The sequence below is a fragment of the Elgaria multicarinata genome, chromosome 4, assembly GCF_023053635.1.
Source record: "Elgaria multicarinata webbii isolate HBS135686 ecotype San Diego chromosome 4, rElgMul1.1.pri, whole genome shotgun sequence".
In the NCBI taxonomy this organism is placed as follows: Eukaryota; Metazoa; Chordata; class Lepidosauria; order Squamata; family Anguidae; genus Elgaria; species Elgaria multicarinata.
Window position 1 is genome coordinate 91,954,796 of NC_086174.1, and position 224,997 is coordinate 92,179,792.

The 224,997-nt window shown below is 40.6% G+C and overlaps 2 protein-coding genes across 7 annotated transcripts; both read left to right on the forward strand.

Annotated features, from left to right (window-relative positions):
• The first annotated feature begins 12,073 nt into the window (after window positions 1-12,073).
• FYN (FYN proto-oncogene, Src family tyrosine kinase) lies at window positions 12,074-151,869 on the forward strand. 6 transcript variants are annotated; one of them, XM_063124771.1, is made up of 13 exons: window positions 12,074-12,658; window positions 72,762-72,833; window positions 111,021-111,278; window positions 113,462-113,558; window positions 115,824-115,922; window positions 117,648-117,751; window positions 119,796-119,945; window positions 127,860-128,024; window positions 131,557-131,736; window positions 136,431-136,507; window positions 136,607-136,760; window positions 148,924-149,055; window positions 150,280-151,869. In XM_063124771.1, exons 3-13 carry the CDS (start codon window positions 111,032-111,034, stop codon window positions 150,486-150,488), a joined length of 1,614 nt encoding a protein of 537 aa, XP_062980841.1. In that variant the 5' UTR covers window positions 12,074-12,658; window positions 72,762-72,833; window positions 111,021-111,031; the 3' UTR covers window positions 150,489-151,869. The 6 variants fall into 6 exon arrangements, with proteins under 6 accessions (XP_062980841.1, XP_062980842.1, XP_062980843.1 ...); XM_063124773.1 differs by lacking the exon at window positions 12,074-12,658 and adding an exon at window positions 53,521-53,583; XM_063124774.1 differs by lacking the exons at window positions 12,074-12,658; window positions 72,762-72,833; window positions 127,860-128,024 and adding exons at window positions 89,462-89,525; window positions 101,207-101,585; window positions 128,443-128,598.
• An 18,190-nt stretch (window positions 151,870-170,059) lies between these two features.
• Window positions 170,060-199,268, forward strand: TRAF3IP2 (TRAF3 interacting protein 2). Its single transcript, XM_063124776.1, has 10 exons — window positions 170,060-170,168; window positions 181,191-181,258; window positions 181,726-182,487; window positions 186,883-187,072; window positions 187,858-188,054; window positions 189,309-189,397; window positions 190,890-190,958; window positions 194,161-194,277; window positions 196,562-196,636; window positions 198,572-199,268. The coding sequence occupies exons 2-10, from the start codon at window positions 181,243-181,245 to the stop codon at window positions 198,716-198,718; spliced, it is 1,662 nt and encodes a 553-aa protein (XP_062980846.1). The 5' UTR covers window positions 170,060-170,168; window positions 181,191-181,242; the 3' UTR covers window positions 198,719-199,268.
• The last annotated feature ends 25,729 nt before the right edge of the window (window positions 199,269-224,997 follow it).

Here is a 224,997-nt window from a genome sequence, read left to right on the forward strand (position 1 = left end):
CTACCATCTTGTTTAATCATTGAACTAAGATAGATGAAAATATTTTTTTGATCCTGATTAAGTAATGTGATTGGGTGATAGGACCCCACTTTTGTGTTGTCTTTTCCAGGTTTTGGTATTACTCTTATCCTGGACATTTTCCAGGTGTTAGGAGGATCCTTGCACTGCCAGATCTTAGAAAAAGGCTGAGCAAGCATAGGAGTCAATACATCCTTGATTTTTTTTATATAAAAAGAGCTTCCAAATCCATCTGGGCCAGGAGCTTTCCTATATTTCAAATGTTTAATGGCTTGCTCAACCTCCTCCACCAGTATATCTCATAGAATCATGGAATAGTAGTGTTGGAAGGGGCCTATAAGGCCATCGAGTCCAACCCCCTGCTCAATGCAGGAATCCACGCTAAAACATACTTGACAGATGGTTGTCTCCATTCAACATGTTTAGCTACAAATTGAAAATGACTTCATTTGGACCTCCTGTAAAATTCTGTCACTGAGGCAGTACAATTGCACAGTAAAAACTTCATATTGAAGCACCCTAACATGGCTAGTCCTTCAAAGTCCTTCATCAGCATGTACAGCATCTGTCACTAGAAAATGGGCCACTTAGGATTAAGTGATGGGGGAATCTTCCCTTGACTTAAATGTCTAAACCAGGGGTGGGGAACATATGACTTTCCTGGTGTTGTTGCACTGCTACTCCCATCTGCCCTCACTATTAGCTATGCTAGCTAGGGCTCATAGGAGTCCGACAGCATCTGAAGGGCCATACGTTCTCCAACCCTGGTCTAAGGCCAAGGCATGTAGCAGCTGCCCACGTCTAATCACCCTGCACAGTCATGGACATCCAAATCTTAAAGGCCCCATTCTCACATATAGGCATGTACATCTGTCTCTCACATATTTTGTTTGGCCTTTCTTTTGGAGTCAAGCACTGAGCCTAAGGCATGAAAGAACTACTGTGCTACAAATTCAGAAGTGTGCTAGCCTTGCTAAGCAACAGCCGTCTTTCTCATCCAAATGGATTGGTGCAGCAGGTTGTTGTACATTGCTTCCCTTCTATACTGCCAGATATTGCATCTCTCTTTGAGCTTCTCCAAATGAGTGATTTATTGCATGCTCCTGATTGGTCACTGACAGATGTCTGTGGGTCCTTTTCATGATGTCAGCAACTTCTGATGCCTCTCCTGCTGTTTTCAAGAGGAAAATTCACCATTTTATAAAACCTGAAAATGCTATAATAAATGGAAGACATGCTATAAAACAGTGCCATCTGCTGGTAGTACAATTGAAACATATGGGAAGGAAATGGCAAAACCAAGGGTAGGGAGTGTGTGTATTTTGCCAATCATTAAGCCCGCAAAGACTCCAGAAGACAAAGCCCCGGTAAAGCTGCAGGATTTTTGCTGAATGGGAAGAAGCTCTGAAATGCCAAGCTTATCCCTTCCATATTCTTCTGATCCCACCCTCCACCATCAGTCATCAGGCAACGCAGTTTAGGAAATCCTGACCTAAACAAATAAAACCCAGTCAATCAGGCTTATTATTTCTGATACGAAGGCAAAGAAAAATATTATTTTTCGACATAATCAAACCTAACATGCTCTCTCAAATCCTAGCCTCTTAATTCATTTTCGTTTATTTATAGATAGATGGAGGAGCTTTAAAGATTACTGGGGAAGGATGAAAGCCGATTTAACCGCAACTTCTTTCTGAAAGTTTTCATTTTTAAAATGTCAGTTTCATTTTAGAACTTTGCACTTCTCATCATCCAGATCAACTGTAAAGTAAAAAGGTGCCCCCTCTCCTCCCAAGTTATGGAAAAAACTAATCCATGTTTTAAAATGTTCCAATTAATTGAAAACCTTGCACTGAGCTGTCATGTACAACCTGTGGCTGCAGTGAGGAAATCCGTCCTATTTTTAGATTCACAGCTTCCCAAATGAAGAAATGCTGCTGAAATTGTTGTTCATAAAAGTTCCTCATATGTCTACCTATATTTAAAAGAGATGTTTTGTATTCATTAAGAATGCATTACAACATGACAATCAAATTATGAATGGTTTGGAGTGTACCATTATCCAAAAGTATCCACATGTCAGTTACATTTATTATTATTATTATTATTATTATTATTATTATTATTATTATTATTTTCAGCCATTGGACTGCATCTGACTACCATGAACCTATGCAACATTCATTCACATTTCTAGTATTAGTTAAGCAAGAAGTCTTGATTCTGCCTTCATACTCTCCACTAGTATACTAAACAATATCTCATAGCTGTAAGATATATCCTGCAGAAAAAATATTGGGTACTTTCAACATTAATTAGTCAGGATTCAGCCAGTCTCACAACAAAAGGCCCTCAAGACCATTGAAATGAAACAAATATAAGACTGCAGCAGCAGACCCAAATTGAAAAGAAAGAGCTATTCTTTCATTAAACAATATTTATTTTAGGGCAAAATCCAATGCATGTTTAGCCAGAGGTGAACAGCAGAGTCCTATGCATATCTACTCAGAATTAAGCCCCATTGAACTCATTGGGATTGCCTGCTGAATAAACATGTGTACTACATTGTATATAGGATTAGGTTCCAGACCAAATTCTCATATATATTTCGAAATGAGGTAATAATCCAGAGCAAATTATTGGGAATCCTAAACAAACTACAGAATGCAGAGTTGGCCATCAGTTCTCTTTCTGCCCTGCATGAAAACAAAAATGCAAATGATTACTTATACAAATTTGTATAAGTGGATTGCCCCATGAGAATGCATAAAATAAATCCCTGCTAACGATTGCAGTCTTAAAGGTCCTATTTCCCTCTGGTGGGTAGGCTGCTGTTCCTTACTTTTGACCCAGGGTTGCACAAAAATTGCATATGCTAATTTAGGTGCAAATTTCAAAGAAATTACTATAATTTAAATGCATCTCATACTGTGGAAGACTATGACCAGGTGGCTTGTGTGCCTACTCAGTCTGCTGTCCAGTTGCTAATTGATGCACGGTCTTGTGGTTCTTTTATCTTTAAATCAGACCTGGACTGGGGAGTATTCTCTGACAGATATTCAGAAAGATGACTGTCCTCTGTAAAGAAAAAAAATTTGGCCACTGTATGAAGCTCTGTTGTTACTCTTCCCTCTCTCCTTTTCTTTCCTTTTTCTTTTTGCTTCATATATTACAAGGCTCATTAATCCAACCCTGCCAGGCCTAAGGGACCACTGGATTCTGTTAGTCCTAGAGCATTCATGATGGAATAAAATGGATGACAGCAGTGGGAAAATCCAGCCTCTGTGAAACCTCTGAGGGAGGCAGAGAAGCTGCTTGTGGGTCAAAGTGACTTTTCCCTGAAGCAAAGAGACTGCCTCAGTCCCTGTTGATAACAAGAATATTTTTATAAGAGATTGAGGAGCAATGGAGCAAAGCAGATCCTGAATCCTTAACACCCTCAGCAATCTCAACCATTTTCTTAGAAAAAGACATGTTTGGATGTCATGGTGGTACATTGTGGATTATTTAACTCATGATTTGTGGGGACATGTTTTGGGATAAAATCAGCCAGCGTAAAGGGCCCATAACTGAAGGTGGAGCAGAAATAGTGGTACAGCTCCAGGAAGAAAACTCTCATGTGGAAATCTCTTACTCAAATCACTTTTATTATTAGTGGATTTGTCAATTTCCTTACATTATTATTATTATTATTATTATTATTATTATTATTATTATTCCTTTCATTTCATTGTACTCTCTTGGTTACATAGGCCTTAGCTAGACGTACCTGTTGTTTCGGGGGAGAGGAGGGGAGACCTCGCGTTATTCATAACGTGAGATCTCACCCTTGTTTACACGTAAGGCGTGACGACCTCAAGAAGAGAGGCATCGCACCCGTCATTTTTTTAATTTTTAAAGGAACCGGCAGCGCACGAGCGCTCGAGTGACTCCAGGTAGGTGTTTAAAAAAAAAAAAGAGGTTCAGTACCCCTGTTCCAAGAAATGATGGCCATACATCACACTCCTATTCATTACTGGAAGAAATACTTATTGTGTTCAGAGAGGCTTGGTCCCAATTAAGTGTTCATAGAATTGCAGAACACTCAAGACATTTGCTACTGAAGACACTTGCATTAGGGCATTGAAATTCCTACTTGTTAGTGGGATCTTGAATTAGTGGGATTTGGAATATATCAGGAACAGTATTGAGTCCTGCAATAGCACTGCCACTTTCAGAAAAAGGAAAACCTCCCTAATGTCAAAAGTAACACACTACTGGATGATGGAGTAGTGGGAGTGGGGGACAGTACAGAGGGAAGGTGCGATTTTTGTTTGTGACATGATCTGTAAGGGTAGAAATTTCTGCAAGGAAAATAATGTGTGCATGAGCATCAGTGAACCAAGAACAAGATATTTCACTGAAGCACCCATCCGAATATTTTGATTGTGGAGAAGGTTCAGATATACAATTTTCCATCCAGCTCCAGCTGGGAGATTAATGCATGAGGTACCAGTGTGATCATAGCTATCTATCTACAGGAGGTCATCCTGTAGGAGATGTAGACTAGAAGAAAGTGGGGAGGAGACTGGAAGCCAGATGAGGTCATTATTCTACACTTCAGTTGTAGTTACAACTGTCCAATTCTTGCTCCATACCTAGGGTCAAGGGTAGCCTACTACAGATAGCCATCCCTGCAGTTGACTTCTATTACACTGACAACTGAGGAAATGTATGAATGGAAATAGATTCTCAGCAGGACTTTCATCTGCTTCCTTTTCCATAGTTGGAAGCTTTTGTTCTGCTGAAATTTCCATTTCATTACTCTAGATTCACATCCATAGACGTCATTTATGATGTGATAATCTTGTTTTAAATCATAACCAAATCTCCAAAGGTGTTGAGAGTAATTTGTTATGCAAGGTGTAGTTTAAAGTGGTAACTCTTTGAACGCTTACCTGGGAGTAAGTCCCTATGAGCACAATATGGTTTGTTTCTAAGTAACCGTGAATAGAAGTAGGCTGCACAGTGGCTCTGATATCCGTGAGGTGGTAAATCTGCTCCAGATTTCAGTTAGAACTTCCCTTAAGAGTTTCCCTTAAGAGTTCTGACTTAAACCTGGAGCAGATTCACCACCCCAATGACATCAGAGCCACCAGCCTCGACTGGTGCTGCATGTCACTAACTTGCTATTACTATATTCTCTCATTTTGTTGTCCCTCAGATTTAATTTTGCAATTAAATTTCAAGATCAGTATTGCCATCTTCATCAATGCTGCAAACTCATCTACCATCAGCTCTGACTCTGCCTACCATCAGCTGTGCCCCCGCCCCACTTACTTTTCCCATTGTTCATCCTAGGAAGAATGTTCCCCACCCCTGTTATATACTAGTTGCAAGTTGGGATCTTTATGTAGCCAAAATACCACCTCCAGGCACAAGAGAGGGCATAGTAGGCTTGGGACAAATACAAAAAACCTTTAGAAAAGTAACTCCAAAAGAGCCCAATGAGGACTGAGCAGGCTCAGTGGACAAGAGGTGTTGCCCATTGGGGTTGGAAAACAGAACATTGGTGGGAAGGGGGAATAGAATGTAGCTGAGTGTTTTGGAAAGGGGCATGGCCGGCACCCTGAACAGGAGCACTCCACACTGCAACATTTTGTTGCCGCTTTGTTTTTTACCTGTGCCTGCTGTCTTCATGTTGCTCTTATGAAAGTCAAAGGAACCTTGATACATGGTTCTGAAAGCTCATGAAAACTGTCAAAACAGCGCATTTCGAATGATGTGTGATCAAAGGGTAAGCATACGTTGCTCAGATGTTAGAGAGAAGGAACTAGGAATGTGCTGAAATGTTTGGATATTTTAATTAATTCTGAGATAAAAGGAATAGTGATAGGAAATTAACAGTCCTATCCTTTGTATAAATACCTGGGAATAAGTGCCATTGAACTTGATCTGACATACTTCTGAGTACTTATGAGACTGCACTCAGTTAGGTGCTCAGAGCCTTTATAAAATCAAGGCAAAAGAGGGATAGAGAAAGGAAGTGTAAAGAAGTTGAGTTTAGAGTCTCAGAGCCTGTGCACTAGATCAACTTTATCTGGCTCTTTAAGATGATGATGATGATGATGATGATGAAAATCATGATAAGCTTTTGTCTCACTTGTTCATTGATGAGGGGAAAACGAAACAATTCACTATATTTATTTCATATAGCTATCTCATGCACATTCTGGAAAAACAAAGGACGACTGCCAAGTCAATCTACCACTTCAAATTATTTTTTTGAATGCACATCTATTCTTCAAACTCAAATCAGTGCTATTACATCACGGGGTAGGAAACCTTTTTGAGTTCTGGGCACATTTGGCAATGTGAGATACTCTCCTGGGCACCACCACAAAATGGCTGCCATGAGAGGTGAGGCAAACTAACCTGCCCAACAGACAAAGTACGAGGGAGCTGTGGGAATTGAGCCTCAACACAGTAAATAACTCCTTTGAAACCACAATTTTTAGCATCAACAGCACTTATTTCATAGCAATCCCAGATGCCATTAAGAAAATGAGTAAAAAAAAATTAAAAAGTGAGAGGGGGTAGGGCACCTTGGCAGACACCAGAACAGGTGTCTGGGATTGCACTGGTGGCCTTGGCAACATGTTGCTTTCTGTCTTACATCATGTATACGGGTGTGGTGGGGAACATTGTTCTGTGATTTCAGTGTTACTACAAAGCTTGCCCATCTCAGTGGGGGGTGGGGGCGGGGACAGTGAGGCGTCTGATTGTTTTGGCCCCTCCTATCTGCTCCCTCCCCTGCCATCTCACATTTACCGCAGACAGAACTGCGCTGTCTGATTCTGGAAAGTTGCAAAGCAAGCTTGGAGAGGAGATAAAGGGGGCTTTTCAGTGGGCAAGGAGGGGGGACTGGAGGGGCTAGCTTACACGGTATCCTGAGGCCTCCCCAACCTCCATCCCTCCCGCTCCGAGATGCCCCAGCTAGACAGCAAAAAAGCCCATCTAACTCAAATGCAGAGTAGGAAACACAGCAGAGACTGTGGCTCCCATTCTGCACTGGATACTCATAAGCATTCAGGTTCAGAAGCTTACAAGCATCGAGGGCACAATCTCTAAGAGAAATAAAAAGACTTGAGCTGGTTTATTGTTGTATGAGCTCTTGATGAGAGCCGAATGTAAGCCTATGCGGCAGGGTTTTACTATTTTATTGTTTTACTCTGTACAGCACCATGTACATTGATGGTGCTATATAAATAAATAAATAAATAAATAATAATAATAATAATAATAATAATAATAATAATAATAACTTCAGCAAATGCATGAAATAAACTAAAAGGTGTGTGTTGGGGGAACGGGGAATGTGTGTTTCTTTATACCCAGGGACAGCCTTGAGGGTGAAGGAACATGTGTTCTCCCAGGTCACCAAGCTGAAGGGGGAGCCGAGCTGAGCTTGGTGACTCTGTGGCCAGATCTACACCAAGCAGGATATAACACTTTGAAAGTGGTTTGGAAACAGTATATGGAATGTGTCATGGTCCCCAAGATTTGTCAATACCATTATATACTGTTATAAAGCAGTAGTGTAGATCCTGCCTGTGTTTAATGAGAGAGCTGTCTGCAGTATACATCACTTTAACCCTTTCTCCCAAAGCTCTGCAAGTTGTTTGGGAACTAACTATAAAAACAAACTTCTATCAATTAGCTTTAAATTACATTCCTTTTCCAGTAGACTGTTCTGGATAAAAGTCATTTGTTCTGGGCAAAAATCAGCAGAACACAGCTTTACTTTGAGACAACATTACCAAATGCTATAAGAACCACAAATATTATAAATGATTATAGATATCAATAGAAGAAAGTGCAGGCTGACCAGAGATTGGGTGCCAAAGGCTGCACTTCCCCAGGGCACTACTTATCCTAGGGTTGGCCCTGGGTATAATACACACACACACACACAAAACTTGGATTGTATGTGGATGAAAGAAGACTAATGTTGTGCCTGTTATCATCAGCACCCAGACATTATTGCAAAATACATTACCACTATACTCTTGCAAAATACATTACCACTATACTCTTGCAAAATACATAAGTGGCTGGGATTCATAGAATTTCATAATTCTGTGGTCATGGTATCTTTCTGTTGCCCCAGAGTGCAACACTTTAATGAATTCTGATTTTCTGAGGAGTATGAAACAGATGCTTTATGCCAGGGAAGATACAGCCAGGAAAATAATAATAAGGGCCAGCCTATTATTATTATTATTATTATTATTATTATTATTATTATTATTATTATTATATAATGACCATTTTATTACCACTGTGATAGCCACTTGATGGCATTTTCAAGTTCAAAAATGAAAGATTCCACTGCAAGAAGAGAATCTTAGAAAAACTGAAATAAGGGCAACAGTGGTAATAAAATCCTTTGAGTAAAGAACTGAGAACAAAGCAAACTTTATTGAATTTTGCTGGTTTAATAAATCATTACTAGAAACTCCTAGTTCAGGAACTTGCTAGTTCATTCAAAGAAATATCTGCAATGTAGTATACCATGCTGCAATAATAGCAAATGCTATAATTAGAAGAATTACCCATCTTTGAAAGCCAAAAAGTTACAGGAGCTCCATCAGAGTCTAAACTCTACACCTAGCAATGTTATACCCCCTTGCTTGTGTGGCCTACAGCCTTCCTCCTTATAATTCTTTCCTTGCCTGCCCTGTTCTTCCATCTATGCCACAAAGAACACATGTCCCTATTCCTAGCCCCTATGTAGGGTTTCACTCGGTTGTTTCAAAGTTGGTGTACTGCACCCCACATACTCATTCAGATTCTGCCTTTTAAACAAACCTAAGTTGTATTTTTCTACTGGGTTCTGTCAGACAGTGGCCTCTCTCTCCTCAGGCCAGAAGCAGTGAGTGTTGCCCTTAATTGTTTGCTGGTTCCTTCCAGGAAGCACAACCCACTCAGGCCACAGCTAGACCTAAGGTTTATCCTGGGATCATCCAGGGTTCGCCCCTGCCTGAGCACTGGATCCCCTGTGTGTCACCTAGATGAACAGGTTTGACCCCTGGACAATCCAGGGATAAACCTTAGGTCTAGCTATGGCCTCAGACCAAATCCAGTACTTCTGTCATATTGTTACAGCACTGCTATTTCTTCTTGTCTTCAGTTCCATCCAGTGTTTCTTCAAGTTTCTATTTTTCAGCCCACTGCCTGCTTTGTCCCATTTCCTTTAGTCTCTCATGTCTCTAGACCAGCCTCCCCAATACCTCTGTCCCCACATCACAGCATGCAGACTTTTCTAATTTTAAACCCCTCTTAACTTTAAGCTCTATGAAGTCTGGCAATTCCCTCTTCCATCACAGAAGCTGGCCTGCAAACGTTGTGTTCCCTAAGTTGGAATGTTCATGAATATTCTGTTTTATCACATGAGCTCATCCATTCAATGTCAGACAGTTCCAAAATGCCACAATATAGATGAGAAGGTATTTAAAAACCTAGCATCTTACTAAAATATGAAAAACTATCCACTCACTTAAAAGCAAAAATAATATAAATTGCTGTTAGTGATTTATTATTTGATACAGCAAAACATTAACAATTCTGCTATCTGGCTTGTTGTAACTGAGCTGCTTTAATAGCAAACAGAAATTTGGCTTACATTATTATCCAAATTCCATTCTGAGCCACTTGTGGTCCTTAGCCTAATTCGTCCAAGTGCCTTGACTTTCCTTGCTGTCAGCAGGATCCTAACGATGTTTACTTGCAAATTAAATTCTACGGAACTTTATACAAGCTGTAGTAATGGTTACCAACTTGGATGGCTTTGAAAGGAATTTAGAGAAATTCATGGATGATAAGGCTATCAGTGGCTGCTTGTCATGATGGCTATACATTACCTCCAGTTATCAGAGGCGGTGTGCCTCTGTATACCAGTTGCTGGGGAACATGAACAGGAGGGTGCTGTTGCGCTCATATCCTGCATGTGGACTACCCATGGACATTTGACTGGTCACTATGGGAATGCTGGACTAGATAGGCCTTTGATCTGATCCAGTACGGATCTTCTTACTTCTTAACTTTACTTCTTAACTTTACAGTAAGCATGCTTGCCCTAAACAACTTGGGAACAGATGACCTATCTGACCACCTTCCCCTATATATATCCAATAACCCCGTGAATTCTTCCAAGGAGGCCGTTTTGGCTGTCCTGATACCAGCGGAATGTTGCCAGGCACACAAATGAGCCTTCTTGGTAGTGCCACCTCCCCTCTGGAACAGTCTTCCATGCATTATTTGAAATGCAGAAACTGTGCTGAGTTGTAAATACCTCTTGAAGACCTATTTGTTTACACAGGCTTTCCCAGAGTTGCAATGGACTATGACATTGCTCTATTTTTTATTATTGTCTTTGTTGTAATGTTTTTAATCATTAATTATTTTATATTGTTCTTACATTGCTTTTTTAAAATATATATATATATATATATTGTATTTCATATGTATTGTATTGTGAATCACTTAGAGATTTTAGGATATTAAGCAGTCTAATAGTAGTATAAATAAATAATAAATAATAATAAATGTTTAGGATGCAGCCCCAATGAATTGTAGCTGTGAGGTCTAGTGAGACTCAAATCCCACATGTTAAGGACATATTATCAAGCGTATGCTTGTTTGCCATGCTGGAAATCAGACCTTGCAGTCAAACCTTCATGCTATTGTGTTCCGCCTTCCCTAATCAGTCGAAAGGTCAGGAAAACCTTGGCATGATCAGTTATCTTTTGGAGAAAAGAGCCCTTTAGAGTTACACTGTCTTAGTAAAAATTACATGTGTTTTTACAGGTTGAAAAGAAATGCTATGGGGTGGGGGCAACAACACAGTGAGCACTTCACTTTTGTGACCACAAATGTTAAAACCTTTGACCCACTCAGGGTAGCTTCCTCTTTCCAGCATTTTGCTCAACCCAAACTTCTGCCTGTGAGATCTGCCTATGACTTTTGTGTCAAATTCAGCCTTTCCCAACTTGGTGCCTAGTGGTGCTGGACCTTGGGGCCAAAGTCCTGGGCTCTGCAGCCCACCCCATCACCCCCATGTGACCCCCAAGAGAACAACATTAGGGCAAACAGAAGCAAACTCCATTCTATACCTGTAATGACGGGCACTCTGATTTAAGTGAGTTTAAAATGCAGAACTGCATATGCTCAGAGTATATATTTTTAAAACTAGGTTTGGCAGTTTTTCTCTCTCATTTTCCTATCAGGAATGTAGAAGCATGGAATGGCAGTTAGAGGGGGAAAGAGAAATTTTCCTTGTGCACTTCGCAACTGAAGTAATACACACACACACACACACACACACACACACACACACACACCACATAAGACCAAGTCTAGGATCTAGCTGCCCGCTGCTTGGGCCCTCCAGCATTCCCAGCAAGCTGTAGTCCAACACAATTGGAGGCCACCAGCAAAAATCGTCTACATTTCGTGTGGCTGGACAAACACTGTTTCGATGTCACCTAATAAAATTAACACCCAGAAACCTCCCCCCTCCCTTAATCATGTTTACTTGGATTGCATAGGCTGATTTACAGAGATGTCGATGTGTGCGGGGATGGTCACTGGAAGCAGTGGGGTAGAAAAGAACGGGGAGGGAGGCTGGATTAAATGACACACTGGATCTTTCCAAATCCGTGATTCACTCTCATTACACTGATACAAAGCAAATGCCAAGCATGAAAAGGAAGAAGCTCCTCCTCTGTCACAGCTGCCTTTCCATTTAATTGGACGGCTGGAAGAGCCCTTTTCCAGCGAAACGCTATGTCAGATGGCTGTCCACACCCCATCCCACAGAGTTGCCCGCTGCTGCTGTTGCAGCTGATGCGCTGTGCGAAACGAAAAATCCCATTGCCCCCGCCTTCCCGTTTGGCGCGCCTGCCCACAAGGACTGGAGTGTCTCCCGCCCCCATCCCGCCGCTCCAGAGGCTGTTCGCCATAGGCCGGTTAGGGGTGTCAGTCTTGAGCCGCCGCCCCCCCCCCGCGCCCCCGCCTTGGGAACTGACGCAGGGCGAGGAAGCCAGGCAACACACGGCAAAGCAGGAGCGGAGTGAAGGCTCCATCCGCGCGAGCTGGCCAGGCGGAGCGCCAGAGCAGCGATGCTGCGGTTGCGCCATCTGTCAGGAGCCTGGGTGGCGCTGGTGGTGGGAGGGGAGGAGACAGACTGAGGCGGCTTTCGCTTGAGTCTTGGGTTGAAAAAAAGAGAGGGAGGAACCGGAGCCTCGAAGCGCGAGCCCGTCTTCTCCCGGACAAGCGTTGCAGGCAGCCCACGCGCCAGACAAAGCTGCTGCCGCCGCCGCTGCCCCTCCTCCTCGGGCTTCTGGCGCCCCTCAGCTGCTGAGGCAGGGACTCTGCCGTCCACCCATCCTCTCCTGCCGTTGTTATTTCGGTCCTTACGTTAATAACAGGCTTTGGGGGTTGGAGCAGGCTAAGCGAGAGCGAGCGAAGTCACCCTGGAGAGCTTTCTCGGGAGAAGGCACGCCGGCCGCCGACGCCCTCAGGACCCTGCAGAGAGCGCGAGGGGGCGTTGGCGTTGGTGTGAAGGTGGCTCTGCAGACCCAGTCCTGCTGTGTTCCAGGTAAGGACAAAAACGAGCCACCCTGCCTCATGGAAGGAGATGGAGGCATGCGCCGGCTTTTGTGTGGCTGCCCTGGGAGTCGTCGTCGTCGTCGCCCCCCACTCCACCTTTGTGTGTGCGCACTTCTCTTTCTGAACTGGTTCTGGTAGTAATTGTCTTGCTGCGTGTCTTTTATCATTGAGAACTCCCCTCTTTTTAGGCCTTGTGTGGTGTGTGTGTGTGAGAGAGAGAGAGAGTGTGTGTGTGAGAGAGAGAGAAAGACCGACCAACCAAAAGGGAGATGGAATCTAGAAAGGGTGGTGGTGGTAGTAGAAACACGAGTGCGTTAATCATTCGGGGTGGGCCCAAGCAACATTTGGAAGGAGGAAACATAGCCGGCTCCACCAACAGAAATTGCTTGCATTTTCAGTACAACAAGGGTTAAGTGTGTCGTTCATTGAACATGGTAGGGAGGCGAACCGGAGAGCAAGAGTAATGCAAATCGCAAAGAATGGCAGGATCTGTTAAATACGCGCAACATATTTACTAGATTTGTAAAGAAATCTAGTAGCATGCTCTTTCCATAGGCTGGGTTGAGTGCAGCTCTTGTTGGAGAAGGGTGCTGAGTGTTCGCTTTCTGGGAAGAAAGACGTTGGGATTAGAAGTTTTTCATTTCATTAAAAAAAAAGATTTATAGGATGTTTTGTATGGGTAGAAGTAGCTTAACTCATAAAAGCAGAGATCGGGTAATTGATGTGAGATGCTGACCGCTGGGTAGGGTTGGCCCTTGTGACCCTGTTCATGACGGTGATAGTGACCAATGTTTGCCATATGACAGAATTTTCAAAACAGAAGCAGTGTGGAGCTGGGACTTTTCGAAACAGGAGCTACTGCAGTGCTGAGCTGTTCTGGTATATAAAATGCCCCTTTTAACAGAAGGGAATGCCCCTTAATATAATGCCCCTGGTGTAAATGCATTGTGTTGTGAAAGGGATCAATGGGATAATGTTCTGTAGCATGTTGAATGTGCAAAAAGGTGATAATGACTGTGATGATGTAATCTTTTAATAATTGATATTCCTATACAACTGGGTTTTCCACATGCACATGCAGCTTTTTTCTTACTTTTGAGTCTTTTTGCAAAAAAAGAAAGAAATTTGTCCAGGACTCCAGCTCTTCAACAGACTGAGGTTGTTTTTTTACTAGTTTAGTGAATCCACTGAGATTTACCCGAAGGCTTTATGTACTGCAACTCAACTGCAAAAAGGGGGAGTGGAAGAAATAATAAATAAAATGACTCCTCCCTCTCTTACAAATAAATCTTGCAAGGTGTGTGTGTGTGTGTGACAAAGAAGGCTTTGAGGGAAGAAGAGAGAGCCACAAAATGCTGAAGGGTAGTGAAATTTGAAAGAGACTCCCTTCCCCCCTTCTTCCTTTTGATTCTTGTCTCTCTTTTCTGGGGCTACTTTTTTCTCTTTTACTCAGGAGAGATCACTGATCTGTTCCCAGTCTCTTTCCAAACACATTTAGACTAGTGAAGGATTGTGAACACTACACTATGGATGCCAGCATTTTGCTGTGCCTGCAGAGTGACAACGTACATTTAAACCATCTCTCTCTCTCTCTTAAAAGAGTATATCTGGTTTCTGCTGCATTAAGAGCTGGACAATGCGCTATGCCATGTGGTTGTTAACAGCTGAAATAGGGATTTTCTTTCTATTTAAAAATGAGAGAATGAGTCAGGAGTGTGATTCATTTCACTCAGGAGACATTGAATAGCTAAAATAATGAGAATATTAAGAGCACAGTCCTTCCTATGTATGTCTATTCAGAAGCAAGTCTCATTAAATTCATTGAATCTTAATCTCAGGTGTATAGGATTGCAGTCTAAAAGGCAGATTTGGTGAAATGCAAGGATGTGCATTCTCTCTCTCTCTCTTTCATTCTTTCTCTCCCCCTCAATTACTATGATGATGAAGATGATGATGATGATGATGATGATGATGATGATGATAATTCTATTTGTTTCCCGCCTCTCCCTCTGGATCGGATTCTCAGAAGAGGGGGACAGGATGTGTTTGTAAGGCATACATACAGTCTGAACACTCTGCCACTTTCTGTCCTCGGTGGCACATCCTCCTTTGTACCACCTAAGCAACTGTGGCATACTTTGTAATTCTTTTAAACAAAAGGCATGAGAGCACTGTTAGCATTAAAACAATTGTTGGGTATATTTGCCCATATTTGCAGGGGATCTGGTTTACCAGGATTTAGACTACAAGCCTAAAGCCACTTACCTGGGAGTAATTCCCACTGAATTCAATGGGACTTATTTCTGAGAAGACATATGATCACATTGTTAGACTGTCTTTGAGACTAGAATGAATGGGTCTTGTTTTTGCAGTTTTAGATGACAGTAAAATTTATTATTATTGTATTATTTTTTAGTCTCTGGCATTTTATTTCATGTATAATTATTAGACGAAATGCAAGCCAAATAAGCACAACTAACTGCTTGGGACAGAATTAGGCATATGGTAATTCTTCTATTAAGCAACTTGCTCACTTTCATTCACTGAAATCAAAGAGGCTAAGGCCCAAACTACACATGCCAGCAATAGACAGCATTTGAGCGAGGGTTGGGGGAGTGTCCAATTTTCAGAACAGAACTGGCATGAGAATGGGCATGCTAACTCTCCCCTGCACCTGTAATTTATCTCACCATAGTTTCCCCCATCCCCTCCATTTCACATTTCCCTCAGCTGGGCTCTCATAGTTGGGAGTGTGCCTGTTTGGGATTAGAGGAGCTGTGGAGTGATAATAGGGTCAAGCAGGGGATTTTGCACTCTTCACCCACACTCTCCTTTTCTTTATACATGATTGGGAGTAGGTCTTGTGTTAAAGACATGGGTCTGCCAACATCACAAGTAGATTGTACTTCTAAATGTACTTCTATTTGTGGCTGGATTGAAACCATTCATTTTATCATTATATTGTTATAACAAGCTGTTGATACTAATATTTGTGGTTTGAAAATATAAATCAACTACTGGTAAGATTTATAAACACTGAGCAAGTGAAACCGTAATTTTATTTGAATTGTGTAGTGGTTACAATTCTGGATGCAAATGCTGGATGCAAGCTTTAGAGTCACACTGAATTGTTTCTCAGGCTTTCTGTTCAAGAACTAAGTAGGAAAGAAAGAAAAGTTGCAGTTGTCCCTGGCATTTATTCAAATCTATTGTATCTGCAGACTTTTCAGTATCAGGCCAGAGGAAATGCTATCATTGTCTGGCCTCTGGAAATGTACCACACTGTTCTGACTTTTTCAGAGGATACAAATGCTTTGAAAATTTTGGTTTGCAGAGTTTGCCAACAAAGAAGATAAATGCTAAAACAATTGCTTTGTGGTCATAGTATTCTTTAATAGGCAACAATTCTACTGCCCGAGGAGCCTGGGTGACGTTATCCAAGTATATATGGGTGGAGTAGTATGAGAAGGGACCCTTGAGGCCAGCAGTCCTACGAGGTTCATTACAATGAACACTGTAATCTTAGACATGATATTATTTGCAGTGGATTTATGGTCAAATAAAAATGTGATTGGACAAGTTGAAGCTGCCCACTGTTTCTAGGAGTGGGCCTCCCATTACAATATTTTTAGTTGTTATGGTTAGATTAAAAATGCTAACTTTTTGGAATGCTACTTTTTTGTTTTGTTTTTATTTAACATGCAGTATGTTTGCAAGTGTAAATATTTTATTCTACCACTTGTCAAACTACTATAATAAACATTGTAAAATTGCATACAGATGTAATTACTTCTTATACCATTGTTTATATGATCATGCCTAAGTGCCCTGTCTCTCTGTAGAGCTTATACAGTGCCTTGGTATACATCTGAGCTGAGGGCAATGAAGCAAGTGGGACAGTGGCTAGAACGCAAGTGGACGAAGACTCACACTGAATCCGATCAAACACATCATTGGCCCTATTCTATGGCAGTGAGGGTGGTAAAGAAGGATTTATTTTCCACCTCTGTTGCATCTTCACGGTGATGTCCAGTGGAGCTTTTCCAAGTGGTGAGGGGCCTGTTACAATCTGGTCCAGAGGAAACTTGGTTGTACCCTCAATGGCATGCTGTGACAAGTTTGTGAGAAACTTTGAAGATAAAGTCACTCACATCTGCCACAACCTAGATTCCATAGTTAGTGCAATTCCAACTGGACCTGTCTGGTCCAGTTATGTTGGATGCAAGATACATTGATAAGTTTGGTTAACAACCTGTGTGTTCAACTCTTGCCCATCTTGGCTTATCATATCTAATAGAGAATGGATGTCCAGCTGAGTCCAGAAGAATGCAAATTTCTCTTAAGAGAGGAGATGATACCAACCTTTTAAAAAGAGGTTGTGACCAAGCTTCTCCTGAAGAAACATAAATTGGACGCAGAAGATGAAAACAACTAAAAGCCTTCCTGGGCAAGGTGCTTGAGTGAGGGGTTGCTGGTCAACTCCAGATACTCTTGGATGAAGCTAAATTTCTGGATCCATTAATTCTGGTTTCAGGCCTGGTTTTGGAACTGAAATTGCCTTAGTGGCTCTGTGAGGTGATCCATGATGGGACAGGAACATGGGGAATGTGACTGTTGTTTCTGTTGCACTTAGCTGCTTTCCATCTGGATAGACTGAGTTGGGATGTGGGGCACTGTGTTACAGTGGATGGCCAATTCTAGAAGGTGGTGCTTGTTTGGATTATAGCAATGCATTATATGTTGTGCTGACTTTGAAAATGGCCTGGAAATGGCTAGTCCAAAACAGGGGTGGCAAGATTGTTAATATAGACTGGTCGATAAAATCATATTATGCCAGTACACTGCTAGCTGCACTTACTGCCAGTTCATTTCTGATTTTACCAATTCTAGATACTAGTTTTAACTTTTAAAAGCTTAATTACCTGACGGAGCATCTTCTCCCATATTTACTTACCTAGATTGTAAGTTCCTCATCTGAGGGTTTTCTCCAAGTGCCCCCACCAAATGAGATGAGGCGTGTGGCTACAAGAGAGCTTTCAGTGGTGACGCCCCATCTGTGCCATTTCTAGAGAGGTTCGCCTGGCACTTTACATTAGTGTCTTTTTGGCATCAGGTGAAGAATGTTTTATTTTCTCAGGCATTTTAGGCATTGTTCTTAATGCTTCAGATCTTTGCACTGTCTACCCCTGTAGCTGGTTTTATTTTTGGTTTTGATATGTTTTGCTGCTGTTTTTATCTGTCTTCTTTTATTATTACTTCATATTTTATGTTTTATTTGTACACCACATAGAGAACTTCAGTTATTGGGTGGTTTAAAAATATAACACAAATAAATAAATATCAACAAGAAGTATCTCTTACCGTGTGTGTGTGTGTGTGTGTGTGTGATGCTTGTGGAAACATTGGCATGTATAGTTGCTGTCCTTAAGGAAGTATTAAGGGTGGGCCACAGGTTCTTTCAATAAATAGAAAGGTGACAACTCTTCTCCTGTCCCTCAGTACCAGACACCATGTCCCTTTAAAAGTCCTAGGAATAATTGTTATTCTTTGGAATGAAAATAGGTCACTAAAGATATTTATAGCCCCAATGGATCTCTGGCAAGCAGGGTCTATTTTTGTGAGACATGAGTATAACAGTGCAATTTAACTAGGAACCAAAAATTTCAGACAGGATCAGTGCATGTCCTGAACTACCATCAATGGAGCTGCAGGCCTGAAAAGTTCTTTGTTCTACCAGGGTTTGTATTTTTTTATTATTTGTATTTTAGAAGATAAATATCAAGCACAAAAAGAACCATCAAATTAGGAACAAAAAGAGCCCTCCAGCATTCCCCATAATCCTCCATCCTGTTTCCTAGAGTAGCCAGCCAAATACAGTCAGAAGTTCACAAACAGGCCATAAAAACAGCAGCCCATCTTTGAGATTTGTTCCCAAAATGTGGGATTCAGAGATATACTGCCTTCATACATGGAGTTTCCATTTGGCATCATGGCTAATAGCTGTAGGCATAGCTACCCTCCATGAATTTGTCTAGTTCTTTTTAAAAGACATCTGGAAGCTCTTACCTGGTAATTTTCTACATGGTTATTATCCAGTCCATATAGGGCAACTAAATGTTTTATTGTGTGATAAATACACATGTGCTTGTTTTACTACATGTACACATGACTAGAAGTTGGATAGGATGATGATTTTTTTTTAAAGAAAATGAAAATAATCAATCAGACTTTTTGCCCATAGGAGACTAGTGAGAAACCTGGAGGACAGCAAAACAAGTAATACACTGGTGTTATATTCAACAGTTTTTAATGTTATTTCACTAAACTTTTGTTAGCCTAAGGGAGCTATTATTTTATAGTCTAGGACATCTTTCCCCATCTTGCTGCATTCAGGTGTTTTGGATCACAACTCCCAGCTTATCTGACCATTGGTTGGAGCTGATGGGAGTTGAAGTCCAAAATATCTGGAGGCCACCAGGTTGCTGGTCGAATAAAACAATGTGAAAGATAGAAAGAACGTATTTGTTATTGGTCAGAGGGAACATTAACAGTAACAAAAGAAGCCAATCGTTTGGTTTTGTTCAAGTTAGATAAAACAATTGCTACTTGCCTATAGTGAATAAAAATTGCCATTGGAGATTTTTATTCGTTTGAAGAGCAGCAGTTCTCTTCTTTGACTGCTGATGTATTACAAATGACTTAAGGAGCGAGCAGACTAGTAAATAACTTGTAGACTTATTTTACATTGTTGGTTGGTTTTAAATCAACATAGGTAAGGTTTGCTTGCTTTATTTTAGGTAATTCACAATGGATACATCCTAAATAGAATTTGTTTGCCCCTTAATGCTCCTTTGAAAATATTGTTTTATAGCTAATGTTTAGTAGTTCTACTGGTACTAAAACCACAAAACAAAAGAGAAGAGAAGACTAATAGAAGCAATATTAACAAGGCATAATTTTGTGTGAAAATATACTCATGAAGATAATTGAATACAGATGAGGGAGAGGAGTGTAGTGGATTTTGTGTTGGATGAACTGCACATTAAATTATGATTTGAGAATGAGTGCTCATATAAGACAATTGCTCTTTAAGGGGTTCTTTTTCCTCAATTCCTGGGTAGGGAGAGAAACCACTGCACCTAATCATTGGATATGCAGCACACTTACTCTTAATCAAAAGGTATTTTTGTTGGAGTCTTTTGACTTATTTATCTGACATAAGCTTTTCCCCCAGAATTTTTTATCTATATAAACAAAAATTTTGATAGAACCTGTTTAAAATAATGTAAAATAATGTAATGCCTTTCTCTCCATTTTTTTCTATTTCAGAAATAATTGGTTTACTCAAATTGTTATTCTTTTGTATACTTCTACAAAATTAGGTCATAGTTTGTGTTTACTTCTTTTGTATCAATGAGTTAGGTGGCCCAGCATACTCACAGGTCTTTAACAGTATAATCCTAACACCCCAGATCTGCCGTGTGGAGGGGATTAGGATGCCATGGAGATATCTTCCCACTGGTAAAGAGGAGCTCCACTGATGGGGATAGCCCCTGTTTCACGTACAGAAAGCTCGGCAGGCATAAAGCTATTTCCAGTGGTAGGCAGTGGAAAGCCTTGAAATGGGACGTTCCGGAGGTGGGAAGGGGTTGGATTTCAATTTTTCTGGTTCCAAAGAACCTCCATTCTCCAGTGAGGTATCAGGATTAGGCCTCTAATCTGCACTGGCCCCTGGTTAGTGTAGATATTTCCTCTCCCATTGAAAGTAAAAGGAGCAGGGAGAAGGACCAAGATATCCCAGAAGAAAAACTTGTGAAAAACTGCCCTCCTGACCCGGTGGCTTGTGTTCTTGCAAGGCTCTGGGTGTAGCAGTGGTTCCATGAGCAAGTATTTTCCTTCAAGTATCTTGGTGTGGTCTTTCAGTGGACAGGTACATGGTCTTCACAGGTTCAAAGAAGCACCTTGTTAGCTGGTAGAACTCTAGAATTGTACAAGATCAGGGTTCTTTCAAAATTGCTATATGGAGGACCACTGTGGGCTCTAGCCAACTTAAATCCATTAGAAAAAGCTGAAAATATTTTTTTGCATAGACTCCTGGCAGTTCCCATTTCTACAGAATTAGAATTGGTCCATGCAGAACTCGGTGTGATGACAATCAAAGCTGAAGCTCTTAGGCTAGCTCTGCTTTTCTGGTTAAAAATAATTTTTAAGCAGATATCAGAATTTCTTCCGATGATTTTGGAGGAGATGGGCTCAAACTCATGGAATCATAAAATACAGTTGATTGCCATGAATTGGGGATTCTCCATCTCTTTTCTTTTAACTCAAGGTTGTGATAGAGCTAAAGTATTACTGCTCCAAAGGCTCAAGGATACTGAGATGCAATCTCAGGTGGCTGAGATCAAGACTTGCTAATCCAATAACTTCTATGCCTCCTTTATTCCTTTGAATTTATCTTTTCCAAAATACCTGGTAGACTTACCAAATATTAAAATAAAGGTAGCCTTCACTCGGGCAAGATTAAATGTTCTCCCGGTGGCAGATTAGATGGGTTGGCATAAGGAGGTTCCTAAGAAGAATAGAGTATACGGTTGCAATTCTTTGTCAATTGAAGATACTATTCATTTTTATTGCTAGAATGTTCTATTTATAATTATCTTAGAACCAAATATATCCATCCGCTGTTAAGATTGTTGAAGGAAAGACAACCCCTTATTAAGGCTTGTTTCCTGTTGTCTGATGCTGAGAAGTATGTATCTTTTAGAATGTTTAAATTTCTTGTTAATGCTCTACAAATACATGCCATAAAGTCTAAAGGCTGTATGGAAAATTATTTAACTCTTAATAGTCTATTAGTAGAGTTCTAAATTGCAGGGTTACTTTTCTTTTCTTTTTGCTGTATTTGTGTATGATGGCTATTTGCTAAAACACAATAAACTATGGTTTGGTTTATTATATTTTTAAATAAAATACTATATATCTTCATTTAAATGGTTTTGGTTGGTTCCATGGTGGATCTTCCATCGGGCCAGATTAGTATTGCTCTGTAAGGTATGACAGGATATTTGCAGTACTCCTACATATCAATTATATTTTTAGTATAGATTTTACTTTTCTGAAAAAGTACTGTAAAATGTCCCGAGTTTTAGGAAAAAGATAACACTAAGTGCACATAGCACACTGGCTTGTAAATGAGCTCCTATATGGGGCATGAGCTTGCTTGTTAGTGATGTAGTTCTTTCAATCCAAAACGATGATGTTTTACAACATAAACATTTGAATTTGAGGAATTCTGTTTCTGTCCACAAAAACCAAAATATTTACATCAGAAATGATAGTCTTTGCCTGAGGAACAAAACCTGTCTTGGTTAAATAAAAAAAATCAGAGTAGCAAAAGGGTTGAAAAACATTAGGCAGTTTTTTCTGAGACTGTCAGAATTACTGAGGAGCCCCTGTGTTTAATGAGTGCAACTCCAGAGCGAACTATTCTTCTTTTAGGGCTTCCATGCATATTATATTTTGGAAGTACTTACTCAGTGGAAAGGTCTTGTATAGTAGTATGTCAGGCTATCAACACTCTGGCCAAGACCTAAGAAAATAAGAGGAAAGCCAAGCATGATCACAGGAAAAGAATCTTGTGGTTATGTTTTCAGAAAACATTGAAAATTTTATCCTTTCCCCTTGAGCTTCATATGTTCTCTGTGCAGGAAATGTTTCTTCAAATGGAGTCTGAAATAGGAAAGCTAAATAAGCTCATCCACCCTTACTCTTCTTTAGACCGCCTACCTGAAGACCAGACTAAAATTATATTATTTAGGCTTAATGTTACCACGTATGAATCGGCAAAAAAGTGAGGAAATGCATCATCAAAAATAGAGGATAAAGATTGCATAAAATTTACATATGCTAACTCACAAATTTAGAAGTAATTATTAAGATTTTAAAAAATACAGTAAACCTCACTATAATGCAGAAGACTGTGACCAAGGCCTAATTTACACCAAGCAGGATATTGTACTATGAACACGGTATATAAAAGGCAGGAGACACCCCAAGCAGGATATAGCAGTATGAAAGCGGTATATGTCAATGGGCCCCAACAGTTGTCAGTGCACTTCAGTACCACTATAAAGCAGTAGTGTGGCTCCTGCCTGTTATATTCCGCTTTCATAGTGCAATATCGTGCTTGGTGTAGATTAGGCCCAAGAGACCTGTATGCCTCCTTGTTCAGTCTGCTGTCCATGTTGATGGACAGCAGTTCTTACAGTTCTTTAGCTTTAAAGGACAACAAATAGAGAACACCTTCAAATAGAGTTTGGTTCTTTGTATGACCACACTATGGCCTGAGGATTGCACTTAGATTGAGGACTACTTCTTGTTTACTGTACTCAGATACATTTTCCTTGGAATAAAATGCAGGCTCATTTATTTGTGAGTGGTACATGTGTGTTTCAAATCCTTGCTTTTTTCTCATGAAATATACAGAAGTAGCATGAGAAAAGAATTGGGCCCTGCCTCTGTACATTTCATGTAGAAAAGTAGCAATTTGAATATGTGTGAGCTATTCTTAACTAATAAAATGTTTACCTATTTGTATTTGAAGAAACTATCGTTACAATATGTAAAGTGAGAAAATATTTTGGTTGGTCCCCTATTCCAGAGAACCTGCTGCAAACTGCTGGGTTCTTGTGATATCCAAGACATTCCGGAGTGAGCGAGCAAACACGCTGGTGTACATTGCTTGGTCGTCCTAGTGGAAGTGATTAAACCCTGGGTTTAACCAGGCTTTGTTTAAACCCTGGGTTCCAGTTTGGTATTGTCTCTCCCTCAACAAGCCAGTGTTCCCAGTTTGCACACAGCACTGAATAGCCCGGAGATGGAATGTCTCTGAGTTGTTTAATTACTCCCACTTCCAGTGTGCATGATCAGGCAGTGTGCATCAATTATTTTTTTAATGGAAATTGTTTTATGCTTTATTGTAAAGCGCCACAATGCCAGAAATGGCGAGGTGGCACTATAAAAATGTTTTTAAATAAAAAAATAACATATGATTGCTCACTTGCCCACTCACCTGGTTTGAGGGAGAAGCCTGAGTTGTGATGTCCAATCAGGACCACTGTCAGCAGAATTCACTGCTCACATGCTCTTTTCTAGAATTTCAGGGACTAAAATTCTGCTTCCAAAATCAAATCCAGCTCACTTTTCCAGTCTTCCAATTCTTTTTTCATGGTCTCCTCTTGGACATAGAGATGTAGACTGCAGAGAAAGTAAAGAGAGGCAGTTTTTCTATAGGTGAGGGCTGATGGGGGCAACATGTCTACAGGACTGAGCAAAATAATTCTGACTTAAATTAGGATTTCCTTTCTGGAGTATCAGGAATGGGCTAGGTTCTAAAGTGCATTATGCATGGTGTTCCACATGCATGTGAAGGCTTCTCAACTCTCTCCTAGGGTGACAGACCTCTGTGCTCTCCTTAACATCCACCTCCCTGGAAGTTGAGTACTTCTGGAGCATGAGGTTTCCACCCTTCTTGAAAAGATTTTAAAAAAAATAAATAAATAATAAAAGTAAGTAAATGATGCTTCAAGGGATGAGAAACTGCTGAGAAGGAAATGCTTTGTTCCTCTGGATCCAGCATGTGGGGTGTTAGATGATGCAATGCTGTGCCCAATAAAGTGTGTAGTTTGCAATGACTCAGTTAATGGGATTTGTTCATGGAACCCATTTAGTGCAAAGTGTTATGTCTTCTGTGTATTCCCCCACCTTGTCCCTCATAGCACAATGTGGCCTCTAACCATGAAGGTTGATCACCTGCATAGTCCTGGCATTGGAACAGGTAAATAAATGTTGGTCCCTTCCAGCTCTAAAATTCTGCAATAATCCTTGTGAACCCATTGGTGGACGGTCAGTGTGTGAAAACTGGATAGAATGGGGCTTAGCTTTTCCAGTTAAATGCCGGGTTCAAAGGATTTCCTTTCTGCTTTGTGAGCAGTGTCCCCCACCCCACCCCAGGTTAACTGTTCTAAAACACTTGGGAGAACTACTGATGTCAATACCACTCTGCCCTTCCAGCTCAGGGTGAACTAAAAGCCATTCCTTTGCTAATATTCTGGGCAATGAAACAAGCCAGGAGCAAACCAAAAGAACCCTGTTATCTCTTAACTCTCCCCAGCCAAAACTTTTAGCTCTCTAGAAAGGTTTATTTCTCTACTTTTTGTGGCTAATTACTTTAGGGAGACTTGGGTGTATTAATATGGCTTCAAGATAGAGCCCATCATTCTGTTTAGCAGCCATTATTCTGATAAAAGACCTCACACACCTTCTACCTGCTTCAGAATAAGCAATACAAAGCACTAACTTCATATTGAGCCTTAATTTTGCCTGAACGCATTTAGCCCATGTGTGTTACATTTCAAGTACATAAATCTACTCATTTCTTAATGAGCTTGTATATCTTCCATACATGACGTATGTGCAGCTGTGGCATCTGAGTTTAAGGGTGGCGATATTCATGCGCAAATTCTTGCAAAATCAGCATATCTATTTTCCCCACTAGTCTTTATTTTCCGCAAGTTACCATACTAATTCATTTATTTAAGATATTTTAACTTGTTTTTGAATTTGTAAGCACAGTCCTGAACTGGGTAACAAAAATCCCAACATTTTCAACTAATAATTAAAAACACAAAGAACATCAAATCAGCAGATATGTATAAAACAATCAGGATTTTAAAAACCATTTAATATATAAAACTTATTTATATATAACACAAGTTAAAATGCTTGGAGAATAGGATATCTTGATTAGGTGTCTAAAGAGTGAAGGTGTCAGGCGAGTGAGTCTCCCATAAGTTGCATCCAATAAGTTGAAGATCATCACAAAAAGGCACTTTCCCCATTACCACCTGCCACAATTCTGAAGTCCTGTAATGCCAGTCTCAGTTCTTGGGAACTTCATATGTTGGTCCTTCAGGTATCCTGTCCCCTTTAAGGTTTAAAACACAAACTGCTTGAAATGTTGCCTGGCAACAAATATAAGCCAGTTTCTGGTGAACTGTGCCTGTTGGCCAGTACCATTCAATAATTTAGCCACTGCATTCTGCAGTGTTGCTGTTTCCAAATAGTCTTCAAAGGCAGTTTCACCTGGTTAGACTGAATTTTCTGGTTTAGATAACTTCAGTTTGCTAGCATTCAACCAATACAATACTGATTCTAGACACCTGTTCACAACTTCCACCACTTCATGTGAATTATATGAAAAGGAGAAAGTGTCATCAGCATATCAATTGCTGAATGACCTCCCCTAGCAGTTTCAGACATCCCCTAAATAGCATGGTAGAGCAACAAGTCCCCTTCTCAAGCTGAGCTATTAGTTAAGATCACCAGAACCACTGGTGAGTTATGTTCCCAATGCCAGTCAAGACAGGATGTTCCATTTTGGCAACAATACAAAAGAGACCATACAAAATCAGGAAGTATTGGACAAAGAATGGAGAACTTGGCCTAGAAGGACTGAGATCTATGAATTGCTAGTTCTGCCTGTTCTTGCAGGAGTAGATTTCTTTCTACATGCAGCTGCTTAAGGATTTGGATAAAGATCTGTATATAGGTCTGGGAAGAAGCTGCTGTTCAGGATAAATGAGGAATGAAGGAATGGAACCAAAGCTGCTGGGTCATCTATTTGTCCAGAAATACAGTGTCTATAAACCTAAAAATTATTCACAGCCCTGATGACTATAACATCACTTAATGAACCCTTGTCATAGAAGCCAGCATGTGTAATACTAAAATGTCACTAAGAGCTCTATTTAATAGAAGAACCGTTTGGCAACCTTTGCATATCTTACCTTAAGATTTTCTCCAGCTTTGAAAGTAGAAAATGACTAAATGTCAATCTAGCAAGCATACTGTTTGTTGATGTTGATTTATGTGAGTTACGTTTTACACATAGATTGTAGTTTATCACTATAGCGGGAGTGAAGAAGGCATTTCCTCCAGTTCACAATTTATTTATTTTTGAGTTCCTTTAAGACTTTGTTATTTCATTTCTTCACACACACACACACACACATACACACACACCTCCTCCACAATCCTATGCATGCATATATGGCAGTAAATCCCATTAAATTTCAAGGAGACATCCCCAGGTAAGTGTGTCTTTTCATTCTTATTTACAAATATGAAAAACAAAACAAAAATCCCTTTGAGTTTTGTTTGTTCACACTGTTGGTGAATCTCTACAAATCCTGTCCACCCTGCCCTAGGCCTTTGCTAATATTATTGAGGTAGAGTTGGTTTGTGGACAGCAGCCAAGTAGAAACTAAGCTGAAATTCCTGTAGTCTTTCCCATAGGAGAGACCAAGGAGCCAACATATGGTAACAACTTGTAGTTGCCACCATCATAGGCTGAGTGATCTTAAGCTAGTGACCCGAAAGGATCTAGATGTTACATATCTTGGAGTTGTCTGAGTTGCTCAGCTGCATGTTGATTTTTAAATACTTGTCCTGTCTGGATTGCATCATTTTAAATTAATAAAATATGAGACTGCAAAATCCTATCAGTAACTTTAAGAGCTTGACCTAAATCCTTGCAGCAAGAAGAAACTTAATTAAGTTAGACAGCTGGACTCTTGTCCCCAATGCTGTTGCCAAATATTGAAAATTCTGCAAATATTATCTCATCTTGAATTATATGTTGTAATATAGATGTAACATTTAAAAAGTTATTATCATGTGTTTGGCATCAAATACATGCCAAACACATTGTAATGTGATTAATATTGATTACTTATGTGTTTGTGTAAAAAAAATGTGTGTGTGTTTATGTGTATAGAGAGATATAAATGAAAATTGTTTAGCATCTTTTGAGAATAAGACATACCAACCTCAAAAGTCTTATTCCTAGTTTTATAAGCTGCTGGGATCTTTTAATGATAATTAAAAGCAAAACAACATTAACATGAATACAAAATGCTTGAATTCTGGGTGTGGGTGTCTTACCATTTTCTGCTTGGAAGGTAGATACAAAGAGATTCCTTTGGAAAGGGGTCTTATGTGAAGGAAGAGGAGTTTTTCTTTGATTTGCACTTCAGTGAGGTTCATGAATGAGAGAAGCTACAGAACAAGTACTCAGTAGTTGCCAGCTTTGTTCACTTAATCCCTCCTTACTGGCAAGCTGAAATCTGGAGCGGAATTCCTTGTCCTAACATCTGAACATGAATGCCAAAACGAACAAAAGAAATTATATAGGCTAAGAGAACATGAGGGAAACGTACTTCATCATCACATTTAAATCACCACATGCTGACTTGTATAAATGGCAGTTAATAAGAGGATTTATTGCTGAGATTATTTTGGAATGGCTGCTGCAAAATTCAAATAAGGGACAGAACATGTAGCAGTGAATTTATGCATAGTGACATATGATCACTATGGTATATTTTTAAAACTGGTTTATGTTGTGGAAAATTTGAGAAAGAAAACAGAATCTTTCTGTCCTACAATTGTGCAGTGGTTTGGCTTATAAACATTAAGTTGGTAAAGTTAGACAAGAGCTACTGCCAGGGATAGCCCAAAACATTTTGCTGCTTGTGGTGAAGGACAAGATGGCACCCCCCACACCCACATATGGAAGCTGACCAGACTGATCTTCAACATTAGCAATGGGATAGTGTCCTCCACCACCTCAGGGCAGAAGGCTAGCTTAGAGGGTACAGGGCAAGTTGAGTGGCATATACAGCTCTGTCCACCAAGAGCAAAACAGCTGGGGTGCTCAGAAAGAATAGCTCCCCGGGGGGGGGGGGTACTGCTCTTTCTCCACACAACAGCATCTGCCACCTGAAGTGGACATCTCAATCTGGCTACAGATAAGGCTGAGTCTGGCCACTGGTGTATGATTTTATGGAATATGCTTATAAATATGCTACTAGGCATACTTTTCCTAATTCACTGGAATCAACAGAGAGTGTCTTTAGAGTTCACATGTAACAACATTCCAGAGTATGAGCTGAATCGTGGGTTGTCATTATGTGCAAACCCTGCACTATGGTTTAACAATAGGTTGCTATTGTTCTAACCACGAACAATACAAAGTTCAAAACCTAACAACAAACCATGGGTTTTCTTCCTGGGTTGTTTGTGGTTAACAACTTATAGTTAAACTATAATGCATTGTTCATGCATAATGACAGCCCTTGATTCAACAGCAACCCCTACTTAACCCATACTCTGGATTCTTTTTATGTGTGAACCAAGTCTTCTAGTTGACCTGATTGAAGCATTTTGGAGCCTGGGTACTGAATACAAACTAGCCAATTAAAACTGAAACATTTTGCATTTGTGATCCTCAAGTTGTTTTATTCGTCTTCTTTTCTAGTCTTTACTAAATTAAATTGAATTAAACACAGCAAGAAAGTGGGAAGAATATAGTACATTCTTTTTAGCTTCTTCTAGTAAAAAATGTGAGTGACCCCAGCAACCTCCCCCCCCCCCCAGTCCATGTCTGGCATATATCTCCAGATTATTTTGCTATTCTCGTAGTAATTTATCAATGGCAATGTAATCCATTCTAGTTCTCCCAATGGCCAAAGTGTTATCTAATAAAATAAGTTGTAAACTTTTCAAGAAATAATCAGAGTATTTTGGGGGAAAGTGTTTGAAGGACAGGATAACTACAAATCCACAGACAACCAAAGTCCCCTGTTAATGTAGTTTCTGCAGCCTGCCTGGCAATAACATCTGAACCTGGGTGGGAGAGGAATCCAGATTCCTATGAATCTGACCTGCAGAATCTTCTGCAGCGCAGACATCTAGATTTGTGGATGTCTAGATTTTTTTTAATGCAAATTCATTTGCTGGAAAATATGCATATTTCCAGACATATGCCGTGCTGGAAAATATAAAGTCAGGGAAAAGTCAAATGGCATGGCGGACAATACACGAACTGCTGCGTACTAACATAAATTGTGCAAACTTTCTTATGGAATTATTTGCATCTTTTTCTGCATAATGGGAAAAAAATCAAATCTCTCTGTGAACAGACACTGGAACCAACAGCATAGCACAATCCATGAAACACATGCAGCACAGATTTCACAAAATCTGGACATCCCTAAACGGGAGACAGGGAAGCCTTACCCTTCCACTCCCTAACCTCCTTGTTTTGACAGGGAAGGTCTGAAAACAGGCTGTAACTGCATTCTGCTGATTGCTCAGGAGCCAAATGTGGTTGCACTTTCTTTTCAGACCTTCCCTGTCACATGCTTAGATTTCTGAATGCCTTTAAAGGAGTTTCTGGGTGTGTTTAGACAACACAATAGTCAACCGCATGTTAATAGTCAACTCCATGTTTGACTATTTAGGGGTACTCCCTACACAGCATGATAACACTCATTGATAAATTGACTATTAACTAACTGCATTGACTATCTCATCTCTCTCCCCTCCCCCCCACCGGTCCTTCCACCGAATAGTGGTGCTGGTTTCCCCTTGCGATCTCTGTCTCTGCACACTGACAGCTCTCAAAAGCATGGCGGAAAGAGGGATCCCTACGGGAAACTGGGGAAGCACCCTGTTTCTTCTGGGGTGCGTGGGAGGAAAGAGAATCCCCCTTTGTGCTGGGGTGTTGGGACACTCTCAGGAGTCCCCCCACTGGGGCACCTTTTCCACCCCTGCTCCACACCTCCCTACTTCCAAGTAAGCCATTTCCCCATAGATTGAGGGGAAAGGATTTCTCCCTGGCTTGACTTTTAAACATCCCTGTGTGGGGTGCCACAATCAGCAGCTGTCCTCGCCGAGCCATCCAGGAAATTATAATCCAGGGAAGGCTTGTCTAAAAAGATGTGTCTTCAGGAGGCATTTGAAAGATATTATATTTTCCGCCTCCCGAACTGCGCGAGGGATGGTTTTCCAGAGGGTGGGTACCACTGCAGAGAAGGCCCGCAATCGAGATTCTTCGTGACGGCATTCTGTTCATCTTGGAATGACAAGCATTTACTCCTCTGATGATCGTAAATGTCGTCTGGGCATGCTCAAGGGAAGGCAGTCTGCTAGGTGTCCTGGTCCCAAGTTATTTAGGGCTTTATAGGATAATAACATAACCTTGTATATTGCATACAGCTAATGGTTCAAAAGCTTTTCCACCAGTAATTAAACAAAACCAAAACAACAGCCCTTCATTATTCCTACAAAAGCATCACTAAATTAATTATCAGAATTTAGTCTTGGTACATTTGAGTTTTTCAACAGAACAAAATTGCTTTGCTTATTTTTAAAAAATATATAATAGGAGGAGTTGGGTTTTTGTTTTGTTTTTAATATTGCATTTTACATTTCTTTTCCTAGTCTTCTTCTGGAAATGCTGTTTGGCTGACACTTACATATTTGTAACTCTGAATGATTTTTGACCTTCATAAAATTTGAGGGCATTGTACACGTTGCAGGTTCAGAACTGGAGGGGATAAAAGGAAGAACATGTATCATTTTAGATGCAGACACCTGTGAACTTTAATTGTGCAAATCGTAATTTGTAATCTTTCTGCTTTCAAGGGGGAAAGGGAGGGGAGTCAGAAGAGGGATTCTAGCCACCCCCCCAACACACACAAACACACACAAACACACATTTCTTGCACAGAGGATAAAGGGACCTGGAGAGATCAGTGCTGCATCCAGAAAGCTCATTAGACATCACACTATTTTATTTATTTAGAATATTTATATACCGCTCCCCATTGAAAAATTTCGGAACGGTGTACAAGGTAAAATGAAAATAAAAACAGAATGAAAACAGTTAAAACAAAATTTAAAAGAAGCAATAACAGTAATCCAAGGCTGCATGTTAGAGAAAGGCTTCTTGGAATAAAGATGTTTTCAGGAGGCGCCGAAAGGATCTACATTGGAACCCCTTTCATTTGTAAGTCAGTGTTGTGCCAGTATTTCTCAAAGGTAATTGCTGCTCTAGTGGAGCTCAAGAATACAGTGGAGCAACTGTTTTGTGGACTGTCAGCAGTGCACAAGAGGAGCCATCCTCACATGCTCTCTTCCTGAGTACAGTTGTGGCAGCAGCAGTTGCGGAGAAGTGAGAACAATTCAGCCATAGGGCTGGGCAACCCATGGTGCACCGCAGGAAAGGCTTTCAAGGCCACAGTTTGCCCGTATATGATTTTTTAAAAAACCATTTTACGCTATTGCAATCAATGAGAGCTTGCAAGGAACTGGATTTGTAAGGAAAAACAGAGAAATGGTGGTGGTGATGCTGGTAAAAGACCCACCTCGGGTCAGGGCATATAACCCAATTGTGGCTCATGACCCACAGTTGTAAACTAATCTGTTAGGCTATCCAAAAAGTAAATCAAAACATACAAAATTGGAGGAGGGGGAAATCCCTCAGTATAGTGTTGTGCATCACTGCAGCACTAATTCTGTCCTTTTCTTTGTGTGCATTTTTTATTTTATTTTTTGCTTTATAAATAGATTCAATCTTTTTTTATTATTCTTATTCTTTGGGCCTTCATGATCCTCAACTGTAACTGTTAATACTGATTACAAGCTTCCCACCGACTTGCACTGATTTTTTTTTTAAAAAAATATGGGAATATGAACATGGTTATTTTTTACTTGCATTTATACTCTGGAAAAATTCCCAAGGGAAAAGATAAAAATAAATGGGGTTCACCCCATGGGGTTCATAGATGTCTTCTACTATAAACAAATAAGATCTCAAGCTATATATCTCAGATGTAGTGAAATTACTAAGTAGCCTATTTTTAAATAATAAAAAAGACTTTTATTTAAACTAGAATTAATATGTAATATGCTTCTCTCCTGCCCTGCCCCCCTAATTAGGCAAAAAAGACACATTCTGATTGTGACATTATCATCCAGTTGGTATGATTAGAAATGTTCAAAAAAAAAAAAAAAAAAAGAATCAAGACAGAAGCCTTATAGCTTACTGAGCTGCCTATTTATTCTTTCTTCCAACCACATTTTCTAGTGTTCAGCTGCTTTCTTGCTAGTTTTGCTAGTTTGGCATGGAAGAGCAAAAAAGATGAAACGCTTTAATGTAGTTACTGAATGGGAAAGTGTGTAGCTATTTTTGTTGTGCTGAAAGTATCTGTGGAATTTAGTTCTGTTTAATGTTTTATTGAGGTACAGATATTTATTGACTTTATATTGTCAGATGTGTTTAGAATGTCTCCTCTGTCTATTTTTTTTTTACTTCCAAGCTTAAACATCTTTAGGATTCTAAAACCTCTTGAGGTTCACACAATATACAGTGAAAAGAAGGAAAGCATGTCTTCACCTTAACTATTTAACATTTTATTAATGAAAAGGAACACCTATATGTTTTCAAGAGCTCACATCAACTAGCATGTGAGCTCTTGAAAACAGAGCTCAATAGTATTCTGCTCTGGAAGGTTATCTTTTGATTGAGCTTCAGATTGCTTATTGATATTACGTCAGTTTCATTGATTTGTTATCTTAATCCCTATCAGTGAAGCAAAATTCCAGTTCCAAAAGTAGTTAAGCAACAGTTTTATAGGATTGACATCTGCCTGGTCTTGTAAATTGGCCCAAGTAGACTAACAGTAAAGGTGTTCATTTTTAAGGGGCCATAAGGTCCTTCACTCATATTTGGTTTCAACTCTTTTGGCCAGCAGCTGGGATATCATCATTGGTCACACATTGCTCTTGGGAATATATAAAATCCTCTGCTCTTTTAGCAGGGCCTCCTTGTGTAAATATATAAAATATACATGTGACCATAGTATGCTTGTGTGGATTATCACCTGCATGTTGTGTGAACATGTGGAGAAGTTCAACCACATGGGTAGAAGTTTCCATATACTAAAATGAATTAACATGAAACATATTATTAGGGTACAATCCTATGTATGTTTAGAGAGAAATAAGTCCTACAATTCCCAGCATGCTGTCACATGAATGGGATTGAGCCCTAAATATTTTATTCATTTGCCCCATTCAGTACATTCTTATCCCTTTCATCATTTTTTTTATTGGGGGAAAATCAAAGTAAAAATGTGGGCAATGACAATATCCAACAACATGTCAGTAGAAGTCTGCTTGCATGACAAGATTTTCTCCTCGTCCCTGGAATCGCTCTCTCATCCACTGAAAATCTGCTCCAGTGAGGACTGCAACCTCCAGAGCAGATTTTGAGGATACACAGAGGGAAGGTTTTGAGGGTACACTGTTCCACTGATGGAAGCAGTTCCATCCGCAGGAGAACATGCATGCATCAACGAGCATACTTTAATTTTGTGATTTGCAATGTAACATGCATAATGCTTTGGTGATGTTTGTGTGTTTTTCTATAAGGATCCAAAAACTGTATGACATTAAAAAGTAGATGGTTAACATGAAACATATGTTCAATAGGTAATGAAATAACCAGGAATAAGCACATCCAGCTAATCTAACTAGACTGTATCCCTATTTTATCCAGGTCCTTTATCCAAACAATATCTTACTGTCATTAGTCCAGCTCTCTCAATCAGTTCTCCAGTTCCAGCAGCTTTGATTCTTTCCTTTAGGACTCTGAGCTCCTTCCTTCATTTCCTGCCTTCCTACTCCTCTGCTTCTTCTCTCTACTTCTCTGCCTTTTTGCCGTAGACCTTTATTTCTTAAAATTAGTTTTTGCTCTTTCCAAATCCTACCGATCTGGAGGGTAGTTTCTTATTCATTTCTACATACTTTTTTCTTCTTCTGTTCCTCTGAGTTTTTGTTGAACTCCTGGCTTTCTGAACAAACGTCCTGGCCATTTACATTCTAAGTCAACTTTGGACCTCTGAACTATTAACATTTGGCTTAAACTCCCTCCCTCCCTCTCTCGCTCGCTCTCACACACACACGCGCACACACGCACAGAGATTGATTTAATCTCAGACTCTCCTGAAACCAAACTAAATACAAATAGAGGACAGTTCTGGTCCTTCACAATCCCTGATTATTATGTCATTGTAAGAACAACCATATTTGTTTCCTTGGCCAACCCCTTTCTTCCAACATATCTCTCTTGCTGCTCCAGCAAGAGCAGTGAAATGGAGGGAATTCTCTTTCCCCCATTCCCCCTCTGGAAACTGACCTGTTACTAAAGGCACACTTAAAATGTATTTCTTCCCAGCACAAATTAGAATGAAAGGGATGATTTAAGTTCTTTTTTTTTAGCTCGAATTTTAATCTAAGCTAGAGAAGCGTCTTTGATGCTTGCCTCATATTTGGGGTGATTATTATGAGCCACTAAAAGTAATATTTTTGTGAACCGCCCAGAGAGCTTCGGCTATTGGGCGGTATAAAAATGTAATAAATAAATAAATATTTTTGAGCCTGGAAGTTCACATCTTGGCAACATCACTACTCATTTGAATCTATCTCCATGTTCAGCTTTTCTCTTTAGTTTCAGACCCACTTAATAAATGTGGGAGGGATACAAATGTTAATCTGCCATTGAAGTTTAAGTAAGCTACCAATTAAATCAAGTAAAGATTGCAGCCTTAGAGAGAGTGAATTCAGAAGTTTATTATTACTAATGGGCAAAAGGCCAAAGCAGAATTAATAATGCAAACTTATCATCAAAATATGGTTGCTTAGTACATATTAACAATTGAACAAATACTACTACTAATAATAATAGTAATAATAATAATAATAATAATAATAATAATAATTTAAAGGCACGTTTTAAAAGGGTCTTACACAGATTAGAAAACATTTTACATAGTCTCATACAAATTTATGGATAAAATCCTCAAACACACTTGAAAGATTGACTGAAGGCACATTATAAGCTAGTTAGTGCATAGGAGTATCATTTTGCTCTGTATTAGGGCAGATTCACACTCCTGCAGATTAGCTCCCTCCCCACCCTACCCTTCAAAACTGGCACATGACATGCTCCTTAGCTAGACCGGGCTTTATCACGGGACAAACCCCGGGATCATCCCTGTGCGTCCACATGATGCACGGGGGATCCCGGGATGAGGGAGGGATCATCCCTCCCTTGCCCCAGGATAGAGCCCTCCACTTTGAGCCCGCTTTTTCTGCGGTCTCGGGCTGAGCCCGAGACCGTGGAACATGTGGCCGCCCGTTGCCGTGGTTTGACCCAGCTCCTCGCAATTTCTCACGCGGAGCCGGGAGCCGCGCATGGGACGCAGTGCTCCTCAGGAATGCTGCACCCATTGGGGTTAGGGTGAGGGGAGCGGGGAAATTAAGTTAATTTTTTAAAAAAGACCTACCCTAAGCACACAAGCGTTTGTGTGCTACTTCTCCTTTAAAAATAAAAAGGCGGGTGCAACGCCTCTCTTCCTGAGGTCGTCACACCTCACGTGTAAACGGAGGAAGGATCTTGCATTAATTGCAACACAAGATCTTCCCTCCTCCATCCTGGATTATCAGGTAGGTCTAGCTAAGGCCATGGGCTGCATGTGTGCATTGCCTCCGAATGTCTGTGCATCCTGCAGTCTTAATCTCTACTCTCGTCATTTAATGCATGGATAACAAACTAGTCTCCCCCAGATGTTTTGGACTACATCTCCCAGAACCCCTGACCATTAGCCATGCTAGCTGGGGCTTATGGCAGTTATAGTCCAAAACATCTGGAAAGCACCAAATTGCCTACTCCTGCTTTAAACTGTGAGGCATAATGCTCCCTTGTAGTTAAAAAGACCAAGGGAGAGGAGAGTGTTTCTTTTTAGGAGTTGAAAAGTTAGCATAGAAATTCCTCAAATAAATTGTATTAAATAATATCATGAGAAATCATCCATATATTCCAACTTCCCACAAGAAGCCAACTATTAAATGTAGAAAAGGATGATATTCTCCCTTTCCGTATAAACTAATCATTCTGTCTTTTTCTTAAACCAGGGTGTGTCAGGGTTCGAGGGAGGTAGAGGATGCCCCCATAACAGTTGTCATGGGTAAGGGACGATATGGTGTGATGGGGAGGAAATGTCATCGGAGTTTTGGAGGACTTAGATGTGTGCAAGCCATTTCCTTCTCTGATCCCCATCCCATCCTGCAGATTCCTGGTGGACTGGCTACTGCACCCTCTGGCCTGGTTGTGGGATTGTTGAATGCTAGGTCGGTTCGTAACAGGACCTCACATATCTATGATATGATGTGGATGAGGGAAAGGACCTGGTGTGCATCATAGAGATCTGGATGGGGGAGAGGGGCAGTGTAGACATGACCCAACTCTGCCCACTTGGTTATTCAGTGCAGCACCAGTCCAGGCTGGAGGGCTGGGCAGAGGAGCCATAACCATAAAAGCTCAATCTCATTTACCAGGAAATCCCTCTGCCTTGGGACAGGCTCTGAGGGCTTGTACTTTGTGTTGGGCCAAAGAGATAGATGGGCTACTGTTGTTGTACTGCTCACCCTGCTGCCGGGTGGATTCTGTGAACGAGCTGACTGAGGCAGTCTTGGATGTAGTGTTAAGGAATCGAAGGATTCTGGCCTTGGGAGATTTCAAAATCCATGCTGAAGCTACCTTAAGAGAACCAGCTGGGGACTTCAAGTCCTCAATGACAACCACGGTGCTGGCTCAGTTTTTCAATGGCCCAACACATAGGGCAGGACATACTCTTGATGTGGCCTTTGTCTCTGGTATTTCAGTGTTCAAAATTGACATGAAGAATTACACCTAGCATAGACTTTCTAGTTCATCTTTTGGACTACAGGCAATGCAACAGAATATAGGGGATTTCCAAACTTGATCCCATTGATCACTAAGAAAAATGCCTTCATTTGAGACCCATCTCCTGTTCTAAATTTAATCTTTGTTTAATGCTGCAGAGAATACAGGAGGGCATGACTTCTAATTAAAGGGCATAAAGTTAGAAAACAAACAAACAAAACAGAGGAAAGAGGACAGGATTTGATAAAGGTCCTATGGGGATAAAGGTCCTGTGCCTATTAGTTTCTGAGTGATGTTCCAGATTATGTTACTGTCATACAAACTCCTAAATAAATTGTGACCAGTATAACTAGTAGACCGCCTTCCCTTATGTATACCCAGCCGACCTTTAAGATCATTAGAGGACATTTTGATCGCTATTCCTGATCGCTATTCTTGATCGCTAATGTACATTGATGGTGCTATATAAATAAATAATAATAATAATATTCCAAAACTAACAAAATATCGCTACATAATACCTCGATGGTGAGCCTTCTCAGTAGCAGCACCCACCCTCTGGAAAACCCTCCTCCATGTAGTTGAGGAAGCAGAAAATGTGGCATCTTTCAAACGCCTCCTGAAAATGCACTTGTTCACCCAGGGTTTCCCGAGCTTGTAATTACATTAATAATGCTCACTGCTGATTAATCTTACTGCTAATTGTATTGCTCTTATTGTTACTTGAATTGATGTTAATCCTGTATTATTCTCAAAAGTGTGTTTTGTTTTGAGAACCAATCCGTAGGTAGAATAATGTGCTTGCTTGCTTGATACAGAGGATAAACTGTTGCAAACATAACAGGAAATATTGGCAAGAGACATTAAAGAAGAGGTAGAAGAGACAAAGGCAAATTTCACATATGTGCAAAATGCTTTTAAGGTCTCTCCCCCACTGTTGGTGTGCATTTGTGAAGGACAAAATAAACTTTTAATCGTGCTTGTATTGGGTAGGAAGATGAATTTACAGGCACATTTCATTCCGCATTTTTTGTATAACATGAGTGAGCAGATATTTTCTGTCAGAAGTACGGTTTTAGTTTTCCATCTACTATTTTCCCTAGGGTTGCACACATTTGGGAATGACTTTTTAGATATTTTAATCTCTCCTTCATATACAGAAATATCATCTCTTTAATCACTATTAAGAAGTCTATCTTCTTTAGCAATTTCATTTCCTTCTTCATGACTTTTCATACCTGCCACACACTCATTTCTTTCACACCTCCCTCTCCCACTTTACTCTCTAATCAAACTGACAAGGTCAGGGGAAATTCTTATACATTTTACCAGAATAGGCTGAAGGTGTTGCTTTTCCTGTTTCCAAGGAGCACCTCAACTGGTACACATTGTAATTTTTTTTAAAAAAAGCTATCTAATGAGACTTTGGTGAAACTGGCAAGGGTTTCCCTGGCTTTGTTAGTTTCACCAGAGTGTGGGGATAGTGAAGAAAATGGCAGATGGATGAGCAGGAACTAACACAGAAGGGGGGTTAGTTACACATCTTACTGTTACATATCGTGTCATGATGGGTAGATCTAATTGCAGGGCAGTTTGGGCCAGCAACCATATCAGCAAGCAGGAGGACTGAGACAAAAGGGGGCAATAATAGAGATGTGAAGGCCTGGTAAAAACCCAGAAAAACTCGGGGAGAAACTTTTTTTTGTTTTTTTCCAAAGCCTTTTTTGGTTTCGGACAATAGTGATCATAATATGGCAAATAGAGATGGCTTTAGCACACCCATTCTCAACGTATATGGAATGAGTGAAGGTAATCAAAGAATGAAGTTATATGATAGGCTAGGCAAAAAATGACAAAGCTTGGCAAAACATACACACTAGAATGAGATGGTAGCCTGGATGAGCACTGGAGAAGCAGAGTGTGCCGTTGGATCATTGTTCACCTTGTGTTCCAGTGCTGAGCGAACCAAACAATGGATGAAAGTGAACCAGACTATTTTTTCCTTGTTGCAAAAGATGGCAAATTCTGCAATGAAGTATTTTTATTGAAAAAAAAATGTATTCACAGTGGACTAATCAGTATATACACACAGTAACTTTTTTCAACACTTTCTAAATTTAGTTACAACTTAAAGTAAAAAAAACAAACTTCCTAAGGATTTTTTAAGATAAGCATTTTCAAAATGTGGTTGGCATATTCATTGCTCTGTATTAAATGGGGCTTGTGGCATCCATCTCACAAAAACGTGATGGCCAGAGTTTACATCAATAGGATCACTTGTTGTCCCGCTCAGCTGAGATGCTAAAGGGTGAATAGTCATGGAAACTGAATAAGCTTTTCTTCTCCCATTTCCTAATGAAGCCAAATACTTAAGCAATGTTGGAGGAGCTGCCTACACCACAACTGTTCAGTTGATAAAGATGTTAATTCTGCAAGGATAGTTCTCTTTGGCATCTGTCAAGTGCAATAAAATATTAGGTGCATACTCCCTCTTTTTAAAAGAGCCTCGTGTGGCGCAGAGTGGTAAGCGGCAGTTACTACAACCGAAACTCTCCCCACGGCCTGAGTTCGATCCCAGCGGAAGCTGGTTCTCAGGCAGCCGGCTCAGGTGGACTCAGCCTTCCATCCTTCCGAGGTCGGTAAAATGAGTACCCAGCTAGCTGGGGGAAAGGTAACTGCGACTGGGGAAGGCAATGGCAAACCACCCTGCTACAAAGTCTGCCAAGAAAACATCAGCAAAAGCAGGCGTCCCTCTAGGAGTCAGTAATGACTCAAGTGCTTGAACAAGAAGTTCCTTTCCTTTCCTTTTCCCTCTTTTTAAACTAGCTATGAGCTAATGTGTTTTTGGTGATCTATGTCTGCATACTGGAGGTTAATGGAATTATCAGGGATTGGACATCATTGCCCGATGTCCCTTTATGCTTGCCTCTGTCCCATGCTAACCTCTTACATAGCTGGTGCTCATTACTACACGTCAAGGCTAGCATCAAGCGTTGGCACCATTGGGCAGTTGTTGAAGCCTCAGTGTCCTGGGAGGGCCAAGGAGGGTCAACCCCAACCAGCCAATGCTGTGAAACCACAACCACTGTCATTGAATAGAGGAGAGGGGTGGAGAGAGGCCCCATGTGATGGCATGCTGCTGAAGGTCTCCCAAACTGGAAACCAGCTATGCTGCCCACTACCAGTTCCAAAGTATCCCCAGAACCTACATTGTTACTACTGCAGCCAAATTCTCTGTGTTGTTAATTTGTTTTTATTTATTTATTTAAATAAACACTCTTCCTTTGTCATTGACATAATGCTTTAACACAGTGCAAAAAGTCACTACCCTTACTTTCCCATTATTCTGATGTATTAAGGGTCCCAGTCTAGTAGAGAACTCCACAGTGAGATAAATACCCTATTTCTTCGATTCTAAGACACACTTTTTTCCCCATATAAACATCTCTAAAAATGGGGTGCATCTTAGAATCGCGGGTGTGTCTTAGGGTTGTTTTTTTCTGCTGGTGGTACTGAAATTAATGTGCGTCTTACAATCAATGGCATCTTACAATCGAAGAAATACGGTAATTCCTTCCATTGAACTGTAATGATGATCCTTTAGAGGTATGGAGGAGGGAGATCCTCTTGTAGCCTTTTATAGTGTCAAACTGAGAGCACATCTCCCATAATCTCCTTTGCTTCCATGATATGGAGCAGATCTTGAAGATGGCTTCTTGTTTTATTTGAAGATTCCCCAACACCTGGAAAACTGTTAATCTTTTGAGAGGTCTGCTGAGTGGGCATGCAACAGTTTAGTAGCTGCCACTAGTGTAAAATTCCCATTTGGGAATTTATTGCGTTAGCTTTGTACGTATTCAAAGATCTTTGCCATCTTTTAGTTTGGAATTGTTTTCTGCTAGGCCACTGGCTTTACCTAATTTCTGTTCACTACTTGTAGATTACAGGCTTCCACTCCAAAGAATTTGTGATACTTTAAAACTTTCTCTTCATATCTGTACATTTTTTTAAAGAACTGGCCTCAGCCCTCAACACTTATGTGAGTTTATTAAACAAAATTCATTGTTTGGCAACCTTCTGATTCTTCTGACATCAGTCAGAACTTTAAGTTAAAATCATGCAAATTGATGAAATATGAAGGAAGTAGTAACAGGTGTGTTGGTTAGTGATGTTACTAATGCATGAAGCCCAAATACCCAGTTAGTCAGTCGTCTTGTGGTTTCTTCACCTATAGTTCTTGGGGCGCAGGTTTTTCTTGGAGTGGAAAGTTACAGAAGACTGCAACTAGCCTATTAGTTTCCCTTCCCTGTGAATATTTCTGATGGCATTTCCCAAGCCAAGGTGAACAAAGCTGTTCAAGAAGAGGAAGCTGTTCAGGAGACTCATGCAGAAGGTGTTGTTTTTACAGATACAGAGTCTTGTCAGCCCTGGGAAGCTGGCCAGCAGCAACGCTCCTAGTTGCCAGGAGTAACAGGCAGAGATAAGCAAGCTCCCAGGACAGTGCACTGAGTCCCAGCAGCAGAGACACAGAGTCCAAGTCCGGAGTCCAAGTCCAAAGTCCAAGTCCCAATAAAGCCCAAGGTCAAGAATGCAGGAAACACAGCACAGACAGTGGAACCAGCAATGTCACAACGGTTCTTGCCATTGCTGTGTGCTTCTTCGAAGCTTCCTTTTATACAGAGCCTTAGCTCCAGCTGTGGCTTATTAAGGAACCTTCTATCTCAACCAGCTATATTAGGGCGGCGTTTACAGAGTTAAGTTTCTAGCCTGCAGTCAAGGACTTTTCCTCTCAGGCTGGACTTGCTCTCTGCACTTCAATTGCTGTCTTTCCTGGGAGCTGGCTGGATGACTGGCTTTTGGCTAAGAATCTGTGCCATTGGAGACTGGAGGAGGTGGAAGATGATGGCCTTTACGGGGCTCTCCCGAGGGGGCTGCATACTCTTAAGCTGCATGTCCCTTCTCACGCTGTAATACTGCCCCTGGAATATCCTCGAGGGAAGCAGAGTCTACAACCACAGGTAAATCTGGTTCCTCCTCAGAAGAAGACTCCTCAGGAGGGGCCATGACATAAGGTCACTTGTCCATAGATATGTAGAACTTTGTATAGGAGGATAGTAGTTTTGAAGGCTGTAATATCTGGATTAAAATCTTTTAGCCAGTGATGGAAACTGTACATTGAACATGGTAGAACACAGTAGTGTTTGGGGGGGACTCTGTAAAAGAGAAAATGGCTATCATATTTTAGTACAAGCATTTGTTGTTTTCTCTCTGGCTTTTCTCAGTAATTAGGCACTGATGCCTCTAAAATCCTGGGTTTCATACAGAATAAAGGATTAAAAATAAAAATGGAGTTGAAATGTTTTGAATTCAAGCAGCACTACTTGGAAATGCAATCAGGAAAATGGAAATGGACAGAACTATGGAGAGGGTTTATGGGCACAGTGTAGAACTGAATTGGGAGTGAGTGGGTGGTTCACAACAGTGTGTTGTGAATGCATCCACCAATTTAAATAAGCTGCCTGGGGTGGGGTCAGATGACCTGAGAGAGAGCAACAGAATGAGCTTCTGGATGTCAAATTAAGGCAGAGACACATCTAAAGCACATAAAAAGCTGAGGAAAGCCAATCAGTAAGGGATTATCAATTCCTGTCCCCTCAAGCTGCTCATAAGACATGAATATGTCAAAAGCCATACTCTGAAATGGGAGATCAGTTTACTGAAGGAGTTTGCAGGACTTGCAGTGTTCTCTTAAAATATTTTGGTAGCAAAGGTAAAGGCACACAAAACTACATTTCTTAATGTCTCCTGTGAAGTCCCTCAGCCTTTTTTCTTGCTTTTTTTAATACTGGACATCAGAAACATGGAATGACCTTATCCACACACGGTTTCTTTCCACAATGGACTGATCATGTTAGCATGCTACCAGCATACCTCCCAGGCCACTGATGCCTGGCATGCTAAATTTACAAATGATGTGGTGGGTGTTCTTAAGTGTGACTCAGTTTTCATGGGAAGTTTATGTGAATAAATACTTTCCCCCTGTCCCATCCTGTATAAATCAGACCACAGTTAATTTTCAGAAGCTCTGATTTTCTCAGTTTCCTGCATACGTTTGAAGGAATTCTCCGATCACCAAGTGGTAGATCCTAGACTAAGGTGTTTTCCCCTCACTTATTTTGGCTTGGTGAAGCTGCTCATCCCGAATCAGAATGTACCGTTCTGCATCAATAAAGCTCTGTCCTCAGTGGCAGACACCTCTGAAGTATCTGCATTGCTTTTTTTTAAATAGCCTTTTTTAAAATAGCATGTTAAGGGATATAAGCTAACATGTGAATGCTTCCTCTATCCACTCTTTCTAGATGAAAAGAAGGAACTTGTCTGGCTATGTAGGTAGGGTTTGATTGATTGCTTCTAAGAGTTTTTGAGCAGAAAAGTGCAATTTTGACTAAATGGGAAAAGTTACAATTTGATTATCCCTGTGGTGGTATGTTCTAGAGTCATGGAATGATAAGGCTGCACAGTAAAAGTTAACACTGTAGACATTTTTTTGTGCTGGACCAACAGGTGAGCTGCCCATAGAACTCCATATTTAGACAGTCTTTTGGTATTCTATTCATACATGGCATTGTTTTGAGCATTGGCTTGTCCTTGGTTGGCCAGCAGTTTGGTTCTCAATCTGGATCTAATTTATTTATTTATTTTATTGCATTTATATCCCAGCTTTTTTTCTCCAAGGAACCCAAGGCAGTGTACATAATCCCCCTCCTCTCCATTATATCCTCACAACAACAACCCTGTGAGGTAGGTTGGGCTGAGAGTCTGTGAGGTAGGTTGGGCTAAGAGTCTGACTGGCTTCATGGCCGAATGGAGACAAAGCCGGATCTCCGAACTCCCAGTTCAACACTTTAGCCACTATATCTCACTATACCTCACTGGTGGTTGGGAAGGAATTTTTCCTCAAAGTTTCCTTTCCCCCCTCTTCAACCAGCTTTGAGGGTTTATTTAAAAAATAGAAAGGTGTTATAAATATGTTAATAAATTAATTAAAAGATTTCCTTATGTTTTATGACAGCATATTTAACAGAAATCTTTAGATGCATATCTGTATGTCAGATTGGTTTAATACTCATTTCCTTTCTTTAGATAACCTTGGGAACTGTAATTCTTTGAGGGAGGCTTGGGCTAAAAATGCTTATTAGAGAGTAAGCCCCATTTAATACATTGACACATTTAATTCATTGAACACATGCTTACCTCTGAGGGAAAATGTATAGGATTGCACTGTTAGGATCCCAAACAGTGAATTTTTTAAATTATTCTTGAGAGAAAGCCCTGGCCATTAAACTGGTTTTCAAAACATCTGTAAAATGCTGTAATAGAGATAGGCTTGATATTCTTTTCTAAGGCCCTTTCTACACCTAAGGATTATCCCAGGAAAATGGAGGGATTGTCCCTGCCTGCTTCCAGGATCCCCTGGGTGTCATCTGGATGCACAGGATGATCTCGGGATGATCCCAGGTATTGTGATCCCGGCTAGGGACCACAATACCTGATGGAACACCTCTCCCGACATGAACCTACCCGTACACTATGCTCAACATTTAAGGTCCTCCCCCGGGTGCCTACCCCAAGGGAAGCTCGGAGAATGGCAACCAGGGAGAGGGCCTTTTCGGTGGTGGCCCCTCAGTTATGGAATGATCTCCCTGACGAGGCTTGCCTGGCGCCAACATCGTTATCTTTTTGGCACCAGGTCAAGACTTTTCTCCCAGGCATTTAACAGCATTTAAGAGCATATGCGGAGTTTTTTAACTGACCCCAGAATAGTTTTTAAATGGATATTGTCTGTTTTTGTTTGTATTTTATGCTTTTTATGGTTTTAAATTTTGTATATTTCTTTTTAATGTTCAATGTTTTTAACTTTTGTAATCCGCCCAGAGAGCTTCGGCTATGGTGCGGTCTATAAATGTTAATAATAAATAAATAAATAAATAAATAAATAAATAAATAAATGGCTGGTGTAGACATGCCCTGAATCTCTTCTTTGTCCTTTGCCCCTCTTCTCAGGCATGAAGCAGACGGCTTGCCTGTATACTTTGCTTGTGGTTCATGGTGAACTTGTGTGATGGCTAGCTAGCAACTTAAACCCATCAGGAAACCACAAAACTGACGGAAATAAATTGAGCTAGAACATGATTATGATGTGAGCTAGGAAGGTGCATGATAAATCAATCACACAATCTTTTCACATGTCTGCTAACTCTTTGAAAATTGCATTCAATTCATATTTGTAATTTATCAGTAAATTGGCTCTTGCTGTAATTAGTATGATTACCCAAACATTCTTGGAGGAGGCAAGGTATAAATTAAACGAATTAACAAAAATTAATCATATGCTTATTTGATAGGGATTTTGGATATCAAATATTCTGACCTTGGTATGGTTGTTTGATTCTGTCTGGAACTATGGGAAGCCACTGAAGGCATTTCTAAAATTTTAATTTCTAAAGTTATAAAACTGCTTTTAAAAGTGAAGTACTGCATGTGGCACTAGCAAACTATTCAGAGACCCTGGCTGCTGGAGTAGTAAGCTGTATTCTCTTCCTGGCTAGATCAGTGCACCTACTTATATATTAAAATGCTCCATCTGTTCTGCTTAGCATTTTTTTCCTGTGAAATGAGCACATGTGATCAGTAAACTGCTACCAAATGGAAGTTAGATTTACCAGCAAACCAAATGATATAGTTAAAGTTTTTGATGCTTCTATAAATATAAAAAAGAATGACTTTAAAAAAGTAAGAGCTTCAAAACTCAGACTTATACTTTTCAGAAGTGACTTTTTAGCTTTGGACCAAAAAATAAAATATGAAAGGACTCTAAAATTGTAATTGTACGGATGAAGTTAAAAATATCCTTGGTGGTTAGAAAGTTGTTAACATGACAGCTGCATTTATGTTACAAATCTGTCCCTAGACCCTATAATCATACCAAATGTTACTATAGACCTATATGACTTTTCCTTTTAACTTAATCTTCAAAAGTAGGATAAATTTGCATGACTCCTATATTAGCAAATGTGGTGAATTAGTTTTCAGTGGAGGAATCTCTAGTTCTAATTTTTATGTTTGTTTTTTGGGGTTGGGAAGTTGGGGCTGCTAACTGGTGCAAAAGAGTCACTAGGATCTTGTTCCCTGAATAATGTGCCTCTGTAGCAATTGTGCCCTCAACAGAACTTTCTCTGCAAACCTTAATAACTGTGCAAATTCATAACAAAATAGGTGGGCCCTTAGTTAGCCAGGTCCTAAGCCATTTAGGGCTTTAAAGGTTAAAACCACCTTGAATTAAGCAATTGACAACCAGTGCAAATCTTTCAAGCCAGATCTTTCTAATATGGTCCTGATAATCGTTCATGGATTAATAGTGTAGCTGCTACATTTTGCACCAACCTAAGCTTCAGGAAATTCTTCAGGGCTAACCCTATGCAGAGTGCCAGTGCAGTATTCTGTTGTGATCAAAGCACAGATAAGTGTTGCCAGGTCAGACTGACTCAGAAATTGTCACAGCTGGGCATGAAGTGTAATTGTGCAAATGCACTCCTTGCCACTCTTGCCACACTGTAGAATCAAAGCACACTGGAGTAGTGTTAAAAATCTTAGTCTTAGAAATGAATTGCACAAATGAAATTTTATCTTATTTGGAACTTAATCCATGGTATTTGGCATCCTTGAAAAAGAAGGGGAGGAATGCCTGTGGCAATGGAGACAATGTACAGGTGCTCATGGATCACTTAATAAAGCTACAGAATAGATGTGTTCATTCATTTATTCATTTGATTTGGACCCCGCCTTTCTGCTATGAAAAATGGCACTAAAATCAGCTTTCAATCACAAATAAAATGTGATCAAAACAATAAGAAAAACGAATGCATTAAAAAATAACAGAATAAAAACTGCTGTAGTAAGGGAAAGTGTTAATGCATCTTTGGTGCCTGTTTTCTTGTCACTAGATGAAGCAGTATTAATACTTGAAGTCTGAACAGAGTGAGAGGCACTGCAATGCAGATTTCAAGAACAGGACACAGAATGAGAGAAGCTGTCCATGCATTTTGTTTTGTTGTGTGAATTGTGTGTGAAAGTAAAGACTTTATAGGTCAGGAAATGGTTTAGTGCATTATCTTCATGGTTGATTATTTTGTTATGAGTTATAGATATATGACACATAATGGAAAACACGTAGATACAGAGTGTGTGTGGCCACCTTTCTCCATCAGCACACACAAAGCAATGTATTTAAAAAAGTATCTCCCACAGCAGTAGGAAGTTACAAATACACACAAATAAAATCAGAGAGAAGTATGAATAAAGTTCCACCTACCCTTCACTCAAGTGATTCAAAGCTCCATAAATGTTCTCCCTTCCAGCTAAGATTCCCTAGATTCCTTTCTTTTCCTCAAGCACTGTTGGCAGCTTCCTGCCTAATTTCTCTTCTCCTTTTTGGTACCTTAATTTGTGATATCCCTTTCTCGCCATGTGAAACCCAAACCTCCAGGATTGCCGGGCACATCGAAAATGCATTGCAGAAATGGTCATTTTCTAATCAACCAAATCACAAATCAGATTTTGCTGAGCATACTGTTAACTGAGGTCTTAAGATTAAAGTCAAAAAATGACTTGGGCCAAGTTTATACGTTTCTTACTACGTACTTACATGGAAGTTATTTCTACAACTCTTAAGTACTCTGAAATTTCATGCAGTACTGGAGCAGAGAGCTCAGAGGCACCTCGCTGAGATTAGCTAAATACTTCTGAATGTGTGGCTACCCTCCCCACCCACCCCACACATTCCACTGTGCTGTCTTATGGGTTCTTTGCTTAGGCAGTTGTTTAGAATATCTTTCCAGACTTCGAATGTCAAAGAAAAGTAGAACAAGGCTGACATTTGAAGCACATGGTGGCATTTTCTCTCCTCCTGTGGTGCGATACAGCTATCTTTTGCTGAAGTGCAAAAAAGAGAAATCAGCTTATCTGAAATGGGTTCGTATAGGAGATAAAAAGAGCTGTTTTAAAATATGGCTTATTTTTTAAGTGCAGTTAATAAAAAGGGATAACTCAAATCAAATGTTGCCTTATAACAAATAGTGTTTCAGGAGAATACGCTTATTTTTACCCCAGGCTTGCATTTACATTGTTCTGCAGCAACCCTGTCTGGTTAGAACTTTCTGTTTCATTATATGTAGTTAGGTATTGGCATTGTTTATTACAGTAATCCCCTGGGCATCTTTCTTGGCACCCACCAAGGTGCCCTATTATTCCCACCTTTTTATTAATCAACCTATTTTCTTACTTGCAGCTGGGATTACAGTGAAATAGGTTTCTGTTGGTGCTGAAAATTGTGGGTTCAAAGGAGTTGTTTAGTGTGTTGGAGCTCAAACCCCAACTCTGCCTTGTATTCGTTTTTTTGGAGGAGCAGGTTACTTATCCTTTGATCTCCTCCTTGCCTGTTTAACTTACTTCTCTCCTCCTACCTCCTTTTTTGCCACCACGGTCAACTCCCTTGAATAATTTCTGCATCTTCCACTTGTTCTTCCTTCCTGGTCATCTGGGGTACCTGCTTCTCCTGTTGTTTCAACCTGATCATTGCCAGTCTTACCTAAGCTTTGTAATATGTGCTTATGCAGTTTTACTGAAGATACTGGAAAAACTGCATCTGAGGATTACAGCTGGTCTATAAACTTGCAGGAACAGACCATCTGATCCATTTGTTGTTCCATATAATGCTGATTTGTAATATTCCAAAAGAATTTTGTGCTTTGTGGATTCCTCAAGCATCCCTGTGGACAACAAGATATTAATTTATGGTCATTCACAGCTGCCCATGAAGCCTGGCACATGATGGAACAACAGCTGTGGCTTTCTCTGATCTCTTCCTTTCAGCCATGTTTATAGTAGAAATGGGTGACAAACTCCTTGGTGTCAAATTCATTAAATGCTCTCCAAAGATGAAGCATTTAGTCCCCCCACACTTTATAAGTCCTTAAATCTCACTTTATAAGTCCCCCCACACTTTATTTATTTATAAAAATGTAATAAATAAATAAATAAATAGATAGATATGTGCAGCCATTGCCATGCCTTGGCTTGTGCAGCTTTGACTCACATACCGTATTTCTTCCATTCTAAGACGCCATTGATTGTAAGACGCACACTAATTTCAGTACCACCAACAGAAAAAAAAGCTTTGATTCTAAGAAATAATAAACGCACCCGCGATTCTAAGATTCACCCCGTTTTAGAGATGTTTATATGGGGGGAAAAGTGTGTCTTAGAATCGAAGAAATACGGTATATAAAAAACCTGTAAAAGCCACCTAGGTTAATGCCTCACATCATTCATTGGTTCCTCTGTATCTGAAGCCAACTCTTACACACAGTTTGCATGAAGAAACAACCCATCGTTAACAAATCCTGGGGTTTTTTTTCCAGTGAGTGTGCTAGCTCCTTCCCACTCACCCACTTCTGCTTTGCTGAACAACCCATGAACATCCCATTCCTAGGTTGTTGTCATGATTTACAAACCTGGCACTCCTTAACCCAACAACAAATCATAGTTTAAAGCTCTTGGTTGTTTGACCCTAAAGAAACCAGTGTGCCAAGTTGGCACTTCATGACAACAACCCTGGAATGGAGTGTTCCTGGATCGCTTACAAAGCAGAGCAGGTGGGAGGTAGGCACATGCTCATTTGTGGCCTATAGGTTGTTTAACCCCTAGTTAGCCATTATGTGCAAACCGGGTGCAAGTGTAGGTTATTGAAACTTCTTCATTGTTTAGATAAAAAAAGATAAAGTGCATACTTATTGGGAAAGCTAAAACAAACATGTTTTTTAAAGATAATAGAACTATTCTTAAAGATTGAAGAATTCTATTGCTATGTAATGGATTGACCTTGAGCTTGATAAAATTAAGAGGGAGCACCAACACATGTCGAGGAACACAATTTCAGGAAAATAGTTGCAGAGATATCAGAAAAAGCTGCCATAATGTCAGCAATTATGGTTTCTGGATTTTTTAAAAAAATATTCCATGGACAGATATCATCTTTCACATACTTTAAAATAATAATCTATTCATTTAATTCATGTTGATATCTTCATTCTGTAAATCTATATTTCTTTTGGTATCTTTCATCAACTGGATTTTTCTGCCACAAGATGTAGCCATAGCCATCAACTATGATAGCTTTAAGAAGGAATTTATTTATTTATTTATTTATTTATTACATTTTTATACCGCCCAATAGCCGAAGCTCTCTGGGCGGTTCACAAAAATTAAAACCACAGTAAAACACCCAACAGGTTAAAACACAATTACGAAATACAGTATAAAAAGCGCAACCAGGATAAAACCACACAGCAAAGTTGATATAAGAATTAAAATACAGAGTTAAAACAGTAAAATTTAAATTTAAGTTAAAATTAAGTGTTAAAATACTGAGTGAATAAAAAGGTCTTCAGCTGGCGACGAAAGCAGTACAGTGTAGGTGCCAGGTGGACCTCTCTGGGGAGCTCGTTCCACAACCAGGGTGCCACAGCGGAGAAAGCCCCCCGGTTGTGGAACGAGCTCCCCAGAGAGGTCCGCCTGGCGCCTACACTGTACTGCTTTCGTCGCCAGCTGAAGACCTTTTTATTCACTCAGTATTTTAACACTTAATTTTAACTTAAATTTAAATTTTACTGTTTTAACTCTGTATTTTAATCTTATATCAACTTTGCTGTGTGGTTTTATCCTGGTTGCGCTTTTTATACTGTATTTCGTAATTGTGTAATTAAGTGCTTACTAGTTATAATGGCTGCATGACCCCTTCTCAGATCAGGAGAACATGTCTGTGAATACGAGTTTCTTGGGAACCAAGTTTACTCCAATCCATGTGGTCCCATTCTGGGTACTCTTTCTTGGCCACACAAAAATGAGATGGATTGAAGGGGAGTTTAACAGAATTTGGTATACTGGCTTTTATATACAAAAGGTTTTGTATAAGGTTTTGCACATGCAAATAAGCTCTGCAGTCCTAGTAGTTATGCTTACATTAACATCCTATGCGAAGCAATTAGTAGCATTTAGATTTTTAAAAACTATACAAAAACAACCTTATTTATTAAGATAGTACTTTGCTATTGCCACCATTTAGAGTTATGCAGCAAAATGATCACAATTAATACATTGTACATAGGGGTGTAAAATCTATATTATAGAGAAGGTCCATAACAGAAACCTATTGAGCATGTTTTTAAAGCACTACAAGTGACAGGAAGTGCCAAAGGATATTTGGGGGGAATCCGCACGTCGTTCTCAGGGCGCTTCCATCCGCCCCCAGTGCACCCCGAAAACGATTGTATAACTCGCCTGTAAAAGAGCCGAGGAAGAAGCGTCCTTGCCGGTGCCGCCACCCAACTCTCTCCTCGCTGGCTGGGACGGAGAGCTAGGGGGAAGAAGGCGGAGTGGAGAGCTTCTTCCGCTCTCCACCCCGCCTTCTTCTGCCGAGCTCTCCGAGCTGGCTGGCGAGGAGGGAGTTGGGTGGCGGCAGCGGCGGCAAGGACGCTTCTTCCTCGGCTCTTTTACAGGCGAGTTACACGATCGTTTTCGGGGTGCACTGGGGGCGGATGGAAGCGCCCTGAGAACAATGTGCGGATTCCCCCCTGGACACACAAAAATACCTCCAGCTGCTTAGAAGAGAAAAAGATCCTGGTAGGATTGTATTTTGTCCATTAGGCTTCTATTGGCAAGTTAACGCTATTGATCCAATATTACTATAACATTTTTTAAAAACCCAGTAAATTTTATAGATTGGATTCACAGAGTTAAGGGTTTTTTGTTTTGCATTGCAGACCTATGCATGTCTAACTGGAATTAAGCCCCACTGAGTTCTCAAGTAACCGTGCAGAGTCTTGCAGCCATAGAGAAGCAATCTCTTTGAGGAAATATTTCTATTCATTCCACTGAGCTCTAGACTAAGAATAGGATTGCTATGAAAAATGAACGGTTTGAACAGCTGGCATTCACAGTTGCTTGCACTGACACTTTTTGAGGGAGTGTGTAGGGGAACAATCTTCAAACATTATGTTGGCGCTAGTTCCCTATAGGGAATATAGCTATTGAAAATCCGCTTTGTGGAACATTTGCTACATGGCAGCATACTGAACTACAGAGTAAATATCGTAACTTCCCAAGGGTTCCCATCCTCTGAAACGAGGTCTGAAAGCAAATTACATTAAAAAAGGAAAACTTTTTCATTTTCTTGTTGCCTAATATACACAAAGAAAATATAACTGTGCACAATCCTATACAGTTGTATGCTCCCAACTTCTTTTCAGATTTGTACATAATTGTTTAATGAGACTAGGCTAAACTATTTAATTTTCAAACTTTAATTTTTTAAAAAAAAAATACTATCACAAAATCACAAAATATGTAGTCACAGAATGTGAGCTTTGAGGAGCCTGTACACAAAAGACAGATACACTGGGGAAGCCCTAGGATTTGTCCATCTGCACAGATGTTCTAAGTGTTCTTTCATGCGCACAAAAGGCTATTCATTGCAGTACCACAAATAAGCCTAAAGTGGATCAGGCAACGACATGCAGAGGGTCTTTTCACACATTATGTGTTTCCTATGTAGAAAGAGTTTCAACGTAGGAAAAATTGTGATATTGTCATATGTGACAATTGCACACATGTCTATTTCAAAATAGCATGCACATGGTATACACAGGAATTGGGAAACTGTATTTCTGCAATAGACAAATATTCAGTCATAGCAAGTGTCTATGTGGGGTTTTATACTTTGGGCCTACACTGAATTGTCGGCAGGAAATATACAATGCTTGAGGGGAGACTGGGGGCTCATCTACACCAAGCAGAATATTCCATTATGAAAGTGGTATGAAAGCGGTATGTAAAAGGCAGGAGCCACACCAAGCCGGATATAGTGGTATGAAAGCAGTATATGCTATGTGTCAATGGACCCCAACAGTTGTCAGTGCACTTCAATACCACAATAAAGCAGCAGTGTGGCTCCTACATTTTATATACCACTTTCATGCCACTTTCATAGTGGATTATCTACTTGGTGTAGATGATCCCTTAGTCACATTGTGACAAAGAATTCATGCAAACCACAAGCAAACATCAGCTTTGCTAGAACACAAGAAACACAGACTATAGGCCAAGGAACTGCATGAATTGTTTCATATCCAAATGTGAATTGGGTAGGTACGCTGTCATTTCTAATCCTGACTTTAACTGTATGAATAGATTGCATTTCTCCCTTAATGAGTACAATGTGGGTTTTTTGTTTTGTTTTTTTGTACTTTGTTAGGTAATATTGAAATAAATGTAGGTTATTTTTGAAAGTAAGGTCAATTTGGAATATGCAACATTTTTCTGTTAGGTTTCCTAAGTACTCTTGTACCTTAAGGAACCGTGGGATGCAGTCAGATCTTGACTAAGGGTCAACTAGCCATTGGGATGACTCACAATAGCATTGCTACAAAAAAATTGAAATGCAATCCTCAAATTTACCCGCCTGTCTCTTCTTGAATTCCCAACTTGCTGTCTTAAAACAAATGACAACATCATGCCAAAATGAAGTTGACCTAAAAAAACAGACGGTGAAACTGAGATTAATGTATCTGTGTGTGACTGATGGAAGGCAACTGAAACAATTCCAAATAACTATTGTGAAGTACAGCTTGGCTGATAAATGTATTCCTATTTTTTCTCTGTTGCTCAGTGTTTTAATCAATATTCTAATTTAATTACATTTTTAACAGCCTGTTAGTTTTTAATATGCTCTTATCTGATTTTATTGTTTGTTTGTTTTGCTTGTGGGTTAGTTGTTTTGGAGTTTTTAGCCACCTTGGGCATTTTTTATGGAAAGATGGAATATAAATGTCATAAACAAATAAGGCTTACTTCATGTACTGGAGTATCTCTTGCTGGGCACACAGCATCTCTCTAGAACTAAAAATGTAGGAAATGAAATAATAAAATAGAACAGAGTGGGCAGCTTGTGACCATGCAGATGTTTGGGCCTATAACTCCCATCATGTCTCAACATTGGCTATTCTGGCTAAGGCTGATGGGAGTTGTAGGCCCAAACATCTGCATGGTCACAAGCTGCCCACAAGTTTCTGAACAATTCTGTTTCAGAGTGCCAGCAACAGATACCAATGTCTGCCTTGTCCCCAAAATTACAGCAATTTTTACAAACATACCACAGGGAAGTCATAAGCAATCAGCTCTGATATGAACAATACGTGATAATACTGTGCAAATATAAGAATAGTGCTGTGTGTTCTAAATATCTGCACAGCTCTGCTAGAGCACAGTGAGATCCTGTGTCTAGTGTATAATGGGAGGTGGTGGGAGATATGTGCAAACACTTGTAACTTGTAAACTCTTTGGGATTCAAAAGAGAGTTTTCAAGCTATGAAATGCAGTTCCTTAAAAAGGACGTCACCAAGTGCAGTTCATGTCTATGGAAATCACTATAAACAACTCACTGTTTAAACATAAGTTCATTCATTGAAAAGATCCCATAAATAGGAGGTTTTGTTCTGATCTACAAAATGCTTTGTATGTGTGCCTGTCACATGATATGTGCTGGTTTCAGTGTGAGGACATGCCTCCTCAACTCTAACCTAGAACCCCAGGAGTGGGGGCAGGGGGAACTATATAGTGAAACTAACATTATTGTTTGTAATACATTTAGCCTAGCTCTTCTGTAACTTGTAAAGTCTTTGGGATTTTGTAACAACTTCATAATTTTCGTGATAAAGCATTCCTATCGGTCACACTATAATTTAAACGAGAGAACAAACAAATGAATCAACATGATCAATGATTTTGGAATAGTTCAGTCCTGGAATTCATTTCAGTTTTCATTTGTTTATTTGTTGTGGGGTGTGGTGGGGGATTAGCAGGTAGACTAATTTAAAAGAAAATTTTAAAAGCTGTAGTGAAAGCAGGACCTCTTGTCACATCTTTGTTGCATCTAGTGGCAATAGATCTTACCTAAAGAATAATGGAGATGTAGAACCTGCAACAAAATGTCTCCAAAACAAATTGGGTGAATATTCAGCACATTCCTAATTCTAACTTACTTTTAAAGTTGTCTCGAGTGGTACTATATGGAATCAATATTTTACCCTCTCATAGGTGGCTGAATACATCTCTTAGAAATATTTACTGATCTATTTTGAAAACTCATTTTCTTTAGAAAGATGTTTGCATTTATTTACAGTTACATTTTTAGATCATCATTTTCACTTTAATATGCACTACTCTATTTAAAGCAAATCATGCTGACTTACACAGGAAGCATTTTTGTCTGCTGTGAAGAATTGATTTCTTTAATAAAACTATATTATGCCAATCATTCAAATATTTTAAGACTTGCTCTGGAGTGTTGCCATATACTTGGGGAGTATCTCAGGAACTGCTGTCTTCAAGTGTCCTGGAGGTAACTATTGGTATCTGTCGCCCTGACACCTCAGTATTTTAGTTGTACTCAAATAAACTAAGTATATTAGTTTATTTGAGTACAACTAAACTACTGTTGTACTCAACAGTAAAACAGTAGTTGTACTGTTTTATGTACTCATTTAAAGTACATAAATAAGTATTTTTATGTACTTTTATGTACATAAAAGTACATAAATGTACTGGCATTTTATGTACTCATGGGCCTTGTCTGGATAATGGGTTTTCTTAGTCCTCTGCAATTGGTCTTTCTCCATAGTAATCTCCCACCATTTTCAGCACTATCACTGTACTCTCACAGCTATGCCTTTTGCTTGTGGTCTTTGTTCATTCCAGCCCTCCTTTCCAAAAAAAGTAAATTCCACTTCTTTTTGTGATAGGAAAATGAAAAAATTACATTATGGCATGAGACACACCCTTTCAGTCTTAGTGAGTAAATGAGCATTTGTGCTGCAGGTCAGTTGTATTATTTCTATATGGAAGAGGTGAGGGAAGGTGCAACTTGCCTAGAGATGTTAAATTTCCAGAAATTTTGAAGGCATGGGGGGGGGGGAACCAATTTTTTTCTGGGGGGTTACGGGGGAAAACAATTTTTTGGAAAAAATGCAATATTAGCACTTTGTTACTTTAGCAACATAAAATGCAATTATGTACAAGTTGGTCCGGCATAAAATTATTACATTTGGTGTTTTAAAAGTACAGTGTATTTAAACAATTATTACAAATTAAATTTACTTTTTTAAATTTTTACCTTTTTTGGTAATAAATGGAGCTACAAACTCCTGAACTGTAAGGAACACCAGAAATGTAAGGAACCTCTTTGGTTTTGCCAGTTAATGAGGAGTAGGCAAAAAACAATTAAAACAAGCAGAAGAAACCATCAACATTAGTAACAAATAAAATGATTTATTTCTCTGCTAGTCCTCCACAGTGTCAAGTGGACAAAAAGCACCCATTCCCATAAAAAGAACTGAGAAAAAGTGGGGACCAAGATTCAATGAATATGCATGAAATTTATCAGACTCATTTTCTGAGCTATAGCTATCACTATCAGTTTCAGTCTCTGCTTCAGTGGCAGTGCCCACTAGAGGCAAAAATGCATCTTACTCTTGTATTTGAGAGTTGTAGTCTCATTTTGCAACCTAGGACTTGCTTGTCACAGTGCACAGAAATTGTAATAATCTGATACTGTACATAGTTTTTAGAAATCATTTGGATAAGTCAATATATGAACACCTTGTCTTAAACATTTTATTCATCATGCTAAAATAAAACATCCCATAATCCATTTTTCTTCATTTTTAATTTTTTTCCCAATTTATCGGGGGGAAACCAAAAAAAGGCTTCAGGAAAAAATGTTTTTTTCTGAATTTTTCTGTTTTTTTTCCAGGCCTTCACATCTCTAGGCTTGCCTATGGTCACCTAGGGAATTTATGGTAGATTTGAACTGGGGCATCGTAGTTCAGTTTCTTAATCCGTATGCCACACCAGCTTTGATATACTTTCAGTATGGGAAACATAAATTCTTTGTGTGATGTATGTGTGTATCTTTAACAGAGGCTTGAGTTTCTTTTCCCTCCTGATCCGGGGTGTCTCCTCCCTCTCTCTGTCGGCCAGGATGTCTCCCTTTCTTTCTCTCTTGAAGCTAAGGCAGAATAACATGTGGCTTCTCAGAAATTAGTGTTTTCTCTAGTATTGTGGTTAAAGAGTATCTGAGTCTCTTGTGTTGAATATACTCTTGACAGCAGCACTTGGGGTGGGCTGCATGCTGAGCAGGTAAACTCACCCACATATTAATCACGGCCAAAGTCTTTGGTCTGGATACTGCATATTTACCTTTTCCTGGACTGTTTACTATTCAGTTCAATCATACAGAATGGATAGAATATGACAAGTACAAATAGGAAGCCGTTCTTTCAATAACCTCCCAGCACCAGTCTGGAACATCTGCTTTCTGTGATATGTTTTGAGGACTATGGGCTCTATTCATGAAAGGCTTGCGGCTTGCTGTATTTTCCTGTACCTTTCTTGTGCTTGTATTTTTGTATCCCAAAAATTATTAAAACTTTCCTTCCCATGAATCATAAATCACTCTTTCTGCCTGGAGGCAGATAATAGTTTAAGAGTGTTGAAAGTGATATGAAAGAATCACCATTTCTCATTGTATACAAGCTCAATTCTTTTATCCTGTTACTTTCTCTGGTGTTGCAGATTTTTTAAACGCCACCCCATCCTCCAAAATAGTAGCATTGCCAGAGACTTTAGTGGGTTTAGTCTATATTTCTCAGGCAGAAATCATATTACAAAATCATATTATTGTCTGCAACCTATACTGCTTTAATAGAACGCAATTTAGAATGCTGTAGAACAGCAATAGGAAATCTCTGGTCTCCTCAAACTCCTGCCCCCACTGGGATTCCCCTGCATGCTGCTCCCAGTCAGAAATAACTGGCGGATTCCCCTTAGCATGCTTTTTTGACCCTGTGTCTTCCTCAGGTTTCTTCTTGCAGAGAGAGGCAGTAGTGATTTCCTATCTCTCTCTGCAGTTGGGAAAATGGGCTTTCAGAAGGTGAGGCTTTGGGGAGGGACTGCCCCCCCATATGACCTGGCCCTTGGGGGTTGAGCTGGGCTGCAGTGAGGCCCCTACTAAACAGCTCCCCACCCCTACTTCCAAATCTAATGGAATGGAAATAACTTATGCAGCCTAAACATAGTGCTTGACTTATAGATATTCTGCATGTATTATTATTATTTCATTTATTTTATTTTATTTTTTTATCAGATTACTGCATTTGATTTTAAAATATCACGAAGCTTTAGAGAGAGGACAAATTGTTCACAATTGCAAGACATAGATGCTAACAATGGCAATTTAGAAAGCTGCTTGAGGCATGCCTAAGGGCTTGTGTGTCCAACAGAACTTGGGAGTTTTCTTGGGAAAGCAATATTCGCAAGAATATTGGGTAATACTAAATTATAGACTGATTTTAAAGCTCTCTTGACTATGTGGGACTGCTGCGTGAAGTACACACACTTTGTGATGGACAATCAACTCCTCACTACCATGTACACACACTTAATTTGGACAAGATTTTATAGACAGGATATAATTTTTCAAGGTCTGTACACTCAGTATTATTAAAAACAACCCTAATGCACAGGGAAATCCTTTGATGTACATGCTAAATTGCAAAGGCAAATAAAGCCACCTTTCCAGTTCTATACCTGTTGCTGTTGGATAATTAAAATTCTTTTGTTGTTCTTCTTTTGCCCTAAAAACAACAATCCAGCATTGATAAGAAGCTGCTTACATGTCTATGTCTTGTTTAATTGTACAGCAGGCAATTCAGCAAATAGTGGGTAGATATTCTATTGAATCATTCCCACAAATAACAACATTGATTGGAATATCTAATAATTATCTAAAACTACAGGGACATCTATTGGAACCATAAAAGGGCCTAAACCCTCCTGATAGGAAAGATACTCATATTCAAGATTAAATTAAAAGAATACCAAGGTCAATTTTAAAGAGATCACTCTGTGCCGATAATCTCTTCGTTCTGTTTTTGAATATCATTTAGCTACTGGAAGTTAACTATCAATAAAATAGGCTTCTGAGAATCCAATATATGACAGCAAAAGCTGACTGTTGTTTTTATACTGTTGTTTTTATGTTTTTAAATTTTCTATACGTTTAATGTTTATTGTTTTAACTTTTGTAAACTGCCCAGAGAGCTTCAGCTATGGGGCGGTATATAAATGTAACAAATAAATAAATAAATGTTATATAGCCAAGAGACTCCTCTCAGACACAGAGAATTATGCTCCTAGCTGGGCAGTCTCTCTGCTTCCACTGAGAGAATTCTAGCGCAATAACTAAAATAAAATAAAATAATAAATGAATAAATAAAAATGCAAGAATGACCTGTCGTTGCCAGCCTGCTTCAGACTCAAAGAGAACTGGCACTAAGCATATTTACTCTTTCTAATTCAAGTTAAGTCAGAGTGACTCAAAATATCACCTGCTTGTGTAATAGACCTTTCTGCTTTTGCAATACATCTATTGCACAAGCAAAGGGGTGCAAGAAGCAGGGGGAGATCTGCTCCACTGGCAGACGTGGTTTTATTAGGAAATGGACACAGCTGGATTTCACTTCAAAGGATTCAGTTTAGCCTGTTTGTGAGTAGGGCCATTTTGTTTTCTCCTCAAAGTGTAGTCAGAGCCTCCCTGGAGAAAAATAGGCAATGACTTCTGAGAATCACATCCAGAGACCCTGTCCAATTTAGATCCAATGGAGAAAGTAAAGTTCTTCTTCGTGGTCTCTGTGCATCACACATATGGGCTTTGCACCTGCGCAGAGCTAGTTCCAGAGACTTCACAAGCTGAGAAACGTTTAGGCGGGAACCCCTTCCCCACCGTCCACTGAACATGCCCAGGGGTTCCCACCCAAACTCCCCAGTTCCTTTTCGACCGCTATGAGTTAGCAGCTCTGTGAGACTTCGCTCCACTTTTTGCTTATCTTTACTTACCTTGCTGAGAACTCGTTCCTACTCCTTCTTCTTTTCCTTTCTTCTCTTCACCTTTTCCTCATATATATATATATATATATATATTCTGCCTACTTTCTATTTCTCTTACTTTGCTTATGGCACAAAATGCCTTATTTAAAAAGTGCTCTAGGTGCTCCCAAAAGATCTCCTCTACCGGCGGACACTCTCTTTGCCTAGTCTGCCTGGGTGAGTCTCATAAAGTTGAATCCTGCGGTTTCTGCCTCAAGTTCTCCAGACAAGCTCGCAAAAACCGAGCAGACCACCTCAGGGCGATACTTTGGGAGAGGGCATTGGCGGCAGTCCACCCTGCTAAAACCGCCTTGACTCCAGCCAGCCAGTGTGCAATGGAGTCCCTGCCCCAGTCATCTCCGGAGATGACCTCCCGGAGCTCTGCCCCAACAGCAATGCCAGCCCCTAGCTGAGCTTTGCCTCCTCTTCCGGCTAAAAAGCCATCTAAGAGGCCAGAGGAGAGCTGCCCTGCAGAGGAGCCAAAAAAGAAAAAGAGTAAATCCAAATATGTGGAAAGGCTATGACTCTTCCTCCACCGTCGCTACCGAGCCCCTCCATACCGACATCTCCAATGCGAACGCCATGAACACCGAGGGCTTCGGTATTGAATACTCCGGTACCGATCTCGCCATCTATCCAAATAATTACCATCCCTATGGATGACCCGGTACCGATTCCCTCTATTTCTGAGTGTGAAATCAGGGACTCCCCATCAGTAACCGTACCGCCGGTTGCGAGTCCTCCTCGACACCGAGAGACGGCACCGCTGTTCAGCGCTATTAGACAGCAACACAACCGACTCTCTCCTCCTCACTCCCGATACCGAGAACTCTCTCCCAATGCTATACATTCAGCAATCTCTCGGTACCAACCATCGATATTGACACGCATAATCGACAGATCGCCTTCCCCTTTAAGGGAATACGATAGAGCTTCTGAATGCTCACTTCTGCCATATCAAATACTCCACTGGGATGATTGGATATATCACAGAGATCTTGAATATTTCTACTCCAGACATGGATATCCTCCATACCCTCGATACCGACAACCTCCCTCAGCATCACTTTCTCGCCCTCCTGTCGACAATGACGCTCCTTCCTCGCACCCGGTCACAACTAGGGATGCCTCCAGGGCGCCTGTCTCAGTACCGAGTCAGCAACCTCTCATTATTTCTGCCACAACTCTCTCCTCGCAAACCATGCAGATCGATTCCGCACTCCAGCAGCATCCCCAATCAGACGATGATTATGACTCTGACTCTGAATCTTCCATTCCACACTCCGTTCCCACTGACTTAGTGTCTCCTCCAGAAAGATCGTCACTGTCTGAGGATATGGCACAGTTTACAGAACAAGTGCAGCGCATGGTATCAAGATGTCACAACCAAAGAAGAAACTGGATGATCCAGTTTTTGACGCAGTCTCCTCTGAGTCTTCTACACCCGTGGCAATCCCATATTTACCTACACTGCTTCAGACCACCCAACAATCTTGGAAGTTGCCATCATCCATGCCACCCACTTCCAGGAGGTATGAATCCATGTACAAAATTCAAGAGTCAGAGGCATCCTTCCTATTCAATCATCCTAAGCCCAATTCCATCATTGTTGAGGCCTCACAAGGATGATCACAGAAAAGACACACTGCTCCTCTAGACAAGGAGGGTCGTAGGGTGGATATTTTTGGACGCAGAATTTACTCTTCCACCGCTCTTTCCCTAAGAGTAGCCAACTACCAGGCCACCATGGCTCGTTATCAGCTATTCTTATGGGAAACGATGTTGTCTCTTTGCAACTACTTACCTGATGAGCAAAGGGATTTAGCCCAAATCTTCTACACAGAAGCCATGAGACTTTCCAGACAGGAAATCAATACAGCACGCCACGCCACTGATTGCGCATCAAAAGCTATGATAGCATCTGTTGCCCTTCGGAGGCACGCATGGCTTCGCTCCGCTGGCCTCTCTCAAGAGACACGCACACGAATCGAGGACCTCCCGTTTGATGGCAACAGCTTGTTTAATTCTACCACCGATGAAGCCATGGACTATATACAAAAGGCTAGAAACACTGCAAAAAAGATGGGTATTGGGCAGCCCCAACAACCCTCCTTCCGCCATAAATGCTCATTTCGCAACCAATCCACTACGTTTTCCCGATCCAATACACAACAGCCCCCTGAGATACCACACTCAAAACCAATATAAGAGACAACAATTTCCAAACCACTTCAGACAAGTTAAGAACAAACCCGACAGCACCACCAAACGGCACCTTTGACTCGCCCATTCATTCTCTCCTCACACCCATATTCGGAAATATTCTCGCCCCTCATCTACACACATGGACTCTCATCACTACAGACACCTGGGTGCTACACATTATTCAAAATGGTTACAAGATCATCTTCTCCTTTCCTCCACCTCTCAGAATCGTGAAAAACACCCAGCCTTCCCCTCCACTGACACAAGAAGCAACATCGCTACTGGAGAAGGGAGCCATCCAACGAGTGCACCCCAACAACATCAAAAAAGGGTTCTACTCTCGATATTTCACATTTCCAAAGAGCAATGGTGGACTAAGCCCCATTCTGGACTTGAGAGACCTCAATTCCTACATCATAACAACAAGGTTTCGCATGACCACCCTCGTAACCGTCCTTCCCCTACTTCAACAAAATTCCTGGTTCATAGCGGTGGACCTCAAGGACGCCTATTTCCACATTTCCATCCACCAAGATCAATGCCACCTACTCCGATTCATGATAGGTCAGCAAATCTTCCAATTCCAGGTACACCCCTTTGGGGTAGCAACAGCTCCCAAAATCTTCACCAAGTGAATGGCACCAGTGTGTGCTTTCTTCAGAACCCTAGGCATCGAAATTTACCCATACCTAGACGACTGGCTCCTGGTAACCAAGTCCCACACAGAAGCAGTAAAAAATACTAGAACCACAGTCAACTTCCTCAGATCCCTAGGGCTCTGCATCAACGAGCAAAAATCCACTTTTCATCCTACCCAACGCATCAAATTCCTAGGAGCAATTTTGGACTCCACAATAAGCAAAGCCTTCCTGCCTCCCGACAGAGCATCTACACTATCCCTTCTTGCTCGATCTCTATGCCAACACAGGACTGTGTCAGCATTCAAAATTCAAAGACTACTAGGTCTTATGGCAGTGATTGTCCATGTAGTCCCCTATGCGCGCCTCCACATGAGGCCCCTTCAGCTATGGCTTCTCCAGAATTTCTACAATACTACCGATGCCCATCGTTGCAGACTCTCTATACCGCCTCATATCCGCCAGTCCATCCGCTAGTGGACAGCCATAGACAACATCACAAGGGGCATGGACTTTGCACCACCAATCCCCTCAAGAACGGTAATCACAGTTGCCTCACAGCTCGGGTGGGGTGCCCACTGCAAACATTTCAAGACCCAAGGAATCTAGAGTCCCATAGACAGACAGAAGCACATCAATGTACTAGAACTACTAGCTGTCAAAAAGGCACTCATATCTTTCCAGCACATTGTATCCAGCCACAATGTTCTCATACTCACAGACAATATGTCCGTAGTATGGTACATAAACAAACAAGGCGGAACACGCTCCACAGACCTCATCAAGTTGACATTGGAAATTTTTCAATGGGCCATTGCACGAAACATCTCCCTCTCTGCACTACACATCGCAGGACAAGACAATGCTTTGGCCGACAACCTCAGCCGCCATTTTGTTGATGACCACGACTGGCAGCTATCCCAGAAGATCCGATCCATGATCTTCCGCTGTTGGGGCCAGCCCGTCATAGACCTCTTTGCCTCTCCCCTCAACACTGTCTGCGCTCACTTCTGCACAAGAGCAGGCCTCAGATGCTTCTCCATGGGAGATGCATTCCAATTCCGTTGGTCAGGTCCCCTACTCTACCTGTTCCCACTTATACCTCTCCTGCAAAGAGTTATAGTAAAACTACAAACAGACTACAAACAGACAACTCCAACGCTATCCTCATTGCACCCTGGCGGCCCAGACAACCCTGGTTCATGCCTCTACTCAGACTATCCCTAGAGGAATACATCAGGCTGCCCAGACAACAGAATCTGATCACCAGGGACTCAGGTCACATTCTCCACCCAGATGTTCACACATTACAGCTAACGGCTTGGAGAATCTGACGCCACACCTAGGAACCGATCTTCCACAGGTCATACTTAATGTCCTGGACTCTGCCAGAAAGCCGGCCACACAAAGATCTTACTCCCATAAATGGAAACTTTTCACCGAGTTTGCTCTCACTAAAGCATCCAATCCGGCATCAGCTCCCATTCCGGTCATCCTGCAATTTCTTTACTCCTTATTCGAGAAAGGCCTTAAATTCTCTTTTCATGTCTACCTAGCAGCCATTTCTGCCTCCCACTCCACCATTCGCGGTTTTACTGTCTTCATGCACCCTCTAATCAAATGATTCATGAAAGGCATGAAAAATATGCTCCCACTGGTGCGCTCAATGGTACCTCAGTGGAGCCTCTCAGTCATACTAAAGGCACTCTCATCAAAGCCGTTCAAGCCTCTCGCAATGGCTAACCTACAGCTTCTCACCCTCAAAGTAGCTTTCCTTATTGCCATAACGTCAGCCCGGAGAGCGTCAGAGTTATGCGCTTTAAGGATAGACACACCCCTTACCTGATCTTCTATCATGACAAGGTAGTCCTACGGCTGGACCCTGCGTTCCTTCCAAAGGTAGTCTCTTCCTTCCATCTTAACCAGGACATCACTCTGCCAGCCTTCTTTCCGTCACCTTCTTCCACGTTAGAAAGCACCCTCCACTCTCTAGATGTCAGAAGGGCCCTCTCCTTTTACCTGTCAAGGACAGCACCAACGTCCTTGACAGTTGTAAATCACAACGTCTTTTTGTCTGCTACGGAGGACAACAAAAAGGGCAACAAGTCTACCCAAAGACTTTCTTCCTGGATAACCCAGGCTATCAAACTGCTCTACAAGGTCGCTAACATCCCTCTTGAGGGACATATCCGAGCTCATTCAACCAGAGGAGTGTCCACTTCAGCGGCTTTTGAACGAGGGGTCTCTATTCCTGACATCTGCAAAACAGCTACATGGTCCACTCCACTGACGTTTGTCCGTCACTACCGCTTGGATCTCAGGGCCCGGAAGGACTGCACCTTTGGACATGCCGTCCTCTCCTCCATCCTGTGACATCCCAGCTTGACACCACCCTCCTCCGGTAAGTCTGCTTGTTATTCGCCCATATGTGTGATGCACAGAGACCACAAAGAAGAAAGACAGGTTGCTTACCTGTAACTGTAGTTCTTCGAGTGGTCATCTGTGCATTCACACAACCCGCTCACTATGTGTCAGCCTGGCGCTGAGTGTATATATTTCTCCTCAGTGGGACTCTTGTGGTCTCAGAACTGGGGAGTTTGGGCGGGAACCCCTGGGCATGCTCAGTAGACGGTGGGGGAGGGGTTCCTGCCTAAACGTTTCTCAGCTTGTGAAGTCTCTGGAACTAGCTCTGCGCAGGCGCAAAGCCCATATGTGTGAATGCACACATGACCACTCGAAGAACTACAGTTACAGATAAGCAACCTGTCTTTAACATCCCAAAAATATACTAGGTGTTATTACTAAATAGCTGAGCCACGGGAACAAAGCTGGGAGAAAAGGTGACACAAAAACACAGTGGACAGGCAAAGGTGATAGGAAGAAGGCATTGCAGGCCAAAGTCTCACTTACAGCAGGACTGAGTCATAAGCATAGAATCATAGAATAGTAGAGTTGGAAGGAGCCTATAAGGCCATCGAGTCCAACCCTCTGCTCAATGCAGGAATCCACCCTAAAGCATTCTTGACAGATGGTTGTCCAGCTGCCTCTTGAATGCCTCTAGTGTGGGAGAGCCCACGACCTCCCTAGGTAACTGGTTCCATTGTCGTACTACTCTAACAGTTAGGAGGTTTTTCTTGATGTCCAGCTGGAATCTGGCTTCCTGTAACTTCAGCCCATTATTCCGTGTCCTGCACTCTGGGAGGATCGAGAAGAGATCCTGGCCCTCCTCTGTGTGACAACCTTTTAAGTATTTGAAGAGCATTTCTCAGATATCTAGAAGGAGACAGGAAGAGGCATGGGCCATTATTTCCCAATTCTAACGGCTGATTCAGCTTTCTAAAGACAGTTGTAATCAGTTGTAGAGGCCCTTGCCTGTGTCTCGCCAATGTCAGAAGCACATTTGGCAGGGACTCCAGAGAGGCTCTTCCCGGTGGCTGTGCCAGTGCCACCAAAACTCCAGGAAGCCCATAAAGCCCCCTCTTTGGTGGACGTCTGCCATTGGGAGAATACATTTTTTGTTTTGTCAGGCCTTTGGCTCGTTAAACTTAATATATTTTGCTGTTACTGCTGATGGTTCTTAAAAATTTAGTTGATGCTGTTTTTTCTACTCTTGGTTTTATCTGCTTGTTTTCTCTAAATTGTTTTAAATTTCATGATTTTATATTACTAGCGGATGAACTCAGCTTTGCACAGTATAGAATAACCCTTAGTGTGATATAGCAAAGTCTTCAAGCAAACTTAAACGTTGTCAGAGTTGGACACAGTGAGCAGTATCTAATGGAGCGCTTATGCGCCTACCAATTCTGTTGCATCCCGCTGATTCCCTTCTGCAAGCAGCGCCCACCATTTATGGAATGGAGATATAGCACTTCCAGGGCAACTAGAAATGAGCGAAAACACTTGTTTCTGGAATGGTCAATGGAGCTCACATAAGGGAGATCCACTGTTTCCTCTCATTTCAGGGCTTCCTTTAGAAACATTAAATCACCGTTTTGCAAATGGTGGGTCCCTCTTGAGCAACGGAATTGGCAGGATGCACCACTTGTGCAGCAGAATCAGCAAGGTGCAACAAAACTGGTGGGGTCATAAATGCCCTGTTGGATATTACCATTGTGCCTTCCCCCATCTGAGCGAAGCAGTACCCTAGGGCACCCTAGGCACAGCTCCTGCCATGGTACCACCATGTAGCCCTGTGAACAAAGAGTCTGTCCATTCCATTTCCCTGAGGCGGGTTTGTTTCTTGACTTGCTAATCTCCCCTGGCTTCCAACTGTATGGACTGCAAACTTTTCTGCTGGCTTGGGAAGTCTGCTTCTTGTGGTTGGAAATGTTACTGCAGGCCTCAACCATATGAATGCATTTAAAATAATTTAAAATACTTAATGTGTTTTAAAAACAAAATAATCCTGAGATGCCTGGCCCTAGGATCCCCTTAGTATGCATGCCAAGTTTCAGGTTCCATGGTCTTGACATAATGGTGCTGGTGGATGAATTATTACATTGTGAACCGCCCAGATTGTGAACCACCCAGAGAGCTTCGGCTATTGGGTGGTATAGAAATGTAATAAATAAATAAATAAATTGTGGCCAGTGTGGATTTATTTACATCATTGTGATGTATTAGGGCTAGGGATGTATTATGTAATGTAGCAAATAAAAATGATAATAAAGACTGCTTTAACATTATTAATGCTGCAATAGTCTTTACACGTATCTGGGAGTAAGTCCCACTGAAATAAATAGAGCTTACTTCAGAGTAGGTATTGTAGGATTGCACTGTTCAAACTTTGTTTCCTACGCTAGAGAATGAAAAGGAAAAGGAAGTGGCCTGAGCAGTTCATTTTGTCAGGGAGACTTGTGGTGAAGTCTCACAAGGGGACTCACAATAGCTTGGTTTGGACATAACATTCCAGGCTTCATAAACCACGGTTTTGCTATCTTGGTTTAATAACATAACTTGGTTATAATTAATTAGCATCAAAAGCAGGATTCACCATTTTGAGGAGAGGAGGTTGGCAGGGAGCAGTGCATGGACCTGATGTCTGGTGTTCATCCTGTTTTCATAAACTGTGAAACGTTACCCTACAATCCAGGCCAATAGGTTCTGAGTTACAATGTTCTTGACCTGCTAACTACCTGTTTGGATACCACCATAGGGGTTGTTCTGTTTCCCTACTACTTATGATGATTTGAATATAGTGTTTCGTAGTTGGCTTTTCCTCCAGTTAGTTACATCTAAAATATGTTCTTGTGGTTTTCTAACCCATTTTCTTAACAGTTACGGTAAATTTAATTTTCTTTTCCTTGTGCAAGAACTGAGCTGTTACTTAGCTAACAGGTTAGTTAGCATAAGCAATTAAATGCTTTACAAAAGTATTAATAGTGTATGAGCAAGCAGGAAAAAAATAAGAGGGAAATTAGAAATTCCTATAATTATTATTGTCTGCTTTGAAGAATGTGCTCTAAATGAAATGAAATAATAAAACATCTCATTTAGTTTTATTGGCTTTCGTTTCACTGTGGGTTGGGGTGGAAATCTTCTCAGCCACGGGAAGGTGAGTGACGAGCACAAACTAAATATTCATCTCAGCAGCTTTTCAAATGTAGCAGACACATCTCATGTAAATTTTGTCTCTTAAGTGTTTACAGCTAGAAGAACAGTAGAAGTAGGCGTGTTCAGAATGTTGCTCACTATAGATGGAAATCTTCTTTTTGCTTTATCAGATTTTTCTGTCTACTTCTAAAGTTTCTTCAGTTCTATCGGTCTATCACAAAATCTACCCTGAAATGGTAATCTAACCTCCAAAGATAAGCAAATCAGCAGCGCTTTGGAAGAAAATGCTACTTCCTGTCTTCCATGTACATACATATACAACTCTCCAGCTTTCATACTAAAATGAGTTCCTTGGAGGGAAAAAAGCAGTATATAAATGCAATAATAATAAAATAAATAAAATGATATGCCAACTCCATATCCTGGTGCAGTATTCTGATATTGTTCTCTTTGTCTTGTTAAACTACTAGTTTTGCTATTTGTAGGTTAGAAAACACAGAGGCTTCATTTCTGTGCATACTTGTGAGCGAGTAAGCACCGCTCAGCTTCTTGCTTATAAAGTTTATCAGAAAGCAACCGTGCATAGCATTGCACTGCATGTCATTCTCTAAATTGCAGTACCAGAGTTTATTAATAACTCTGTATTTAGGTCCTTGAAACAAAACACATTGATGTTTGTTTGTTTGTTTAAAAAATTCTACCCCTCTCTATTGAGCCAAAGCTTCTCATGGAGGCTAAGACATGATTGCTTAAAAATACCAAAATAAAGCAGAACAACAAAAAATTATAGCAAACAGAAGGAAGCCTACAGAAGGGGATTTTCCAACCCCCTCCTTACCCCTGCACCCTTATGTGTTCCCAGAAAAGCTTCCTAAACAGCATGAGTTGAGATGCAGCGGAGCTTCTGTTGGAAGAGGGAATCCACCAAAATCAGATGGAGGCACTTCTTTTGCCTGTTTTCTTCCACCATGGTTCTTACGATCCAAGCTAACGGAAACTAAGTTTAAACACGCTTAAAAACAGCAACTAAAAGTACTAGATCATATCTGATTTAGGGTGCAAAGGAGCTTCATTTAGAAGCCAATATAATCATTTTCTCCTCAACATCTGTCCTTGGTATCCAGCAGCTGTGGCTCTCCTCACACTCTAGATTATGACATGAGTGTTCACTTCACAGAGAGGCCCTTCTGCAGTGTTCTGCACTGATTTCCACCTTCCCAGGCCCTTACAATATAAGCTACTCAAGATTAAAAGTGGACCAAAGTACACATTATTTTAAAGCTGTAGCTAGCAGTTATGTCTCCAAACCCGCTCCGTTTTTTTCCTCTAGAAGTAAGTGCAGGAGTCCCAAATGAGATCCAGTGTGGGGAGTGAGGGGTTTTAAACTCTGTCCTCTCCTACTACAGTCCTGTTCTGGATCATGGCCCCACACCTGCAATTTATATTGCCAGATAGTGATCCGTTAAAACGTAAATCAGTATTTAGTAATATAACTGCTCCGGAATCTGTTTAGATGTGGACCAATGTATAAATGCAATAAATAAATAAATTTTCAGGTGTGGTGCCCCGAATCCACATTGGGAACATGGCAGAGGATAATAGTTAAAGCGATCCTATCTGCAAAATCAATATTGGGGTGCATGTGCTTAGTCTAAAATAAACAAAAAAAACCCATAGCTGCTAGCTATGTCGTCAAAATAACATATAGTTTTGGAACAGGTTGCATGCAGGGGGGAATCATATTGCAGAATTTCTTCAGTGTGCAGCCCAAGAGGGCCTTTCTTTGAAATGATTATTTGGGTTATGATAGGCATATATGAGAACAGTGGCAGGTTGGCATTGATTTGCTATAGGTGATGGAAAGTCCATTCTGGTCTCTAATGGAGCTGAGGCAAACAGGATGATGCCTTTAGTCACATCATAAACTCTATTTTCATCACTATCTTATTATTATTATTATTATTATTATTATTATTATTTATTTATTTATATAGCACCATCAATGTACATGGTGCTGTACAGAGTAAAACAGTAAATAGCAAGACCCTGCCGCATAGGCTTACATTCTAATAAAACCATAATAAAACAATAAGGAGGGGAAGAGAAAGCAAACAGGCACAGGGTAGGGTAAACAGGCACTGGGTAGGGTAAAACTAACAGTATAAAGTCAGAACAAAATCAAGTTTTAAAAGCTTTAGGAAAAAGAAAAGTTTTTAGCTGAGCTTTAAAAGCTGAGGTTGAACTTGTAGTTCTCAAATGTTCTGGTAGAGCGTTCCAGGCATAAGGGGCAGCAGAAGAAAATGGACGAAGCCGAGCAAGGGAAGTAGAGACCCTTGGGCAGGTGAGAAACTATCTTGATGCCAAAGGAAAAGTTTTGAACTAACTGCAGAGAAACCTGTGTCCTTTTCCTATGTCCTTGATTTGTTAGGCCTTAATTGGCATGGTACCTCTTTCTACCTACACTTCCCAAAATCTTGCTTGTTCCCCCAATCATTATACAAGCACAAGGTACAGGCCCTTCTTTCTCCCAATTGTTCTGACAGTGCTGCTTTTCCTACATCATCTATGCATATAGCCTAAAGGAAGCACTGGAGTAGCTGTCATGTGAAATTTTGTTGGCTTTGGGGTGGGGGATGGCATTTGTTCATCCTAACCTTAATTCTCAAACTACCTGAGTTTGTCATGCCTGTTTGTCTAGCTTTCTTTAACTGGCAAATTGTTTCCAATTACATGCTCAATGTGTTGCTTATTTGTGATTCACAATAAACTGGTGGAGAAGTACTGTTGTGTAAAACAGCTTCAACAATTTTTCTAGTTTTGCTGAAAGACACAAAACAACAAGAATTTGTGTGGTGAGGGAGAAGAATGTTCAGACTTTGATTCATACAACTACGTTGCTGAACATGATCACCTCTGGCCACATCTGGAAGATCATATATCAACTTAATAAACTAAGATATGATTGAGCATTTTGACTGAGCACATTGCTCCTTTGCACAAGTGAGTAAAGAGGAAGTATTCCATTAACTATAGCTTCCTGTTTCATCCAAACCACGAAACTATGAATAATAACTTTAGAATAAGTCAGGATATTATTTATTTTATTTATTTATTTATTTATTTATTATATTTTTAATCTGCCCAATAACAAAAGTACTCTGGGCTAAAGTCTAAAATGCAATACAAACAGTTAAAATATAAAATACAATGCAAATATTTAAAAGAATAAAATATACCATGGTTTGTAGTGGCTTAATATCCTGGCTTATTTCAGAGTTATTAACCATAGTTCCCTAGTTCATATGAAACAAGAAACTATAGTTAGTGGAAGAATCCCTGGTTTGTTTGCTAGCTTGTCCAAAGGGGCTGCATATGATATGATTGTCTGAACATGGCCTTTGTGTCTTGTAGTGTGAGAGACTAGCAAGCCTCTAAGTGCTAAACCGTGGTTTAGCGCTACATACATGAGCAGAAAGGCACCTGAGCAAAGTCGTGGGCTTGCACACTTCACCCTTTCCTTTCTTCCCATGTGGCCAGGAGGAAGAATAACACATTATTCAGTTTCACAGTATCAGATTCCTGGCTTGTTGTTAGATGGAATTGTGGTTTCAAATAAATATTAGTCAACTGCTAAACAATTCTAAACCCTGGATTGTTTTGCTGCTTGTTTAACAAACTATAGTGAAGTGAAGGTTACTACAGGTCCGTTTTATTAGCAAAGTAAAGGGACCTTAACAACTGGTGCCAACATTTGAACTTTCATAGATTGATATGAAAGAAATATTCGTGAAGGATAGATGACAGATATGCAACTTCAGTGGTCCCTGATCTCTTTCTCTTCGCATTTTTAAAATGTAGACTGTCAGAATCACCTGAGTACTAGGGCACTCTGTAGTAAATCAAGATGAGCATACATAACTGAGTTAGTCCCTCTTTTATTGCAGGACCAGTCTTAAAGAAGTTCCTGAAAAAATGTGGTGAATAAAAGCTTGCTGATCTACAGGGGGGGAATTCTGGTAAGCAACTCCCCATCTTATAACTTACGTTTTTGCTGTTGTGCCCATTAAATTGTTTCAACTGTTTTACTCTAGTTTAATTTCTACTTTGCTTGAAACCCTATAATTTTATGAAGTTGGTCACTGGCGTGGGCAGTATTTTCTTCCTTTTTGTTTTGTTTCCTTTTATTTTAGCATGAAGACTTTTGGTTTATAATGAGAAATCTTGAAAGAAATCAAGCTGAGCCTTGTGGCAAAGAATGCACTCGACAGTTTAATTTCTCAAATGGCTTCTACTTATTGTGCTGTGGCTTTTATAAAGTACTCAAAAGCCTCGGAGCTAAAATCTAAAGCAAGAATATCATAAAGGTTTGCCTTAAAAAAATGCAATTCATTTTACCAGCATGAAAACCGGCCCTACAATTCAGATGGAAATAGTGACACTTAAATGTGCCACTTAAAAGTACAGGAAAGCTACATAGAAATGATTTTGTAATGGACAGTATGAGAATTGACATTCCTTCTCTGTTTCTTGTCTTGTACTAACCCTAAATTGTTCAGATTCGTCTATGATATTATTCGTTTCTAGAATTAAATGTGGCATATAAAACTCCCTGGAGATGCTCCAGGAGGATATGACCTCCCAGGTAACTTTACTTTTGTCCATCAATTTCCTGGCTTGTTGACTGAAGAGATAAGTAATTCTTGTTTTAGATTAGAGGCTTGGCAAACTCATCCACCTTGGATGTTTGAGTGTTGATTTGAAAGACTTGTTTCATTTTATCTAAATGAATACTGGCTCCAGGGCAGTCCTTCTTGTTTGAGTATACTTACTTTCCTCTCCTAATCCAGTGAGTTATACATGTAGAACATTGGCAGCTGTGGTGGAAAGCAATGATCCATGAGTGAGTACAATTTGCTTAGTAGACTGTTCCAGGTTAAGGTATACATCTGAACAGAATTCATGCTAACATGTAATTATATTTGTGTATAATATATGAACTATACAATTTATAATTTTATGATTAAAATGATAAAATACCCTTATTACAGAATACAAATTTTGATTTTAATGCTTTATTTTATAATATATTAGATTATTCAAATATTGTGCTTTCTGTGATGCAGCAGGTAGGAATAATTATCATAGTAAGTTTAGGCCATTTCATAATGCAATTTACTTGATGTTACTGAAATAAGGAGATTAAAGGATGTGTTCGATGCTACTAAGACATACCAGTGCCTTGACATAGTTGTAGGATTTATTTAGAGACCTTTGAATAAATTCTGAATTCTTGGATGCATAGCCTCGATAGTAAGTATGTGGCATTTGTGGGAAATACATACATTTCATGATAAATATGTTGCTGTCATATTACCTTTCTGGGTTTTGTTTCTTTTCTTCCCCCTTTGTAATCTCTTTCGCAAATTAATTATTAAAACAACATGGAGAATTTGAAGTGAAAAGAAATCTTATAACAAATGACAGCCTATTTTTATAGAGCTGCTTATTAATCAGGTTGTTGAGCTAAAATAAAACAGAAGCCTTGGAAAGCATACAGGCTGACCAGTAAGTTGGGCTAGAATAATGATGATCATATGCTTTTTTTTTTTTTGCCCAATTTTCTTGGAAGGGCCATCAACATAGCAATTTAAAAAATAAACAAATATCTGTCTTAGCACTCAGACACAGGCAGTATTCCTGTTTGCCTCATTTCTCAGGAAAATGGTGGTATTGAAGCTAAGATATAAAATTTCTGGACACTCATTTACATAAATAATAAGAGTGTAAAGCTGGTCTATTATTGATACAAACTGGGTCTGATCAGATGAGACTTCAGGCTCTGTGATTAGTGAAACTGTGGTTCTCTGGGGTTAGCACTAAACACAAGCCGTGCTGTCTCACAACACTTTAAACTATGGTTAGAGCCGCTAAACCTGCTGCAGATGGTTAGTGAGTGAGCAGGGTTTAGCAAAAAGTATCACACAAGACTGCTGCTTTACCAAAAGCCTTAACTAGCAGGGTTTAAGGTGTCTTCTGAACAGGCCCATTATAAAGATTTATAATCCCAACTTTCTAATATGTATATATTATTCAAGGTGGCTTACAATAATTAAATCATAATACTAAAATATAGCAACAATAAAAAATATTACAAAGATAGATATAGCAGACATAATACTGTTTTCAATAAAACTATTTAAATCTAGCAAATTTAAAAGCTATAGGAAAATGTGTTCACAAGCTGATGGAATATAATCAGAGAGGAGGTCCTATGAACGTCGTGGAGCAAGCTGCTGGGCAATATTGGTGCAACCACTGAGAAAGTGTATTGCTTGTACCAACAACCATTATTCTACCATAGATGGGACACAGAGAAAGATCTCCCTCCCCACTTGATCTTAACAAGTAGGAAAGCTGATATAGGAAGTGGCTGTCGTTGAGGTACCTTGGACCCAAGACATTATGAGCTTAAAATTTCGTATTTGTCGTTCATATCTTTTGTGAACTGCCCAAAGAGCTTCAGCTATTGGAAAAAGGAAATGAACCTCTCGTGCAAGTACTGAGTCATTACTGACTCTTGGAGGGGCGCCAGCTTTCACTGACGTTTTCTTGGCAGGCCTTATAGTGGGGTGGTTTGCCGTTGCCTTCCACGGCCGTTATTACCTTTCCCCCAGCTAACTGGGTACTCATTTTACCGACCTCAAGAGGATGGAAGGCTGAGTCGACCCAAGCCGGCTGCCTGAAACCAGCTTCCGCTGGGATCGAACTCAGGCCGTGGGGAGAGTTTCAGCTGCAGAAACTGCTGCTTTATATAAATTAATTAATTAAAAGGTAATTGCCAACACTTTGAATTATGTCTGGAAACCCAATTGGCAAGCATTTTTATAAGATAGATGTAATGCAATCACATAGGTAAGTGCCTACTGCTACCATCATTGCTGCATTCCAGATAAACAAGCTTCTGAAAGCTCTGAAAAGGTAGCTCAATGTAGGGCACATTGCAGTAATCCAATCTAGATATAACTAAGGCATGTGTTACATAGTTATGGCAGATGCTAGGAAAGGATGCACACCAGCCTAAACTGGACAAAGGCATCCCTAATTACAGCAGCATCCTGGGTGCACAGGTGCAAATGTTATTTATTTATTTATTTTATTTATTTTTTATTTATTTAAGGATTTTTATGCTGCCATTCAGCCAAAAAAGGCTCTCACGGCGGCTTACAAAAGTATTTCTTGACAGTCCCTGCCCACAGGCTTACAATCTAAAAGACATGACACAAAAGGAAAGGGGATTGGGAGGGAGGAGGAGGAGGAGGGGGAAAAGGAAAGCAAATTCAGGCACTACAATCTTAGTTGGAAAGTTCAGCATTTACAGTTGACAGCAGGAGGGAGGGGGCTCTCAGCTGGAGCTGGACCCAGGCACGGTGGAGAGGTGCCTGGCTGCTGCTTCCTCCCTCACTGGTGGCCTCTGCAGAGCCAGTTGGTAGCAGGAGGGAGGGGGCTCTCAGCTGGAGCTGGACCCAGGCACGGTGGAGAGGTGCCTGGCTGCTGCTTCCTAAATAATTGGAGTTTTCTGGGCAGTATACAGAAAATTAAAAATGTAAAAACAAAACCAACCATAAAACAATAATAAAGCAGCACATAATGAAACCAACAGCCTAAAAACAATGAGGCACTTAATAAAATCAATGTAAAACTAGCAGTAAAAATAAAGCAATGCAAAGATCTAAAACTGTTCTTAGAATGCCTAGGAAAGTAATGACCATTATGCCACAAGGCAAGTCTCTTTGGCAAAAGCATTCCACAGATGAGGTGCCACAACTGAAAAGGCCCTCTCATAACCACCCTTTGCCTCATTTGGACATCTGGCACTTGGCACAGGGTGTCAGATGATGATCTTAAGGTTTGGGTAGGTAGATATGGGAAAAGATGTTTCTTCAGGTAACCTGTCCCCAAGCCATCCTGAAAGTCTTTTAGGGCTTCACAGTTTAAAACCAGCACTTTGAATTAGGCCTTGCAGATAGCAAAATACTGTCATAATATGATTGTATCAGTTAACAGACTAGCCACTCTGTTTTGGACTAACTAAAGTTTCCTGACCATGTTCACTTGCAGTCCCACATATAACACATTGAAATAATCTAAATGGGAGGTTATGAGAGCATGAATTACTGTCGCATGGCTATCTCTGTCCATTTGGTATATGAGTCTAAACTGATAACAGATGCTCTAAATTCAGGAGTACCCCCAGACTGTGAAGCTATTTCCTGAAGCGGAGTGCTACCACATCTAAAACAGGTTGGATCCTCTTTCTGACCAGGAGTGCCACTGTTTTGCATGGATTAAGTTCATTTGGTTAGCCATCATTAAACCCATTGCTATTTCAAACCGCCAATTGATTGTCTACAATGATAACGTAAGTAGAATTCTAGTATTTAACCAATATTTTAATTATTTAACCAATATTTTAATTAATCTTAATAAAAATAAAACTCACTTATATTTATTGTTGATCCCCTCCGCCCCAGAGAATAAATATTCAATATTTGGTATCCTAAGTGTTCTTCATCAGGAGAGTATCTTCTTCAATGGATAGGGGTAACTCCAGAAAGAAGGATCCTAGCATTGACAGTCAAAAGACATTGTGAAACTCTTCTACCGTTTTTTTCTTAATAGAGTGTTTCTGGCAAGAAAAATGACAGAAAACTGGTGGGAAAACACAGGACTACAAACTGAAATCAACATTGTCTGAACACCCTGTAAAACTCCACGAATGAGGCAGAAAAAGTGAATGATAAAAGCCTCATCTAGAAGCACCCTAGATTACCAAGTAGCCATTTTAAAAACAACATCTCCAATGATAGATTTTATTTATTTATTTATTTATTTATTTATTGGGCAGTGCAAAATTAAAACCATAAAACACAACAAGTATCTGACTAAATTTAACTAAATAGATATCAATAGGCCAGTAGTAGACTACATGGTGTTTCTACTGTTAGGTTCAATTGCTGATATCTTCAGTGAAAAGGATCAGGTACGAGGTAATGTGAAATACCTTTGTCTGAGGGCTAAATTCTTTTTCTAAATAATTGCCATGATGGAGACCGGGATTAGGATGATGTGAGGGGGTGGAGTTAATTTAAAAAATTCTTATGAAAACAACCCTGCCCTGTGAAACTGTCATTAGTCCCAGAAGTTTTCATTCACACAGTAACAAAAGCTAGAGCTCCAGGTTTAAATTACTGACTTCATGCCACACTTGTGATTTTTAATAAATTATTTACACAGCTCCCAGAAAGTTGCAAGTCTTTTAGTCATGCATAGATCTCCTTTCTCCTTTCATGTGAAGAATATTTTGTGTTTCATGCCTCATCTCTAAACATACATAATTCTACAGTGCCAGAGGCATGTGGGCTGCATAGCCAAAGCTTTTGATTTATGCTTTGGTTACATAAAGGCTCTATTTTGCTGAAAATAAATGTAGTTGAAAAATAAATAAATAAATAAATAAATAGTTTGTATAACCAACTCGAAAAAAATATTGCTCAGGAAAAGTATGGATTTAAAATGGGAAACATGGTTTAAATCATGATGTGCAGTGCAATCCTATACATAACTACTCTTTCTGAGATAAGTGTATGTATATCAGATTGCAGCTTAAATCACCTCCATTTAAATCATGATTCCACCCATTTTGAGTGACAGCCCAAAGGCATAGGCTTTGGTAAAAGGCATAGGCTTTGATCTAGTATTGTCACTATTTCCTTGTTCCCAGCTAAGAGTGAAGCAATTTGGGTGTCACTTTGAATAGAGACTTAAGTAAAGTCAGACACAGAGAGCTGAACTCTGTAAACATCTGAAGATCTGGTTGTGGGAGCCGTGGACTTTGGCTGTTTGCTGGAATGTTTAAGCAGTGTGCCTCCAACTATGTCCAGCCTCTATGTTTGTAAATAAGCGCAAATGTTACAAAACACTTATACGCCTGCAGTGACATCCTTCCAAAGATAGACAAACCTGGGTTAAGCGCTGCACCCCTGAAATGTATATCCAGAGAAATTAGTTGAATGTAACAATATTTAATGATAGTGATTTGAGCAATACATATTAGATCACATCATGTGTTGGATGCTGTAAACATATCCTTCTAGTAACCCTTAGAGCTGTTTGCCTTTTATTGTTTTGCCCTATTTCTGGAATTTAAAAGCCCAAATAATGCAATGTTCTTTTCTCACAAGTAGTCATATTTTACATAATTATGTTAAATTCACGCTCACCTGCTGCTAGATGTTGGTCTGTGGCAGACACTGTATGACCAATTAGCCACCATGTGGTCTTTGAGGTATCTTGTATGGTCCTTGTGCTATTTTTAAAAAAACCATTCTTAGGCTTCTAGTTTATAAAGTGGAAGCTTCTAGCTATTCAGTCATTAAATATAAGCTTGAAAAATATGATGACAATGTGTGTTCTGCACATAACAATATAATAGCAGGTTTTAAAGGCCCATAATGTTTTGAGCCATTTCTTACTCCTAGCTTTTAACTTCACACACCCTCTAATTGCATTTCCCTAAATAAATAGCAACAACAATAACAACAACTTACCAGCAATTAGATAACAACATTCTGGACTACACTGCAGTGGTGTCATATACTACTCACCTTCCCGGCAATAAGGGTACCATATAACAACAATGGACTACTTTGCACAGCTGATGTAACCCATGTTCTTCCATCCTACCCTGCCCCCATTCCCACGCACAATATGGGCATAATATCAGGCTTTATTTGCATTGGCAGGTTGATTTTTTCCCCATGAAAGATCATAGGGCTCATCTACACCAAGCAGGATATTCCACTATGAAAGTGGTATATAAAAGGCAGGAGCCACACTACTGCTTTATAGTGATTTTGAAGTGCACTGACAACTGTTGGGGCCCATGACACATCTACGCCAAGCAGGATATAACACTATGAAAGTGGTATGAAAGCAGTATATGGTATGTGTCATGGGTCCCAACAGTAGTCAATGCACTTCAATATCACTATAAAGCAGTAGTGTGGCTCCTGCCTTTTATATACCGCTTTCATACCACTTTCATAGTGGGATATCTGCTTGGTGTAGTTGAGCCCATAGATATGAGCATGAACTTGTAGCATTCCTGCTACTTATTGTTTTAGGCTGGATATGCTACCTGCCACTTATAGTTACACTAAAATTCTGGATTTCTCAATTGTTTTCTGGTTCCCACCCCCACCCCTCTCTCTTAAACTTCTGTTCCAGAGGGGAGAAATTTCACATGCACAGACACACACACACCAGGGCACCTATTAGAACAAAAATAAGTGTGTTATTCACAAAATAATTTATCTTCCCTCCTTCATGGCTGCTATTTGCATTATGAAAGACGCTCCTATTGATGCCAATGGGAGCTTTTCTCTTGAAGCAAAAAGAGTCATATGGGGAATGGATCTTGATAAGGTATGTGGAGCAAAATGTGGTGGAGCAAAAGATTGATAATGTGGTGGAGCAAAAGATTAAAGTATTTCCCCCCCCCCAGCCAGAGCCCTAGTTCATATGGGGCCTCTTTGCAACTGCTATTTTCTTTTTTCTTTTTTTTTAAAAAATATCCTGCAATTAGTAATTGAGTGAATAACGTCACACCAGTTTTAACACTGAGTTTGTGGCTAAAGTGAGATTTATCAATCTCTTTCATTTAGCTATTACACAATGTTGGCTCTGCAGTTGTATTTGTAACCTTGTCTATAATATAAAATATTAATTGATTTCAGTTTCAGAGTATCTACATATGAGAAAAGATAGAAATATATGCAGTTGAAAAAAACGATTTAATTAAATATGGGTTTTCTCATGTAGGGTGACCATATGAAAAGGAGAACAGGGCTCCTGTATCTTTAACAGTTGCATAGAAAAGGGAATTTCAGCAGGTGTCATTTGTATATATGGAGAACCTGGTGAAATTCCCTCTCATCACAACGGTTAAAGTGCAGGAGTTATACTAGAGTGACCAGATTTAAAAGAGGGCAGGGCACCTGCAGCTTTAACTGTTGTGATAAAGAGGAAATTTCACCAGGTTCTCCATATATACAAATGACACCTGCTGAAATTCCCTTTTCAGTACAACTGTTAAAGATACAGGAGCCCTATCCTCCTTTCCATATGGTCACCCTATCTCATGCCTATGTAAATTATCTTGTTTTAGAATTTAGGGTACTTTTAGTTCAGTCTAGATACATAAGTGTATCTAGATACATAAGCACTTCTTTTTTGCAGTACTTGACCAAATATGGGAAGGGTTAATGGAAAATATTTCTAAGCAATATATAATATATTTCTATATATTATCCCTGATCATATGGGGCAAATGCTATGTTTCATTAATCTATTGGTTTAAAACAGAATAGCTATTGCAATCTACAACCTAGATTCTGCAAACACCTATATGTAAAGGTTTCTTTGAATTATTTCAAATTTACAGCAAAGTTACAGAGCTGGCATTATTTTCCTATTAGCAATATAATTTAAAATACCTTCAGAAACAAGGTATTTTTTGCAAAAGTGTCAATGTTTGCTTTGTTTCCATAGCAAATTTATTTCTCACATAGGTATTGAATTTTCAGCTGTATGTAAATAACAGTAATGATGCCTTGTCTGCTGATGTGACAGCTGTGGACATGGCTCTAAGAACACTGTGCTGCAGAAGCTCTGCATTCAAATATCACAGGCTGTCTATATGCAGATATATGTGCCACTCTTGTTTTCTCATCAGTAGTTTGATTGCTTTAAAACCCCATGGGTAATTAGCGTGATTGTTATTTGGTATATGCAGATAATCAATTAAATTAAGTGCCACTGGAATTGGAAAAAGGTCAAACCAGGTTTTCTAGTCTTTTAGCAACCCAAACGGCTTTGTGCATGTATGTGTTTATACGTGTGTGCACAATGTCATTCATTCTCTTTGGTTTAGTTTTGTAGTCTGTTCTACTACCTTGATAATCTTTTCTCACTTCCTAAATATAATATCCAAACGGTTGTAACGATTTTGACCACTCTGCTCTTTTGATAAGAAAAGGCATCACAGCAAGGGCTGCACTACAAAGTTGCACTACAAAAACAGGGAGTGATACTGTGGGGCTTGCAACAAGGCACAATTTGGTGGGTCCAATTTTTTAAAAAAGTTTGAGGGATTATCACTGGTGACAATAGCAGTGCAGCTGTCTTTTTTCTACCTTTCTTTAAAAAAAAAAAAGAACACCATACTTTACTTCAGCACAATTTGCCTGTATGGTAATTGAGCCTTTCTGTGTGATGGCTCTTTGAAGGCTGCCATTTCCCCTCAAAATCTCTCTGAAATTGCCTGCATCCTATGGCTGAAGTCAAAGTGGTTAAGACATGTACAGTGAGAGATAATATAGTGGGATCTGCAGACTGATAACTTAACGCTACCTTAAAATATATCATGTAAGTTTATAGGAGTTTTACTCTAAATTACTTGTCATGGTTGGCTAGTCGAATACAATGCACTTTACAAATCAAACTTTAAATTTGCTGGTACTGCTACATCTTATTTTATTTTATTTTATTGCTTATGTGTTATCTTGTGAACATGGAAGTTGAAGGGATACCTGTTTTAACATAAATTGGAAATTACAGTGTTATGTGTGATTCTATGAATAGACATTATAAAATTGCAAAGTATTAAGTTCACAAAGCAAGGTTATCATGGTGCATGCCAGCATTTATGTGATTAAGCTGTAATTAGTGTGCTAATTGCACAGCTTGGTTCTTATTTTAAAGGTTATGAGGAAAATCAATTTCATGAATACAAATCCTTGAATGATCTGGAAATTGTAGAATGCACTACAGATGTAGTATTCAGCACTTACTGTGTGTTGGTAGTAAGGAGGGTTGGAAGATTATGAGCCTCTCATGGAACACAGCAGGAAATATTTCACAAGCAGATGCACTGCGGCTGATGGATGGGCTGAAGAAGAATGAATGCCTGTCTAGAGTTTTCAGCGGAGATGGGTACTTGCTAGAAATGTGATGCAACTGCATAGCATTCTTCATTAGATGTACTCATACCTTGCTTATCACTTACTACCAATTTTTCCTTTTCTCTCAGCCTCTACTACTGATCCTGTCTGGCCCCCAGTGCTCTTCCAGTTTGCCCAGTCTTTCTTGCCTTTGCTCTGAGTCAAGCTTTGAATTGGGATTTGACAGCTTCTTTCTCTCTTTCCAAGTCCCCAGGCACTTGGTCCTCTTTTATTTGTACTACCTGCACATGCCTTACTACTGTTGAATCGCTTATGATTTATCCATAAGTCTATATCTCCAATACACTTTCTGCCTTGACAATGAAATAAGACTCTCATAGAAGTTGCATAATGGAGTACTTTACAGACTCCGTTCTCTGTAACCATTATGTTTCTATCTTTACATTGTTTTAGCAAATTTCTAAAGTGCATGCTGGAAGTGTCTCTATTTCCCAATTTATGATTGGTTATTCTGGTTGTTATAAATGACTCAAATGTGAGTGGGTGAAATGTTACTTCACTGGTCTGAGTGTTTTCAAAGGCAAAGTAGGGCAATCCTGGTAAATTCCCAGTATTATCTTACTTTATATAAAGTCACATGGTGTGTGTGACTCAAAAGGATGAGCTGCAAAAAAGGAACTAAAACAAATTTAGTACGTGTGGGATTTTGGACTGATTGCTAATTCTATGAGAGGATTTGAAACAGGGTCACCAGTAAGCTGGAAAGTCTGAGGCTGCATTCAGACAAACATATATTAGCTTAATATGCTAAGATATGAACAAAGATTTTTCTTATGCACACAACTCCTTCTCTCCTCCCTTTGCTCAAGCTGTAATTAAACCAAGGAGCTTTCAACTAACCATAAAGTGCATTCATACGTAACACTAAGCCATAGTTTATTAACCACGGTTTGTTGCTTTAGCCATGAATGACTCTTGTTCAGACAACATGCTAAGCTACAGTGGTTAAGCACTGAGCTAAACATTATGGCTTAGAGTGTCATGTGAACCATGACTTAGCATGCCATATGAAACATTACTAACCATGGAGACTACATAATCATCGTTTGAACACGCTCACTAACCATTTGCTGCAAAAGGGTTAGCAGCCTAACCATGGCTTAGCATATTGTCTGAACAGGCCCAATGTCTTGCAGGTGAGTAAACAAAGTGTGGCTTGTTTTCCCTATTTCTGGTTTGTTTCTCTAATGCCAATTTTGCCATCCTTCAGAGCACTTGTTTTCATACTCCTTTTGCTGGGCATCTCTGTTTCAGGGTGGAGAACAGCACAAGCAAGCGAGGGATAAGCCACGATTCTTGGTTTAGTCATCACAACAAGCCATGGTTTAAACAAGCCAGACTTTGTGAGCCAGCAACAAACTATGGTTTCCATTTGTGCTTTGTAGCTGTTTACCAAACCACGGTTTGTTTGTGGGGATGAGTTCAGACACAGCAACTTGGTTCTCACCATATGGTGGGTCCTTGTGAGTTAATTAAACCACAATTAGCTACAGTGGGTGCATGGAGCATGTGGCCACTATTTTGAATATGCAACTTATGATTGGGGCTTGTGGCATAGCACACAAACTCAGCCATTGTGGGTTAATTGAGGATTAAGCAACCCATATCCCTCAATTAGTAATTGGGTTAAGTGTGGATTGTTTAACCCTTGATTAACACACAATATCCGGGTTCATGCAACACACCACAATCTCCCAATCGCCCCAATCAGCGGTCACATATTTAAAATGGCAGATGCATGCTCCCTGCACATGCCGGGACTAACCATGGGTTAATTAACTCATGATAAACAGCCATGTCATGCAAACCAGACCAACAATACGCCATATTTCAACAAACCATACTGTGGCTTAGCTTTATATGTGAACCAGACAGCTTCCCATTTAATCTGAACTGGAAAATCAGCTTCAGAACAATCAGAATATTAAACCAAAGTCAAACCATGGTTTATGGCTAATAACCATAATTTCCTAAATCAGACAAAATGGGTAACCAGTTATTTGAAGGCTTCCTTGTTTGCTTGCTTGTGACATGAAAGGAGGGCGCAAAGGGGCTGCATGCACGGGCAAAAGGCTTGTTAATATATTGGCTTATTCTGAACAGCTGAACTGAGTCAATATAGCAGTGCAGAAATTATATTTTGAGACTTCAGTGCAGTTCCTTTTTGTTCTATCTAATCTCACTGTACTACTTCCTTTAATAATTCTATGTTTGCTTGTTTGTTTTTACTATAAATTGAACTCAATTCCTGGTTAATTACACTGAAGTTACCTAGCTAATTCCGTTTACACTTTTTCCGTAAAAGGCATAAACTGTTCAATGGACTATAATTGAGAAGATCATTGTAACCCTTATCCCTTTGTGGACAGGGACAGGGAAAAGGTTTAGCCTCCCACTAAAAAGTTCCCTGAATGCATCCCTTTATTCTCTCCTATATACGTACATGAACTTAAGAAGAGCCATGCTGGATCAGACCAAAGGTCCAGCATTCTGCTTCTACAGTGCCCTATGGGAAAGTCCACAAGCTTTGCATGCAGCAGCACTCTCTCACTCATGTTCCCCAACAATGTGTACTGAGAGGCATACTGCCGCTGTTACTGTAGGTAATGGCTAGTAGCCATTGATAGACTTTGTGAATGGCTTTGGCAATATTGTCCTCCTACCCCTGATTCTGACTAGCCCAGCCTCACTGACAAAGACCCTTGTTTTATACTTGTGGAGGAAATCTTATATACATTTCCTCCTACATTTAGTAAGTATGGACATTTTATAAGTGCATAATACTAACATCACAATCTTATATATGTTTACTCAGAAGTGTGTTCAGTTGAGCATACTTCCAGGAAGCCTTCACACTTTTTTTTTAACTCTTTGCTGTTGCACACACAAAACTATTAAATCTAGTTACACTAAAAGAAAGGAATATAGAAAGGTCTGGGATACGTTTTCATCTACTTTCTAATATGAGTGAGATTTGCAGTTCTTCATTTTGAATAATATAAAGTCACTTTTAGAATGAACCTCATAAGTTAGTACAATTCATCATCTTAGTTCAGTGGAGAAAAGCAACATGCCTGCCAAATGAAATTGCCAACACTATTTTCAAGTACTGCATCAATTTTTTGAGCAAGTGCAATTCATTCAACCATCACCTTCCTACAATTGCCTTCCTACACACTATCACCTCTGTCATCATTCAACTTGGGTAAATCCACTGGTTGCTGGCACTTTCTCACTTGGACTGCACTGCAAACTGGAATTAGACACAACTTAAGTCCACTAAGATCAATGGCTTAGCATGCATGTTTGCTTTGCTTCCTACCAGCTCTGGTTCCTTTTCCTTTTTCTCTCAGCTTGCTTTCATCTGTTCTGCATTCAGTCTTCATATGCTCCTAATAGTATGCTGTTTACACTTGCTCTCACTGTGACCTTGGTGAATCCTGTGCGCAACATACGCCTTGTTTTCCCTATCCCCATTTTCTTAAATCATTGTCAAAGTTGTTGGCCTATAAATCACATGCTTGAATTTTGTTAAGGCATTTATGAAAAATATGCAAGCAGACATAGAGGCAATTAGAAGGCTCCTGCCTAAAGAGGTGTTTGAAGGGAGATGGATTTAAATTAAGGATTAATTGTCAAGTTACAAGCCCTGGTAACTGCTTCTGCACTTGATTTATTTTTCTCTTATTTGGACAAACTGGAGACAGTTTTTAGCCAGTCTGCATCTGTTCTGTGGCATCCTCAAACTGAGCTTTTTTACGCATTTCTTTTAAGTTACCAGTTGTCATTCTGACTTGCATTTCACACTTAGAAACTTTGGTATTATCTGGGAAACTACCTAAGTTTATTTTATTTTTTTTAACTCAAATGAACTCTAAGGAATTCTGTAGTACCGTCAGTACAACATGCTTATATGTATTCCTGTGCTAACAGATCAGTTACTGTGAGTGTAATGAGCTAATAACATGGAAGCATTGTCAGTATCTAGTGTGAAACTTATGAGTGAACCTACTATATATTGAAATTTTAGGAGGAAAGGATAGATATAATTTTGGAGCAGATAACTGGCCTTGAAAGTTGGTTTGTCTCTAAACTCAGTCATTGTGCCTGGTGTAAAATTAAATTGAACTAGCTAAAAATGAAGTGAATTCCATGTAAAACATAATTAAAATGTTTTACTAGAGCCCAAATGTTGGGTATAAGAATACTATACTTCGATATAGTACATTAGAGTATCAGTAAGCTTCACATAATAAATTCATCAGTATCTAGCAATTGTGGATGAGAAGAGCAACAGTTGTTGTAGCTCCTCAGTGAGTGTCAGTGCTTTTGCATGTACATGATGCATGTTAATGTCTGTCCATCTTCAGGGAGGCAAATTTAGAAAGATCTCTGTCCAAGGCCATGGGACAAACTTGGCAGTTGACATTTATTAAATTGATTAGATTTGTACTCCACCGTTCTACCAAAAATGGCACTCAAGGCAGCTTACAAACACTGATAAAAACAATAATAAGCAAGAATATTAAAACACCATTAAAAACAATTAAAGAGGATGCTCAAGGCAATTGTGCTGGTAACCCGGGCTATTTCTCCATTCCAAAAATTATCCTGGGCTTTGACAGAATTGCCTGGCAAGGTGACAGGAAAATCTCCAAGAGGCATCAGAAAACCATCCAGATCCATCACTCTGCTCGGACCATCTTAATAGGCTTTCCACCCATGCAGAGTCTCTGAGTCCCAGCAAGTCTAAACTTGTCATAAAGTGATCTGTCCATGACAATGGTACTAAAGTTCCTCCCCCCACTACCAGGGCAGGATCTACACTACTGCTTTAAAATGGTTTATAACAATAGTGACAACTGTTGGGACCCAGGACACACTACATATACAGTTTTCTAACATTTTTCAAAGTGTCATATCCTGCTTGGTGTAGATCTGGCCCAGATCACCATCATCCCAACCTATGCTGAAGACCAAATCCAAATTGTGTCCTGTGGTTCCATGGAGGCCTCCTGACAAGGTGGCCTCAGCATGTATGTTGAAGTCCCCCAGCATAACATAGTGGGTGATAACAGATCATTTGTCTGATTTTGTATAATTCATTTATCATGTGTTTGTCCCTGTACTTTGTTGGCTACGCCCGTCCTCATCTTGCTTCGTGCAGTTACAAAACAAGGGTTGAAGTAGAACCACCTGGGTTCACAGCAGGCAAAAATAAAATGTCACTTTGTATCAAAGCAGAGTTGCAGATAGACAAAAACAGAGCAAAGTCTTGGCAATAAGGAAGGGCAGGCACAAGTTTAGCAAAGCTGCATTGGAAAAGGAGGCTGGCTAAGGTTCAAAATAGTAAACCTCCTTTGAGTGTAGCCTGTGAATTCTACAACATCCATTATTTTTTCACCTCAGATGGTAGCTTCTCACACTGAATTAACAGTGTTTGTAAAGTAGTGCATAATGCTGTTATGTTAAATAAGAGAGAGACTTGGAAATCTGGTATATTGCTGGAATTTACCAACAGTCTTCTGGATAATTCCCTAAATAATTTGGGTTATTTGTAGAATTACAGCAGTATGTTCCACTGAGTTCAGTCGGTATTACTCCCTGATAAATGTGTTTAGGATTGCAGACTTTCTCCCTCCCCCATCTCTCTCTTCTAGTCCAAGAATATGCATAACACTTTGTTAGTTCATAATTGATCGTTGAATCAATACTACAAGCAAAGCTATGGCTAAGAAAGCAACAATTGTTTGCACTCTTTAAAAACCTAGACCAGGGATAGGCAAGCTCATGCCCTCCAGATGATTTGGACTATAAGTCCCGAAATCCCTGACCATTGCTGCCTGCTGCTTGTTTGCCTACCCCTGACCTTCACAGTGAAATACTAGCAAAAATCAGATACCCTTTTAATTCATTCTCCCAAATGCTAGACATTTTAAGGGCCATTTCATATTGCCACCAAGTTTACTTTCAACAGGGACCCACTAACAATCTCAACTCTGTAATGAATGCACTTGGGTGATACATATGTGTTCAGAAACCTCTTTGTCACATTCATACTTTTACATATGCATTTTGAATCAGCCCAAATTGCTTCTCAGGCCCCTATCAACACCTGTTTGTTGAATTAATGTAGTGAGTCATCACAATCCTGTGATTCATAATGGGTCAGGAGCTTTAGTACAAATGCAAAAGTCCTCTGCCTACAAAAGTCCACTGCCTGCAATGCTTTCTTATTTGCTTCAGAGGAAGGGGGAAGTCCATGCATGCAAAAGAGTGAATATGATTGCCCACTCACTCAGGCTCTCTTTGTCTGTATCAGAGTCTATGGGCTGTTTCAAGAACAGTGCATTTACATATTTTCCCACCTGAAGATTGAGATTTTCAATGTTGTGCAGTACATGTTAAAAACTCTAGATGTTTTATAAACAGATGAAAAGATAGTTGACTTTATTTGTTCATGTAATCTGGTTTGCATAACTTATTCTTCCCCGTGCTTCTTAGCAATCATTCCTAACACTTTACCTTGGAGAAAAGAAAAGAAAAAAGCACCTGGTTTTTAAATCTGTTTGAGCAAGAAGTCAAAATGAAGTTTGGCAAAGTTGTTAACCTACATAGAATGGTGTGGTGTGTTTTCTTCTTCTTTCTCACGCTTAAATGTAACATAGGCATTAAGTTGTTGTAACCCAATGTAAGGGTAATTTCCTTCATTTGAATCTAAAAAGGAGCCCACATCCTTCCTGTGCCCTTCAAAGAATTCTAAAAGGCTCTACAGAGAAAACAGATGTACCAGTATGTATCAGTTACAATTAGGGATGACATGATTAGGTTCTATGCTGAACAAACTAAAGGACAAAACTACCCATGCAGAAAATAGGCTACTGAGATGAGGAGAGCCGGACCCTTTTCTGTTTACTTCTTTTTGCTGCAGTAACTGGAACCCTTTTCAACAGAATAACTACAAGCAAAGCCATAGAGTAACTGTTGTCATGTTTCAAGAAAACTATTTAGAACATGACAAACTTTTTAGTACTTGGATATTAACAAGGATTGACAACAGTTGAAATTAACTAACCCTACCCCCTTCAGAATATTAAAATCTCAATGCTATAGGAATATTCTGACTTGCTGGGTGTTTCACATTTTGTAATAAGGCAACTCCAGTCTAGAACAGTTTATTTATTTATTTATTGCATTTCTATACCGCCCAATAGCCGGAGCTCTCTGGGCGGTTCACAAAAATTAAAAACATTCAAAGTATAAAATACAGTATAAAAGCTCAACGAGATAAAAACAGCAGCAATGCATAATTACAAATTTAAAACACCAGTTAAAAATTATTTATAGACTGTTAAAATGCTGGGAGAATAAAAAGGTCTTCACCTGGCGTATCTAATAATAATAACAACAATAATAATAATGGCATATAATGTAGGTGCCAAGCGAACCTCTTTAGGGAGCTCATTCCACAGCCGGGGTGCCACAGCAGAGAAGGCCCTCCTCCTAAGGGAAATTTGCATGTGCACTTAACATGGTGAACTGAATTTGTGGTGGGGGGCAGGTGTTGTTAAACTCCACACCATGTGAAAATACACCTGGTTTCAACAAAGATGTTTATATGCCAAAAATAAGCATATTTCACCCATACTATTGTTTTTGTGCACCTGTTTTCCACAGAAAAGGAACTATTCATAGGCCGGCCATCCTGTCCATTCCATCATAATAGATCTGCAATAACTGGTTTATTCTGTCTTCATTAAGGGTCTGTTTATTGCTGTTCACCCCCTTCTGTTTTTGAAAAACATAACTATCTGTAAATGTCTGGATTTCAGTCTATCCATGTGCAACACATTATTTCCCTATCCATTCCTCTCTTGACTGCCCTTGATGTTCCTTGAGTTACATATATCCAAGTGGTGTTAATATAAATCAATTATATATTATTTTATATTTGCTACAAAAAAGCCTCTAGGAGTAGCATTCACTTTTTTTGTTCACATGTTTATTTATGTACTAAAAAGTATTTATATACTAAATCATGTATATAAATCTATAAAACAAAATGAAAACAAATACAGTTTTGAAGGAAATATTTGAAATCTCAAATGATTTCTCAAAATTGCAGAAAAATAACCAAGTAATGCTTGGGCATGTGCCCTGTACAAAAAACATTGTTATTGCATTAAGATAAAAGGATGAGAGAATGAAGTAGCTCCAAACCATTTTTTTTTAAATTATACTAGCAAAGTAATGAAAATCAAATTTAGGCTGTGTTCAGATAACACAATAGTCAATGGTGGGTTAATAGGCCACACCAGTGTCGATTATCGAGGGGGTACTCCCCACACGACATGATTATAATCAACCATGGTGTGGATTAAGGCCAGCATCGAGTTGACTATTAATCAATAGTGTGTTTGATTGACAAATCCCCCCTCTCTCTCCCCGCAGTCCTCCCACTGGTACCCCATCAGCCACTGCAAGTTCTGCTGACTGGCCTAGAGTGGCAGCCACTGCTTTGGTTACTCTGTAGCCACCACAAATAACCAACCTTGTGTGATGAAATGACCAACATACAACACGATAAGCAGCAGTTGTTCAAATAATCAACTCTGCACAACATTGGTTATTTGCATTGGTTATTTCAGCCAAATAACTAACCGTGGTGTGAAAAAGTTCCGACAGATAACACAATAACCAACCATTGACTATTTCACCCACGTTTGACTATTTAACCCACAGTTGGTTATCGGGTCATCCAAATCCAGTTAGTATTTCATTTGTTTAACTTGGAAAAAAATATGTGACATGTGTTACACCAATAGATAGAAGTCTTTTTGTTAAAAATAAGGAATCTAATCAGAGACCTGATGAAGTAGAATTGCTTCTTAGAATTTGGGATCAGCACTATTGTTAGTAAAAACTGACTGCTCTCCAAACCTCTTTATTTAAGAACCATGAAGCAATACATGTTTGTGAACCTCTGATGAGTAAGCTACTGCCATCTAGATCTGAACAAACTTTTATGAACTTCTGTTCAGTGTTTTTCCTTTTCAAATGTCTACATAGTTTATCTTTAAATGTTCATTTCAGTATCACATTTATACACAATTCTTTTCATTTGCATGGATTGTAATAACTTTAAACTTTATAAAGTAAAAATAGTTATTCTTTGGAAGAATCACTCTTCTAGAAAACATGAGCCTGGCTATTCTAATTGTATTAACCAGTGTGGCAATGTTGGCATTCTTAAAAGCCTAAATATCATTAGATCATTGGAAAAGATCCTATTACTTTATAACACGAACCTGCACCCCTGGGTGCCAGCAAGGCCTTTTTTGATAGGAAACCAATGCCCTGATATGGATTGGCATTCCATGTGCCCCCCATTAAGTGTACTCAGTTGCCATATGTCATAGTTGCCAAGTATTGTCTACATTGCAGATAGAGGAGGAAAGAAAGGAATCAGTATGGGGCTAGCACAGTGTACACTACTCTATGAGTGAGGCAAGCATGGGATTTAATTAATGTAATTAAGATAACTCTCAACATACAAATCATTTGTTATTTGAAAAATCTTCTTAAATACAGCAGTGGCAAATCTGATTAGGATCTGCCCAAGACTCCACCTTCTAAATCTAAAAATAATGAATTAATCTACTGAACAATCCTATTAATGCTTTAATCCTAGCTAAGAAGGTAGATTGCTCTTAGGGTCAAACTACACACTGTATTAAATACAGAGCAGGCAGCTCCCATTCTGTTCTTGTTTTATTTGGAAGTAAGTGGGAGGGGGGCGGGTCCCAATCAAACTTGGGACTACAGTATGTGGGGAAGGGAGGTTTTATCTTTTCCTCTTCAGCCATGACTTCTCCCACAAAAAATAACACCTCCCTTTCATGGTGGTTACTAATAGTAAAAACAAAAATTGACACCCAGCCCCCTCTCTGACATCAAAGTAGCCTCCAGCAAACCTAGTTGCTCAGCAGAGTATTGTTTACTTGGGTACATCAATAGAAAATTGTGTATGCTTAATAGTTGATTACCATCGCAACTTAGCTAAGCAATCAAACAAGGGGCTTTCAGATTCTGAAATTAAGTTTGTTTCTGATTAAGCTCAACAAACTATGCATTCCAGACAGTTTCCTGTCTTTTGTGCTGGCTGGCTGTGCTATAACTTAACTTAGTGAATACCATGAATCACATGTTTAATTTTCATGGTGAACAAAGATGAAAACCCATTTGGGTAATTCATGGACATTTTGAGAGTTCTTATACATCATGATGCACAATCTTTTTGGCCCTGAGGGGGCTGTATGCAGTCTTGTCCAGGCCCCCGTCTATACAACAACAGGATTGCTCCTCATTGAATATTAACCTGAATTTTCATAGATTCAAATCTATGCAAAGAGCGTCACACTGCAGCAACAACAGCGATTTATCTCCTGAATTTGGGTGGGTGGGTTGTAGTGCAGTTATTAATGCGAACATGCGCACATACGCGCATACGATGCTATGGAGTAGAGACGAGTGAAGCTATAAATTTTATATCTGGAGCTCCACAGATTCATAGAAGAGGAAAACCGAGGGTGGAAAGGAACAAGGCAGCAGAGGGATGCTAGAGGGGGACTGAACACATATCCTCCCTCTCGCTGCTCGTTCTCCCCTCTTTGTTTTAATTTTAAAGCTCCATCAACATGAAAACGGCAGGAAGGAATGAGGCAGCCAGATGACGCGATAGGAGGGAAGGTGGGAAATTGGCCAATCACTTTGTCCTGCCCTCAAAGCTACACTTACATGTCAAAATGCGATTTAACTCGAATGCGTTGCAAACGTGGACGTTGATCCAAAAGTCACAGTAAATCACAACTATGAATATGCGCATTATTGCGTTAAAAATCCAGCGCTGCGACAAATAGGCAGCTGTGTCATGTGTCCTAAAACGTGAATCTGCGCATTTACATTGGGGTAAAGAAGCCCGGACAGCACACATGCAAATGCTTTCATACGCATCTGCACACACTCTTACACATACTCATTGCTGTGTATAAGTAATCACTAGTGGGTGGTGGAAGTGACTTCCTCTCCCATCTCCCTGCTACCTCCTTGAAGATCGTTGTTTCTCCACTGCCGCTGGTGGTGGAAAAACAGCTTCAAAGAAGCAAGATTGGATTCAGGGATTGCTGAGGCACTCACCTTTCCCATCCCACAGCTATTTCCTCAGAAATTGCTGTTTCTCTGCCATTGCTAGCAGCAGGAAAATGGAAGTGAGACCAGTGGCAGGACTGAGAGAGGCTTTCATCTCTCCAAACCTGCACCAATCTCTACTGACATGGCTGTTTCTACACCACTAGTATAAGCGAAATTGGGGGAGGGGGAATTGGAGGGACGGGAACCATGGAAGCCACACCCTAGGCCTTGGGGAGGCAGCACCTGCAGCACAAGAGCCACAGTTTGTGAAACTCTGATATAGAACTTTTCTACGTGAGGCTATTAATCTACTTTCAATTTTGTCGCAGAATTGAGATCTAAGCCGTACACAAAGAGCTTTTCCTATCCTGCTTTTCCACTATATAGCCTCTAGGTGGTGCTTTGCTATAGTGGAATATCGCAATTACACATAGGAAAATATCTATTTTTTCACATTCAGAAGTAATACTTCATTTTACACACTCTAAAAACACACACCTGGGAAAGCACTCTTAAAAATCAGAAACAAAACTGGAGATCACAACTTCACTTTTAAAGTACCCTATAAATTTGTCATGTAGAAAAGCTCATAGATTTGAAGACTGCTGCATAGGTAACACTCTTGTACTCTCTTGCTGGTTATAAAATGCAGACGTATCTGCTATATTGTAGTCAATAAGAAGAACACTCATGTATAAAACACTGCTTTTTCATTTAAAATACATGCAAGGAGAAAGTGGGAAAGGATTGGGTGCTTGTGTGTATTTCAAAAAGAAAAGTGGCCATTTGTACACATGTGTACACTTCGTATCTGATAGAATGTGCGTGTATTGGCTCTCATATACCAGCTATCATGTACAAAGCAGTACTTAGAAACAGATGTCATAAGGAAAGGCCAGACCACATGAGGAAATGTTATGATCAGTGGAAAAAATAGAGACTAGAACCATTTACTACTTTTGCCAAGTGTTTACACTGCTGTTCTGAAGAAGTCAGCAGAGGCAATACTGCATTGCTTAGTCATTTGAATTTTGTTTAGCTGTGCCATGAGATTTTTCACTAAAATGCTTTTTAAAAATCTAAGAAATATAAACAGATAGGTAGAAGTTGTGTCTTATATATTCATACATATACATCTCTGCCATTTTTAGTTTTCTTTTGTGTACAACTTTGAGTAGACCATTGTTTTCAACAATGATCATTTGAATATGTAGTTAAAAGTATACTAACTGAAAAACAAAGCAACAAGATATGTATTGATAGAACAGTGTTAAAATATATTGGGTTGGATCCAGAAACCTGCCTATGGAAGTGGATGGCCAGAAGTTGACTTTCCTGCTGCTTCCATTCTCTGCCATCCCAGAGAACCCTCAAAATACTCCCGAGGGTTGGAGGGTCCTGATGAATGGAATGGGCTGAGGGAGAAGCAGGAGGACACAAAGAATTGGATGGTGGCACCTTCTCTTAGTAGAGCAGAATATTTCTCTTCCCACTATCTCTCTCTTCCCACACAGTTCCCTGTTCCACAGCCCATTCCATTCAGCAATGGAGCCTGACCTTCAAGAGAACATTTTGGAAGGCTGTAGAGCAGTGGGGTGTAGAGGGATCAGGAAGGTCAGTTTCCACTTGCCCCATTCCACAGGTGGATAGTTATTTAGTCTTTCATTTATTTAATTGATTCATGTAACGCCTTTCCACCAAAAATGGCACTGAAGGTGGTTAACAATAAACAGATTTTAAAACAAAATCTTAATCAAAATATAACATAAAAACAAATACATTGAAAACACAGTAAAAGAAATAAACAGCACCCAAGCAGCAGCCCACCACCCTGAAGCTCCTCTCATTTTGGGGGAATGAAGCTGGCAAGGGGTGAAATGTCCTCACACAAGGTCTGGAGCCACACTCACATTATCTCAGCAGCATGGGAAAGATCAGTGCTTCATCAGCTCTACACCAGCAGCATAATAGAAGAACCATTTCAAAGCTTTTTAAGGGGTATTGGAGTCATTTCGTTTCAGTGCTTCAGAGCATCTGCATTAGAACTGTTTTTATGTGAGCTACTTGGTGGCCCTGTTTAGGTACCAGTAAGTGGCATATTTATTTATAAAATTATTTATAAATCCAAGATATGCTGCATTTTTGCATAGAAACCCAGGTAAATTGGAAGAGCAATAAATATTGGTTGAGAGGGGAAGATTCCATATTATGACTCCTTATTTTATTGGACATTCAGATTAACCATGTTGAAAATTCTCTTAGTAAATAAAGAGCCAATTAGCACATATTTCTTCCCGATAAAGTAGATTTCCACTTATTCAGTTTGTTTTATTGACAGTTTATAGTTGCTGCTGCTTACCATTGTGCTGTCTGGGATTTATTCCAGGAATCAAAATGAGTTAGAGACAGCAGCTGCCATAAGCCAAGTATATCTCCCCTTCTCTCCAGCTCAGCTACTGCCCACCCATACTCATTAATGGGATGGAAGCCCCTGGCTATGGTCTGTCATGAAGAAGGAGGAGGAGCAGTATTTATTTCTTACCCGCCTCTGCATCAAGGCGGGGAACAACACAAACGCTTGCACTGTCCTTGAAACACACCAAATATGCTTCATGAGAGTGAAAATCAGGAATTTAGCAGCAATAAGACAAATTTCTTAGATTATCTGGGTTGTGAAATACATTTTAGCACTACACTAGGTAGAGCTTTTAATGTTCCCTGAAGTTGCCTGAACATGACCATTGTTAGGGAAATAACATAAAATGTTTACAGCATGCTTACCTGAAGCCTGTGGAAAATGTCATTTAGTTGTACCGTTTGTGTTTCCACAGGATGAATTTACATAAGCAATAAACATTATTCAGTCCTTCTTACCCTGTCAGCTATCCTTAGATAACCTCACTGTGATAATTCACTTACATCTCAGATTTGTCTAACAATTCAAAGCAAAGAAGCTGTAATAACAGATTTGGCAAAGGAGTGTTATTGAAATCTGCTTTTGGTGCCCCTGAAAGTGTTGGTGAGCATTGAGAATCTGGTCATGTTTGCACTACCTTACATCACTCATCAATCGCAACTCTCTTCATGCAGAACAGGGTCAGTGCAGATATAATACTCAGATGCTAATGTTGGTTTAGCAATTAGGAACCTGTGTTGCATACTCCATATATGTGTGCACACTTCTCTCATGTCAAATTGCTCCCTGTTCCCCTTAAATCCAATTTGTCATAATAGTAACCATTGTTGTTGTTTATTCATTCAGTCGCTTCCGACTCTTTGTGACTTCATGGACCAGCCCACGCCAGAGCTTTCTGTCGGCCGTTGCCACCCCTAGCTAACCTTAATTAAGAGTTAATGTAGTTTTAAATCTGGTATCAGAATTCGGTTTAGGAGATTTAGGTGTGTCCTTAGCCATTATTAGCAATGGTTCAATTTAATTCCATAAAAGAGATGAGGGGGTGGAAGAGGAAGTGTGTGCCCCCCTGCTGATTTATAAACTTGGATTGTTTGGAAAAGTGGGGGGAGAGAACAAGTAGGTTTGGAAAGACTTCAGTCTAAATCATGAAATAATTCCTTCCAAAGTTTGTGTTTTTAGTTAAAATGGTAGATGAGACAAGTTTGGAACATCTGAACTCCAGAGTTTCTTGGAGGCAAGTAAAAGATAATGAAGGTTTAAATTTAAATCATTAAACGCCAATTTCATGTTTTGGATTTCACATTATAAGATGGCTGGAGGGGAAAATGCAGAAACAGGTTTTGCGGATAGAGGAAGAGGTGAGGAAATAATGACTCAGACTCCAGAGCTTGGGTAAACTAGGGCTGCTTTATTTAAGTTTGGATAATTCACCCACCCCACTGGATGGAGTCTCTATATTGGTGAGACTACTGGTAGCACTTTGAAAGAAAATATTACCACATTTCAGTATGATACGCTGACATTATTTCCCTGTCACTAACATTTATTTAAATGTTTTAGCTATAATACAGTTCTTGCCAAGCCTGTATCTCACATTTTGGATTATTCTGTAGCTGACAGTATGGGAACAAATCGTTTTCCTAATGCCTCTTAAGCTGCAGAATACTGTTGTCTGCAGAATTCAGTCTGTCAAGTCGTATTTTTATGGTAGGTTAACGTGTTGTAGCTGAAAACTTTGGCAGCCAGCCAGATTCTAGGTAATACGTTATGCAGCAGAATTGGACCCATTTCTGTGGAAAATTTAAATTGTATTTAGATCAGTTCAACCATTAATTAATTAATCAATCAATCAATCAATCAATCAATCCAGTTATTAAATAGATTTTGTTCATGGTCATAGGGCAGATTCTAAAAACTACTGACAGTCTAGCAGGTAATTTTGGATAATTTTATCAAATACTGTTAATAGTAGAAATACTATTGCATCAATGAACTGTACAACTAGCAAGTGTTGAAGTACTGAGAATCATGTTCTAAATCTCTCAGATATATAGACCTTGGAAACTGGCTTTTATTGCTGTCCCCATCAGTGTTTTAATTTGGATGGATGTTAGCCTGGACATCTTATTTACATGGTTTCTCTGCTTATCATCCCACTAATAGGGGGATTCCTGCATTGAGCAGGGGGTTGGACTTGATGGCCTTATAGACCCCTTCCAACTCTACTATTCTGTGATTCTAATATTGCCAGCACTGAGATATGTCCTTAGAATAATGTAATTTACCATTGGTATGTTTCGAAGTTTCCCATCAACAGCTGGTTGGCCATTTGTGAACTGGAGAAAACTGTAATTATTTACCATCTCATAAAAGGTTGGAACTAGGATTATCATCACTCAATTAAAGAAATCTCAGTCAGTCAGCGAGTCAATCCCACAAGTTTAAATCAATTATGTTTGAATACATTTGACTAATGTATATGAATAAAACACTAGTTCTTATGTAATCTTATGTAAACCACCCAGAGAGCTTCGGCTATGGGGCGGTATACATATGTTGTTTAATAATAATAATAATAATAATAATAATAATAATAATAATAATAATGTTCTGAAAGAAAAAACATGCTTTATATTTATATGATGCATGCACATGTTGCATCAGGAATCAATTCCTCAGGAAAAGAAAAAAATCCTCTACTAAAATGGCACCTACCGTCTATTTTTTTTTTGTAATTATGCTTGTAATTAAAAACAGTTAAATTAAAAGACCCCACACCTACTGTACAATTAATCAGAGGGAATCTTTTTATCGGTCAAAAGCTTATAGTAGATTAATCTAACTGACTGACCGAATGTTGAAGTTTGAACACATGAATAGAAACCATCCCATTGTCATTTCTATAGAAGTGAATGGGAAAATGCTGGTTGTATAGGTTCAGTGATGGTATAGCACCTTTGCCACCACTAACTGTTCTTCTACTGCTAATGTCGCATCTGCCAACCCCTCTTCTCTATGATTGCATGCAGAGAGCTAAGCAGTAGACAGAGCCCTCCCTAACCGATGCATAACCCAGGGAATTAGCAAAGGCAGTTAGGAGAATAGCTCCTAAATGTCCTCTCCTACATGCCAGAGCTCAGTGTCAAAGTGTGTGTGTGTGCGTGTGTGCGTGTGCCTCTTTCCGTCTTGCAGCCACTGGATGAAACTGGGACTGAAGGGTGCAAGAAAGGAGGTTTAACTCTTTCCCCCATGTCAGCTTCCCAATGAAAATTCCTCTTCCCAGAGTTGCTATTTGCCCCAATGGAAGCTGCTATTGGCCATTTAGAAGGGCAGTTAAAGCTCTTTTATTTTTTACAGTGTTTTGCATTTTTAAAATCTTTTGGTTTTTATATTCTGATACATTCTGGTTTTGCTGCATTCTGTTGTTGAGCTTTCTGAATTTTTGATATATCATTGGTTTGCTTTTATTTTTAATCTGTTGTAAGCCATTTTTCAAACTAAACGTGACATATCAATAGAAATTATTATGGATTAAGAATAAGGACATGTTGAGGAGAACTGTTGCTTCAGGGACAAATAATAAGGCTGCAAAGAAGAGAAACACAGTGGGATTCTTAGTACTAATTCTTAGTACTTTCTTGGAAAAACTTGTGAAAGAAAAATGATCAGTACAAATTCCACCTTAAAACAAACACACACTTCCATTGTGAGGGGAAAAAAAGTAAAGTTTGGATGATAGTACAATTGTTTGAGATCTTCCCTGAGCCCTCACCTACTATACACAAACAGTTGATCAATATGCTGAAGGTCTAGGTGAGTTTCGGAAAAATAAGAGTGGAACTGAGACCGAACAGATGCTTTGCAAGCAGGAGGTCCCAGGTTCAATTCCCAGCATCTCTAGGGGAGTGTCTACATACCCTATTTACCCTGTCATGGCTGCCCAGTGGTGCTGCATTGTTTATATTACACAGCCACCAACTCGCAGCCACATCTGGCTTTTCCCTCTGAAACTGCGCTTTTTGAAAGTGTCCATTTACCGCAACTTTTCCCTTTGCTCTGAGGTCACCAGGTAGGGCTAGGAAAGAAACCTGCCTGAAACCCTGGAGAGCCTCCATCAGTCAGTGTCAACAATACTGAGCTATATTGTGGATTTGAACGAGAAAATAGTAAAACTATTCTACTTCAAAGAAGTCAAATGCTCCTTCGCTTCAGTGTTCTCTTTAAGAATAACATGAACTTGCTGTTTAACTCATACCAACTAATGCCAACACAATATAAAGGTTGTAGTTCTTCCTGTCAAATAAAAATACATTCTGAAAACAACAGATTTCTGGAGCTATGGATTTCACTGGTACCTGCTTACACAAAAATGTAAGTCAGATACTTAACAATCTTTGTCTGCTGAAATTACTCGTATTTCTCATTGGGCACTGCTTTTTCCCCGCAACTGAAACTGGTACAAGCGGAGAGAATAGAAAAAGAATTCACTGTTTCTAAAGAAAAAGAAAAAGAGGAGGCCCTAACACTCATAGAATTATCTGGCCATGAAACTCTGTACAAACTGGAAAGGGTGGCTAAGTGGCCTTTGTCAAGAGCTTGGAGGTGAGCCGCCTCCTCTTTCATTTGCTGCATTGGAGAGTTTTTGATTACGCTTGCTCAAACAGCCACTTTGTGCTAATGTGTTTTCTTGTGAATTTGCCAGGTGACCCCCTGACTCATGGGCACCCAGCCAGTTCCACCACAGCGACTGTTCCTTAAACAAGCACAGCAAGTGAAGTCAGTTTTCGCTACTGCTGTCCAGATGGAACACTGACTTTCCTGTTTCTTTTCAGCTGGTGCTGAATATATCCTAGGGTGGTTGTTATTGTCTTAAAAAAGTAGTACCTTCATGCAAGAATGCGAGAGATGGTTCTCTGAATGCCAAAACTAAGAAGATAACTTTTGATTAACTTCTGCAAGATACTTCCTCCTCTTGATCGATGTGCAACCCTTTATACTACTGTGATTTCATCCTATGGAATGCTATTCTAACAGAGAAGATCATCCTTTATTCCTTCAGCTTTATTCATCTGCTTCTGTCAGTAAGTTTTTTCTGTACATGTAACATGTAGGATAGTTTTATAAGTTACAACATTTGTGTTTGAAATGGGTTGGTTTTTGTGACAATCAGAGACGAAGACTAACAAGCAGGAGGATTTGTTTCTGATATATATTTCCAAAGCAAAGGCAACACAGCCAGGATTGTAGCATCATGAAGAAGAACTTAATTTTAGTTACTGGCTGTAGGTATGACAGAGACGCTCTGGGGCTGAATTTGTGTTGTTCCATACAAGTAAAATATGGAAAGTCATAGTTAGGAGATGCAGAAAGGAAAATAAGTAAGGATGCGTACTTTATGTGGTGCAATACAGTTGTAATATTTGTATGTGTCCCACCTTGACAACTGACTATAAAATGCGTAGCAATTGTCCCTGAATAAGCATGCTACAAGTAGAAACTGTACTGTACTCCAGCAACAATGCTGAGTTATGTGCTTGTAGTTGTCCCAGTAATTCTGCTGGCTGCTTATGTAACTCAAAGGAGAAACTAGGGCATGATCTACACTAGTGCTTTGTAACGGTATTGAAGTGCACTGACAACTGCTTGGACCCATGACACATTCCATATACTGTTTTAAAGCTGCTTTCATAGTGTTATGTCCTGCTTGGCGTAGATCTGGCATAAGACTGATCATCATCCTGTGAGGCAGCACATTTACCTCTCCATTGTCTGTGATGTTTTACTGTTTAATATTAAGAATTGTAGAGTTTAAAAAGTAGTACTTACAGTGTGTATGTTGCATGTTGGTAAGTATGAGTCATGATAGGGTTAATGAGTGCTGGATGAAGGTGAGTGTTGATTGGATGTTGGTGGGGAGTGCCTGGATTGGCTGTGTGTGAGAGGGGGAGGAGTCGGAAGACTGAACTGAATAAAAGAGAACTGCTTCTGAAGTAAAGTGTGGAGAGAAAAAGCTTTGTTAGAGTTAAGAAGGGTCGGCGTGTTTTGGGAGATCAGTGTGGGAAGAGGATAGTGTAGTTAGAGTTGGTAGAGTAGGCAGGAGGACTATTGAAAGTTATATTGTGAAACGTTTAAGTGAATGAACCAAAGAAACCATTACGCTCTGTGCTTGTAACTATATGCTTGTAACTGAAGGAAACCAATACAATCTTGAACAATCTTCTTGTTAAATAAATATCATTTAATTAATCCTGGTGTGGACAGTGAAGTACCTGGGAAAGGGTAGGGGTGAAATCTATGGTGGCAACGGAAGGGAGAATTTTGGGGTAAAGGTGTTGATCTGGGCTGCTGTGGGGCCTAAGCTGAAGCAGGCGTGCCACAGAGACAGACTTGGCATCTATAGCCCTAACTTGTGCAACTGAGCTAGGTCTTCTAGAGTCGCAAAAGTAGTGAAGTGATCCAGGAGGATACCCAGTGGAGGGTGGACGTCTCTCCCGTGGCAACAGGTGGATTAAGAAAAGTCCTACATTCCATATACTGTTTTAAAGCTGCTTTCATAGTGTTATATCCTGCTTGGTGTAGATCTGGCGTAAGACTGATCATCATCTTGTGAAGCAGCACATTTACCTTGCCATTGCCCATTTTTATCTAGGGCTACTAGGCCATTCAGGCAGAAGAAAGTACAAGATAACCAAATGCATTATGGGATCTTCAGTTCCACTTCTCTTATGTTCTTGGGTATCAAGAATGGCTGACCACTACACCATGTGGAAATAACTTTCCAGTTTTTGCCTGGCTCCACCTACCCAGACTGTCCATTGGCTACTCCTGGACTTGAAGGAGCATAAAGGACTTCCTTTTCCAGCTGAGCCTTAAACTGAGCAACAAAGTTTTCCTTAATTCTAGTGTGCCTTGCATTTCTTTCACTTGGTTCCTAGTTGTTTTCCAGTCCTGCCTTCTTGCTTACCCTTTGGTCCTGGCTGCTCTTTGGGGTCTCACTCCTGGCTCATTCTCTAGTCCTGCCTTCTGGTTTGCCCTTAGACACTGAAACCAAGCTAAATGGTCTAGGAATCACACAAAAGTTTAGCTATGTGAGATAGGTTTCCTTGCACTGGTGTAAGCGTGTGCAGCCCTGATCCAAATCAGTATCATGGCAATCCAAGAGTGAGGTTTCAACCTCTTCCCCCTGCCCTCTGTTTCCCCCCCACAAAATTCAATCCAGCCCTTTTGCAGGGAGTTTTTAAAAAGGGGAGAAACCCTTCCATTGAGTCCAAAAGCATGCATCGCTCCACTATCGCCAGGTCTACACCAAGCAGGATATTGCACTATGAAAGTTGTATATAAAAGGCAGGAGCCATACTACTGTTTTATAGTGGTATTGAAGTGCACTGGCAACTGTTGGGGCCCATGACACATACCATATACTGCTTTCATTCTGCTTTCATAGTGCTATATCCTGCTTGGTTTAGACCTGACCTATGTGTGCTTTCCTGAAGGTTTAGTTTGGTCCTTAATGCTGCATGGTGGAAACCTAGCGCAATGCCAAAGGTCACTGTGTCTGAGCCACTTTCCTTCCTGTCTTCTGGCTTTATAGCAAGGGTGGGGAACGTGTGATTCTTCAGGTATTGTCCTGCAACTCTCATCAGCCCTAGCCAAGATGCCCAATGGGTGAGGATGATGGGAGTTGCAGTCCAACAACATCTGGAGGGCCACATGTTCCCCATTCCTACTTTAAAGCGTAAAGGCAGGCTGAGGCCTGCAGGTGGTTGGGAAGAAGAGTGTGGAAGCAAAAGAGCAGTAGTGAGAATAAAACTCATTTAAGTTAACTAGCTGCTGTCTGACAATGCCTCTGAGACTGTTCTACAAAATAAGGAACTGGGTATAATATTCAAAAAGTAGTAATGAACTGAAGACTTTTTCTGGGGAATAAGGAAAGACAGATTAAGGAAATTATTTCTATTGTCAGGGAAGCATTGGACTCGGGACCCAAAGGTATAAGGGGGCTTCTGTACTAATATTATAGGATTTTTTTTAATTAATTGAGAGGTCTTCCTGAGGTAGGTTGCTGATTAAAATATCAATGTTAACTTTAGCATATGACTTAGTTAAAAAAAATAGGTAGTAAAAATATGCAGAATACTCTGCTCCTTCCACTAGGTGGAAGCAAGAGAGCTGGATAAAGGTTATCTAAAAATCAAAATACAGTACTTTCATTTATGATGTACTATACACAAGCTGAAACAGCTGTTTATCCTCAACAAATAGGTCTATTTGCTATAAATTACAGTTGTTATTAGACATATCGTCCAGTTCTTATACCCCCAAAACTGCACTCCATAAAATAATGTGCTGAAGTATGACATTTCTTTGTTCATTCCTTGTAGGTTGATTTCTTTTCTAAATTAGCCAACGTTAGTAGCATTTTGATGCAATTTGAAATGTCTCCAAATTAATAAAACTAAGTTAACTGATTCAAAATACTGAGTTACAAACATTAAAAACAAAAACAATATGAAAAGTGTAGCAGGAAATTTTTGCTTGTAGTTGAACTGTAAGAAAATTAAAGTTTTTGGCAATCGGTTCTAATTACAGCTAGGCCCATCCCTTTCTGGTAAAAAAAAACCCCTAGTATTAGCAACACAGTTGTTGCATTAATGACATAATTAGATACGCATATGTCTCGCTTGACACAAAATACTTATTTCTTGGTTTCAGAGCTCACTCTACACTTGGGCAAGTCACTTTGTTTTAGTCTCATTTCCCCAATCTACATATGGGAGTATAAGTTTTATACAGGGCAACCAGGATAAGCCTTGAGTTTAGTATTGTTTTGTGAAGAACTTCTGAAAAAATATTTTAATTTTTGCTTCCAGGGTTGAAAAAAAGCAGGAAACCATATCAAAATTGCAGGAGATGTTGTTTGCAGTTGTACAAGTCTATGCTTGCCAAATATTGTTGTTTTGGGATGCCTCCTCCCACTGGGCCAGGAATAAAAGACTTTTATTTAAAAAGGGAGAGGAGTCCCTAAGAATAGATAAAGAATTATTGTGACTTTAACTTTCAGTACCATGACACTGGGATGCCTTTCTGCATTCTGGGAAATACAAATACAGAAACAGAAAATGAAATCATATGAATATATATTGAAAGCAGGGTTTGCTTCAAAGGAATGGCGTGGCCTGGGTTACAAGACCAGTAAAAAAAGCTCCCTGTCCCAACAGTGCAACTCTTCTCGCTTTCTGAGCATCTTAGAAGGCCAGAAGCAGCATGGGGGTATTCTCAGCTTGTATTTCTTATTTGTCCGGTGTCTTGTCCATGTGCCCACCAAATCTTGAAAGCCAGCACTGATGGCCTGAATAGTGCGACCCTTGCTGTCCTGCTCCGTCAAAAAGACACAAGCAACAGACTTAAAAGGGACAAATATAGCTTGAAAACAAGCTTAATTAGCCCCTTTTAAGCCTTTGTTGATGTTTGCTGCCAACATTTGGTGGCAAAGCCCTGATTTTTGGCTGCTGCTACTGCCGCTGCCGCTACTATGCCACCACATTTCATTGGAATGGCAGCAGCAAAAGTGTGACCCCTGGGTGGAGGATCCAGAGGTGGAAAGTGGCGCTTGGACACCCCCCTCCCAAATCCCCCCCCGCCTTAGATGAACGAAGTGTTTTATGTGGATTCCTCCATCTGACTACACTGATATCATAATTTGAGCACCACCTCTTTTGAGGTGAGCACCAGAACCCCATGTGAATTGCATATAAGTATGGCTCTCTTTTTTAAAAATTTTGTTCAGTGTTTGCATCACAGCCAGGATCCTGCTTAAGTTTGACTCTGCTTATTTGGCAGCTCTTTTTCTCTTCCATGCAAAACTGATTAGCACTGTGAGTGGGAGGAAAACAAGCTCAAGAGTTTATATAAATTTATTTAACTGGTTCTAGCCCATTTTGAAAGATAAAAAAATCTAGCAAATTACTTTCCCTTTAATGAATCATTTAACTTACATAAAGTTCTAAAATCATAATTGTCTTTTCAGTATTTATACCTACATTATATTTCTGCTGTTAAACACAACAACCTGAGTGTGTGAAAACAAGCAAAATTACCTAAATTAGGAAGTAAATTAAGAAGGAGCTTTTTTTAAAAAAAAATCCAGGCTTTTGTACTAACACAGAGAATATAAATACACTAGTTTGAGTTTACAAAACATAGTGATAACTTGCTTTTTGTAATACAGATATGCTGGAAACAAAAGAAAATAAGCTGAATGGGAGTATTTAGCATCAGAGTGTCCTTGTAATATCAAAATTGACAAATTTCTTAAATTGACTTTTCTTCCATAAGAAAAGTCAGTTTTAAAAAATGTTACTCTTGTGTTGTTAATTGCAGCCATTGTGCGTGTGTGTATGTGTATTTAAACTTTCACTGAACTTTTTTCTCTCCAATTTATACTTACGGGGGTTACTTGCAATGTCAAGCGAGCAGATTTCCAAGACTTTAGTCTCCCAACCCTCTGGAGTAATTTGTGGGATGGGGTAGAATCCATTCCAGCTGCAGTGCCTGTTCTGCTGGCAATCTCTGTATATTCTTGCACAAGGACACAATCTGTCACTTGCTTTTAATTTCTGTACATGTTGACTCAAAATTAAGTCTGACTTCCTTCAATGGGACTTACTCCTATATGCAAAGGATTTCAGCCTTACAATCCAATCCTGCATGTTTCTGCTCAGCTGTAAGCATGCATAAGATTGTAGTCTAGTGTTGTAACTGCAGTAACATGTTGGTGTGCAGATCTTGATTCCATCCAATCAAGAAGAAGTGGAATTACCTATGATGAAATATATATTTCCTTGTGTTTCTCAGTTACATTATTTCTGCAAGATTTAATTTCTTTAGAAACGACTTCATTTCACTTTGGAAAAGTGAACTGAATTTCACAATTTCTCGTAACACTAATGATCAATTTTGAAACTGCTGTATGACCTAGCAAGATCCAAACATTTAAGGAAGAAATACATAATCTATTAGAACCAGGTTAAAATCTTGTTTACTGCTTACAGTGTTGCACATAAATCTCCAGGGGGTCTGACAGTAAATGGTTTCCAGATTTTGTTGAATGATATCATCAGCACTGTCTTCCTTTCTAGCTTTCCGGAATCATGAATGCCTGCATTCAGCCCAGTGAAGATTTGAGATGCTTTGTGATAAGAGCAGAAAATATTCTGTCCCGCTAGTTGTTTAGAGCTCTAGTGCTACTGTTAAATAGAGGATGTACTTAAAATTATCTGTAAAAAGCCTAGAGTCATTTTGAATGAAGTCCAGCAATGTGCCCTGTACTTCCTCTTGAATCTTAATTAGGCAGCCAATGATATCATGCATAGTTAGTGTCCTCAGGAAGGAATGGACAACTTTTCAAAGTCTTGTCTTGAAAAGAAACATGTAGGTTACACCCTCTGTCACATCTTACACAATCCTGCAATCAAGCAGCCTTTATACGTGCACAGCCTGGACACTAGAGCCAAGTTGAAAAAGACAATAGAAGGGGAAGTAAGCTCTCCATCAAACTTTTCCACACACACCGATCTCTCTCACAGAAAACACTTGCCAGAAAAGAAAAAAGAAAAGTAGAAGAAAAAGAAACCAACTAATGTCTATTCATTTAAGATCTATCTTGTTCTTACTGATGTCACTATTACCTCTTTCTAAACTTTGGGGGGGGGGGTTGTTTTTTGTTTTTTGGTTTTTTGGTTTTTTTTACAGCTTGGAGGACCTGTGTACATATTCTTTTCTGGCATAGTTTTCTAAGTTACTTGTTCAGATGGCACGCTTTTCTTGAATAGCTGCTTTCTTCTGTTTTTTGGCAACTTGAAGTTAATAATTCACTTTTGTGTTGGCTCAGCATGTGAATAATACATTCGGGGTCATATCTTCCCCTTCCACCACAATAAAGCATATCTTTGCTAAATTCAGATTCGGGAAGCTTCTCAAATAATTTTAAAGCTCTATTAATAGAGATAATGCCAAACCCAGTGGAAGAATTTCATAGATAGACCAATATGTCCAAATGTGAGTGCTAGGGTTTGTTCGGTTTTTTTGTTTTTGCTGTGTGTGTGTGTGTGTGTGTAATTCTGTGGAAACCAGGTTCTGACCATATCAAAGAGAATTTACAATATCTACAGTTTAAGAGCATGTTGTGTAGCTTCTTTCTAACCTTCAGTAAAATAATTGGCCCTCGAAGTACCTAGAGACACTGCAAAGGCTATGTTTACATGATACAAAATCATTCCACTTCTGTGACGTTTAGAATCATCCATTAGGGCAGCAAGGGTGGAGGGACAACCCCACACCATGCTCACAAAAGCTCTGGATGGATCTGTGCACGGGTGTTACATTCCAACTCGTGCTGTGTGGGGGAAATGGAGCAGTGCAATTCTGAATGCAGTGTGTGTATATATATATGAGCCGTGCATGTATGAAATAAGCAGTTTTCAAGTAAGCAGCTACTGGGGGTGGGGGTGCAGCCACAGTCACATAAATGGCTACCAGCTCCCTGACTGTACTTAGGACAAGGAGCAGCCACCATTGCCATTCCAAAGTCTAGGAGATGGCAGGTGAGTAGTGTAAGGAGGAGGACTGTAGGAGGAATGGAAGGATCTATCTCTACCGATTGAAATATCTGACAATGGTCAAAAACCTGGAGTTGGTGCTTGGTGTATGGCCTTGGTGTGCCCCAATGTCAGGCAGTTGCATTATGAATAAACCTTTGATGAAAATATGCCAGATTCAAATATTTGGTGTTTGATTGTTTTCTTGTAAGCTTGTTCAGTGTGGGTGATATTTTTTTTATGGGGTGGGTGGAAGTTTGGTGTATGCAATGAGTAACAAAAGTCTCTGTGGTTTATGAACAATATTTTCCACAGTGGTAAGGGTTACTTTAAAAAAAACAAGATTGACGGCGTTTTGCTGTCAAAATGTAAAAGTGAGCTATAGCTATAGAAAAAGAACTTCAGGGGAGAATTATTATAAACTGAAACAGCCTAGAGAAAGGCTGAAATCATGTGGAGCAGATACTTCCACTTCCTATGAACAGCTTGTGGAAGACATTATCCTGGGCTGGTCCTTGTGTTATCCACATTCCAGCTAGCAAAGAAATGGAATAGGCCGTGTTGGAATCACACTGTACCAATGCAAAACTGGGGCTTGTCATTTAAAGGAATCTTCTTTGCTGACCTATGTTTCTGATTTGGAGCAGAAATGCCAAATGGTAAGCCCAAGAAGTTGCTTCTGGGCGATGTCCGAGGAAAAAATGTCTTTCACTAATGCATGGTTTATTTAACTCATAGTTAGCCCATGTTTGTTGCCCTGCCCAGAGTTTGTCTGGCAAACAATCAGTCAAACTGTGGTTTATTTTCTCAATCCCTGAGTGGCTTGTTTCCTTCCTCCTTCGCCTGCTCCCTCCATGTATTTCAAATTCCTGTGCAGTGCTTAGTCCTGGCATGTGTAGCCCCGGGTTTGTTGGTTTGTTTTTACCACTCTTGCCCACCACCTCTGCAGCCTGGCAAACCAACCCATGAACAATTTTTGATTCTGGGTTCACACATAATGACAACCCATGTTTTAAACAACCCAGAGTTTACCTGGTTTGCATGTAATGCTAAACCATGCTTTGTTGCCCTACCCAGGGTTTGTCTGGCAGATGATTGAACAAACCATGGTTTGTTTTCTCAGCCACTCAGTTGTTTGTTTCTCTCCTTCTTCATCGTGGTCTCTGTGCATCACACATATGGGCTTTGCGCCTGCGCAGAGACCAGACCGGAATCTCCAATAGCTTAGGGAAACGTTTTTGGGCAGGAACCCCTCCCCCACGCTACCGCGCATGTCCACGGGGTTCCCGCCCATGTGAATGCATAGATGACCACTCGAAGAACTACAGTTACAGGTAAGCAACCTGCATTTCTACACCCTGTGTCCTAGATGCCTTTGTGGTACTGCAGTATAGGCATGTAAAGAGGCTTGGGGTTTTAACCACTTTTGCCTGCTGCCTCTATAGCTTGGCGAAAAAATCCATGGACGACCCAGAATTCTGGGTTCGCATGTACAGTAATGACAACCCATGGTTTTAAAAAAACATAGTTCATAACCCATCAACAAATCATGGGTTCTCTTTGTGGATTGCTCATGGTTAACAATCCATAATTAACTCATAGTTTTGGTTTGCATGTAATGGCAAACCACAATTCAACCAACCACATTAATTAAACCATGGGTTCTCTTTCTGTTTGTTCATGGTTATCAAACCATGATTTGTTAGTGCACCTGGATTCACTCGTCACAACAACCCCGAGTTCAACAATTCATGGATTAAATAAATCATGGGTTAGTGTTATCTGCAGACCAGGTAATACCTGTATATCCCCAAAATAATTCTCACTCTGTAGCTAGCGAGTAGGTCTTACTATTTATATGCCATATCATTTAACTGAGATATGCTACACATCAACATGAACATTTTTTATTTACTGCAGGATTTTAGATAATGGGCTGTGTGCAATGTAAGGATAAAGAAGCAACAAAACTGACAGATGAGAGGGATGGCAGTTTAAACCAGAGTTCAGGTTATCGCTATGGGACAGATCCCACCCCACAGCACTACCCAAGTTTTGGTGTGACTTCAATTCCAAACTACAACAATTTTCCCACGGCCGGAGGACAAGGACTGACCGTTTTTGGTGGTGTCAACTCCTCTTCACATACTGGCACATTGCGTACAAGAGGAGGAACAGGTAAATCATTGATAACAAATGCATCCATTATCTGTTTTTAAAAGAATATTTGGAACTTTCCTCAGTAAGAATATCAGGCTTTTTGTTTTTGAGGGTCCTCTGCATTCTCCTCTCATCCATCTCTAATTTGAATCCAATGAAATGGTTCTTGTTCATAAGGGACTCAAGTCACAACACAGCAGAGCACACAAGTATTATTTAGGGTATATAATACCTTATGTGTCCATTTCTGCTTCACAGTGGAGAAATGCTCCACACAATGCTCCATTCACATACACACAGACACACACACACACACACACACACACACACACACACACACATAGTTGCCCCAGTCACACTACTCATGCTTAGAGATCATGTACATACACTGTTTGCACACTTCAGCTACATAGTTCTCTCATACACACAAAACATTCATATTTGCAGCCTTAACAGTTGACCTTGGGATAATTCTACCTACTCCTATATTTACTGAATTCCTTCCCTCAATATATTGTACCGAGAGTATACTAAAGCTAGAACTCTTACAACTAATAGCTACAGAGGTTTCAAGGTCTGCAGCCTATATTTACCTCAGGTTTTTACATTTTGTATTGTTGACTACATATGAGATCTGGTGTAGCATAAAAGCAAAGAGACTGAGTTATAAAGTCAGGTGGTCTCTCCTATATGAGCCATGAATTCAATGGGCAGGTTTGCACATCATGATAAGCAACCCTGAAATAAGCCTCAGTGGGCTGGTTGTTTGCTCACTAATTCACATTACTCCTGACAGACAGTCAGACACTCTGTGGCTTGTTTCCCCCCTTAGTCCTCTTCCCAGACCTGGCACATATCCCATGGGCATTTGCTGCACAACCATAGCAGCCTACTCTGTTACGCAGCTAACAAGAATTTATTTTGTAGAATTTTCCCCCCACCTTCCGGGAGATTTGCACATATTTAGCATTATTTTTCTTCACATTCAAGGAGATTTGTGCAAATTTAACTTTATTTTGTTTTAATTTTTATTTTTATTTTCACAAATCTCCCCAATTTTTCTTGAAAAAAATAATAATGAAGTTACATTTCACTGAAAGTGAAAAACAAAACAAAAATTAAATATGCACAAATCTCCCCAAAGGTGGTGGTGGGAGAGATGTTGCTATCTAGGGAGCTGACAAAATGGAGGAGTGAATTGACTAGTGTCATTTCTAGACATAATAGAGAGGGGATATCATTAGCAAGATTATGAGGAGTGACCGTGTTTTTTGTTAAACATGCCAGGTGGCTTTGTAGCCTTTGCAAAAAGACATTGGGGCTGGCATTGCACGTCATGACAAACCACTCTTAAAACAAGCTACCCTGAACAACACAACAACAAACCATGGGTTCTCAGGATGGCTTGTGCATGGTTAATGAACTCCACTGAGGAAATCATGTTTAGTTCGGAAGTCACGTCAAGCCCCCCTGAAACAAACAAGGCTGACAACCCACCGTGGGTTCTCGTGTCATATGAAACAGATCAATAGGTGGCCTTAGGCAAGAGCTCAGATAGGACCCACATGAAATGTTTTATTGATTGATTGATTTATAGTATTTTTATCCCATTCCTCAACCAAAAAAGGCTCCCAAAGTGGCTTACAATCAATCAGCAAAAAAGACATTCCTGCTCTCAGGCTGACACACAAGGAAAGGGGGATGTAGAGGGAAGAGGGGGGAAATGAAATAGACTATCAGCAGGGCTGATGGAATGGCCCTGCTCCCCATCTCATCTCCCAAGGGAGGGGCAGTGCAAATAGAGCAGGCCTTGATGTGCCCTTCGCCTGCCCCCATCTCCCTTGCTCTTACCCACAGGGCCATGGATATCAGTCAGCCCTATGAGAGGCAGAGAGATGTTTCCTTTGCCTGCTCTCATCTCCTTCACTCCCTGTATGAGGATAATAACTGTCACCTGTGGCTATTGTTTCAAGGATAACATACGTGAAACACCTGATGCTCAAGAAGAACATTTAGCATTTGTATAGTGCTTTTCTGATTTTGAGGTCATATTGACAAAAACATATTTTATGTTTTACGAAATCTGATGGCAAAGTCTACAGTCCAGCAGTGCTACTCCTTTCCTGGAATTGTGCATTTGTAAAAAATAATAAAATGACAGTTTGAGAAAGTTGTATTCACATTAGTATCTCTTTCCATAGGTGTAACCCTTTTTGTAGCTCTATATGATTATGAGGCAAGAACAGAAGATGACTTAAGTTTTCATAAAGGAGAAAAATTTCAAATACTTAACAGCTCGTAAGTTTTAAATTTTTGGATAACCTTCTTAATTGTAAAGTGACTTGTAATGCACAGAAAGATGTAAAGAACTGTAATAATGAATTTGGAAAAGGCTTGGAGCCATGGCAAATGAAGTTTTGCATGTTGGACATGATCCATACCTTTTGCATATGGAGGGCAGGGTGCATTGGGTGATATCCAATGTTAGTCCTACTTAGAGTAGATCCACTGAAATTAATGGTGCTTGTTAGTCATGACTAACTTCCCATTCATTTCAATCAGTGTACTCTAAGTAGGACTAACATTGGACACTTTTCATTGGCTACACATATGGAAAACCCTGGCAGCAAGCAAGTGGGGGGGACTGATGAGGGGGTGAAACAGGGAGGGGAGGAGTAGGTCAGACTGACTTACTTTCCCTACACCCTTATCCCTTTTTCTCCCTCTTGTCATTCAGCTAACATGCCTAATGGCCCGTTTCTCCCCAGGACATCCAAAAAAGGAGAGTTCCTCAGTCTCCAGGTTACGTCCACTCTGGTGTGAGTAGCTCTCCTCTTTGGACCTGAATCACTAGATGCACCTACAAGAACACATCATCAGGTGCTGAGCAGCAGCAGGAACCGCTCCCCATTTGCCAGCTATTCTTGGCTTGCTGCCATTAACTCCTTCATGTAAGGCACCAATATATTCTGCTTTCTACACAGGGGCTGGATCATAAGCAAGACTAAACACAACATTTTATTTCAGTCCCTAGATCCAAAAGCCAGAATAAAATTATTAGCAATGAAAATATGGTCTTTTAGAACCCAGTACTTATATTTATGCAGTTTCAAACCATCAGTGTGGTCCATTGCTCTGGTTTGGAAATGTTAAAAAAACCCTGACAATTTAAAAATTTGTTCAATATACTAAAGAGCATTATGAGCTTGTGTGCATCTTTGTAGTAGAGTCAAATGGATTTTTGCTGTAACTGCATAAACTATAATCAAATACCACCACAGCGATAACTGGCAGAATGAAAAACTGAAGGAAAAAAGCAGAAGGTAATTTTGAGGAATATTTCATGATTCTCTGTACCTGAACAGCTTTGATGTACATGAAAGCACAGTTGCTTGAATGAAGACTTATAAAAAGAACAGGATTTTAAAATCATTCTTTGCCTTTAAATTTGCAATTGAGAAAAAGCCGACAAAAGAGTTATATTATCTGCTTCCCTTTATGCTTCAAAACGGTTCTGCTGCAGACTTAATGAAGTACTGCTTGAATAATAAAATAATCCACTACAAATTCTTAGCTGCAGTGGAGGATATCAGTGGGCGCATTTCTTGAGGCACACACACACACAAAACAAGAACTTCCACTCATACTGGCATTTTTTCATTAGAATGCATGTTGATATTGTTAGAAATGATTTTTTTTTTAGTCTGCTGCATATATAGGACTTCACTTTGGTCTCAAATCAAGTTCAATGCATCCTGCCCACAATATGCAAAGGGTATGTATCATGTTTTCCACAGGGTGTCAACACATTAACCCACCCTGCAAAAAATGTGCTGCATTCAGACAACATTATAACCCATGGTAAGTTAGCATGTTGTGTGAACCCTGAAACCAAACACTTAGCATTCTCTAAGACTGTGTCAGCCTTTATGGTTTTACAAGGAACTTTGTAGAAAGAAAAGGTCCCCTCCCCTATTGTATAGAAAATGAATCCAAAGATCTCTGTGTTCAAATCTATATTATACAGAATCACTATACACAACATATACTAATTTTAGAGACCACTTTAGAAGGTTTTGCATTATCCTCCTTTCCTTAACAGTGTCATAAGCTCATTGCTTTTGTCATCTACCAGTTAAACAGGAAAAAAATGTCCCTATGCCAGTGAACTTGCATTCATGCAGTGGTACTGTTTCCACAATTTCCCATCCTGGAATCCTCACCACCTACATGCAAAGCAGTTTCAGATTCAGAAGCTTTTAAAGTCTCTCACCATACACTTCGGGGGGCTGCAGTTTCGAAAGTCAGCTAAGTACCCCATTATTATGATTAGACCTGCTGAATCTATCCACACCAACATATTCTTTAGATGGTATGTAGACTGTACAAAATGCAGCAGTCCAATTCATGTTCCATATCTTTTCATTTGGAAAGGCACAGGCCACAATGGATGTGATAAAATATCTCCACCTGGTGGATTTTCTAGGCAATAGTAGCAAAATTAAGAGCAATAAATGGGTCCAAGAGAGGGAATTTCTTACGCTTTTTCCTCTTCTTTTTCAGTGAAGGAGACTGGTGGGAAGCTCGTTCCTTGACTACAGGAGAAACTGGTTACATTCCCAGTAATTATGTGGCTCCAGTTGACTCCATCCAAGCAGAGGAGTATGTTTTTGTTTTTATTTTACTACTTAGTACTGTGCATGAATGAAGTATAAGACGTGTGTGTGAGAGAGATTTTGGTAATTTTCAAAGAATCATATTAGTTTCCTTTTTCATACCTGGGTGGGAAGAGATGAAAAAACTTAAGCCAGTTTACATCAGATCAAAGTAAGATCACTCAGAATTTCCTTACCTGTAATTGGCTAGAGCTAAATGCATAACAATACAAGCTGAGCAACATAATACAAGCTGAGCTAAACTCTTAATGTTAAAATAAATGATAAGAGAAATATTGCTGCATTATCACAATACAGTGTCTGTGCAAGCTCCATTGAAACTGAAATACCAACAGTGTGATGCAAACCATATCTACTGAGAATTAAATCCCATTGAGTTCAGTGCCAATCCCACTGAGTTCAGTGTTACAGATTTTCAGCCTAAATCTTAAATGAACATACAGCCAGTTTTCAGCGGGCCTGTCTATATAAGCTGTTTAGTTTGGAAGTTAATCTGACTGCAGGTTAAACCAGCTGCAAACTTCTGTAATCCATTCAGTTTTTCCAGTATGACCCTGTTCAGACAACATGCTAAGCCATGGTTAGGCCACTAACCCTTTTGCAGCAAATGGTTAGTGAGTGCGTTTAAATCATCATTATGTAACTACCATGGTTAGGAATGGTTCACATGACATGCTAAGCCATCATGTTTAGCTCAAAATACTTAACCACCATGGCTTAGTGTGTCATCTGAAGAGGGTCTATATTTTAGAGCCTATAGCATACCACTCATAGGACATGTTTAGCCACTGGAGATATCTGGCTTATTGTTTATGAGTAGCATGCTCATGCATGCTGCCTTGACCACTTCTGCTGTAAGCAGGAGTGGTTGAACAAACCACAGGTCATCCCCAGCCACATCTGTGTTTTGTTAATCATGACATCCAAACCGGGAACTATAACATAACTGTCTCAAAATAAGCCAGAGTCATCAGCCAACAACAAATCATGACGAATGACTCTGGCTTGCTTGGGAAGAGACAAGCTAGAATTCTTGGTTTGGACATCATGCTAAACAAAACACAGATGGAGCGTCCATAGTTAGTTTAACTGCTCCTGCTTCCAGGAGGATCCAAGAGAGAGTGATAGAGCAGCATGCACCAGCAAACTAGATTCCCCAGAAATCTGACTTATCATGATGCGTGTGAACCAGGCCATTGACTGCTGCTGTTATTGCCCTTTTATACTTCCTTTAATGACCAGAGGAAGTTTTGCACTATCCATAACAGTTATCTAGATAATATTCTCAGGGCACAAGAAGAAATTAGGTGATTTTCACAAATGTTCCTTAAATGATCTACTGCAGATATAGTGAACTTATTTGGTTTGTGGGCACATTTGAGAAACTGTCCTGGACACAACCATGAAATGGCCACCATGGATGGGCATGGCTAATCATAAAATAACCTGCCCAAAGGCATTCATGAGAAATTAAGATGGCAGCAGGTAGAGGCTTTAAAGCATTCCCAGCTTCCAGTAGGGAAAATAGGAACATAACAATTAAGAGGAGGAGGGTGACTCAGTGCGCACCAAGAAAGATGTCTGGGGGCACATTGGTGCCTGTGGCACTTCATTGCCTATCTCTGATCTACTGTATAAACAGCTGTACAAATTAAGCAATACTATTCAGAATCTTGTTAAAAATGCCATTATTTATGATTTTTTCATTTAGATGGTACTTTGGCAAGCTCGGACGAAAGGATGCTGAGAGGCAGCTGCTATCATTTGGAAACCCACGAGGAACCTTCCTGATTCGTGAGAGTGAAACCACCAAAGGTAGTATAGCCATTTTTTAAAATTGTTAAGCAGAGAGAAAAAAAGTTGAAGCTAAACAGAATGATAAGTCAATCTCAAATAGTACTGAAACTGGTGTATGAAGATTGATTTTTTTAAAATTTTGTATACTTTTAATGTTTACCATTTTTAATTGTTGTAAACCGCCCAGAGAGCTTTGGCTATGGGGCGGTATATAAATGTAATAAAATAAATAAATAAATAAATAAATAAATTTTTCATGTAACCTCTGAATGCCAAAGTTAAATCCATCGTGATTTGTTATTGAATAATCTTCATAACTAATTCATTACTTCTTCATTGGGTATAATTGTGCCCGTCCCTACATTATCTTCTTGAGTGGAGAATGGCAGATGCAAAGTTATGGGTTCACTTGTCAAAACAGGAATTCTGCAAAGCTCACAAAAAAGAGGGAGTTCACAAATGAAGACAAAGGAATCCTATTGAGATAGATAGCATTCATATTATGATTTCCCATTAGTTTTTCTGGAGTGATGATGAAGCATTTGCTGGACATGTGTTTTAAAAGGCCCATAAACAAGTAATTCAGAACTATTCTTGAGTTTAAAAGCACTATTCAGATGTTAAAATTGCTACTTTGAGATGATTTTATTCAACACTTGCCTATTCTTACACCAAGCAAGGGTCCCCTTTTACAATCTTGGATAACAACAACAACAACAATAATAAATATTTATTTCTTACCCGCCTCTCCCTCTGGATCGACGCAGGGAACAACATTAAATACAATATAATACATAAAACTAGTTAAAAGAGCATATAAAACCAATACAATATTACAATAACAATCACAACATCTTAAAATTTCTTAGGTTTAAAATTCATCTGGGTAGGCCTGCCGGAAAAGGCTAGTCTTTAAAGCTATTTTAAATTCAGAGAGAGAGTTAAGTTTATGGATTTCCTCCAGCAGGCCATTCCACAGTTTGGGGGCGGCAGAAGAAAAGGTCCTCTGGGTAACAGTTGTCAGCCTAATTGTGGCTGACTGGAGTAAACCCTTCCCAGAGGACCTGAGTGTACGGGGCAGATTGTGTATCTAAAAAAAAAAAAGAAGGAAAGGTTTCCTTTTCATGCTTTAATGATGCTTTTTATATTTACATTGGACAGCCTTGTTTTTGTTTGAACTGTAATATGTTACCATAAAACTTTGAATTTAAATATTCATTTAAAATAGGGGTGCACTAGATTTTCTGCCTTCAGGGTTGCAGTGGGTGGCAGCAGGAGGGTGCACATAGACACACATGCAGGCATGCACACATACAAACACACACAGGCATATGCATACCTGCCTTTGCATATGCACACACTTCCTTGTCCTCCTCTTCCTGATGATTCCAGCTGGCATTGCTGCTTTTGCACAGCCATTGCTGGCATGGAAGCAGCAATACTGGTTGCTTCTTGGATGCTGAGAAAGAAGGAAGCTTTAGCCGTCGCCTCTCTCAACAACCTCATCAGGCATCACTGCTTCCACACCTCAAATGGCCACACAAAACCAGTAATACCAGGGCTAGCCCAAGACATTTTGCTCACTGAGGGAGAGCAGCAAATGGCACCTCTCTCACCCACAAAAGTCAAGGTGCAAAGGACACAAAACCAGGCTCATTGTTTGTGCATATCAGGCAGAAAATCCCACAAGAGCCTTTCCCTCATGTCTATCAGAAAAAATTCAATATTATCAAACCAAATAGCTAACAAATGGCTGCCTGAAGTGGCTACCTCACTTTACCTCATGGTAGGGCCAGCCCTGAGTAATACCCACCTGCTACACCTTAAAGCCTCCTCTTCTCCCCATGACCTTGATGGGCATTGGTGCTTCCATTCCGCCCTTGATGCTGCAGCAGCAATTATGCCAATTGGCAGTGGGGTGAGGAATTTGGTGGCAGTAGCATGGGCAAAGCATGGCAGCCACACAAACCGTGTCTATAGGCCACAGATTGTGCACCCCTGATTTAGAATAAGCCCATTTCCGTTATCAATATGTAGCTTTTCTCTTTTTTATGTTTAATAGGTGCCTATTCTTTATCTATTCGTGACTGGGATGATATGAAAGGAGATCATGTCAAACATTATAAAATTCGCAAACTCGACAATGGAGGATATTACATTACAACGAGGGCACAGTTTGAAACTCTTCAACAGCTTGTTCAGCATTATTCAGGTAATTTTTCAAATAAATATTTGATAAATATCTCAGTTTACATGAAATATAAGTGTTATCTCTAGAACATTTTTTTTAGAAAATATTAAGGAATTCCATCTTATACTTTCTATTTATCTTAATACATATTAGTTAGGAAAGAAATGGTTTTTGAGAATCTTCCGAATGATAAGAACAAAGGCGTTGTTGTATTTTTTAAAAAGACAGAGTTGATTATTTCCAGAAAAATCTTTACACAACTACAAACTATCTTCCAGATATTCTGGGCTATGACTCCCTGCATGCCTGATCTTTGGTCATGCTGACCAGGGCTGATAGTATTTGATGTCCAAAAATCTAGAGGTGACCACATTGGGGAAGACTGATATAAGACCCTGGAAAAGACATTAGGAATGCCATTGACTAGGCAGGTCTTGCTAGCTATTCAGCATTTGGGGGGTTTGAAGATGTTCTGAAATGCTTTAGCTGAAAAGAATAGTTCTTATTTTCCTCTTAATGCAGTGCATTAATTTGTTTATATGTCCAGTATTTCAATTCAGAATTAAGTCTTCACACCCAGGAATTCATTTTGAGTGCCCCCAAATTCATCATCACCTTTGAATCAACATCGTAATTTAAATGTTAGAATCTGCCAAAACATGGAGGCATCGGAATGAGCCAGTTCGCACAATCACCGTAACTTAAATAAGCCGCAGTGGGTTGCAGTGTGTGCCAGGTGGCTTTTGAATAACCCTAAAACAGGTCATGAATTATGCGAAGGTCATTTTAGCCTTGCATAACTCAAACCTCACTGGGTTTGGATCACGTAACAAGCTGTGGTCACAGGTTCAATATTCAAAACGGCTATCTGTACGCGCCACAGCCCACTAAGCCAAGGTGGGCTGTTTGATTGTGCAAACCAGCCCATTATAAACATTTGGGGTGGGTGGTTTTTTTTTTCATGTCCTGAGAAGTTTAAACCTTTCATTGATTTCCTGCATAAGTCTCTCATGTTAATTTTAGGGGAAATAGCAAATTCTACTCTTTCTAAGAAAGCTATTTATGGGGATGCATTCAGCAGATGTAATTTTAAATGACAGCCACAATCTCTTGGATGTGGGTATATTGAGTATTGATACTTTTGGGATTTAAAGTCCTCTGTAGAATTAAGAAAACACTTAGGCTACACATATTTCCCTTAGCTGCCTTACATGGGCTAATAGCTCACTTAGCCTTTGAATTCTATGGGATTATTTGCAAGCTTCTTTTGACAAATATCTGTTCAAACCATGTTATGGAAATCTTCTTTCTAATGAAGAGCTGAGTAAATCATGAGCTCATTTGACAAAGGGCTTCAACAAACTGATAAAACCTCTGACATTTCCTTCATAGATTCTAAACTGAAATGCTTGGAATGAAAAGCACTGTTAAGCTGCAATCTTATGCACACTTACATGGGAGTAAGTCCCCTTTGAGCTCAATGGAGCTTAAGTCTGAGTAGACATGCATAGGATTCCACTGTTAGCCTTAGATAATCTTAAATCCTTCCAAATCTTTAAACATTTGCATTGAGAAGTTTTTTATGGTTATAACCCTAAGTTAGTCTAGAAATAGTGTAGGCCAGAATCTGACAGAAGATAGATTTGGATCTACTGGTAGATTTCCAGATAATGGTTGAGAAAAATATCCAACTTCGAATGCTTTAACAACAGTGAAAATAAAAAGTATTTCCCCACTCCTAAAATAGGCTGCTGAAATCAAGAAAGCTTGGAGGGAAACAAGTAGATTCGTGTATGAAAGGATTTGCATACAGTAAGCATCAGTTGCTGGGTAACATGGGTGGGAGGGTGCTGTTGCACCATGTCCTGCCTTGTTGGTCCCTACCCAATAGCTGGTTGGCCACTGTGTGACAGAGTGCTGGACTAGATGGACCCTTGGCCTGATCCAGCATGGCTCTTCTTATGTTCGTGTAAGCCCAACCCTCATATGCTCAGGCGCATCTTGTCCCCAGTTCTGTGTCTGCCTTCCTGAACCACTCTACCTGGCTCAGGTGGGTGGATCTCCGGGTTCAACTGAAAAATAAATACTAAAGTCTTCCCACCCCTGACCTAGACCATACAGGTGAGAGCAAGCCTAGTGAAAAGATCTTACTTTTCACATACATACCCATGCACGTACATGTGCATGGGAACACATGTACACTCTGGCACATACACAGACTGGAGTGTTTAATGTGGCCAAGACAGTGGCTCCTCTAAATCTTCCCTGGGTAAAGGAAGCTGTCCCTGAAGCTGTCCCTGAAGCTGCCGCCACCACCACTCTTTGGTTGTAGAGTCTACCTTCTACCTACCTTGAACTTTTCTACTAAGGTGTGGTCACAGCTGTCTTGAGTTTACCCTCTCCCCACCTCCTGCCTCTCACAGATCTTCAACCAGCCGTTGCCATAGAAAAGGAGGGATGAAAACAATTGCCACCATCCACTCCTGGCTCTATCTCACAGCACAGTGGCAGTGTCAAACCTGACAAGGTTTGTCAGCTGTATTCTGCCACTATGAGGAAGCCACAGGACTGTCATATCAGGCCCTCCCCCTTTCACTTTACCCTCATGTTTAGTGTAGCACATGCAGATTAGGTACAGCAGCCTTACTCAACCTGATGTCCTATAGATCCCCATCAACTCTGATCTTTGGCCATGTTGGCTGGGGCTGGAGAGTGGTAGTCCACAACTTCTGGTGGGTACAGGAATGCTGGTGTACAGTCTGTACAATTTCTCAGAGGGTTTCCACAAATACCATCCACATTCTTAGCTGAAATTACTTCTAATTGACTTCGACTCTAACCATACCATTCAATGTGCAAATGCTGACACTGACAGCCTTGGTTCTTACCTATTGCTTGCTACAGCTAACTTCTTGTGAAAGAAATCTAGTCCTGTGCAAGTCTTATAGGAAGATCGTACATATGAGACCTGCAGGGCACCCTAGAAATGCATACTTTATTTAAAATAAAATAGTTTACTAAATGTTATATTTTTGTGTGAACAGAAACACTCATAACTAGAAATACTTAGGATTGTAACTAATGTTGTCTATCTGCCAGCAGAATGGACACCACTGGTGGAACGGATTCCCCCTCTCCTCCCCCCATGCACACACATAGCCCACCCAAATCTGCTCTAGAAAGTTGGGGAACCCTTTCAGACAGTTTTAAGGATGTAGAGGGGGAGGAGAGGGAAGGGAAACCTTGTTCTATGAGTGGAAGTTGGCTGGCATGACCTTGGATGGAGCACTTTTTTCTCCTCTAGCACTTGCAATTGCAAGTGTGTTGGAATTATATACAAACAAATATTTTTAGCAATACAAACATCATCTTTATTAGGGGGTGGTGTTTAGAAATCCTTACATTCAAGAAAATTGTGGGAGTATGATTGGTATGAAATATTAATTTTATTTTCCTGCCACAAAGAAATATTGGATGCTTAAACATTTATAAAGTTAAGCAATTATTTTAAAATACATTTATTGAGGCTTTTTAAAGCTGATATTATTATTTTCAGCACATTATAGTTAAGATATAGGTTTGATTACAATGTACAACTATCGATAACCCATACTTTTCATTATACCACTATTTTGGAATAAGCAGAAATGCATCTGTTCAATTTGCTTAGTTCTTTTTTAAAATTAGCTTTTACACATTTTAGATTGTTGCACACACACAGGTGAGCGAAGTGCCTTCAGAAAATGTTCTATAAAACTTTTGTAAAGTTCTTATCTTAAAGATGTTTGTTATCTTTCAATAAACCTTCTTTATAATAAATGTATTTTAATATGCTTGTTCTAGAATATCATAACTGTAACACTACCTAAGATCATTCAATATTTAAAATGTTCCATAAACTATAGTATAAATTTATCGGTTTGGGATTAGTCCTGCATCTTTTTATTTCTGTTTGTAACATTACTTAATGTTTCTCTGTTGCTATATTCAAGAGATGTCTGTAAAACTCTTTTTGCTTGGCCTAAGGTTATGCTAACTAGAGTAGTTCGTAACATTTATGCTCCTGCTATTTTTAGCATTAATTAATACTGCATATGACTCTCCAGCATTGCTTCCCTGTTCTCCATTTTGCTGCTAAGGTCTATTTATTCTATTCACATGTAGCTTTTCATATGCTAATAATCTGCTTCTTCTTGTCTGCACTCTGCTGTTAGTGTAGTGGTCAAATTATCCATGGCAGCTTTTTGCAGCTAGCAGAAAAATCTACTGCTTCAAAGGCACTTCTGCATGGCTGTCAGTCTAGAGGTTTGGCTCAAATCAAGATGTGAACATGATATAGGGAGGAAAGATGCAGAGCAGTAAATAACCAGCACTGAACTGCAAGTGAAGGAAAGAAAGCCCTTCAGACTTAACAGTGGGCCTCTTGAGGGCATCTGAAGCAGAGGGAACCTTGAGTTGCACTGTGCAGGTGTACTTCTGGTGAATAAGAATGGGCGAATTCTCCACGTCCTGTTTGCGCTTTGCTTGCTGGACTCTCACCAGTTGCCCAACCTTGGCATCCATGCAAGGGTGAGCCACCAGATGGTCCATGGGCGCCCAGCAAGAGCTTGTGTCCTTATTTTTTGCCCATAAACCATGATTTGCACAAAATTCCAGCTTTGAATATTTACAGAAATCAGTTTGTGCAAAATTGCAGCCATAAATAGCACAGTTTTGCAGCTATTTACAGCTGCGATTTTGCACAAATCCTGATTTCCGTGAATATTCCCAGTTGTGATTTTGCACATTAGAATTTGCACAAATTTTAAAAAGAAGGAAAGTGTGTGCTTGCTTGACTTGATGCGCACCGAGTCGAGCCAGCTCAGGAATCCGCGAGCTGACAACTGGGGAGCCAAGCTGGCAAAACCTCACCGAGCTCCACCCTCAAACCAGATTCCTCTGACAGCTGTACTGGTGAACGGCCAGCATCTCCTTGTTTGGGTGGGGCCAAGGACAATATCAGCAAGCCATATCTTGCACTGTGCTATATGATCCACTCCCTGTCTCATTTGCCTTCAGCAGATGCCCACTGATAACAAAGAAAGGCTACCTTCCAGGCTGGTGATTTCTTAGTGGCAACCAGTTACTGCCATTTGCCCCACTGCACCAGCGACCATGGGATATGACTTTCAGCTTTCTTCCTCTCTACAGCTTCTAACTATATATACCTCTTCTCTCCCCATATTGTCACTCAGTCTTCCTGCCCCTGGCCTTTTTCTGTAAACACAAAAACAAAACAAAATAAGCTGCCTCAAACTATTTTCTTTTTTATATTTAATATGTTTTGGCCCCAACCTTTCTATTTAAATTTTGTTACATTTGTTTAATTTGCTACATTTATATCCCACCTTTCCTCCAAGGACCCAAGGTGACGTACATAATCCCCCTCCTCTCCATTTTATCTTCACAACAACCCTGTGAGGTAGGTTAGGCTGTGAGTCAGCAGCTGGCCCAAAGTAATCAGTGGGTTTCCATGGCCAAGTGGGGACTAGAACCTGTATCTCCTGAGCCTCAGTCCAACACTCTAGCCACTACTCCCCTGGTTCTCATTCTTATAGTTCATAAAGACATTCTTAGACAGTAAACAAAAATTTGGTGGCAAACCACTATGTTTACAAGCTAAATTTGCCTTTCTAAGGGTCATTAGTGGTTTGTTGTTGAATTTCAGCAGCAGAGCGGCATGTTGTTGTTTTTTGCTACCGCACTGCTGAAATGGCCACCCCTGCAGTAGATACTGCAATCCACTGAGTAGCTATTCTTTTAAGGAACTTAACCATGATTTTAAAATGGCCTCTGTCTGCCTTCTGAAGTATTAAAATCTGTCCAAAACTGTGATCATGTGATCAAAGGAAATCAAAAATATTTGTGAAGGAGTTACTTAGGAGGACATGTTTTACTTTTACACTGCTTCACGTTAGTCCCAGGTTTTAGACCCTGGGTTAAGTGAGAATCCTGGTTAGCTCTAACTGAAGTTAACACTGGTGTTTCCATGCTTAAATCCAATAGGAACAAATCATTCTCCAAAAGGGAGAAGCTGCAGTAGGGAGTGCACAACCCTACAGCTCACTTGCAATTGCTGAACCATGTTTAATGAAGTGGGAATATTTGTCTGCAACCACCCACTGGGGAGTTCTTCTTTGCTTTGCTCTCTATCGAAGTCATTCTTTTCACTCAATGAAGATATACTGGAAAGATCCATAGCAGGCTCTACTATGGGTAATGTTCAGTTGAACAAAGAGTTCAGGATTAGGGGTATGATGCTTCAAAAAGGACCCATTTTTGCCCTCATTTTCTTCTTATGTTAATTCCTTTCTTAAAATTAATTCACACATTTCAATGAAGGCACACAAAAAAGAAAGAAAGAAAGCAGCACGATACCACAAAGAAGCACCTGGAGGAGGTGCACTGGGGAATAACCTCATCCCATGTAATTTTTTAGCAAATATATCACTGGGTTTTATCAAGCAACCTCTTACTGCATATGGAACTACTCTGACCCAAATATGCAATGTATGACAGACAACCATTTGCTGTTTTTCCAAATGTATGCAAGTGTCACTTGATTTGCTTTGGAGAATCACTGAGACAAAGGAGACATGGCCTTCCTCTTATTAATGTGAACGAAGCTCTCTTCTGATAAGGGAATATTTTTGTTACTCTCTGAATAAAATTAAAAAATACTATGGAGAAAAAACATCAAGATCTCTCAGTACATGTGCAGTCAGGTCCTACAGTTGGATATAGAAGACCGGTGTTTATAAGCATGAGCCATTCTGCAGCCCACAGTGAGAAAGTCCTGGCTGTGGTGACCGTACTCATCTGTTGGATCATGGCTTGCCTGTCCTCTGGGAGAAGTGATATATATAAGCTCCATCAGATGAGCATTTTATTGCACACTTGTTAGTGGGCACTCACAGATTTTCATGGTTCCCTCTCACAACATCATCTGCCCCCCATGTGCCTCCTGCCCCTTCTAGCCTCCTTTCTGTGACAAAAAAACACCCCAGTAGGTCTGACTTATTTTTAAAGACAGAAGTTGCCGCTGTCTTCTGCTGTATGCAGGAGAAGCAGCGGGATCGAAACAGCCCACTGAATGGGTCACATGCAAGTTGTTTACTTCCTCTTTCAAAAGAGGAAGTAATGGGACAAATGCATGGGTGGAGAAGCTACAGTAAGCAAATGCTATTTTCCCATGTGATGGCTCTTCTCTCTCTCTCTCTCTCTCTCTCTCTCTCTCTCTCTCTCTCTCTCTCTCTCTCTCTCTCTTTATCTATCTATCTATCTATCTATCTATCTATCTATCTATCTAAATCATATACAGCTACTCCCAACTAGTCTAAAAATCAATGTGACTCTGACAATAATCCGTGGCAACATTAAAATAAGAACACATCCAACACTTATGGCATCTGTCCATGAATGCCCCGGGGAAGAAACTCTTGCAAATCTTCCTAGCTGTGCTGTACTTCTTTTTAATGCAAACCACAATATATAACTTAAAACAATTGTTTGAAATTCAGACTCACGTAAAGGCCATAAAATTAAATTGGGAAAATGAGAACCACTGGAATATTTTAAATGAATATATTGTATAATGTAATACCAACTACATATTCATACAAAATGTTGCAATAAGAAGCAGCAGCTGAGAAATGATTTATCAATGCATTATTCAAAACTAAGAACGGGATTAATAAATGTTGATACGGAGGTCTTGAGGTAGAGTTTCAAAAACAAATGTTTTAAGTGCGCAGTGTGTTTATCTTCAATCTCTTTTTGGATTGCTACTAACAGTTGATGTAACTTGTTTACTACCATGGTTTTTCTTGCTTGCTGTGTTTGTTTCATGTTTGTTACTCTTTTCTTTCCCCCTATGCTTCACTTCTGCTTCATCAGAGAGAGCTGCAGGTCTTTGTTGCCGCTTAGTAGTCCCTTGTCATAAAGGAATGCCAAGGCTTACTGATCTGTCTGTCAAAACCAAAGATGTCTGGGAAATTCCACGAGAATCACTACAGTTGATCAAGAGACTGGGAAATGGGCAGTTTGGGGAAGTATGGATGGGTATGCAGAGAAAACATTTTAATTTTTTTTAATGGCCTCCCCACCTTTTGGAGACAAGTATGAAAGATGGAATGTGGAATCAAAATGAGTTGTGACCAGCAGCAGCAAAGAGCAGATGTCTTCAAAGGATAATGTGCTCCTGGCATTGAAAACTTTTCATTCTAATTTTTAGAGGGGAGAAGGCAATATCATATGTTCCCCTGCCTCTAGTTGTCAGGTTTGACAAACTGCCTTCTGCTTAACTATCAAGCTTCACACATTCTAATCTGTTAGTTATGCAAAGGTTTGTCATGAGCCTGCTATCTAGAAATTAACTGAGCACGGGCACTGAAGGACAAAACCACCTTCCATCTTTCTCTGTGCATGAAATAACTATGTGAATTATAAGTATTTCTTTTATTAATTTCCTTTCCTGTAGAGAAAGCTGATGGTTTATGTTTTAACTTAACTATGGTTGCATCGAATCACACTCCACAAACTGTCGGATTGGCTAAGGATGCATGGGAAGTTGCACGCGGTACATTGTTTCTGGAAAAGAAGCTGGGTCAGGGCTGTTTTGCTGAAGTGTGGAGTGGTAAGGCAGCGAAAAACTTCTCTTTGGGCTGGATACGTAAAGCCATCATGAAGGAAGTCAAAATCAAAATCAGAAAGGCATTATGAAACACAGAAAAATAATCGTGTCACCAAGAGAAATAATGTTGTCACCTAAATCTACATTTTTGATATGATCCATTGATGGAGAGACTTAGGCCTTAGCTAGACCTAAGGTTTATCCCGGGATCGTCCCGGGGTCATCCCTGTTCATGTAAATGACACACAGAATATCCCGGGAGCAGGCAGGGACAACCCCAGGACGATCCCAGGATAAACCTTAGGTCTAGCTAAAGCTTTAGTATGTCAATTTGCTGTATAAGACTGCTTACAACAGACCTAGTTTACATGACATGGTATGGCTTGTCATGAGTTATTTAACCTACGACGAGAGCAGCACCTTGTGGGTGCCCCTTTATATATCCAACCCCCAGCTCTGGATATCAGGCAGTGCAAACCCAGTCAGGGTGGGTTATGCAAGGGTTAAACTATCCTCACATTACCCATGGTCACTGGGTTCAGATGACATGACAACCCCTATGGGGGGGGGGATATGCAAAATGAACACACACCTCGGCCTCACTGTGGGCTTTCGTGTCATGCAAACTGGTCTACTAAGTGTTTCACAGTGTCACAAATAGTTGCAAGAGTATTATTGCAACATTGGAGGAAGATATAAAATGCATATGTTTTGCATTTGGGTGAAGACAGTCCTGCATGGCAGTTCCTAAGTTCCATCATTTTTTAACCAGTCAAAGAAATGGAATCCACTTTCAGGATATGCAAATTTGGGCTATCTCACTTCACAGTAGTTTCTACTGAGGTCTTTTGGACAACGTAATTAGCCTGTAATTTGGGGTATCCAAAACCTGCCCCTACACCAGAATTACTAGGTGAAGGTAGCATTGGTCAGGTTTAGCTCCCAGGGGTTGTTCTCAAGTTCACCCCTTTACTTTTGCCCATACAAGTGAATGGCTTTCACATGTCTATGAGGAAACCAATGCACTAGAAGAGGGAAAATGCTACCTTCATCCTTGATTGTGAGTGGTCTGGTGAAATATATAGGGCCTCCTTCTACACATCTACACATACATATATAACTAAAACATGCCTTTTGCTAGTTACAGTTAAGTAGCTAACAGTGCAATCTTATGCCTGTATACTCAGAAGTAAGTCCCATTGACTTCAGTGAGACTTACTCCCAAGTAAGCATGTTTAGGATTGCAGCTTTAGCAAACTTCTTGTAGCACTATCAGTTATTCAGCATATATGAGAACAAATTAACTATGTGCTTTCACATTGACAACATAGGCTCAGTTCAGACAACACGCTTGTCAACATAGTGTGAAAACTCCACTCAACGGTTGAGTTTTTAAGAGTCACTCCCCACCCAACATGTTCTAACTCCACCATTGTGTGACTCTGGGCTACCATGGAGTTGGGTAAAATCCATCACAATGTTTGATTGACAGCTCCTCTGTCCTCTTTCCTCCCCCGATCCTCCCGATGGTATCCCATCAACCATTGCTGGGGAAAAAATCCCGCAGCTCTCCTAGAGCAGCACTCACTTCCTTTGCCACTTTTGGCAGGGAACTCTGTAGCCCATCACACAACATGCCCTACAATGGTTGTGCGGTAACCCTCCTCTGCACAGCGTGAATATTCTGTAGGGTGTGTTTTCCAAAAAGACTCCACCGTTGCATGGAGTTTTCCCACCAGACAACACATTTCTCAATGGTGGTGTAAAAGCTCCACTGTGGAGTTCTAAAACGACCATGGGGGGGGGGGGGTTGTCCACCTTAAAAATAAGTCTTTTCATTTCAGAACACTACAAAACAAAATCTAGGGATAGTGATTAAGTAAAACAGCCTTTGGGTTGAAAACAGATCAAACATCAGAAGAAATTAGTTTGAACTGATGTATGGCATTACATTGCTTGCAGTTTCTGGTTCAATGCAGAACTAATTTGGACAAAACACCATGAATTCCTTTTCTCTGTGTTTTAATTTTTTTAAAAAATAAAGAATACATTTGGTTTGCTGTTTTGGCCAGTGCTGTACATACTCTGCCATTAGGAAATACGTTTTCTACTGACTTCCTTCAAGTAAATGAAACTAAGTTTAGCACTGAAATATTAATTAGCACAATTTAATCCAATAAATTCTGATTTGTGCAAAGTGCTGAGAAATCCAAGCGTCTTTTAGTAACAGAGACAGGTAAATGTGCTCTAAGGAGCTCATTGCTATGTCTTAGCCATGCAATAACTCTATGAAGTAAATTAGGCTAAGATACAGTGGCTTGTCCTTGGTTATTCAATGAGCTTGATAACTGAAGATTTAAAGCTAGCTTCCTGTATCTCTACTCATCCCTTTAGCTCAGGGGTGTCGAACCTCTTTATGCCCAAGAGCCGAATAACGTTTCAGAGAAGTAATAACAATTCAGAGAAGCTCTCAAGGACCGCATTCTAGCCATGGGTGGGGCTGAAATCAAAAGGGGTGGGACCAAATAAAATGGGGCGGGGCAAAATACCAGCATATTTTTGCTGAAAGCTCTTACTGCCAGAAACTAAGCTTTAGAAGAGGCATGTCAACCTTTAGAATGGGGAAAAGAATATGAAACCCAGGGAACCACCAAAGATTAGTGGTTGGGGAAAGGCCTTCTGGAGAACCCTAGAGGGCCAGATTGAGACTCCAGGTGAGCCAAATTTGGCCCCTGGGCCTGAGGTTCTGCATCCATGCTCTAGCTACTACACTGGATGGCTCTGGACTGAATTAACAGGGTAACTGAAATTCCGCAGCTTCATTAGCATACACTGCCTGTTAAATGTCACAATTATTTTTACTGCTCCTGTTCTTTAATATTTACAATAATGCAAGTGGGGTTCTGTGAGCTCTTCAGGCATGGGATGTTTCCGTTGACAGTATTTGTGGATTTTTTGTAGGTACTTGGAATGGGAATACTAAAGTGGCAATAAAAACACTGAAGCCTGGTACAATGTCCCCAGAATCATTCCTGGAGGAAGCTCAGATCATGAAAAAGCTAAAGCATGACAAACTAGTCCAGCTTTATGCTGTGGTGTCTGAAGAACCTATTTACATTGTCACGGAGTACATGAGTAAAGGTAGGTTAAGAATTGCTCCTTCATTAATAACATGTCTAAACTGCTTGTAGATGTGACAGAAATACTCATTTGTAGAGAGAAGTGCTCATTAGATTGTTTAATGCACATTTATTGCACCAGTAACCATTTGTTAACCCATTATGTTTAAAGCCTAGTTAAATAGGCTAGTGTTCCCACACTTGGTTCTGTACAGCATTTTAAGAATGGACCATACTCAAGACTGCTTAATACAGATTTCTTATACTTTTATCTAGAGCCCTGAATTTCCATGGCAAACTTTTATTCACACAATTGAGTTTAATTTTTCTCCCTCCTTCAAAATACTAGAACCCAGGGTCATCCCATGACACTGTTTGGTGGGAGATTCAAGACAAATAAAAGGAAGTACTTCTTCACACAGCGCATAGTTAAATTATGGTATTCACTACCAAATTAGTGATGGCCACTAATTTGGATGGCTTTAAAAGGGGGTTGGATAAATTCCTGGAAGAGAAGGCTATCAATGGCTACCGGCCCTGATGGTTATGTGCTACCTCCAGTATCCGAGGCAGTAAGCCTGTGTGCACCAGTTGCTAGGGATCATGGGTGGGAGGGTGCTGTTGCACCATGTCCTGCTTTGTTGGTCCCTGCTTGACAGCTGTTTAGCCACTGTGTGAACAGAGTGCTGGGCTAGATGGACCCTCGGTCTGATCCAGCATCAGGGCACTTCTTATGTTCTTATAATGCATCTTTTTAGATCCTTCAAATGTGTTTTGGCATGGGAAACACTGACTCTAAGACCCTGTTCAGAAACCATGCTAAGCCATGGTTAGGCTACGTACTCTTTTGTAGTAAATGGTTAGTGAGCCTGTTTAAACCATGGTTAGGAATGGTTCACAAGACACGCTAAGTCGTGATTCACATGACATGCTAAGCCATAATATTTAACTCAAAATGCTTAACCATGGTGGCTTAGCGCATTGTCTGAACAGGGTCTAAATGTACTTTACCAATTATGAATATAGGACAAGTCTGAACTCAACATTGGTGATTTCTGTTGAATATTTATTTGTTCATTAAACTTGTGTGTGTTCCCAATCCTATCTTGAGCCATCTGATAAGTTTGTTTTAGATTTCTTACCATCTCTATCTGTGGGTTAACACCTGTTTCAATATATTATTATCTCATTTTATCCACAAGTCTACTGTTTGACTTAATTTCCCCACATTTTATCCTCATAACCCTGTGAGGTAGCTCAGGTATCTTGCTGGTTCAAGGTCTCCCAATGAGCTTCATGGCTGAGTGGGGATTTGAACCTGAGACTCTCCAGGTTCTCATTAGACATGAACCAGTATGCCACACTGAAAAATAATGTCTTGCCCAAAGCCTATTCCCTCCAAATAAATTTCATGCCTTGGAGAGAATTTGAAGGTGTGTCTGCTGTGCCCAAACCCAGTGTACCCTTCTCATAAAGTAGCAAGCTCTACTATTTCAGAACACTGTCTTGTGATTGCTGCCGGACGGTGTTATTCTGTACTAGCCCCTGGGCAACTGAAGGAGGATTTGACCCACATGTTTCTGCACTGGTAATTACTTTGCTGTAAGAAGTAGCAGGTGAACAACCCTGAAGCAATATTACTGCCTTTGGAAAATGTAGTTATATTTGCTTTGATTCATTGTACTACATGAACATACCCTACATGCATTGTTTGCATATTGAATTTGTTGATTATTCCCTGTTTAACTTCTAAATAAATTTAAAGTAAAGAAAACAGCCTTTGATTAATTAGACAGTCTAGAGTTGCCATTTGCTTTATCTCAGGATTGGATATTTCTGGGATGACAAGATGAATTGTGATAGAATAAAATATTAGTTCATAACAATCACATAGTGGTCAACAAGTATTGGTAACAATATCCTGGAATTGCCTGTTTGGGTGAACAACAATTGATGGTTCAGTATAACGTCTTGAATCATAACATTTCAGTATCCCTGTTCATAGGAACCCTTAGAGAGCAACATGTCCATATTAATTTAATCAGCTTTAATTAAATCATGTACTTACCCAAGGAATTGAAAGAATAGCATCCCCCACAAGACAATGCAGCATAAAATAAATTATGCAGATACACCCAGGATAAACTCACAGCATTATTTTCTTGGATGGAATTCTGTTGTTTCACAAAAAAATATTCTGGCACCAGAGCATTAAAATTCCCTCTGCCTTCATGCCCCTGTTATTTTTGCTACTCAATGAGGGGCCGCTCATAATTTTATTGCACAGCAACACCCTAGTTCTTTTAAAACCTTTTATAAATTATTTGTATGCATATGTTTCTGTGAGTGAAAATCTAGCAAACAATGAATTATATTTTACTTTACTATTTTAAACTGTTGGAAGGGAAAGATGGATTGGTTATGTTTTTTAATTGTGTTTCTACATGGTTGTCAGATTGTTTTCTTCGTCCCTTGTCAGACTGCTTGGAGCATTTCATAGCAACCATTTTATGGAGTACATCTGCTTTTGTTTGTTGGTTTAGGACAAAACCCATTTTAAGAAGTATTTTGGGAGTTCTATATATTCTATATATTACACTTGTTCTTGAAGACATAGCTGATTCTGTTAGTTATAGCTCAGAGCATGTAAGAAAAGCGAGACTTTGCGTTGCGCCCAAATATACAGGTAACAATCCCCCATCATCATCAAATATTCAAGAGAATATATTGGGGAGGAGGGAATTCTCTCCTTCTGCTTTCTTGAGTGAATCTTTTCCTCAGCTGGCAGGACTACTGATTTTATCCTCTTTGTTGGAAGAGCTTTCTCCCTCCCCATCCTCCTTTTCATAGCCAGTCTTCAGTCTATACTAGGCTCTTCTACCTATCTTGACATTTTTATATATTACTGCATCTTATGCTCCCTTAAATGGAAAGGATTATTGATTTCCACTTCCTAAGACAATTAGATCCCAGCTCCAAATATTTGCTGAGCTCAAGTATTACCGTGTGATCCAACCACTTCCTCTGTCAGGGAATGCTTAACTAAGCATTCTGAACTGACCTTTGAAATACATTATCTGCACGGGAGGTCAGTGCAAAATATTCTTAGGGTGATGGGAAGAACTCCTTTTAATGGTTTAGCCACGCTGGAGCACTGTCATTTACCTTTTTAAAAAAAATCTGCAAAGTGATTGATCCATCTTATTAAAGATTGTTCTTTGTTTGTGTTTCTCCTAATTTTACACAGACTGAAACTGAGTTGTAAAGTCAGACTATCACATTGGATGAGTTCAGACAACACATTTCTCAACGGTGGTTTTAGAACTCCACTGGGGAGTTTTTACACCACAGTTGAGAAATGTGTTGTTTGAAGTAAAAACTCCACCTCACGGTTTTTGTGAACTACCAAGGGAGCTTCAGCTATTGGCAATAAAATTTTTATTGGCATAAAAATGCAATAAATAAATAAAATAAAATAAAACACTCCACCCTGAATATTCACGCTGTGCAGAGAAGAGTTCCTGCACAACTGCTGTGTTGCGTGTTATCTGGAGGGCTCCATGGAGTTTCTTGCTGCATTGAGTGGAGTTTCCCCACTGGCTACAGAGTTCCCTGGCTAGAGCAACCAAAGGAGGAAGTGCCGCTCTGGGAAAGATGCCCGGATTGTTTTTTCACAGCAGTGGCTGATGGGATAGCATCGGGAGGACTGGGAGAGGAGAGAGGGCAGAGGAACTGTCAATCAAATACCGCGTTGAGTTTTACTCTACTCCACGGGAGCCCACAATGATGGAATTGGAACATGTTGTGTGGCGACTATCTTCTAAAAATTCCACTGTTGAATGGAGTTTTCACACTGTGTGGAGAAAAGTATTGTGTGAACTGAGCCATTGTTTCAGTGATATTTTGCTTCAGCTGTGGTATTTTGGATCAGCCTTGTGTTGAGTATTTATCGACGCTGAGTTTATTCACTCATCTATCTCCCTCTCTCCTCCCTCAGTCCTCCCGCTACTATCCCATCAGCCATTGCTGCTGAAAATCTATCCTGCCAGCTGGACTAGAGTGACAGCTACCGCTTTGACCACTCTTGCTTTGCGACTCTGTGGCTGATGAAATAATCAACAGTGGCTGAGGAAATAATCAACGGCCCTCCACATAACACAATAACCAGTGATGGTTCAAATCATAGAATCATAGAATAGCAGAGTTGGAAGGAGCCTACAAGGCCATCAAGTCCAACCCCCTGCTCAATGCAGGAATCCACCCTAAAGCATCCCTGACAGATGGTTGTCCAGCTGCCTCTTGAATGCCTCTAGTGTGGGAGAGCCCAACTACACAAAGCATTGGTTATTTTCTTTGGTTATTTCAGCCAAATAACCAACTATTGGTAAAACAAAAAACAAAACAAAAAACTCCCACCATACAACACGATAACCCATGGTGTGGGTTAAATAACCAATCATCAGCTATTTAAACCACCATTGGTTATCATGTTTCTGAACCCAGTCTATGTCTTTCCTGAACTGTGTAATTTGGAGTGGGGGGAGATTTATCTGTGACCTTTCAGTCAAAGTTTTAAAGTTGTATGTCACTTTGGAAGCAAGAAACTTCCAAATATTTAATAAATATTTATTAATTAAATAACATTGCTGTTCTGTATGTTGTTCAACATAAAGAAGCAGCAAAATGCTTTAAAATCTTTTTTGTGTTGCACTGCAGGAAGCTTGCTAGATTTCCTAAAGGATGGTGAAGGAAGAGCCTTGAAATTACCAAACTTAGTAGACATGGCAGCACAGGTAAAAAATAAATTTAATATGTAATTAATTCAATATATTCATGTCATGGATCTGTGTTATTTATTAAGTAGAGTACATTGTGTATTTTAAATCCAACAGGTCGCTGCAGGAATGGCGTACATTGAGCGCATGAATTATATACACAGAGACCTGCGTTCTGCAAATATCCTGGTGGGAAATGGTCTAATATGCAAGATCGCTGATTTTGGATTAGCAAGATTAATTGAAGATAATGAATACACAGCCAGGCAAGGTAGTATCAGTCTATAGCTTTTGAAAATGACTGACTGATAAACGTTCCAAATCTGCCATGATGATTTTCATTGATGATTTTCTCCATACTAAGTCATTGGTTTAAACAGAATCTGAATCAGTATTTGATTTATGTACAGAGAGGCAATTGCAACTGTTTTTTAGTTCCAGTATAGAAAAGGTATGTGTCATTGTTTGATCTCTCTGCCAGTTTGGACCAGAAGTCTTCAAAATACATTTCAAAACAAACTGTAAACCCATCAACATAAGGTGGTTAATCCATTCAGTTCTTTCTTTTCATGCTACTTAAACTGTGTGACTTCGATTTTTGTGAAATTAGAACTCAGCTCTTGTTAGTTAGTTTGTTTATTTGTGTGTGTGTTTGTTTTAGATATTTCCATGTCATCCTTCAGCGGAATAATTCCATGTGTGATTCACAACAATATATAAAGAATCATAAAATAAACACAATAAAGAAAAGAACCCAGATCACAATACAAGCCAGCAGTTTAAAAGGATTTGATTTAAAACCAGCAATTTAAAAGGATTTAAAACCTCAAAAATTAAAAAGCGCAGAACAAAAGTATTCCATCTGGCACCAAAAAGATAACAGACTGAGTGCCAAGCAACCATTCCTAACGGAGGAGTTCTGTAAAAGGGGCTTCAACACAGAAAATACCCCTTTCCCACCTTAGCTCAGATGGCGGAGGATCCATCTGGAAGAGGGTTTCTGCCTATGAACTCAGCCTTGAAAAAGGCAGAAGGAATCATCAAAAAAAGGAAACCTTTTTTTGCCTGGAACCTTATAGATATTAATAGACCAAATGTGCTAATAGTGGCTTAAACAGAAGTAACATTGGGCTCATCTACACCAAGCAGGATATTGCACTATAAAAGCGTTATGAAAGCAGTATATAAAAGTCAGGAGCCACACAAGCAGGTTATAGTGGTATGAAAGCAGTATATGGCATTTGTCAATGGGCTCCAACAGTTGTCAGTGCACTTCAATGCCACTATAAAGCAGTAGTGTGGCTCCTACCTCTTATATACCGCTTTCATAACGCTTTCACAGTGCAATATCCTGCTTGGGTGTAGATTAGGCCAAAGTTGTGCTTTCCACATATAAATGCAGAGTTTAAAAAGGTATTGATTATAATTCAGAGAATTCAGTAATACACATGCAAAAAAACTAGATTCTTCTTCGTGGTCTCTATGCATCACACATATGGGCTTTGCGCCTGCGCAGAGACCAGACCGGAACCTACTATAGCTGAGTGGAACGTTTTTGGCGGGAACCCCTCCCCCCATGCTACCGCGCATGTCCATGGGGTTCCCGCCCTTACCTCAGTTCTTCGTCGTCCGCCATCGTGCATAGACCATAGAACCAACCTCTTAGCGTTTGTGTCTTAAAAATCTCTCTTTTACTCTAATTCTTTCTCTTCTTTTCTCGCTTCGGCGTTTTTTCTTCTCCTTTATCTATCCTATATAAAAAAAAAAAAAAAAAAAATAATAGTTTTTGTAGTTTAGATTTTCCTCAGCGACTTCGTCGCTTGAGGCCTGTATGGCACTAAAAGCACCGTTTAGAAAGTGCGTAAAGTGCGGGGCTAAGCTCCCTCCATCGGACGGACACTCCCTTTGCATATTGTGCTTAGGTGAAGGGCACGTTGTCGAGACCTGCCATCATTGTATGGCCTTTACAAAACAGACCAGGAAACATCGAGCAGACCGACTCCGCTCGGTTCTTTGGGAGAAGGCTCTCAAGGCCGCTGAGGCCCCGACAATGGAGAAGACTGCGGCTCATAAGTCCGTGACTCATAAGACGGCACTTACTAAGACCGCACCGGTCAAATCATCAGACCAAAGCACTGAAGTGCAGACCAGAGCTCATAGGGCTGAGATACCCCTCACGCCTGGTCGGTCATTCTTGAGTTCAAAGGCTAAAAAGGACTCTAAAAAAGCCAGAACTCCAATTCCTTCTTCTGAGACTGAGAAGAAGAAGAAAAAGAAGAGAAAGAGGGATGCGGAGAGAACCTCCTTAGCATCGCCTCCTCCAGTAGAGCCGGTCAGGAGTCAATCTACTCCTCCCGCTGCTCCCACTGCCTCGGTATCGAAACCGCCCTCGGTATCTGCCGCCTCGATGTCGAGACCACCCTCGGTATCGAGACCACATTCGTTACCAGCGGTACCGACTCGTCCGCCTAGCCTCTCAGAAGGCGAACTGAGGGATTCGATGTCGGCAGCGTCTTCTCACCAGCCCCCTCGACCGCGAGAACTTCCATTGTTGCCATCTCCAAGGCTAACACCACGCCGTGATTGGGAGGCAACCTCTCGCTACTCTGAACCTCAGGCGAGGGGTGACGAATACCAATGGGAGGGATACCGCCCCCAAAGGTATTTTCAGGAACAACAGTATCCGCGGGAGGATTACTATGCTCTTCCCCCGCCTACAACTAGGGTGTGTCGCTTTCCTTTGCCTCCATCACCAGCGCCTCAAAGATCATCGGTATCGACGCCTCGACAACAACCGTCGGCGTCGACTGTGGCGATTCCTGCGGTATCGACGGATGATTTACATTTAGTCACCGTATCATCACCCGAGGAACATTATCCTTCGGACTCGGAATCGGGTGTGTCGGCCGCTCCTTCTTTTCCGTCACCGGAGGATGAGGTCCAAGATAGAGACCCTTCCTCCCCATCAGACGACATGGTTAGGTTCTCGGACCATATTTTGCGAATGTCTAGAGCATTGGGGATAGAGACCCAGGAAGCTAATGAGGCTGTGGTAGATCGTATCTACGATGTGTTCCAGACTACCGCGAACCAGAGGATAGCGATACCTCTCCCTCACGCGCTAAAGCAGGCAGCGCAGTTGACTTGGAAGACACCGACGTCGACGCAGGCAACATCAAAACGCCTAGAGACTCTGTATAAAGTGCAGGAAGAGGGTGCACAATTTTTAGTTCAGCACCCTAAACCGAACTCAATAGTGGTTGAGTCAGCACAGGGCCAGTCCCAGAAAGCACATTCTGCTCCAGTGGATAGAGAGGGGAGAAAGCTAGACATGACGGGCAGAAGAGTCTATTCGTCATCCTCCTTGGGCATCAGGGCATCAGCCTATGAAGCAACTATGGCCCGTTATCAACTTTTTCTTTGGGAGAAGATTGGTAATCTGTGTGATCACCTCCCAGAGGATAAAAGAGAGGTGGCAAGAGTTCTTCAAAATGAAGCAACGGGTATAGCACGGCAGCAGTTGTCCACCGCTCGACACCAGGTGGACTGCCACTCAAAATCGATGATGGGGGCCATATCGTTAAGAAGGCATGCCTGGCTTAGATCCTCAAATCTAACCAACGAGACTAAGGCCAGGATAGAAAATATGCCGTTTGATGGAGAAGGTCTATTTAACAGCAAGACCGATGACACGCTGGACTCCATCTATAAAGCTCGGACGACTGCTAAAAAGATGGGGTTTACTTTTCCCTCGCAACCTCAATACCGTTCTAGAAAATGGAGACCTCCGATGCAGCAGCAACAGCATCGGCCCCAATACCAGCCGCAACCTCGGCAGCAACAACAACAGCTGCAGAGGAAGAGGCCTTACCAGGGCAGATACCAACATGACAAGAGGCAACCCGACTTCAGCAAGAAACAGCGGGTTTGACTCCTTAGATCCAGATCCACTCCCTTTTGCGAACCGCTTAGCACCCCAGTACCATCAATGGGAGTCAATTACAACAGACTCCTGGGTGCTCACTATCATCAACTCGGGCTATGCCATCGAGCTCGATGCCCTCCCTCCTTTTTCCGGCGTGAAAGTAACGACTCCATCCCCTCCTCTGCTGCTCGAGGTACAGACCTTACTATCGAAGGGAGCCATCTCTCCCGTACCGGCAGAGGAACTCAATCAGGGATTTTTCTCTCGTTACTTCACGGTCCCGAAGAAAGATGGAGGTCTTCGACCGATCATGGACTTAAGACAACTGAACAAGTTCATCACCCCGAGGAAGTTCCGTATGACAACGGTTACTTCAATTCTGCAGCTTCTACAGAAAGGAGTGTGGTTTGCAGTGGTGGATCTGAAGGATGCGTACTTCCACATTTCCATCAGGAAGTCGCATCAAGCTTACCTTCGGTTTTCGATCGGAGCGTCCCAGTACCAGTTCACCGTTCTTCCGTTCGGATTGGCCACGGCGCCGAGGGTCTTCACGAAGGTTATGGCGGTGGTATGCGCCCACCTAAGGCAGAAAGGCATTTACGTGTATCCGTACCTGGACGATTGGCTTCTCGTAGCGGACAGCAGCGAGGCGCTCCAGTCGGATATACTAACCACCCTCAACCTGTTGGACTCGTTGGGGCTGTGGGTCAACCACGAAAAGTCCATTTTGACTCCACAGCAGAGATTGGACTTCATAGGGGTAACTCTATCCTCTCGAGACGGGAGGGCATACTTACCGTCAACCAGGGCGAACACCTTACAGCAGTTAGCCATCGATACCGAGAGCCGCCGAAAGGTTTCGGCATGGACAATTCAGAGACTGTTAGGATTGATGGCAGCTACTACGGCAGTCATAAAATTTGCAAGACTCAGAATGAGGATATTGCAGGCCTGGTTTTTGAGGACTTTCGATCTCAGGCACAATGCTCGACGGACTTACCTTTCGATACCGAAGCAAGTCAGGGCATCGCTGAAATGGTGGTTCTCGATGTCGACTCTTCTCGAAGGCGTTCCATTCCAACAAGACGCGCCTTCGGTAACGATCACGACGGATGCATCTTTAGAAGGATGGGGAGCCCATTGCAGCTCTTTAACCTCTCAGGGTCGTTGGCCTCGATCACAGAGAGAACAGCACATCAATCACCTCGAACTCATGGCTGTAGAAAATGCAATAAGAGCATTTGCACAGTTGATCGAGGGCAAGAATGTCTTGATCGCGACGGACAATACTACCGTGGTGGCATACATCAACAGGCAGGGTGGAACAAGATCACACCCTCTGAACCGGTCTGCACTCAGGATATGGAACTGGTGCATAAAGAGAAGGACTTACCTGACGGCGATCCATGTAGCCGGCAAGGACAACGTTATTGCGGACTCCCTCAGCAGGTCCTTCCATGTCGACCACGAGTGGGAACTCGACGCCGAGGTGCGGGAAAGCCTTTTTCGGTACTGGGGCCACCCTGCTGTCGATGTCTTCGCTACCGAAGACAACACAGTTTGCGCCAAGTATTGCAGCAGGGCAGGAAGAGGAGATCAATCTTTAGGAGACGCTTTCACCAGGACTTGGAGAGGAAATCTCCTGTACATGTTTCCTCCCTTCCCACTACTGACAAGGGTGATAGCCAAGATTCAGATGCTAGAACTTTGACTGTGGATCACATTATATTGGCAGCGCTAAAGCCTTCCACTAGGAAAACTTATGCAGCAAAGTGGCAAAGATTTCGGAACTTTGCTTCAGTACAAGATCAAACACCAGAATCTTGCCATTTGCCCTTCATCCTTAATTATTTATTGACACTTTTCCAGCAGGGACTTAAGCTCGCATCCATCAGGGTTCACCTTGCTGCGATTACATCTTTTCACCGGGGTGTGGATGGTTTTACACCTTTTACCCATCCAACAACCAAGAAATTTCTGAAAGGTCTGAAGAACACGATACCGACTGTGAAGACTATCGTGCCGCCTTGGAGCCTGTCAGTTGTGCTGCAAGCATTGACACGCAAGCCCTTCGAGCCCATGGCTTCGACAGACCTTAGGCTGCTTACTTTAAAGACTGTCTTTTTAGTAGCCATCACATCAGCAAGACGTGCAAGTGAGCTTAAAGCTCTTAGGATAGATGTTCCATACACTATCTTTCATAAGGACAAGGTTGTGCTACGCACAGACCCAGCCTTCTTGCCAAAGGTAGTGTCTACTTTTCATCTGTCCCAGCATATTTCTTTACCTGCTTTCTTTCCTAATCCAACTACACCTCTTGAGTCTTCTTTGCATACTCTGGATGTAAGAAGGGCTCTTGCTTTTTACAAAGACAGGACAGAGACATTTAGAAAGACAAAGCAACTGTTTATTTGTTATGGTGAGCCTTCTAAGGGACTCCCTGTCTCCTGCCAACGACTGTCACGCTGGATAGTGGAGACAATAGAATTGGCCTACTCTATTGCTAAATTAGAGTTAGTGAAACCTGTAACAGCTCATTCCACCAGAGCTGTTTCAACGTCGGTGGCTTTCACCAGAGGTGTTCCACTGACTGAAGTCTGTAGAGCCGCAACGTGGTCCACTCCATCCACGTTTGTCAAGCACTACAGTTTGGACACCCGTGCGAGGCAGGACTGCTCATTTGGGAGGACAGTGCTTTCAGAGATCTTCAGATGATGCACCAACCCACCTCCAAAGGTATGTCAGCTCGCTATTCGCCCATATGTGTGATGCATAGAGACCACGAAGAAGAAATGCAGGTTGCTTACCTGTAACTGTAGTTCTTCGAGTGGTCATCTATGCATTCACACAACCCACCCACCATCCCCACTTGGTGGTGTGAGACTTATAAATGACACACTGTTTTTGTGGAATGTACTTTACTTTATTTACACTCATGTTTATGGGGGCACAATGTCGGACTCCTGTAAACTGAGGTAAGGGCGGGAACCCCATGGACATGCGCGGTAGCATGGGGGGAGGGGTTCCCGCCAAAAACGTTCCACTCAGCTATAGTAGGTTCCGGTCTGGTCTCTGCGCAGGCGCAAAGCCCATATGTGTGAATGCATAGATGACCACTCGAAGAACTACAGTTACAGGTAAGCAACCTGCATTTCTTCTGTATATAATAGGAAATCCAAAAGCAGTACATTCTAAAATTATTCCGAGCAACCAGTTATATAGACACATTGGCAATAGTTGGCGATTTTTGTAGGTTTTTCAATATATGTTGTAGAGACTGGATTTAAAGCTGTGGAAATTATAGTCATTTGACTGAAACACACACTTTTATGTTTAAAATAATTATTTTAAGCAAGCTTTTAAGTAGTTTTTAGCTGGAGTCTTGATTAGATTCCCCTGGGGCTGCTGATGGCATAGTAACAGTATGAAGCAGTGGCTGTTTTTTTCCCCATGACCCCATCGTATAGAATTCCCATAGGGATGCAGCTGGGGGACTGCGTTGTTTATCTAGCCAGCTACTGTTCTTGAAAAGTCTCTGGCACACAGGAGCAGAAGACGGGCTGGGAAAGCCTGAAACCCTTGCTTTTGGAGACGGGCAGTGCTCTCACCCCAGTGAAGAGTTGAAGGTTGGCTTTGAAAAGAAACACTGAGGTTTCTTTTTCCTTGCCACTTGATATTTTGTGAAGTTAACATTAATTGGGCTGACTTCCTCCCTTCTCCCTTCTCCAAAAGCTCTGTCTTGAATCCCTAAAGAAATTGCTAAAGGAAACAGATGGTGTTAAGATACTCCTCACCAGTAGTTCTATAGGACATGCTATTATTGAGCCTGTTTTTTCACTGTTTTTCTAACGTTTACACAAAGAGCAAAATAGAGATATAAAGTTTCCTTATTTCCTACAAATCATGAGCAAGCAACAGATGGACATGCATTGACAAATTGCTGTTTCCTGCATTCTCTCTCCACGTTTGCCTTTCTTCTTCTTCTTCTTCTTCTTCTTCTTCTTCTTCTTCTTCTTCTTCTTCTTCTTCTTATTATTATTATTATTTATTTATTTCATTTCTGTACTGCCCAATAGTCAAAGCTCTCTGGACGGTTTACAACAATTCAATCCCTTCCCCAGCATCATACAACAATATTGTGAGTTTGTGTGGTGTCATCACTAGGAATGAGTCAGGTTACTTCACACACACACCGAAAGAAAACAGACCGTGGATGAACACGTGAATGGCTAATTCACCTGCATAAATGGGGAAATTGAAGACTTTTATCTGTGAGAATATTTGGAGGTTTTGGAGTTGTCAGTGAAAGCAGGAAAACGCAGAGGAAGAAAGCAGCATTTCTAGGGGGGATTAACTGAAACTGGGGAGATCTTTCTGGGGATCTGCTGCATGTTTTAGGAGCCTGTTTGTTGCCGTTGGCTCTGCTTGCATATTTGTAGATAAAGCAAACATTATAAAGACACCATAAATCTCTAGAAATTAAACTCTGTAGCACTACCCTAGGAATTCCTCTCTGGTTGGAGAAGTAGGGAGTACATAACAATATAATTTAAGAGCTATTACCAAAAGGAGACTATTAAATCTTAGAAATAAATGAATAAATAAATCAAAATGCAACAATGCATCATTTTCTGTGTTTATTTTTTTCTGTTTTAAGCTGTGTACGGATTGTCATTTCTCTGAAAAAATAGAAGCAATTCCCACCTCCACCCAGATCTAGCCCAAATGCAGCACTAATAACTGTATAATGTAATGGAGGAGAGCATTACATCTGGCTGTGGGTGGAAAAACCTCTTTGCTCTGAGTGGGTTGAGAAAATGGGGGAATAGGTAAATATTTCTTAATAAGATAAAGTCTAATGAAGTAGAAAAAGTTATACAAGTGCTTGCTAATGCTATTTTCCTTCTAAGTGTCCTAGTATAGCTAGGGAAGACATGATTTTTTTGAGTCGTGATATGCCCCGAGCAATTAAAGCTGAAGCCCAGGGAGCACGCAGCACAAAGGAGCTGCCTGTCAAGATTTTGTATAATTCTCTATATACTTTTATATCCTTAACCCTTTGGTTGAAGCCAAAACTGTAATTGCTAAACTAATTGGATCCAATGGAACCAATGGAGTTGGATCCAATGGAACAGAAGCTACTGGCATAACAGATTTCCCCTCACCCCTGTAAGCCCAAATCTACTTGAGGGTTGGGGAACCCTCAAGAATAGATACAGCGGGGAGGAAAGGGGAAGTCCACTTGTACAAGGTTAGATTCCCACAGATACACAAAACATCTAACATGAAACATATGCTTTTAATTGCACTTTTCGTCTCTTAATGGTCCTCTCTAAATAGCCTCAGTGTTACATGCACATTAGATGCTTTTACTGTTGACATTTCTTTATGCTTCACCCAGCCCACTGAAATGAAGGGAAAACAGAGCTGTGGGAGAAGTTTCCAGAGGCAAGGAGTTATGGGCCAGAGGAGGTTGAGACTGGGCTCATCTACACCTAGAGACCTTTCGAGAGGGGGGAGGGATGATCGTGAAGTTTTCTGCTTCAGCAATCATCCCTCATGGGGCACACGCCAGTGCGTTTGCCCACAATTTCACAATTTAAGGAGAACCGTTCCGGGGCAATTATTTATTTTTACGACTCCTGTCTCTTGTGCAAGAGCAGAGTTGCAATCCTGCACGAAGATGAGTTTTTTGAAAATGCACACGCACACACTCGGTGCTGAAAGACTCGAGACACATCCAGAATATCTCGACAATGCTCTCCCCCTCACCCCTGATACCCATGGGCTCGCTCCTTACAGCTGATTGCCTGTTCGCTGAACCCTGCTACTCGCGAGGAACAGCAACAGCTTTGCGAGGGGAGGCCACACCAGCCACGCACCTCGGGATTTTTGCGACAGTGGGGAAAAAACTGGGACAAAAGCTGTCATCAATATCCTGGGAAAACTGAGGGGTTGTCCCTAGATCACTGCGGGATCAGCTGTGCGTCATGTGGGACAACCTCGATACTATTCTGGAATAAATGACTGATGTGGATTAGGCCTGTGTCTTCTGTGCTTCACTGGCAATAGAACTGGGGTCAGAACATGCTGGGGCTTAGCTTGTGTGCGAGTAAACACCATCTCTCTGTAGGCCTTGCGTCTTAATTTTTAAATGTGTAAGGAGGGCGAGACCTCCTTCTTCAGTAGTGAAGAAGTGATACTCTAGATGTGTTCAGTGGTACTCTTTTTCTATTTAAGGATCATCTGCCAGGGGACACACTAACTGTTCCTGGGTTCATCACTTAGTGTTGAGCTTCAGTTTTTCCTCAGCTGCAAAATGGGACTGTTGTTCCAATAGTGTGTGGGTGTGTGCAATATGTATTTGATATGACATGGAATCTGTGACTTGCCTCACTGCTTTTGTCACCTGCTTGTTTGTACCTTTAGTTCCATTTTTTCCACTCATGATACATTTGAATCTATTAAAGAGACCCATTCCTCTCAGGTGCTATTATACTTCCAGTTCATAGAAGCTGTTTACTCTTGAAACCTTTGACAAAAGCTGATTGAACCAGAGCCAGGGCAATAGGAATGATAGATTTTACTCAGATTTCCTTTTAGGCATTTAAGAGAAATTGTAGGTATTTTTAAGGGGATCTAGTTCAATCCAACTACAAACACAAAACAGATTTAATTCCGTTTGTGGAATTATTACAATATGTAAAACAAGGTCAGCTGGGGCGTGGCAGGTAGAATATTCTTATTTTTAATTTTCCTAAAATATTATGTAATTTGTATTTTTTATCAGTCACTATTGTCTCTTGAATTTAGGTAAATTTTTCTGCTCAGACATTCCTGGAAATGATACAGTTGCCTTATCAAAATAAAATGGTTTCCTGCTGACAACATACAGCAGCATTTTTTTAAAAAATGTGGTTTCCCTTTCTATTAATCTGTATTATTTAATATAAAACTAAACTCTCTAGTGCAGATTCATAAATTGACTCAATAAAAGCAAGGTGGTATTAACTGTAATTCTTACGTATAATTTATTTTATGATGTATAATATAACGTCTCATCTGAAAGGCTAAAGATTGGAAACAGGGTATTGCATGTCAAAACCAACTAACAAAAATAATTTTAAAAATAGATAAAATAGCAATCCTTCAAAGCGAGACCAAATCAAGGCCAGTGTGCATAGGAGTGCACTCAAGGAACATTTCAAGATACAGTTGGGTATGGCTTCTTTTTCATATGAGAGCAGTATATTGTATGACAATTTATGAAAATTCCAGCTCTCATATATTTGAAAATACAACTCAGAATCTTCATGGTTGTAGAGATGAAAAGCAAGCGTCACAATGAGTCCTAAAGACTCAGAATCCAGTGTCCAGTGGAAAGATTTGAATTATTTCTCAAATCTCATGGTTTTTGAAAACCTAAGTCAAGGCTGTTCACATTTAAAATTTAGTTAAGCAGTGAATAGATTTTTCTTTATTTGAGTCTCACTCAATAAAATGAGCTCCTATTTGTCAGGATGGGGCCCGGCCTCCCTGGTTTGGTTTCAGACCCCAAGTTAGAGAGAGAACTAGAAGAAGCTCAGCCATGACGTTGCAGGGGAGGAAGTTCCCCAAGGCTAAATCTTACCTACTGTTTATAGTGGCATTGAAGTGCACTGATAATTGTTGGGGCACAATCCACATTCCATATATTGCTTTCATAGTGTTATTTTCTGCTTTTTATTCCATATTCATAATGATTCGACACAAGGTGTAGATCTGGCCCAATACTCTCCAGGGGTCAGGGAGGAATCTTCCCAGGAGCTTATTAAACAGGAGGCCCAGCTCAGATAACCTCTTTCCCCTCCCCTCCACCCCAGGAACTCAGTCTTTGGCCAGATCTACAGCAACCAGGATATTGCACTATGAAAGTGGTATATGGAGGCAGGGGCCACACTACTGCTTTATAACAGTATTGAAGTGCACTGACAACTGTTGGGGCCCATGACACGTAACATATACAACTTTCATACTGCTTTCATAGTGTTATATCCTGCTTGGTGTAGATGTTTCATGGGCCCCAACAGTTGTCAGTGCACTTCAATACCACTATAAAACAATAGTGTAGATCCTGCCTATGTCAGAGATGGTGGGAGCATCAGAATTGACAGATCCCAGAGTCCACCACAGGGTCAAGTGGGCGGAGGTGGGAGGTGGTCTGCCAGACTAGCTGCACGTCAGAAGTTGGGTCAAGAAGACCCTCCCTGAAGGAGAAGTCTGGTAAAAGCCCATCAAGCATAGTGGGAAACCATCCATTTAGTTGGTAGGCAATAGCCTTGCTTTGTTTAGCTGATTAAGCTTAGAAGATAGCTCCTAGTCTTCACCTTCACTTCAAGTGTGAGGAGGTGTTTTTTACTAAATAAAAACCTTATGGATCTCTTTGTCTTGCATTTCAGCAAGAGGGCTTGGAATTACGACACTAATAGCCACTGATGCATGAACAAGTAACATCTTTGTTCTTTCCTAGGTGCAAAATTCCCCATAAAGTGGACTGCCCCAGAAGCTGCATTGTATGGAAGGTTTACAATAAAATCAGATGTCTGGTCCTTTGGTATATTGCTAACAGAACTAGTAACAAAAGGAAGAGTGCCATACCCAGGTAAGAAAAGAAAAAACATGTGAAAACATGCTATTCACAGTTTATATGAATAGGGTAAAATCTACATATTTTAATGCCTGAATCTAAATATGTAATATATTTGCATGACAGAGACCAACTATAAAGCAGCCCCTTGTTTAAGGAAGCTAAAACTGCTGCAGCAAAAGCAAATGAAACTCTGTCTAAACGCACAGATCTCCCCCACAAAAGCACCTCGCCTCTTTGGATCCTTGTCAGAGTCAAGAGAACTTGTTTCTTGTGCCTGTGACTACGGCTTAATCTACACCAAGCAAGATATTGCACTATGAAAGCAGTAAATAAAAGGCAGGAGCCACACTATGGTTTTATAGCCGTATTGAAGTGCACTGACAGCTGTTGGGGCTTGTTGACAAATACCATATACCACTTTCATACCGCTATATCCTGCTTGGTGTAGCTTACTACCTTGTCCATTAGAACCTATATGGAATTTCTAGGAGGTTGAGGCGATCTCCTTCTGAAAAAGTGTGGTGCAATTATAGTCTTGTTCACTTGTTCAGTGTTTTATTCACCTAATTCTCACAGAGTGCTTGAAAAGCAGCAATCTTGCAATGAGCAGCTGGGTCCTTTTAAAAACACTTTTTTTAGCGTTGAGCGAACGCTCTTATTTTGTTATTTGTATTCTTTTTCTTGAGTATCAAAAATGCCAGTTAGGCAATTTTCAGCACATCGTGAATATATTCATTATATTTTAATGATCTTCAAGATGCCTTTTTCCTTCTTTGCCTTCATATCCTCAGCCTTATTTGGCCACAATGCCCTTTAATCCTATTTTTGTTAATGAAATCATATGATGATGATACAGATCAGAACTGGCAATGTGGGCAAATGAGAACTAGAAAAATTAAATAGAGGAGTAGCAACAAAATAAATGCTCAGGAAGGTAAGGGTTTTTGTTAAGGATTTGTTTTGAAATAAGCATATATTTGTAGTTCCACCTTTTGATTTCAAAAAAATAGTATTAAGCATTCTGGTTATTTCAAACGCTCTAGTAGGTAAGAGTAATTCATTTTAAATTAATCCATTTTTTGTATGATAGTGGTACTGGTTAAGGGAAATCTGTCCAGTGATTTCCCACCCATCTCCAAACAAAATTCCCTTTCAGCAAATACTCAGAACTGAGTTTGTTTTGCAACTGTACTGAAATATCAAAAGAATTTCCCTGCCGCTGCTTGTATTTCATAGGTATGAATAATCGTGAAGTCCTGGAACAAGTAGAAAGGGGCTATAGGATGCCATGCCCTCAGGATTGCCCCATCTCTCTACATGAGCTCATGATCCACTGCTGGAAAAAAGACCCAGAAGAGCGCCCAACTTTTGAGTACTTGCAGGGTTTCCTTGAAGACTACTTTACTGCAACTGAACCCCAGTACCAGCCAGGTGACAACCTGTAATTTTTCTGGTTTGTGCAGACTACAGTTATCAGGTGTTCCATTTGCAGCTGACATAGGCTGACTGGCTCCTCCCAAAGCCAGTGTCTTAGAGCGTCAAAATGTGCTGGATCCTGACAAGAACTTCCAGAACTACCTGTCCTAAAGATCTGAATGTCTTCTATGAACAGAAACATGAACACTTGGTTTTGTTCTTAATCAAAGACTCTGAAACTGCATTGTTTTGATGTTATGTAAACTGCAAAATCTTGGTCCCGTGTAAATAGTAATTCAGTGCCAATAACTTATCCTAGTGCTTTCCTTTTTTAAAAAAATAATAATAATGCAAAATTATGTGATTTTAACTAGTCTTCTCCTGATTCAACTAAAGTATTATTTTCCAAAAGTGGCCTCTTTTTGTCTACATTTTTTCATGTTCTAACAAAATAAAATCAGGACCAGTGTTCGGGGATTTTGTTTTGTTTTTGCTTTTATATATAAAAAAAATATGTAAAATATATACATACCTGTATAGTCCGTGGGTGCTATTGCAGAGGAAACTCATTTCAGAAACGGATTAGCCATAATGCTGAAGCACCCAGAAAAAAAAAGACTAATTTCACTGGAGACATGAAACACTGGTGAAGACTCTGAGAGCCAGTGACTGAATCTTTGGCTTTTGCCCAGCATGACGTTTTTTTAATTGGATTGCACTTTTTTTGGTTTGACTCTGTACCTGTAGGTCGTTGTAACTTTCAATCTTTCAGAAATCATATGCAGTGTTTCCAGCAACATTTGCCCTCTGAGAGGTTATATTTTGTGACTAAAATTAAAACAAACTTATTAAAGCAAGAAAATTCACCAAAACCCATTTGAACTGGAAGGTTGAAACTGCAAGTACTTTCCTGTATCAAAATATGTATACTGAAAATTTTCTGATTTTTTAAAAATTTAATAAACATTGCAACCACATGCAATAGTCTCAACCTCATAGCATTTTAGTCCTGTCCACATGCTTACCCGTCATCAGGCTTCAGCTAGAATATCTTTTGCGTGTACCATTTCCCATCGTAAAATAGGTGTTTTAAATGTCCTGTACTGCTAATGAAATTTCTTTCAATATGTCTGCAAGTGTTTCAGTGGAATTACTATGCACTTCTTTCATGGGAAACAGGAGCGGGGAGGAGGGGGGATGCACAAAAGTATTACTTTTTCAGTTGTCTGTATCAGCATTGGATTCCTTCCTTCCTTCCTTCTAACCAAAAAGGAACAAAAAAGCCCCCATCCTTTCTATTTCTCTTAAGTTTTTAAAAATAATGTTACCGTCTTAATTGCATTTTGTTATTGTTTTCTTTGCAAGTTTACATTTTTAAAATGTTTAACTGTCTTAATTTAGTAATTAAAAGAGAGCATTTTACATTTGAATTTTTGTTCTTTCATTTAAATCAAAGAGATGGGATCTGTAGCAGAGAAGGGGCGTCCTTGGCTCTTTGGCTTTGGGGCAGCCTTCCCCAACCCAGTGCCCTCCGTATGTGTTGGCCTACAACTCCCAGCATACTCTAGCATGGTAGTTGGGAGATGATGAAGTTCTAGGCCAACACATCTGGAAAGCCCCAGGTTGGGGAAAGCTGCTCTTGAGCATCATTGTTTTATGAAGCTGGAATGAAACTCCTGGACTCCGCCTAGGAGGGTGGCTGACATTCACATTTTTGCACTCTTGTAATTACTCTAGAATTTCTTTCTTTTAGCATTAGTCTTCCTGTATAGTTAAGTGATAGAAGGAAGGAAGAACTGTTCTATGGAGGGGGGAATATTTTCTGCAATAATCACACTTGGAACTCTATACCAAATGTGTTGATCCAAAGCAAAGATAAAATTCTTTCAAGAAGTATTCTAATGAACAACTATGCAAAGATATTATTTTAAAATATTACATGAAACATCAGAGATAGGTTGCCTCTACGGCACTAGGTTGCTGCTGCCTTAAGCAAAACCCTGTGCTTTTTGTGCAGCGGGGTGGCAGTGGCTAATCCCAACTCAGAGGGAGGACATGGGTTTTCCAGTGGCCAGTGGCCTGCTAGCCCTGCCCTCTGCCTGGGCAGACAGCAACCAATCATGGGTTGTCATCCACCCAAGGATACCTCTGCTGTGACTCTGGAGAAGAATAGATGGCAGATGCACCATACTCACCGTGCTCCAGGGAAAAAGTCAGGGTAAGTCCTCGATGTTCTTAAGTTGCAGCTTCATGGGAAAGCCCCGTGATGGTTGCAAGGTGGCTGCTGCATTGTATAACCAATGCAGTGCCACCATGCACTCACCACGGGGCTTTCAGACCATCTAGGCAGCCCCACAGTTTGCCTCCCAGAGTATCTGTTGAGGGTTGACTGGAAGTTCAAAAATACAAGAGAACTTCCTCCAGCGAATAATGATGCTGTGCACCAGTCTTTACTAAACCCTTACAAATATTCTGCAATTGCACCTGTCAGGTAATGGGCATGGAGCGGGGTGGGGAAGTGGGTGGAAGTCTGGCTCTGTTGGCATTTTGCACAATTCAAAGTGTTCTTGGGTAGTCTTTGTTATAATACTGTATTTTTTCAACAGTGTATCTACTTTCTATGCCACTGCTTTATTTGCACATGAAGAAAATCTTAGGGGTGTTGTCTCATCACGAGAATCTTATAAAGGATATCAAAATATTTTTTAATTTATTTTTTAATTTCGTTTTTATACCGCCCAATAGCTGAAGCTCTCTGGGCATGTTTTATACTGTATACTGTTGTTTTATACTTTGATTGTTTTTAATTTTTGTGAACCGCCCAGAAAGCTCCGGCTATTGGGCGGTATAGAAATGTTGGTTTTTTTTAAAAAAATAAAACCTTGAAAAGCATAATAAAACAACCAACAGTCTAAAAACAGAATTACAAAATACAATATAAAATAAGGACTCTTTGAAACCACATTTATTTATTTATTTATTTATTACATTTCTATACCGTCCAATAGCCGGAGCTCTCTGGGCGGTTCACAAAATACATATATTCATATTTTTCATTTGCCAGTGACAAGAATTTTTAAAGTTCTGTCATCATGAGTTGCCTTTTGTTCTATGGAGCCCTTTGTTCTATTGTTCTATTTAAATGTAGCAGAACTGAAAGCCATTTCCACAGATGGTCTTCTTTTGTTATTACGAAATAACTGCCAGAATAAGTTTATATTGTATATGTTGTCATCTCTATGGAAGAGTAGAATTATCCACTTTAAACATAACTTGCCATCCACTTGCTGCAATTTCTTAGAGTTGCATTAAATGGAGAAGAAAACATTTTCAGGTGCTATTGTGGTACCTGTTTGTTTTGTAATCTGGGTGGTACAAGTTTTACATCTCACAAAATGGAAGAATTGGAATTACTCACTTTAAATGAATGCACCAACCACTGGCTGCAATTTCCAAGAGTTGCACTAAGTGGAGAGAAATGGGGTGCTTCCTGGTGAATGGCTCCTAATACTGCCAATCAAAAGAGATTGCGCAGCTACCTTGATGAATTTTCTGTTATAAGAAAAAAGATGGAAGAAACGGTGGGAAAACAGGAGGGTTACAAATGGAAGATGACGTCGTCTGGACAAACACACAGGTAAAGTTCTGTAAGTGAGGCAGAGCAATTGCACAATTAAAGCCTCAGATAAAAGTGTTCATCATTTCCTTTTTGTGAAATGGGCAGGAATCTGCGTACTTCCTGCAATTTCCAAGAGATGCGTTAAGTGGAGAAAAGTTTCTTTTTAATGAAATGTACTGAATTTTTGCTCAGTTGCTGAACAAAAAATGTCATTATACAAAATGGGTTGACATGAAGTGCATGTAATAGGCAACTCTACTTAAAACCTCTGACCTGTGGGCCAATTTGGCCCACCAGGCTGGCCCTTCCAGCCCACCGGGCCTCATATGAGGCCCTTCCCAAAGCCCTAGCTCCTGAAGTGGGGGTAGGTGGGAATCTCATCTCAGATCAATGATTGAAGATAACGGTGGGGTTTCCTTTACCCACTATCTTTGCCCAAGCCTGTGACCTCTCTATTGGGAAAAAGCTCAGGGCAGCCAAAGCCATCCCAACCAAGATGCCAGCTGGAAGGATGTGCATCCCACTGGTGCTTTGGTCAGGGGCCTGGCTTTGCTCTACATGGGATTTCCCATCCAGGGAAAGCCTGCACACAACGAAGCTGGTGCCCAACCGAGGCATCAGCAGGATGTCTCAATCAGCACTGTTTCGCTATGCATGGACTTTCCCAACTGGGGAAGTTAAGTTGGGTCCCTGGCAGAAGCACCAGCTGCAGAAGCTCCAGCTGGCACCTCATCTGGTGACTGAATTACCTTTGGCATGCCCACTGATGTCTTTGGGTCTGTTGAGGGCTGGGGAGGGGTCATCCACCCCCCACCCCAAATCAGTTCCCTACCCCCAACTCAAAGGCTATGACATATATATACAGTACCATAGCATTACTTCATGTAAGCCAATGTTCTCTGGCTTGCTCTACTTTCTGTGGAGGCTTTTCATATGTCATAAATATTTTTAAAACTCAAAACATAGTGAATACAATACAAGATTCTTCACAAATTATCCTTTTCAGTTTTCTGCCACTTCCAAAGAAAAGGGGACAAAATCTTGCATTGAGAAATATACCACAGTGAATTGCCATCCTTTGTAAAATTGGTGAGGGTACCCATATGTACGTTTAAGCTTTTTGTAGAAGGTATGGAAGACCAGGGCAGGATCTACACTACTGCTTTAAAGAGCTTTATAACAGTTTTGACAACTGTTGGGGCCCAGGACACACTCCATATACAGTTGTCAAAACTATTATAAAGCGCTTTAAAGCAGTAGTGTAGATCTGGCCCTGGCCACAGTTCTGGCTGATAGTGTATTATTCTGCTTCATAATAGTTAAATACTCATGAATGATTCTGGAAGTCCAAAGAATTTCCAAAGTCTGAATGAATGACAATACTGAGGCAATAAGGCTTCATTTCCACACCCATAGTCTGCACTTTCTCTTTCTGCCAGAATTAGTATTCATCTATTTCAAACCAATATACAATCATCTCTCAAGCAATCTTATTTGTGGCTCTCAGATGCAGAATGGAAGTGGGGATCCGGAGGGCCACTTTGCTGTCAACATAGGTTTCTTCCCATACCATATAATGACGGCTTTTCCAGGTAGAATAATTTACCATGTAGTCTGTCCTGCTGGGTCTTGTTCCATCAAAGCAATATCAATGGGAAATATATTCTGTGAAAGTAATGCTAGTTCCTCAATGTATGGGGGAAATCTAAGCACACCATGCTGGCTGGGAATTATGGAAGTTTTAGTCAAACACATCTAGACGGTAAGTCTATTATTAGGGAAAGCTGGTGTATTAGCTAAGGTTTAGCACTTTAGCCACTGTGATTGGGTTCAAATTCCAGTCAGCAAAGCTTTTTGCCTAGTCACTTCCAAGAGGTTTCTTGGGTTTTCTCCATTGATTGTACATAGCAGCCTTCCCCAACCTGGTGCCCTCCAGATGTTTGAACTTTAACTTCTATCAGCCCTAGCCAAAATGGCCAATGGTCAGGAATCTTGGAAACTGTGGTCCAAAACATCTGGAGGCCACCAGATTGGAGAAGGCTTTCATTGTCAGGGATAAGGCCTCAGCTTTGTGATAGTTCATATATATATATATATATATATATATATATATATATATATATATATATATATGCTTTCCCTGTACAACCTCCCAGGTTTATTCCTGGCATCCCCAACTCAGAACTGGGAAAGCGACCCTGAGGAGTTGCCTCCAGACACAGAAGACTGTATAGTATTGTAGAATGGAATCAGTCTAAGGCAGTTCCTTGTAACTTCTTTATTATAACCTCATGCCTTATATGACTTCTCAACTAGTTGAATGAAGCCCATCACCCAATGTTGTATGCTCTTGGCTTGACATGCCAGAAGGCAGCAAAACCAGGAAGTTTATCAAACCTCTAGCTGGCTAAAAAATATGGGGTTAGTGAGTCCCAGTACTGGGAGAAAGGCAGGATATAAATAAATAAATAGTAGTAGTAGTAGTAGTAGTAGTAGTAGTAGTAGTAGTAGTAGTATGTTCGGTGGGTCACAGGTACTGTAGACCTGAGGAAACCTAAACAAAATGAGGAAGATGACCTGCACATTGTCTTACATTCAGCAGTGACAAGCACAGTATTTATAACAGGACTGGGAATCTCTTTCAGGAAAGCTCTCAAGAGCTGCATTCCAGTGGTGGGCGGGGCCGAAGGGGCAGGGCCAAATGTACAACGAATTCCAGCATATTGTAGCTTAAAGTTCTTACTGCCAGAAACTAAGCCTTAGAAGAGGCATTTCAATCTTTTAGTGTGCAATCCTAGGTATGCTTAGACGGAGGGTGGGGAAGTCCCATGGCTCTCAACATGTCCCAGCCAGCCATGCTGGCTCAGGACTGCTGGGAGTTGTAGGACTTTTCTCTGTCTAAATATCCTTAGAGGAGAGAACTACAGAAAAGCTTGGAAAACACCAAGTGATTGATGGTTGGAAAAAATGGGGCAGGGGAAGGCGGCACAGCCAGTTTGGGAAACCTGGCTCCCAGGTGGGCTAGATTTGGCAACTGCACCTGAGGTTCTGCATCCTTCATTTATAACATTGAAATGGGTAAGTAGAAATATGAGTTGGGGGGGGGGTTGTTGTGCCCTACAATTATAGTTGTTTGGAAGCCACTTCAAACAACCGCTCCACAAAGTGTGGGTTTTGGGGGGGAGGGCGTCCCCCATCTGTAAAGCAATGTATGCAGGCCACAATCAATTTGGCTGAAAGAACAGTTTCATTTTCTCAGATCATCTCCAACAATAGCCAGAGTGGGATTTCATAATACTAGAATCCCACAGCATTGCACAGTTGCACCAGAAATCAATTCTAGTTCTGGGTGACCAATGCACACTTGTTGAATTTTATATTGAAAAGATAGGTGTATTTTTAATTGAAATATCATACCATACATTTGTTCAGAATTCTACTGAGAGGATTTCCTAACATGGCATCATTTAAATCCTGGAGAAAGTATTGCTTTTGGTACTGTTCACTTTGTTGCCAATAAGTTATCTTCACAAGCTATGGCCCTTGCTGGACTACAACTCCCAGCATCACTTATTGCTGACTGGGCCTGGTGGGAGTTGGAGACCCAACAACATCTGGAGAGCCATAGGTAGCTAGGCCAGATTATATAATAACTGGGTGGTATGCTATCCATGCCTCCTGGAGTCTTTGTGCCAACAGCACAAAGCCATTTCCCACCCACCCTGCCCACTAGTTCCATAAATAATTACCTTCGTTATCACAGTGTATTCATATGAGCGCTAATGAATTATTTCAGGAAAAGAGGAGGACATTCCGACGGGTTGGTATTTTGTAGGAGTATGATTGGGGTGGTGAAGGTGGTGAGGAAAAGAATTCATTTAAGAAAGCAGAAATGTGGTAACTTGAGCAACAAACTGTCAACAACCAGTCTTTTAAATTCTCCATTTTAAAAAAGAAAGAGCCTGAAGAACTGAACGGTGTGGGCACTAGTCGGGGGCTGTGATAACTATTTTCAGATGCAGTCTTCTGAAACTGTCTGCCATCCACAAGACGGAGTCATGACTATGTTGCTGTTGTAAACCCAGGATACAGTGTCTTGCTAAAGCCATTAACTTCAGATGATTTTGATTTTCACTAGACACCATGCTCTGTTAACACTGTGCCCGGAGCACATTCTCCAAGGAAAAGCAAGTCACTTGTCTAGCAGGCTGCCTTGAAATCCGATCATAACATGGAAGTGATTTAAAGGTTACTGGACCAGTTGTGCTCAGGTCATCTCTGCGTTTGAACATTTGCCAGGGACTCAAGTAATCAGATTTACTACAGTAGTGAGGGATGTGAGCTCCAGATCTCCCTGCCAGTATTCACAAACCTCCTTTGTAGTAGAGTGACAGTAATCTGTTTGAACCAGACATGAAGAGCAGCGGCTGAGTGCTGGTATGAGCAGTGCAACTATGACCAGCCACATTGCTGCATTCATCTCCCCCAAACTAGCCATAAATATTTACATGATGAAAAATATATATAGGACCTGTTAGCTGAGGGAGAGGGCACTCTGGTCTCTGCCACTGCCCTGGTGAAAAAGGACCACTGGGAGGAAGAACATCATGGCAAGAGGAAGACCAGCCTCACCCTGTCTACTGGCCAGAGGAAGAGCAGCTACAGGGACCTTGCTTTCCCTGTCCCTGCCTGAAAGAAAACTTTGCTCCAACAGCCAATAGTTTTGCAGGGACTGCAGAAGTGAAGGAGATTATCCAATAGCCACAGGTCTAAGGGCTGCTGAGTTGTGTGTGTATTTGTGTGCTTAAAGGCAGAGATGCTCACCTGTCCAGATCAGATGATTCTGCTAAGATGATGAAACTTCAAGAATTGGGGCTCAATTGGCTTGCTTTCCTCTTTCCTTTCCATTCATTTTACCTTTTGTATCATCTCTATTAGATTGTGTGCCTGCAGGTAGGGGATATCTTAGCTTTTATTCTTCAGCTGTAATCCTATGCACACTTACCTGACAGTCAGTCCCAATGAACTTAATTGGACTTATTTCCGAATAGGTGTGCATAAGATTGCACTGTTAAGACACTTAAGAAAGATGATGCTCAGAGACGATTCTCCATTAAATTACTCTTGAGTAATTTCGAGGTCACCCCTCTATGTATAATGTCTCATCTTAAATTAAGCACTGCCACTATTTTAAAATGCTCCTTGCACTTCAATGACACACATGTTTTTTCTATGCACTGTATTCTCTTCTGCCTCCTGCCCCATTACTTATCACAATGTCTGCATCTTTCTCTGCTCCTGAAGCATAATTTTCACGTAGCGCTCTCTCTCTTTCTCTCTCTCTCGCTCCCTGTCCTATTGTTTATTCGTGTTCTGTTAATCATCAAGTGTCTGCTGGGTAATGATCAATGAATAGCTAATTGAAAGCAAGTGGGAATAAGGAAAGCATTAGTTTGTTGCTGATCTTAATTAAGGAGATATGTATTGCTGTGGGGAAAACTTTAATAAATAGCAAGAGAGGTTTTTTATCATTGAGAGTTAATTGGAAGTTGCTTATAAATTAACATAGATGCATTGTGTTCACTCTTTTGTTTGTATCTCAGCAGGGTATAATAAACTCTGGGGTGTAAAACCCTAAAAAAGAGAGAGAGAGAGATGATGAGGATTCAGCTGTCCAGAGAACATGAACAGCCAACAATGGCAGGAAAACTCATTACTTCATTAATAGTGAAATTCTACAGAAATGACCATGTACTGCCGCTGTAGTAGTGGGAACAACTGCTAGTGCAATAGGAAAGTAGCACTTGCTAGTGCAACTAAAAACTACCTGAAACAACTGTTTCCAGAATTGTACAAGTCAGTTCAGGTTGTGGAAGGTTGCTCTGCTGCGGGGCCAGCCCAGCCATGAAGCAGGGTGAAGCTCCCGCTTCAGTTGGCAGAGCAGGAAGAGTGGTGAATTGCACTGCTCTTGCCTGCTCCAAGATGGTCATCCGCTGCCAGCCTGCTTCCCCCAGTGGGTGCTCTGGAGAGCCCCTCCTATTGCTTTCCCGCTGTGGCATTTGCTGCGGTGAAAGAGTGGCCTGCAGGGCTCTTTGGAGCACCCACCCACCCACCGTCTGTTTCACTCCGAGGGCTGGCTGGGCTCTCGGAAGAGCCAGACAGTTGCTTCTTCCAGCCGTGTGGCTCGGAAGAGGGAAGGGGTGGGACGCATCCAGTGGCCGCATGCTGAGGCAAGGAGAAGGATGACACATGACAGGGGAAGGGGCTCCCTAATGCAGTGATGGGAAGAAGCAAGATGTGGTGGCAGCAGCACATTTTCTCTCCCACCTCAGGTGGTGAGAGACCTTGCGCCGAGACTGCTCTGCTAACTTGTCCATTTCCAGAACTGGTAGTTCTCTTGGATTGCACTACCAAATGCTACTTTCCCGTTGCACTACCCCATCATTCCTGGTCGTGCTCAGAGCTGGCAGAGAGCCAGCGTTGAATACTGCCCTGTATTTGGAAAAAGCAAACCACCCTAAAGTCTTTTATCAAAAGCACCCCTCTTTGTATTCTATCACCCTGATCCTTAAAATATTTACTTGGACATTAGGAGCTCACTTAAATGAATGGAACATCAAGTATTTCCAATGATTATCTCTGGCCCAATTCAAAGGCAGCATCACTCCACAGATTAGTTTATGCACATGAGCCATTGTGAGTTTCAGGCTCATGCGCTCCTTTTCCCCTTCATTCCTCATTAACACTCAAGGGAAGGAAATTTAAATTTTCTAATCATGGTTTCAGACAAATCACAGGTGCACATTTCACCCAGTGCCACATGCCCTATACCATGCATAGTTTTGTACACCTCTATCATGTCTCCCCTTAGCCTCCTTTTTCCCAAGCTAAACAATCCCAGTTGATGTAACCTTCCCTCATAGGGGAGATGCTCCAGCCCCTTAATCATTTTAGTTGCCCTTTTCTGCACTTTTTCCAGCTCCATAATATCCTTTTTTAGGTGTAGTGACCAGAACTGTGCATAGTATTCTAAGTGTGGTTGCACCCTAGATTTGTATAAGGGCAGTATGATACTGGCCGTTTTATTCTCAATTCCTTTTCTTATAATGCCTAACATGGAGTTTGCCTTCTTTACAGTGGCCGCACACTGGGTGGACATTTTCATCAAGCTGTCCACCACAATCCCAAGATCTCTTTCTTGTTTGGTTACCACCACCTCAGATCCCATTAGGTTATACTTGAAGTTGGGGTTTTTATCCCCTTACACATGCTTACATTTGACCGCATCTACCATTTGGATGCCCACTCTCCCAGCTTGGAGAGATCCCTTTGGAGCTCTTCACAATCCCTTTGTGTTTTAACAATCTTAAAAATCTTGTTTCCTACCATTGTTTCACTCCCCCCCACTTCTGTCCCATAATACTTCCTCTTTCTTCACATGTGGTCTATTCAGTGAGTGTTTTTAGTGTGCTGCTTTTCTTGCAAACAGCAGGAAATGACGGCATGTTTCACTTCAACCCCCAAAAGTCAGATTGTCCGGATCTTTTTTTTGTCACGGAAAAAAGACCAGAAGGAGTGAGAGACGCATGTTATTATTATTATCAAAACGAACATCTACAAGTGACCAGTAATGGGTGTGCTATAAAATACTCAGCTGATGACACTCTAGGATTCTCCACTCTACAAAGGGGTGGAGAGTCTTTAGTCTGACTGACAAGCAAGGAAAGCAGTTGCAAGTCATTTTGTTCCTCTATCATCCTCTGGAAGAGAGGGGCAACTTTTCAATTCAAGCAGTGATTTTTGCTCTCATTGTCTAGAATTCCATTGCTGATCCAAATGCTCAAGAAGAGCATTGTATGAATTCCAAATGTTACATTGCTTTGGCACCTTTACCACCAGTTGAATACAGAAACTACCACCACCCTTTCCCATGCTCAACAGTGAGGGTGGCCACGTTCCCTTTACAGAGAAAAGTCCTCCATTTGCAGGGCTGTCAGAGGAATGTTCTGTTTGAAGGTATCTTCTGTTTGAAGGGCTGCCAACTCCACTTTAAATCCATTTTTTCTTCTTGATGTGTAAATAGCCATCTTGTCAGCAATCAGCCTGTGTAAGAGAGCTGCTTCTCCTGCACCACTGAGAAGTGTATATGAATATGCTATGTAGTATGCAAGGCCTGTCTCATAAGTTTTCCCCATCTGACAGCTACCTTTACTCTCAGCAAGGTGGCAATTCGGAGGGGGTAATCCCCACAAGTATCCTCTCCCCAACATGGTTACAAATAGTCATGCACTCTCCAGTGGCATGGCGGCATACCACAGGGGGAAAGCTCTCATGCTGCTGGATGAGCGTATTAAGGCGTTATTGACTTTTGAGCATATGCAGAGTATTCAGATCCCACCTTTGGATTTTCCCTAAAACAGCTGGGATTATGAGAAGGGCTCCCAGGTATGCTTGAGCCCCGGAACTGTTCCACCACTGCATACAGAGCCAAATGAGGGCAGATGTGTTCCAAATATAGGTGAACAGAACATTGTTAGGATATTCTGTGCAACAAATCTCACACCTCTTGAACTGTGCTAGATGGCTGTACATGCAGTTCTCTACTAAATCCCTCTTCCCCATCTTTTCCCCTTAGCATCCCAGCCAGCCTCCAGCTTCTGTATGTGCAGTAATGTTCCAAAGCTGAATTACATAACCAAGATCCCACCACACAAATTAAAATAAAGGGTATAAGCACAGATTAGAGTTACTGATTTATGCCTGGTTCACATATTCACAATTGGCATACCTTCGGCAGCCCCCAAGCATCTTCCAGCCATTTTCTCCTTTATTTTATTTACTGTATATTATTATCATTAATATACTGTCTTATCTGCCAAACAGCTATCAAGGCGATGCACAACAATTTAAAATAATAAAACTGCAAAACAATAAAAACAAGAACACTAAAAACTGCAAAACATTCTAACATTAAACTACACATTTTAAAAGGCTAAACTGAAAATAAATATCTTTGCACCCTTTCTAAAAGCCAAGGGAGTGGGGTCCAGTTGTCGCTCTTGAAGGAGTGCATTCCACAGTTTGGGAGCAATGCAGGACAAAGGCCTTTCACGTATACGTGACAAACGGGCTTCTGCAGGGAATGATGCCCTCCAAAGTCCCCCTCTTACAGATCTACCGTTATACTATGTTTCACGCCTTTCCTTAGACAGTATTTCCAGTTTTGCTGGCACAAGGATTTGAGACACCATTCTGACATTTGCACACCGGAGAAATAACCAAGCAGCCTGTTTCTCGTTCAGTTGCCTGCAGTTTGTGTCAATCCAGTCCACACCTTGCGCCGGCAGCATTTCAAATCGTAACACCTGCTGTCAACCCTTGCCACACCAGAACACATTTTCTGCTTCATTCATCACTGTCAGGGTCTTATGAACCAGGATGTGTTCATGCAGCGGAGACAGTCAAGGAGCTGAAAACTCCTGCTGATGTGAAACCGCCTAGAGGCCTGGTTAATAGTTCATGATTTCTACAAGAAATTCAATGAAGGGAATAGAAGCTCCCCACCCCCAGCAGTCTTCCCAGAATCCCAATGCTATTCATCAGGAGGTGCAGGGAACGCTGATCAAATTTGCAGATGACACAAAATTGGGTGGGATAGCTAATACCCTGGAAGACAGAAACAAACTTCAAAGTGATCTTGATAGGCTGGAGTGCTGGGCTGAAAACAACAGAATGAAATTTAATAGGGATAAATGCCAAGTTCTACATTTAGGGAATAGAAACCAAATGCACAGTTACAAGATGGGGGACACTTGGCTCAGCAATACTACAAACGAGAAAGATCTTGGAATTGTTGTAGATCACAAGCTGAATATGAGCCAACAGTGCGATATGGCTGCAAGAAAGGCAAATGCTATTTTGGGCTGCATTAATAGAAGTATAGCTTCCAAATCACGTGAGGTACTGGTTCCTCTCTATTTGGCCCTGATTAGGCCTCATCTAGAGTATTGCGTCCAGTTCTGGGCTCCACAATTCAAGAAGGACGCAGACAAGCTGGAGCGTGTTCAGAAGAGGGCAACCAGGATGATCAGAGGTCTAGAAACAAAGCCCTATGAAGAGAGACTGAAAGAACTGGGCATGTTTAGCCTGGAGAAGAGAAGATTGAGGGGAGACATGATAGCACTCTTCAAATACTTAAAAGGTTGTCACACAGAGGAGGGCCAGGATCTCTTCTCGATCCTCCCAGAGTGCAGGACACGGAATAACAGGCTCAAGTTAAAGGAAGCCAGATTCCGGCTGGACATCAGGAAAAACTTCCTGACTGTTAGAGCAGTGCGACGGTAGAATCAGCTACCTAGGGAGGTTGTGGGCTCTCCCACACTAGAGGCATTCAAGAGGCAGCTGGACAACCATCTGTCAGGGATGCTTTAGGGTGGATTCCTGCATTGAGCAGGGGGTTGGACTCGATGGCCTTGTAGGCCCCTTCCAACTCTGCTATTCTATGATTCTATGATTCTATGATTTTTACACACACATACACACACACACACACTTCCACAAACTGGTACCAGCCAGATGTTTTGGACTAAAATTCCCATCAATCCCTGACAGCATGGTCATTGGACATGCTGCCTGAGGAATGACAGGAGTTTCAGTCCCATACAACTGGGGGCACAAGGCTGAACACACACACACACACACACACACACACACACACACACACACACTATAAATGAGGGCACGCAACCAGTATTTTATCTGAGACAAAGCTCAGTTGTACAACCTGTATCCAGTGCCTGGTCACTCAGCCATGAAAGATGTGATAGAATAATAAAGAGTACCTTTGAACATGTATGTGTAACATGCCTTTCAGAGTGGCTTCAGATGCTACATCAAAATATTAAAGTACTACATTAAAGTAAAATCTTTTTAAAGTATTTTTTAAAATATTTTAGTATTTTTGTGTTTGATTGTCTCAGTCCCTGCAGTCTGGTTTATTATCCTAGTTAGTCCCTGCAATGTGACAGTATTTTATCCTGGGTTGGCACATTAATTAGTTTTATAGCATTGATTTTACTGCGATTTTATTTGTATTATCATTATCGTAAAACACCTAGATAAATTTATTTTATGAAACATTTCATAAATCTAATAAATAAATAAATAAATAAATAAATAAATAAATAAATAATGCAGTGTGAACAAGAGGTGCAAGGGACTTGATTCCTCTTCACTATGTGTATTTCTCCAAAGCATCTACCACTGAAGCATCTAAGTCACACCACTGATTTTTTTCGCACCATGAACAGGGTTTTATGTACTCATGGAGAAAGCTTAGCATGTCCTCTGCCAACATATATAACAAGCCAGCAGTCATCCCTGGACATACAACCAGGGAACTGGCTCTCACCACACCATTTCTACTGGCGAATTCACACATGGTTGGAAACACACATATACAATCATGTGGTGCAATTCAGTATGTGGATTCCTCCCCAATATAAACCCCGCCCCCCGCAATACATTGCACTTAAAGCAATCATTCTTTCCTAACTTCAGTGCACTCTGCAGATCCACGGACAGAACACTAGATGACAATCGGATCGCCATTTCCCACATAATGGAAAGGCTAAGGCTGCTAGTTATAAAATCAACTATATAACTGACAAAATTAACTATTTACAATATATCAATTCTGAGACGCATTCATGGTATTTGTTCCAACAGGTTTTAAACTATCAAAATCTTTGTTTAAATTTATGATTAACATATCAAGCTTGAGGCTATCTTGCAAATGCAGAATGTGTACCTTATGTTCTGCCAATCTATCATCTTTCCCATTAAAAAGGTAATGGAACTATAAAACAGTAACAAGGCCAAGAACTGGGAATAGTTTTCTTCCATTGGCTGTCATAGTCCTACAAACACAGCCTGGAAAACGTCTGGGAGTGATCAGGAGACCAGCAGACAGCTGTCAGTTCACAGTGAGAACTCTGCCTTGTATAATATCCATTTTCATTGTTAGAGAAATTGCCTGAGAAATAAACATGCCAGGTTTGCAAAACACATTCTCATTCTCATTCTCATTCTCATTCTCACTCTCTCACTCTCACTCTCACTCACACACACACACACACACCCCTGAAAGTGTTTTAGTTCTGAAATCCAGCCTGGAAATCCAACATATTTTTTTCAAAACGAGGGACAAGCATAGCTCTCCACACCGCCCATGAAAGAAGTGAAACTTTAATGATGATGATGATGATTTCATAACATCGTGCAGCATAATTCTCAGCAGTTTACTCACAAATAAATCCCACTGTGTTCAGTGGGACGTATTCCCTAATAAGCATGTTTAGATTTGAAGTCCTAATTTGCAGAGTGATGTGTAACCATGGGCATGTCCTTTCAATAATACTGTTAGGTAGGTCATTGGAATTCCCATTTTATAGATGGGAGAACTGAGGCCATAAGTAGACCTAAGGTTTATCCCTGGTTCGTCCAGGGGTCAAACCTGTTCATTTAGGTGACACACAGGGGATCCTGTGCTCAGGCAGGGGCGAACCCAGGATGATCCCAGGATAAACCTTAGGTCTAGCTGTGGCCTGAGTTTGATTGCCCAAAGCCACACAATAAACTCTTGGCAGAGGTATGATCTGAATTCTGCTGTCAGAGTTAAGTTCTTCTCTCAACCACCTGTATGAAACATCTGCTTTATTGACTTTGGAAATATAATTATGAAAGACTGAAACAAACCACAAAGTATCTCTGAAGAGCCGCTTCCTGATTTCAAGTACCAAATGTGTTTCTTTTTCTCTGTCCTGTTTGCTTCAAGTATAAATGAACAGCTGTCTGCAGACATCGCCCAAAATACATATGCTTATTTGCTTAGCAGCATGCATGTGCAAGGGGGTGTGGGGGGGTGTCACAGGATTATTTGTTTTGTTTTTTTGTATGGCAACTACACCTGTGCATGGCATGTACCTTTACTTGCCTAACCGTCCAGGAATCAGCCACTGCTAGGTATGTAACATTTCTTAAAATTGAACAGACGTACTAAAAGATATGGAGAATAGAACCTGAAACTGCAGGGAAAATACCTACTCTAGATTATTGCTTATCAAAATGAATGTGCAGGAGAGGTTGTAGGGTGGGTAAGACCTCCTCCCACCACCAGATTTGGATGACACCACAACCCACGGCCTCATGCGCAGCACATGTGGTGGCAGGGGGAACAGCCAAGACAGTTGCCTCCCTCCCTGCGATTGTTCGAACTCGCCCTAAGGGTGCAAGTTAACCCCTTGGACAGCTGTCCTGGTGGGTTAGGAAAGCTCTTCCATTAGGTAGGCACATCCATTGTGGAAGCCCGTGGTGGTTACTGCATACCCCCCCATTTTATTTAGGACTGCTCTTCCCATTGGTTAAGTTAAGGCATGAGTAACTTGCCCCATTGATATCAACAGAAGTCTAGGTCCAGCCCACAGTGTGGTAATATACATAAATGTCACAATTATATTTCACTCAAGTATGTTTAGGCTAATATGTTTAGCCTAAACATATTAGGCTAAACATATGTTCACTAATATGTTTAGGCTAATATGTTTGGTGCTCATATTCCCAGAGCCATGTTTGCTCTCTTTTTGACACCTTTTCACTGATTTGTTTTTTAAAAAACACCAACCATTAACCATTATCTGCCTTTAACTGATTTAATCAAGTAGTGGATATATTTAAATAGATTTGCATATCACAAGAACCTCACAATAGGCGCAGTTGGTAGATATTGATGAAATATGAGATAAGTTATGGTTTAATAAGCTAAAGCTCCCAACTCGTTATTAAGAGAAAGGGGAAATCTCCCTTCCCCTTCTTCTGTGAAATTCCTATTGTAGTACCACAGCAGGGATAAAACATCCTTTAAATAATAAACAAAAATGCCCTTCAGGCTCAGGCACAAACTGAACAAGATACGATTCATGAAGCTTGGAGAGGTCACGTTTTTATTAAAACTTAAAGGCAACCAGGTTGGGATGAGGTGGGCTAAATCCGATCAGATTAATGGTATGTGGTGGGAGCTAAACCCTTTTCATGATCTAAATCCACCCTCCACCCCCCACCCCCCGTGGACAAATGGTACCTTTGACTACAAATAGCAGGTGGGGGGGGGGGATTTTCAGCAGCAAACTGGTGCAAGGCCCATGCCTCCATATATGGAAGCCCATGGAGTTGAGAAGCAGCTGTGGAGGACAATTTGTATAGCAGGGAAAGTATTCAGTACTCTTTTCCCCTCCACTATTCTGCCCACAACTGCAAACTACTGAAGCTGCTTTTCATTTTTTTAAAAAAAATGATCAGGGTTTTATGGCAAATATTGAGTTGGATTCAGTTCCTGGGACACTCCTGTTGGAGGATTTTCACCAATGTTGCCTTCCCATGCAGCCCTCTGTGCCCCCTGAAAAGCTGTTCCATAGTTTTGGGGAAACCTCTGGAGCGGTGTGAGAGGTGGTGGGGTTGTGCAGATTCAAAACTCTGCTGTAATGGGGCATTTCCAGAGTTGGTAAGTTCTGGCATCCCCATTTCATTTCTTTTTCACTTTGAGGTAAAGGTAAAATTGCACTGGACTTCCCACACTTCATGTGGTATTGCACATATTTGGGGTGTACATCCCATCATTTGTGTTTTTAGATTGGTTGTTTTTATGCTCTTCGCGATTTTAATTTTTGTGAACCGCCCAGAGAGCTTCGGCTATTGGGCGGTATAAAAATGTAATAAATAAATAAAATTAGGTTCTGTCTCCACTACTGGGCGGCCTTGTGGGTAGGGTAGGAATAATTCACCTGATCATAACATTTTAAGCAGCTGGCATTTTCATTTTATGTAATTACTTGAACAACTTTTCAAATGCAAGTGAAAAGTGTTTTGGTGCAAGTTAAAAGAATAGCCAAATGGCTAAAATGGTGCCAAATGGAAAGGCAGAAAGTGTGTGTGTGTGCATGCATTAGAACATCTTCATTTAAACCCTATTGCATTTCATTTAAACCCTATTGCAGAAATATTTTCAATAAAAAAGTGGGAAAGCATTTTAGTGCAAATTAAAGGAATGCTTTTAAAAGAACACCACTAAAATGGCACTGGTTTGAGAAAAGTAATAATGATGATATGCTCATCATCAGATAGGACACTGCACATGTCAAAACCACACATCTCCAAAATGATAGAGAAGTAGTGTGGAGAAGAATGACACCTCTAGTGATAACATCCAAGCAATGAATTGTAGGTTGGACCCATCTATGACTGTCCTGGTTGTTAAAAATCAGGTACCTACAGCAGCAAACACTTCTCAGCACAGGAAAGTGCACAGGGGAACCTGTGGCCCAGATAATGTTGGACTCCAATTCCCATCATTTCTGGTACGTTGGCTGGGACCGATAGGAGTTGGAGTCTGACAACAGCTGAAGGGCCACAGGTTCGGGTTTTCTGGATTTTTAAAGGCACTCTGCCATGAACGCGGTTTGGAACTTTTCAAATCGCACTCATCGATTTGTTACCTCGAAAGCGAGAACCATCTATCAGATAGTCTAACCTGAAAACTTTCGTGGTGGTGTTTTTGGAATAATCCATTACAGCAATCCTAAAGTTCTCTGATGTACCTGCTTGACTTCTCCTACTCTCTTAGATGTTCCAAAGGGTAGACCTTTTCTCATACCTTCTCTCTGATTTGGGGGGGGGGGGTTAAAGTCAAAGTGGATCTCCCCACGCTTTCGCTGTACAACTGGCAAAACCCACAACCGGTTCGATGCCTGCGCATCCCTCCAGTCAATCTGTAACTTCCTTCTCTTCGCTTATCGATGGCGTTCCCCCCCCCCCACGCCTCGTCTGCCCTGTTGGCTTTTCAAAGCGAGGCTGCTAGGGTGATTTGCATAAAGAGCTTCACTTCCTGCTACAGACCGAGCCGGTTCAGTAACTTACCTGACAGGGAAACGGAGAACCCCAGGAGAGGAGTGACAACCCCAGGCGAGAAGAGCAGGGCGGACTAGAAAGGCCCGGCTGGTCCTCTCGGCCTCCCTGGTCGTTTTGTGGGGGGTCTGAGGTAAGTTCTTCAAGGCCCTTCCGTCAAATTCCCTAACTCTGAATTTCTTACTAGCAGTTGACCCACTTTCTCGTGTGTTGTTGTTCCGTCTCTTCTGCCTGGGTGTTTGCTTTGTGGGTTGTTAATTCTCTCCGATAGCAAAATGGTTGCGTTTAAGAAGTTTGCTCACCGCTTAGTATGCAGTTATATCAGTGGGAAGATCACATATCTTGGAGATATTCGACGTGTACTTCTTATAATAATGCAGAAAAACGCCAATCAGAGGCCTAGCTCTAGCGGGTCCTTATGATCACACGATCTTGGCTGGGATTTCTGTGCTGCTCTCTCTATCCTATACCAGCCTTCCCCAACCTGGTGCCCTGGGGATGCTGGGAGTTGTAGTCCAACACATCTGGAGGACACCAACCAGGTTGGGAAAAGCTCTCCTATACTAAGGTTGCAATCCTATACCCACTTACCTGGGAGAAGACATGTATGACATTGCACTAACAATGTGTTTACTCAAATGTAAGGTAGTGTCAAACTCCCTCTCCCACTCACACAAACATTTTGCTGTGTGTACATGCATGTACAGCATCATATGGATTGTGATGCTGTCTTGAAAATCTCAAAAGAGATATTGGAATCATTGTATCTTCCTGAAAGTTTAGTAACATTGTGCAATCAACGATGCAAATACAGCATTTGGAGATTATTAGAAAAGCAAAGTAGATAGTCTTTGCTTTTATGGACCAATGAAGTGTGCAAGCCTTTGAGTTACACAGAATTCTTTATCAGGTGAAATTAAAAAGGGACTTAAGGCTAAGTATGTTAACTGGAAGTAAGTCCAGTTGGACAGCCTTGGGCCAAGTTATCTTAAGCGTCCATATAAATGTGCTGTAAGATCAACCTTGGAAGTCCTACTGCCTGGCCTGTCTCTTATTTTTTAATTGTTTATGGTTTTGTTTCCCTCCCCACCCCCCCAATGTATATTTTAAACTTTGTAAGGCCGCCTTGAGGCCCAGCATTGGGCAAAAGGCGGGATACAAATAAATATAATAATAATTTATTTATTTATTTATTGCATTTCTATACCGCCCAATAGCCGAAGATCTCTTCTAGATATTTGATTGGTTGGTATCAGGGATGGGGCCTTCTCAGTGGTGATGCCCCAGTTATGGAATTTTCTGCTCAGGGAGATCTGATATGCTTCCTTTCTTACCATCTTTAGATGGGTTCTGAAAACTTTTCATTCCATTGGTCATTCTTTGATTTCTACTATTTTAACAACAACAAAATGCGTTGTCATAATTTGAGTGCTGCATTATATTTACCTTAATATTTTAGTCTGACTTTACTTACATATATTTATTTATTGTATTCTAAAGCACTTTGATTTTTTTGAACTTGAAATAATAAATAAACTCCATGGGAGTCACTTCTTAATAATAATGGTTAGGCTATAAGGCTGCTAATATCTGACATAAAAGAAGCAAAAATATTACATACATATTGGCCTTCCAATTTGTAATGCATTAAAAATTGTCAGTGTGGGTTTTTTACACAGTTCACAACATCTTTGGCATTTATTGCTACTAAAGAGTAACATCAGTGGATATCTATGATAGATAAATAGATGTTAATAATGTATACCTTCTTTTTATCAGGGTTTTGCAAAACCTTAGCTTGGTGGAAACAAATTGGCTGTCAGGGAATGGGAATGTCGTATTGGTGTTTTCAGTAGGGTGACCATATGAAAAGGAGGACAGGGCTCCTGTATCTTTAACAGTTGCATAGAAAAGGGAATTTCAGCAGGTGTCATTTGTATATATGGAGAGCCTGGTGAAATTCGCTCTTCATCACAACAGTTAAAGGTGCAGGAGCTTTACGAGAGTGACCAGATTTAAAAGAGGGCAGGGCACCTGCAGCTTTAACTGTTGTGATGAAGAGGGAATTTCACCAGGTTCCCCATATATACAAATGACACCTGCTGAAATTCCTTTTTCAATACAACTGTTAAAGATACAGGAGCCCTGTCCTCCTTTTCAGATGGTCACCCTAGTTTTGAGCTATCTTATATTTCTGTGATTCTGACATATTCAGAACTGAGTATGGTTGAAAAAGGAATAGTAGGGTAAATGGAGTCTCGATTTGACCTCATGCAGCTTTTCCTATGCGCTTTTTAAGTTAAATAAAAAACCACTTCTGATGAAAAGATATGAAGGCAACTGTAATTCTTGTGTGTGTGTTTATCCTATCTATGGGCCTCTCTCTTAGCAGTATTAAATGGCCTGAAACTGAAGGCCTTTGAAGTTGGAATTTACCTAGTACGCCATTCTTTACTGCACATTCTTTCTCTCTGCTGTCAGAAAAGGTTTAATCAAAACCAGGCTAGTTTAGTCAAGCTTGTTCTTTGGAGATTTCATATGCTGACACAAACATTTCAATGAGGAAACTACACAGATTCCAAATGGGATAGGTAAAATTGTATTAAGAAATATAAAAGTTGGATTTAAGCAGAACCGTTAGACATGAGCTTTCCTGAATCCTGAACTTATTGGCTGTGAATTTGAATTGTTAGTATCACCCCCATACAAGATAATTTAGCTAAACAACATCTGCATCTTTTTCTACTTATCTCTGAATAGGTGCAGTTCATTATCTACTGACAAAATCACTTAGTTGTGAACATTTCTGTGCGTCATTGTTTTAGCAGAGAAAAAATTGCTTCTTCCTTCTGCCTGGTGCTTCCTCTTCCTTCAACTACACTGGCAGGCCAAATGGAAGACTTGCAGTTGTGCCTCAACATCTGGGCCTTCTGCAAGTTAGATTTGGAAGTGCCTGCTGCTCACAAGAGGCTGAGTTTCCTGCCAAATAGCTCACTGAAGACTGCCAAGATTATTTGCAGAAGGAATCTGTGTTGCATAACTTTGTACTTCACATAAGGAGAGGGCAAAGAGAGCAGAAGGGTGCTTAAACAATAGGACATAATTTTTGTTTTCATGCTCAGATTTTACAACAGACAATGGTATTTAAATATGTAAATACTAACATCAATGTTTGAGATTACATTTCAATAGTTGTTGTGGCTCGTGTACCTGTGTAATCTGTAAACAATGGACTAGAACTCCCAGCAATCTTGTCCATTGGCTATAAAAGTAGAAAGCTAAAGTATAAAACATCTGGTAGGTACCAGGTTGGGGAAGGTTGCTATAAATGAAGGGTAACTATTATATATACTTCATTTTTTTGTTGAATTCTGCAAAGGTTGAGGAATTGAAAGCTAAATCAGGGAAAAGAAATGAGAAAGTAGAGAATGGAATAAGAAGCGGTATACTTCTTTCTTGCTGTAACTTTTTTCAGTCCTGAAAACCTTTGACCAAGGATGAGATTCTGCCTTATATTTTAAGAGGTTGAACATGCAGAGGGTGTGTGATAGTCTTCTGACCCAGTCAGCATATTTCTTGTAATATTTCATTTAGGAATGAATTGTCATCACATCTGTATAGGTTCCTCTAGAGACAAAAAAATTACTACAGTTGAAATCTACTGGACTCTCTACTGTTCTCACTGTCTTTTCCACTGCAGAAAGTGAAGAAATTAAGTAAGCTTTGCTTCAGTTTGATATTGAACTTTTCTATGTATAAAATTGCAGAATGAGGGAGGCTTGAAGGAATACATCAAATCAGCTCTACTGGAACACATCATTATTCTTGGCAAGAACATGAACCATAACGAACATGTGCTTCCTCAAAATAATGTATGCATTTTTGGACCAGAGAACTGCACAGGTCGGAATGGAGAAACAAACACTGGTTATGTTCAGATGTCATTTTAAGACATGAAGGGTTAAGGAGCTACTCAGAGTAGATTATTTTGAAAATAAACTACTGTTATCCCCCACATGTTCAGACAAATAAACTACTAAACTACTGTAATCTGAGTCATCTCCCCAGCCCCTGTCCTGCTGCAGTCCTCCTACCCAGCAGTGGCACTGTTTCACCCATTGACAACATCGTAGGAGCCTGTAAACCTTTGGATGTTTGCAGGATCAGGACCACCTTCATACACAACCTCCCCTAGTTAGGAGGCAGGCGATGCAACAACAAAACCCTGCATGATTACACACAAGAAACAACACTCCCCCGGTGCACCAAAAAGGGGGTGGCACAAATCAACCCTTTGAAGTTTGCAAGATCAGGACCCAACATCATGCACAGGCTTCCCTAGCAGGGATGCACACAAGGCCTATTGAAAACACTGCATGCTGACAAAGCCATGCGAGTGAAAGCACCTTTTCACCAAAAAACCAGAATGGTGGCTATAATTCCATGGAGTTTTCATATACATTTCATCCCTGCCATGGAATGCACACAAGGCAAAATGACAGCCCTGCACAGCTGCTATCACCTGACCAAGAAAATACTTGACACTTGGAGAGGTTGCAGAGCTCACTGCTGGGGAAAGGGTTAGATCATGTCGGGCTGTGAGCGCATTCAGTTGCTAGGCAGATCATGGAAACTTCTGCTGACTGGAGAGAAGTGGCAGCAGTGGTTTTGACCACTCTTGCCAAGCAACAGTGATGAAAATAACCCACAGTGACCGCCACGCCACACAATAACTAATGATGGGTTAAATAACCCACTCTGCAGGCCATGGGTTATCATAGTGGACTATTTTGGCCATCACTGTCTATCGGGAGTTTTTAAACTCACAATGCGATAACCACGATTGCTTAAATAAGCCATTGTGGCTTATTTAACCCATCATGAGTTATCATGATGTATGAATCCGGTCACTTACTCGTACGAGTTTAAACTGTTAACATTTTTTCTTCCATAGCTAATAGAAGATTTGGAAGGAAGGAATGATTTGTACTGGAGCTACAATGCAAAGGCAAATGTTTAGATCCCTCCCCTTCCTGTACAATGGTCCAATCCAAATCAGGCACCGCATGCTCCAAACATGGAGCTTCCATGGCATGTCTTGTTCAACCCTGAAGAAACTTAGCTTTGAGTTTCATTTTCAGTCAGAAAGATGCCCACTTGAACTGGCAGTCATTAATTTTTAGGTATTGATGGGCAGTGAAACTTTAACCATACACCAGAACCAGCTGTCTCATAAGGTCACACAAGTAATTAAGGGATGGCATCATACTCACACATGCACATCTGCTGTCTCAGTTGCCTGGAGTAATATAAGAGCTGCAACGGTTCCTCCTTCCTGGCTGCCTATCAAGACAAGAGCCCAAGATGGTGGTCAGTCAGGGAAGATATTTTATATTCTTTTTTTTAAAAAAATGCAAATAGCATTGTGATGGCAGAAGTTCAGCTATATTTGTAAGATCAGTTTACAAATATAGCTATTTGTGAAACTAAGAGAGCTCCACTCCCAGTTTTCTAGAGTAGCTAAATCATTTCCAAAACTTCCCAGCTGCCTATCCATTTCAAACATTCCCCACTCATTACCTCATCTGCCCTAAAGTATCCCCAACCTACTTTCTGTACCTTTCCAGCACCATACACCCAAGCCCCTTTTCTTACACTTCCCTTCTACTCATCTTCAAATATCTCCCCACACACCAAATTCCATACATTTCCTAGTTCTCGATGTACACCCAACCCAACCCATTTTTCCTATACTACTTTTCTGTTCCAATCCTATCTCAGCCACAATTGGAGTGGGTGAAGTGTGGATGTTCTGCCCTGACAAACTAGGATCTTCTTTACATATTAACTCTTGGTTCTGGAATATAGCATCATAAAGGAGAGTGCCAGACCAATAACATTTTTAAAAAGAGTGAAGCAAGGGAATTTTTATTACTAGTATAGCATTTCCCAAAACAATTTAAAGGCCTTCTGTTTTTGAGGATGTAAAAGCCAGAACTGCAATGGTATGTATTAAAAAAAACTGTTGCAAAACAGCAGTGGGATGTTTTGCAGACAAAAAAAAATTTCAAAAATGAGACCCTGACATTATGAACATCTTATTAGCTCCCTGACAGCCAGAACCTATTTTTAAGAAAAATGCCAAATAACTCATATTCCTATAGCCATTTTGGGAGGTAAACAGTTCAGTGTGGGGAGGGAAAGCCAGCCTGGAATGGATTGCTCTAAAGACTTCCCGTACAGTCTTTTTGTGGTGGGAATCTGAGATTAGTAGTCCAGTCTTATACATGGTGAGAAGTAAGGCCCACTGAGTTCATTGGGACTTCATCTCAAGTAAAGATGTTGATAAATTGGCAAGCTGATTCACTGAAACCAAGTCTGGGACATTGTGAGGGTGGGGACAATTTCATGAAACTCTTTAACCTCAAATTACTTTGTCAGTTTCATGAATTTTTGGGGCTAGATCTACACTACTGCTTTATAGTAGTATTGAAGTCCACTGATAACTGTGGGGGCACAATCACATTCCATATACCACTTTCATAGTGTTCTATCCTGGTTTTTATTCCACATTCGTAATGATTTGGCACAAGATGTAGATCTGGCCATGGCTGACTTTCTCTTTCTCTGCAGCCCTACTCTAAAGTATCCCTAAACTGACATGCCACATAGGACTAGATGGAAATCCTGGAGGAGAAGGCCATCAATGGCCACCAGTCCTGAAAGCTATGAGCTACCTCCAGTAGCAGAGGCTGTAAGCTTATGTATACCAGTTGCTGGGGCACATGGGTGGGAGGGTGCTAATGCACTCGTGTCCTGCTTGTGGGTTCCTGGTCAACAGCTGGTTGGCCACTGTGTGAACAGAAAGCTGGACTTGATTGATCCATGGTCAGATCCAGAATGGCTCCTCTTAGGTTCTTAAATCATTTGGTGAACCCCGAAAAAAACTGCATCCAAAGACAAATAGTAGCCTGGAATGCACTGTTCCAACATATCCAACATAACCAAACTGACAAGTCACATAATATTAGATGAGGAAAATAGTGAGCCCTGAAGCCTCTAAAGAATCTATGTTCCTGTTCCGGGTAGTTGATGAATTAGTGAAAAACAACCTGGAACATACATTGTGCTGTGTCAGAACTATGTATTCTGGGCTATTTATTTATTACATTCACATCCCATCTTTTTTTCCTCCAAGGAACTCAAGGCAGTGTATATAATCCTCCCCCTCTCTGTTTTATCCTCACAATAACCCTGTGAGATAGGTTGGGCAGAGCGTCTGTGACTGGCCCGAAGTCACCCAGTCCCAGTGAGCTTCCATGGCTGAGTGGGAACTAGAACCCGGATCTCCTGGCTCACAGTCTGAAACTCTAGCCACTCCACCACACTGGCTCTCCACATTGTTGTTGTTTTGTCTATCTAGAACAAGCACTGCAAAGTGGAATTGGTAAGACGTTTTTTGTGTCACTGCATCATTTCCATCTAGGCCAGGAATGGACAACTTGAGAAAATCTGGGAGCCAATTTCACACCTCTGGAACCCACAGTGGGTCACACCCCACCACCTCCACAATTTGGTGGTGGTAAATTTTTTTTTTCACTTTTTAAAACAAAGTGCATACCTTGTTTTAAAGGATAATCACAGTCCCAGAAGCCCCGAAGGAGCCTAAACTTGCATTATAACAAGGCACGTGTTTACCCACATAACTTGTTTTGAACAAGAAAGCAACTTTTTTTTGCAGCTGAAGGTCTGCAGTTTGGCAGTGGTGACTTGAGAGGAGTGGCAGGAGCCACAAAAATGGACAGGGTGTGAATGCAGCCGGGAGGGCACATATTGTCTACCCCTGATGTTGCCTATGCTTTTCAGTGTATCATTTAGTTGGTTTGGGTGCCTTGAAATCTAGTGTTCTCATTTTGCAGCTGCTGTTGTTAATGGGTAGTGGCTAGGAAATGATTAATAAAAAGTTCCCTAATGTAAGTGCTTATTTTAAAGTATTGTTCACAAGTGCCTCTAATGCACCCCACCCCTATAACAATTTTATTTCTAACTTGGCAGTTCTGACCTGTTCTGTTCCAGCTGTCTTTAGTGAATTGCCTGTTTTTATCTGTTTGTTGATTATGGATGTTCTGGTGTCTATCTGGTCAATATGTTAGGAGTATCAATATTTTGAGAACAAACACACTAAAGATTAGACAATGCCATGTGTTTCTGAAGGCATGGTAGTCTCTATGTATGTAAGGATTGTTGTTAATTACTCCTAATCATGAGTAAAGGGTGATGATTGTAACGTGTGGAAAGCTAATGGGGAGAGAAGGTCTAAAAATGCAATTTAGGGAACAATCCTATGATCCTTAGGAGGGTGTCCCAGGGCTCGCAAGATACTGCAAGCCTCCCTCTTCATGGCAGAAAGGGAGGTCCACCTGCACAGGTCCTCCCTGTGTGACAGGGGAGCTCTCAGCTGCTGCTGTAGCTGCCCTGCTGGTGGTAAGGCGCCAGGTTAAGCCATGGCTTTTAAACAAAGGCTTTGATGGCTAAATCCACCAGCCTGCACACTGTCTTCTTTTAATTGGATTTAACTGGATTTTTGTCTGTATGCTGCTTTGAGATCCTTGTTATATAGGGCAGGAAATACAAATAACAATGATGACGACAACAACAACAACAACAAGCAAAACGTGGGTATGGCAGGGGAGGATTGATTGAGACTTTTTATCTGCCAAATCTAAAGGCCCCAATTTACTGGATAAGCTACACCGTCCCTGAAGATGGCATAGTGAATTTCCCTCAACTTGGAGTACGAAAAATAAACTAAAAGCGGGGGAGAAGTGAGGAAGGGGAAGCTGCTGCTCCTCCTTCTCCTCTCCTTTTAATTGGGCTGCCCCAGTAGGGGTTTGGATTTGATGGCTCTTATGCGGCAGTTCCTCCCTCCCTCACCCCCACAAAAGGCTGCTCTGTTAATGTGTGAACTTTGTTTGCTTTGTGCTGTCCGGCACATGACAAATGCAAGGCGTGGAGGGGTGGGGAAAAGAACCTTGCACACTTCTTCACGCACAATCTTATGTATTTTGCTCCCAGGAGTTCTATGTACTATGTTATTATTTATACAAGTCAACCATCTAAGGTGAAACAAAAGAAGGTAAATAAATAAATAAATAAATGTCTATAATATTTTAGGGCCCCAACATCTAAGGTCCTCCCTCGTGTGCCTACTCCGAAGGAAGCTCAGAGGATGGCAATAAGGGAGAGGGCCTTTTCAGTGGTGGCTCCCCAATTATGGAATGATCTCCCCGATGAGGCTCGCTTGGCACCAAGGTTATTATCTTTTTGGCGCCAGGTCAAGACTTTGCTCTTCTCCCAGGCATTTAACAGCATGTTGAGTTTTTTAACTGACCCCAGAATAGTTGTTTTAATATTGTCTGTTCCAATATGTAATTTGTTTTTATGCTTTTTATGGTTTTAAATTTTGTATATCCTTTTTGTATATCCTTTTTTTTAATGTTCAATGTTTCAATCTTTGTAAACCCCCAGAGAGCTTCGGCTTTGGAGCGGTATATAAATGTAATAAGTAGTAGTAGTAGTAGTAGTAATTCCCTTCCCTTTTAGCTCTTTTCAGCATCTAGTAAAACTAATAACATAAATTCCATGGGAGGGAGTAAAGAGGCTGTTATCCTTTGGTAGCAGTGCTTGTATGTCCATCTCTGCAATCATTTGTGTGAATATACTCTATATCTTATTTTATATGTTTGTATGCAATATTTGTGTCGAACGTTGCTTTGCCATAATTGCAAGCATTCTAGTTAACTGTGCTTGCGAACATTATCATAATGTTGTGGTTATAAAATTGTCGTATGTTGGCCATGATCCACGGCACAGTTACAGGCCCTCATGTCGCTTAAGCATGTGTTTGATTGTGTGTGTGTGTGCGTGACTGTCAATGACACAATCATATTATACCCTTGTGTGAAAGGGCTCTCTGTGGATCTAAGTAAACACTGCATACAAATATGCATAATAAAGCTCCAACAGGCCACCCTTTTTAAAGAGAAATCTGCTTCAAAAGAGGAATGATGTAGAGTAGACAAGCAGTGGGTGGAGAAGATCCTTAACCCTTTCTCTACCTGTCAATTGCCAAAATTTGGGGAGAATACGTAGCTCAGGTGTCAAGCACATGCTTTGCGTGCAGAAGGTCTCAGGTTTGATCCCCAACATTTCCAGATACAGTAGGAAAATCTGCTGCCTGAAAGTCTGGAAACCCGCTCCCAATCAGTGTCAACAATACTGGACTAGATAGACCAATGGTCTGACTCAGTATAAGGCAGCTCCATATATACCTGTGATGCTTTCTTTCTCCCTGTAGGGCTCCAAATGCCTGTCTCTGAGGTACCCTGCAAGGGGAGCAGCTTTGGAGCAATGAGGCCCAACCAATTAAGCCACCCAACCTTGCCACTTCCTCTAAATCATCTCTTCCTGAAGCAGCTTTTCTATTTATTTGGGTTTTTTTTAAGGCTGTTGGAGTTGCATTACTACATGTATGGGCAATGTTTAGTTAGGGCCTGAGCATAAAAGTTGGCCTTGTGGCAGCATTTTAATTCGTATGAAAAGGGTCAACCAGTTGTATCAAGAGCTTTTGCGTAGCATACCTAAAATGTTTACATATAACATGTTTTACTGTAACATAATTTCCAGTTTATTATTCATGGGCACAATTTATGTCCCATTGATCTCTCTCTCTCTCTCTCTCATTGAAATCAATGGGATTAAACATGTGCAAGATTTTAACACCAGTGAGTAGAAAGTACCGCTGAGGGTGGAATGCACATTCTTACACTGCTTACTCAAATTTGTATTCTTCAACAGCTGAAACACCCAGTGCAGAGAAAGATTGTCTAATGTGTTGGTTTCTGTACCACATCCAGATTTACCGTCAGAGAAAGAATGCTTTAATTTAAAAGAAGAACAGTCTCTTGCTCCACCTTCTTTAATGAGTAGTGGGATTTTAAAATTTTGATTAAAAGCATGTTGCTGGGGAAGTAGTTATTTTTTTGTCTACTCTGTGTATGTGATATGACTCTAATGAGAAGTTGTCTATTTTTTTTATAACTTCTGCCATGATCCACAGTGGTTAACTTTTTGCCTTTGTTTTTTCCCCACTCAGTTGCCATTTATAGTTGGTATATATTTCAACGGATTTCCTACAGAATATTGAAATGGCTTCCCTGACAGGTTAGTCTTTTTGTACCACCATTCTGTAAAGTTATTTATCCTGCAAAAAACATTCAACGAGTCCTGTTAAAATGCACTGTAATTGTGATGATCTCTTGGTTGTCTAATTTTAAATCACATGAGAGAGGAGCAATCAGTCAGGGACTTTGAACCCCTGGAACGGGTTTTTTGACATTCAAAGTGCCCAATTCCTTCCTCTACCTGCTAAAATGACACCTCCTTCAAGTAAAATAAATAAATAAATAAATCACCTTGGGGCAGATGAAGTGGGCACCAAAGAGAATTGAGGTGGGGAGGCACTCGAGGTAGGCTGTGCCTGCCTTGATTCTGCTTGCAGGAATTTAAGCAGAGTGTTTGGCTGGTCGAACCCTCATACTTCAATTGTTCACATAATTAATTAGATATAAAATACAATATGGAGCAAATCAGGAGTTGATATATTGTACTGAATTCATCCCCATTTTTAGGCACTGCGATTGGTCGAAGTATCCCTGTCGAAGTCGATGAAAGTGGAGACTGGTCACCATTTCCAGAACGTTCACTGGAAGAGACTTTGGACCCTTCTGGTGAAAATATAGACAACCTGGTGCCTTTAGGACCTTATCGATCTCAAACATTTTCTCACTCAATGGCTGGGCAATGGTTTTTCTACCGTCAACCTAATCGTGTTGACTGCAATAATGCTGTGCTGGATCTGTATGAACATAATCGGCTGCAAAAACACCAGGATTCTAGACTGGGGATACCTCCAGACCCATCTGATGGATCAGGACCCTCGTCAGAACATAATCTTTCATCTGGGGATAAAACAAACCAACCTTTGAGGTGTCAGCCATCAGCTGCTTCTCCTGACACTGGACACAATTCTGGCAGTGAGCACAGAGGTTTATCTGACATTTCCCAACATTTGCTTGGTGAAAGGCAGGATAATGCAAGATCAAGCCAGCCCCAGGATAATAGAGCACCACTTGACCTACAAACAGGAGATGCAGGATATAATTCTCAGTCTTTGGATGTTATGCACATCAGACAATTAGAACCTCCATTGCCACTTACATCCATCTTTAACCTGCAGGACCTTCCAAGGCACCTGATGTCCAGAGAGTTTCCACAGATGGACCCTCAACGATATCCTGTCCGTCCACAAATACCCCATCCTAATGCTTTCCCACAAGCTCAGTGTCATCCTAGATGCTACATTCCTGGTGCAAGATACTGCCAGAATCCATGTAAGTTAATTAGGCATTAGGTGTACTGCCCTGATTTGCTAAGGAATGTAATAATTGCCAAATAATAAGACTTGTAAAATAATTTTCACTGTAAAAACCATGATGTGTTTCTGGTTTCTCCTGTCTTTATTCATTTATCACTTCCATAGGTTTCCCCCCTTTCTCTTCCTGCCAAAACTTGGGAAGTCAATCATTTTTCTTCCTAATTACCAGTCTGTGGTTGTTGTCATTAAGTCTGTAGCTGAATGTTGCCATGCACTCCTTTGTGTCAAGGCACAGTTTTAACAATTAAATTATCATTTATTTTTCTTTTGTGGGGGTTAATGCTGAATCTGTGATTGTTACTGGGTTCAGCATTTCCACTGAAATAGCTGTTTGTGTGACATAGAACTGATATTCTTTGCTGAGTTTTACTGAAGGGAATACTGATGAAGCGGATGTTGCACAAGCATGGCTGGGAGTGAAAATGATTTGTGTTTGCATATTCAGTCATGGGTAGCATTTAGAATTAATTATTTCTATTGAATCCGTGAAATCTCTTCCTCTCCTATCATGGCCTGTATCTGAAGAACCCCAGCCCACAGCATGGGATGACTCTTACCAACCTTTAGCCAATTCCCAGCAGAACTATTTTTTTCCGCCTCTCTGATGCCCGCTATGCCTCATCTTGCCTGGAGTTCTCATGGACCTTTTTAGCCATTCCGGGTAGGAACTGTTATAATGCAGGTGTGCAACAAACAGTTGGCTGCCTGGGGTATTTAGTTATAGAGACACTTGCCGTTCACAACAATATCACAGTCCTGATACAACGAACAGTGAGAACAATGAAGTGAACATGCAGCTAAAATCCATTAAAAGCCTGGCAAAATAAACATCTTGATTGCCCACCTGAAAACCACCCACCAAGGGCCCAATCAAACCACAGCTGGGGTGCTGCTGCCAAAAAGGCGCTGGGGTTTCTATTTTTTAATTTTCATTGTACACCACTTTGGGAGGTGTTACCCTAAAAGGCAGCTTATAAAATATTGTAAATAAAGAAAAATTATCATGATTCTGCTAACTGCACTTCCGTTGGTGACAGAATACAGAGCAGGGTTCCCTGTCATGACCGTAATTGATGAGCAAGTTCATTTGGGAGTTGATGGCCTTTCAGATATCCTGGTCTCAGGCCATATAGGGCTTTATTGGTAATAAGCAACATCTTTAACCGGGCCCAGAAAAGAATTGGAAGTCAGTGCAGATGGAAAAGGATCGGCATAATACGATCTGAAAAGAGGACTCTAGAAAACATTCTGGCAGGCGCGTGTCACTTCTGCCTAGAATCAGTCTTGCCATCTGCATGTCATACATGATAGCCCTATTCTTGCACTAAACTGGAGATATGGTAGATGAAGCTTTAACATAAGAGTATAAGAAGTGCTCTGCTGGATCAGACCAAGGGTCCGTCTAGTCCAGCACTCTGTTCATGCAATGGCCAACCAACTGTTGACCAGGGACCAACAAAGCAGGACATGGTGCAACAGCACCCTCCCACCTATGTTCCCCAGTAACTGGTGCACATAGACTTACTGCCTTGGATACTCCATAATGAAAAAGAACAGAAGACTCAATTGTGACAATTGTAGTGGGATAATTGCACATTCAGGCAAGTGTATTTGAAAAGGTATGAATGGTACTTAGGGGATAAAAGAACTTGCATCATTTCCAGGGATCCCTAATCTGGACCAGTATGCATGGACATCATACTTAATACCCACATCCACCCATTGCCATCAAATTTTTCCCCTCCCAATTCTAAGCAGGGAAATCTGGAACATGAAAAAAACAAGTTACTTGCCACATTAGATTTGAAATCCTATATGCTGGCTTGCTATTTTTTACTCCGCTTAATATATACTTAACAGCACTCCTCTAACAAAGCTTTCTTTAAAATGTGGAGCATTTTGTAACTTGAGCTATATTTCAAAAGGTTCCTTCTCCCTGTCTCTCCCCCACCCCAAACTGTCTGACTTGTTCAGACCTGGAGACAGTATTTTGCTTGCTAGGTTCCTACCATATAGGAGGCATAAAATTGCATCCTGACAGCTTTTCACATTTTCAGCGATTGCTGGGCAATCATAGCTCACAATAGTTTTTTGCACTTAGTGTGTTCTAATGTGTACCTTCTAGACAGAAACAATCTAGTGTGCTGTGCTCCCAGGCAGCCATCTAGCCGTGGGCGGCTGCTCTCTGATATTCATAATGGACTCACTGTTGCATTTCAAAGACATTCTCTGAATAGTACTTCTTTGGCAGTGAACGTTATTCTTGCTGGGGAGAGAGGGGGTGTCCTAGTATCCAAATTATAGATATGTGATTGGTGGGGGGGGGTGGGAGAGCAATCAGCACTCTTGCTACAGTAAGTGTAAAGTGCTGGAGGTGTAGTACTCTCGGTGCTTCCAGTTTGTGCATGAGGCTTATAACATTTTTAGGGCATGATGGAATAAACATTAAGTGCCTTAAGACTCATTCATTTAAATGAATAGACAGTAGAGGTACGTACATCCGCTGCAATCCTTTGCATTTTATCTTGAAATTTGACTAATTTATTTGTTCCCAACATTTATACCCCACCTTTCTCTAATCATAATTAAAGCAGCTATCAATGAAAACATTTCCTTCTGAATAAACAAGTATGGATTATGCTGTAACTCTTACCCATTAAATCACTTAGCCCGAATTGTGCTTGACTTGGCTGAGTGATATCCCTAGGGTTTTCTTCAGATCTAAAACTAGTAAAGCCATGAGAAATATACAATATAATCTAGCTAAAATGAAGCATTCAGGGTGCAATCCTATGTATAATTAGACAGAAAATTATACATAGCGTTTTCCCGTCAGTCATGTTGGCTGGGGAATGCTAGGAGTTGTAGGACTTTTTTCTGTTTAAGTATGCATAGGATTGCACCCTTTAAAAGTCTGTTGATTTCAATGGAGCCATTAAGCACTTGTTTAAATTTCATTGATCCTGTTAATGCGACACGCTAAGCCATGCTGCTTAAGCATTTTGAGCTAAACATTATGGCTTAGCATGTTATTATTATTATTATTATTATTATTATTATTATTTATTTATTTTATATAGCACCATCAATGTACATGGTGCTGTACAGAGTACAACAGTAAATAGCAAGACCCTGCCGCATAGGCTTACATTCTAATAAAACCATAATAAAACAATAAGGAGGGGAAGAGAAAGCAAACAGGCACAGGGTAGGGTAAACAGGCACTGGGTAGGGTAAAACTAACAGTATAAAGTCAGAACAAAATCAAGTTTTAAAAGCTTTAGGAAAAAGAAAAGTTTTTAGCTGAGCTTTAAAAGCTGCGGTTGAACTTGTAGTTCTCAAATGTTCTGGTAGAGCGTTCCAGGCATAAGGGGCAGCAGAAGAAAATGGACGAAGCCGAGCAAGGGAAGTAGAGACCCTTGGGCAGGCGAGAAACATGGCATCAGAGGAGTGAAGGGCACGAGCGGGGCAATAGTGTGAGATGAGAGAGGAGAGATAGGAAGGAGCTAGATAGTGAAAAGCTTTGTAGGTCAACAGGAGAAGTTTATATTGGATTCTGAAGTGAATTGGAAGCCAATGAAGAGATTTCAGAAGTGGAGTTACATGGTCAGAGCGGCAAGCCAAGAAGATGATCTTAGCATAAGCATGTCATAAGAGAGCTTCGGCTATTGGGCGATATAAAAATGTAATAAATAAATAAATAAATAAAACCATCCCTAACCATGGTGGCTACATAACCATGGTTTAAACACCCTAAGCATTTACTGCCTAACCATGGCTTAGCATGTTGTCTGAACAGGCCCTTGAATTGAAATCAATGTGCACCAATGCTTGGCTTTGGCTGGATTTTCCCATTGTTTTTATCTATAAAATGGAAAAATTAGTTGTGAAGAGAAACACGATTTCAGTGTGCACTTTTTAAAAAGCCTCCAGTGTTTTAAAATGCCTCCAGTGCTCATGATTTTAAGCATATTTCCCAGTAGTCTGGGCTTAAGTTTTCTTAGTTGCCAAAATTCTCTGAATTTCAAATTTGCCATATCTGCCCAGGTGAGGTGAAATACCACTGACTCTCTGTGGAACTTGATTTTGATTTTCCTATCTATTATTTTGTGCACCTATTTCCATCACTTCCATAAGACTGCAATTACACATTCACATCACCTACAGATTATCAGAAATTTCATTTAAGGTGACATGGGCTATTTTCCAACTCACAATTGCATGCTTAAAACGGTTGATTCCTTTGGGTTTAGGTATGCTTACCTCTGCGTTTGATCCTGGGAAAAATCTGTTGTGCAGCGGTGGCTCAACTAAGCAGTGGGTTACGTTTTTATTTTTTATTTTTTCTTAGATGAGCAAACTCCATACCAACAGTTTGCACACCCACCTCAACTACACCTTCCTGTTCCTAGCCCAGGTGTAAGAATCCTCCATCCTGCTCAGCAAGTAATCCCAAATTATTCCAGTTCTTATCCCCCCAAATGTAATGAAGAAAGGTTCTCCCCAAGAGACATCTCTTCTGCAGAACTCCAGAGATTCTAGTAAGTTTGTACTAAGTTTGGAGATTATTCTGTATTTTATAAGCAAAAAAAACCCACAAGATTTTGCAGATTTAAAAAAAGTTTTTACACATTTAATTGCAGCTTTCAGTAGTCCTTTGGTTTGGGTTTTGATGAGATGGGTATGTGTTGGATGCAAGGAGTCCCAAGCAGAATCCTGGCTGGAGCATTAATATATATATATATATATATATATATATATATATATATATATATATTTTCAGCATCTTGAGAATTGGTCTCTCTTTTTTGGTAGCATTGCTCCATTTGCTGTCATCTCTCACACGCATGCAATGTCCATCTGTGACCTCTTTCTCTCCTTTCCGTGCTTCATGCCCCCTCTGTGTTCTTCATTATTCTCCATCCTTGCTTCTATATAACTTCCTTTTCCTGACTATTACAACTTGTCAGTGAAACAAAGCAGATCTTGTGTCTTGTTCTATGCTCCAATTTCTCTAGCTTCCTGCCTATTCCCCTTTTTCTTCTTTCGTTCCATCAGCTACTACGACTTTCCTAATCTGATGTTTTCCTTCAACCTGGCTTCTTAGATTACTTACACAGAGCAGGCCTCTCTTTTTTGGAAAATCTGGGGTGGGATGGGGTGGAATCCTTTCCTGAACATTTTCTTTGTTTTTGCCCCCAGTTTTCCCCACAAAGCTACACATCTCTAGTCTTGTACACCTTATGGTTAAAAATAGACTCTGAGCATATGCCATTAGAATCATCAGCTTTTAATATTTATGGATGACCCTTCATTTCCTTCCTAGTGGGCAGTTTCAGAATCGGCTACTTGATGGAGGAGCATCATCAGAGGTCTACAATGAAAATGAGGATATATATAGGGGCCCTCCAGATGCCAGGGCTCAGGCTAACAATGCAGTGAGACCAGCTGCCATACCAAGACCTCTGAGTAATTTTGCAGTCAGGGGAACATTGAGGACAAGTAATTTGCCAGATGAACTGCGTAAGTTTTTGCCGATTTTTGTTTTGTTTGAATTGTGCATAGAATCATAGGGTTGGGGAAAAGTAATTATCTACTGGTCCCATTCAGAAGACACCTTAAACCACGGTTTTAACCATGGTGGTTAAGCCAGAAAGCCAGGGTGTGTTCAGAAGACACCTTAAACCACAGCTTCAACCACACTGGCCCCGTTCAAACATGCTAAACCATGCTAACCACAAAATGGTTAATGGAATGCAATGCATTCCGTTACCCATTTTGTGGTTAAGCAGCATGGTTTAGCATGTTATCTGAACGGGGCCAGTGAATAAGGCTTTCTGGATTAACCACCATAGTTAAAGCCATGGTTTAAGGTGTCTTCTGAACCCGGCCCGGCTTTCTGGCTTAACCACTGTGGTTAAAGCTGTGGTTTAAGGTGTCTTCTGAATGGGGCCACTGTAGACTAGTCACCTGGTGGGATCATGAAACCACATCTGTATTGTTCAGTTGACCTCACTTGCTGATCATGGTACCTTCAGCATAGCAGTTTATAAGACTGGTGCTTTTGTTAAGGCCATCGAAAGCTGCAGTCAAAACAGCATGCACTTCTAAAGCGTTGGGTATAAGAATGCTAGAGGAATTCATGCTTTGCACATTGTGATGCAAACTGACCTGATTCATACCTCCTGGATTCATGCTCTGATCAGAATGCAGTTATCTTTCTGATTTCGCACTTTGAATTTTCCAGTACAGGTTTTTTTTAATAAACTAAAATGCATATTTTAGGATAGAATATATTTAGAAATGCTTATATTGTGTGAAAATACATTCAAAAATTCATATTTCAAATTTGTATTTTTCATTAAGATTTTAACCGGATGCAACAGACTTAAAAACACATGTGACTCTAACACAGACCATAAGTAAGCTGATCTGTCCAGTTTGATGCCATGTAATTAATTTTGAGAACAAGATAATTAGAGGATTAGGATACTGAATCTGGAGAATGGAGTGACCTAGACCTCCAGACCAGCCTTCCCCAACATGGTGCCCTCCCATTCTGTTGGACTGCAGCTCTCGTTCTTCCCAGCCAGCATGGGCATTGCAGGCCTACACATTGGGAGGGCACCACTTTGCGGGAGGCAGATATAAATAATCAAAAAGAAGCAAGGTAGAACTTCATGTTTGATATGTGCAAGTAAAGCTAGTGAAATCAGAGACTTTTTTAGTTCCAGTTCCACTCATGTTGACTCCTCCCATTCATATCATCTCTCCTAGGTAAAGTCTTTATAACCTATTCTGTGGACACAGCTGAGCAGGTCATGAGACTTGTGAACTTCTTGTTTGTAAATGGATTTCATACTGCAGTAAGTACTCCATTCTGGAAGAATGAATTGCAGCAAAGGGAAACAAGCGGGAATGTATGAAACCTATCTTCTGTATGTTCAAATTTTGTTCCTTCTTTTCAATGCCTCTGCTAGTGGATGCATTAAGTGGAAGGAAGTTATACTGACAATTTTTTGGAATAGTAAACGACTCCTATAGCACTTTTACAGGAATATCCTGTGTTGTTTACTTGGATGTACACCTCACTTAGTGGAGCTTCCAAATTGCGTGAGGTACTGGTTCCCCTCTATTCAGCACTTGTTAGTCCTTAGCTTGAGTATTGCGTCCAGCTCTGGGCACCACACTTCAAGAAGGATGCAGACAAGCTGGAGCGTGTTCAGAGGAGGGCAACCAGGATGATCAGGGGTCTGGAAACAAAGTCCTATGAAGAGAAACTGAAAGAACTGGGGATGTTTAGCCTGGAGAAGAGAAGATTGAGGGGAGACATGATAGCACTCTTCAAATATTTAAAAGGTTGTCACATAGAGGAGGGCTGGGATGTGTTCTCGATTCTCCCAGAGCACAGGACACGGAATAATGGGCTCAAGTTACAGGAAGCCAGATTCCAGCTGGACATCAGGAAAAACTTCCTGAGTGTTAGAGCAGTACGACAATGGAGCCAATTACCTAGGGTGGTTGTGGGCTCTCCCACACTAGAGGCATTCAAGAGGCAGCTGGATGGCCATCTGTCAGGGATGCTTTAAGGTGGATTGCTGCATTGATCAGGGGGTTGGACTCGATGGCCTTATAGGCCCCTTCCAACTCTACTATTCTATGATTCTATGGATCTTATGCCCAGGTAGGATTACATTGTTAGTGGCCATTATGCTTTGCAATTGGTTCATCCTTATAATAACTTCATGTGGAGCCACAAACATCTTGCTCCAAGCGAGTTGGAGTAAAAGGGAGTTGCTCAAGGCCACTGAAAGTGTTCATAGCTAAATCGGGATCTTAAGTTTTGTATTGCCATTTCAAGGTGGAAACCATAGCCTCACAACACAAGAATACTTTGCATTTAAAACCAGCTTACCTCTTTGTCACATTTGCATACTCAAAAGCTTGGTGTTAAGAGATGTTCAGATGATACCAAAGCAACACATGTGAGAGCTAAACCTGAAGCTGAAAAGATCTGCCTCCTGACCTGTTCCCCTCACTCATAACAGTATCTCAGGTGCCAGTACAATTAATTGAGGCCCCTGAACACCTATTGTCAAGTATTGCTGACAGAAATTTACCAAGTTGCAGAAAATGTGCTGGCTCTTTGCATTGCATTCATTCTCATTCTCATTCTCATTCTTTCTCATTCTCTCTCTCTCTCTCTCTCTCTCACACACACACACACACACCGAAACTTTTGGACTTTAAAGTTAGATAAAGTAAAGGACAAAACACATTAAAATGATGGATACATTGCTTCGTAGCTTACAGTCAGAGAATTGAAGAAACCATGTTAACATTTTTACTTTTTTATAGATCGATATATTTGAGGACGCAATTCGAGGTATTGACATTATCAAATGGATGGAACGTTACCTAAGTGATGTAAGTAAAGACAAAATGTGAATTTTGCATGAGCATTTTTCCATACAGGCGGCGCAAAGACAATCTTTAAAACTGCCTCTTAAGAAACCATGAATTAAAATAGAAACATATCCCACCCCCTTGTGGGTTAATTATTCATGTTTGTTCATGTCCTTCCCTCCCTCCACTTTTACCTAATTTAAAATTTGTTACTTCTGTGATAGGGAGCCTGGGTTTTCTTATATCTGTTAAATACCTGTGAGGAGCATTTAAAAAAAAGTTACATTCATGAGTTTTATTTATATATAAAATATGCAAGTCAAACACATGAATATATGTATTTGAAAGCACATTTGAAAGTGGTGCACATACATGTGCACAACTCTCACTACATCAATCAGCTGATGAGGAAGGTCCCCAAAATGGGTCTGTTCACACATAATGACAGCCCATTGGTTAAACAACCAGTGGGTTGTTGTGCATAAGCAGGAGAGAGTGGGTGTGCTCCCAGCAGCACACCTTCCTCTTACGATTTTACTCTGCAACCTGCGATTGGCTCCTTTATAGGTTGTGGAGCATGGTGTCTGAACTTGGACCCCTGGGCTGTTTAGCGGCTAAACAACGTGGAGGTTAACTCAACAATAAACAATAGCTCTTAAACAACCCATCAGTCTGTGGTTTGGTCATCATGCTCCACAACCTTCAAAGGAGCTAATTGTGGGTTGTGCAGTAAAAGAGAATGTGATGGGCACATGGCAGGCAGCAAAGCCCATTCCAGGGTGACCACCAGAGAAGGTCACACAGCTGGCATTTTAATTTCCAACAATGTTCTCCCCTAGGGCAGTATCCAATAGGGTGCAAGCACTGACGTAAATTATGTTGCTCTAGCATAAACTACTCTAGCACAAAACCAATAGCACTATTTTTTATTTTTTTTGCTGATCTTACTGTGTTTTATTGCTTTTTAAGATCATATCAGTTTTTACTAAACGTTTTATTATTGCACGCAGCCTTGGGAGGGCTTCTGCCTGAAAGGCGGCAATAAATAAATAAAAGCTATAAAATTTATTTATAAATAAATATAAAATTTATTTATAAATAAATTTAAAATAAATATATTTAAAATAAATATAATTTATTTATATTTATAAATTTAAAATAAATATAAAATTTATTTATAAATAAATAAAAGTTGCCAGCTAATGCAACATAGAGCTCCATCACACCTACTTTTTTCCCCTGGTATGTATCCATGATTTCCACCTCCGTTTCATTAGCGCATCAAGTGCTGGTCACTTCCACATGCGTGCATTGTTGCGCTATTTCACCTTGTTTTCTTTTTCATCTGCTGCAGCTCGCACTTCTTGGTATTGCTGCCACACCCCGCCCCTTCTCATTCCCCCGCCAGTTCATTTGTTCTTTTGGTTGATGGACATTTTGATGGATGTGGGCTCCTCCCCATCACTCTGGTTTTATTGTCTAAAGATTAGTGATTTAGCATTTCATTGGCTGGGCACCTTGTACAACAGGCAAAAAAAAGAGGGAAGTTGAAATGGGTGGATGATAAAGCAATGAGAGTGGGGTTGGAGCAGCGAAAGTCCATTCGTCCGACTTGACGCACTGGAGGAGAACCGCCCCTGCCCTCCTCTTTCATCAGCAAGACCACCCTTCAATGCACATGCCCCCATGAAGGGGCGTTCTGCGACATAGCATGAGGACAGCAATACACGAGGATGGAAGGGCGGTTTTATTCCATGTGGAGAAAAAATATCACATTTTCCCGGCCCCAGAAAAACACAGAAAATGGAAAGGGGCGAGATGACTGCAGGACAGGGATGATGTCATGTGAGGGTTGCGGGGCAAAACAGTAAACAAGGCAGGACAACAGTGCAATAAAACACTGGTGTGATGAAGCTCATAATTTACATTAGCAGTTGTGCCCCTCTGGATACTGCCCGTTGTGGGAAAGTGAAACGGCAGCTCCTAAACCTGGCAATTTGGCACTGATCAGAGTATCAGAGAATAATTCTTTAAAGCCCTCCGCTATCATCAGCCTGAGCCAGCATGGCCAATTGTGAGAGATGATGCGAGCTGCAGGCCAAAACATCTGGAGGGCCACAAGTGGCCCAGCTCTGCTTTAAAGGATGGGCCCCATGGCAGGGCCCTGGCAGCTGCTGTGTGTTGACCACAGGCTTGGCTCCCACAAGAAACATTGAAATTCTCTTTTGCCCCCTGGTGGTGCGCCAAGTGAAAACAATGCTCTTATATCCTGTACATTGCCCACTCACATGAAGCACATGTATGCCAGCACCATTGGATAAATGACACCACTGGCATGAACGTGCTATATGCAGTTCATACAAGGAAGGGGTTTACTTGGAACATTCTGCTCAGTCAGTATTTCAGGGATACAAACTCAACATCTGGGGAAGGAGGATCTGTATATAATAATAACCATGCAAAACAGGCTGTGTAACTTCACAAGCGTGTTGTGCTAGTGCAGAATTTCAAAGTAAGGGCGGAACCCTCATCCTGAGAATCTCCACTTTCATTGTTTAAAATAAGCAAGTTTGTTTCTAGGTACCCTAACCATGGATATAAGCTTAGATTGTGTAAGGTTGTGGCAGCTTAAAAGGACTCCTTTTGAAAAAGGTGCAGGGGCAGTGCTTAATGTCTCCTATGGCTTCTTATTCCTCCCACTGACTAGCAGGACCAAAGTACATTAATAAATATCCATATTTTTCCTATTTCTGTTATTGTATAATGTGCCTAATTGTATACAGATCACAGAAGTTTGATTTGCTTTCACACAGAATTCAGATTCTCTTTGAACACAAGTCATAGAGCCCTGGCTAGAATGTTTTTGTTTTAGTAGAATAGTGATAGTTTCCATGAATAAACGGCAATAACTTGCTATGCTGGTGTTGTTTTTTGCATATTTTGAACAATTTTGGAAATATTTTGCATTATTGATTTGGTGATGTTTGCAGGAATGTATTTCCTCTCCCTTTTATGTTTAAAATTTACTAGTAGAGAGATCTGGGAAATCTGGTATGAGGAACTACAGTGTACAGAGACTAGTATTGCTTCATTGCCAAAACGAACTGGATTGTCTTCCAGAGAACATCAGATCACGTAAAATACAAACTGGCAGTTTTCCAAGCTGCTTTGCCCAGCCATACTGCATTTTACAATTTCACAAAAGCGTCTTTCTCCTTGACAGAAGACAGTGATGATAATCATAGCAATCAGTCCAAAATACAAACAGGATGTTGAAGGGGCTGAATCCCAGCTGGACAAGGATGAACATGGTTTACATACTAAGTATATCCACAGGATGGTAAGTGAGGACACGTGCTTGCCATTATTAAAAAAAAAAAAAAAAAAAAGGTCAGCAGCTTCCCTTCTCCCAAATAACTGCCCTTTGTGTCTTGTCCTCAATCAGTGTTACAGTTAAGCACTGCTTTGCTGGCGTTAAAACTTTGCTCCCTATTAGTAGTGCATGCATTTTATAAGCAATGCTACTTGGATTGTCCAGAAGCTCAGTTTGAGATCAATGTGCTTGACTTTCTTTATGGTTTTGCAGCCTGTTTAAATCTCTTTATACCCCTTTTCAAGCCCCGTAATATGAGTTTATCTCATGCCTGCACTTCCTCATATTGATTCACTCCAGAAAGGCATTGGAACCCACAGACAACAGTAAATCTGACTGCCAGACTACTGAAAATAAGCATGAGGCATGCAAGGAAGGAAATTCCCATCTGTTTATTTTCATCCACCTCAGAGCTAGTGTATTCTTTTACTCAGTGCATTTGATCTTGTCTCCCTACGGCCTTCCCATTGCCACAGAAACTCAGGTTGGCAACACCTTCAAGAATTCTCTCTGGGGTTTCTTCTGATGAGATCTAATAAGCTTGCACAAAGCTAGCTTCTCCTTTGGCTGGGAGATAAGTACAATGCCAGGCCAGCCTTGGAAACTTCCTTTAGGACGGGTGAATCGGAATTCTTCATGCAACACAACTGAATGTCTACAAGTGAAGAGTTCAATCAGACTGTGAAAAGTGTTGTGAGGGAAAAGGCGTGGTTTCAAACATTTTAAAAGCTGAATTTTCCTAATTGGAGGGGAAACTGTTTGGCCCATACCAATAGTGACATGTATTTTCCAGCATTGCTTTGCATCAACATAAGATTGTTTTGGACTGGAATCAAAAGCACAATCTGGCAAAAGCCATGTAGGTCACATTCTCATTCCATTGCTTTTGGTAAGCCCTAGTGACAATTAACTGTTGCTGGTAACTTCAGTTTAACCAGAACAGTGATCCAAATATCAAGTCCAAATTGGTACTTTCATTATTTAAAATATGATCCCCGGTCCTTAAAGGGCTTTTCTATATGTGGCATTTAGTATGTGCTTGTCATTTCCTACCCACGTTTGCAGGTTCTTTGGATGATGTTAGTTTTTCTTCTGAGTCTAACCAGCACTTTCTGCACATTTTTTTTAGAGTAGGGCTAATGCAGCATTTAATTGTGAAAGCTAAAGAAAGCATCATTTCGTCTTGTATATTGGTCCTATTCCACTGTACCACAGTGCCACCTCAAGGTTATGTAACAGAAATGCAGGAAAGGAAACGCTGCACGTGTAGTGCACAGATCTCAGTTCTGTGATGAAACCAAAAGTAGATACAGTGGATTAACAGCTTTGTGTAGAAAAGCTCAAAGGCCTTCACATAAAACCTAGTGATTAATCTGCACCAGTTTGACTGCAAGTTTCAGACTATAAATTCTGTTCTTCCTGCCTACCCCTAATGATACTCACTTGAAACAGAGGGAATGGATGGGAGGACCCAATTTACAGCTCTGATGCCAAAAAATTCATCAGGGCCTTGGAAGCTCCTGGGCATATGTGGCATGTCCTGAGCCTCACTAGAGTGGTTGCTAATCTGGATTAATTTCTGATTTTAGCAGACATGGACTCTGGATGGTCTGGGAAACCATTCTGAATTAAATTGAGGTGGGTGGGTGTTTGAAGCCCTTAGATCTGTTAAAAAAAACACAGGTTATTTTTAAAAAACCAACTCTATTTCCTTCTGCTCATCAACATATTCCATAGTAAGTGGTTCATTTTTTTAAAATGCGCACAAATAACTTTAGAGATCCTTTTGCAGTATATACAGAAGGTGTGAAAATACACATCCTTTAAATTAGGAATCTTCAGTCAAAAATTTGGACCAATGGTTTGCTTGCCTCACTACAGCACATGGGCACTTGGTCATCTCAAGAGTAAAAGGGAAATGACACTCAGTTTCCCCACCTCCAAATAGGTGACTGGCAATATCAGCTCTGAGACGCTGGATCCTGAGTAGGATAGTGTATTTAGGGTTTGACCCAGTGCCAAGGACAAGCAGGCACTGGCCTGATGCCTGTGCAATTCACAATCTGAGAGAGGCACACACAAACCTACCTTCATATGTGAACAGCCACTCTTGGAGTAAGGCAATCTGGTGCAGCAGGCCTGTGTGCAGAAGTCTGTTATCACATGTGGAGTCTTTGGAACAGAAAGCATTTAGAGTACAGACAGCATAATCTCGATCATTCGTTGGGTTAATTTTGTTTCCCTTTTTTAGATGCAGATTGAGTTTATACAGCAAGGAAGCATGAACTTTAGATTCATTCCTGTGCTTTTTCCAAATGCAAAAAAGGTAAAGTGAAAACTGATTCAATTTAGGTTTTCTTTTTGATGAAAACACAAGCCACAATACAAGTTTTCCAAAGCCTTTTCTGAATGTTGAATAAAATTCTGTTGGTATTTGAAGTGAAGTCTTGGAGCAGGGATGGGCAACAGCATCATCTCTCAGTAGAGATCATGGCTAGGGCTGATGGGAGCTCTAGGCCAAAACACCTGCCTTAGAAAAAACATTTCACAGCATTTTTTGTAAGAAGTATAGGTTGAATCAAGAATATTAATGTACAAAACTATTTTGGTGCTGGTGTGTATAACAGGTCACACTTTTCAAACTTGGATTAAAATTATTTTTAATACTTTATTTAACTACTTTATCTAAAGTTTATACTGGACAAAAATAGAAATTTGCACGGATTCTCCTTACTGCAAACTTAGTAGGAGCTAGTGAGGGCTAAAGTATGCAATGACATTTAGAAAGGAAGGAGGTCGTACATTAGGGATAGGAAAAGAGCCTTCTATAGCTGACATTGACCTGGTTTGCCCATGACTGCAATTGTGGATTAATTAATCTAAAAATTGCCGAAATCTAGCAAGAGAGCTGTCTCTGGTATGTTTGTCATTTCCACTTACAACTAATAACCTATGACACATCCCTACCCCCACACATTGGGGTTTTAGGGGGTTAAACAACCCAGAATTAACCTATGATTTGTTGCTGGTCCGATTAGAAGTCACTGATATGGCAGAGATTTCATTTCTTCCTTTCTAAATAGCTCTTGTTTGTCAAAGGATGACATCTAGAAAACAGACAAGTCTCTCATCAAATCCTATCCTCTGAACCTAAATGATTTAAAACTGTCTTAAGTTGTATGAAATCAGTTGCCAAAACATAATCTAGCAATAACTAAATCACGTCTGTGTCCTAGTGATTTGCAATAGGAAAGTTCAGTGCATGCTTAAATGTCTCATTGAATACAATCTGCCCAAAGCTAAACTCTCTTTAGTCCCATTATTTTCAGTAGGGGCAGGGTAGCAGGGGGAACTAAGCCTGGGTTTACCTCTTTCATTGAAATCAATAACTCTGGCTAAATTATGCCCATCATGCTTCCCTATATATGTTTTTCAAAATTTTTGAACTTTGGCCTCCCTTCTAATTTGCACTATGTTCTAACCTCCTGCCAAACCCACACCCAATGACTTTTCCATAGGTAAACATTCAGAGACCCTTACACACAATCACAGCCTACTGCTGTGTGTGAGGATTTGGGGACATGTAGTAATTTCACATCAGTGCAAGAGGAAGAGAGTAGGCTATCTCTGACACCCACAACCCCATCAGATCTACACACAGGAAAATATAAGAACAAAGCTCTTTCTTCCCAAATTACAGCTAAGGGTACAGTCATCCCCACAAATCCAATGCGGATCAGTAAAGGCCCACTGTTAGGGAGCATCAGTCTACTCCGGACTTAGCTACTAAGTGCTAAGTACTAAGAAAGCACTACTTCACAGGATCCTTGCTGTTCCTTGAACTTTGCATCCTTCCTGGTGCCTCATGACTTCTGCGGGGATTGCAATATACATATAATATGCTGCTAATTTCCTTTGTACTTCAATGCTAGGACTGGAGTGCATTTTGGGAATATTTCATCGATGTCAGTTAAAGGGCATTAAAATTGAGTGATGGTTAATGCCACAATGTGCTGACAAAAATGTTTCACACAGGTGATTTACACAATGAAGTATTTAAATTGCACCATAAGCTGAGAGAGAGAATCCAAGGCATGACTAATTGCTCGTCATGTTTTGGCAAAAGCCCATAAAGGAGGAGGGTTTCGTGGGAGTCTATAACGATAATGCCTGCAACTTTCTGAAAAGCTGCAATTCAGAAATAAAGGGATTTTATACATACATTTTTCTCCCTGTATCCCCCCCCACACCTTCTCCACAGGAACATGTACCTACCTGGCTTCAGAACACTCATATCTACAATTGGCCCCGTAATAAAAAGAACATTCTGTTGCGGTTGCTGAGAGAAGAGGAATACGTTGCTCCTCCAATAGGACCTTTGCCCACTCTCCAGGTTGTGCCATTATGAATGTACATTAAAGTGCCTATGCAGCCATTGTTGTATGACTCCGTTGGGCAGACAGCCAGGATTTTCCTGGCTGCTTCTTCTGGGTGATGAAAAGCATGTGCAGTCTCTCTCCTGTCCTCCCCCTGCTAACAGAATTGTCTTGGGGTAAAGCAAGCCCATGTGTTTTCTTTTATCCTGAACGTTTCCTTCTGCATTGATGAGGCACAGTGATTCTCACTCAACGTTTAAACAAACTGCAAATGGAAAGAATGTCCCACCGTTTTGTCTTGTGTTTAAAGCAACTTACTTTCTAAGGCTGCGGAAGAGCAAGTAAATATTGTAAACGATGCTGAAATAAGCAAAACAATTGTATCCCCATGCTTGCTCAGGATTCCTTTTGTTGTCAGTCAGATGTTATTGCATTGTACAATGGTCTCCCACAGTCATTTCATGTACACAATAAAAAACTGTCTTTCCTACAGATTGCCATCTTTATCACTGTAGAGAAAAAGATGAGGGTTTAATACTTTCATTGTGAATAAACAGGCATGAAACCAAAGGTTATTATTTGGTTAGGCACATTGCTCAGCTTTTTTGAACTTCATAAGGGTTTTGCTGCTGCTGCGAACTGTGGCATATAATTTTATGCTGGGTTTTGGCAGCATAAGCACAAGTCAAGCTCTACCTCTTTCTGAATACCCAAAGTCTTCCCTTTTAGGAAAGACGTAGGGCTCCTGCCAAAACCAGCACCCTCTCCCATATTAGGTTCTCTGCTTATCCTGTGACATGACAGCAGTGTGTCATGCATTTCTCTATCAGCCATGGCCAATCTTGCATAAACTACAGGGGCCTGTATTATGGTAGGCAGCTGGTGAGGTAAGAATTAGGGCAGGGAGAGGCTCCATGCCCTGATCAGCAGCAGCAAAGGAAGGCCATGGTTTGAGTAGCACCATGAAGGAACATGGCTGCTGAATAGCCAGCAGTGCATAGCATGGACCAATGATAGTATCAGCCTGTGCTAGGCCTGCTGACTTGCTACTGCCCCACAATGCCTGCTGACTCCTATCCCCCTCTGTTGTCACTCAGCAGCAATGGTCTGTACCCTCCACTTCAACTCAACTTTGTGGTCATGGCAAAGCATGTAATGATTCCCTTATGTTAAATGGGGGGAAATAGTTACATTAATACTTACGTCATTACCAATAGGCTTAATCGGGTCAATAGTTGAACCAGACAAAATATGAGCATATTTTAGTCCCATTTCATCCAATGGAAGAGTTCAGCACATGCTTTAATGGAATGAAAAGATTTAAGCTGCAATCTAATATCTGAGAGTAAGCCCCATTCAATTCAGTGGGACTTACCTCTGCATAGACAAGTATAGGATTGCTCTAGTAAGTGTTTTAACTTTGCCTGAATCATGCCCATAGGTGCTAACCTTATAAAAGCAACAGTGGCAACATTTTAGTGACGTTATCACAGTGTTCCTGTACAGATTATTGATAATTTAATACTGGTAAAAGTGAAGGACCAAATAACATTAAGGTAGAAAGAGAGAGACACAGAAAAGGCTCTTCTGAGGAAGTCCCTCTGAGTATGCCTACCTATAGGAGGCAGCACATGTTTTTCTCCCCACACCTTCATGTGACACACCAAATGCCTAATTTAGTGCCAATTTCGTTGTTCTCTTTAGGTACATATATTTCAGGTAGTTTTTTGGCCTTTAAAATACATGCTCATGTGGTTAAACATTGATTTGGTATCTTTTTAAAAAATCCAATGGTGGTGTATTATTTTTTAAACTGAACACTGCTCTGGAAAGCACGGGAGCAGTTTCATGACTGCCACAAGGAGTAGCCAATAAACACTGCACAACCAGCTAGGAAGGCAGAGGGCAGTGCTTTATGATTGACACAAGGCCAGTCAACACCCTGAAATGCCATCTTCTGCTAGAAATAGAAAGATCTGGTTGCTCCTAAGTTTGATTCTCTGAGGACAGTTTTACATCTGGCCAACAAAGGGTAAGTAAACACAGATCCACAATAGACTCAATGCTCAAGCTCTGGATGCCTAAGTATACACTATATCTTTTTGTATGCTGCAAATTGTTCCATTCTCCTCTTTGCCAGGCTCACTATTGTCCTGTATTTCGAGAATAATTTTGGAGTGTAGTGCTTCCTGTAGCGAATAATACTATAGTTTGCCTCACAGCAGGCAAATGAAATGCTAGGGAAAGGGACTGTTCATGCATTGAGACAGGAAATAACACTGCAGCATGCAGTCACATTGCCCAAGAGCTCTAAGATACAGTCACCTCCTCCACGTTAGCCCTGAACTCAAAGATTTTTACATGCAATGCCCTAGGAAGAGGGGTTGTGGCCATATACTTAAAAATTACACAAAATTCACAATGAGCTACTCCTCACATATGGCTTATAACCCATATTGTTGCATTACAAGGGAGGCCCTTCCAAATGTGACTATCTCTGAATAGGTGAAGATGCAGGTGTCAAACTTTCAGAAAGGTACATGTGCCCCGTTAATCTCATAAAGTATTGCAATGCTACACTGTACCAATAATTGCCTGTTTCCCACTTGGGGTGGTGGGGGTGGGGGTGGCAAATCCAATATACTATCTGTGAGGATATTTAACATTTCCTCTTAACAATAGAAACAAAAGCTGCAGGGGGGCGAGAATTGAGGCTGTGGTATATAGGAAAGGGGAGGCGTTAATCCTGCAGCTCCCTCGCACTACTAGTCCTACTGAAAACAGGACCTCAAAGCTGCTATTAGTGACAAAAACTACTACTCCATTTTTAGCCTCTGTTTAGTGCCATTTAAAGAAGAAAACCAAGACTTATTATGACATGCACAGTAAGATAAACAAGGGAGCTTTACTAAAAAAAAAAGCAGCATAATTGAAAAGGTCTCTTGTTAAAGACCTAGCATCCCTTATCTTGAGTTAGCAGGGCTGAGGGTAAAGTAGAAATCAGGAATGACTGCTACTAACCACTACAAAGTTCAAACAGAGAAATAGTTTGTAGCTGTGAAACACACAAACGAGACAGACTATTGAAGGGGAAAGATAATTACTATAATTTATCACATGTCCACATTAATGAAGCTCAGGTGAATACCTGGGTTTTAAAAGAAACAAAACCGTATATCATTGCCCAACAAGTTTACCATAGCAACAGGCCGAAACTAGCCCCTTGTAATTGATCTATCATTAAAGGGACAAAGTAGATTTGACTTACAACTGAAAGTAAATATTAATGTACTCAAATAAACCAGGTGGGCAGAGTTTACAAAAGCAGCTGTATGTGTGGTAGTCTCTCCACCACTCTAATGATTAGGCAGAGATTATTTATTGAAATACTGTTCTTCGTTACAAGCAACTGCGCAAGTAGCAAGCTGCCTCGGGTACTATTGTTCTGATTTTATTAGAAGGCCCAAATCACAATAGTAGGGGACACTTACCTTTGTACCTAAAGATGACACTGCTGCCAGTTGGGAAGTACGGTATTTAAACAGGGGACAATCCTCCAGTATTTCAGGCCACATGTGATTACCTTATATCTGTTCTACACACTACTTTTGTACAGAGGAAAAACAATAATGCTGAATCATTCCCTGCCAGTTGCTTTTGAAAGGGTCCCTTGATCAGAAAAATAATAGTAGAAAAGCAAAAACAAATCTCTGTTGATCCCTTAATGTGCCTGTGTCATAAATGCCTTTTTATTGATTTCAATGCACATCTTAAAACTCACAATGTTGTTGAGTTGCAGTGTAGCCACACCTGTTCTATAAGATAATATTTGTAGTCATGAAGTGACACCACTTAGAGTTTTCTGATGTTTACCAAAAACAAGGAGCTTATTCTTTAATTTGGTTCATGCTTTGCATGCAGAAAAAATGTGTTTAAACCAGATCAGCAGTCTGCCTTGTTATGTTACCACTTTGCTTCCACCATAAATGTCAACATAATAATTGGCATTTGAACTTGATGTTTTCCACTGATCACAGCTGAGTTTTATCCTTACAATTGTGCTTAAACACAGCTGTTGCCAGAATGTCTTCATCATTCTAGTCTTTCTATTCCAGAGAGAATAGCTCAGCTCTTTGTTTGGAATCTCAACATCTTCATCACCATCACCTCCACCAATCCATGGTTACTATTCCCTCTTATTTCCAAGTCAATCATTCACGAACTTGAACTTATGTAGCCAACATGGCAGCAGCCCTCATGGACAAGAGGGAAGTACCAGCAATTCTGAGGTTGACAATGTTAAGTATATGAAAAGAAATACTTGCTTAGTCATTAAAATTGTGTGTGTATGGCTATCTCAGGGTTAAACAGAGAAAGTCTATCTGTGGGCAATTACCTTGAGATAGAGGCTGTTCTGGGAACCTTGCCAAGATTCTAAGTTAGCCTCATCACAGCTGTATGTAATGTAGATAAGAATTGTGTAGATCTGTATATAGTTTCTCACTTGTGTAAAATGGAACTGATCACTGCTCTATGATCACTGCTCTCTGTGTATGCCTCAGTGTGCTGATCTGAACTGATCTGAATTGGACTGCACAGAAACCTGAAGGAAATAAACCAGCTCTGCTGTGTAAGACCTGTGTGATGTGTGTTTGTTTCTGAGCACAAACAGAGTTCCAGAAGGAGAAAAGTTCTGGCAATAACCCAACAAAGGTTATGGGCCCAGCCCAGTCTAGCCTAGACCAGCCTACGCCAGCCTAATCCAGGCAAAAGAACCAGAACTTGGTGGGAACGGTGCAGTATCAGAACCAGAACCAGGAGTCTGCTAAAACAGAAAACTGTTGATGAAGGAAGACATCAAGCTGAAGCCAGTGCTGCAAAGTGAGGAAAAATCTCAGTCGGCTGACTCTGAGGAGGACTCTGAGCAGGAGGACGGTGAGATACCAATTCCTAAAGCAGAGGAAATGGCAGGAGCTAATATGTCTGGTTTGCATCAATTGTTAGAAAAGCTGAATGACTCTAACTATGCATTATGGTCTTACAAAATGCAAATGTATCTGATTCAGGCTGAACTGTGGTATGTAGTCACAGAGGATCCACCAGATAGAGCAGATCCACAGAATGCTAAATGGTTTAAGGACGATGCAAAAGCAATGGCAGTTATTGCATTAGCTGTGGAAGACTCTCAAATTTCCTTCATTCGGTTTTTGAATACATCAAAAGAGTGCTGGAATGCGCTACAAGCTGTATATCAAAGAGAAACAGCGGGCAGTAAAGTAATTCTAACCCGGAAACTGTATGGAATGAAGCTGAAACTAGGGGAGTCTATGTCAAACCATTTGAAAAGCATGAGAGAACTCTTCAATCAACTCAGGGCACGAGGGATGGAGTTTACAACTATACACCAAGTCTATGTGATTTTGTCAAGTCTTGATTCATCGTACGACGCGGTTGTCACCATGATGGAAAGTCAAGAGGAGAAAAATTTAACCCTCGAGTATGTAGCTGGAAAACTACTGGAAACCTATGAAAGAAGACAAGCTTCAAAACAACAGAGCCTTAAACTTCCTGTGGCTGAATTTCAACAAAGCCATAAATCTTTTGACGTGGTGGCTGCATTAAAGGCAAGGAAATGCTTTAATTGTGGTTCCACAGGACACTTAAGGCGGGATTGCAACAACAAGAAGAAAAAGCTGTTGACAGCAAAGTGGAGAGAAGAAAACAACATGAATGAAGCTGAATCAAAAAAGAAGTGTCTTCTAGCAAGAGTCAAAGAGACAATGAATCCTTGGTTTTTGGACTCTGGGGCTTCAATAAGTATGGCAAAAGACAAACTTTCATTTGTAACCTTGGAAACTTCTACTTCAGAGCAAAAGTGTGTTACCCTTGCAAATGGAACAAAAATCCAGATTTGTGGTGTGGGTAATGTATATTTTGATTGTCTGGGAGTTGAACTACAAAGTGTTTTATATGTACCAGAATTAGAAACAAACCTTCTAAGTGTGTTTCAGTTAACAGAAATGGGGTATGAGGTTTGTTTTACTGAAGAAAATTGTACTATAAAACAGGGAAACAAGGTGTGTGTGCAGGGAATAATGAAAGAATCTTTGTATGTGATTAATACTTGTACAGAAAATGAAGTTGTAGCCAGCAAAGTCACAACAAAAACAATAGCCAATTGCAAACCACACCAAGAGTGTATCCATTTAACTCATAAAAGTTTTGGTCATGCTAACTATAAAACAATTTCTAAGATTCCAGAATTGTGTGAAGGGGTGAAAATCAAACCATGTTCTAACTATGTAGAATGTAATGTATGCAGTGAAACCAAGTGTCATAAGTCAAACATTCCAAAACATAGTGAGAGAACAACAAAAAGAATTTTTGAATTAATACATGCAGATCTTGCAGGTCCTTTTGAGACAAGTCAAGGAGGAAACAGATTTTTCTTGTCTATTGTTGATGATTACAGTAGATTTGGATTTGTGTATGTGTTAAAACAGAAGAGTGAAACTTTTGGAAAGTTTAAAGCCTTTGTTAAGTGGAGTAAAAATAGATTTAAAGAACCTATAGCTAATCTAAGAACGGACCGGGGAGGTGAATTTCTTAGCAACCAATTTAAAAAATTCCTCAGTGATGAGGGTATACAACATGACCTTACTGCTCCATATTCACCATTTCAAAATGGAGTTGCAGAAAGGAAAAACAGAACCTTGCAGAACATGTTAAGAGCTCTATTGAAAGAGTCAGGATTGTCTAATCTGTTCTGGGCAGAAGCTTTGTCCACCTCAAATTATTTGTTAAACAGGCTTTACCACTCTGTACATGAAAAAACTCCATATGAAATGTTTTACAAAAGAAAACCTAGAGTGTCACATATAAGGGTTTTTGGAAGTAAATGTTTTGCTCATATTCAGAAAGAAAACAGACCAGGAAAGCTAGCTCAAAGAGGTTTGGAATGTAAACTGTTGGGATATGATACACAAACAAAAGGCTATCGTTTGTGGTCTCCATATCACAAAAGTGTAATTGTGAGCAGAGATGTAGTTTTTCATGAACAAATGCAGGAAACAAAACAGTATGTAAGTTTGCCTGTAGAACAGAAAGCTGTAGAAACAGAAGAAATTCCTGAACAATCTCAGCAAGAGAGGGAGGGGGAAGAAACTGTAAAGGAGGAAACTGTGCCTGTAACTATGCCAAAGCGACCAGAAAGGGAACGCAAAGCTCCAATTCGTTATTCAGATGAATACCAAAGCAAACAGGTTTCTCATAGAGCTTTACTAATAGCCTATGAACCTACTTCATTTGAGGAAATTCAGGAAATGGAACCTACAGAAGCTCAGGGCTGGCATGAAGCAATGTCAGAGGAAATCAGAGCAATGGAAAAAAATGAAACGTGGGAGCTAGTACCTTTACCTGAAGGTCGTAAAGCCATTACCTGTAAATGGGTATTCAAAGTAAAACAAAATGAGAAAGGACAGGTGGAACGTTACAGAGCAAGATTGGTAGCAAGAGGATTTGCTCAAAAATATCTAATAGATTTTGAAGAAGTTTATGCACCTACAACAAAATACTCAAGTGTAAAACTTTTGTTAAAAATTGCAGCAGAAAAACAATTGAATGTATTTCATTTTGACATCAAAACAGCTTTCTTATATGGAGATTTAACTGAGGAAATTTACATGACTCAACCAAAAGGTTTTGTTAAAAATCCAGGGTTAGTTTGTAAATTGAAAAAATCCATATATGGTTTGAGGCAAGCAGCAAGGTGTTGGAATAAGAAACTGGACAATGTATTGATCAAAATGGGTTTTAAACAAAGCAAAGCTGATCATTGTTTGTACACAAAACAGGATGGTTCAAATGTAGTGTATTTGCTGATTTATGTAGATGATTTGTTACTGGTTTTTAATGAAGAAGAACAGAAAAACACATTTGTAAACCAGCTGCAAAGACATTTTGAGTTAAAAGACCTTGGTTCAGTGAAAAGTTATTTGGGAATGCAAATTTCAAAAGATTCTAACACAGGGTCATTTCTGATTGAACAAAGTGGCAAAATTAAAAAATTGCTGGAAGAACACAGCATGGAGAATTGTAAAATTGTTGCCACTCCTATGGTCACTGATTTTCAAAATCAGACAGACAGTACTGAAATGGAAGACATACAGAAATATCAGAGTGTGATTGGAAGTTTACTTTATCTAGCAAACCTAAGTAGACCAGATATTACATTTGCTGTAAATCTTTTAAGCAGAAAAATGACAAAACCTTCTGTAACTGATTGGACAGCTGTAAAACGTGTATTGAGATATCTAAAAGGTACAATCAATCACAAATTGGAAATATCTACACACAAAGATGGAAATTTCTGTGTTTATGCAGATGCTGACTGGGCTAACGCAATTGATAGAAAGTCTACCAGTGGAGCAGCATTCTTTTACAATCAATCTTTGATTGATTGGTATACAAGAAAACAAAATTGTGTAGCAACCTCTAGTGCAGAAGCAGAATATATCAGTTTATCTCTGGCTTGTAATGAGATTGAGTGGTATAAACAATTATTTGCTGATCTAAGGTTGGAAATTGAGACACCAGTAACCATATTTGAGGATAATCAGGCATGTATTAGTATGGCTACATCTGAAAAGTGTAAACCAAGAACTAAACATGTGGATGTTCGTTATTCTCATGTGAAAGATATAATTCAGAAGGGCTGGATTAAGCTTGAATATTGTCCATCTGAAATGATGTTGGCTGATTTATTCACAAAACCAGTATCAATGGTAAAACACAAAGAGATGCTTTTAAAGCTGGGTCTCAGATTGTAACACAATTTAAACAACATGCGCAAGAGGAGGACTGTTAAGTATATGAAAAGAAATACTTGCTTAGTCATTAAAATTGTGTGTGTATGGCTATCTCAGGGTTAAACAGAGAAAGTCTATCTGTGGGCAATTACCTTGAGATAGAGGCTGTTCTGGGAACCTTGCCAAGATTCTAAGTTAGCCTCATCACAGCTGTATGTAATGTAGATAAGAATTGTGTAGATCTGTATATAGTTTCTCACTTGTGTAAAATGGAACTGATCACTGCTCTATGATCACTGCTCTCTGTGTATGCCTCAGTGTGCTGATCTGAACTGATCTGAATTGGACTGCACAGAAACCTGAAGGAAATAAACCAGCTCTGCTGTGTAAGACCTGTGTGATGTGTGTTTGTTTCTGAGCACAAACAGAGTTCCAGAAGGAGAAAAGTTCTGGCAATAACCCAACAGACAAAAGGATAATAAATGTTTATAAAACTCCAAGGGAAGCCCTCAAAACAGCCCAATGACCACACAATGCTGTCTGAGAGGGGGGAAAGCATGGGAAGCTAGATGAGAGGACACACACACACGTTAGAACATATGTAATGGTGACACAGACTGGGAATAGGCTGATTCACCCATGCTTAATTGGAGCTAAATGGTGATAGACCCTTTGCAGATATAAAATCATACAGCCCTTCAGCTCAGAGTTTTGAGCAAAAATTAAATTACCATTGTAGAACAAACAATGAAAATTCTTAAAAATAAGAAGAAATCAGTAAAGTCTGCCTTTCCAGGTAGGACCCAAAACTGTCTGAGGCAATTAAGAGAACCTATTCAAGAGGCAATTAATAAGCAGTTCATCAAGCGAAAATCAATAGGAAGCAATAAAACCTAACTTGCTTTACTAAGACTTAGATGGGTATTCTCTCCTTGCCGTGCCCTTCCTGAAACTCAGTGCATCACCAACATAGACTGGAGCACTGGAGATGGCAGTTGCTGAAGTCTATAGGAATGCTATCTGCCTCTCCAGGCTTAATCTTAAAATCCTTTAGAGATTCTGGATTTCTGAATGTTACAATCTGTTAATATTCTGGTGTCGCTGTGAGTTTTTTCATTCTTTCCCGTTACTGTATTTTATGCTGCCTTTCTTTTATGGCTATATGGCTTATTTTGTACTTAAATTGCTTTTATACTTATTGCAACCCGCCCAGAAAACTGCATGTTACGGTACATCATATACATGTTGCTAATAAAAGACAGCAAGAAAGAAAGGTAAGAAAAATATCTACAAGGATTTCTTTTAAAAGGAAATTTAAAATGACTATGTCTGGAAATCTTTGCTGAACAGGACATACTTGTGAGTAAACATTATAGGAGGATCTTGGTCACTGGGAAGGAAACTGCTGAGTAAAATAGTAATGTATTATGTGCTTGCGTGGTACCTAAATTTTAATTCTACTTCCAGCTAGCGATGGAAAAGCAATGCCTCTGCAGCATGGCTCTAGTATGTAATCATCCCTAGTATTATAACCCTGCCAGCCACATTGTACTAAGATTATTTGTTGAACTGAGCTCTAAGGGCTTTCAAACTTGATGTGGCCAGCAGGAAATCTAGGCTGAAGAAGCAAATTTCTCAAGAGCAGAAAATATTGCACAAGATCTCCTCTTAACATAATTCTATTTATCTCTAAGCGCTATACTTTTGCCCTATTAAAAATGCCTCTGCAAGGCTTGTGTTGTTCTTGCTGGATAGACATGGCTTGAGAAGTCGAAAATCTCTGACACGAAAGGGTAAAAACAGTGAAAAACAGTCAGTGAGATCTCGATAATTCATATTGTCCAGGTTGTACACAGTGCAATTTATCAAATGCTGCTAAAACTATCACCGTACCTAACACAGAATGCCAATTAAACCTATTTGTTGAAGAATAAACTACTATGAAGAATGGAAGGACCTTGTCCTGCAGGGTCAACCCTGTCATGCAACAGTGTGAAGCAACCTGCTTCAGGCATCACCAAAGGGAGGTGGTGGGGGAGATAGATGAAGGGAAGAATTGGTGCTTGAATTTTATTTATTTTAATCACCTTAAAAACAATACAAACATATTAATGAAATCATGAATATGAACAATTTTAAATACAAATGCTTTCTATAACATATAATTTAGAGATATCCACTAACAGTAAATACCACAGAAATTTTCAATTAAAAGCCAGAGAGAATCGTTTTAAAAGCAGCCAGAGATGGGGCCATCACTGAGAATGCCCAACCTCTAGTGCCTGCCAACCTTACTGATCTTGTTGGCAGGCCAATGACCAGGGCCTCACAAAATGATCTTTAAAATGAGCAGGTTCATACAGGTGTAGCTAGTCCTTCAAATAACCTGGACCCAAATTGATTAGGAAACTTTGAATCAGGCTTGGAAATGCATTGGCAGCCAATGTAACTGACAAGAATTGGTGTAATATGATCTGTCTAGGTCCAATGAGGACTTGAATGGCTGCATTGTGTACCAGCTCATGTTTCCAAGTCTTCTTCAAGGCCAGTTCAACACAGCACGCATTACAACAGTCCAGTCTGGATATAACTAGGACATGCATAACTGAGGCCAGATTCACTTTTCCTAGGTAGGGTTGCAGCTGACATACCAACCAAAGTTGATAAAAGGCACTCCTAAGCACTGCTGTCACCTGTACTTCAATAGACACCAATGAGTCCAGAAGGATCTCCAAGCTATGAATTTAGTTCTTCAGGGGGAGTGCAATCCCATTCAACTCCAATCGAATCCCTCTATCCAGATCTGTAGATTTGATCACCCAAAGTACTTCCATCTTGCTGAATTAAGCTCCACCTTGTTTATGCTCATCCATCCCAAAACTGCTTCTAAGCACCTATTCAGGAATTTCACTACTCCGTGACTACTAGATGGAAAACAGAAGTAGAGCAGTTTGTGATCTGCATATTGGTGATATTCCAGCCCAAACCTCTGGATGACTTCCCCCAGCCGTTTAATGTAGATTGTTAAATAGCATGGGGTATAAGGTGGAATCTTGCAGTATTGTGGGTGCCCAAGGACATGGGTCTGAAATCAACCGGCCAAGTAGAATCGAAACCACCATAATACTATGCCTCCTAAACCAGCCAGGCAATCCAAAAGAATGGACAATGGTATCTGAAGATGCTGAGAGTCCAGGGTTGCCTTCCCCAGTCCATTCCCTGGTATAAGTTATCCCCAAACAACCAAGTTTGGTTTTGTCCCAAAACTAGGCCTGAACCTGGACTGGAATGGATCCAATAATCACTATCTTCCATGACTACTTGGTGAATGGTGAAGCAAGAGTTCTTAAAGTGGCTGGGGAAGGGGATTTGAACTCTACATCAGGAGAAAAATGCCTTTGGCCCACACTGACCTTCTGTGTCCCCAGCTTGCATCTTGGCAAGAAGGAAGGCTGAATGGGGTATATTAGGTACACATGGACCTTACCTCCACAATAATAACTCATCAAAATGCAGTGCATCAAAAAGGGGATAGGTCACAGGCCTATATTGAGTGCTATGCCAATCCTTCAGTTGCCAGTGGCTGTGCCATGCACTGTAATGGATTGTACTCTAAATCTTTGGAATTTCAAGACTGGTTTTAAAAAAAGCAGTAGATAAAATGGACATGAATAAACAAAGAGATTTCATTCATCTTGAAGAAAGACCATCCTAATAATAATAACAACATAAAAAAACTATACAGAAAACCTTCAGAAACTGCGCCTACCAAAATACATCCACACTAACATCCAGAAAGCAGTCATAATTAAAACATGGTCAATTGTCAGGAAATTCCTGAATCTATAAAAGACAACATGGCTTGGCAAAGCCCATTATGTCCGTCTAGAAAAACCGCCATGAGTGAGAAAGAGATAAAATAATAATAAAATATTTGTAAACCATTTAATACATTGGTAAACAATGTGCAGAAAGGCTGTAAAAACAAAAGACCATGTGCTATCAACTATTTATTTTTAAAAATATGAATGACTTCATGACTATGCACATAAGAAACAATTTTGCATCAAGCACAGCTTCTACAAACCCCAGACACAACCCCAGTGCTGCATGAACACTATGACACTATATGGCAGATATGCAAGTACAAATGCAAAGGCTTTGGCTGACAGCTCGCTGTCATTGATTTATGCTTTCTCACTTAAGCCTTTACAAGTTCTCTGTAGCTTCATTGTGAGACTATCTTTGGGTGCTTCCTCTCTGTCCTTGTGAATAAGGGTAGGAGAGAATGAACTTCCTGAATCATTCACTCCACTACAAAGAAATTCATTGTTTCCCTCACTAAGGAAGAATATACATCAGTAAACAGTTTGTGTGGGAGCTCTGAAGAGTCTTCTAGGAGGATAGCTTATTCTCCCAGATCCATTTGTCTAATGAAGTGGATCATGTGATAAATATGCATAATGAGTGTTCTCATTTGCAAATGGATAAAACACTAAATCGCACAGGCATCACTGGATGCATAGCAAGCTGATCACAGAGCAGCAATGTCATGGGGGGGGGGGGTTTGCTTCCTTTTCTAGACCAGAATTAACAACATGCTAATGTTCACCACCTAAAACCTTCTGATTCACCAAGCCCTATCAAGTCCAGGACACCACCTACAATTTCCAAAAGGATCATTTTTTCCTTCAGTGGCAATGAAAAATTTAAAAATTGGAACTGGTGTTATTGACCTGGTTTGCACATAACACTAACCCATGGTTTATTTAACCCATGGTTGATTCATAGTATGTTGCCCTATCCAACAACCCACGGTTCTGCATTCACACATAACAAGAACCCATGGTTTAAATAACAGAGTTCACAACTCAGCAACAAACCAATCTTTCTGAGTTTTTTATGAACAAATTATGGTTTATTAGCATGGTTGAGTTTGCACATCACAACAACCCAGATTTCAACACCACATGGGTTAGTGTTATTTATGAACACAACAATGATCCATCAGTTTAAAACCATGGTTTGTTGGTTTAACCACTGGGTTGTTTAGCCCCTAAACAATCCAGTGGCCTTGGTTTGCACATGACACTGCATAACCTATGAAGGAGCAAATCATGAGTTGTGCAGTAAAGCAGAATCACAGAAGTTGGGACTACTTTACCGTTGGTGCTGAAAATTGTGGGTTTAAAAGAGTTTAGTGCATTGGGCTCAGATACCACCTCTGCCTTGTAAAGTCCTTTGGCCAGGTCACTTGTCCTTCATCATATCTCCCATGGTGGCAGCCATTTTATGGAGGTGCCCAAGACCATTTCCAACATTGCAAAATGTGCCGATGCTACCAAAAGATTGCCTATCCCTGATCTACAGGTTCATGTTCTTGTATAAAGCCTGGATGTTTTTCAAGAATTCTTCTAGCAGTACAGTAGTTTTATTAATTATGTGTTGCTGGTGTTTTATTTCATAGGAGTGGTTAACTGGAGGAGAGCAAGATTTACTCCACTATACTCCCAGAGAAGGACATAATTACATCTGGAATTAATCTAGCTTAGTTTTCATAGTTTGTTCTACCTGTGGTTTCTTGAAGTAAGGCTGTGCTTCAGCAGACATTCCACAATTAATTTTACATTTGGAAATGTTACACATTTTTTCACTGAGCTGTGGAAAACAACCCTTTCTGTTCTATCAGGGCTAAATAAGGAGTCTGTTCAGTTCTAAAAATAGTCACTCATATTGGTCTAGTTATATCAAGTTATAATCCTTTACAGATCTGTGAGGACCGCAAGTGCAAGTGAGGACACACATGCAGAGAGGATCAGATTTGCATTTGCCCTGTTATTCAGAAGCCATATTCATTTAGTTCTTCAGTCCTTGTTTTCTCATTCGCAGAACTGAAAATGGTCAATAGATCAACTGGGGGCAGGTGGAGGGAATCTGTGTCTCTTACTGTGCAGTCTATAGACACTAATGAGTTTTAATTTGATGTTGGTTTTAGGGGGATCACATATAAAACCATGCAAATTCACGATCTGGTCTTGATTTACTAGATCTGACTTTTACCATCCTCCCATTTTGTGTCAGGGCATGCCCCCACCATGGCAGCCATTCTGTAGTAGTATGTTCCATACAGGAGACACAGAGCAAGTATGCACTATGCAGAAAGAAGATGGTAGCAATTCCCACATGCAAGTAATTAATGAACACCAGTGATTCTACCACATTCAGTGTGATTTCTGACCAAACATGATCAGGCTCATACTCTGAGTAGAACAAAATGAGCACTGCACACTGCCTCCCACCAGGGAATGGGTTAATACTGTCAGTGACTACCCCCCACCACAGCTTCCCCAACTGGGATTGTCTCTTTCCAGAAAAGCCCAAAAGAAGTACAGAGGCAAGCATATTATAAATGCAAATCTCAAGCGAGGCTACAAAACCAGTAGCTGCAGCAGACATCTCCAGCTGTTACTTTCTGGGGTAAGTCAAGCTTGCATTCTTGTATGTCTGTAAGCTGCTTGACAATCAGTTATGTATCTGTGAAACCATATCCAAAATTGGGATGGAGCAATGTGTGATTTTTAAAAGCAGTTCTGCTGGCACAGAGATACTCTGCGCGACTAGCTTTCTAGAATTCACCCATTGATACATCCTTCTCTAATTATTTTTGTCTGGTAAAGCCTTGCTGTGGCCAAGGTAACAAACTTGGTCACCCTGTATGATAAGCTATATTGGAAGAGATGGGGAATGTGACCCTGTTGATTTTCCTTAATCTTTCAGCAGCTTTCGGTACCACTGACCATGTGGTACCGACTGTCATGGTACCGATTGCTGATTGTCTGAGCTAGGATTGGGGAACACTGTTTGAAATGCTTTCACTCCTAGCCAGCTCCTGGCCAAATGATGGTAGTGCTTCCAGATGGTAGTGCTTAGGAGATATTGCTCGGCCCCATGGATTCTCTAGCATTATGTTCTGCAGGGGGTGGTATTGACCCTCATGTTAGTTAACACCTACAACACAACTTGAAACCATTGAATGGAGTCATCCAGAGACACATGGCTCTATTGCTCCTTTTCATTTTCTTCAGGTGAGGCTATAGATGTGCTAGATTTGTGCCTGGTTGTAACAATGGATGGATGAGGGCTAATAAACTGAAGCTCAATCTAGACAAATTTAGACTGATTGGCTTTTCTGAATGGGTGGGGGGTATTCAGCCTGCTCTGGGTGGTGTCACATTCCCCATGAAGGAGCAGATTGTAGCTTGAAGGTTCTCCTGGGATCATCACTGAGGTTCAGGTGACATCAATGAAGACCCCAGTGACACATCAGTGACATGGAGTGTCTTCTACCAGGTTCAGTTGATGGCCCAGCTACACCCTTATCTGGACATGGATAATCTGGCTTCAGTAGTGTATGCTCTGGTAATGCTCAAGATAGATTATGCACTGTGCGGAGCTGTCTTTGAAGATGGTTCAGAAACTGCAGCTTGTCAAAATGCAGCAACCAGACCGAAAGCAGGGCCCAGAAGATCTGACCATATAACATTGATTCTGGCCTGCATACACTGGCTGCCTGTATGTTTCCAAGCTCAATTCAAGGTGCTGGCTTTGACCTATAAAGTTTTAGATGGCATGGTACCACAATATCTAATAGCAAACCTCTCCTGGTATGAATCTACCCAAGCTACAATAAACATCTAAGGTCTTATTACGAGTGCCTTCCCTGAGGGAGGTTTGGAGGTTGGAAACAAGGCAGAAGACATTCTAAGTGGTGGTCCCCCAACTATGGAATGATCCCTTCACCCAGGTCCACATGGCAGCAACACTGTTATCTTTTCAGCACCAGGTTAAGATTTTCCTCTACTTCCAGGCATATGACAGCATTTGACAATGCTTCTTGATCTAGCTATTCTATTAGGTCTTGGGGGGATTTAAAATTGTTTTTAGTTGTCTTAAATTGTTTTAATTCTTTATGTTTTTAACCCTTGCAGTATGATGGCTTGAGTCTTTTTTATAGAAAGGCATCTAATAAACGTAATAAATGAAGGAATGAATGGAAACCTTTCTCACCCTGATGTTAAGGACCCTCACTTCTCCCTATTTCTGGTGTGTTTTTGGACAGATCATAAGGAAGGAAAGGTATAAGGTTTTCTTTCATGCATACCAGCTTTTCAGAATCTATTCCTTCAACCTCTCCTCTCCACCCCACCCTCCACTGAAAGATCACTACACGCTTCCTTTGGCTCACCGCTGTCTCACTTCTCATTCCTCCTTATGAGGGTACTTGGCTAAATTAGGCACACTGTGTTTAAATTAAATTAAATTAAATTAAGCACAGAGAGCGAGCTAACAGGAAGAGCAAACCGGAGTTTGACAGGGGGGAGTGTAGGGGAAGAGGAGACCAAGGTAACGGGGAGAAGAGAAGCCTCAAGGAAATCCAGGAGGCTGCCAATTCAAAGTGGCCGTGTGCTTGCCATGTGCTCCTGAGTGCTGAGTGAAGAAGGGAAGGGGTGGGTGTGGAGAGTTGCTGCTGGGCCTGAAGGGGGTGTGGCCTGATTGCTGTTGATTGTTGTTGGCCTCCCAGTGACCTCATTCTGCTTCCTGACTTGGAGCTGAGCAGAAGCAGGGAAGAGCAGCTGAAGTAGAAGCTAGAAAAGTCAGCCAGCTCCTAGAGAGCGAGCAAACAGGAAGAGCAAACAGGTGTTTGACAGGGGGAGTTCAGCAGGGGAGGTCAAGGGGGAGGCATCTAAGAAAAAAGAGGGGGGGGAAACAAAGAAAAACATAAAGAGACCTCACCACCACCAAAAACACACCCAAAAAAAACCCAACCAAAAAATCTTATTTTCTCTTAAGACATACTCATATAGTTGTGTACCTTCAGAGAGGACAGGACAAAGCAAAGGCAATTCCACTATAATCAGAAAGGAAAAAACAAAGCAGAAATAGACAATATGGATGGAAAGGAGCCCCTAGAGGTGGTGACCTGCAAAGGGTGTGCAATGTTTGTGATTATGCCTGAGCTCAACATGGCATACACCTGCAACAAGTGCAAGCTGGTGGCACTTTTGGAAGAAAAAGTGAGAGGACTTGAGCAGCGAGTGTCCACCCTCCAAGGAATAAGAGAAGACGAGGAGTTCTTAGACCAAACGGTGGAATTGCAACAACAAGAAGCACATGAGATTGAAGAACAACAGCCAGCTGAAGCAGAAGTGGAGTATGCTGAGGGGAAGAAAGCCAATGAAGAGGAAACTCCCTGGAAAAGAGTGACAGTTAGGAGCAGAAGAACTAGAAGGCATTCTGCACCAGTGGAACCATTAGAGTTAAGCAACCGCTTTCAGCTACTGGAGGATGAGACTGAAGGACAGTTTGCAGAGGAAGAAGTATAGGAGACACCATACAACAGTGAACAAGAGGCAGAAGGTAGGTCAACCAAGAAGAAGAGAAGAGTAGTCGTTGTGGTAGACTCCCGGCTGTGTGGGATTGAAACCCAAGTATGTTGTGAAGACCCATGGACTCACCAGGTGTGCTGTCTCCCTGGAACACAGATTTGAGATGTGACTGAAGGGTTACCAAAGCTCATAAAGCCCACGGACACATACCCCTTTCTTCTCATTCATGTGGGAACAAATGATGTCGCCAAGCAGAGCTACGAAGAAATCATTTCAGACTTTGAAGCTCTGGGAAGGAAACTGAAGAACTTTGGGGCCCAGGTAGTTTTCTCATCCATCCTCCCGGTTCTTGGAAGAGGATTAGAAAGGGAAAGAAAAATAATCCAGATCAATGACTGGCTACGAAGGTGGTGACGACGTGAGAGTTTTGGATTCTGGGACAACGGGCTACGCTACTTGGAACATGGACTGCTGGCAAGGGATGGGTTGCACCTCACAAGGGCTGGAAAGAATGTGTTCGGCCACAGCATGAAGAACTTGATCAGGAGAGCTTTAAACTCAATCTTATGGGGGCGGGAGACGTAAACTTCGAGGCAACAATGGATGAAGGCCAATGCACCACAGTACAGAGAACAGTTCCAATAGTTCCCCAAAATAGTGTCTGCAACAATGTAAGAACAAAGCCAGACTATAAAACACATGGTCTTCGATGTCTATATACAAATGCCCAGAGCATGGGAAACAAACAGAATGAACTTGAACTCTTATTACATGAAAGCAAATACGACTTGATAGGTATAACTGAAACTTGGTGTGATGACTCCCATGGCTGGAATATAGGAATTGAAGGATATAACTTGTTCAAAAAGAACAGAAGAAATAGAAAGGGAGGTGGAGTTGCACTATATGTTAAAAATACTTATCCCTGCACAGAAATACAGGTGGATCAGACTGGGAGCCCCATCGAGAGCATCTGGATTAAAATAAATGGGGCAAGGAATAAAAAGAACATGATAATCGGAGTCTACTACCAACCACCAATCAAGGAGAAGACAAGGACGAAACTTTTGAGAAACAAATTGCCAGTGTTTCAAGGAAGTGTGATGTAGTAGTGATGGGGGACTTCAATTACCCTGATATCTGTTGGGAGACAAATACTGCCAAAAGCGTCCCTTCCAAGAAATTCCTGACATGTATGGGTGATAACTTTCTCCTACAGAAAGTGGAGGAAGGAACTAGAGGATTGGCAATCCTTGACTTGATATTGACCAATAGGGATGACTTAGTGGATAAAGTGGCAGTTACGGGAACTCTGGGGGAAAGTGAACACGTCATACTTGAATTCTTGATTATGAAGGAGACAAAAGTTGAGTGTAGCCATACAAATACTCTGGATTTTAGGCTGATTTTAATAAACTCAGAACTATGATAAGTAAGATCCCATGGCAAGTGAACCTAATGAGAAAAGGAGTGCAAGATGGGTGGGAGTATTTTAAAAAAGGAAATTTTAAAGGCACAGTTACAAACAATTCCAACAAGGAGAAAAGATAGAAGACAACAGAGGAAACCAATGTGGCTCCTCAAAAAGCTTAGAGATGACCTGAAAACAAAAAAGGATACATATAGGAAGTGGAAGGCAGGCCAGGCTACAAAAGAAGAGTACAGACAGGTGGCGCAGAAGTGCCAAAATGGCGTCAGGAAGGCTAAAGCTGAGTGAGCTGAGATTAGCGAGGGATGCTAAAAGCAATAAAAAGGCTTTCTTCAGATACATGAGTAGTAAAAGACAGAGGAAAGAAATGGTGGTTCAACTGCTTAATGAAGATGGCAAATTGATAACACATGACAAAGAAAAGGCTGAAGTGCTCAATTCCTACTTTGCCTCAGTCTTCTCCCAAAAGTGGGTCTATGACCCCCCTGGAAAAAGTGAAGCAGAAGTTGAGGAGGCAGGATTGCAGTTTGAGATTGATAAACACATGGTCAAAGAACACCTAATTTCCTCGAATGAGTTCAAATCTCCAGGGCCCAATGAACTGCATCCTAGAGTAATGAAGGAGCTAGCGGAAGAACTCTCAGAACCTTTGTCTATTATCTTTACAAAATCATGGAAGACGAGTGAGGTGCCGGACGACTGGAGGAGGGCTAACGTTGTCCCCATCTTCAAAAAGGGCAAAAAGGAGGAACCTGGGAACTACAGACCAGTCAGTCTGACATCCATCCCTGGGAAAATTCTGGAGCAGATTATAAAGAAGTCAATCTGTAAACACCTTGAAATCAATGCAGTGATTACTAGAAGCCAACATGGATTTGTCAGGAACAAATCCTGTCAGACTAATTTGATCTCATTTTTTGATCTGGTAACCTCCCTTGTGGACTGTGGGAATGCTGTGGATGTCATATATCTTGACTTCAGCAAAGCTTTTGACAAAGTGCCCCATGACATTCTGATTAACAAACTAGCTAAAAGTGGGCTAGATAGAACAACTATTAGGTGGATTCACAGTTGGCTACAGAATCGGACTCAAAGAGTACTTATCAATGGAACCTTCTCAAACTGGGGAGAGGCAACGAGTGGGATACCGCACCCAGTGCTCTTCAACATTTTTATTAATGATTTGGATGAGGAGGTGCAGGGAACGCTTGTCAAATTTGCAGATGACACAAAATTGGGTGGGATAGCTAATACCCTGGAAGACAGAAACAAACTTCAAAGTGATCTTGATAGGCTGGAGTGCTGGGCTGAAAACAACAGAATGAAATTTAATAGGGATAAATGCCAAGTTCTACATTTAGGAAATAGAAACCAAATGCACAGTTACAGTATCGGGGATACTTGGCTCAGCAATAGAACAAACGAGAAGGATCTTGGAATTGTTGTAGATCACAAGCTGAATATGAGCCAACAATGCGATACGGCTGCAAGAAAGGCCAATGCTATTTTGGGCTGCATTAATAGACGTATAGCTTCCAAATCACATGAGGTACTGGTTCCTCTCTATTCGGCCCTGGTTAGGCCTCATCTAGAGTATTGCGTCCAGTTCTGGGCTCCACAATTCAAGAAGGATGCAGACAAGTTGGAGCGTGTTCAGAGGAGGGCAACCAGGATGATCAGGGGTCTGGAAACAAAGCCCTATGAAGAGAGACTGAAAGAACTGGGCATGTTTAGCCTGGAGAAGAGAAGATTGAAGGGAGACATGATAGCACTCTTCAAATACTTCAAAGGTTGTCACACAGAGGAGGGCCAGGATCTCTTCTCGATCCTCCCAGAGTGGAGGACACGGAATAACGGGCTCAAGTTACAGGAAGCCAGATTCCAGCTAGACATCAGGAAAAACTTCCTGACTGTTAGAGCAGTATGACAATGGAATCAGTTACCTAGGGAGGTTGTGGGCTCTCCCACACTAGAGGCATTCAAGAGGCAGCTGGACAACCATCTGTCAGGGATGCTTTAGGGTGGATTCCTGCATTGAGCAGGGGGTTGGACTCGATGGCCTTATAGGCCCCTTCCAACTCTGCTATTCTATGGTTCTATGATTCTATGATAATCCTGTTTATTTTGCTAAATATGCTAGATTGTGGACCAACTCTTCCAGCCTGACAGCAGCCTGTCTTATGGCAAAGTAGAGCCAGAACTGCAGTGGAGAGACATTAAAGTTTATTCCCTGAACATGGAGAAGTACTTTGCTGATGTGTATAGAGACATATGTCCTGAGCAAGTGTGTTAATAAGGACTGGTTAACATGACACAGCCTGTTCATCATGGGTAATTTAACGTATGATGAGGTGTGGCATGTGCTGGATGCATGCTATTGTCATTTTGAATGTGCAACATCAATCCATGTCGTGCAAACCCAGCCATCTGAGTTATTTGAGGGTTAAACAACCCTCACATAACTGTGCTACTAAATGAGGATTATGCCAGGGTTGCTTAACCCTCGAATAATCCCCAATGGCCAGGTTTGCATGACCTGGCACAACCTCTGATCAGGAGCTACATATTGAAAACAGCAGCAGCATGCACTGCAGCTCATCATGGGGTAAATAACTCACAATGTGTCATGTGAACCAGGTCAATGGCTCAATTTTTAAAAGAGCTCCCCTCCCCCCACCCATAAGTTACAGAGGACAAACAAATCCCTCCTATTACACCTTCTCTGAATAGGGAGGGAATGCCAGAACATATGACCTTGCAAACTGAGCAATCCAGGACCAGTTCTGCTATCCCGTATGACTGTCAAACATTAAATCTATCTACTCAGTTGCTAAATTATCTATCAGGCCATTGTTGTTAACTGTTCACCCACATAATAGTGTCACTCTAGAACAAGCTATCAAGGCATTTTTGTTTGCATTCCTGATGTACTTTTCAAATATATTTATATTAGTACCTTATCATTCCTTTCTGTGGGGACAATCCAGAGGCAATTAATAAACACTGAAGCCACATTGAGATCAACAAGACTCTTATCCTTAACAATAATTTTAAATTCTTTTGCTTTCAACAACTTACAGAATAAGCTTATGCATGTCTGCTCAGAAATAAGTCTCACGAAGTTCAGTACGGCTTACTTCTGGGCAAATGTGCTTAGGATTGCAGCCTAAAGCAATTTTTATTTTCTATGGATGGCAATTACATTCTACCAGTACACTTATACCTACAAATGCAGATTCCAGATGATCCTAAGTTAGAAATGGCAATGTTAAACAGCTACTGCTGTAAAGACTACTTTCATTTTTTAAATGCTTCTATCTTCTTTTAAATGGTCCTGCAGATGTAGCTTCATTAGTATGTTTGAAGAGAAAGATGAAACAACCTGAAAACAATGAAAAAAGTAATTGTTAGTTCTTTGTCACCACCACCAATTTTAATTTTATGCAATTAAAGAATATCAACTGAATACAGAAAGTACATAACACAGGAACCTAAGTAACAAAAACACATGAAATAAATGTACAGCCCATATGCATGCATATATATGAATAAATCTGCTCTATTACATATAAGCACTTTTTAATTGAATTTATGACACATTAAAATAAAATCAGGTAGGAGTTGCCATAATAAGGTCCATTTACCATGTTTCAATTTTAACTTTCATTTTGGCTGAGCAGTTAATACTGAGAAACTAATGCTATCTGTGTCCTCTTGACTTTTGCAAACAGGTAAAAACATGGCTCTTTGAACAAAAATTTCTTCCCAATTCCAGCTTCTAAGCATTATTAGTTACATTGACATGATACTTGTCTATTCTTGCTTGGTGGAGTTATGGGGCTTACTTTTTGCCTTAATGGCACCCTATTTCTGTTTTTAATATTATATGCAACTCTGGGGGTCATTTTTATGAAGCAAAATGCCTAAGAACTGCCAAAATGCATATGTTTAGGATAGACCTATGCAATTTTATTTGACTGAATTTATTTATTATTATTTATTACATTTTTATATCACCCAATAGCTGAAGCTCTCTGGGCGGTTCACAAAACGAACTACTGGTTCCAAATTCTCAACTGACTATTGAGGACTGTAGATATTGGTCAAAGGATAAAAGTTCCTTGCTTTAAGGTACAATCTGATTGGGGCTTTTGGATCCTTCTGTGAAATTTCTCTTTGAACAATGGCTGAAGAGGGTCATTGTGTTCAAAATCTAGAGATTAAAATGCACTAATGTAAAGATGTATCCCTTAGATGTCCGGGGCTGCACGTGCGCTACACTGACTGGCTCAGCATGTGCCTACCCTACGCCAATAGGTGCGGGTAACCCGTTGAACCCCATTCGTGATGGGGATTGGGGATTGGAATTCTTTCTCATGAATGAGGAATTCCCAGTAAGTGCGGGTCATAAGCTCGCATTGATTAAGCCCCTGCCCTTTGTACACACTGCCCGTCACTACTACCGATTGGATGGTTTAGTGAGGTCCTCGGATCGGCCCTGCTGGGGTTGGCCACGGTCCTGGCGGAGCGCCAAGAAGATGGTCGAACTTGACTATCTAGAGGACGTAAAAGTCGTAAAGATGTATGGGCTATACAAAGATGGAAGGGCAAAATAGTGCCCACAACAGAGGAATGGCTATTGAAGATGTTTGAGCTAGCGGAAATGGCGAAACTCACGGCAATTATGAGAGAAAAATCGACTTTAAGATTTATAACTGAATGGGAACCTTTTGTAAACTTTATGAAGGGATGAGAAAAAGATGACTTGTACATCTGTGGATTCAACCAATAATGTAGAAAATGTTAAGAGAAATTAGAGATTTCGATTTGACAGTGACAGATTAAGAAAATATAACAACAACATTGTTACATACTTTTGCTGGGGGAATATTGGAAGAACATTTTATTTTTGTGTTTTTTGTTTGTTTTTGCTTCGTTTGATTTGTGTGTGTGTGTGTGTTTATATGTATTATATTTTGCGCTGTAGTGTTTTTTATTTATTGGTGTTTGGAAACAATAAAAAGATTAATCTATAAAGATGTATGGGCTATGGTGTCCATCTGCTGATCTTTGATGCTGTGAAGGTTTATGTCAGAAAAAAGGGGAGAAAGCAATTTTTGCCAATCCTTTTCCCACACCCTCTTCCCTTGCTGCTCTGAAGGTTCTCCCAAACCCTCTGGGGCAAAAAGGGAAGGGGAATCAGCAAAAAATCACCTTCCCATTCCACTGACAGAATACTCCACTGGATCTGTCAGCAGAGAGACACCAATGAATACAACACTATGGGTAGAATCCAACATGGTGTAAGCAAACCTCTGCTTGCCTAACGGATCCGGAGCTCCGCAACGGAGCGGAGCAGACATAGGCGGAGCGGAGCGAAGCGGCCCAATCCGCAAATCGCGGATCTGGAAAAGAAGCGGAGCAGGGGGTCCGTGCACACCCCTACTCTGGATCATCTGTTTATTGGAGCATATCATAATCAGACAAATTCTCAGCAACTGATTTCCTAAGCAAAACCTTACCTCCATAGCCTTCATCATGTGACATTACAATGTCACCTTGAAAATATTTGTCCAAACTTTCCCTAAGACACTGAGCACTTAAGTCTTAATGTCACTAGGAAGTTGAGAGACTAAAGTCTTTTGATGACACTGGGTCACTATCATTTTCTTGTAAACACTCACATACTTTCTCAAAAGCACCTTACTTACTTTGTCAGTGGGGTGGCCCACTGTTAATGTAGGGTTATTTCCCATCTCCTCACTGCATTGATACTTGTTTGCCATTCAAATCTATTTCTAAAGTTGTTATAGCACTCTTTGTGGTACTGTATTTCTGCTGCATGTAAATTAATAAAGGCACAATCCTACACAGGTTTAGACAATTAAAAAAATCCTACAACCCTCAATATTCCCTGAATAAGAGGACTCTATGTATCTCCATGTTGAGGATCTTGCACAAGTCTCTCATGGAAATTGTTAGCGCTTTTCTCACTCACTTTAATGATGCCTCTCATACTCCCCCCCCCTCAAAGAACCACACAACTTTCATCGTTTCCAAGAATAGTCACAAATATACAGCATACAATCCATTATTGTCAATAGCTGCATTAGTGACATTAGTTCATTACTAACATTTTGTATGTTAAGTTAGAACATCACACATCTAATGTAAAACATATCACATATCGAAATAGCAGATGTAATTCATATAAATAAATGTAAAGAATGGATAACATCACGAAAACAGCCTTTCTCCATGAAGGAAGTACTAGATTTATTTGCGGGGGAGGAGGGGTGTTGCACCGCTATGTTTTGGGAGGAATTATTTACACGCTAAGCCAGTTTTGGGACCTGTCACGAGAGGGGACTAGAAAGGGAAGAGCGCGACTGTCTCTTCTACTGCGGCGCCTGCGTGCTCGCGGCAACAGCCCCTCCCCTCCCACCAATAACATACTTCACACCCACCGCCCTTTTATAGGCTGCTCCCAGCTCCCCATTCATCTTTCTTCTCGTTCACCCGGAGAGATAGAAGGGAGGGAGAGAATGCGCGCGCCCAACAACCATTACCTCAGAAGGGGCCTCGACTCATTCCCGCCTTCCTCTTCTCTGTGTCTGGTGTTAGGGACATGAGGCTTCGCTTGAAAACCCCCCCCCCCCACTCCCGTCTCCCAAGAACTCACCTTTCCT

Excerpts from the sequence above, each read along its gene's own strand:
- TRAF3IP2 (XM_063124776.1), top strand. Across the intron at positions 188,055-189,308 it reads TAATTTGCCAGATGAACTGC|GTAAAGTCTTTATAACCTAT; the intron begins GTAAGTTTTTGC and ends CATCTCTCCTAG. Across the intron at positions 189,398-190,889 it reads TAAATGGATTTCATACTGCA|ATCGATATATTTGAGGACGC; the intron begins GTAAGTACTCCA and ends ACTTTTTTATAG.
- FYN (XM_063124771.1), top strand. The coding sequence starts at position 111,032 with ATGGGCTGTGTGCAATGTAAGGATAAAGAAGCAACAAAACTGACAGAT. Across the intron at positions 111,279-113,461 it reads GCGTACAAGAGGAGGAACAG|GTGTAACCCTTTTTGTAGCT; the intron begins GTAAATCATTGA and ends CTCTTTCCATAG. Across the intron at positions 136,508-136,606 it reads TAGTAGACATGGCAGCACAG|GTCGCTGCAGGAATGGCGTA; the intron begins GTAAAAAATAAA and ends TAAATCCAACAG.